The sequence below is a fragment of the Siniperca chuatsi genome, linkage group LG8 (genome assembly GCF_020085105.1).
Source record: "Siniperca chuatsi isolate FFG_IHB_CAS linkage group LG8, ASM2008510v1, whole genome shotgun sequence".
In the NCBI taxonomy this organism is placed as follows: domain Eukaryota; kingdom Metazoa; phylum Chordata; class Actinopteri; order Centrarchiformes; family Sinipercidae; genus Siniperca; species Siniperca chuatsi.
The window spans coordinates 22,698,060-22,962,359 of NC_058049.1; the positions used below are offsets into that span (position 1 = coordinate 22,698,060).

General features: G+C 41.1%; 14 protein-coding genes, 1 long non-coding RNA gene and 2 other non-coding genes across 25 annotated transcripts; 8 read left to right on the top strand and 9 right to left on the bottom strand.

Annotated features, from left to right (window-relative positions):
* The first annotated feature begins 21,207 nt into the window (after window positions 1-21,207).
* her5 (hairy-related 5) lies at window positions 21,208-27,482 on the top strand. 4 transcript variants are annotated; one of them, XM_044204257.1, is made up of 6 exons: window positions 21,270-21,463; window positions 22,533-22,613; window positions 22,744-22,770; window positions 26,082-26,164; window positions 26,274-26,369; window positions 26,522-27,482. In XM_044204257.1, the coding sequence occupies exons 2-6, from the start codon at window positions 22,595-22,597 to the stop codon at window positions 27,002-27,004; spliced, it is 708 nt and encodes a 235-aa protein (XP_044060192.1). In that variant the 5' UTR covers window positions 21,270-21,463; window positions 22,533-22,594; the 3' UTR covers window positions 27,005-27,482. The 4 variants fall into 4 exon arrangements, with proteins under 4 accessions (XP_044060194.1, XP_044060192.1, XP_044060195.1 ...); XM_044204259.1 differs by lacking the exons at window positions 21,270-21,463; window positions 22,533-22,613 and adding an exon at window positions 21,208-21,263; XM_044204260.1 differs by lacking the exon at window positions 22,533-22,613.
* her11 (hairy-related 11) lies at window positions 21,504-26,064 on the bottom strand. Its single transcript, XM_044204255.1, has 4 exons — window positions 23,476-26,064; window positions 22,651-22,746; window positions 22,458-22,545; window positions 21,504-22,322 (listed from the first exon to the last, which is right to left on the bottom strand). Exons 1-4 carry the CDS (start codon window positions 23,527-23,529, stop codon window positions 21,679-21,681), a joined length of 882 nt encoding a protein of 293 aa, XP_044060190.1. The 5' UTR covers window positions 23,530-26,064; the 3' UTR covers window positions 21,504-21,678.
* A 2,761-nt stretch (window positions 27,483-30,243) lies between the features above and the next one.
* On the bottom strand, window positions 30,244-32,934 carry pfdn6 (prefoldin subunit 6). Its single transcript, XM_044204267.1, has 4 exons — window positions 32,745-32,934; window positions 32,450-32,520; window positions 32,198-32,322; window positions 30,244-30,566 (listed from the first exon to the last, which is right to left on the bottom strand). The coding sequence occupies exons 1-4, from the start codon at window positions 32,806-32,808 to the stop codon at window positions 30,446-30,448; spliced, it is 381 nt and encodes a 126-aa protein (XP_044060202.1). The 5' UTR covers window positions 32,809-32,934; the 3' UTR covers window positions 30,244-30,445.
* Window positions 32,935-33,109: 175 nt separating this feature from the next.
* On the top strand, window positions 33,110-35,862 carry mmgt1 (membrane magnesium transporter 1). The gene is given in 5 exon segments (XM_044204266.1): window positions 33,110-33,269; window positions 33,639-33,691; window positions 33,777-33,880; window positions 35,009-35,039; window positions 35,041-35,862. Coding segments are annotated over 5 exon segments (393 nt in total). The 5' UTR covers window positions 33,110-33,190; the 3' UTR covers window positions 35,167-35,862.
* On the bottom strand, window positions 35,095-51,916 carry ints6l (integrator complex subunit 6 like). The gene is made up of 18 exons (XM_044204252.1): window positions 51,620-51,916; window positions 51,422-51,499; window positions 47,968-48,117; window positions 46,054-46,143; window positions 45,694-45,877; window positions 45,413-45,541; window positions 44,588-44,751; window positions 44,092-44,244; window positions 43,684-43,816; window positions 42,953-43,047; window positions 42,732-42,842; window positions 40,752-40,967; window positions 40,491-40,617; window positions 39,948-40,090; window positions 39,603-39,834; window positions 39,084-39,464; window positions 38,880-38,973; window positions 35,095-38,743 (listed from the first exon to the last, which is right to left on the bottom strand). Exons 1-18 carry the CDS (start codon window positions 51,728-51,730, stop codon window positions 38,641-38,643), a joined length of 2,694 nt encoding a protein of 897 aa, XP_044060187.1. The 5' UTR covers window positions 51,731-51,916; the 3' UTR covers window positions 35,095-38,640.
* Window positions 51,917-53,417: 1,501 nt separating this feature from the next.
* mospd1 (motile sperm domain containing 1) lies at window positions 53,418-57,476 on the top strand. Its single transcript, XM_044204265.1, has 6 exons — window positions 53,418-53,568; window positions 54,758-55,057; window positions 55,171-55,246; window positions 55,608-55,840; window positions 56,450-56,611; window positions 56,751-57,476. Exons 2-6 carry the CDS (start codon window positions 54,904-54,906, stop codon window positions 56,780-56,782), a joined length of 657 nt encoding a protein of 218 aa, XP_044060200.1. The 5' UTR covers window positions 53,418-53,568; window positions 54,758-54,903; the 3' UTR covers window positions 56,783-57,476.
* Window positions 57,477-57,821: 345 nt separating this feature from the next.
* pabir2 (PABIR family member 2) lies at window positions 57,822-64,405 on the bottom strand. The gene is made up of 10 exons (XM_044204256.1): window positions 63,271-64,405; window positions 63,038-63,116; window positions 62,889-62,942; window positions 62,387-62,430; window positions 62,217-62,271; window positions 61,799-61,897; window positions 61,146-61,231; window positions 60,686-60,750; window positions 60,070-60,166; window positions 57,822-59,706 (listed from the first exon to the last, which is right to left on the bottom strand). The coding sequence occupies exons 1-10, from the start codon at window positions 63,393-63,395 to the stop codon at window positions 59,568-59,570; spliced, it is 843 nt and encodes a 280-aa protein (XP_044060191.1). The 5' UTR covers window positions 63,396-64,405; the 3' UTR covers window positions 57,822-59,567.
* Window positions 61,975-62,122, bottom strand: LOC122880898. Its single transcript, XR_006379053.1, has one exon. It is a non-coding gene; the product is annotated as a small nucleolar RNA U109 (small nucleolar RNA).
* On the bottom strand, window positions 62,692-62,833 carry LOC122880899. The gene has a single exon (XR_006379054.1). It is a non-coding gene; the product is annotated as a small nucleolar RNA U109 (small nucleolar RNA).
* A 457-nt stretch (window positions 64,406-64,862) lies between the features above and the next one.
* Window positions 64,863-74,098, bottom strand: hprt1 (hypoxanthine phosphoribosyltransferase 1). 2 transcript variants are annotated; one of them, XM_044204263.1, is made up of 9 exons: window positions 73,868-74,098; window positions 71,960-72,066; window positions 69,437-69,620; window positions 68,000-68,065; window positions 67,337-67,354; window positions 67,165-67,247; window positions 66,919-66,965; window positions 66,669-66,745; window positions 64,863-66,506 (listed from the first exon to the last, which is right to left on the bottom strand). In XM_044204263.1, the coding sequence occupies exons 1-9, from the start codon at window positions 73,892-73,894 to the stop codon at window positions 66,459-66,461; spliced, it is 657 nt and encodes a 218-aa protein (XP_044060198.1). In that variant the 5' UTR covers window positions 73,895-74,098; the 3' UTR covers window positions 64,863-66,458. The 2 variants fall into 2 exon arrangements, with proteins under 2 accessions (XP_044060198.1, XP_044060197.1); XM_044204262.1 differs by lacking the exon at window positions 73,868-74,098 and adding an exon at window positions 73,735-73,815.
* A 2,004-nt stretch (window positions 74,099-76,102) lies between these two features.
* On the bottom strand, window positions 76,103-83,754 carry phf6 (PHD finger protein 6). Of its 2 annotated transcripts, none has more exons than XM_044204254.1 (11): window positions 83,597-83,754; window positions 81,256-81,417; window positions 80,583-80,684; window positions 79,143-79,276; window positions 78,985-79,031; window positions 78,439-78,599; window positions 78,191-78,334; window positions 77,969-78,073; window positions 77,749-77,882; window positions 77,107-77,236; window positions 76,103-76,935 (listed from the first exon to the last, which is right to left on the bottom strand). In XM_044204254.1, exons 2-10 carry the CDS (start codon window positions 81,385-81,387, stop codon window positions 77,107-77,109), a joined length of 1,089 nt encoding a protein of 362 aa, XP_044060189.1. In that variant the 5' UTR covers window positions 81,388-81,417; window positions 83,597-83,754; the 3' UTR covers window positions 76,103-76,935. The 2 variants fall into 2 exon arrangements, with proteins under 2 accessions (XP_044060189.1, XP_044060188.1); XM_044204253.1 differs by having other exon boundaries at window positions 78,985-79,052.
* Window positions 83,755-85,958: 2,204 nt separating this feature from the next.
* On the top strand, window positions 85,959-92,856 carry cab39l1 (calcium binding protein 39, like 1). The gene is made up of 9 exons (XM_044204270.1): window positions 85,959-86,338; window positions 86,915-87,062; window positions 87,172-87,336; window positions 87,529-87,647; window positions 88,500-88,668; window positions 88,757-88,816; window positions 88,899-88,964; window positions 89,095-89,238; window positions 89,441-92,856. Exons 2-9 carry the CDS (start codon window positions 86,946-86,948, stop codon window positions 89,630-89,632), a joined length of 1,032 nt encoding a protein of 343 aa, XP_044060205.1. The 5' UTR covers window positions 85,959-86,338; window positions 86,915-86,945; the 3' UTR covers window positions 89,633-92,856.
* Window positions 92,857-94,573: 1,717 nt separating this feature from the next.
* On the top strand, window positions 94,574-99,287 carry LOC122879815. The gene is made up of 2 exons (XR_006378794.1): window positions 94,574-94,979; window positions 97,705-99,287. It is a non-coding gene; the product is annotated as an uncharacterized LOC122879815 (long non-coding RNA).
* A 452-nt stretch (window positions 99,288-99,739) lies between these two features.
* Window positions 99,740-198,751, top strand: gpc3 (glypican 3). Of its 2 annotated transcripts, none has more exons than XM_044204268.1 (8): window positions 99,740-100,239; window positions 109,426-109,587; window positions 153,924-154,609; window positions 164,062-164,204; window positions 164,970-165,095; window positions 169,760-169,871; window positions 184,011-184,197; window positions 186,942-187,336. In XM_044204268.1, the coding sequence occupies exons 1-8, from the start codon at window positions 100,083-100,085 to the stop codon at window positions 187,145-187,147; spliced, it is 1,779 nt and encodes a 592-aa protein (XP_044060203.1). In that variant the 5' UTR covers window positions 99,740-100,082; the 3' UTR covers window positions 187,148-187,336. The 2 variants fall into 2 exon arrangements, with proteins under 2 accessions (XP_044060203.1, XP_044060204.1); XM_044204269.1 differs by lacking the exon at window positions 186,942-187,336 and adding an exon at window positions 196,738-198,751 and having other exon boundaries at window positions 99,749-100,239.
* A 5,308-nt stretch (window positions 198,752-204,059) lies between these two features.
* On the top strand, window positions 204,060-236,211 carry gpc4 (glypican 4). The gene is made up of 9 exons (XM_044204272.1): window positions 204,060-204,924; window positions 224,000-224,158; window positions 229,554-229,951; window positions 230,321-230,486; window positions 232,162-232,292; window positions 232,379-232,525; window positions 232,619-232,743; window positions 232,853-233,025; window positions 233,112-236,211. The coding sequence occupies exons 1-9, from the start codon at window positions 204,768-204,770 to the stop codon at window positions 233,318-233,320; spliced, it is 1,665 nt and encodes a 554-aa protein (XP_044060207.1). The 5' UTR covers window positions 204,060-204,767; the 3' UTR covers window positions 233,321-236,211.
* Window positions 236,212-239,173: 2,962 nt separating this feature from the next.
* brd8b (bromodomain containing 8b) lies at window positions 239,174-259,850 on the top strand. Of its 3 annotated transcripts, XM_044204274.1 has the most exons (19): window positions 239,174-239,290; window positions 240,461-240,557; window positions 241,681-241,750; window positions 241,876-241,925; window positions 242,019-242,141; window positions 243,023-243,103; window positions 244,121-244,185; window positions 244,872-245,038; window positions 245,454-245,645; window positions 245,892-245,985; window positions 246,480-246,622; window positions 247,300-247,738; window positions 247,827-247,864; window positions 247,946-248,145; window positions 248,589-248,681; window positions 249,087-249,155; window positions 249,424-249,709; window positions 253,833-253,877; window positions 258,225-259,850. In XM_044204274.1, the coding sequence occupies exons 1-19, from the start codon at window positions 239,221-239,223 to the stop codon at window positions 258,282-258,284; spliced, it is 2,382 nt and encodes a 793-aa protein (XP_044060209.1). In that variant the 5' UTR covers window positions 239,174-239,220; the 3' UTR covers window positions 258,285-259,850. The 3 variants fall into 3 exon arrangements, with proteins under 3 accessions (XP_044060209.1, XP_044060208.1, XP_044060210.1); XM_044204273.1 differs by lacking the exons at window positions 253,833-253,877; window positions 258,225-259,850 and adding an exon at window positions 249,862-250,680; XM_044204275.1 differs by lacking the exon at window positions 253,833-253,877 and having other exon boundaries at window positions 239,175-239,290.
* A 209-nt stretch (window positions 259,851-260,059) lies between these two features.
* Window positions 260,060-261,742, bottom strand: si:ch211-39i2.2 (DNA damage-inducible transcript 4-like protein-like). The gene is made up of 2 exons (XM_044204283.1): window positions 261,470-261,742; window positions 260,060-260,889 (listed from the first exon to the last, which is right to left on the bottom strand). The coding sequence occupies exons 1-2, from the start codon at window positions 261,645-261,647 to the stop codon at window positions 260,444-260,446; spliced, it is 624 nt and encodes a 207-aa protein (XP_044060218.1). The 5' UTR covers window positions 261,648-261,742; the 3' UTR covers window positions 260,060-260,443.
* Between the last annotated feature and the right edge of the window lie 2,558 nt (window positions 261,743-264,300).

Here is a 264,300-nt window from a genome sequence, read left to right on the forward strand (position 1 = left end):
AAGGGCTCTTGAGGAAACCCAATCAAGTGTGTGCGTGTGTGTATGTATGGCATGGGTCCACGGGGGCAGGTGTGGAAGTCAGTGATCTTCTGTGTCTATCTTCGCAGTCCAGTCAGACAGCGCAGGTGTTCCCTCAGCACTCAAGCTCTCACACTCTGATCTCAGGCCTGCTGTTTGTCAGCTGGGGATGTGACTTAGCAGCAGCAGGAGGAGGAGGGTGGAAATACAGCCGGCTTTGTTGTCTGCCCCCAATTATCAGAGAGCATAATTTCTATATTTAGTAGGCTGCGTTGGGGAAGACAGGGGAGGTGCCGAGAAGCTCACCTGTTGCTCTAAAGCCGTGGCCACTTCTAAGAGTGTGTTTGCGCAGGGATGGTGTCTGCAGCTTTGTGTCATTTGAATCCTGCAACTATTGATTTCAGGCTCTTTGTTGTTTGTTTATTCCTTAGTAAATTGCCGTGCGCACAAATTATGAGCTGCATGTATGTTTATAGGGATTACAGCAGAAGTGTAAGTATAGCGTTATCTACTTGATACTTTTGGGCTTTCATCTGAGTCCACAGAGGAGGGGGGGAGGACATTCTGGAAAAATCTGCAGCCAGTGGTCCCAAATATCATCCATCCTTCCATTCATCCATCACACTTGCTGCATTGTACTCCATTTGAGTTCAATCATTTTTAGTGTCATAACTAAGAGGATTTTGTGGTCTGCCTTCCACAAGCGGCAATTAGACCAGCATACCTGATTTACTGACACTCCACATCGCAAGCTGTCAGCTCCAGTGGAAAATATGCTCCTCTGTTTGCATCGCCATGGAGACATTAGTAGAAAACAACAATGTTTAGGTGTTGTGGGAACCAAAAAAAAGAAGATCATTTCTGCAGAGTTTGGGCACACATAGTGAACAACACCGTGGTGCGTTTGCAGGCCCTGCCAGTGACTGACAGTGTTTTGTTTAACTAAAGGGACACAGTTGCCATCTGTAGCATCTTAAACAGCATGCAGATACAGAGACAGGTCAACAAGAGGTAAATGGGATATGGTTGTAGTTATATAAGTCATGTGACATACACTTATCCAGATAACAGGGTGACTGTGTTTTTTTTATTTAATATATTTTTTATCCTCTAGCAGTGAAGTTTACAAAACCTTTACATTCTGTATTCAATGATATTATACTTTGAATGATGAAACAATATCAGAAACTTATGAAGTTCACTCATGAGAGGTTGAAAATAACTAAGTAGATTTACTCAAGTACTCAAGTACTTAAGTACAAATTTGAAGTATTTGTACTTAGGATTTTCCTTTTTGTGGAGAAATATTGTACTTTTTACTCCAATACAATGATTTGAGAGGTATAGTTCAGAGTTGGTTGTCTGTCTGTCGTTTGGTGCTGGGCAAATAGCATACAGTTGATGTTTTTAGAGATTGTTTGATAAAAACAGCTGCCTGCTGCTGCAGGTAATGAGGCTGATGAGAGCGGTGAGAGTAAACCAAAACAGTAAAGTAAAACCAAAACAGCGAGCTGAAAGATGCTAAAACGTTCCTCAGAGCTGAGGGGAACTACAGAGTCGAGTGACAATTCTTTGCAGGTTTGTCACTACGGGTAACCCCTTTCACATTACACGTAGTCATTTGGTCCATTGTTAATTTAAGAATATTGATTAGTGCAGCTGTAATGCATCTGTAATAATATTCCAGTTATATAATATGTAATAATATAACAATCTGAAAGGAGCCATTCTACATGATTTTAGTTCAGTACATTTTTCTGGCAATAAAAATACATTTTTATATTTTAAAATCATTTATTTTCCAAACAAATGAACCCAACACATTAATAGCAAGTTGTCTTTAATAATCTGGACATTCAGTTTAGGTTTTTGAAAAATACCAAGTTCTCTTCTCCATCCCTTCCAGCCTCTTGCTGTAACCCCCCCCCAGCCCCTCACATCTGCTGACCAAACCAGTGTGTGAGTCCCTCCGGAGCAGCCGTGTCACCCCTTCCTCTGGCCCATATGTCCACATTACAGAGCCACAAATTAGGTCTTGACATTTGGGCGCGATAATTGCCCCCTGAAAAGCATGAGGCATCAATTAGGCTCTCAGCACCATGACAGGTTATCCCTACAGGACATAATCTCCCTGCTGGACTGCTCGGCTGGACTGCCCCGCCAGGGCACACACACACACACACACACACACACACACACACACACACAAACTCACAGAGTTTATAGTTCACTGGTGAATTTTTGGAAGCAATCAAACCAAGACAGGGCATGACATTTGGCAACATGTTTTATAAATAGTTTGAAATCCTCATTATTAAATCATCATTTTGAAAGTATAGCTGACAATAATGTGTGTGCGCAGGCCATGCTGGAGGAGTGGCAGTAGGTCTCAGGGTGCCACCGCACTAATAACAGCATAGATCCCTTTGATTTCCCAACTCTGGTGCCGCCTGACAGTTTCTGCTCCCACAGGGCGTGGAGATCTTTAGGGTCAGAAAAAAAGGTCAATTGGTTCATTTCCATAGCTTCTACTTTAAACATTCTTGTAGGCTTTGGAAGCAATTCAATCAGCAGTGAAAACACTGGTTAGCAGCGTGGAATTACCAGCCGTCGTTAACGATTCAGCGTAGCTACTCATAAACAAGACGGATGTATCCCACAGAGAAATACAACATAAACTGTGTGCAGCTCTGCAAGATTTTGAGATATGAGTTTGTTGTGAGATGTTTTTCAGTGCTGAAAGATATTAGAGTTAATGGATGTAATATTCACTTAAAACAATGTCCATAAATGAAAAAAAGCTTAGAACAATATGAACATAATGTATGAGTGATGAGGAATTGCAATTATCTTTTTGATGTTTGTTTGGGGAGATGACAGACTTACTTACATATTAGTGTTTCATATACTGGCTTTATAAAAGACAAATAGCCACAATAATGTATGTGCAAACAACTGCAAAATGGTGACCAGAAACAAATGGAATTTTGAAAATGCATGATGAAAATCATGCCCATTAACCATTTAATTTAATTTCACGTTTCACGATCCACATTATCCTCTTCAATGCAGAAGATATTCTTCCTGGGGTCCACTCAACACATATACACAGACACATACTCATATACAGTATACACATGGCATGACCATGTCATAATTTTGATTAGAATTGATAATTGTATTAATAAGAAACCAGTTTGGTCGCCCCTGCCCAGTGAGAAAATAACAAAAGAGACAAAAATCTGTCACAGCAGACAACATATGAAAGACATATTATCACTATCATAGTAACACTAACACACATGGTATATTTCAAGAGAACATTAGTGTAGCTAAGCAGCACGCTTAGCCACAAAATTACAAACATATATACAATTGATTAATTAATAAAAGACCAACCATACGCAATGTACTTACAAACTGAGACCAGCAAAATATGAAAACAAAACAAGCAAATATCACATGTCATTTATAAATTTCACAGCTGTGGGCACAAGAGCAACACACTTTTTAAACTAGGAAAATCACCAAACAGCGGGTGACTATGAAACTGAAATATGGTCGGAACTCTGAACAAAACATCTTCAGTAGATCGGGTAATATATGTCAGTGTCTCATATGGCTGCCATAAATGCACACAGATGAACCATTATAACAAAAGCTCAACAATCTAAATGACATAGATTCATGACAATTAATGATGCAAAAAAAAAGCTATATAATATTTTACATTAAATATCAAAAATTCTCTAAATTTAGGAGTAGTCCTAAGAATTTGATGCAAGAAAAACAAGCCTTCCTCTCTTCATCAACAGATTACCTCACTGTGTGAAGTCAGGCTTTCACTTAACACTATGTTTGTCTTGATAGATCATACCGAGTGTAATTGTCTATTTTGACCATAAAAGCTGCAGACGCCAAAGTAAAGAGTGCAGCTATGTGTAATGCTCACTGCCTGGTTAGAGAGCATGATAGAGGAAGACTGTACTCTCACTGCCTGCCGGTGAAAGTGGAAATGTGCTTTGTTGCCCCTCAGTCAGGCGGAAAATTGCAAACCCATTTGTCATTGTGTGCCAAGATGCAGAGGTCAGTCAATGGATTCCTTCATGACAAGCTTACGGAATCGAATGTTTTTCCACGGCCTCACCCTTTCACACCTGCACCTCCAGGTAAAATAACAAAACAGGGAGAGAAAGAGAGAAAAGAGGGCTTAGAGCGAGCGACTTAAAGACAGGGGAGAGAAAAACGATACGCGACAAGAATTTACCATGAAACCTTGCACGTCTATTGCCCATTTCAGCTTATTTGAACCCAATATACATTTAGCTCACAGTGGCAGATGAAATGCCAGGTTTTGGCCAACGTCCAAACCTGGAGAATACCACTAATTATTCCTGCCTGTGACCACAGAACATTCTTACAGGCTCAAAAGGATGTCGTTTGTTATCCTCTCGGTCAAAACAGCAACTGCTTGATTTAAGGTAATAACAGAAACACTTAACAAAACTTTTCCACAGCTTGATTGACTGCTTAATCCTGCAGAGAGGCACCGAGGCTGCAGCGGTGTTCCCCTCAGATATGATGCAAGTGGAACATCAAAGACTGATACCAAAACTGATTCATCTCATTAGTTTGAGTTTGCACCAAACAAATTATGAAGCAGTGTCTGCAGAAGATCAGTAGAGATCAATGTAATTGTTTTTCTGCTTGAGAGCAGCGTAGTGTGAGACAAGACCAAAGTCATACAAATAACTTTTTATGCTTAAGTAGTTTTGTGTCAAATGCCGTTTGGTTGTGATGTGATTTTGAGATTACTGCAATTTCATTAAAATGGTAAAGATAAAAGTATGATTATTCTGGGTTTAAAGCAAGACTGTTTTGCAGAACCGCAGCCTCAAGCGGTTATTACAGGATAAGGACACATTGAATTTCCCTTAATTTCCAGTAGCTTTAAAGACACCATCATTCGGCAACTTGACAGAGAGCGAGACGAATGGGACCACAACATAGATGTATTGATAGTGCTGCCAATTGACACTGGCCAGGTACTGCAACAACTAAAAAATTCCAGTGGCCTAAAAAGTATTTTCCCCCATAGAGAGCTGAAGTGAAACTGGAACTTCCACAAGTGAGAAAAACGTCATTAAAAATTCCACTGACGTTTGTTGTAACGCATATAACTAAAAATCCAGCCTTGGAACATAACCATACTCAACAGTGCGTTGTGTGTTTCATGACATGTGTTTAGATAAGGACAGTCATTTTTTTCAAAGAATCTAATCAAACAAAAACAAGTTTATTGTCACACAATAAAGAAATCCTACACACTACAACGCATAGTGAAATCCGTTCTCTGCATGTAACTGTGCAGCACCTGGGGACTAACTCCAGTTCTTAGCCAGTGCCTTAATTAACCTGTAACATGGTGGGGGAACCAAAGCACCCAGAGGAAACCCACGCAAACACGGAGAGAACATGCAAACTCCACACGAACACCATTTCCCATAAGCCCTAGACCTTTAGAGAGATTGCAGCTAAAAAGTCTGAGAAAATGACAAAGAAAATAGTGTTGATCAATTTTATGGATACAGACGAAAGCTGTAGTTTTTTGTATACTCACAAAGTAATCCTTGTGTAACTTTGTTAAAATCACTAAAGTTTCAATTTCTAATAGCAGGTGCTGTAGCGAATGCCGATTTGTCTCATATGACGAATATGAAAAGTAAACCCCAGGAACATGCTTCATTTTTTCAGAAAGCCCGATGAAAGAAAAGCTGAATGAGAGATTGCATTGAGTTGCAGAAGCTAGTGGGACAGAGGGTAGCCGCACATGAAGACAGGACTTATAAAAGATGCATCTGCAAAACATTTGACAGGACAACTTGAACTGCAAACAAGGTGAGTTACTAGAGAGAGACACAGTAACAGGCTATACAACAAACCAGCAAACCAGGAAGAGAAAAAACTTTTTTGGGGGGGGTATGTGCTGAGTGAGCACCTTTCCCTGGACTTTTATCATGAATGGGGCGCCATCTTGGAGTCCCATATCCAGTTCTTACAACACATTCATGAACCTCAAGCAGCAAAACAATAAAACGTCTCATGGTGATGTACAGTGTGTTTACTTCTTATTTTACGTTTGGAATAAAACCATTGAAATGTTCATCTGTGGCATGTTAAAACGTAGTGTAACAGTAAAATGAGGAGAAAAGAGACAGTTACACAGCAATGTCTATCTTAGGTTTGCTAATATTAGCCATCTTTATACCAGACCAAATGAAGCTGTAGCTTCACAGTTAAATAAGGGTTTGTTTATTGATAATGAATTCAACTTTTCATTTGTAATAAGACTGTTATATTACATTCGCTCTAAGGTGTGAAATTTCTTTTGCACAGCTCTTAGATCAATTCTTGTCAAGTAAACCTTAAATTAAACAGACAAAAATCATTCTCCTTTCCGTTCCAGATAAGAGCGTGTTTAGTAATTGTGAACAGGATAGCTCCTTTGACAGGACTGCTGCACAGATAGAGTTAAAACGGGGCTTTGCCATACAGTACATTCATCTGTAGCTCTTACATAGTTACACTGTATAAATCACAGGGCTAAACATGAACAAGCCCCGGCGAGTTACGAGGCACAAGTGATCCAAGAGTGCCGCTAGAGTCCCGGTTGTTTTGGAGAACAGACAGGAGTCTGAGCCAACACAGACAACCACTTCAGAGGAATCAATGTGAATAAATAGACCTGAAATCTGTTACGCTCCATTCAATCCATAATTACATCATTAATACATAAAGTATGTGTGTGTAATGTAAAAGGTGGATGAAAGTGGATTCACACAACTGTCACAATGATTGTAACCTCAGATCAAATTTTAAATGGACTTTTATAAAAAGAAAAGAGAAGATATGATTGACTTTGCAGTGTGTGAGCTCACTGGCGTGGCTGCTCTCGCTGTGATCTCTGAGAGTGTTAGCAGTGCAAAACGTTGTGGGGAACTTCAAACAGGCGTTGCAGCAGAGCTCAGATCCTCCTACACAGTAATAACCTTGAGTGCTTTTGGAAGAAGGAAATCCCCTGGCCAGGAAAGACACATCACTCCACTCCAGAGGCAACGAGCCAGGCGGTTTAACACAGCCAAGACACAGACTCAACCTTGAAATAAGAACACATAAGACTACTGGATGGTGCAAACAAGTGTTAGACACAAACATCCACATATTTAGACACTACTGACTGTATTTAGCTTCAGTGAGCTAATCCTGAGGTGGTGGCATTTTTATTTCAAGTTTTCAGTTAAACATTTTTATGGGACAAATGAAACTTATAGTATTATGTCAATGCCAGTGAAGTGTATCATTTTGTTGTAACAAATCTTGTCTCTTATGGTGTTAACAGAATAAGATAGCCCCTCATCCAGGTCTATAAGTCAAGTAAGTAAGCTCATTCATACAGCCTAAAATCACAAGTCTGTCTCAGAGTTTTACAATCTATATCTGTAGCATACAACAATATCTGTGTTCATCCTTAGACCCTCAGTTCAGATAAGGAAAAACTCAACGAAAAAAAGGGAAAGAAATGGTGAAGGAAAGAAATAATGGGAGAACCATCAGGAGGAGCAACAGAATAGAGATATATAGACACACTATTGCCACAACTCATATAAATAAGGAAACTAGACTTTTGAAAAATATCTTAAAAACTCAAGAACCAAATAATGATATGATTATTGACAAATGTAAAATGTGAAAACTCTAAACTCAGTAACAGAATCTGTAGAGGACTTCTTACAGGCCCATATCAATCAAAATCAATCCTGATTTCTCCCAGCTTATCACAGATTCAGAGGTTAATCAGTCGCGCCTCGAACAGGCCTTTATTTTGCCAAAGCCTGCATTTCCCTAAGTATCAAAGGCAACATGAAAAACCAGAGCAAGAGGCTGCAGCAGGTGATAAGCTGCGAGAGTTAAACAAGACTGGAAGAAGATTCACCCTTCAAAGGAAACTTTTGGACACTCATATTTCTGTCTAGAGGAATGTTATTTCATAGAGTGATATTAGCATGCGATGCACTTCTTATAGTGCATGGTTCTGTAGTTAATGCAGTTATAAGGCAGTTATTATGGATTTTATGCGAATTTAAGAATTGAAATCTTGTCCCAGTGTTTGAGCAAATGCAGTTTAGAACAGCTTTAGTCACAAATAAGAAAGAAAGTTAATAAGTAAACAAGACTAAGAGTCTACAGCCACGCCAGCGGCTCTGTGAGACTGCGCTTAGACACAGCACTCCTTTGAGCTAAATGCTAACGTCATCATGCTAATATATAGTCACAATGACAGTGCTAACATGCTGATGTTTAGCAGGTAATGTTAACCATGTTCACTGTCTTAGTTAGGCTTAGTTATCATGCTAACATTTGCCAATTAGCACTAAACGCAAAGTACAGTTGACGCTGATGGGAATTTCATTAGTTTTGCAAGTATTTGGTCATAAAGTAAGGGGCAAATTAATAAATTCATTTTAACGTGATGGTGGCACTAGATGAAAAGTGAGATGATCACCAAAGTGATTACAATTCATCTTTAGGGGGCCATGAATGTCTGTACTAACTTTCATGGCAATCCATCCAATAGTTGTTGAGACATTTCACTCAAAACCACAAATGTCACCCTCATGGTGGCACCACAGGAGAAATCATGGGATTACAAAAGTCTGTATAAAAGTCTGTAGGGTTCATCCTCTGTGGAAAATGAATGTCTCAACAAAGTGTCATGGCAATCCAGCATTGGAGGAAACCTTCACACTCCAGTACCTGGTATAACAAGACTACATAGATTAGCTGTTGGACACAGGGGGGGCAGATTGATGACGCTTTGGCCTTCTACTCCTCTTCCTCCTGCTCATAAGGCATGCATACCTCTCCACGTCCCAGTAACTAATCATCACACAGATCTGGCCAAGAATAGAGTAGCTGAACACACAGGAAATATCATATTCAAGCTTTCTAGAGTTTCACCTGTGCTTCCCAAGTTCATTTCCCATGCTTCCACCAAGAGGATGTCAGTATTGTCTGCTTCAGTAGGCAGAAATTAGACTTCAAAGCCTCCAGACCCAGCAGAATAGTTTGGGGAGTCGTTCAAATGTTCCAGTGTTTGAGTGGAGGACCATTTAAATTCCCACAATAATGTTTACTGCTCACATTATTCTGGTCGGCTCTCGCCCTCACTAACCCAGATGTGTTTTTATTGGATTCAGAGTTATCAGTGAGGTGATCAGGAACCTGTTGGCAACTAGGCAGGTCAACCTCTCTGTGTTATGAAACCCGAAACATTTGTTGAGAAAAAGATAGACATTGCATGGCTTAACTGTAAAAGAAGAGAGAAGTAAACATTGCTTCAACTTCAGTCCTGGCTTATGTGGCCCGAAAAGACCTGAACTTGCATGGTTGAAAAATTAATTGAAGTTACCTTTAAGAGAAATGAGCCAGGACAAGCTGTAGCCCCTTCTCTCAGATAGGTGACACCCTCCTGCTCAGCAGGATCAAAGCGCTTCTCTGTGCACATTAGGAAAATACAGGGGACTCATTTCAAGCGCTCAAAGTGCCACATAGATGCTTAGCCACACATTCCCCCTGTCAGAGGCAAACAAAGACAGTTTTCTGGGAGTAGAAAGGCATGCTGTTTCCTCAACATGCCTCACCTGTGGTGACCAATCACAATAGCAGTTACAATCCCAAGCCCTGAAGGAAGATAGGTGAGGGTTTATGTTGTCATTGGTTTTACAATCGGGTGTCATACATCTCGCAGTTAATGTTTATTTTCAGAGGGACCACCTCATTCCTTTGGTCTGACCCAGAAGGATGCAGCGTATAATCATAACAGCATTGATAGGAGCATGTTTAAATGTCTGCAGAGCGGCAGACGTTACACACTCATTCAGCTTCTGCCGTGTCAACGAGCAAGCTGTCATTCTGTGAACTGGAAATGTTATCTTAATTTTATGAAACAGATGTACACGCAAATATTAAAGTAAAACACAAGCAGCGCTAGATACTAGAGTTCCTACTTAGTCGTTATTTGAAAAAAAAAATTCTCTTCATAGTGAGAAGAACTGTGTGAAATAGAGGTTGCTGTTAGTGATAGCAAAGGTGCAGCCAAAGGGGAACATTTGTGCCAGGCTCCTGAGGACAGTGAGTGGTGGCTGCACTGAGAAGGCCGTATTGTGTTCCTTTATCCGTCATGGTTGGTACACCTGAACAGAACAATGTTAAAGTGTCAGTACACCCAAATTATGAAAAAAAAGAAAATCTTTTCAAAATCTCACAATCTCCAGTGGTATCTAGCCATGCAGATGTTTTTGGTTTCATTTGCCAAGGTCAGTGGCAGAAGAAGTATTCAGATGCTTCACTTAAAGGAGCTTTATGCGATATTCACTGCCACTAAATGTCGCATCTCAGACCAAAACAAATGGGCGTCACAGTCCACCAGACTCCATTAAGAAAAACTGTAATTTTACCTCACAGATCATAGTAAAACACACTGCATTCAAACTGGACAGAAACAAAATAAAACTCACCAAAACCATCTTTGTTAGTCTTTCCACTGTCAGCAACTCTGGTTCTGTCAAAATAAACCCTAAATTCACAGAGTTAGATTTGAAAAGGCGGCCACCAAAACGGCTGCAATGGCTGCAATGTAACCCTTCGGGACAAATGCGCTTGTCCAGTACATCCACTAAAAGTGCTTGTTTTGCCTTTTGCCTGTCTGACAATATTATGGAAAGTATCCCGACAGAGATAGACCTTTTTGTCAAACAGTAAGATCCTTTTTGTTTAACCAGAAACAGCTGTTATATCGCGCTTGCTCGCTATCAGACTCCATTGGAAAAATTAATAATTTTACCTCGCTGATCATCTTAAAACACGCTTCATTCAGTCTGGACAGAATCAAAATAAAGACAAGACAAACGATTGATTTATTGAAAGGAACCGTTGAGGGATAGTACTGTTGCAATAGCAGCACTCATGTTAAAAAATAACATGAAACGAGCCCCTCAGTCTGACAGTGAGGCCATCATTGTTTTCAACAGATAAAGTAAGACTAGCCAACTTTAAGGAAGATGGAAAATGTAAATCTGCTGGCTGCTGTCCTGGCACTGCAGCTCAGGACCTCATTGCAACTCACAAATCACAGCCTGGGAGGCCCTGAACTCCAGTGCCAGGCTGGAACTCAGGGCCTCCTGGAATCAGCCATATTCTGACTGAGCTTCAGATCAATAATAAAACATTACCGATAGCCTCAAGCTTTGAGCTGTCCCGAGACCATGTAATGGAGAATAGGCACACATACATGGTTACGATGGATACAACAACAGAGGAGCCAATGAGGTAGATAATTATGGGAGCAGACATCTGCACAGCCTTTTTTAAATCTCTTTCTTGCTCATTTAGAGCCAACATCTTTCTATTTTACCTCTGAAAAGCAGTAGCATACAAAAGTATTGTCTGTTCTCTGCATCATGAAGGCTTCTCCCTGCTGTGATGTTGTAGGGCAGAAAAGAGGAGAAGAAAAAAGCTGATGACAGGGTACTTTCATGTTACTTATCGTGACACCCTATCAGATTGATCTAGATGGGCCAGACAAAGTACCACCAGGTCCCCTAGCTTTGAGCAGAATTTCATCTGTTTCATCATATCTCCCTGCCTTTAGTCCTCGGGGGAGATGGGAGGTTGGTGGTCCACGCATTTAGACCACAGTCAAAAAAGACCGGGAGTCTGAATGACTGATAAGTCTAGTCTTATTCAAGAGGAGGCATCTGTGTTTTGTGAAGAACCTACAAATATGGAGCTGGATAAAAAGAGAGAGAGAAAAGCTCTGATAAACTACACACACATCGTCTCACGCAACACTTCTCAGGAGGAGATTGTGCGCTCATCTCTTAAATGTCCCTAAGGCTATAACAGGGTGCATATGAGGATGGATACAACAGGATTGAAGAGGAAACATCCATAGACTGTTGCATAGATTGTCTGGTGTGCATTTCTGCATATTAAAAAAAACCCACAAACACATCACTACTGAAAAAACCCTTTTTTTTATATTATGAGTGTCACACTTATACTTCAGTGGTAGACTTATCAGTGTCAGTGTATATATCTGACTGTGACGTGGAACAAACTGAGATAAAACTCTCTCTCTCGTCAGCATGTGTTTCCAGACGTCACTAGATGTGTATCACACACAGTCAGGGAGACATTAACATGAGTGAGTGCGCAGGCCCTCCTTGAGTTAAGAGTAGTTAAGAGTGTGGTGTAACATACAAGGAGCCAGTATGAGTGATTTAAAAAAAAAAAAACTGCAAATCCCAGTCTGTCGAAAATAAATCTGAAATCCTCATCTGCTGTGAAAAATTTAAGAAAATTAAAGCACTTAAAGAAAACAAGAGTGAGTCTACAGCCATGCTAGCAGCTCTGTGAGACTGTACTTGCACTGCACAGTGGTGTTTTGAGCTAAATGCTAATATCAGTATGCTAACACACCTACAAAGACAATGCTATCATGTTGATATTAAGCAGTTATGATGTTCTCCAGCTTGGTTTAGTGTGTTAGTCTGTTTCCCATGCCAGTAAAGCCCCATTGAATTGAATTGAATAGTATGCTAACATTTGCTAATTAGCACAAAATACAAAGTACAGCTAAGGTTGAGGGGAATGTCAGTTTTGCAAGTATTTGGCCATAATAGATCAACTGAAATTTTGACCTGACGGTGGCGCAAGAGGAAAGGTCAGGATATCACCAAAGTTATTAGGATTCATCCTCTCGGGACCATGAATGCCTCCATAAAATGTCATGGCGATCCACTGAATAGTTGCTGCTAGCATGGCTAACAAGCGTCAGTACTATCTGGTCAGTCACTGATCAGCGCAACACCACTAAACCCTTCACAGTGCTGCTATTAATGACTTCCAGCACAGTGTAGGGGGCAGGTATTTGGCAGTGAAGGTATGTAATTTCCTCTTTTACCATAGCTTTTGTTCAGTGCTTGTTCCTGCATGGAGCTGCAGCGGGAAACCCCAACTCCCGGAGACAGAGCTCATCTGCAACAGTGCTGCCAGGTGTCGACTTGTGACACCGTAATAAAAAAGCATTTTTTCCATGCTGGTAATGCATGAGTGGGAAGTCCATAAATAACTTGAATGCTGACTTGATTTGTTTGTTCATTCTTAGTTTAGACTCTATTCTAAAAGAACACGAGATTCTGATTATAGATTTGTCCTAGGGTGGTAAATTTGGAACAATTTGTCATCTTTTATCACACCTTTTAATCTCCACTTCACGGTTAAATATAATGCAGCTACTGTAAATTAAATCACAATACAAAATCAAACAAAACTGCAAATGAGGCTCATTTTAGACCTTTCTTAAGTGTGCTCCACATTGTTCAAAATCTTGGCTTCAGACGGAGCAGTCCCCAGCAGCAGTGGTGGAATTCTTACATGGTAGAGATAAGGACAGACTGCTCTATTTGTCAGTGCAAGGGGCCCCTTAAGGGCCCAGAGAATCTGATGTCCACACACTCTCTCTCCTGCACTCTGACATTTTCTCAGCAGTATGAGGTTACATACGAGGAAAAAGACATCTACATCTCAAGCTTCCTTTTCTGCGAACAAAACGGCCTCTCATTCCTGTTTCTGGTGACATCAGGACAAAATGTCAAAAGCTTCCAAAAGGTTGCCAGCAAAACAAAGTATTCTCTAAATGAGAATGGACAGGAGCTAGTATTTTTAGATGACCTATGTATCAGTTGCTATTTTTATCGGCAGCTTCTGTTTGGTACGATGACCTGTGACCTGTGAGGTTCTCACTGAATTTTAGAAAGGGGCAAAGAGCATAAAGTGTACTGAAGTACATCCCCGGGATTACAAGTGTTTCAGGGTGAGAGTTTGTAATCTGCGGTAGCTGCAGGCTAGCAGGGTCACAGCCCACCCAAGGGGGAGGGAAGACAGGGTCACAAAGGCGGAGGAGGATGCATGTTTCCAGACACAAAGTAGACAGCTCCAGAGCCCAAACACAAAACACAGGAAAGCACTGGCAGACAGGCAGGAAAGGCTTGATTCTTGATACTTTTCTATAAAACCCCAAGTTAAAAGAATTGGCTTCATTAGGTCCTACGATAAATGCGATCAATGTTGCAATTTGATGAAGCCAATAGAGACCCAATTTCAGGTTAGATCATGCTGACAATTAATTGCACTTAATCTAAAGATATCTCTAAGCAGTGCAGGAAAGATTACAATTTGGACAGCGCAAGCAAAGCGAATGACAATACACTCTTGCATACTTGATTGCAGCGGGGTCCCTCAGGAAGAAAAGGTTATAGGATCTCTGAAAAGGCGGCCATTGTTCATCATCTCCAGCAAAATGACTTTGTAATATTGAGAGGAAGAAAGGAAAACCACTGGACCAATGTGATAGCAGCCCATGAAAGTGGAGACCACTGATGCATGAGTGAAAAGCACCTTATGTCAAATATAATTGTCCTGCCCTGAAAAACAAGCTTGCGATGTCTGATTTGATTCCCTCCTGTTTGGCTCAAGTTACTTCCTGTCTGCTTTAAGCATGTTTGCCGAGACAATCAAGCTCCTGGAGAGATTTTAGGATGTTCCGATGTCTTTGTCCACCAACGAGCTGAATTTAATGACCTCTCATTAACCTTTAAAGTCCCGGAAACTTGGTTTCAAATGTTAAAGCTTAGTTACTATACTTATAAATAGTTATATATTAAAAAAAAGTTTATTGACTTTCTTGCTGAGAGTTACATGAGAAGATCAATACCTCTCATATCTGTACAGAAATTATTAAGCTACCACCGAAGTGTAAAATCCACATGCTATGATTTTACGGGGGGTTATGCGCGGGGCTATTAGCTGTGAGCAGCGATTTTCTGAAAACTTGGTTGTTTTATGGATTAAACAAATGAGATATAACATGTTACTGTAATTAGTGAAGTTCAGCAGTGCTGGTAGGTGGATTTTGTTGTTGTCTCTCCCTGCTTCCAGTCTTTGTGCTAAGCTAACCGGCTGCTAGTGGTAGCTTACCGTACTGACATGAAACTGGTATCAGTCTTCTTATTGGAATAAGTGCATTTCCCAAAATGTCAAACTATTGCTTTAAGTTTTGACATTAAATATTTATGACCAAATAAGCAACAACCAATGCAAGAGTCTACAGCCATGCTAGCATACGGTGACCAGACGTCCCGACAAATATCTGTAAAACACTAAAATGTCCAAGATTTCAACATTCACCACCAAATTGTCCCAGTTTTCACCACAATTAAAAGGTTATAGGCAAGTGTCGCTGGAGGCTCTTTCTGACAGAACCTGTCGGTATGCTAACGGTTAGCTGTCATGCCGAAGAGAAAGTCGGTCTTTTCTAAAGAGCTTCAGGAGGCTTACTCCTCCCTTCATAACGTACCCGGCAACAAAAATGCTGCGTTCATGGCGTCCATGGTGTTGAAAGGTGCGCTCAGTAAGTGTGCTGAGTGCTGAAATAATTGTCCCCCAGGGTCCCGGTTTGGGGGTTTGAAAATATGGTCACCCTATGCTAGCAGCTCACTGAGCCTGTACTTATAGGCACATTGGTGCTTTGAGCTAAATGCTAACATCAGCATGTTAACATGCTCGCAATGACAATGCGAACATGCTTACCATGTTCACCATCTTAGCATATCAGCATATCATTAGCTAATTAGCACTAAATACCAAGTACAGCTGAGGCTGCTGGAAATGTCATTAGTTTTGCAGATATTTGTTCATAAATCAAAGTATTTTGACCTGATGGTGGCGCTAGATGAAAGGTCAGGGGGTTACCAAAGTTATTACAATTCATCCTGAGGGGGAAATGAATTTCATGGCAAGCCACCCAATAGTTGTTGAGACATTTCACTCAAAACCACAACGGTCAACTCCATGGCAGTGCCAGAAAAATCGTCAGGGGATCACCACATTGAGTAGGACTCATCCTCTGGGGACCATGAATGTGTGTACAAAATTTAATGGCAATTCATCCAATAGTTTTTGAGATATTTCAGTCTGGACCAAAGTGGTGCACTGACCGATCGACATTGCCATCCATAGAGCAGTGGTGCTAGCATGACCAATAAAGAAATTAACTAGTGTTATATAACTGAACTATTTGTTCTCGTGACCTGCAATTAATTATCATAAAGCTGTGAAACCTAGTGCCCAAAATAAGACCAAAGCAAATCTTTTTTTATTTATTTCTTTAATTCCATTCTCCATGACTGGAAATGCAAGCTGTTAAATCAAGATGGAGGAGGTGGATGTCTCCCTTGAACACTTGTCATGCCCCGTCCTTTGGTCTGCTGTCCTGAGTGGTTGGCTCCATGGTGAGATGTCTGCAGTGGCCTTTCTCCTGGATTTTCTTCTGCCCGTTGCTGCTGGCCTGGAAGCATGTCCAGCTGTCCCATCATTCTGTCAGCGCCGCTGTCTCCCTCAGCCCCAGATTAAAAACGCCAAAGGGGCCGCCAGGAAAAGTGGCTCGCCCCGTCTCTCAGGACTTATGTCAAAAATGTTTCAGTCCTCAGGTAATTTGCTACAGTCTGGGATCCTTTCACTATTACTTCAAAGAGCCTCGCAAAGAGAGGGAAAGAGAGAGAAATGAAAGGGAGGAAAAATGATATTTAGTTGTGGGTAGTGACAGATCTACATTCTTGAGTATTGACATGCGATCTGAGTGAGCAGTCCTCCTCCTCTAGCGATGCTGACTGAGTCTGCAGCAGTCCTTAAATCTGACTGATAAAAAGCGCTGTGTCCATGGACTGTCTTCCAAAAGAGAGCTTAGTCAAACAAACTGACTCAACTCCAAAAGAATTCACAGTCACTCCTATACAAATAGACAGCATGCAAGGCAGTTAAATGTTATTGTTTCAAGGTTTAGAAAATAACTCTGTTGAACAGTTTATTATCTGGTTATTCACATTTGACACACTATAAGTTGTTAAAGACAATGTGCACTATGTTAAGATTTTTACTTATACTACTGTACATAAATCAAAATAATTTCCTTCTGTTGCCCAAATAAGGGATAAGTCTGAGTGGGAAAACATTTCTTTGAATCGTAATCTAGCCGGAGGCAGCTAATCTTAATCTGGAAATAGGTTAAAGTGTCTCAACCAGTCTTAAATAGTCTTGGATTGGTGCACTTACGTAAATGTTGGCAAGAGAAGTAAGTTCTGCCCTCTGTGTAAGATAATCCTCTGCTATTGGACTTAAATACAAACTGGTTAAGACCTCTGGAATGAGGAAGAGAAAGCAGAAATGTAAAATGTAACTTGGAAAACCTCACAGGAAATTTTGATTTATTTATGTAGATTGTCAGAGTTGACATAAAAAGAACTACTGGATCAGGGTAAATCATTATGTGTTTAGTTTAAGTGACATGACAAATTTGTCAAATCCAGATCTGAAGAGCTTAGCAGTATATTTACTGTTTTCACAGTCTGGATCTTTCAGGGACAGTCATGGTAAGTATCTGTCCTGTGGAGCTCCTGAGCTACATGCCCGCACAGTACAGTACAGTACAGTGCGCACTCTCGCTGTTTGTGTGTAGACTTTCGAGGTGTTAAAGTGTGCACACGTGTGATGAAAGTGTTTGACACCAGTCCCGTCTCAGCGTTTGAATTTTTTGAAATGCACCAACACGAAGGTATTCAGAGATCCTCAGCAGGCCATGACAAACCCGTGACATCTTCACAGCACAACGTCTCGAGTTTTCTCCAAATCAGGAATGCATGGGCGCATTCGTGGCAAACAAAAACAGTGATTAAAGAGGGTAACAGGATCAGCTCTAATCAGCGTGTCCTGAGAAAATGCCAAGGAGTTTTCAACCATTGTCAGGTCACTCCGAGAGGTGATCTCTTTCCCTATTAATTATGTGCCGCGCCGCAGCAATCGTCCTCTCCAGCATGAGCGACCTTCTCTGCTTTCATATGTCTGTGCAGAATGATCAAAACATTGCAGAGAGACAGTGTGGAGAAACCAGCTCCCAGTGATGTGCCTGCCCTCTCATTTCTCTGACAGAGAACAATGGCCACCTCAGAAATGATGGCACTCGCACAGAGAGAGCAAAGGGGGGGAAAAATAACCATTATCCAAAGACATGTTCTATCGTGTGATAAATTCTGTTTTCTCAAGCCAAATCCTTCGGTGCCTCCCTGCTGAAACTATTCAGAGCTTGTAATAGTGATTTGATCATCAGATAAAGAGTGGGTTGAGCATTGAGAGCCAGAAGATGAGAGAAGAGAGGAATGATGATCATGCATTTTGAGCTTATCGCTGATGGAATAGCTCAGTGACATCCTCTATTAAGCCCAAATAACAGCCCCCTTTTATTATCCTCATTGTGAGAGGTCAGGGAGGGATGGCGATCTCCTTCTTTGCTACACAACTACGCTGTGTCAATGCTGCCCTCTGTTGGCCAGAAGTTAAATATCTGTTTCCACTCTCAGTACTTGCCACCTTGGATGCTTCTTTTTTTTATCCTCTGCAAACTAAATGTGTCCAATTAAAGTTCATCACTGACTTTGCCAGCGACTTCCGTAATCAAGCAGCTGAATATTTTACTACAATTTACACACACGGACTCAGATCTTAGTAGCAGTCATGCATTCAAAAAAAGTACAAATGTATTGGCATCAAAATAAACTGTACCAAAAGTAAAAGTACTCAGAATGCGCCATTACTGGGTTTTAATTAGTGATGCATTAATGTGTACATCACTTTACTGTTGAAGCTTGTAAAGGTGGGGCTAATTTTAATTACTTTATATTCTGCAGAGTTTATTTGTTGATTATATTTTGTATTATTAATTAGAATCTGCAAAGTAACTAGTGACTTATGAAACATATTTAGTGGAGTAAAAAGTACAATATTTGCCTCTGAAATGTAGTGTAGTATAAAGTAGCACTAAATGGAAATACTCAAGTACCTCAAACTAAGTACAGCACTTGAGTAAAAGAATGTCCACCACTGCTGATTATGAGACCTTTGTAGCCTCACTATAGCATATATGACATAATGCATAATTAATAATTTAATAGTACGCACTGTGCAGCTGTGTTATGTTGAAAAAATATACAATGAACACATGAAACTGTAATTTGTAAGAGCAAAATAAAATGTTGTAGAGCACATTCTCCACCGTCGGGATGCTAACCGCTCGCTAAAGAGTATTTGTTTTCTCAGCCAGCCGTCTTCAGCAGCTCCATGGAAACCAGAGAGTGACAGGTGTTCCTAGTTACACAGCTGCTCAGAGGAAAACAATTGTTTGTCATATTGTTTGTAAGGGGCTTAATGATGAACAGGAAGTTCTTTTGATTCCTGGTTGGCTGCCTTAATGTAATGATGGGTGCACTGGTGACACTCTTCTTTCATTTACCTCTTATTTACCACAGGCCCCACTAACCTACCAGTAGGGGTTAGGGTGGTGGTGAAAGTTGACTAACTATAACTTCAGTCATACCACCAAGTTCAAACTAGCCAGCTATATCTATGTATAGTTACTTAGTTAGTTATTCAGGAAGGTTACTGTTTGGAAGCGAGTAACTTTGGCCATATAGCAGCATGATGTTCACAGGAATATATTGCATATCTCAAGCAGGTTTAATAATAACATCCTAAAATAACCTGAAAGCATTACTAATACACTGCTAGTGAATCTTCTGCACAGAGTAGTGCACAAACAACTCAATAAAGATCTGATATGGGACTGAATGATTACTCTCACTACTGTTCTCTGGTCAGTCGGGTTCTCATGTTTTACTCAGCACTCTAATATCGTGCAACATGCGGTGAGAACAGATTTTGCCATGAGAAATACTTGTTGTAGACCTCAATCTCAATTTTCACATGTTCATTGTGCCAGGAACCCAGTAGGCTACAGCTCGATCAGAAACACTGTGTTGATGTATTAAAAGGGCACTCCAACGATTTAGCATTGTGCTCTTGTAATATTGTCAAACTCACTGTGAACAGTTAAAAAAAAAGCATCAAACTGTTGCAGAACCAGAGATATCGTCCTTTTTATTCCATGAATTCTTCTTCCTTGTTAAAATCTACATTACCCACAATGCAACATGACTGCCGACAGTTCGGTTGGCGGTTTGAGTGTGTTATGCTAGTAGCGGCTAATGTAGCCTCGAGCCGCGCGCCTCAAGCAGAGATGAGGAGCATCTGGTTAGCTCACATCTGTCTAACTCCACACCGCCAGACTTTCTTCATTTTCACACTTGCAGTCTACAACCAGCACCAACCAGCGCCAACTCAAGTGACATCACTTGAGGACTTCACATAGCTCCCTCTGGAGCCACAAAAGGCTTTACACAACTTTGTTCACATGTGCAGCAGTATTCCACAAGACCTGTAAGCAGACTTTGATGTGAAAAATCAGTGGAGTTCCCCTTTAATGCCTAAACCCCAGTTATGACTTTTATAATAGACAAAAGGGCTCACCAGCCTGGCTTTCTTTTCCATACAAGACACAACGATGAGATGCGTATTTCCAAATTACTGAGTGATTGAGAGTAAAACTAACTAGAGAACTAATCAATTTAGTCTCCATAATCCAGAAAGTAAAGAAAGGTTGTCTCTATAACTGTCAAAGTTACATTTATACTGTTAACCTCAGTCACATGCATACAATTTAAACCTGCACAAACACCTGCAAATGATAATAAATAAAAAGATTGTATATGAACGTTACAAAAAACATACACAATGCATAGAGCAAAAGATACAATAAAGTAATAGAATAATCACTAAAAATAAATAATAGATAGAAAGAATAAATTAAAAAAATAATAACATAAAATAATACGTTACAAAATCACAGCAGTCTCAGGTTTTCATACTTATTCACTGACTTTTGAGTGGAGTAACTCATTTCCCCATCCACTGGGAATGGTATAACTCTTGTCTTCCTGTAAGACCTGGGAAATAAAGTCTTGATAGGCCTTTTTTTTTTACAGCAGTCAGACATGTCATAGCAGGAAAATTACAGGTGTATTTAATAACATGAATTAATCATGGCTGCATTGCAATTAGCAGTGCCAACTCAGGGTCATTACTGGGACACTTCCATAGAACTGAGTCATCATCAGTGTTATTAGCTCCACCTGTGCGTTTTCTGCTTCGACAAATCAAAATGTCTGCTGCGAAAAAAGGTCCGTTCTGTCTCCAACTTTTGTGTGTTTCAGACAGCCTCTGTTTAGAATCATCCCAGATGTCAAAATAGACATGCTGATGATGTTTTGATTAGCATGCTGCTTAAAATGCAGTAGGTAGTTTTTTTATTTTTACTAAAGTGTTAATATCAGTGAACTCAAGGTCTGTGAGTGAACATAAATCCTGCAATTTGTTCATGGTGAGTGTAAAATTTCATAGATACAGTAGACTTATTAGGTTCACGTACAAGTTTTATTTATAAGAAGAAATACAAAATATAAGCAATTTTAATCATATGTACACTATACATTCCCAGCGTGGAGAGTTTTTCATCCTCTCTACAGTCAATAGTTGCAGCTAGTTCCCACTAGGCGGCTCTGCTGTTCTCCTTTTGTCAGTCTCTGGTCCACTTCATCAAAACCAAGGTCTCCACATGGGTGAAGAAGAGTTTGGTGGCGACCCCTCCCTCGGTGCAGGGTGCGGAGGGGATCTCAGTGTGGTGAGAGGGGGGTAGTGGAGGGCAGGAGGGCCAGAGTGAGGGACTATGGGGGAGAAACTAAAGAAGGAGGTGTTGGAAGACAGAGGTGACAGGCTGGGGGGGAAGGAGAAGTGAGAGGCAAATGACGGGAAAGGAGGAGAGGTGGCGTATGTGGAGAAAGAAGGAGAAAGCCAGGGAGAGGGAGGAGGGGACAGATAGTCGTGGCATGGTGTGGAGCAAGAGTGAGGCTGAAATGGGGAGTGAGATGGAAACAAAAACCTAGGAGACTCTTCTTTCCTCTCAGATGTTGCATCTGGCCGTTTAGCCGTCTCAGTCTCCGTCATTCTCTGGCTGGAGTCTGGTTTGGTATTGTTTGGCTGCTGGCTCCCTGCGTGATGTTTCAGCCCCTCAATCAGGCTCGTTCTCTGTGCCGGTGTTATTCTGTGCATGTAGCTGGTCAGCTGGGCCACACACTGCTGAAAACCTGCACTCTCAATGGTAAAGAGAGTAGGAGCATTGGACTCTGAGTGATGAAGGCTTACCGCAGCAGCATGAGTCTCCAAGTGACTGTTAGTAGAGTCTGTGGAAAGACACCAGGGCGAGGGATAAAACAGGAGTGTAAGATTAAAACACTGATTTGTTGCAGCAGAAAAAGGATCTTTACAAAAACGTTCCTCCATTTTAACAAGTTAATGAGCTATTTTGTTTGACTAACCAAAGCTCTTCCCATCTGTCCACTTTTGAAGATATTCCACAGCCAAGTCGAGAATCTCTGCTTTCTCTATTTTAGGGTTCTGCAGCCGCTGTGGGTGATAAACGGGGGGGAGAAATACATGTCATCATTGTAAAGTTATGATTCCCTTAAATACAGGTAGAGGCTGGATGTGATTTTTCTTGACATGACTCACTGGGTCAGATGTATGATTCAACAGCAAACTTCTCAGTTCAGCAAGACTTTGATTTATTCGATCTCTTCTCTTCTTTTCCACAACTGGTTTCAGAACCTAGAAAGAGATGCACAGCATTATGTGAGTATGGTGGTCACTTATCAAGGTGTCTCAGCTGTTTGACCAATATGTTTATATATGGCACCATTTACATCTATGTATATGTATGTAGCCCTCTCTTTGATACAGTTCCTATTGTTTGTAAGGGGCTTAATGATGAACAGGAAGTTCTTTTGATTCCTGGCTGGCTGCCTTAATGTTATGATGGGTGCACTGGTGACACTCTTCTTTCATTTACCTCCTATTTACCACAGGCCCCACTAACCTACCAGTGGGGGTTAGGGTGGTGGTGAAAGTTGACTAACTATAACTTCAGTCATACCATCAAATTCAAACTAGCCACGTATATCTACGTATAGTTACTTAGTTGTTTCTTTTTTATAGATAGATTGTATGTGTATATGTATGAAAAAAAAGGTACCACTTCCAACTTAGGCACGCTTTATAAAAGTTACAAGTGATGTAAATAATTTACTAATGCTGTATAAATCATTTATAAGCCATTCATCAGAAAAACTTTCCCAGGTTGTGAAAAATCTTGTTGGTTATCATGTCTGCAGTTAAAAATGTTAGTAATTCATTAATGAACCTGGCAACGCAAACATTTTTTCTAGAAATGATCTAAACAGGATTATTAAAACATGTATTAACATTAATAAAGCATTAGTTACAACGTATAAAACCTTTTAACATATGCACCTATATAAATAAATGAAAAGTTCTTACCCTTTTTCTACTCTTGCCATCTTCCAGCATTGGATTTTGTAGTTTCCTGGTCATGTTTGCTCCAAAGGTCCTGAGTGGAAGCTGCAGCAGTCGAAACAGCCTCCTGTTGCCTGGGGGCGATTATAAGTAGGCCTCGTGCTGCCTCTGATTGGCTGACAGGTGTGAGTGACGACACTTAACACCGACAATGGTCTCAACTAACTTCATTATGGGCCATGGATAAAATCGAAACTAAATTTCAAACAGTGATCGGGTAGTGAGGTGTCTCTAAAATAACTTATACAACAGTTAATATTAAAGGCAGCAATATTAGCAATAACCTATAGCTTAGCTTTACAAATGATGACATCATCAACACATGCAGCCTGCTGGTGTAGTTTTATAGTTTATCAATACATCACTCATGAAAGGTTAAATTCCGGTTGCCATATTTTGTAGTAAAACATTTCATAGGAACATAAGAGAAAATATTGAAACTTCGTGTAATGAGTCTTTTCATACAGCACTTATTAATTGCATTAGGCTCAATGTAGAGCATCCTGCTGGCTTTTAACGCTTCCCAGAGGATGAGCCCGTGAGGTGAGACTATGGGAAACTTTATTTTTTCTCGTGGGAACAGAATTGAAGTGAGAAAGTGAGCAGCTAGGAGGACTTTTTATGACGTGTGAGGCATCGGCACTTGGCATCAAGTGATGAAAAAGACCAAATGAGAGCTGCGGATGGTGCAACATGAAGAAGCTTAACTGCAAATGCAAGACCCTGTGATCTGTGCATTTGCAGTTATGAAGCACATCAAATAAAAAAAATAATAATTAAAAAAAACAACAATTCACCTCATAAATAAACCATATGTAGGTACCACCGTGACAAAAGGGAGCAAGTCACGTTTGTCTGTTGATGTGATGAAGTGTGACGATGGTTATTGCACCTGAGTGTTAAGTGTGCGCTGCCGCAGGTCAGCTCGATACCCGATGTTTGGACTTCACACGAGATCCCTTTCAAAATCAAAGCAGTTGTTGACTTCACTACATGTCCAAAAACCCTGCCAGGTCCACTTGATTGGATTTCTTTTTGTCAGTGTGGCCGATACACCCGACGAGTCACGATATTAGCTGTAAACGGTCCATTTCTCTGCCACCAAAGGGCGCATTTTCACTAATTAGTTTCCATCACAGGCTCAGGCGAGCACGTTACAGGACTTATTTATGGGGCGGGTCCACGTGGCTTAAGTCCTAGAGAGAGACTTTTAACATCCAAACAGCATCAGTCAAATCAGTTATATTTAACAAATTATAGTGTTATATATTCCCATTGCATCATCTTACTCCTTGAAAAAGGGGGGGGCTATAATGGAAATTGGAAGCTATGCTGAAATCTTTTCCCTTGTTCCTCGCTGCCATGGTTACCAAGAGTGATCTCTGAGCCTTTACTAATCGCCCTCTCTTTGATTTCAAACGGAAGTATCATTGCCTCTGAAAAGCCACTTAATCTTCGGGATCCCCGTGATCCGATCATCCCAGTGTTATCTGCACACTTTAGCCCATTATGGGGATCAGGGTGACCATAAATGCAGTGCGGAAAAAAGCTACCCCCAAACTCAAAGAACAGTCGAGTCCAACTGCGGTCTGAAACGACAGGCTACATCTTAGATGTAGAAAGTGTCGAACATTAAACATCTAGCTGTCCCTGCGCAAATCTTGTCCAGAGTCCTCCTGGTGGGCTTTACCGACCACACCCCGCTGACACGACTCCTTCACACAACACATTTACCCCGCGTTTAGGTGTGAACCGGGCAATTTGGCTCTGCAACACAAGGCCGGGTCCTGTTTCAAGATATGGGGGTGTGGGTGGTGGGATGGTTTCAAATCAATAAGCAGAAATGGCTTCAGTTACAGCTATCTATATTTCATTCTATCATTTAGTAGGGAAATGGTTGGGTTGGAAAACAATGTATGCTAGTGAAATGTGACTTTTAATTGCAGTAGTGGCAGCAGTGATAAAACCATCCTTGTAACTTTTAGCAGTCTTTTATATTTTCCGCACCAGAACTTCCCTAAAATGTAGCTGAAATAAACGCAATCAAGTAAATAAAACACAGTCAGTATAAGCAACAGAGCTCATATGCAGTTTCACTCTTATTCAATGTGAAGCAGTTCCATAAGACTGCTGTCTGAGCTCTTCTCCATTGCAGCAGCCCGAAGCGACTGTGTCTTAATGACTCGATAGAACCGCTAACTTTAAGATAGAAAAGCTTTTTTATGATTTGGGTGAATTTCCCCTTTAATGGATTAAGAAACCGAAACTAACCCTTGAAAGGCTCACTTTATTTTAGGCTGCTCTTTCAGTTTTGCTAAATGAAACCTTTATTTTACACTACACACCTTATACACTGAAAATTGATGGGGGTGTTACTGTGTGCAATATATGAAGTCATGTAGTGGGATATGTTTGCTGCGAAGAAGAGGTTGGGATTTAGATTTAGCATCAAGGCCGCGTGCTGCTAAATGAACGAGGGGCGTGTCCCGCGGGGGGCGTGGCTACCTGCAGGGAACATCAACAAATTATAAAGAGGACACAAATGTGCCATTTTCATTTTGGATTCACAGTAAGGACAGACAGGCAAGAGTCCGCTTTTAACATGAAGGCTTTATCTCCACCAGAGTCTCCACGACAAAGAACTACGAGAAGGGTAAGACGAAGAATGATGAATGAAGACATGGGTCTAAAATGTTGTTCAGGGTTTGTTTGTTTTTGTTGTTTTTTTTTTGTCATTTAATATTTAACCTTTCAATCCGAAGGTCTCTAAACCTCTGATGGAGAAACGCAGACGGGAGCGGATCAACCACAGTCTGGAGACATTACGACTTCTGATGCTGGAGAACACTCGCAATGAGGTAAGCGCGTCTGTGCGTCATGCTTTTATTTTAGTTCCCGACAAAAGGTTCATGTAGGCCTATTCATCAGACGAGTACTATACTATATTACTATAGGTCTACTACGATACCTACTTTTACTAAGTGATTTCTACTCTCATTTCTCCATAAAGAAACTGAAGAATCCAAAGGTGGAGAAGGCAGAGATTCTGGAGAGTGTGGTCCATTTCCTGAAGACAGACAGGGAGGTGGAGAAGGGTCACCGGGCCAGGGAGCAGAGACCGACCTGTCCCCGCCAACACAACTACCACGACGGCATGAGGTCCTGTCTGCTGAGGGTCAGCCACTTCATAGCCAGCAAGAGCCAGGAGTCAGAGGAGACCGGTGGGGATACAGTTCAGGCCTCTCTTGCGCTCCCCGAACCCCAGACACACCCTTCCTCTCCCGGGCACATCCACAGGGCACTGATGCCCGCTCCTGCTGGTGGCTCTGCTGCTCTGTCTCCGCAGCATGTGCCCCTTCATCACCACCAGCACGGGATCTCTCATCCATACCTCACCCAGACTGGCATCCACTGTGACACCAGGGAGCTGCTCTCCTCCACGGCAGCCTGCACTCACGTCACCGACCCTGTGTGGAGGCCCTGGCCTCAGTGACAGACACTTTGACACAGATTCTATTTTAGATATGTACTGTAGTTGCCGGCAGACTGTGTAAATATGTATTTTATTGTACAGCCTGGATTTTTTTTTTGTACAGTGAAGATATTTTCCTTGACAACTCTCACATTTAAGATGAAATTCTCCACTTTCATGTTGCGTTTTTGCTTTACGATTTGCGCGTCATTTTTTTAATTTTTGATGTTAGTTGTGAATATGTGACATTTTCAGGCGGCAGTGTCCGCAGGTTGCTGTTCTGTTTTTACAAACACGAATACTTAAGTGTATTTGGTGTTGCTGAGACGCGTGCGTAAAATCGCTTTGCCTTATTTGACTTTGACAGCTTGATCAGGGGGTGCTGTTCTATTTTTGCTATCTGTGCTCTGAGATGTATATATTTTTTAGACATGATACTGGGATTTGCTGAATTCTCTGTTCCTATTTACAATAAAAGTACAGTTTCCTGATCACCCCAGATCACTCGAGTGGCCTATTTGCTGTGTGAACAGCTTTTACAGCAGGGAAAGTGGGACATCCACAGCACAGTTAGCACCAGGCTGGATCACAGTTATGACACATGTGTCTATTGAAATGTTGATGGTGGGGAGCCGGTTGCTTCTCTGATCTTAAGTACAGTTTTTCAAAGCAAAAGAGTGGCCATTCACACACTGTCCAGCATCCAGACTGCTTCGGGTGTGGTAGCATGCAATCTACAAAAGCCACAAATTCCTGACCCAACTCGGTGTTATATAGTAGACCCAGTTCAATCTTTCAATTTGCTACATTTAGTTTATCTAATATATTAAGCAGCCTATAAATCAATAAAATATGCCATCGAAACCACTTGGCACACATTGTTTGGTCAGTTGTAAAGGATTTCCACTGTGTTACATACAGTACTATACTTTAAAAACGAGCAGTTGTATCTGTTAAAGGCTCAGTTCCTTTGGGCTGACCAGCAACAAGTGTTCAGCTGTTTTTTTTTACCACCTACTGAAATTGTCCAGGTGCAGACTTCCACTGTTCGTGTCGGAAGAGCCACTAACACGACAGCAGCTGTCTCTGATGCTGAACCAATCCGCGATGCTTTCAGTGTCTACATTTCGATGTCATTCCAGCTTTTTAAGTCAGAGTTAAAAATCAAACATGGTGGCGTTAGTGAGAGTGGATATGTTGTGATTTAGTCAGATTCATATGGGGGGGGTCCAGTATCCATAGATACAGACCCAATTTTGGACTTTCAGTGGGGAGTGTTTACAGGTTACTTTACACTGGGTCGGATCGGGGTTGCTTTCAGAATCTGCTGAGGCTTGAAAGTGGTTTGCAGATCGGGGTGCACAGTGTGTTAATGGCCACTGTCGTGTGCTTTTCTACATTTGAAAAACTGCACTAAAAGGCTCCAGCCTATCAACATATCAATGCACACGTGAAGGTCTCATAACTGTTCTCCATCCTGGGTTAGGTATCCCGCAGAGCTTCCCTACTACTGGGAATAAAAGGGAATGCAGGTAGGCAGCTCATCTAAATCACCACAAATCTTGACTTAGGACGGCCTGATTGTAATATTTTAAAGTTGCTGAGGAAAGATGCTTGGAATTGGGGTTTACAGTTTGTTGAGAAGGCTTATAGATAACGCGCTGGAACCCAGACAACTTCCATGATTCAAGGAGCATATAAAATGCATAGGTCTATATTTTTCTGAGGAGGTAAAACTATACAATTTATCATCTCGCGACCCTTCGGTTGGTCCCTTTAGTGCATACACGCATTCCTTCAGAGCTTGCTTGAAAACATCCTTTATCAAAGCAGGTGTTAGTCCCGCTGGGCTGATCTCTGGACAGGATGCTCTTTTGTGCGCTTTTAAGCTCAAACCTCCTGGAGAAAAGCCCGTAGGACTAAGTAAATCAATTAAAACTGGAATCAGATTAGGGTTTCATCTGAGGGGCATGGGTCTAAATGAAGATTAAACGGGTCCAGTGACAGAATGTATTGTCAGTGTAAAACAGATAAGGATTAGTTCCAATGCGGATGTATCTACTTCTGGGTTCTGGTTTGTTTGCTTCAGACAAAAAGCACGCGGAAGTAAATTTATTGCAGATTGACCTTAAACTTAAATTGCAAGAAACGTGTGGTTTCAACAAATCGTGGCCTCAGAAAGCCACCACACATTTCAATCAGCAGCTGGTTCTCTAACTGTTGGTTTTTACCACGTCAGCGCGAACACAATAAACGCAAAGTGATAAATCACCTTTTGGCCTCGTCATCAAACCATTTGATGACTGCAGTTCACATAACGAGCCCTCAGTTCGCTGTGATATTTTTACAGCAGACTAATCCCGAAACTTTATGGACTTATTGAACGTTTGTCTTGAGCTGATCCGTTTTTAGTTGATGCATTTCTTGGGCTAGAACGACCAACGCTGCAGTCTATGTTCGATGCAACGTGAATACGTCACCTATGAACCAAATGATACAGAGTTTGACTTTTAATGGAGCTTCACAGGTTATGTCAGCCTGTTATGTGTAGGCCGGTGGCCACGTGTCGGCCAGCTTTACAGCCGAAGTCTGGATATTATAAAAGCACCACACCTCGGGGTGTTAATGGGTTTGCTGCCGCCCACGCGCCAGAGGTGCCAGGCTCGTGCACGAAAGCAGCTTGTATTTGTGGCGCAGTGTTATATTGCGCATCTGTGAGTGGTGTGATTTAACACTGAAAACAAACACTAGCCTAAAAAATATAGACCCCTGTTGTACAAAAAAAACAACAACTTTCAATTCAGAAGATCCATATTCTGTTTTGCATTTTATCATTTAACTAGATTCCAGTATGTTTAATGCATTCAAAACGAAGGCTATATATATTCAAAGGCTGTACCAGCTGTTTGCCCCCAGTCGGCATTTGCTGTAAAAAAGGTTTTGGTTCTTAAGACAGTAGAAGACTTTGTTTTAGATTAGTAGCCTAAATCCTCCGCTGGTGGTAGACCGTGGGGGAAAGCACATTCATTAACGTGAACAATGCTGCGCCGCTGAGCTTTTTTTCCCCACTGCGAGGTGTGGGGCGGGTCAGCGGCTGGACAGCATCTGCTCCTGGCCACCAGCCTGCCCCAGCAATTAATGCAAACACACACGCGCACACACACACACACACACACACAAAGGTGATGCACAAACCTGTTTTGTGTAATCAGTTAAAACAGAAACTCTGCTCACACAATTAAAACTAAAAGGGAAAGGTATGACCTTTCATGAAAAACATGTTTATTACAAGAGAAAAGTCACAGGAATAACGCTGCAATTTAATGACAACATACAAGCAGAATTTACTCAGCCTTATGTTGTAGGTTTACATTATATTGTGACTAACCCCTTCTACTTTTATCTGCGTGTGTGTGTGTGTGTGTGTGTGTGTGTGTGAGCATGCAGCTGGATGGCACTTGGTCAGACTTTGCCAACAGCCAGGCCCTGAGCTCTCTGGTACTCCTGCTGTAAACTGGACAAGACTTCTCGATGCTGTTCAGATTTCTTTTCCATGTCTTTCAGGAGCGTCTCATACCTTTGACTGTAACAGGACAAAAAATGAGAAAGAAAATTCTAAATTATTTTCATATTACAAAGTTAAAAAAATAAACAAAACACCAGAATGAAACATACTACTGATAATTCTATTTTGTGTAATGATATTTTGACTATATCTATCCCACACAAAAACTAGGCAATGGGAATATTACAAAAACACTTAAAATATGACACAATTCAACGGCACCAAAAACTCCAGCCTATAGTGATCATAAAGGTGATTCAACCACTCTGAGGTTCTTCTCTGATTTCCCCCATTGTCTCCTGTTGTAGCACAATACACAAAAAACATGGACTCTCAGTGCTCCTGTAATCACAGGGACAGAGTGAAGACTGCAGCAAGGATGTTGTAAATAATTGTCTGTCCACCAAACTCCTTACTGCCCTCTATATGTGAGTGAGCATGATAACAGAGCTAAGCTATGCACTGATATCCACACAGCTATTTGTAAGTAGTCAGGTGCCTACTTGTGTTATGAATTTCCAGTAAGTGCTAATGTTGCTCAGGTGTCTATTAAGACTGCAAGTGTGTGGAGAATGACAGGATGTAATATAATTTAAAAAGAAAACATCATTGTGTTATCTAACAGGAGGAGCTATTTTTTCTAAATTAAAATTGGAGATTAAGATATAACATTTGAAGTTTTTGTGTGATATTTTAGGGAAGGGGTGTCTTTCTTAAAATCATTGATATTATACAATAAATGCAGTGATATTTACCCTTGATAATAATCACGCTAACAATTATGTTGACATTTGTAAAGTCACAGCCAATATACCATGGTAGTCGAGTTTAGTGCTGAACTAGTTTTTGCTTTAATACATGATGGACGAATGGCAAAAAAATCTATCAGGTAAATATGGTATATCAATGTAAATTCAATTTCCCTTAAATGCCCTGTTACAGGGAAAGGGAACATCTCCAGGCTGGTAACAATACTCCAGTTGTGTCCTCAACATTTAGCCAAAAGAAAGCTGCATTTCTCAGCCACATTTGGAGGAGCCTTCAAAATGGGACAGGCCTTATTGGCCTGTAATGATGCTTTCAAGTACAGTCCATTTACCATTTTTCAGAACTGGGACACACTTTATTTACCTGGTGGCACGGGACGAACCTAATAATGACTCATAGCTGCAGTCTATTTGCACAATAGGGGCCTGCCAAAGTATCTTCTCAGGGCATGCAAAAATAATCCCATTTAATGTTCCAGTTGTTATGGGTCAGTTATGATCACTGCTACAGTACTTTCAACCAGACATTTAAATCTAATTTCACATTCAAGGTTTGACAAATTGCAGCTCAATACGATTTCTAATTCAATTGGTGACTATCAGCTGCAATGTATTTCAGGGAAAATCTTTCCTCTTCTCTTCCAACATTACCACAGCATGTACACTTTGTTAACACGCAGACTGAGTAATGGTCATAATTGGCCCCTATCAACTGAAACCACACTGGACTTACGGATATATGGAATATGGACTTATTTATATACCACTGCTGGTCAAACTGGATCCCAGTACACTGTCGAGTTCTCTTAGCATAGCACCTATGCAGGACGTAAAACTACTGGCATGACCACTATGGAATGGACCACAGCTTTAGTGACTTACATCTCTCCGGTGATGTACTCCAGTCTTTTTGTGACTGTGGCTTTGGCCTCATCCAGGTCTTGCTTCACTAATACTGGGCCAATAAGCTTATAAACTGTGTTTGTGCTGTCCAGCAGATCAAGCTCCTTGAATGACAGAGAGAGAGGTAAAATCTTTAATACTGAACACTCAAATATACAACGTCAACGGGCTAACAACACTGACAGTCCAGAAAAATAAGCTTTTTAAAAAGGAAAATGAGCTGTTAGGTACCTCTTTGACAATGTTGTTCTCTGTCAGCTGCGTCTCCAGCTTCTGTCTGGCTGACATGCTCTTGCTAACATCTAAATAACAGACAGGTATTAAGTTAGTGAGTAGAAGTATTAATATATTTTAATTATAATTTGATTGAAGTATTGTTGCAACCATAAATAATAGTTTAAATGTACAGGAAAGATCTAACGAGTTAATTTCACGTAATTCTAGCTGTCCTAATATGGTTAGTTAACGTTAGCTCGCCACAACATGGCACGATATGAGAAACCATCCGATGCTAGCTAGCACCTACCTTTTTGCATCTGTGTATATTTTTCTACTTCCGCTTTCAATTTCTTTTGAATGGCCTCTGCCATATTTGCGTTTGATCGAAAGAGTACTATAGACTGAGTAAATGTATCAAAGAGATAGGTAGCTAAATGTGGTATGACATGAAAGCTCTGTGTTAGCTAACAGGAAAGGGTAGCGGCTAGAGCGGATGTTAGCTGATCCCTTCAAAGTAAGAGCCGTCGCGATTTCGGGGTTTGATTCCTCATTACAAATAAATTAGCGCAAATAAATAACGAACATTGAAACCACTGCACAATGTGTATATTTACATACAATTTAATTAAAATGTGTTTCGTCGATTTCATCTAGCTATTTGGTGTGTTGTTTTTGTCCCTGTCATGGTTCCGGCTGTTTACGACATTGTTTTACGACACTACTACATACACATCCTTGTCGCCCTGGTTCAAGATGGCCTCGTCGTTTTGGAAAGGTGTTGTTGGCGTCGGACTTTTTGCCTTAGCTCATGCAGCTTTCTCAGCGGCACAGCGTAAGTTTCAGTGCAGGGAGTGAAAACACGGGTCTCGGTGTCTCTGTTTATTTCAGGAGGGCTCCTTTGTCACCGGCTAGTGTGATAAAACAGCAGGTTGGGCCTTTCGGTCCAACAGCTAGCTAACTAGATGCTAGCGCGGCTTAACCCCGTTCAGGCTCATTCGCAGGGGTGAAAGACTGAAATCCTCATCTGCCGTTAAAGTTAAAATATCACTGCCAGTGAAATACAACGTTTAGCGTGACTGGAGTAGTGTTAGATTTAAAAGACGGTCTCCTGCAGATCAACCCGTCTTAACTGATTAGCTTCCTCTGCCACAGTGTAATGTGTTCATTTAAATTGCTGGCTAAAATACATTTCTCCCATCAGATCGGTCATACATGCGACTCACAGAGAAGGAAAACGAGACACTACCAATTGATGTGAGTCACTAATCTGCCTTTCACAACAAACCCCAAAGAGTTGTCTATGCTATTTTCATCATTATCTTTTTATTTCTTTTTGCAGATTGTACTACAGACCTTATTATCGTTTGTGATGACCTGTTATGGTATTGTCCACATTGCTGGAGAGTTCAAAGACATGGACGCTTCCTCAGAGCTGAAAAACAAGTAAGCTGAGTTACCCTGCAGCGCTTTTCTCCCTTGATAATGGGGTTGTTTGTGTCCTCTGCCACAGGGGAGGCATGTTCACCACCTCAACTGCATTTATAGTAGCATTGCTTTGAATCAGTTCCCACAGATACGCACTAATCCTCCCCTGAGTTGCTGTTATTTTGTGGCCAAATATGTTGTGAAGGCCAGATGCAACTTTACATCATACACCATAAGAGTGTTTTTTGTGCACCATCAACTGGTGTGTTAAGCATAAACTAAAGAGCGGACACTTCAGACAGTATAGGTCGATGATATGAGCGCAGTGAAGAAAAGTTCTAACAAATGACAGGAAAACAACAATAAGGCATCTATAATGAAAGATTGCATGTGCATTATCTTTTCATTTCAGAGTTCTTCATCTTATTTCTCCCAAAATCATATACTTTTAACAGTTCTTTTAAATTGGTCGCATGCCTGGAAGTTGTGAATGTTGCGTCAGTGTTTTATATTTACTCCCAAAGACTCGGGCACTTCTGTGTGCCCTGCGTGACACATAGCAGGGCACACAGCAAGTCAGTTTTATTTATATTGCCCCAAATCACATCGATGATATCAATCAAATTTGCCTCAGAGGACATGTCCAATTGGTAGATATTTGATTAAAGCATTTATAAAGTTTCTGACCACCAGTGGTTTATTTATGCCCAAACTTTGATTATTTTTTGTTATGCCACAGACCTCCTTGCTTCTTAGCTTTTTATGTCATAATTCCCCATCAAGAGCACATGCGGTAGTAGTGCCTCATGTACACTTTTCCGCACAAGTAATTACAAGATGATTATGGCGGTAGGTTTTTGAGTTGGTGTGTGTCAGGTTTTAAATCCAAAATGTTTCATTCTTTTGCTCACTGCTCTGAATTAGACTTTTAAGAGAGGAGATGAAATGAATTACAGTGTGCAGAGACATGTGATCTGCCTTCGTAAGAGGAGTTAGTCCTGTATGACATAAGCATTACAGTGCACCTGCTGCAGGTGTCCAACATGTTCATAACTGCTATTTTGTCTCTTTGAAAGTAGAACTATGTTGTGCAGTGCCAGGCTTTTCAAAACTTTATCCTTTCTTTACTTCTTTCTTTATTTTCAGAACATTTGATACACTGAGGAACCACCCATCCTTTTTACCTTTTCAATCACCGGGGTCGGGTGCTATTCCGCTCGCCGGAGGAGGAGCCCTCCTCTGTACGCAACCAGCAAGCTCTTCCCAACCCCATACGGCTACGCAAGCTGGAGCATTTGCACTGAGACTGGCCTTTCCTGCCTGTAACATCATCAACGTTAGATAAGATTTGTTTTTGTTAGACAGGGGGGGGAAAAGTGAGAATTAATCTTCCTCTACTTTAATTTGTATTTGTACATACACTAATATGCTGTCTAAACATGCATCTCTGTCCATAAAAGTGGTCACCACCATATTCAACACTGACTGTGCCAACCCTTCAATTTTTCAAGCAGATTTGTTTGTATATACAGTATGTAATCGCTTTGGAGTCTTAAGATACAGAGACATCTACCCTTTTTGTCCGTTCTGAATTGAATTTGGATATTGCTGTCCTTTGTATATCCTTTGTATGAGGGGCATAAAAACGTCTGTTTCATTACTGTTTCATTTCATCCACACTTCGGTCTTCAGCAGCTGTCTTGGCAACATTTTGTCAACTGAAATGAGTTTTGTTGTATGAACTTGATGATTTCCTGGAGGCATAAAGGCTCATCTGTACATCCTGTATGCTTTTATAGAGGTTTGATTTATGTCACAGGAAATCAGCTCAAGGTGAGATGTGAGAACAGAAAACATTAGACAGCCTCTCTAATGATACTGTGAACACGAACTAGAAAGTAATCGTACATTCATTTGGGTGAAGTTCATTTTTCCTTCGTTTTACATTTTGTTAAGATTCAACAGATGTTTTTAATTTAATAAAAGGCATACTGATTTTACAAGATGTCAGAATCATTTTTTTCCCTTTATCTCTCATTCAGAGGCTGGAATATTGCTTTTACCAGACAAAAGGGATCAAATCTCTGCTGCAAGCTATAGGGGCTGTTAAAAGACAAAACAGGAAGGCATAGGTATTCTACTATCCTGCTTAATCAATGTGGAGAAATTGGTAACAAATGCTAATGGTATTAGTGATTAAAGTCTTTGTCTATGGGAGGGAAAGTTCTTAAAGTAATAATGACGATGCAGAGATGTACCTGTGACCTTGTTGCTGGATTGCTGCATCACAAAAATTTCCACCTGATCAGTTGCTCATGTCGGCCTCTAGGTGGCAGTCTGAGTTATCAAGGAAGCTGCACCAAATCAAGAAGTTCAAACTTACATTTCTGCAGCACAGTGTTTTATGTCCTTTAATTAATTATTACTGGATACATTTATCTCTTCAAGCCTCTGAAATCATTCAAGTAAAACGAGGACAAGTCAGTCTTTGGTTGAACCGGTCGCAGCCAGTGGACATATCCAACCAGTGATGAGGGGCCACAAGTAGACATTGTTTTAAGGGGTGAGAAGCCAAACAGTCTGGGGACTTCTGCAGTTAGTGTTGATGTCATACTTGAACCACTGAGCTGTACCAGAGAGCAACTTCATTCCTTTGTCTGAAACAGACACTTGTTCATAATAAGGGATTTAGTAAATCAGACACACAAAATATAATTTAATTTCTCACTGTGTCAAATAGCAATCTCTGTTCTTCTCCAACACACTGTTTGAGAAATATTGGTCAGTCTCAGATTACACATCTGTGGCTAAAAACATGTTTATGTCAATTGAAGATTAATTGATCTTGAAAGGCTGTATGTTTGGATGCAAAATGTGCAATTGTTTTTCCACTGTAGGCTATTAAACGTCACTTCTAGGTAGAAAAACACACACTGACACACAAAACAGGATATAGCATTCTACCTGTGGTTTATTTTTTGTTTTGTTAAAAAAAAGCAGGTTCATAAAACTTTTTGTTTTATATATGTATATAACAGTTTACAAAATTGGCTTTAAACATTTTCATTCAAAATATGTCTTATACTCTGAAATAAACAAATTCACAAAAATAATCTATATTCTTTATGAACATTAAAAAGTAGTGTACATCTGTCATAAAAACAAAGAAAACAAAGGAGGAGTGCTGACCTGGGTTTATGTAAAAAGCAGCAGAGGGCAGATTACCAGCTGTTAAAGTTCAACAACAGGTGACTGTCAACTGAGCCTGGACAGATGCAGAAATTCCTCCGAATAAAGTTGTAATTCTGGGAATCAATGGAGTGTTTGTGGTGCTGTGGAGGAAGATTTACATGACTCTCTGTGTGTGTGTGTGTGTGTGTGTGTGTGTGTGTGTGTGTGTGTGTGTGTGTTGGAGGGTTAGAGGAGTAAACTCTAAATGGATACCAACAGCTGCATTCACTGTTCTATTGCTGTAATGGCAGCGTGATGGCAGATAATGATGCTCAATCAATAAACCAGTAAACACAACGGTCTTGTGGTAGGTATCATGGACATGATAAGTCCATTTCCAGTCCAACACAGTAATGTGCAAGTGTCCCAAAATACTGATATATCTATATACTATTGGTGTCCATCAGTTTTAGCTTTAAACAGCACTATTGTGTGAAGTTTGTTTCCAGGAGAACTGTCAAAGTAGTAACAAAATGGACCCAATTTGGACATTTAAAAGCCAATTAATTAGGTTAAGACAGACACGTGTGAAGGTTAACCTTTTTTGGACTTACAGACTGAAAATATGCAAATTAGGGTTGGGCGATATGACATATATACACTGAGACGAGAGATATTAGTCTACCATTTGAGATTTTGACATACCATTTATACTGAGGCACCTATCCCTTTAATATGGCCAATATTGCAGATACAGGATGTTTGCATCAATGGGATGTAGTACCTTGATTTGGCAGGTATTTTATTGACTGGATTCGCCAAAAATAGACATTTCCATCTGGATATTTTATCTTTCAATGGTTTCTCAATTGATTTTCCAGAAATTTGACGATATATCACTATTGCTACTGCAACATATAATTACATATAGACTCAGATTTTATCCATATCGCCCATCCCTAATGCATATACTGCATATCAGTATTAGCTGATATGGCTAGGAAAATATTAGATAACAGTATAATTTTGTGGACCAGATTTCTACTGTTAGCCATAAATCTACATGAATGCACACCATTTTATTAAAATGGTTGCAGTCTTACAAACACTTTTCAGACCAGCTGAAGAAAGGTCTGTTTTTAAAGAATAACAATAACAGGGACGACCCTGTCCATCCCTTGCTCTGCCATTTGAGGATCTGACGGCTTATTGTGTATCTGTCTAACGGAGTGTGCGTGTGTGTGTGTCTACTGAACAATGTGCCAATACAGACAAAAGCCATATGGATGTTTAAGGCATCTGTCAATATAAGGAGGATTATATTCAAAGTCTCTTTACTAATCCTCAGTGGATCTGTCCTGAAGGCCCCTCCTCCAGTTAAACCCCTTACTCTCGCCTCTAACAGGATGTGATGTAACAGCACAGAGACATTTGGAGTGTCTGCTATCAGTGCATTTGTCCTTCCCCCCCCCTCCAGTTCCCCAATTTGTATTTTTGAGGCTAGTCAACAAGGACGTCTCTTTTATGGTCAACAGTCAACAAAATATACTTCAGAGTAGAGGAGCTTCATTCCCTTTTCTAGTAACAAAGCAAACATGGCTTCCTCACTAACTGCCATGATCGTTGGGAAGCTGTGGGGATGTTGCTTGCTTCTTCTCCACCTCGGCGAGGGCAATCTCCAGCTGCTGGATCAGAACCCGCTTCTTGAACCTGAGAGAGGCAAAAGAAATTAGAAAGAAAAGGGAGCAAGCTTCCAAAATCAAACCACGGGAGATTCATGTAGGGGAAGCTGCTTTAAAAGGCTATGAAAATGATTGCAGTGTGGTTATGAGTCTTTGTTTCTTACCTGACAGCCTCTTTGATAGCATGTTGGATGAAGTACCTTTGAACATTAACTGGTCCTTTCACCTGCTGCAGTAGTCTGAGTATTGCCTCATAGTCTGAGAAAGACACAGACAGAGATGATGAGACCGCCAAATGTTCCCAATATGACTCTTACTTTAGCAGATTAGAATACAAAATGAATGTAAGCGCACTAGCTCATACTCACTTCGCCCAGGTTTGCGGACCTCCTTTATGACCCGACTCCTCAGCTCTGCTTGGCTGCCATCTAGTGGGGCTATGAATATGGGCTCAAGCACTGCAGGGTCAGCTTCAGTGCACTCTAGCTGGCTCTGTGGACTTAGTCGCTCACAGTTGTGTTTCTCCTCCAGCGGCTGCTCATCTAGACCATCTTCCACTAGTCCCTCCTCCATCATGTTGATGCCCTCCCCCTGATCTGCTGCACCCAGCCCGGCCTTGTCCTCTAGGCTCAGTGAAGGTGGGTTCCCTGCTACAGTGTCCATCTCAGCGGGCCAGGTCTCCCCCGACTCAGGCCCAAGAACCCCGTCACCGTTACTCTCAGTGACCGCCATGTTGTTGCCATCCACTCCTGTGGGGGTAACAAATTACAATTTGAAACTACTATTCAGTGCCATTTGTGCAACATTTTCAACATCAATTCCTCATAGTCTGTGCGTCTGTGTTCCTATGATCAACACATACAGCATAACTCTCATGTTCTAGGTACCTTTGTGCTGTGGGATGGGTTTGAGGAGGTTCTGCTGCCCTTGAACCCCTACCGGACTCTTTCCCACCACCACATGGTTGGTGCTCACTGGTGGTGTCTGCGGCCGCCGCAGTAACGGGGACATACTCCGCCTTCTCTTCACAGTGGCACCCGAGTTGGAATCGCTGGAATTTCCTCTTTTCTTATTTTGAGGGCCCGCTACAAACTCATCTGCCTCATCGATCATCATCCCCTGAGATAAACATACGAGAAGAGAAAACATTAGAAAATGAAAGGACTAAATATTGAATGAAGACATCTCTTAAAAACCATATTGTGCAGTATTTTGTGTTGATATATCTTTACCTTCTTATCCTGCTTGAAAGGATTCCCAAATGTGTGCAGGCGTTTAGGTTGGTCAGGGTCAATCTCTCTCAAAGGAGACGGCATCATTTTAAGGTACTCCTGATAGTTTCCCATCTGAGCCACTGGGATGCTGTGCAGATAGTCTAACAACCACAGGACATTTTATTAGTATTAACAAAACACTGTAGTAACTACACAGGATTTCCTATAGATTTTTTGAGTTGCTTTTTTGGAGTTTTAGGCGATTTGATGTTCATTAAATGGGTGCCTCCAACCATGCACGTCTCAGTGCAGCCTTTGGACAAATCACTTAAAATGAATCTTAACTGGATCTGCTTGATACAATTTAAAGTAAGAGTTGACTGTTTTGCATACAGTATATGTGTTAAATGTTCTCATAACTTCATTGCAAAGTCACCTCGACTATTTAAAGATTGCAATTAATTGTAAAACAGTTTTTCCTCCGTCGACTGGACGTTTGAGCGCTGCTTTCATCAAGATACAGGGCATGACAAAAATATTCAACTAAGTAGGATTTTATACCTTCATCCTGCCCTCGGATCAGTTTTTGTGATGTCCGCAGCAAATTGGAGCGCATTCGGGTGAGTTGATCCAGAAGGTTCCGTCTTGGGATGTCGTAGGCATTTCGATAAGCTTGAGGTTTTAAATCCTGTGAACACATCAGCATATCTAGTCAGAGAAACCCGCCAAACACTGCACTTGTCCTGTTTTTCCTGTAACTTTCCCACCCACACAAAGTATGTCATACTTTTCAGAGATTTCTGTCTTTCTTTCTAAACCTACCTTGTTGAGCAGGGCGATCTGGAAGCCAGCAAACTCTTTGAAGTTCATGTCCACCAGGCGAAGGGGCCCCTCCCCAGTGATTCCCTGCAGCAACTGCTTAAAGTCCCGACGGTGGGCCAGGGAGAGAGAGCTGGAGTGGTTCTTCACCTTTATGCCGGTTTCTTGGGGAGCCTTCTTCCCCACAGACACGATTAGACGCTCTGATTCCATCTTTGCCTTTATACCGACACAACAAGGAAAGAAAACACTACATTTTACAACTGTCTGGTGAGATGCTTCAGTTCAGCCTGAAATTAGATTTTTTGTAAAGAATATTGTTTAGAGCACAGACACATCAACGCATTTTGGGGTACATTATTCCTTTTGATTCTTTTATATAAATAATTTCATACTTAAACATTCATATTTATACTGTCAATCTTTAACAGCCGTCTGGCTGCTGAGCTCAAACAATGCTGCATTATGTTTACATCAATATAAAAAGTATGAGCATTCTACAACTCCTCTACCACATAATAGAACAAAGTGGAAGATTTTGTTTTCCTCTTGTTTGGGTGACAATGTCTAAGTGCATCACATAAATTACATTGGATACTTTTATTATTTGAACATTCATTACAGTGTGAGTGGTGATTATCTTTAAAGCAAATACATAGTAGACATGATTCTTGTTTCAGTCCAAATGTACAGCTCAATGTGTCATTTTTTGACCATTTTAACTATTAAGGGTCCTCCGAACAGGATTTTTGGGGTCGATCACTGTAAGCAGCTTCGGCCGATACCGATCACAGGGTCTATTTCAAGCCTGCTATTTATTGTGTAGCATTATTTATTTATTTAAACTATTCTTAACAACATTGTTTATTAAGTATTAAAATTAAGAGATGAGAAAGTATCATGAATGAAACTGTTTATTTATTGGCAGGCAATGTGCAACATATTCCACTGTCTCTCTTAGAGATAGCAGCCTGCGCATGGTTATTGTGAGCAGCTTAGAGCTTAACAAATATACAGTGTTTCCCACAGGATGACAGTGTAACAGTGGTGGGGAGGGGAGGGGAAGGGTATATTTCTATTTCTAGTAGGTTATTTCTTATTTCACCATTTTAATTCTACTTTTCTAATTATCCATCTTATTTTAGTGTTTACTCACAAACTACTTTAATCTGCTGACCTTGCTTTTCCCTTCAGTCCTCTTCCCCCCACACACACCTACACCTCTGGTCTGCACACACACTGGCTTGCCCCGCATCTTTCTCTCTCACCTAGGAGGGAAAAATCCTGTGATATCCGTGTACCCCGTGGCTGCTCTGTTGACTTTCTTCGTCAGCAGTATGTTTTATAAAGTCGCCCAAAACACAACACAACTCCCCTTTTGGATTTTTTCACCTGCGATTCCATTTTCACAACAGCAGGTGAGCCACGTGGAGGCTTGTTGTTAATGACGTCGCCTATCGAAATGATCGAAACCAATGTTGTTTCCGAATGACATTGGCACCAACAGGTGTGTTCACTGTTGCTTTACCTGGTCCATGCTTGTCTTGGCCTTTAGACCACTGATCAAACTTTTTAGAACGAATATCGGTCCTTATTAACTATCGGCATATTAATATATATATATATATATATATATATACTATATATTCACACACAGAGTTTGAAATGTTGAGTTTGAGATGAGATATTAAAACAAGCATTTTTAGTTGCTCAGCTGTTCATAACGAATATGAAAATATTACAAATGTATTCAAAATGATTAATGGCAATCAAACCTTAGACAGCATTAGAAATCTTTAATAACTTTTGTTTCGTTATTGCCTCATATAAGTTAAGTTATACCCGCCTTGTGTGTTTAGGTGTTGCCTTGACCTGCCAGTTTCCATCCCATGTTTTGATTTTTGGAAGAAGAAACACATCTATGTGTTTGATCTGAAACAAATAGGTGTTCTGTCTCATGCTCAAGGACACTTGAGTCTTTACCTGCTGGCTGAGCTTCTTCAGGTAAGAGATAACACTGTAACTCAGGCCACAGTCCATGGTGTCTGCGATAAGATTAGGTGCACCCATCATCCTCAACGCCTTTTTTAAGGGCTGTCAGAAGATAGCAAGAGGAAATTGTGGATGTTAGTTTTATGCAGAAACAATATAAATCCATATAAACATTTACTGAAGGCAGCATAAGTGACATAGTATTAGTTTACCAAGAGGAAGTATGGAGGCATTGTCTTCAGGTACATCTCAAAAGCCTGTCGCCACTTGAGGTTTGGTTTTAGTTTGTGCACTTTAAACAAATCATCTGGAATGAGACAAAGAAAGGAGGACTGTCTAAGAATAAAGTTTTAGCATTCTGGATCAGTGACCAGTCAGCCATCTACCTGGACCTCCTCCTGCTGCTGCAGGGCTGACCACTATACACACATCAGTATTCAGGTGGCGAGTCTAAAACAAGCATCAAAACACACACACTACCATTTATTCTTCTAAATACCCCATAAACCCAAAATATCTATCTGTTGCATAGCATTATTAAAGATGAACTGTTTATTAAGTTGCTCTGTTATAAGTCTGTTACTTGTGTCGTAGAAAAGGTTTCAGTCGTAGTCATCTGGACACTGTTTTCAGAATCAAGACGTTTCGGCTGCCATCCGGAAGTCATTCTCTATTGAGAATGACTTCCGGATGGGAGCCGAAACATCTTGTGTTCTATCGTAGAAAAGGACCGAAACCTTTTCTACGATAGAACACTCCTGGACGAATGGGGGACTACACCACCCTGTTACTTGTGATTATGTTTATAGCTAAAGATGATTGGGGGGGGATTGCAAATGATGAAGTGACCCAGAAACGGAAAGCTTTTTAATTTTAATATCAGCTCAGACCTACTGACCCAAAAGTTTTGAGGCCACTTTAAAGAAATGGTTTACTGTCTTACCGAGGAGTGGGAGAAGGACTGGGTAGTTGTAAGGCATGACAAACAGGTTGACACAGGTGAGAGTGGTGCTGGCTTTAAGGTAGCCAAATGGCTGTCCCAGGTCATTTTGCTTCGCACTGCTGGTAACAAACACCTGAGGACAACAAGGAAAATTACAGAGTCAAATATAATTTTGGTTATTGAGCTTAAAAATTTAACTTTAGAAAACCTTTGTAGATCCGTGCTTAGTGTCCAAGCTTCATAAGTGAGGCTCATTACTAAACCACAGCTACCAAAAGGTGAAAGGATCTTTTGAGTAAAGCTAACAGCCTCATTATTTCTGGTTTTCAGAAAAGCCCCAGAGGCAACACCAGTGACAGTAGAAACAAGCCAATACAGCTGATGGTGGTGTGTGAATATCTACCATACCTGCCAGCACATGTGTGGAGACTTCCTTTCCAAAATGAACTGGGTGAGTGGAGATGGCTCCAGTTCATACTTGTCAAAGGGAAGCTTGTCGATCACCATGGGCTCACAGTCCACACAAGAGAAACGCACCACAGGATGTGCAGAGCGAGGTGGCTGGGAGCAGGGGATGGAGATAATTGAAAACACTGGCAGACATATTTAATGCAACAGACAGATCATAGAATGAGTTTGCAGAGTTGGACACTTGATTATATATTGGCTGCAAGTCACAGTTATTGACTGATGTTAGACAGAGAAAAAGCGGACTGAGAAAAATGAGAGACAAGGTAACGCAGACACTATAAATAGTAGGGCAAACAGTATAATCTCAAAGACAGCCCAGAGTGTCAATTTGTATTAAGAAAACATACGTATAAATCCAGTTCTTTAAGAGGTAACCTGCAGAACGACAGACTAAAAGTGCTGCTGAGATATTTTAAAGCCTCTCTCTGCTCACCAGGGTAGGAGAGTTCTGGTCCGGCCAGAAGGACTCTGGTATGGGCCAATGCCCAACTGGAACCCCTGTCTTTGGGTTCGGTCGCACATAGATGAGTTTGTGGCAACTGTGCCACGGCTGTTGGCTGAAGGATGACACAGGACGACTTGACTCCACTGAGTTGTCTGTAAAACAAAAAAGGTGCGATATAAGGGAGAACACATTCCTCAACCAAATGCTGACAAACACAAACAATTAGTGGGAATTTGAGAGCAACCACTGACAGACAAAACCCTTGTCACTGATATGAATGAGCTAAGAATCATTTTCTAAAATAGTTTTAGCTCTCCCAAGTACCAAAAATGTTCTGTTAAAAAACCTAAAAACCAAATACATATAACTTGGACTCTCTCCATTTACCAGTAAAATAATGTGTGAGTCAAATTATCTCAGCAGCTTTCTGTTTGGCTGATCTAGAAAATGCACTCAGTTCTCCTTTTAGTGTAAATCTGCACAGTGGTGATCCAAGATAAGAAGATTCTCTTCTGCTTTCCACAGTATTTTTGCTCTAACTTACTGTATGAAATGTGATGAGATGATGCGCTCAGAAACTCAATAAAATATACTTCTTTCAGAGTGCATAAGACATTTGATTCATGTTTTATGAACATGACTGGGCTCTTTGAGTAGTGAAACATTTTGTGTATACCAAAATGTAATGAATACAATTTTACTGCTGTTCACACATGTTCGTAAATGTGTCCATAACTATTTTGAAAACAGGATTTGCACAGAGGTAAAGTTGTTGCCTTGTGTCCATTCAGGGTGCATCATCCAAAAACTCACCTTCCCCAACGAGAGGCGGATCTGGCCCTGTCTTCTCAAAATTAATTACAACACCACTTTGAACCTTTTGGACCAGAGACTCCAGACACTGGTTCAACATCCTCTGTGTCCGGACACAGTACGATCGCCCTGAGAGAAAAACAGGAGGCCCAACTATCATATACAACAGAATGAATTATATGCGCTGCCAAAAGGACTACAGACAGATGATGATTATGAAAATAAATGGTGGTGTGAATACAGGACCCACGCTGGGGCACCAAAGTAAGAAAATGCCAAACCTCCAGTGACTTCACACATCTGGGTGATGGCAGACTCATCTGTGGGGACGCTGCCAAGCTGCTCGTTGTCTGGTGCGGCTGCTCCTGGCAGCCTCAGCACCAACGCAAACAGACGCTGGTCCCAGCGAAAGGGCTCTTTGGTCAGCTCACTGCCTGCCAACGGAGAGTTCAGAGGCAGGTGCAGCTAGACAACAGACAGGGTAAAGAAGGACAAGGATGATGGGAGAGGAGTTTTATATGTGAAAACTGCCATGGGTCACCATTTGCACAGTTTACGATTCATGTCATTACAAAGTCCAAACAGATCACATAACTACAAACAGTACATAGTAGCAGTACTGCATTTGTTTGTGCTCTCACCTCATCTGGCACCCCAGAGCTGTGTGTAAGCTTGTTCCCATCAGTGATAGTGATGATTACAGATGGGTCGAGGAAGAAGGGGTTACGGCCCTGAGAGGGAAACAGTAACATTCAGCAATTAAATCCAAGTTCAGGAAAACAGTGACCCCATTTATTCTCACTAGTCTGCTTTCTTTTCTTTATGTTCAGGAGCAAAAACATTGTTCTGGGCTCTGTGTCTCAAAAAGATTCCCATCTCCTAAACACAAGATGTAACTAGTCTCTCCTGCTTACAGTAATGTCCAAATAAAAGGCATACTGTTTAAACAGACGTCTACTGAATCTGAATCAGCTTTATTGGCCAAGTATGTGTTCACATACAAGGAGTTTGACACTTTTTTTTCATTGCTCTCAATGTACTTACACACAGTTCCACGAACAATTTACAGAAAGATAGATAGAAATAGACATACAGCTAAAAACAAGGACAACAAAACTGAACAAAGATAGGTAAACACAGTAATTAGTATGGTATTAACATCACACCTCTGATAACCTCCTGGGTACTAATATCAATTGCGTGTTGCATCTTGTAATCTTTGCTTTGTGTCCGAATGCATCTGTAAGAGTGTCCTTGTGTTATTCGTTAAGGACAGAGGCCTCTACCTCTGTGCTGCAGGGGGTCGGCCTTGACTAATTCAAACACCCAGAAAATGCCTAAATAGATTTACACACACTCGATGCGCAGGTCTTGTGTCAGTACTTGAGTGTAGTAATCTATCTCGGCCTTCAAGCAGGGGTTTGGAGGAAAGATGTGTGTGAGGAGCTGATGACAGTTCTAACTGAGGCAAGACGGAGTGTATTAAGCTACAATCAAAAGTCAATATTCCGCTCTTTGTCTCCAGGTGAAGGAATTAAGAAATGCCGGCTGAAAGCTTTCTTACAATCATTATCAGAACCTTCACTTATCCAGGGAAAGTCCACATATATTGTATGTGTTGGCTATATCAGGAAAGGGGAACTTTCTTGGACTAAAATCAGGATCTCTCGGTTTCTAAACCCCTTTCTCTGTTCTCTAGTTCTACTGCCACGTTATTCTGATGATTTTAAATGTTACATTTACTTCTGGACATCGCCTCACCCGCTTATTCCTTAGAGAAAAAAGTCTGTAACAGGACAACAGGAGTCTGCAGTTCACCTGACTCTCAACTTATGTCTGTTGGCCTGTCTTGACCCATGCCTTTAATCCCCAGTTTGAAAAATCCCACAAGGCAAAACAACAATTAAAAAAATTAAAAAAATGCCCATACATATAAAAATAGAAATTCGATCACGGTAACCTAATTATTAATAGTTTTTATTAACACAACCAATCCACCATTAAATGAAAGCAAAAACATAGCATGTCACAGTCACTTTGTTTTTAAAGATTATTTAAAGATTATTAAATTAGAGCTGTAACCAACAATGTTTTTCATTATTGATAAATCTGCAGAGTATTTTCTCATTTAGTGTATTAAACGCTTTTCTAGAAAATGTCAGGAAATAGTGAAAAATGTCAATTTCCTAAAGTACAAGTAAGTGATGCCATCAAATTGCTTTGATTGTTTGTCCAACATTTAAAACCCAAAGGAATCCAGTTCATCATCACATTAAGACAAGGAGCAAATCCTCACAATTGAGAAGCTGAAATAAGAGAATGTTTGGTATCTTTACTTGAAAAACAACTTAAACGATTAATTAATTATCAAAATAGTTGACGATTATTTTTCTGACGATCGACTAATCAATTAATTGACTAATCGTTTCAGCTCTAATTAAAATGACTGTTAAACCTCTTTAAAGAAACAGTGGAGAGTAATTCTACTTCTCTCTTATAGCAACAGATGAGACTGCTGCTAAAGAAATACATAATGGGATGTTGCCGTCGAATACCTGTCCATAGTTGTCGATGCCTGAGACGAGGCGGTTGAGGTTAAGCAGGTCAAAGGATGTGCGGAGAGCGTGACCTAATGTAGTCAGCCCAGATGCCTGCAGGTTCTTCAGCTCGCACATGAAGGTGGCATGGTTCTCCTTCCAGCCTGCCTGAAATACACACATGGACAGTGTGCTGAATGCACCGTACAGCAAACAGCTATACAACACAGAAGCAGAGGAGGCCTGAAGTCCCAGTGCACGGTGAGCAGCCACAAACGAAAATAGATCCACACCCACACATACCCATACTATGTAATTACAACGAAAAACAGAACGAGTTTTGTCCACTGACAACCACAAACTGATTTATGTCAAGCATATGACTGCCACCTTTGGTAAAAGGAGTTTAAATCTTAGCAACCCATTGATTCTGTGCAACATGATATAATAGTAACCATAAAATGAGATCAAGTTATGTCACACTCTGGAAATAGAAGATAATATAGCCCACATTTGAGCTGGATGGTGCTGTCTAAGAAAGAGACTAATTTCATACATGACAAGCATCCAAAAATACACTTCCCACTGGTGCCTGTCCTCTGTGACGGAGATATACTCCCACAGGAGAGGATGTGGGTGTGTAACTGCTCTTGGACTTTTCTCCAGTGGGGTCAAGTACCTTACTGCGGCAGCTTCATGCTTAATCTAAGGATGACCTGCAAGCTTATCAATTCCGCTTTTAGGAGAGGGAGGGAGAGAGGCTAGAGACACAGAGAGAGAGATGAAGAGTAAGAGAGAGGAAACTTGAAGCTCCAGTGTCAACATGTTTGCTATGAATCAGGCCAGTGAGTAGATGTTTGGATTATCATGGGATCTCATTCCAAAGCCATGATTTGGGTGGAATTTCTAGGAAAGCGCAGTGTTACATGAATGACGTTAGATAAATATTTTACAGTCACACAAGCAACATCACTGCAGCAAAGCTGTAGGTGGAAACACATTCACAGAGGTAGTAGCAAAGTAATAACCCAGACCCTTGTGTAAACCAGTAGAAATGTAAGGCTTAGCTTGCCCTCAATAATTCAGACTACAGAATATTTCTATTTTCTTCTCGCAAAACCTCCTCTCTCTCCATCTACATCAACAATTTATTGCCTCTGTAACTGTGTAATCAGAGTAGCCCCATTCAATACAACTTTGTCCTTTCATCATAATCCTCACTGCACATAGCAGGCAGAAACAACAAAGGAGAAGGCAACGAAGGCAAAGAGAGGAAGAGGAGTTGAGGACAGACTTTACAACGAGGGAAAAGCACTTCAGACAGCAGCACCTGGATGATTTTATGTGAGGGAGGAGAAGCAAATGTTGGATTATTTGGCTAAGATGTTACACACAAGACTATGTGAGTGGGACGCAGGAAGCAATGATCTGGACTTGTGGTGAATACTGCAAGGTCAATGACTAAAAGAAGTAGGAAGCATCACATGAATGACAGCATCCACTCATAACATTTTATCACGGCCCCAGATCTACACATGCGCCTACAGTAACAGAAGAAAAATTGCGCAATAATGTTTTAAGTGCTGGGCCAGTGAGCTCAAAATGGTCCTTCTGGAAGTCAACAAAGAGCCTGACAGTTATTTTGCTCTTGCACAGCTTCATATATTAACACTAAGCAAGACTATACATTAGTTAATTGGAAAAAACTCACTATTCAAATTCATCTGTGTTGTAGTTATATCTAAACAAAATGGGATGGTTTATAGAACTGAGTGAGTACACTAAATATATTTTAATAAAAAGGACTCTGATAAATGTTGTTTAAAGTTCTATTTAAAAAAGGGTAGTAACTCTTAAAAATAGCTATACTAATCTATCAAAAGTTAGGGTTATATTAGTAGCATTAAGCAAAAAAAGCATTTCATTTTATATTAATTTACCTAATATAGGTTAAATAAAATATAGTCAAAGTAAAAATGTAAGAAGCCCTTGAACGTTAATAACAGACTAGTCAAACGTATAATTTAATACCTAAGTCATTGTGAGCTAAATATTTTTAATTGATTAAAAACCTCTAATTAACTGACAAAAAACCCCCAATTTATTTTACTTCCTGAAATGTATATGTAAATACTCTATTTTTCAACTCACTTCTCCTATACTCTCACTCCCAGCACATGTTTAATTATTCAAGCATTTCCCATTTTCTTTGTTGCTTGTATCATAATTAGAGGTGCATACCTAATGCCTGGGTATATAAACAAAGAGTGTAAAAAAGTATATGATATTATTATATAGTTTGTATTCATTTATCATGACAGACTGTAATATTGTCTCTTTTGGTCTGGTGCTCTTTAAAAAGCTGCAGCTGTTGGAATGGTGCAGCAAAGTACACTGAAATTGAACTTGAAGAGTATTATAAAAACAAGAAATATGGAATTAACTAGTCATTACAAGTACCTTTTGACTTGCACTATACTTATACATATGCCTCAGTATTTATCTTCTAAACCTCACACCAGCAACTAATATTAAAGATTAAGTAATTAATTACTTTCCAGCTCTGGCATTGTGTAATTTAGTCATGCAAGCAAAAAAAACATAAGACTTTACAAGGAAAGCAAACTATTGTGAGTGTCTTCAAGAATTAAGGGCATGTGATAAAGTAAATACTCAGCATATTGTGTTGAGAGTAGTAGAGTGTTGTTTGTAGACAGAGTTAGGAGTGCCAAGAGATTTCTAATACAGACCAGCCACTGAAGCAGATCAGGGACTTCAGGGGTTCATGTGGGTACTAAGGATTGTATTTTATTGGGCATGAAAAGCTCAGAGAGATGTGTGCCAGGTCATAAAACAAGCCAATAGATTAGTGGTGAGGATAGCTTTGCTGACATGAAACCACTAAAATGATTGCAGTGATTCACAGGTTGTATGTTTTTGCCTGGGTGTGTGTGGATGAAAACTAGAGAGTGTTTGTATGCTGGGCCATAATGCTCATAGTATCGGTGTGACAAATAATTATCATATGAATTATGATAATTTTCTTATAGCGAACTCGCATAAAAATACAAAAAAAAATCTCATGATGAAGAGGGTTTATCAACTTTCAGCCCAGATTGGCCAATGGTAATGCGTGGATGATGCAAGGGGAGGAGTATAAGATGATTGGCGGGCTCCTTGACCAATCTAGACATTGTACGTTCAAAAAAAGAGCGACGTCATAGGCGATAATAAATCTCTCCGCCTCCATCTCAACGCCCGAGACTTTTCTCAACACAAAAGCAAAATGTCCGCTGGATGGTCGGAGGCAGTGCAGCTCCGGGTCTGCGGATATTTGGAGCAAACAATTGCCGTTTTTCGCCACCGGGACGCCGCCCAACACTGACTACAAACCAGAAGGACAATAAAGTCTCACTGACAGAAAAATACGTTCGACTTGTCAAATGTAAAAATTGTATCAGTTGCTTATTACCTTCACTCCGTATGGTGGATCATCGAATGTAACTAGCATGTACCTGTCGCCTCTACTAGCCGGGTCTCGGGCACGCAGCTGTCAAAAAAAGAAAACCAAAACAACATATATTAATTTCGACCAGTCTTGCCCAAGGAACCCTAAGCTCTCCAAAGGTGCATACTTGCTGAAAAAAGTCGGGGTAAAATCATTCTTTACCTTCATAAAGACCTCAACCGCGCCTTTAGCAACGTCCAGATACGTCGTACCCAAATAAGTGCGCTGATTCATAGAGGCGGACGTGTCTAACAGAAAAAGTAAAATAGGCATTTTAAATGTAAAGCCGCGGTTGTATGCTTTTCTAAAATAACTGTTATCCACATATGACCTATCGTGCGGCCAAACAGTTCACACATGTGTGTATATATTTGTTATAATAAGCCCCCCCTCCAGAAGAGGGCCGTTGCCTCTGCTCCCTCTCTATCTGCCTTTCTAGAGCTCTGTCTCAGCTCGCGCTGTTCAACTTCTGCTCCTAACCGAATGGAACGCCCCGCTCCCTCCACTGCAACGCCATTGGTTGAGCCCGATTCCATTGACCACGCCCCCTTCCATATATAAATATATGACGAGGTCTCAATGTCTCGTCTATACATCAGTTTTAATTGTATGTATGCTAAACGGGCGGATATTCAAAAGTATGGTCTTTGGCTCCGGTGTGTATATGTCTATATGCATATAAGTGATCCTTACCATAAAGTAGTCTATCTGCCTGTCTTGAAACCAGACAACTGATAGTTGTAGCTTTATAGATCACATCCATAGACGTGAAATGTCTTGCCCTCGCATCCCGCCCCCCTCTCTCTCACACACACACACACACACACACACACACATAAACTCTCTCTTTCTCTCTCTCTCTTGCTTCGTTCAAGGCGCCGCAAAAGGTCCGTCCTCCCGACTCTTAAAAACACAACATAACAAGAACACGTGCAGTTACATAGCCTAATCAAGTAAACAAAAATATTTAAGTTGGACATTGTTTAAGTCTATGAATCGAGTGTCATACTTACGGTATGTGCATTTTGTGCTGCAATGGCAGAATCAAGAGAAAATACGCATTTAGTTTAGAAACAGAAACTGAGTACAGATTGAACATAGACAAATATAAATATTCAAACAGACCACCAAAAACATATTATATTGAAAGTATAACAGTGGAAAAGTCACTTTCACTATAAAACCATAAAAAGTACCGATTCTTCTACATGTCTATGGTTCTGCATGTGCTCTCATAGTAGTAATAATTCCGACAGCACTTGAGAGCAGCATCGCTGTTACATTAAAGAGGATTCTTGATGTGTCCTTTTAACACTTAATCAAACATCTTACCATTAAATCACACATAACTGCAAACTTATATTTATTATAAGCTTTATATCAAAATAGATCACAAATAAATACCTCATAGATTTAAAGGTCAGTGGAAAGTCATAGTATTAGATGAAGGTTTTTCTGATTATTGCACTTTATGTACTGTAAAACAAAACAGTTTACCATTGCACTTGTTTTTTTTCATTTGCTGCCACTGAAAAACGGGTTGCATGGATGATACATATCTTTTTTCGGAATGATAACATACAGAGGCAATTCAGCATCAATCTGACTGGTTGTATAGTTAAGGCTTTTACTTTTTACGTCTGCGCAAAGTGAAAAAGCCTGGTAAACAATGATATCCTTTCGTGATAATCGTGATGAAACACTTAAACGCACTTCATATAAAGAAGCTATAGTTGAGCACAATTTTGAGCTACTTCATATGATTATCAGGATTCAGCGATTTAGTACAGTTAAATACCTCAAAGTGTTTAGCAAATATAACTGAATTTGCGTGGTTTAGGGCGTTTATACACTCCTATTAACATAGTTTGGACAAGGAAGGTTATGAAGTTATTATAAACACACTTCTTGCTTCGAACATCTTTACGTCCGCTTTGTTGACGTCTTGCACGTTCTCTTTCGCCCTCCGCCATCCCAGCATGCACTGCGAGGTCTGCAGTATATTATTGACAAAGAAAAAAGGCTGGAGAGAAACAACAACAGGGTGGGTTCAGAAGCACAGACCCTGGTGATAGCACTAACGTTATACGAACCCGTGTGCTGACAACAAGGTAAAGTCTCACTCTCAGTTTGTCCTTGAAATAAAACAACGCCTTGTTTTATTTTCTGTAATGACACTGCGTGTAGACAACGTTAAGTGACTATCAGCTAACATCTGGGCTTTGCCTAGTCGGCTAACGCTAGCCAACGTTAACACTACTGAACAGCGTTAGCATTACATTATAACGATATGTTATTATAGTTTCAGAGCAAGAATATTCCGTCAAACTGCAGGGTTGCGTTAGATATTAACCTCAGGTATGGTGGAATCGTTGGAAATCACCCTGTTGCTAATTTTATAACCAACACATTTGCATAAAGACCTTGTGCCTTGTGTCTGTTAACGTTGTCACCTACGATAAAACTGCAGTTTAAAGGCATCTTACATTTTATGCTTACACATAATCTGAATACGAATATAACGTTGGCTAGATAGCTTAATCATGTAAGAATGTGCCTCAGATAGTAAAAAAAAAACAGACACTTTACTAAATCTTTGTGGCTGCAAATATAACGAATTAATCGTGATTTTCATGTGTACATGAAGAACAAAACATGTTGCGACACTACGAGTCTGGTCCCTCGAGTTCTACCGTAACCATGTAAATACACAGAGGCACGTGACCAGCCACATGGAGTTCACCTAATACTGCTTGCCTTGTTGAACTTACGTTATTTAAACTTTAATAAGTTTAATTAATTAAATTGCCTTGGCCTTCTCTTATAGCCCTGCTCTGCCTTCAGCTCTCATTGAATTTATCTTCTTTGGCTGAAAAACAGCATCCTAATACTTTACCTGAAAAGCTATAAGACGAGGGTCTAATATGCTGTACATATTGTAAACCCCCATTCAAACCCTGTTAAACTATTTTGTCATCATTAGCTAACATACTGTTTTTAGATTTTTTTAAACTCTCAGATATCGATATTGGCCTCAAAAATCCAGTATCAGTTGGGCTGTAGCTGAAACTTTGGAAGTGCATCATATAAGCTCCATTGTATTTGTCACATAAAAAATATTAAGGTGCAAAGTAACTAAAACAACAGCTGTTGGATACATAAATGGAATAACAAATGCAATTTTTCCTCCTGTAATGTAGTGGTACAAAAAATTGAAAGTGTCACAAAATGTAAATTAGTGTCATGCCATGCCTCTTGAGTTAATGTATTTTACTATTCATCACCTGTGTCGCTTCACAGTACCATGTCCTGGCCCTGAGGCGATGAGAGCGGGAAGTGCTATTTCCACCTAAAGGGAGTTTGCGCAGCTTGATAGTTTGTGGAGAGAGGGGTGGGGGGCCCAGGCAGACCGCGGACGGGGAAGGGGAAGAGCTCAGCTGGAGCCAATGCAGCAGCAGCATCGACAGCCTGAGCTGGTGGAAGGAAGCCTTCCTGTGTTCGTGTTCCCCACTGAGCTCATCTTCTACGCAGATGAGCAGACGTCTCACAAGCAGGTGCTCACCCTCTACAACCCCTATGAGTTCGCCCTCAAGTTTAAAGGTCAGTTAGCAGAGTAAAACATAATCTGTTTGGGTTTCCATGTATGCTGTATCATTTTCAATATATACTCCAGATTACGTAGATAATCTGTGTATTTCTTTTCTTTTTATCAGTGCTGTGCACAGCGCCAAACAAGTACACTGTGGTGGATGCCACCGGAGCTGTCAAGCCACAGTGTTGTGTTGACATGTGAGTTTGTTTTTGTGTATAAGACTCCTAATTTTTTCATGCAGTGGTATAGCACCAAAGGGACTAAATTTCTTATCAATGAGCTTGTTCTCTATGGCTTCCTGTCCATGTCTTTGTTTATTGCTTACTTTGCTTGATATTAACTTGTAGGTTTGTTGGGCAGTTTTGACTGAATGTTTTGAGTCAGATGGCTGTGTTACTGACTGTCTTGGCCAGGTCCCCCATTGATAATGAGATTCTTAATCTCACTGAGACTTTCCTAGTTAAATAACAGTTAAACAAATAAATAATGGTTGTTTATACACCTGACTTTCCTATCTGGTCAAGTAAGGAATCTATCAAACTTTCTATGTCCACACAGAGTAATCAGACACAGAGATGTGCGTGCATGCCATTATGGGGTGTACGACAAGTTCCGACTGCAGGTGTCGGAGCAGAGTCAGCGGAAAGCTCTGGGTCGCAAAGAGGTGACGGCTACGCTCCGTCCCTCAGCCTCACAGGAGCCGCCCAGCCCCCGGCCACAAGATGAGGAACGCAGAATCAAAGAGCAGTTTGCTGACAGCGAGTTTTTTGAACAGACTGCATTTCAGACAGGTAGGACGAAGGAGTGTTGTTTGGTGTTACCACTAGATGGAGCCAAATGCTCACAAAGTCAAATATGGGAATTTTTAACCATGTACAGGACATGGTATTTACATTGCTTTTTTTTGCTGTCTTATCTAGTATGCAAAAGATATTTGTCTCATAAACATAGTATGACAATAGTAACATAATAATGTACAAGTCATCATTTCCTGATTCACATTCGATCTTGTAGCAAGATAGATACGTGTATACTATGCATGTCTTTTTTCGCTGATACCGTGTTTACCTGCTTCCTGTTCAGATTATCGCATATATAGTTGCATCTTTTTGTATAAAACAAAACATAATTTGTATGCACTCAAAGCAGTAGGAAAACAATCATGTATGCTGTAACTGCATTTACCAACACACCAATACTGAAATGGTGGAGTATTCAATATTCACTTGTATCAACACCTACAAACATTTTTGTTACCTACAACTGACTTCCCCCAGTTGGTCGTGGTCTTTTCATGGGATTTGTTTACATCCTTCAAATCACTTGTTAACCATTCTGAGTGATGCATCTGATCACGGTGTATGCATGTGTGTGTGTGTGTGTGTGTGTGTGCCCGACAGAGAGCCGTCCTGTTGCTGGAGGCCCCAGTCTGCTGACGGTGCTGCTTGGGCTGGTGTGTATGGCCGCCCTGATGCTCCCGACCCTGGGGGAGCAAGAATCTACTGTGCCTGTCTACCTCCACTTAAGTGTTAACAAGAAACTTGTAGCTGCTTATGTTCTCGGTAGGTAGAAAAAGGACAAACTTATGCAATTGTCCAGGACAGAATGAGGTTTGTATTGTCTACACAGCTATTGTTTATTAAATCAACATTGTTGAAAGATTAAGTGCTGGAATATACAATATCCTGTTGCTTGTTTTAGGTCTTCTTACAATGGTCATCCTACGCACATGAAGTGCTGTGAGCTGAGAAGAGGAGGGGACGTGATGTAAAAGACGAGGAGAACATTCTCACACCGGAGGCACTGCTACGCTTCGATGAGTACAGCTGACCGGGGTGCGGGGTACTTATTCAAATCACCCCGTCCCCTGATAAATACATTTTAGTGTACTTATTTTCAAATCCACATATTTGTGTTAATACATAATTTGACACAATACTGAACTGATGCAAACAGTGGAGACTTCCAGTTTGCAGGTCAAAGGAGGTGGTGTGAGAGGAGCTGTCCCTGCGCAGGGCCTGTGAAGAAACATGAGGCCATTTAAAAAGTGTTGTTTGGCCTCATTCCCTGCATCTGTATTTCTATTGCCATTATGTAACAATATGGTTAACTTGAGTGTGAAGGAATCAACATGCAAACATGATACATGTATATAAAGCCATTAACATTTTGTTATGGTATTCACCTGTAACCATCATTATATTGATGTTTTAAAGCGTTTTTAGAGTAGACTGAGGACTAAATGCAGTTATTTGCATGTTGCCTATCTGAATGAGTTTTTGGTTGTTTTTTTGTTTTTCTTCCCCGCAATAGGATACTTTTATATGTCACCAAAGGAAAGATCGTTTGAAGACAATGCTTTGTTCGCCATACTATAATCAATGCTCCATCAAACGTTTAATAAAGTCTCAATACAGCTGTCTGGTATGATGTTAGATCAAATCGGGTTATTTTTGACACTGTACAAGTCGGGTCAGGAGGGTGTAGAGCACATAACATGACAATAAGGCCTCCGTTAGCTGTGTAATGATGGTTACTGAAATTAATCTGACAGTTTCCCTTGGGACTGTATGTGATCAGGTTTAACAACTGAAAACATTTCCCACTGCTTGCATACCATTTGGTTCCACAGCAGTACATAAGGTTTAGGGATGACACTATCCTACTGTAGCCCTGGATGCAGTGTTAACATTTTAAAATTAGCATGTGTGTGTTTCAGTGCTCTGGACAAGAAACGTTCCTCTTAGAACATTCAAAACAGCTACACACACATGATAAAGAAATAATTTATTTAGTCCTGATGTCCGCTACGATTGCAATCACAAAAGACACAAGCATTGTCAAGGTGTTAGCCAGCTTGGCAGTTTACAGCCTTTCCATTACAGAAACAGTATAGAATAAGATTATTTGCTAAATTCATGCCCTCAAAGCTTCATAAAATGACTTGAGGTGGGAAAGAAAATATCTTGTTGACAGCAGGGCAAGCTGACATCTTATCCATTTTCAAAAATGTGTATAAAAAGGAAAGACATTCAGTAAAGGAACTGCAACCACACTTTTCTTTAAATTAAAAGGGCACACTTCCATAAAATGATTTACAATCAATTCCTTTGTACATACACATTAAAGGCTACAGAGCCATGAAGGGCTTCAGCCGTGTAAGTTACACAGGAGATACGGACAATGGGGCCGTGAAAGTTGAAAACAAATTTAGGTGCAAAAATCACAGTACAGGCTTAACCTCTACATGCTGTATTTCTTGGACCCCCCCCCAAGAAAGTCAAGTTTTACTTCGTCCCTGCTTACACACAGGTTGAAATATTACAGGATTGAGTGTCCTGTGCAAAAAGCTTCTAATAAATGTAACCACAGCAGAGACAGCAATCTCTTTACTCACAATGTGATGGTGCCATTTTGTTTTTGCTGCACGTTCCAGCACTCCGTTAATTTGGTGTAAAGGACAACACAAATGGGCCACTTTTACAGGGTAACACACCTATCACCATCCATTTTTTTATAGTAAACATTTTCTTCCATAAATAAGAACATTTCCCCAGAAGAAAGAAAGTCATTTCTATGCTTTCCGCTTATCTGCATAAACAGCCCGACAAGAACACAGAGCAACCTTTAGTGTTGAAAGCCCAACAGTGATGATCATCATATTTCATCCACAATTAACTTCTAGGTGCATTAATTGCTCATAGTAGTCAATTAAAGCTGCAGCAAGACATGGGGACATAAAAGCCAAACTGAAAACATTCAACACAGTTCGCAGCCTCTATCATAAAAATATTAAGATCTGCTGAAAACATAACTTCTCTTGCACTGTAACAGTAAGGAAATCTCCATAGTTGTACCCCAGAAGTAGTTTGTTCCTTTACAAAGAAAACTTTTGCTGTTGAAGACCTGTGCCCACATTCACCTCACAGCCAATCACAAACTTAAAAACTAGGTACGACATCTGACATGGTTAATATGTACATAATTACAAAACAAAGCAGGAAAACAATAAGTTAAATCTTTTCTTACAAAATCTGCAGACTGCGTACATACAAAAAGGCCTGTGGACAGACGTTTTCCAGCACAAAAACGGGGAAAAGCACACATCCAAAAAGTCATTTTTTTTCTCCAGTGCTCAATGTCTCTCTCCAGTGAGGGGAACTGGTAGGACAGATTTGAAGCATAGCCACTTATGAATGCAATATCACTATGATGCCAAGCACCATCCAAGATCCTCTACTAGCAGCTGGTGCTCACAGTGTCTTCCGTCATTCCTAGTTTCACTAGGCTTACCTCTTACACACAAACTAATCCATGGCTTTCATTTCCTTAATTCAAAACATACCTAGTCTGTCCAAAATGTAGCCATGAAAACAGCCGCTCAGAAATAAACATGGAAAATTCCACATAAACCAAATCTAGGCGGTGGTGAGGTGGAGGGTCTGAGAAGGAAATCTGTTCCCTGGAGAGAGGCCTTAGGCCTCAGTCCTTTATAGTGTGTCTCTAGCCATCTCATGCTCACTTTGGGGACAAATCCTGGAGGGAAGCGAAGGGTGAGTTGCTGGACGAGGAGGGCGACACTCCGTCCATTTTGCCTGGAGAGTCTGTGGAGGAGCCGACGCTGCTGAGGCTGCCATCTAACAAATCTGGAGAGTGACTGAAAGAAAAGGGCAGGCTGTGGCAAACGTCTGCTGTATTACAGTCTATACCTTCACTCTGGGAGGAGAAAGCTTATGAAAATCTCACATTTGATTCCATTCAATGTAGCATTTTCTCCCTTTTATATACTATACTAAAGTAATATAAATATTACTTTGAAGCAATGCTGACTAATATACTTTAAGAGTCCAGTGTAAGTATTATATTTAAATTTACAACTTACAAAACTAAAGCAATCTTATATAACACCTTGTATCACAATGTGGTTGTCTGGTTACTGGAGTGACATTATCTTTAAAAAAAAATAATAAAAAGTGATTTTGACCAGTTGTTCTGGCATTTTTTGTTGATCCAGTCTTACCAGGAGCTGAGATCTGACAGGTTGGAGACATCAGAGGACAGCATGGTGGTGGTTCCCTGGAAGAGCCTCTTAGGCTGACTCTCTGTCTCCATCTCACCTGCAGAGTAAAGGGACCCTGACATTTACAAATCTCTCTCAATACACACAGTCTGTGGCTGAAAAAAAAAAAAAAAAAAAAAAAAAAAAAAAAGGGGCAGCTGGATTAAATAAGAGTGTTTTATTGCAATCATAACCTGAGATAGTTTAAAGTACAGATCATTGCTAGAGAGCAAATGCAGTCTAATAGTTACACTTATGAATTACACATTAAATGTGACCAAATCCAAAAGAGACATGTAAAGAGGTTTACATAGGTCTGAGGTTCATGGGCTACATGAATACCACAAACTTAGATTTAAAGTGTCTTTTGAACTGGCTTTAACACTATAGTTACTCTCTGCATAGAGAAACTCCCATCTACATTATATAATCAATATTCCCTTACTGCCTTTAAGAACCTTTAGTCTGAACATAATGCCTTGAATTTATAACTGATCACCTCTATCCATAAGTGGCTCTTGTGGTAAAATTTAAACATATGAGAATAATTATTCTCAAGGCATGTTAGGTACCTCACCTTTGCGTTTCATTGGCCCAAGTATGCTGGCTCTGATGCAGTTGATTGGGCTTTGACTCCGTCGGCTAAAGAGCACAGAAAACGCACTTTGTCAAACCAGTACATTTTGGAATGCAGCCGCAATCAGCTACAGTTACACCTGTACAAAAATCTGTCATCTTAAGATTTGTCATACAGATAAAATGATTAGTTTAATCACACACGTCTAAAAAGTTAAGGAAATAAGTAGTTGTAAAGTGCATAGAAATTGTCTTCTTCTCTACTAAGACTGGCAAAAGGAAACCCTTTTTATGCCACTGTGGAGAAATTACAGTCGAATTGGAGCCAGCTGGTGCTACTGTAGTCTCACAGCCAACAGAGACTTTAATTAAATAAATGTCTATTTAGAAGAAGAGTTAAGCCACACTGGTAGATTTTAAGGTTATTTACTGCAGTTATTACTCAAAGACTTGGTGCTCACCTGAAGCGGCGCGTTGGGCTGGGTATTGGGCTGGGTGTGAGGCCATTGCTGCTCACAAGGATTTGTAGGGAAGGAGAGAAACACTGCTGCTTGCAAGAAAGTTAAAATGAAGACATACAATACGGTAATGAGGTCAAATGTGAATAAATGCATATTTAATAATTTGATTGGCACTAGATAAAAGGCAATACTCTCAAGTGTTCCTGTTGTGTTACTATATTTAAGAAGTGATATTTGTTGTCTTTGCCAAATACCCTGTCTAAGGTCTGTTGACCTTAATTTTACAATGTTTTGAATTACTGTGGCATGTATAAAACCTTTTTTCAGCAAAAAAGGGAATGAATCATAAGTATTTCTATACCAAAACATTGATGTGGCTTGCAATAAAGAAAAGTAAACTTTTTGAAGCTGCAGCAAACTGAAAGAAACAAATTTACCCAAAAAGCTCAATAGGAACAAAGTTTCTGTAGTTTTCTGTTCCTAATAAATTGCTTCCGAGAGGCTGCCACACAGACTTCTATTCATTAATCTGATTGTAAGTTTTTAGAAACATCAGGTTACCGCAAACCATGAATGCTTTAAACTATTACCTTCATCTGGTTATTCAGTCTAAGCAGGTTATGTGCATGTAAACATACTGAGGTCAGATGTACCTTTTTTCCTATCCCTCTGGTTGGGGACGGGGCGGGCGACACAGGCACAAAGTCGATGCGCTTTGGAGACGAAGATGCCGACTTCTCATCGTTGTCACTCTAAGAACACACAATTACCAAACACATTGGTGGCCATTTCATCTTACATCATAACTCTACAGTACCACGTAGTGAGGTAGTGTTGGAGTATTATACTACCAACTCAGTCTGACCTTCAGAGACTGGTGGCCCTGTTAACTCCCACAGTGTTAATCTAGCATGTTTGTATTTGTCCACTCTACAGAAAGAGAGAGGCCAACCACAGCCCACGGCCAAAACATGCGGTGGGAAGGTACAAGAGCTGACTTTCAAGGATGCAGAGCAACATAAACAACACTGATTGGGGTTAGACAAACTGTAATGAAGAGTCGTTCTTTACCAGACTAAGGCTTTCTTCCCAGGACTGGCTCATTTGCATGGCGGCTTGAACTTCCCTGGGTGTACAAAAATAGAAAACAAGGAATAAGTTGATGCCTTTAGCATTTTACCTACAACAAAAGTAGCAATTCCTCTTCATCCACCAACTGCATTCATGAATACGTAGCTTACCGCTCATGAGCGGTTTCTCTGTTCATCACGTCTACACCCTCTTCCTGCAGGAGCACACAAGAGGGTTAATGGTTACAAAGTTGTAGTTTACCAAGTCATCTTAGCTTTTCTGACTTGCATACACTAACAGATTTCAAATGTACTAACTAGACATTCAATCTCATGCCATTGCTATCTCAAATGTAATACTGACTAAAAAAGGTACAACCTTAATCTCATCTCAAAAAGCAAAAACTGAACAGTTTCATTTCACTTGGAAATGGAAATTTAATTCAGCCAGTAGATGACACCAGAGTAACCATTTCCTCTGTTGGAGTCTGATACTACCAATTGATCAACTCTACAAGATCTATGGCCCTGTGAACTCCAAAAGTGTTACTCTAGCATGTTTTTTTAGACACCATCACTCCCTACGGCTTGAGAGGGAAGCAGTGGTCTGACATGCTCCTTTTCAACATGAAACATCTCCAAACATGTCGAAAACAACTGCGCCTTTTCTTACTTGTTTTATCTGATGAAGTCTGGTGCTGGGGACTCGAATAGGCGACGAAGGGACCTGTAAAGAAGGATGTGTGCCGAGAGGAGAACATTCAATACTAAATAATTCAGACAAAATACTTGAGTCGACATGTGTTTAATAAAGTATTGTACCATGTTGGGCCTGTTGACAACTGTAGTGCTATTTCTCCGGCTACGCAGGACCTCTCTCTGGAACACTTGGGTGTTATCACTGCAATGACACAGTCAGAGACCAATCATATGTCATGTGTCTTCTACCCATGAGGTCAGTGAAATGTAGTTACTTCGATGTGTATGAAAAAGGGCAAACACATTCTCTGAAAGATTATGCAGTAAATTACTGTAACTCTGTAATATTGTAGAACCTTAAGCCATTTATCATGGGTGCGCTGTTGGATCTTCTCAAGTGTCCATCGGTCTGAACTAACGAAGATGGGATTTCCAGATCCAGCTCCATCTTTTCTTGTGGAAAGACTCCTGAATTGTTCATTTTGCTAGCTGACGCTGCCTGACATCAATTCACTAACTTAAAATGGCTAACCAGCTCAGTGATGTTACATTGTTGCTCCCCAAACTTTGCTAACTTTACGTGTTTTGAAGAAACGCCATCAATCAGGCAACTGAGCTGCAGGGAGACAAACTGAGTTAGCTAACGCAATGTAGTTAACACACAGCAACCAGCAAGGCCCTGTCGTCTGTACAACTTAACTCCGGTGTTGAAGCAACTTAACGCTGGCTATTAATCATAACAACGTTATCTCTACAATTATTCATATCACAGCTATATGTTCAGCCAGAACTGGCCTGCGCTAACGTTGTCTGTAACGTTAAGACCAGTCACCAACTTTCCTGATGGAGGGTTAGCATACCATGGATACATACCGCACAATGCCCGGCAACTGTTAGCTACCGACAAGTTAGTCTGCTGGTGCAAGGCAGCAGAGGTTGACGACTGAAACGCTGCTAAACTACCACTGTATGTTAGCGCGTTAAATTAGCTATCGTTAGCCAAAGTGAGCAGCTACTTACTTTGAGTGCAAAATGAATGTTCGCCTCAAGTCAAAATGTTACGTTTATCTAACGACGCTGCTGTTAAGTGATTCTCATAACGCGAGTCTACCTTCTAGCTAACACATCGTCGCTAGCTAATGTAAGCTAATGTGTTGTTATACTTATTGCTAGCTAGTCGATTCAGCCTCAGCCAACAGCCCAGCTACCTAGCCCGATAGGCTAACTAGCTAAGTTAGCAGTAGCGCCAATAGCCACAATGCCATGTCCAGAGAGAGAGGCCTGGTCATCATTTCACTAAATGTTCCTGCCTGTCTGCCTGGTAGCTACAACGGCTCACAGAAGCAAAGTAAACAGTTTCTGTTGTAAATAATATACGCTCTACAAATTACGCTTTTCGTTTCTGCAGGGCGCCGCCAAAAAAAATGAACCACATCCCAAATGATCACACAGGAGCAATGTTAGCTGCTAGCAGCAAACTTCACGCCCCTTTTAACGTTAGCAGACCTGTCCAATGAAATTGCTTCATTTGCCGGCGTGCTGAGGCAGAATGTGGCGAACTGCAGCCTTCGGTTTCTGGATAAACTCTTATATGCACACCACCTGTGATGTCAGTGGCAAAAGGTCTCATCAGACTTGACTAGAGTGACAAATTGTGCTACATCAAAAATGGCAGGTTTTGTTTTTACCTGGTCCACTGACATCGTTAACTCCGGGTCCGGGAGGATAGAGATATGGGACTGTTCTGTTTTCACGAGTTATTTACAGCAGCCAAGCACTACACTGATCCTGTCGTCACACTGGCTGCAAGTAACTTATCGTGCCAGTTTTGGTAGTCTCCAATGTGTAATTCTTTCCAGTAAATCTACTTAAACTTATAGTGTCTGAACTGACAGTGCTTAGTGTAATCTGCACCCAAACCCAAAGTATTGATTAAATATGAGTCAGATTAAAACAAGCAAATGTAAGCATTTATTAAGCTTTGATCAGCAAATGTTTGGTGTTACAGAGGCTTAGAAAATCATTTAATTGTAATTAAAAATCATATTCACTTAATCAGGTTTCCTTGACTTGCAAATCATCCAGGTTATATCAGTATAAAATAATAAAGAAATACAGGGAACAATTTCAAATAAGCTCACATAATAATTGGACACAGTTGGCTGAGAAAAATATGCTTTGCAATCACCATTTGTTCAAGAAGAAAAAGGCCTTCAGCAGGTATTTAATTCAGTCAACTGTGTAACCTTTTCATGACTCTCAGTTAATGGTGATACAGCAGACACCATGTTCTTTCTTTGGCCGTAATCACTGACCTACTATACAGATAGGCAGCTTGGAGTTCAAGAGCAAACTAGTCTAGACTCATCTTATTTAATTCCTAGAAAACCGGGAGTTCTGTTATCTCCTAGACATGACACATCAGATACGACTGAACAATTTTTTGAGGAAGTAATTTATCTTCTACTGCTGCATTTCCAAGTATTATCACTATCGATTGGCCAGAAATGATTTCAATGTTCCAAGTATTTGGTGTTATATTGTATAAAAAGCATAATATAAGCAGTATAATCCTCTAGTCGCAGGAGAGGTGTGAACATTTTATGGCTGGTATTGCAAAATTCAGTTGACACTGGTTTACAGTGATGGTACCATTGAATGAGAGCATTTCATACAGTAGAAATATTAAAAATACAATTCAAAGTTCAAATTATGTCTGATTCAATGGCAGATTAAGTATTTCAAACATATGATTGAATAACGTAACTTCAGTCTGAGTATCAATTGGACATTTACACGTCCGTAAACTATACATATTTTCCAGCATAAAAAGGATCTGTCTTTTATGTTACACAAATAAATTGGATGCAGGGATGTTTTGTTCAGACAACGATTTCATTAACACTCGTAAATAAGAGGATATTTCATCTTCAGCATACCCATGTGTTTAATTAGGGACAGCAGCCAACATTCGTGTTACTTTTTGCATCATAAGAAAATCTTATCACACAACACAGTACCATAGAAAAGTGTTTTGTCCCAAAATATACATAAAGATAAATAAAAAAAAAAAAAAAAAAAGTGACATCCTCTTTAAGAGTGCCCATAAAACAGCGACTGATAGTTCCAGGTAAAAGTAGAATTAATATTAAAGCAGTATTTTATTAAAGAGGAGGTTGTCACATGTTGAATAGCACTGCTCTGAATAAATTACTCCATTGTTTAAAAAAATAATTAATCAGTGTGGGGGCAGAGAAGCATTATACTAATTTCAGGTGAAGCTGGGCTCCATGCTGTTTAACCCAGATGTGTTTATATCTAAGGCAATCCATTTTTTCAAAAGTTGAATCTAGTGTGTGTGGTGGCTAAAACAGGCAATGCAACTGTCAAGTGTTCTCCTCTCCAGGTTACCCTGTACTCCATAAGCCTATCCTCAGGGACCCTGAGCAGGCCGAGTACTTTTATGACACAAATGTAGTAATAAAGTATAAAATGAACCTCAAAAGGAAAAGATATAATCCTCCATTAAACACTGAAGTGCTCTTCATGCCTTGTACTTCTCCTTCCCTGTTTCACTTATGACGCAGATATGCTGAAATGGAAAAGGATAAATGAGTATTTCAGCATATTATTGATTAACATATTTGTTTAGAGTGTCTTGACCTGGTTAGAATGGTTAACATTAACACACTGGTACAAACTGTGCATAAGCTATTTAACTAATTAGGTTTCTTTATCCAACTCAAATACTTACATTTAGATCTCTAAAGTATTCGTTGTAGTCTAGTGCGTATCCCACCACAAATTTGTCAGGGACCTCGAATCCAACAACTGAAGGAAACAGGAACAAATCAGTTACTTGTCGTTGTAGAGGTAAACTAACAACACTGAAATGAGGGTAGCCTCATTCAAAAGCACACTTTGTGGCAACTATATTGTGTAACATACAGTATATTATACTAACTATACATTTCCGCTAAAAACATTTATTGTCTTGAACTCACAGTCGGGTCGGTAGCCAACGCTTCTTGGTGTTCTCTTCACCAACAAACTGAGGACAGAAACCAAGTTGATCATCAATCATAATACTTTATAGCTGCATGAAAAACTGATGAAACAGTCTGAGACGGCCTTTCAGTGCAAACCACTACAATCTGTTGTTTTAAAACATTCAGAGAAACATGATCACATGATTCCACAAGACAGAGTAGTTTGTACTGGAAAGGCAGTTTTGAAGGGATAACAATTACCTTGCTACTTTGACCATTTTGGGATTGTACTGTTTGAGGAGTTGCAATAATGTCTTCATTGTCTTCCCTGTGTCGATAATATCCTTAAAATACAGCATGAGAGAAGCTCATATTAGTGGTCTTGAAATAGAAAGCTGTCTATTTTACTATAGAAGAAAACATCAGTACATACCTCCACAATCAAGACATTCTGTGTAAAAAGAAAATAATCATTAATTTCAGTGAAAAGCAGTGGACACATTTCATCTTAGTTTGCAATTGAACACAAAGAGGAACATGACATAACTGTAACGCTCAGCTATCCGCATCTCCATGGCTGTGGCCTTTTCATTACACAGGAAACAATCACAGCATCAGTGAAAAGGTCTTATAAGAAACTGTGGGAGCCATAATGAGAGCGGTAGGGAGTAGAACATGGAAGGGAGTTCTACCAAAAAGCCAATACCATGTAATTGGCAGCTGACAGAGAAACAGATTTGTGTTTCCTAGTCCTACAGTCAATCACGTGACCACACCTGTCTGACAAACAGTCCAGAAAATGTGCCTAAATCATTATATGAAAGCACTGGGTTTGCTCAAGTGTAGCACAATCATCATCATTATTATTAATCACCATCATCAAACTTATTTCCAAAATTATTCATCAGTGAATGCTTAGGAGTTCATTTAAAATGTCTGTTCATAGTGTCAATGTAAGATACAATATGATGGACAACAAGAGCAGTTTTTCTCTTTTCAAGTTCATTTAATTTTAAGTTAATATTATGTATAATATTGATCAGTGTCAACAAAAGATAGTTTCAGTCATAATCATGCTGCCCTCCATTCTTCTTACCTTGCCTGTCAGCGTACACAGGTCATCTCCACCGATTACTTTGATTTCACCTGTCGACTGGTCGTTCTGTGAGGACAAGAATGAAGTGGACATTATATGTTGTACAGGTGCAGAAAGTGTATTAAGGACCAAAACTAACATGGTGGTTGATTTTTTAAAAACAGCTTAATTTGTTGCATATTATTTTATGTTAGTTGTATATACAATCAAAAAGGTACAAATCCAGTAAACCAAATTATGTTAACGTTTGGTGTTTCTCACCAAAACACATTTTGAGTATCACTAGGTGCCTTTCCATCCACCTGTTTTTATATGCATATTCAATTTGTGTATAAGTACAATGAAAATAGACTTAAAGAATAAATCATGATGTACATGAAGCATGTAAGCTTGTTCCAATCCACTGAAGTCACAAAAAATAGAATAGCGACACTGCAGCGATGCATCAGAGCTGTGTGGACCAATGGGAAGACCGCAAACTTCCTAAAATTAAGCACGTTTTCTACATGGTTTCCAACCGTTTGGCTACAAAATATAAGAATATAAGGTTTGACTCTTAATTACATCATCTCATTGCGCTCTCTTTTTCTGCAATGGTTTAATGCCACCTGACTGGACAATCAGCCCCACCAGCTGTTTATCTCCAGCTGTAAGGGCTCCTCCTAACCACATGTCGAAGTGTCCTTGAGCAAGACAATGAACCCTAAAATGCTCCTCATGGTCAGGCCAGCACCTGGCATAGTAGCTCACTGCCATCAGTGTGTGTGTGTGTGTGTGTGTGTGTGTGTGTGTGTGTGTGTGTGTTAATGGGTTAATGAAAGGCAAATTGTAAAGCGCTTTGGTTAAAAGCACTATGTAAAATGCATTTTACATAGTAAATAGACATTAATCTCGATTCACTTAACACCTAATATTCACATTACGGCAGTGGATGGAAACGCGTATTTTTGCATTTTATTTTGACGATTGTCTGGAGATGTGGTTCAAATTTGGCTACATTTGGATGGAAACCTGGTTATTGAAACCTAGCACATGTGCATTTCCTTACTTATGAAACATTTTTGACTATTTTAAATCCTGCATTGTTTACATTCATGGTTGCTAGCTTGAAGTCTTCTGCTTTCCTGCCTTTGCTGGCACATTGCTACGCTTCTTAGCGCCACCAACTTTTGATCAGAGGAAAAGCCTGAAACTGTCGGCAAAAATGTGTACTGCATCGCCCGCATGCTCACGCACATGCGTGTGCATTCTCATGCGCATACGCAAGATACAAACAAAATGGGGAAACGCTTGTAAAAAGATTGCTCCACAGTGCTACTAGTGGTCAAAAACTCCACAGGGTACCTTTAAGCATTCAAACCTGTACATCTTTTAAATAAAACAAAATGTGATAAAACGTGATACAAAAAAATACAAAGAGAAAAACTGATAGTTTACACAGTAGCTCTTGAGGCGAATGAAGTCCACTGTCATTGGGATGGAGCGGTCACTGTTCCTGTTCAGGGCCTTGATGTAGTCCAGCAGGTCTGCAAAGAACTTGTAACCCCCTTTGAGCACACAGAGGGCCACGATGTGGTGCCCCCCCATTTCCTTCATGATCTCTCGGGCCAGTCTCTCTGTCCTGGGGTCACGTGGGAGGGAGGGAGGGGACAGAGAGAGAGAGAGAGAGAGAGAGAGACAGACACAGAGAGAGAGAGAGAGTCACCTCAGTTTTCTGCTACAGTCAGCAGTAGTTCCATTTCCTTTCTGTTTGTGTCAGCAGGCATTGCTGTTATTTCTAAAGCACTTCCAAGTATAATAACCCCAGAGATCCAGTTAACAAAAAGTATTAAAAAACCCAAACGTTATCTGCATTAATCATTGAATCCCAAATCTGCAAATGGAAACAGAAAGGCAGCAATGAAATACTCCAACTGAAGTACAAGTTCACAGACATTTTATCAGGCATGTGATGGCAAAGGACAAAAAAGCAGGAAAATATACAGAGCACGGTGTGGCACCCCCAGCCACATATACACACACACACACACACACACAGCTGATGCTTTTGTGCATTTGTATTTATCACCACAGGTATGGAGATGTTTCCCTGTGTTTAAATGTTTCTTTAGAAAGTGTTAGTTCTGAATCTATTTACAGTGCAATGAAAGGTTGTAGCCTCATAGCCTTATAGTTCATTCATAACTGTTTAGCTATATAAGTTGAGTCTAGCTGCTGTGGTTGCTAACACTACAGCATTGCCTGTTAATGTAATTTTAGTGCATCTAAACTTGAAATGTTAATGTGAATTAATAATGTGATTTTCTATTTGTATATTGGTTAATGTACCCCTCACTCAAAAATGTGTTTTTGTTATGTTTAAGTCCCCTAAAATGTCGGACCTTGACTTAACTGACTCGTATCTGTGCAAAGTTTGTCACTAGAGAGATGTTTTCACATTCCTCTACTGAAGGGGGAGATGTCTGTACGCTTTCCTAAAATCTGACCTTCAAACGGACTCCGGGTAAACTAGAGTTGGGACGTCACAAATTCAAAAGCCAATAGCACTGCCACCAGCAAAGAATCCTGAGACCTCCAGCGCAGAGCGGACTTGTCAGTGCAGAGAGCGAGAGTTTGCACTAAGTTAGTGAAAGTTTTGACAGCAAACATGGCAGTGTGCAGTTTTTGGATGTAAACCAGACCCTGGAATTTCCTTCCACTATCTACTAACGTTACGTAATAACAACGTGAACACACTGTAACATCGTGGCAGATATTATTGTATGTTTCACAACCACTAATCATAGAGACTGTATAAAATATGGACATAGTGTCCTTGAGGTCACCCATAGGTTTCTTAAGAGCTGTTGTGAAGCCCACCTGACACTCAAAGCGGCCACATCCTTAATTATGCATAACTTTAAGCCGTAATATAATTTAAACGGGTGAGTTATAAAAATATTCACCCCCCTCACACTTGGCATGAATGGGGAAATTAGTTATAGAGACCAAAGCCATTTTTTGTATCAGACTGTAAACGTGTTTATTTCTGCTGTAAAGTTGGGCATTTTAACATGGGGCTCTATGGTGGACTGACTTACTTTTGGAGTCAGCCTCAAGTGGCCATCCGCCAGTTTTTGGCACTTTGGCTAGTGGCCGATTTTGGTGCACAATAGACTCCTCATCTGGGTCTGACTGAGGCTCAAACGTGTACGGCTGAATCTCTCCGATGTTTCCATCTTGACGCACACTGCTCTCTCACCATGGATGTATGTCTCTCACCGGCACCGGTCAACCTAACACGCAGAGGTGGTGGGCGGGGCATTCATAGATCCAGAATTTCTCAATGAGGGAGAAAGAGTAGATGTGCTTCCTTCGAGCCCCTTTTCAGAGTTTTCTTCTTTTTTCTTTTTTTTTTTTTTACTTTTTATGTGGGATAACCATGTTAAACAAAATATTAATCATAGCACAGTTAGCGATCTCAGATTTTGACAGGATTTACACAAAATGAATTGGATTTTATATAGAACAAGATACAACAATTAAATCACAGTCAAATCACAAACTACAACTTTTATAAAACATTTAACAGGTGGAGTTTGACTCCATGCAACCTACCTTGTGACAGTTGGAAAAGGATTTGACCCGCATGTGCACACATACCTACATAACCACGCTGAACGTGTTCACACACACAAACCCCAAAACACACACAGGCAGGAGATTCAGACTCAAAAGGAGAGAAATAATGAAAGGGAATGTTTTTGGTGAAATTCACAAGCTATGTTTATATTGACCTCGTACATTCACCCCTCCTGAATTGTGTCTGACTTTGTTTATTGTTAAGATTTTGTACACAAAACATATTGACAGCACTTTGACCCATCAGTTAGTGAACGTCTTTGAATCCCATAGGGACCCTGGCAATTCATCACATTTTCATAATCCTACTACAAGCTGCTAAAAACGTGGCAAACCCACCTGTCCAAGATGAGTCCATGTGGGATGTAGACCCTCTCCAGGTCTGAGGCATAGTGCTTTGGTATGCAGAAGAGGTCCAGGTCATACCCCTGCTCCTCATCACTGATCTGAAGAAAACAAAAACACGACACAAAGGGGTTAAAAAAAAATCTCTGGGGTATTGCCTAACATGGGACACGGGGAATTCATCTGATACAGGGCAGTACGAGGGGAAGGGGATGAGGTCAATGGTGGTCTACTTTCCCACCGACTCCCTCCATACATATTACTGCCTCTACATTTTTTTCTGCCACAAAACACAAACTCGGAGGACAATGCCTGATTCTGTACAGTTTAGCAAGCGACAGACAGTTGTCAGTGATGGTAAAGAAAGATTCTAGATTCCATATTATGCCTGATTCTATACATGGTTGTCAGTATTTCTTATATTTTGTAAAATCTAATTTCCTGCTCTAGGTCAAACTGAATGCCACATGAACTATCATGTGACAGCTGGGAAGCTGGTGCAGAGCTCGATGTGCTGTGGGAATGATGAGTGGCCATAAGCACACTCTCAGTAATTATAACGGAGCAGAATTTGGATCCTCCCACGTCAACAAAAATCTCACTGCTTTACTAAACACTGGATTGCGAAGTGCCCATCCTCACATCATATGTGGTTGAACTAGAATAAAGCATTTCCCCTTATGGGAAAACATGTCCATCTGTTTGGGCTACACCCTTTCAAATCCAAACCATTATGACTAATACTGAGCAGACGTCCTCATGGTAACATGATCTGAAGGAGTATTTTCCACTGTTACTCACAGGCTTGTTGCCTGTTATTTAAAGGAACAAGTTGCACAGTAAAACACGAAAAAACAACCCAGTGTCAACCAACTAGTCTGAGGTCAGTGGCTTTGATTTGTTTGTGCAAGCTAAGTCCATGTTTAGCAACTCTGCACTCTGCAGCTAATTTCATTTGAAATATGGCACAGGAGACTGTCTTTTAATGCCAAAATGTGCATTTAGCTTCAGTGTAGTGTCAGCAAATGGGTCTGCTGCCAGTCTGCTGGGCAGACTTCATCACAATAAAAACACTGGCTTCCAAATGCTGGGAATGTCCTGGAAAATAAGCACATCAGTTATTTATTTACTCATTCCAGTATAGAGGTCATTGTAGGCTTGTCAACTTATCTATAATACTTGTTACAAAATTGACACTGACAGCTACACAACAATTTGATTTTCTTTCCAGACACAGAACAACCACTGTACACAACCAAGCTGCTCTTTTCCACATAAGCACTCTAGATTACACGCCTATTCTTGCTCTTGATGAAGCTTAAAGAGACCAAACTGTGTGTTTTGCCTGTAATGGATTAAAATTAATGTTTGGGCGAATCAGCTATATGTTATGCCAATTATACACATAATGCCTCGCGCTATCTGTAACACGTACTATACGCGCGCGCGCCCAAACGCACTCTTGTTGGCAGCTCGTGCGTTTCTTCGTGTCTAAATTTTTTATTTTAAAAATTGTGTATAATCGTGTAATTATACTAAAAAAAACCCTGCTGCCTGCTGTCAGACACGGAAACTCGCACTGCTTTTCCAAAAACGTCTCTCGTGTCACGTACGCCAAACGTGCAGAGCGCGTGTCTGTGTCTGTCTCCATAGCTGCAGGCCACGTTACATTGGAAATACACTGCATTAATATTTATATAAAAACGTGTTACAAAGGTGAGCATACAGAGCATGCAGACAGTTAAGTTAATTAACAACTAACGACCTACTGTGGCTTCAAGATGTTTAGCAAACGCAGCAACACCCCGTGTGCAGCGTGTTATTCCAGTGGGCATGTAGAGGTAACTAACCTACGTCCACCTTCCGTGTCCTATGTCATTCTGGTTGTTGGGGGGGACTTACCACAACACAAGAGCTGGATGTCGCCATGTCCTTGCCGTTCAGTTTTGTATAGTCTACTGTGGTCTTCAGATAGAGAAGCTAAAATGTATCCTCAGGTTGTGTTGACGCTCCCCTCCTGTGACAGCACACACACACACGGACGCGGTTAGCTCTGTTGCTATAACAGGCGTCTGTCTCGTCCTTCCGGGATGCGGCGCTGCCGTAGCTCCGCCGCCGCTGCTGCTGTGTATGATGACGCAGTGCAGGAACGCGTTAGCCCCGCCCCGTGGTGGGGGACAAGCGTGCTGCCAACTTCTAACCGCTGTGCAATGCTAACGCTGAAACAGCTAGTAAAACTCAGCAATACAGATTTTAAGAAAATATACCTCATTATTGTCATTATCCTCTGTCTTGGCACAGATGACGTCATTGTTTGGTTGCACCCATAGGCCTGACTCGTAAAGTGAAGTCTACACGTCAAGATTTGGACTGCTGAACAAAACGATTACCTTTTTAGGGCAAGATGAGCGCTCCTCCGGATAGCATGTTGATCATGCTATCCGGCATGATCAACAGTTCGTAATGCTATATTGGGAAAAGATACACATTTTTGATTACCTATGGACAGGGCTGGCGCTACCAGGTAACGTCCTGGGGGCTTTTCTGGGGATTTGGGGAGTTTACATCCTACAGTTCATTAAGAAACAAACACATGGTTCGTGCTTAAATTGCAGATTCCGGTATAGATTCAGTTGATTTAAATTTGACAACTTTTAAGACATCCCTGGCATTATAGAGAATGCTTTAAAACACCATCTACACCTTCATGTTAGGACGTATTTACAGAATCTGTAATCGAGCAATTGATTAAATAAAATAATACAAAATTGAAAGTTTCTTTTGGGTGTCTGATCAGAATGGTCTGAGGGCAGTGCGGTTGGTGTGCACTGGGGGGAATCACTATCTCCTTATTTATAAAGTCCTGGCTGTGGCTCTGCCTATGGCTCATGGTGAATTACTAACATCATATAATGATGTTATTCCCTGACAACTATCTTTGCCCTTAGGGGCAATCACACACTTAAAAGAGTTAACTGTGCTATTTCGCTGATTTTGAAAATGAAAGTCATGACAAATGCCTCTTTAAACTGGTGATAAAGAAATACACATTTTAGACAGCACATACTTGCTAATCATATGACATCTGGTGCTCAAGTGAAGTCTGAGAGCAACTTCCAGCCTGGTTTGGCCCCTTGATCATAGTCATATCTTGATCTTGTCATATGCCAACTGTATGTCCTCCCTGCCTCCTGCCCCCCTTTGATACTGTAAACTGTTTGCCCCCTGTAGGTCTGAATGCAAATGCCCCTCCCCCCCTTCCTGCCTTTTTTCCCCATTTGTAATTGCATTCTGTCTGATCACTGCCTTTCCGTTGCACTTTGATCACTATTATTTACATACCGCCTAAACACTGCTTTGGTTTTCTGTATAAAAGTGCATTATATTTGCTCGGAGTCAGCTCACCGGCTCAGATCCACTCTGTGCCGGTAAGTTCACCAGTGTGCTGGCATGCTTCAATAAACTCACACATCTACTTCTAAACTTGACTTGGATGATTTTCTTCAACACTGGAGATGATGATGCCATTAGTGAGACTTTTTTGGAGTTTGTCCACTAACACACATATATATAATATGCCAAGGGCATGCCATTATTGTCTAGATATGGACAATGTTTTAAGGAAGAATAATATAACACTGTTAAATCTGCAGGTTTACCAAAGAAAGCGATGTCCCCTATTTGTAATACCCTTAAAGTGTTACTTGTTCAGCTAAGGTTTTACTATAAATGTTATAGCTCACATAGTCGTGATTTGACTTCTGGCATAAACTACAACATCATCAAGGCTTTACTATAAAATACTATAGTGTGGACCTAATGATGACTTGTTTAAGTGCATAGGAATACATACGTTTGTAAATGTAAATAAATTAAATGCACAAATGTATCTATACAAAGTACTTTAATGTCAGAAGGAATGCTCCAGGTGGGAGCATGTTAGGCCTGACTGCGGATGGAGAGCGAACGGCTACGGTGGTCTGACTTCATGACATTGCAGCTAGTGTGACATTCCTCACTCTTCAAACCTCACCAGAAAATCTTCACCTTTAACACCCTGTAACCAGCCATGAGTGCTGCTTTGTGTTTTGAGTACCCTATGGACACGCTTTCAAATGAAAGAATTCACTCAGTAAATGTGTAAAATAAAATATTTTCTATTTCCAATCATTCATGGATACATTTGTAGAGATACAAGTAAAAGTACATCAAACAAAGTCAAGCCATCTCTTCTAAAGAGCTCTACTTTGCCCTTTAGCAGCTAAATAAAAAAATGCCACCTTTAACAGTGGGAAAATCCAAGTGCATGCTGGCAAAACTTGTAATTGTGACTGTTTGAAATCCAGATATTCAAAATTACTCATGATGATAATACAGTAGCAAAATATTACATATCAAGAAAGAAAGGCTAATATGAAATGAAAAGAGTATTCTTAAGACGTGATTACAGAAACAAGGTAATCAAACTGCACAACTTGATAGAGAGACTAGTAACAAACAGACCCCTCTTAAAAGTGAGTCCTTTAGAAGCTAAGGAAGAGCAAGAATGTATCGATTTCAGCAAGTGTGGGTCATGTCATCTGTGGGGACATGGGCAGTGAGTGACAATCAAAAGATCAGTCCGTCGGCTCTTATTCACGGTAATAATACATGTATTTGAAACTGAGCCCACAACTGACTCTCGGGAAAGACTAGCCACGGCTTTTCCTGATCCTGCAGCAGTCCAGTGCTCTGCAGAGTACCACCAGTCTGTGAAAAGCTCATCTAGTCAACTCAAAAAAGGGTCTCATGACGAAGAAGATGTCTGGTGCACATTGGGACAGCATGTCCATTTACTGGAAGAAACCGTATGAAGGACTCGAGGGAGCTCGTAGACCTTGTGAGTAGGCTTAGATTTAGTATAAAAAAATATGTCTCCCTCGTCTTTGAGTTCTTCTGTTTTCACCCCACGTCACATCCATCAGGCCAACCTGTAAGAACAGCATCAATGAAATGACAGGAAATGTTTAAACTCCATTTATTTCAATTCCACTGCAGCTATAGGAAAACACTGAAACCTCATGTTTGACATCAAATGTGGACATTTTTAACATTTTAACAATAGTTTCTGTGTGCAACAACCATAACCACTAACAACGTACCTAGTTCCCATTCACTTGCGTTGACAGTGTACCTCCGTGGTCGATTGCTGCCCTCTCTCTACTGCGATTCTCTCGTTCCTCATCTTCCTCATCCCTCTCCTCGTTGCCACTGTGGTTCTTACAGTATAGTCTAAAAAACACACACAAACACAGGAGGGCTTGTAAGTAACAAAATACAGTAATATAAGGCAAGCCATTTGTAGTTTTTCTGCACAGCTCTAATGCAAACCAGTGATCACTTTAAAAGTCTGATGTGGTTCAGTCAAGGTGTAAAGACTTAGAGCTAACGGTACCCTAAGGACTTTTTACACAATGTTTTTACGAGTGGGTCTCCGTTTTCTTTGTATTATGCACGTGCAGGAGGATGCTCATGCACACACGCGAGCCACGCAATACACATTCCAGCTGCTAGTTTCACGCTATTCCACTGATCAACAGCTGGCGGAGGTAACACTCAAAGCAACGTAACAAAAAAGTGCAAATGATTTTGTGGCAACAATTACTGTAAATATAAAAGAGAAAATCTCCAATTAAAAAAATACGTAATACAATATTAGTCTAAAGTTGTCTAAATGTGGTTGTGAAGCGAAAGCATTTTTTTTTTTTACTGAAAATGTGTTTATCTGTAGAAGATAAGCTCACTTGTAGATGCCACGCGCCATGTTTTCAATGTACTTGGCTTTGTCCTGCATGCCGCAATGATAGTGGTAGGTCTTCACACAGGCCTTGATTTCACACCCAATGGTAGCGCCCAACTGAGTGCAGAGCGTGCATTTCTGGAAAAACAACAAAAACAATTTGTTTTTGTCAAAAATGATAGTAATTTTTAAACAGTTTTTAAAAGTTAGACAAATCTTCTCACCATTCTTTTCCCCCTCTTGATTTCCTGGATGACTGTTTTCACATCAAAGTTTCCAAATTCAGCCCGTGATGTAGTGGTCAGCTGCACCGTCCCCGATGAGAAAAGCTGGAAGGGATCATGGATTACAGAAAGATGCAAGTGAAGTGGTAGTACTGTAAATGCAGCACAAAGTGTTCTGCAACATGTTGCACAAACAGGCATTGCCACACAATACAATCTTACCATGCACTTGTAGTGAGCAGCCACTTTTTTGGAGTTATCGGTATGAAGCATGCCCCTCGTTTCATTCTCTTCCTCACCAGCGTGACAAAAGCCACAGCGCTGGCCGCCATCTCCTGGGCTGGCCCGAAGAGGTGACCTGTCCCGCTAGAACACACAGAGCAACACTCAAAAACAGAGGGCGCATACGGCCAAGAGACCATTCAAGGACGTTTCACAGACTGCTTTCGTGACCAGACGCGTTGCCTTACATGGGAGGAACTCTCCTCGTCTGCGGCCTGCGAGGAGGTGGAGCGGGTGTCTTCCGATTGGCCGCGAGATCCGACCTTGGCTCTCCCCTTTTCAAACCTTCCTCTGCCCCTACTTTGTGGAGGCGATGAGTCTGAATCATTGGCCACACCTCCCTCTTCATCTAATGACAAAACAACAGTCATGATTAGGACCAGTTTTTCTGTTTAGAATAAATGAATGAAACGAATGAATTTGAGACTAAAATCAGATCAAGAAGTTAAAAATCAGACTAAATGTCGAGCACAAAGCAGATAATTGGGGCGACTGCTGTAAGAGCATGTTTTGGAGTAGTAATAGAATTTATCATTACAACACATTTCACAATGATATATAAATCGACAATCATCACCTTGAAAATATTATGGTTATGTACATTACAAACAACTGAAATTCATGGGGTCTAAGTGTTGTTTGTATTTGTGTTGTAACTGAAAGGGAAAACAGGTATCCAGCTGTAAATCCAATCATCCACGTAGTGATATAACACATGTTAGAGCAGACTTTACCTTGAATGCCGTCCTGAGAAGCATCCCGGTGTTTGCGACAGTAAACGCTGCGTTTGGGAGCAAAAGAACTATATTTTAATTGAATTTAACCTGAATGAAGAATTTCTCTATTTATTGTAGATGAATGTGCAGAAGAGTCCAAAGGCAAAGTGACTTACAGGTAAATCCCTTGTGAGGGATTCTCTTTGATCTGGGCTTTGTCCTTCACAGCGCAATAATAGTGATACGTCCTCCGGCACGTCTTAACGTCACAGCCGATAGTTGCACCCGGTCGGTGACATGAAGAACACATCTGACGGGGGAAAGAAACTGATCAACATCTTTCAAGAAAATGGCCAAGCACATGCAGTTCCACAGCCTTTGATATTCTTTCAAAATAGCTGACAACTAGTAATATGAATTGTCAATTAGTAATGTGAAATGTGATTTTATGATGTGGGTCTGAATAATAATTTCTCTCCAAAGATCATGGGGCCCTGACAGACATAACTGTCTGAAAGGCCATATGCAAATGTCACAAAACGATCATCCCTGTGGGGAAAATCTGACTGGTGCAGGGAAAATCTAATTAAATTCAGCAGGGAAGACGGCATTGAAGCAGACAACAAGATTATAAAAAAGCAGAAAACAGCAGAGAGAGCTAAATATTAATAGCACGCAAAAAAATTTTTAAACATTTTTAAATTCATGCGAAGATAAATTACCCATATTTATGATTATTTTTCATTTGTTAGCACCAAAAAACACTCTTCAATATAGATTTCACAAAATAAAAGTATTGGTATATAAATTAAACATACTACTTAGAGATATGTGTATAATTAAACACTGTACCTGTAAATATATGGATAATCTTTTACAGAATAGTATAAAAGTTTCATATATCATGGTGTGCCAGAACCTCTATGAAAACGTAACTACAAATATAATGTGTGTGAAACTGTTATTAATGTACAGCCAATATTCATGCTGTGCAAATTAAATTAGAGATGCTGCTAATTAGATTCACTTGCATTTCAGCATCAGACAAACATGAAGAAAAAATAAAAATAAAAACACATTCAAGTGCAGCGCAGTCTTACAGACAGCTGCACTGCATCCTGTTAACACTCAGTGTCTGACATACACATACATATTGCCGGCATTAGAACAGTTAGAACGTCTCATGGAAAACCCATCTTCTTATTTAATAGTTTGTCGGATTGAGGAATGAGCCACGACCTGTTCATTCTAACATTAGATGGAAAACGCTGTTATTCCTCACTTAAACGTGCGATGAAACATGAGAGGGATCGGATGTCAGCTAATATCCGTGTCATTCTGTATACATGCACACTCAATAAAACAGCAGTGTATAAAAAAAAAAGATCATCATTACTTATTGTTAGTCACATAAAGCAGCTACTGCATATTCTCATGTATGTACAGTGTTTGGATGTGTGGTACTGTTAACAACTGTTAACCTCAACAAGTAATATACACTTAAATTTAAATACATTTCTGGGAACACAGTCCCAAAGCTCAACCTGGTGGCCTTAGAACACTCCTTCTCCACTCCTGTCATTACTGGTACACTGAGAGGGACAGTGGGTACTTACCAATTTATTTCCCCTCTTGATCTCCTTTTTCACATCCTCAATGGAAAATCCTCCGATGTTTTCACTGTCTGAGTGAGACGTGACCAGGGCAGAGGAGAAAAGCTGCATAGGACATTTATTTAAAAAATATATATATATAAAAATTGGTTTGTGCAGTCTTTTCAAATGATGATGAAGATGATGATATGTGCATTTTCATGTCCCTCGACTACTGCTTAGACACCATTTTCCACACTCAAGTGAGGGTTAACATAGATTTCACGTGTTTTACTAGCATCAGTCATAAAATCTTGCATTTGCCATTTTTTATTTGGCCACATTTTTGAGTGTTATGTCAGAGGCTGGCGAGCAGCTTTTTCTCAACCTGGAGGTCAGGATCACCCAGGGGACAACAGACAAATTGGAGCCTTTCAAAAATATTTATGGGAGATAAACAAATTTATGATGTCTGTTTTTTCAGTTTCTCTTTTTTTTTTTGCTTTATGAAATGCAGAATGATTTTTTTGTAGGCTTCCCCTTATAAACAAATGAAATAACATTAAAAAAAACATAAAATCCAATTGTTTTTTGGCTGAACTGTTTCTGTATGTGTGAGAAGGGTTGCAAGTGAGCATGACTTTCTCTCAGAAAGAATCACAGGCAGAAAAGGCTGAGAACAATGTGCTCTCCTCACCATGCACTTATGGTGGGCTGCCACCTTCTGGCTATCAGACACTAGCAGCTGCCCGCACTCCTTGTCCCGGTTGGTTCTGCAGAAGGCACATTTAAGCAGCCGCGCTGCAGCTCCTTTCCTCTGTCCTGACATGACCAAAGGCTTTTTTGTTTGCCCAAGATTCTAATGAAAAGAAATACAACAACAACAAAAAAAACACCACAAATATGTTAAGGTGAGAACGACAAGATAACTTTGCATAACACGAGCTGGTAGATCCTTTTAAATAGATATTATCAAAGCAGTTATAAAAACAATTGTCCACTCAACCATCCAGTAACACTGCCATGCCCTCTATAATATCATTATAACAGCTTTCATACACATTGATGCATTCGTCATACATCTAGCTCATAATCACAGCTCTGATTCAGACTTTTAAATGCATACAGTGTGTAGGTGATGCCCAGAGTCCTTGGCAATGTAGATAAATAATGAGTGATGAAAATTATGGCCCGACATATTAGCAGTAAGGTAATATGACAACAGAATTTTCAGTTATTAATGTGTCCATATAACTATAGATAACCATGTGTAAATCTGCTTAACTTTCCATAGTAAGGGTTGCCAAACGTCCCTTACAGATTTAGTTATTGAAGAGTAAACTGTGTTCTGGAAATCAAGTCCTTTCACCAACTACATGTGAGGATTGGGAAATAATGAATAAAACACTTTGGAAAGGGGCCATTCAAAACTTGTTCCCAGAAACAGCTGGAAACAAAACTTTGACTCGACTACTACTGCAAGTAACTCCAAAACAGAGCAACGAAAGTCACAAAAGAAGGGGCCTGTGTCCTAAAAACACCAGCCTCTGATGGATCACACATGGGGCCCAGACATTTGTTGCAGGACTACAATTTGATACTTTGTCAACTTCTGATCCTAGTTAACTTTGGTTGACTGTGCTATGGAAAGTTTCTGATGGCCTGAAGTAGGAATACCAAAATCCACTGAGCTGTAATTGCTGACCAATGCCAGATGCCAATGCATTTTGTGAGATCCTGCTTATGTTAGAGGAGGGTAATCAATAATGTTGTTTATGTTTCATCGTTAAATGTGGCAGTTGCAGACAATATGGGCACAACACAGGCTGGCAATTAACGACATTCACCAGTCATCCCAGATCTAAAATCAGATGAAGCCCCCCCATGAGTAGTTTTTCTGCAAATGATGCAACATGTTTCCCATTTTGTATTCACAGTCAGCTCCAATATTCTACCACATATCGTCTGCCCCAACTTGCAGCCATTCCATTCTCTAAAAAAAATATTATTCAGTGGAAATTTGCTATTTTAGACTGTATTGCCTGCTGTGATAAGCAGTGAAGACATACACATTACCAGGAGCTGGGATGACTTACATATTAGTATTGTTACTATATCATTTTCAGATGCATTTTAATTAAACATTTTAGATGTGTATTAATCAATATTTCCTTGAAAACCATGCAAGATTGGTTGCAACCCCATCAGTGAGTAGAGGAGTAGATCAAACCCGCAAACGTGTGCAGTCATTTCCAGAGATAGTCTGTTTGATGTTGTCCATAATGCGCTCCAGGCGCCACAGATGCATTAAATATGAGGATTAAAAAGACCTATTCAATCTTTAATAGTCCAACAACGAAAGTGGGTGTTTTTAAAATCACAATAGCTGTGTGCTGCGACGCCTTGATAGAGCCATTACAGCCATGATAGCAGGGCCAGGATTTCACTGCGGCGGCTACAGCGGTGGAGCCAGCGTGTAAACACACAATACTGTCCATGTAAATACCACTAAATATCCTTTATTTCACCCTCTGCTCTTCACTGCTATGCTCACACATCACAATCCTGTACTACATGGCGATGTTGTGGTCGATTTGTGACAAGAACAAGTGAAACATAAAAAGTACCTAAAATTTCTCTTACAAAGTTTTGAATTAAAGGGGGTGTGTGTCTCTTTCTCTACCAAACTAGCTATAACTGAAAACAATTTCCACTATGAACATCTCAACGCCCCGAAATCTCTCCCAGGGCCTTTTCATGCAGGAAAATAAAGGTCGGTGGTAGGAAAATATGACACTTCGACATTATGTTTCTGCTGGAACCCGAATAACTGCGAATATTTCCCTTTAAATGTGGGAAATTATCATGACAGGCGCGGGTCTTCGCAAACCGTTTCGAAGTAAAGAGCGCCATACGTGATGTATCCCTGTGAAAAGAGAGCAACTCAGCTTGTACGCCAGCAATACGGCCTGAAACGACAATAGGCCATAAAACACAACGGCTATCACCCAGCCGCTGATACACAGCTCACATCTTACCTGCTAATAAAATCTTATCACGCTGAGACGGTAGAAAAGATGGAAAAGTGTTCCGAGCAGTGACTGTGTTTCTTTCCGTCCTTCAGAACTGATCGTGAGCTTTTCACACTAGCATCAAGCTAGCTACAACGTCCGCTACAGCAGGACTTCCGGGTGTTGCTTTCAAAATAAAGGTCTTGCTAACGAACGTATGTTGCAATGTTTCAAACGTGAAAAGATGCAGGTCAGAGTACATAGGAAACCAAAGTGCTTTACAAAAATATCTAATGAAAGTGACAAATTTTGAAGTGTCAATATCCCTAAAGCAGATATTACCTATGGGCGGGCACGGCTGGCAATGTTTCATGCAGATTTAAAAGAGATTTGACAAACACCAGTGTTATGTCACATTTTAATTAAAATAAGAGTTGTTGCAGCTAATTTCAGATCAATTTGTTGATTTGACATAAAATCCTTAAAAAATAGACAAAAGACAAAGACTTGACCAAAGCTGGTTTATTAGGGGGCCCGATTAGCTGCAGGTTCAGAGTGTGGCAAGTAGTTTTGGGTAATTTAGTTGATTGCAGATTTGTTATAAATGTTACAAATTTGTTACAAATGTTACAAATTTGCACCACTTTAGTATCAGCTAATGCAGGTCCACACAGGTCTCAAGATTAAGTAATATCTCATCTTGAGGCCCTGTCCTGGAGGGGCCCTTATTATTTTAGTTTTGATTGTGCTCAGAGGGTGCATCTTTATGTTTAAAAAAAGTTGATTTAATGGGGTTCCATTAAGTAAGCTTCCATGTATAGACTTCTGTGTGATATGTACTTAACTTGGAAGATACATGCACGATGCACAGTGGGTGTTGTGGTCAATAGGGGCCCAACAGCAAAGTTTTGGCACTTAACAGGTTAAATCTGGCCACAGACTTAACAGGTGAGCACAAGAATGGACATTGCAGTACCAAGTTGGAAAACAGATATTATTTTATTATGGTATTTATCATTTAGAGTAATTGACAGCAGACCCAAGATTGATCCTTGTGGAACACCAACAATTTAGGACTTGAGTTGAAGCCATTGGCAGCAATAGTTTGAACTCTACTACAAAGATGTGACTTGAACCAGCTGTAAGAAGATTCATCAAAACCAGTGGACACCCAACCCCCAGCTCATTTAACAAAGTGTTGTAATAAATGGTATCAAAAGCCTCAGAAAGATGTACACAGAGTGCTTTTAATCAAGCAAGTCAACAATAACATCCAGAATGTCAGTGACAGCAGTTATTGTTTTATGACCAGGTCTAAAGCTTGACTGCTGTAGGTGAAGGACATTATTATCCTCCAGAAAGGCTGGTAGTTGTGAGTTGACCAGTGAGTCTAGGATTTTAGACAGACAGGACAGTCAGGGCAGGACAGCCATCACCTTTGTGTAATGGAACTGCCTGGGCCATAGTTGCTAAACTCCACAAACCACCACATAAATTTGTAAAATGAGCTCCAAAAAAACAGAAAGCATTATTAACAGGGTTGCCATTCAGAGATCGTTTGTATAAATAACAACACAGAGAGAAGCATAATGTGATGTAATGAGCACAAACCTTCTGATGCTTTTCAAATTCTTTTCAACATCTGGATTGGTTTATTGTATGTTCGGAGAATGCCGAGGGGTGATTTCAACCCACAATGCCTGTTGGTGGGAGCATGATGGTGAATCGATAATGATGTAGTCATATGGGAGCCATAAGGACCAAAAATGTTCAACAAGGTTATACTATTTAGCATGTTATGCAAGTTTGGATCAGAACAGCAATTACATTGGCCAGCAAAAACGTGTGTGATACCACTGTGGTGGGTGGTTTCCTGACCAAATTGAGTTGCCTTGCTGAGACAATGTGAAATGTTTTTAAAGGGACTGTTCATCCCAAATCAAAAATGCATATTTTTCCTCTTACCTGTAGTGCTATTTATCCATCCATATGTTGCACTGATGTTGAAGACTTGATAAAGAACATGACTAATAACTCTAATGCTAATAAGTATAGATATTCTCCTGTTCTTTACAAATGATACTTTTTCACTCTACGATTGTTTATAAAAGTTAAACTCCATACACATAAGATGAAAAGGGCTGTCTCTAAGCCTACATAACCTACTGGATTTCTGAACTACATTTTTTTGTCTTATCTTTTCTCGAGAATTTAGATGCACTTGATTATAGTTACAGGGCAGTCCGGCAGAGGGGGCTTCCCGTGTAGTCTACAATCTGTCCACCCACACGACATTTACGAGCCCTGAAACATGCGCACCTACAGCACAGAGGGAGTTTCCACAGCTTCGCTTTGGTCAAAGTGATTGGCTAAAATTAGTGGCAGTCATTTTGTAAAGCAAAACATACCCGCCCAGCGTCCCCAGGATGAGGAGAGGACGAGAGTTTCAACAGAAGAGAAGGGAAATGAAGTTGTCAGCCAGACCAGCCCAGCAACTCTCTCTTTACATCTAGACAGCTAGCAAGTTGACAGGCGGTCACGAGTAGCGAAATTTACATGAAATATCACAGCTATGAAGGTCGTCCGTTGGAGCAACTTGTAGCTACAATTAGTACACGTTATATAGCTACAGCCACAGATCTCAGATAACGTTACAGACATTTCAAACTAGCGTTACAGTGGAAAAAGAAAGTGGTGAAAACTTGCTAGCCTGCCAGCTAACCTTTTAGCCACCGAGCCTCCTTCAGCATCAAAACTAGAGTTCACTCGGTGAGTCTTGACAGCCTGAACTGAATATTTCAGATGTGTTGTGTGTATTTTCCACGCTACTCGCTGTCTACGCACTGACGCTAGTTTGCTTGTTTCTTGCTAACTTACAGCTAACAGTTAACTAGGTCACACGCTAGCTCAACTTTGCTGATGAATATTGCTGTAACGTTGACATTTTTGCTCCGTTATATCCTCGTTTCGGTTGCAAAGTCAGCGTTTTATTCTGCTGGGCTAATGTGAACTTGGAGAAACTAATGATCCAGGCCAAACACACCGTATAAGTGTTACTTTAGCGCTAACGTTAATGTACCCACATTATCTTTGAAAACTTCAACTAATGTAACGTTAGCAACGTTAGCTAGCTGTTCGTGTTATGGCCTTTTAAACCTGTAACGTTAACTCAGTAGTTTACTTTTGAGTGTCGATTTTAAGTCAGACAGTGCAACTAACTTAGCTGTATCCTTGCTTTCTTCAGGTGAGAACTTTTCAGACATTTCCTGATGCAAAGAGGTACAGGAAGTTGAATTGCTTTACTTGAAAATCATAGTTATTTGAAACAGTGCTTTCTTTCATCAGAGATTTGGGCTTGGATTACCAGTCTTCAGTCATGCCTTTTCCTTTTGGGAAGTCTCAGAAGAATCCAGCTGAAATAGTGAGGAGTTTAAAGGAGAATGTGGCATACATGGAAAAGCTGGATGCTGGAGACAGCAAAAAGTGTGAAAAGGTCAGCAATGTTTTTTTTATTTTATTCTGAATGTCTCATATTTGAAATTTGGGTCTTATTCTTAACACCAACTGCTGGTCATAGTTATGAACTGTTTTCCATAAATAAGATTGCAGAGGAGGTGTCCAAAAATCTGGCTTCACTGAAGGAGGTACTTAGTGGAACAGGTGACAAGGAGCCTCAGACCGAAGCAGTGGCTCAGCTTGCACAAGAGCTGTACAACACCAACCTCCTCATTGCTCTCATTGCAAACCTGCAGAGGATTGATTTTGAGGTGGGGAAAATGTACTTATTTCTGCAATGACTTTGTGTGTAAAAAATATTGATCACTTTGTGCAGACACCAAACAGTCAGTGGATGTGTGTATGCCTGATTAGAACATCTATGCCCAAAGCAAAAATGTCTTTGCATATCATTAGCACCCAGTCAGTCATTTGCCCAAGTGCTTTTTTTTTTTTTATAACAGGGGAAGAAGGATGTGGTTCATTTGTTCAGCAATATTGTAAGGCGTCAGATTGGCACCCGTACACCCACGGTAGAATACATCTCTACACACCCACAGATTCTCTTCATGCTTCTGAATGGGTAAGTTCATTTTTTCAGGCTACAGAAACTCTGTAATTCATACATGTTTGATGTGAGTGCTGTATATGCACACTTACATATATTAAAGGCAAGTACATCCTTAGATACTCTTTAAACTGTAACCAAATTATGTTGTTATTTTTTTGGTAAATGTACTAATTTTACCAAAACTCTTACCCTCAACATGCCTCGTCTTTTTCTACATTACCCAGTATGTGTTTCAACAAAGCCCAAAGGAACGAGCATGAACTTGTTGCATTCACCTGTGGGTTACACATGTACATGGAGAGAGTGATACCAGAGTGCTGGTTTTACAGCTCTAAACACTGAGTCATCCTGCCTACTCAAAGAGCAACATGTCTTGCTGCTGCACTGCATTATGGTCAATTGAGGCTGCTGTTTGTGGATCAAATGCTATCTTTGCCAATTGCCACTTCTGTAATGAATTTTCTCCTCCTGTGTTTTTGAACTTTGTTTCAAAATGTCATGTTTATAAAGACAACCAGTTCAGTTTGATTTGTAAGAGATGGACATCAGAACCTGACATTTAACGTCAATGTGTTAGATGATTCTCCTGCTAATAAATTCCCTTGTAGGTGCATGGCGAATTGTCTGCATGGTGCCAGCTATCTTCAGGCACAGCAAAAATGCCTCACCATAGAAAATGAGGCCTAGAGATGTAAAGTTCATCAGTTCAAATACAAATTTAATGCCAGATTAACAGTGTTAAAAGTGATTAGGGTGGATTTTCCTTTAAGTGACTTTGATTATTTGTTGTTTTTCTTGCTACATCTACAGTGTTTGTTTTATAACTGGCCTATGTTGAATTCTGATTATGCAAATGACGTGCAGATATGAGAGTGCAGAAGTGGCTCTGAACTGTGGAATGATGCTGAGAGAGTGCCTGCGTCACGAGCCTTTGGCACGGACGGTGCTCTTCTCTGAAGACTTCTACAGCTTCTTCCGTTACGTTGAGCTCTCAACCTTTGACATCGCCTCAGACGCTTTTGCCTCATTCAAGGTACACTTCCATATTTTTTTTTCTGTTTCCAGCATCTTCATACTAACAGTTTTTATCTAATATTTTGATCTCTTCTATTCCCTCTCAGGATCTCCTCACAAGACACAAGATCATGTGTGCAGATTTTCTGGAGAACAATTATGACAGGGTGAGCTTTCTAGTGTGGATTTTGATCTTTAATTGAAAGAATGATCATGCTGTGCCTAACAAACTTTTAAAATGTCTATCAGGTGTTTACAGAATACGAGAAGCTCCTGCATTCTGACAACTACGTCACCAAACGACAGTCTTTGAAGGTAAAAGCTCCACTGCTCTGTCAAATCAAAATCATTGTTAAACCTTTATTTGAGCTACAGATAGTGTAACTGACATGCTCACTCACCCGAATTTAACAAGGTCTTAATTAAATTATATGCTATTTTTCAGCTTCTTGGGGAACTTCTCCTGGATAGACACAACTTCACTGTCATGACAAAATACATCAGTCGGGCAGAGAACTTGAAGCTGATGATGAACATGCTAAGAGACAACAGCCGAAACATCCAGTTTGAAGCGTTCCATGTCTTCAAGGTGCTCACATAAAACGTGTATCATCAGTGCAACAATTTGCTACATATCTTTGTGGAAGAAATTTGCTAAATGCTGCTGACATTAGTTGGTAAAATATTGAAAGTGGTGATTTTAAGAGAAGTTTGGACTGATGTAGCCATCTGATTTTAGGATTAAACTTTTCAAATAGTCAGTTCACATAATGTTCTCTCTTCTTTAAAAGGTATTTGTTGCAAACCCCAACAAGACTCAGCCCGTGCTGGACATATTGCTGAAGAACCAGGCCAAACTCGTGGACTTCCTGAGCCACTTCCAGACCGACAGATCGGAGGATGAGCAGTTCTGTGATGAGAAGAACTATCTGATTAAGCAGATCCGGGACCTGAAGAGGCCCGCGGCACCGGAGGAAGCTTAAGGCGGCAGGGGCGACTGGTCCATCAGGTGGTAGATGTATAGGTGGTGGCTGGAGCTGCAGAGGGCTAAGTGAGAGTCTAAAAGACGTGGTTCTTTAAGATTTAATGATAACTACAAAATATAGGAAAAAAAGTAAAGATTACTTCATTCACTTTCTGTTTTTAGTGTGGATGTGGAGGTGATTTCCATCCAGCAATCTGAGTGGGCCAAGAACTGTTATTTAAACCATAGTGCTTCTTCTTTAGTGATAATGAAATGCATTTAGTCTGTTCTTGTAATGTCGGACCTTAAACTGTTACCTTTCCACATACATTGTTGCTGGCAGAGACCTTAGAATGACGTCACCCCATTCACAGCCAACATGAGCTCTGAGGTGTTCTTGAAAGTCTTTCTCAGAAACTTGTCTATAGTTTAGAGACTGAAAAGCTGAGGAGAAGTAAATCTATTATTTTTCTAATGTATTGTCATGGTAAACAGTTTAAAACCTACAGTAACTCTTCTCTCTGAACATTGTTTAGTCTAACTAGTTGCATAGGTTTGGTGTATTGCCTTATTGTAAGCAGTTGTATTGTACTGGGACTTCAGTGATCTTTAGAAATACGGCTTTGGCAGAGTGGCATGTGGATCATATTGGCCAGGTCAGCACATAGTAATTTTTGGTGATTAATGTGTAGTTAGGCCTTTGGTTGCATGTGTGAGGTTACAGAGGTCAGAAATGATCCTGCAGTGCTGTACTTGCCAATGCATTAGCTGGCACAGGAAGAGAAAATCAAAACCATAGAGGAATCAATTAATTGTGCTGTGATTTTGAGGCTGCGCTCAGCGAGGCTTACATGACTGAAATAGAAACAAGGCATCAGATAATGCTGCAGGGTACCAGCCATCCATTCACCGCTAACATGGACAGCCAGGATATACCAATTGATCTCACTGGGAACACTCCGTTTCATCCTCACACACTGAGCACAGATAGAAATGTTTTATTTAAAACAATGATTTAACTAACAATTACTTCATGGTGTTTTAAACTACTTGATGTACGCCATCTTAGGTATTTCTCCTTTACAGCATAAGCACTGCATAATACAAGAAATAATATTGCAGTTTACACAGAGGTGTTGCCCACATGGATGCATCATAAGTATGTTACACTGTAAATCTATTGTATTCATATGAGAACATGTGTTTTTTTTATAAATAGTTGACATGTTTTTTTTTCTTGAATCATTTTCCTCCATTTCGTTTTCATTTGACACATATTGAACATCTGCTACACTGGATTTGAGAATTGGGCAGACTAGGTAATGGAAATTTTTTATTTGACTGGAATATTTTGCTAAAACTAACTAGATCACCTTAATCTCATGTAAACAAAAGCTCCCACCCATACAGTTAGTTACTTTAACACCAAAGAATAGCCCAAAAAAGTCACTTTTTTGTATTTGGTTCTTTTCTGACATGATTATAATACATTTTAATGAAATGCACTGTAACATGCCTGTGATGCATCAGAACGCACATCCTATCAGATGTCTCCACATTGTCAGAATAACCACATGCACTGTTAAAACAAGAATGAGTTTGTTTTGGATGATGAGCACTGAATTTATTGAGTTCCTCACATGCATCACTGATTAGTTCTATTACTTTAAAAGACTTGTGTTGAAATAATTGCCTTACTTCTGCCATTGTCACTAAAATGGCATATTATGGATTTCAAGAAATACGTTGTCTGTGCGCACAGTCTTCTACTATATACCTCATGGGATCTGAGTTTGCAAATGCTGTGTTCTTTCCTTTCCATCCTAGACAAGATATTTTATTTGACAGTTTAAAATACACAACAGTGGTTCATATGCATGCCTAAACTTGAGATATATCAAACTTTAACAGGGACTGCGATCTGGTTTTCACAATGGAAAACTAGGTTTTTAAACTGAAATATTTCATTGGGTGGTGCCACACAAACGTTAATTCATAATGAATTGCAGTGTGGTACCTTGTAATGAACGTTGCCTTATTTAAAGACATTTAATGGATTGTGCTGATTATGTAAAATTCCAGACCTCTGAATTTGTTTTTAAACCAAAGTCAATATGAAAAGGTAAAATGTACATTTCAAGTCCCAAATGCATTACTAGTTCATTTCTCAGATCCACGTCTAGTGTAGCATAGGTTTATCACCAACTGCATTATGCTCCAATGTGATCCTGTGAGTGTAAATATATATTTTAATAGAGATCATTAGGCTACACTCAGTTTTTCAGTTGTGGTTAATTGGCTTTATTTTTTTTTATTTTTTTAAATCACTGTTTGGTACACTGCACCAGATAGCCACAGGGTCAGCATCAGGCCTTTACGGATCCATAGAATAATTTGGGAACTCTGCTGTGAATGTGGTCCATTATGCATAAGTAGACTGAAGTCCTACACACAGTGCACTGTCATGTACTCAGTTTATGAAAGAAAGTTTGTCTGAAAGTGTGTTTGAGTTTCTGAAAATATCCTGATGGTGATCAACTTTTCAACTCCTTTGTAATTATTTATTGTGAAACACAATTTTCCAAACCCGTATTAATGAGTTTGACTAAACCCACATACACAGTAGTCCTTATGAATATATCATATATATCATTATGACCACAAACAAACACACAGCTTACTGACAAACTGAAATTACATAACAGGCTGTCCTCTGTAATAATATCCAAGATTACTGGACTGTTGTGTAACAAAATAAAATCAATTTTTAAAAGAACAAATCCAAGATAATTTATAACTGGGTGTCTAAATGTGCATACAAACTTTCTTGAAATTTGAGTCCAGTCATGACGTGCACTTTGGGAAGGACATGCTGTACACAGTCCTCCCATCAGAGGGAGCTGAGGGAGCAACAATTGGCACCTTGTATTAGTTGTGCAAACAAAGCATTTCATGTTTCTGTAACCCTACCTCTAATTATGAATATATAAATCACTGGCAATATTATGTAAACATCAACAAAAAGATTCCTTAAGATCAAAACTATATATTTCATAATTTAGAGTTTTCTGTTTAAATATTTGTTGTGCTTTACGTTTTTACTCTGTTGCCTTCTCTTTTTCCCTTCTCTTTCCACACTCTGGATATTGTCTTTATTTACCATGGGAGCAAATTATGTGTACATAACTTTATAAAAGATAAAAGTGTGAAAGCGTTCATGAAAATAAATTTTATGGCAATTTATTTTTGTGTGGCCTCAACAGTTAAATTGACTGACACTCCTGTTAGTTTTGTTTGATCTGTTAGGACAAAACAACTTAATCATTATGACTGGCACATGTAGTTTGACTTCACATAATTACCAGCATAGCTCCACCCAACATCCACCTAAACCGAGGTCTAATCAGCCAGAATAAGTGACAACACCTGTCTAGGTGTGCAAAGCCTGTAAGAAGTAAGGGGATACCATTCAGTAGCCTGGGGATTCAATTCTAAAGTTTATCTAGACAAATAATGTGTGTGTTTAATTGATCTTAGAGATCACCACTTTGGTTTAGTGTTTGGTGTGAAATGAGATTAAAATGGCAGCTGAGTTTGTGAGAAAACAATTTCCCTTTGCTCAGTTATTAAGAGAGAGTTCCATGTAGAAAGTTACTCCACTGATCTCTGTCCAGTTTCACTCCAGACACAGTGAAAGCAATCTCTAATACTGACTGAAGTCTCCTGCATATCATCTGTGCAAGCTATGCAAACTCCTTTGGTATAACTATGGCCTAGTGTTCAAGTGATTAGTTGATCAACAGGATCATTTTTATGATAAATGTATCGTTAAAGTAATTTATTAAGCAAAACCAACAAACATGATGGTCATACAGAGGATTTGCTGTTTTTCTCTGTTGTATATGCTTGTAATTCAAATATTGTTGAGCATGGAAGGTCATTCCTGACCTTTTGGGAACAGTACATGTAACAATCTTAAACTTAAAAAGGGACTTAATGAATACTTGTGGGTTAGTTTGACAAAACAAACAATTTAAACACATCACGCTGGGCTCTGGGAAATTCCGGTGGGTATTTTTTTTGAAAATGTTCTGACATTTTGTAGACTTAAATGATGAATCAAATAATAATCGAACGATAAATTCATCATGAAATACATTGTTAGTTGATGAGTGGAAGGATATCTGCTTAACTTGTATACACTGAAATGCAGCTTTATCTCCATCTTGTCAAACTCGTTTATCCAATGGTGCCAATGAATATTGCTAAAAATAACTCCTCCTCCCAGTTGTAAGAGTGTGGAGCAGTAATATCAGCCCAGTTCAAAGCACTGGGACACATTCCATCCTCCCAGGAGGTATCCAACATGAGGCCTGTTCAATAGGCTGGCTGCCTATTGTCAGTGTGGAGGCCAATCATAATCCCTGCAAACTTACTTAAACCAAAAAAAAAAAAAACATCATTATGACTCCCCTTATTGCAAATAAGCCCAAAATGTTACTGACCATAATTGACCCTCTTCCTCTGTAGCTGGCAGGCTTCACGAGATCAAACACACTGGGTGAAAAAAAATGATGTGGAAATGGTGCAGCTGCAGTTTTCTTTCCCTTAAGCTCCATCACTCACAGCCCATAGAAGCAGAGAAAAGCAGTATGGGGAAGTAGGTTAAAGTTCAATCAGTGAAGAAGGCACGCAAGGCAGCGCTGCAGCCCGTTCCCACAGTGGAGGAAGTGCCACCATGCTCTGGAAAGGCTCTGCGTTGTTGTTGGTGAGAATCTCAGTAAACTTCCCTGTTGCAAAAACAATGTTAGTGAGCGATATCTGTCTGCATGTGTGGAGGGACGTGCTCCTGCAGGCAGAGCAGAGGGCTCTGTGGGGGCAGGGTTTACAGGGGTTAAAGGTCACAAGCATCCTGGGTTTCTTTGACCAGCAAAGCGCAGAATGGATGAGCGAGGTGGGTTCATGAAACTATCCGCTGTCCGGTTTGGGTTTGCAAATTCTGAGTTTGCAGGAGATTTTTTTTTTTTCTGGGGGAGTGCGCACCAGAAGAAAAGTCTTTATATTTGATGCCAAACAAACAAACAAACAAACAAACAAACAAACACGAGGAATCCCATGTTTGTGAGAGGGTTGAAGGACGACATCCGCAAAGATCGCGTCGCCTGCGCTCCTCTCCCCACCCATACAAAGAGAAAAACAACAGAAAAGATGCTCTCACGATTTCATGCACGACAGAACTTTTTGTTTGTGCAAAGAGGGCTGCACAGGGCACAACATCTGCGGGCTGAGGTACGGAGCGATATTGGACTTTTCTGCGTGATGGGTAGCAATCCGTTCAATTGAACAAACCTCAACGCAAACCAAAGGTAGGCTGTCTGCAGCTTTTCCTCTTTATTCCACTACACATTAACGCACGTGGCCAATATATCTCTTAAGAAGTGTTTGTTTTCGTTTCTAAAAGTTTTAATATTCTGAAACGTGTTTTTAGTTTTGGTCATTTCGCTTTATCGGACTGTTGGTTCGTTAAAGGGAAATAGGGAGCGTCTTGTGCACTAATCTTAATGCATATTATGTCTTTTTTTTTATATAGATAATTTGAATAGTCAAACTTAATGTATTTTGTTCTTCAGGAGTCACAATAGCTTGCTTTGTTTAATAATAAAAATAATAATAGGCCTACGTGTTATTTGTATAGCGCTTTAAAAGGTACTCACAGACACTTTATATGGTAGAAAAGACACTAACAAAACCAGCAAAAGCAATATCAAGTTTCTTATAGTTGGTTTGCTAGGCTTGGTTAGGTGTATCCCTACAAACAAAATGTGGTTGTGGCAACGTACAATTAACGTCCTCTATTGGTATCGTAACGTCTGCTCTACGTATCAAATTACGTTGTATTAACGTAAAAACGTAAGACCAGGGCCCCGTCGCTGCGACGTCACAAAACAACGTTGTGGATACGTTACAACTACGTTCTAAAAACGTTACATTTGACGTGGTAATATAATAACCTTACCCCAACGTTGTGATTACGTCGGTAGACGGTCATGACACAACGAATCCGTCCGTCATCACGTTATAGATTTACGTTGCTGAGACGTCGTTTACACTTCCTTAATACGTTATTTACCTTTCTACAACATTGCTGATTGGTCACTTACTTACTAAACCCTGACCATACACTTAGATTTTGTGTATTAAAAAAGGTACATCATGGTGTTTTGTAATTTAATCTCTATACTATCCTCCCAATGAAATGCCATTGCTCCTGTAATTCATGATACTCAGTGCAAAAGTAAAGAAAATACACATATCAAGCCCAAATGCCATTGAGATCAGGTGCAAGTTTCATTTCTAGGTAGGCGATATGTGCTGCAGCCAGCATAATTATTGTACAGAGGAAGAGACACATACATACAAAACTAGATACAGAAACAACATAAAAAAGGCGACTTGCACCAGTGCAACGTCCAAAGCAGGTCCCCCAAAGCATAAGTGCTAGTATAATATACAGTACCTCTCATCACCATAATCATCACCTCTACCATCATAAGCATCAAAGGCAGCATATTGACATGTCTACCTCCTCCCTAGTATATTTCTTATAAAATGATGTCATCGGCATTATTGCAATTTCTTGACATGTCAGCAGATTAAAGTGCACAAGAACTAAAGGACTACACCCAAAACTGCTTGTCAGTCAATGAGTTCAACATTGTCAGTGTTGAGTCTTTTTGTCTTTTTCAAGCGGCAAGCTACATTTCAGTAAGAAACCCCACATATTAAAACAGGACATTGGCAGGCATTAGCAAGTTAAATTTAAGGCTTTTGCCACACAAGTAAGCACATGCAAGTTGTAGTCTTAGCTACTTGACATTTCTACAATTATCTAAACGACCACATTGACATTTGTCCAAATGTTTATTTTGGTCCAAGAAAAGGACACATTGCAGACTTTTATCACCATGATATATTCTGTCATGATGTATTAGACAGCTGTATGAACAAAAATACATTTGAGACAATTTAGACTTGCAAGGACTTGCAAATATTCTTTAAGCGCTATGATTTGCAGATTAGACCCAAACTCTATACAGTTCCAAATCATACCTCCCAAATTCACAGGCCTCCAGTGCATTGGTCTACCTGGAATACAGTCACTCTTGTCTCAGGCAGGTCTTGAGTGAGGAGGGCTGGACCTCGGACGCTTCACTGGGGGAACGGTCATAAGGCTAGGTGTGGGAGCTGAAAGGATATAAAACTGGACCAAGTACGAAACCTAACTCCAAAGCGGACGGGAAAGACTCAGTCAACAGCACCAAGACAGATGGTGCAGCCTGAGAAGTGTGCTTCATGCCCATTCTACTCCCAAAGTGTATAAAATTCTACTCTGGTCACTGCGACCACATGCATAAACTCATTAACTCAGTTCTATAGACTAGATATTATATAGCTTATAGAAAAAGCCCTGATATTGTAAGATGGAGCCTGGAAGTTTAAACTCCCTCTTCGTGCGTGCTTTGCATGGACAGCCGGTGAAACCTGTTTCAGCCTACAAACATGACGCATGAAGTGAAAAGTATGGCCTGTATTTAGCATCGATAGACTGTTGCACATTGGAAGAACACAGTGGCACAAAATTGAAAATACAAGTATTGATAAATCAAAATTTCAGTTATGTCCATAATCAGCAGTCAATAAGAAAAACACAAAAGTCATTATCAAGTCATCCAGTTTCAAGGGAATTCTATTTTCCCACAATGTTTCAAGATCTTATTAAACTGTGATGTAACCTTTGAATGGTGGAAAGTAACTATTTACTTAAATACTTTTAGTAGCCTGCAAGTATGTTACTTTTTATACTTCTTCTACATTTGCACTCTAGATTTCAGAGGGAATTCAATACGTTTTTACTCCGCTACATTTATCTGACAGCAGATTATTTTGCAGAGTAAGACCATTAAACAAATGAAACTACTAAATGAAACTACCCAGATATATACAGTAGCCTATATGCAGCATGTAGTCATTCTCCAATAATGAGTTGTAGGATCAGTTTACGTTTGTCACTCTTAGTTGATTTTTGTTTAGTTTCAGATGGTCCGGACTGGAAGTGTCATGCCTGGAGGAGGAGTTGGAAGTAATCCTGTACATCGCCTGCCTCTCTTATGGTCCTCCAGCTAAGGTGCATCTAGTGTAGTTAGTGGAGTAGTACAGTATCTACTGCCCTAGTTGCTCCTTCTGGCTGGAGGGCTTGTTCTTTTTCAGGATCTGAAAAAACTGCCGAAAACTGCTTCATCTCTGTGATGAAATGCCTCATGCCTTCCTTTTTAGAACATGAATAGTTCTGTAAGTTAGACGTCTTCGTATTAGCTAGAGCCAACGTGTTGTAGCCTTTTTTTTCTTTTTCTTTTTATTCACAGAAACCTTCACTGATAATGGACAGACGGAAGTAGTGCAGAGCAGATTAATCTTAAAAACGGTAATAAAAATAAGAAAACAAACAATAACTTGCTTAAAGGACAGCAGCAAAAGACACCAGGTCAGTGCCCCAAGAGTGCATGTATACACAATGTAAAATACATGTGTACAACATAATTTGTCTTTTTCATCATCATTTCACCGTGCAGATACATTGTTTACATTTAGCTTTTGGACAGGAGGGTGATTGCTGTCGGTGTGTATCGTATTTATCAGTGTGCTCGTGCACAGGTCTTTCCCCTCAGACATCTTTAGTGACTCGAGACTTTCTGACTCTTAAGCTGAACATGTTGACTTGGCAGTTCCAAAGTGCTCACAGTGCAGGTAGTACACACGGATCTACTGCAGTTTGTGCACTTCAGGTACTGCTGCTCACCTCCCCTCATACATCAGGCTGCTTAAACTTGAAGGTGGAGCTGTGGTGGGTTTACAGCGAGTTTTGTTGGTTTGCTCTCAGCTTGTTCCAGCCTGTGCTGTGCAAATCCATGCAAAGCTCTCTGTTTCTCAGACACGCAGCCAAAGGAAGAGATATGGGTTTTGTTTGCTGTTGTACTGAGCTTCAATGAACACTTGAAAGGCTTAAAAATTGTATTCACCGCAGGCACAAGAGAGCCACTCTGTGTGTCGTCGCCCCCGCAGTCATGTTAAGGCATATTAAAGTTAAGTTTCTTTGGCGTTGCTGTTTGTCTCACTGTTTTCAGGTGGGTGACTTCACTATTTCATTACTTGACAAAATGAAAGAAATTGCACAATATCCATCTGCAGTCCGCCAGACTACACAGCTACACATTTATTATCTTTTATTATACTAATTTGTGTACAGAGAAACGGTTAAGATAGATGTGCTTTTCTCTGGCTTAATGAACTGAGTTGCAAATGTTGGCCTCTCTGGTGTCTGACATGCAGGCTGGACACTTGGTGGCAGCATTTCAACTTTATTGGCTCTTTGGAGCTGAGTGGAAGTAAAATAACTGTCCACTCAAGATGAGAGAAGAAGATGAAGAAATAATCAATGTAAAATAAAATGCTATTATTATGTTATTAAATTAGATTCATGTATATATTGGAGCTAAGAGGAGACTGTTAATGTTCACCTTTGCTTGGTTTTTACAGATTTCAGAGTGTTCCACGTGCTCTGTGTACACTTTCTCCATGTGGCTAAATAATAAATAAAAGCTCATTTTCAGATCATATCCCACGCTTATGTGTCATTTCCACTGTAATATATATATATATATATATATATATATATATATATATATATATATATATATATATATATATATATATATATATATATATATATATATATATATATATATATATATATATATATATATATATATATATATATATATATATATATATATATATATATATATATATATATATATATATATATATATACACACACACACACACACACACACACACACACACACACACATACCTCCTGGTCACATTATGCGCCTCTGTTGTGTGAAGAGTAAACTATACAGGTGCTGTACCCTAATTGCATCCTAAAACATGCAGTGCCATTCATCTAACACGACTCGTGCACCGCATGAATCCTTTCCTTATATCTCTACTGTTACACGAGAGGGGAGATCTCTGTATACGCGCAGGTTTATGCCGTGGCGCGCGCGCGCTTTTGGGGGAGCGCGCGCATATATCCGGGGCTCATTCATCTGTGCAGCGAGCTGAGAGTCAGTGTCGCAAGTGAAGAGGGACTCGTAAGTTATCAGCATCGAAGTAGCTTCACCAAAAGACGCAACCGAGCAGCTTTCCAGGCGGACGGACCGTTGAAGGGGGAACAACAACAAAAAAACAAAAAGCGGAAGGATGCTGATCCGAGCTCAGCCGGGAGCTGCAGCGTCACCTCGTCAGCGCCGAACACGGATCCTCCTGTAACTTTTAATGTGCTGAAGTTGATCTCAGCTGTTAGTCGCTCTGTTCTGTGCGGTTCGGCTAAGTGCTGCTCGCCTGCCATGCTTGGTCCATCAGTCCACAGTGCGCTCTTTCTGTGCGCCTTCCTCCAGCTGTTCTCCCTGCTCGGCGGACAGGTGCCAAACTGCCAGGAGGTGCGCACAGTGTTTCACTCTCTGCATCCGGGCTCCAAGTGGGTCCCCGAAAACCCAGTGTCAGGTAACTGTCATCATGTCATTTACAGCTTGTACATACATGTATTGCTCCACGTTTTACGCACTTGTCTGGTTACTGCATCCTTAGATCGTCTGCACTTCTGTAGGCTAGAATGGATTTCTACAATTTCAGCTCTGACTGTAAACACTCAAATTCAGTTCCACAGTTCAGTTTCAGAGGACGTTATCGTTACAACAGTTCTCTAATACCATCGAGACTATTTTTTTTTCTCCCTATGTCAAGGCTGCTGAGTTCTCCAGTATCAGCAGTGAGAGCCAACCCACACACACTCTCCATCCCTCTGGCTGAACATTTACCAACCTGCTCTGAAAAAAATCTATTGGCCAAGTTAAGTATCTTGTTCAAAAGGCAGGTTGAATTATATAAACCACCAGTTAACTGTTAAAAAAAACAAGCTTACAGAATCGATCAGCTCCAGTATTGATCCAAACATGGAGCCAAGTAACCTTTCCTAAAACCTAACTGATTTGGTCAGTACTTTTGGAAATTGGAAGCCAATATGAGCATCTTTTTGCAGGTGTTTTTTTCTTTTTTTTTCTGTGGGTTTGAATCTTCTGCTAAGTTTGAGGGGTTTTGTTCTATAGCTGATAATGGACTGCACACAAAGAAAAAGATCAGCACTCTTCCTTTATGAGAGTTGATTAATAGTCATGTTCAGACTCGTCCCTTGGCAGCTTTTCATCAGCCACCTTCTCACGGAATATACATTAGTGGTGTGATAGGAATTGCGACCACCCTGGAAACAAATTTGTAATTATCCCAACTGGATAATTATTATTCCCCGGAGCTCAAATGTCACTGACTCTGCCTCGGATGAGGAAGGAACGTGTCTTGAGAAAAGTGACTTGACTTTTGAGACGTGAGGGGGAAAAAAAACACTGAGCTAATGGTGAAATAATTCTGTTTTGCAGAACACAGCATGTTGGTGTACTGCTGGAGCCTGTTGCATGCATTCTGATTCAGTATGTAAATGCAGATCCCTCTCATGTGGCTGAATCACAGCCAGCTGCAAATGTTAACTGGGTGTTTTAGTGTCATGTCAGCAAGGGGAAGTGCTCCAGGTTAACTGTTTTCTCTCCATTCTCAGCATGCAATTTTCACACACCTCACTCCCACCTGATTCAAAGAGGATCACTAAGTAATGCTAAATGTTCAGGTGAACATGAAAGAGTGTAACGAATGACAAAATGCTTCAAATCAAACAGCAGGAAAAGATGTGCAACGCACTTTGAAGCATATTTTGTCATGCTCCCTCTACCCCAGATTAATCTCCCATCTGTGGGTGCATGCAGCTCCAACCGCTGAGCTCTACATTTCCCCATACATCCATCTTTAATCACACACCCTCCACGTAGGCCATCGAGCATTTTATCTGCCAGCCAAAGGGGGGAATCATCGTAGCAGGCCAAGAGAAATATTTAGCCTCCCCAGATCTGAGGCAGAGCAGCCCAGCTGTCTGTGCGCCTTCACTGAGGAATCAGTCGGAGCTGGGCACCCTGCGCACCAGGCAGCTCAAAACCATTACTGACACTGGAAATCAATTCACCAGTCAGCCAAAGGACAATTCATCCCGGCCAGTTAAGAGGTAGTTTGGTTTATGCGTTCCCATGATGCCCATGGCTACTGTGTTGCAGATTAATTGCTGGTTTTATTAAGTGAGTTGGTTGTACAGTAAGTGACTGATGATGAATGCAGAGTCAGTACTAGATTTCCAAATGAATGTCGAACAGGGATTCAAAAAAACTTTTTGGCCTACTTTTTTCCTATTCCCTGTGTTCGGTGTTGATAGTACTTCTAACACAGCACTACCCTCTGCAATCCCAAATAAGTCATTTTGGATTTCTGTTTTTGGGGGTTATAACAGCTTGTCCATAAGAAGTCTGACAAGGGATTTACACTTCTCTGGGGTCTACTTGACCGTACGAACATGACATGACATGACAAACGTGAAATATTTCCTTGTGTAATAACAATGCTTTATGATAATTCCCGTATAGCTTCCTCAAATGAGTTTGTGACAAAGGGAAGGGTTACCACTTACAATACATTTCTACATGCTGGTTTTTGATGACATCAAAAGAAAAGGAAAACATGTTCATTTTGCAACTATTGTTAGTATTATTACACATACAGCAGTGCAGCAATGAGGAAGTGAAGCCAATGTCAACAAAATACATGGGTTAATTAGACTGACATTATGTTTTTAAAAAAAAGCTTCCCATTGAGCCACATGTGAAAAAGAGTTCTGTAGTCAGATGTGACTGATACAGAATGCTGTAACTGAACCAGTAAAGTAACATAGAGACTTAAACCTCAGAGGGAAAAACGCCTTTCTCTTACATTCCCAACATGTGTTAACTGTTAGCACTTGGAATGACAAACTGCAGAAATGAAACAATTCCTGATTTTCTGCAGACTTCCTAAACCCTCGCAGTCCCAGACGGATCTCAACAACCCACTTTGGGAACAACTGTAGTAAAATATAATGGGATGTGATTTCAGGAGTCACAGCCAAAAACAATGTACTGCAAGTGAGTGAGAAATGGGTTCCAAAAGATTTAATTGTAAACTAATTGTATAGTGTTTAGATTTTTTAGAGAGAAAGACTTTTCTTTTAATCATATCCCCAAATCACTTCAGCTAATTTAGTGAGGACCCCTCATGGCCTTGGCTGTGCCACAGGAAGTCTTTCATGCAATAAATTAGGGAAGTCTCTTCAAATTGGCACCAACATTTTTGTAACGATAACTCACAAGAAAATAAGCAAAGATTAGAGGAAAGTCTGACAAAATACACATAATTTGATGTAGCTAGCACATGTACTTCCTGCTTTCCTAGATTTCTCCTGCGACTGTGTGAGAGGGTCCTGAACCACTGGAATAATCTAATATGAATTTATTGTTTTTCAGTGTGTGTGCAGAAATACCGTAGTTGCATCACCAAACATTACATCATCAACAGTGATCACATTCAGTGCCTTCACTCATTTTTACACACAACAATATATTCAGTTTTTGAGAAGGATTTCACTGTGTAGATCCACATTTCCACATACTGTTTGTTTTATGTTTTATTTATTTATTTATTTGTCAGGGGCGATGCACATTGATCAACATCGCTGTAAATGTGCCAGTGTTAGCCAAAAGACACATTTTCAACTGTTAACCTTTAAATTAGCCTTGAAAACAACAATAAAACACACAACGTGTGAAAAGTAGCAACTGCAAAATGTTTCATTATTCTCAACAACTTGTCAAGTCACATTGTATTCCTAAATAAATGATATTCTAGTTTTTCTTTAAAAAAAACAGTGATGCATGTTGAACTTTCCAGACATGTTTCCAGTATTTCATACTGTCCTTTACATCCAGTGATGACAGTGAAATGTCTATCATCATTCTAGACAATATTTAAGCAATACATAAAAAATTCAAAAGTAATATCCTGAATGAGACACAGTTATGGCCCAAGGCTCGTACTTTAGATAGGCTCTTCCACTTTTGTCTTAATGAGCTGACTTTTTAAAAAGATATATTTTCCAAAAGCATGAAATATGCAGTCACTTCTCATATATTTAGTACATTTTGTGGTCCTATTTTTTTTTTGGTCATGCCTCATTCATAATATATCCTTGTCATTAATTTATACAGAATAAGTTGGAGGTTTTCAGTCATAGTATGTCTTCTGCAATTGTTCTGAACTTTGTGCTTGCTCAGAATTTGGCGAGTGAATGCGGAACAGAGCAGCCTAACGTAACACGAGTTCTTCTTCATTGAGGCGCACAGCAAATGAAAGATTGATGAAATTAAATGTTGAGGATGGCTTGCTGTGATTTGACTGAGGGAAGTATCACTTTCTGTGTGTGTGTGTGTGTGTGTGTGTGATGGAGAGAAGTGAAGTGTAGCCTGTATTGATATAGTGTATTGTGTGGGGGAGGTGGCTGATTCAGAGAGATGTCCGCAGGAAGGCAGAGCAGAATTCTAATAATGCTGCATGTGGTGCCAGGGGGCCAAAACACCAAAAAACAAAAGTTATTCTTTCCACCAACATGATTCAAAAGAAGTGAGTGCAAAGGAACAACATTACAGTGGAGACATGAAAAAAAACAAAACCTGACTGCGCTGTAGGAGTACCACTCATGTCTTTGCTGTGGCTGGTGCTGTGGGTGGTTGTAGTGTCTCAAGGTGAAATGGAGGCTGGGTGTCAGTTCACTCCATCGTGTCGTCATATATGTGCGGGAGGCGCACGAGCAGCGCCGAGCACTTACCCCAGGACATGAGCAGTGAAAGCAGCTCCATCAGTGTCAGTGGCGGTTTGAGCGGAGGATGTGGTGGATCTCTGACAGCAGCAGCTGACCTGATTCATGAGAGGGGCATCAGATTCTCACTAAATGGAAGAGTAATACCAGTTTGCTGGAGGCTAAGCTGACAGCTACCACTTATTTCAACAGAAAATCCTGCTGCAGTGGTCCTGCAAAGGAGGAGTTTTTGTAAAAACTTTTTTTTCCCTCAGTGCTGAAACAATTATAGTTTCATGTTGTTTTGATATTGCTTAGCAGGATGCCAAAAAAAAAGGTCCAGGAGATGTGGACTTCTCACTAATTAGCTGCAGGGCCAGGTCATCCGGGCTTGTTGTTTATCATGAAAAACTGAACAACACAGAACAAACGCTCCTGCTGTTTAAATGACACCGGACACGACTAATAGGGTGATCAATTTGACCTGAAGCGAAAGGGTTTTGTGTCTAATTAAGCACTGATTTGTGTTTTGTTTATTCAGTTTGTATCCCTCTTTAATGAAGGGCACTTGTGTTTGCTGCCTCATTGTTTTGTGTACACTTAAAAAAAAAAAACTGAAATCAGGCTCGTTCACATTCATGCTTCCAGCTTTCAAATTATTGCTTCATCAAACGGCTTAAAGTAGAACAGTGAGCAAAGCACTAAAAATACTTAGAACAATTGTAATCCCCAGTAGCTAATGATATTATTATTCCTTAGGTTGGTTGTAAATTGCGTTATCTTCTTTTCATTTATTGTCTCTACAAAGTGACACTGGCTTATTTTGCCCTGGAGACGAAGCCAAGGAGTCCCACATGCTTCCACTCAACACTGGTAGTCGATGTATAATTTATGCCCATAATGAACAGCTTTTAACATATTCTATATTGTAATACAACTTGTTTTTCCCCCATGGTCTCCATCATTAAACTTGCATAGTGATAGCTTTGTAATTGGTGCTGGGGAACTAGGAGGCACATACTGTATTTGTGGCTGTCCCCGTTCCCTTGGCTTGGAGTCCCCGAGCTTGTTAAAGATGTGAGGGGAGGGACTTCTCTCGTCTGTGTGTACTCAGGACAGTTTGAGCCCCTGCTGGAGTTTTCATGTGAGGCATTTCAACAGAAACTTTCTGTCATGAGAGAAGCAGCTATGGATGGTCAGATAAGGCTGTGACAAACTGAAGGGCGATCAATGCGTTTTTAAAAAGGCATTCAAAGACCTTGACACTCATGAAAACAGCAGCTGTTCTGCATGTTGAATTGTCTGGCTCACGTTTCAGAGTATTGATTTAAAGTATGCAATAAATTAAAGGCGCCACCTTGGACTGAGATTGTATGTTGGGGAAATTTACATCTAAATTGCTCCTAGCCCTGCACCTTGTCTTTCTTCATTTTGTGTGAGAGAATTGGCCATCAGGACACAAAAATCGACTAATTAACCAATAACAGACTGATAGAAAGGTGCTCTCAGTGCCCGGTAGCTATTAAGCTAGAGGTAGGTGAAGTGAAACGACCTCAGAACAAAACTGTGCAGGGATGACAAGGAATAAAAAAAAAAGAGGGAAGAGGAGAAAGAGAGCTGAGCCTAAAGCAGGAAGCTTATTCCCAAGTGATCTGTCAGTCAGAAAGAAGGCTTTATTTAGACGGTGTGATTTTATTATTTGTGAAACTCTACGGGGAATCATTTTCCTGCCGAATCCTTCACTTACTCCTCACCGCTGTGGAACTTCTGTAATGAAACACATTTATCATCTGCAAAACGACAAACGTGCAGATGAAAGTGTCTGTTTTGCCGGAGATAATTGCTAAATCCCCGTCTCTTTGCTGCAGTGTCTTGCGCTCACCACACCTATGGTGCTATTGACAGCTTAATAATTTTGCCCCTGCAGTCTGAAATTAACTTGATCTTATCTGTCAGGAGTCCTTTGTCGGTATTGATTTAAGATATTAAGCCTGTCAGTATGCATACAAAAGGTGCTGCGTGACAGTTTTATTGCCTGTTTCACTCATTAGACTCCACACCTTAAACCCTGATGGGAGTGAGCGTGGCGTTAGCTGAAGCTGCTCTCTGTTTGACTCCTCAGTACTTGTAAATTATCAAGACTGTCACTCTGTTGCATCTCCTGCTAGTTTAACTTCCCTCCATGCCTGCTGTTTTCATTGTTACAGTCTGAGCTCTGTTTCTGAAAATCTATTGTTTGAAGATCTCAAAGAGACAAAGCCTCAAACCAATAGAGACTTTTCATATTAAGATAAAGCCTCCGTCTCGACAAAAGCCTTTTCCTTTTATTTTCCAAAAGTCTTTTGACATGCTTGTTATCAACACTATATATATATATATATATATATATATATATATATATATATATATATATATATATATATATATATATATATACGACTAAGGAGACTACTAAGGAGACGACTAAGGAGAAGGAACTCTTTATATTTAAACATCAGATGGTTGTGCCCTATTTATTACTGCGTGATGTCTTGTGTGTGTTCATTGTTTTAGAGGAGTGATTTGGGATAAGCTTGCTTATTGAAAGTGCATATTCCCAGGGCCGCTGCTGGCCATTTGGGTGCCCTAAGCCTAATTGCTTTGTGGTGCGTTGTTGTCTTCTATTAGTGTATATATTATGAACACCATAACTGTACAATAACAGTATACAGTATATTACACTATAGAACTAACTATAGAACAGGCAAAAGTGCAATCTTCAATAAAATAAACCAAATAATTACAGTATTTCCATTATCAATGTTACAATTATTGTTAAAATAAATAATAAGAAAAACAGAGCTGGACAATTAGTCACACATTGCCTAACAGAAGAAAAGTCACAAAACTGTACAAACTTTGCAAAGACAGTATACTGTATTTTACACCATAGAACTAGGTTGTGTGTGGTTCAGCTTGTGTAACTGAACTGCTGGTAGATGGTTGATGGTCAGTATCTTCCTCTTAGTCCTGGGTTCCTCCAAACACAAATTTCAGCATTAATTTAGAAATACAAGGGAAATGGATCAGTATATACATGCAGAGTTAAATATGTTTTTAGGATACTCAAACTTCAGGAATTAACTGGGCATTAAGAAAGATGGTTTAAAAACAAAATGGAACAAATCTTAGTATAAAAAGGCTAAATGAATCAAACAATTATGGTTATTATTCAAACCTGATATTATTAGCAAAACTTCATTCATTCAATAAAAACACAATAAATAGGCTATAACTTAACCATGATTTAAATTCCTTGGTCTAAATAAAACATAATCCATGATAGATTATAGATTTAAAATGCATACAAACCTATATAAAAAATTGTTATGAAAAGACAACATTTCAATTGTCTTCTACTACTAGCCTACTATAAAAAAAAATCAGAACAACAGAAACCAAATGTGCAATTTCCTTCAGCAACAACTATGTACACAGATAAATAGCTCTAACAGAGTAGACGCTTCTGTAGTAATGCACTCTTCTGTGCAGTTTATTATACATCTCCATCAATAATGTTATTCTACAGTACCGCATCAGATGGTTCATAATTGCCAGGGTGCACTGAAGCCCAACAGGTCTGGGGGCGATAACAATATCAAAATAGAGTAGTATTTTAAAAATTAACATTTTTAAACAAACCTGCAAGCGATGCATGCTATATGTAGGCTATACCTTGTATTGCCTAATGGTCTAATGGTGCCTATTGTAGTTGTGCTTCATCTTAAATTTAAATAATGAATAATTATGATGATCGTTAGGCTGTTTTGGTGCCCCCTCCGGCACTTGGTGCCCTACACACCTCGTGTTATGCGCGTGTACGTAGCAGCGACGCTACAAATAGAGGTGTTTTGACGCAGAATCGTGATAACTGCAACATAAATTTGTGTAGTTCCTTCTTTCGTGAAGGCATCATTGAAAAACACTTTAGTTTGAACTACAGTAGAATCTCTTTTTCAAACTTCTAGAGTAGAATTTAAAGTTACACTGTGATAGTAGAGGCATGTTCACCTAATAAAACAAGAAAGAATGGCTCTGTAAAAGATGTCCTTCAATGCATCATCACACAAAACTGCAGTTCGTTCACCATCAGCAGCTGAGGCACCTTCGCTATCCTTGATCAGACTGAATTCTAATGGCGCAGTCTTTATCTCCCTCCTCACTGTGATTTTTTCAAACTGAATTAATTTCTTCAGGGCGTTTGTTCTTTGATCCGGTTGTGTACGGCTACATCGCCCCAGTGAAATGTCCTTGTCACCTTAGTTTTGCTTTCTCTGGCTTACATCTGCACCTTCCAAAAAGAGCTCTGGGAATCCAGTTATTTTTCATCTGTGTAAACAACCTGTAGTGTCAGTGGCCAGGTGCAGTAATGTTGTTTCGTCATCTTCAATCTTACTTGTGGCTGTTTTTGTTAAATGTCATACATAGTGAAAGCATGCTGAAACCTGGGTTTGTTTGTCTGCACGCTGAACTGCTCCTGGCTCTCATCTCTGCGCCTAAAAAACACTTTTTTTTTTTGATCCTCTGTGTGAAAAGTGTGTAGCCTGGAGTGGTGGGAAAGTTTCTGTTGACCAAACTGATCTCTGAGGAAAACAACATAGTCTTGGTGTATTGCTTGAATGTGCATCAAAATGACTCATTTTTAGCAGCAATTTATTTTTGACTCCAGCCCTGCTAAATAACACAGCCTCTACATAATGATCACACGCTCATTAAGGCTGCAGAATCTGCTGTTGATAGTGTTTCCTGTATTTAGCATGCGGATGATATAGCTGAATGTTTGTGTGTGAAGGAAGAGGCTTCTGTTGTGTGAAAATTAAACAAAAGTGGCTTTTCAGATCATTCCCTCTGCTCATCAGACTCCTGTCCTGTCTCTGCTGATTTCCTGCCAGGTGCGGATCTGCAGGTTTGCCAAACCAAAGGCCCGACCTGCTGTTCCAAGAAGATGGAGGAGCGGTATCAGGTAGCCGCACGCAGCAACATGGAGTCTGGTCTGCAGGTTGTCAGTGCTCAGCTCAAGCGTCTTATCATCCAGAACGCTGCCATATTCCAAGGTAAGCAGTGTGCGCTGTTTGTCCGAACCTGTCTCAAACAGACGAGATTTCTTTTAGCTAGCACAGAGAGAAAAAAACCATCATAATTGCAGTTTAAACTCTCAAATCAAGACAGTATCCGCTTTCTTGGCTACATAACCCTGTTCACGTCAGCAGCTCACTCCTCCAGACAGTGAGTCACATATAAATAAAGCAGAAACAAAATGCACGCCGACAGGGATGAGACGTTCAGCTGCTGCTAAACTAAATGTTAGAATGGCACAGACGTTGTGGTTAAAGTGACTTTAGATGTAGTGTGGTGCCAGACATGTTGTTCCAGGAAGTGACAGCCTCCTGAGATTTTGGCGCACTGCAGTCAGTGACGGCTGTTATTCACAGAGTGGTCCTGGAAAGCACTCACAGTTATTAGAGGTCAGAGGATACTGACTGGTATGACTGGTTCAAGCTAAGAGATGTATTCAGAATAACAGCTCAGTGCCACGGTGATGTGAAAAATGTACAGATACTGAAACCCGGAGACACTGAGGTTCAACTGCCGCCAGCTGAGAAGAAAGGGACGAAGGTACAGGAGGCAGGTGACTGCTGACAGTGAATGACTGAACAGTGAAATGACATCTGGTCTAACAATGGTGGAATCATATTTTATTTTAAGTCAGCAGAAACTATGTGACACTGTCAAATCAGCATTTCCTTGCTGAATTGTTGCTTTAATGAACTGAGGCTGCTCTGGAGGCAAAATATAAAGTTGCAAATCAACATCTAGCAAAGTTTTGCTAGATATTGCGGATGAAAAAGACTTTTTCTGCTCTTCTTTACTTGTGCTGCTGTTACTTGTTTTAGCATTCACCATCATGTTGTAATTTGTACAGCAAAAGTTACATACGCTCCCTTTAAACAAAACCTTCAACATAAACTTGAAGTGACGGTTGTAAACTTTAAGAACTGGTTTGGATGGACAACAAAGTGGCACACAACTTTTCTTTCACAGTGCAGCCATATTAGCAACAGCTGTTTTTGAAATATTCCTTTCACATTTAATGTTGAGCTTTTATTATCACACTACACAGGCCTTTTCAATCCAGCGTGGCAGCTCTGTTTACTGTCTCGGGGTTTCCACTTGAAGTGGGATGTGCAGACTCACTGGGCCAACTCATTGGTTGTGAAACGCAGCACCATCTTAACGTGCCAATTAAAACTTGGGGTTTAATGGGGACCGTGGGGTTTGCTTGACTTGGTTGTTATACACTAACTATGTTAGAGACTGCTGCGGTTTGGCTGCACTTTCCTAGAAGGGGTTCAATACTAATTGCTTTAGCATAGGGCTTGAGAGAACTCCCCAAACAGCCCCTGGACTGAAATCCTTTTAACATCCTGGTCTTATCTGTTTCCCTCTACTTCATTTTCATCCTCTCTCTCTTCTCCTCTTTTCTTCTCTATGTCTCTCCCTCTCTGATCTTGTCATCCTCTCTCTCCATCTCTGTCTCGCTCAATCTACTACTTGACTTTTCTTTCTGTCTTTCTCCCTCCGTCTGTCTCTTCCTCTCGCGCTCATGCTACTATTGGGAATTGAGTGCATGCCTTGTTTGCAATCTTCTTTGCTGCTCTCTGTCTCCTTTCTTCTGCGCTCACTTCTGCCAGAGATCAAAGGGCTTCCCCTCTCCACTCCTCCATCTCCCATCTCTGAGTGCTCTCTCTATTCCTGCATCCCCTTCTCCTTCCAGCTCCACCTGCCCTGCTCCGCTTTCCCAAGCCTCAGACTACGCCAGAGGTTTTCACCCTTTTGAAGTCAACTTCTCCAAACAATAGAAAAAGTAATGGCTCTGTCTATCTTTGTCTTTTAAGCAGTAAGATGACAGGCTGCTTTAACATTAGGCTTCTTCGAGATCAATACCAGGAAATAGGTAAGGCATTAGGAATTTCTAATGATGCGTGGCTCTTGCGCAGAATGTCTCATGTGCCATTTGACAATCTAATGAGCCTTAGCTGATCTCTTTATAGTATATAAGGAAAATACTACGTAATGGATAAAATGCAGCATCCACTCTGATATGTGAAAGACTCTCGGATTTCATTTTGATTCGCATTAGCGAGATCATAACACCATCTTCCCCTGCATGCTTTGATTGCCTCGCACTCAATGGCCTGATGTTGTCAATTTAGTTCAAAACGAGAATCTGTAAACCTGTGCAGGATGCTCATCTATAAATCTAATCTTTTAAAATGAGAAGCTGATCTTGTGCATGCTGAGAATTTAATTTAGAAAATAAATTATGGAGTCCAATTTTACTGAAGAGTGTATTAGTATGTGATGCTGCACGTCATTGAGCAGCCTGGAGATAACTCGATCCATCAGCGCTGAGGAGAGAGGACAGTGGTAAGGGTGACATAAGAGTATTAAAAGGGACAGTTCACCCCAAAATCAAAAATACATATTTTTCCTCTTACCTGTAGTGCTGTAGTTTATCCATCTAGATTGTTTTAGTGTGAGTTGCCGAGTTTTGGAGATATCGGTCGTAGAGATGTCTGCATTTTTTGAATATAATGGGACTATATGGCACTCGGCTTGTGGTGCTCAAAGCGCCAAACAAATACATTTGAAAACTCAACAGCAATGTCTCTTTCCAGAAATCATGACGAAATAGAAAACGAAACATTGTGGTTTAATTAGCGGCCCGCCTACACTTTGGAGGTGTTAACTGACCATCAATAACTAGGTGGCCTCGGTGAAGGCACACATCAGGGCTTGGAGACTACAACTTTTTAACAGAAAGCCTTTGTTACAACCTGAGCAGTGAAGTGTGAAAGACACAGGTGGTCTCCAGGCGTGGAGGGTCTAACAGTGATGCTATTGAATGGCATTATGGGAAGTGTAGGATCTAGTTTTGGGGGGTTTTACCCATACTAGAGACAAAAAATCAGCACATCATGGCTTCTGCTTCTTTTATTATCCCTTTGAGTGCAACTAATAATTATTGCCATCATCGAATACTCACACAATTATTTTTCCAGTTAGTCAACTAGTCATTTAATCTAGACAATGTTGAAAAATAGTGAAAAATGCCTGTCCCAAAGGTCCGAATTTACTGTAAGCTTGCAACCTCAAATTGCATACCTGTCTCCTTTTGAAATTATGTTTACATACTACTAATGTGTTTGGGCAATTACATTTTAGAAGCAAATGTAATTGCTGCCTGACTTAGGTTCACTTGCAACGTTTACTACCGCCTGTTATTTATGGGTAGGTGGCTGAAGTGGAGGGTGGGTGTTCAAAGCACAGAGGCCGGAGTGGGACCATCTTTCCCTAACCTTAACCAAGTGCTGCACGTGCCTAAACATAAACATAAAAGTTTAATAATGCTGTAGATGCTATGAGGGGATATTGTATTGCAAGGTCAGATATTGCAGGAAAACAAATTAAATGCATTGTCTGTAAAACTTTCAGTGTCAAGATTTTACAACTTAGTTGATACTTTCATTAAAATGTTTCCTCATAAAGTTGATAAAAAATGTAATCTTTAATCTTTCAAAACGTATTTGCTGTTGCAAATTGGACGTATATAAGCGGCATTTCTAGGTGACGAGGTTGTAAATCAACTGTTTTGTCCAACTATCAGTCTAAAATCCAGAAGGTATTCAATTTACAATATGAAACAGAAAAAATGTTTTTTGAAAAAAATAAATTTTTCTTAATAAATGACTTAATTTTCTACAGTTCTACTCAATTAATTAATTTATTGTTTGAGCACTAGACTATTTAAACAGTGTTTTCAGTGAGTTTCTACCTAGTACTGTCTAATTAGAAAGATGCCAAAAAGTGAGATGGGAAGTCAGTGTGTGAACATGTGGAGGGCTGAGGTACAATCACCCAGCTCTACTTCGAGGCTGCAACAGTTCCAAAACAATGTCTTTACACTGTGGCTCAGCTGACTTAAGCGCAGATTTATGTTTGTGATGTGATTATACTGCACATCTCATGTCATCCCCCTCTCCCTCACCCATCCTCTCTGTCTGTATCCCCTGTATAACTGCTAGACGAAGCAGAAACTCATCCAAAATCATCTTCTGGCATTTTGGGTGATTGGCAGCTCTAATTGTTGTCATTTCCCCAGCGATGTGTCCTTCAGAGCGGCGCTGCTGCTGTTGTTCAGCATGCAGCTGATGCTCAGCCTGAGCCCTAGCCCGCAGATTAGAAATTAGATTATCCTCCTTTGTTAATGAGGCAAGCTTTTATTTAACTTTTCAAACATGATTTGTTGAGGTTATTATTGTGTAAGAACTGAAAGCCACTGCGGCTGAGTGGCAGTGCAGGCAGGATCTGGGTACTTTTTGTTGTGCAGTGCTTGTGTAAAATCACACATCAGAAAATGAACCTCCCCTGACTGCAGTGCTGGTGGAGAGAACAAGACCACACCGCTGTCTGCTCAGTTTCATCGCAGCTCGATGCTCCTCTGCAGCCTGAGGGACGTCTTCACCCAGAGGGGAGTTGCACTCAAGTCCAAAGAGCAAACCCAATTAATAAACATGAGAGGGCAGGATTGGCCCGATTGCTTATAAAGTCAAATATGTGGGGAGGAAAGTTGAGCAGCATGAGTGTGTGTGCCGATATCAGAGAGTCTGTGTGATATCTGCAGAAAAAAGTGGGACAGCCAGCCTGGTGCTCCTGAAATGACTCAATGAGTCCATAGAAGGCTGGCACAGTGGGGTGTTCGAAAACAGGTCTGACTTGGACTACTTTCAGGCAGCGTGAGGGCAATCTGTATGTGGCTTCACTCGTTGCTGCGAGGCAGGGGAGCTTTTTCCATTTTACTCTGAACTCGCAGGGGCGACGCTCTGTAAATGATCGGGAGTTTGGAAGGAGCTTGAAAGGATGCTCATATCTTTTTATCAAACATAAAGACACCTGCGGTGTGCACTGCTCAATAAACTTGCCGAATATCTGTGAGGACGTACACACACACACACACACCATAATTGAAAAAGTTCACTCAACAGAAGTGTGAATAAATCTTCTTTTGTGTCCTTGAGTTCCTCATACCTCATTCCTAGCGGGCCAACAAATTAGCATCTCATTAGCAGTCTCAAAAAATTCTATCGACTTCCCCCGCTTCTTCTGGATGGCTTTTAATTACTCTAAGTGTATAAGGAATTAGAATGGCAGACCCCCTGTGGCCCTGGTGGAGGTGGTTGTTGACCTTGAGAGGAGTTTGCCCTCATTTGTCTCCGATAGTGCTGAATGGACATTTGCTGTGGCAGTAACCCAAACGAGATGTGGCAGGAGGCGGATGATGCAGAACCTGGCAGGCCCGAGCTGTCTCTCCATCCAGCAGCCAATAATCAAAATCAGATCTCGCTGCCCTCTGCATCCATTCCCTGTCTCCTGCTCGTTAGCCATCCGCTCAATCCAAAGTGCTCCAAGAGTCTGGCCTGAGCAGGCCTTTCCTCTGCTCTTCCCATCATCTGCTTTCATCCCCTGCCTCATGCTCTCCATGGACATTTTGTCTTCTGGAGAAATTTCCCGGAGTAATCCAATAACAGTGAGGACTGGTGGGATATATGCCTGCTGCGAGATGTCTGAAGTTGTTTACTCGTTGCCCTGGGCTAATCTAATAACTTAATGATGGGGAGAGGCAGTTTTGCTATGTCCAATGGGCTCCTTCGAGCATCGTTTACCAGACACGATGGGGTATACCAGCCATTACCACATCTTCTTCTATCAACTCGTAATTTGATTTTAACTTAATTGCTGTGTTTTATCATTATGCGTCACTTCTTAGTTTGCTTGTAATGAGATTTTCTGGACTTTTTGAGCACTCTGCTGGGCTGGCAAACTGTTGTGCAGATTGATATTTAATAAAGCAGCGTAATACTGAGAAGCGTGCTGTATGTTTGAGTTCTGAGGTTTCTCTTGGTGCTATGGAGCCACAAAGGAAAAAGTCAGAGTGGCTCTTTGCAGCAAACAGCCTGAGAGAACATTTTAGTGTTTATGAGCCTGAGGAAGAATATAGACACATAAGCACCAAAACATCCAGGTACAGCAAATGCACCAGTGATGCCGTCCTTCTTTGTATTTCCTCTCATTATACAGTCTGCTGTTTGTAGAGACAGTCTAATATGAAACAGTGAATCACCAGAGGCAAATAGTAAAATAGATGTTTGGGTGCAGTTTGCCACTGAATTAAGATGACATGGTCTGCATGTGAATCTAATGTGTGCTTCTGTATCACATTTAGAAATAGTGGAAGTAGATAATGTGTTAAAAAAGAGTTTTATTGTAAAACACATACTTAGGCAAAAAAATCATCAATAAAGCTAATAAATTCAGTGTTACTAAGATGTGTTTTATCTTTATTTGAAGTCTTGTCTGAATTGATGATTCTGATTGATTCTTAGTATTCTCTTCAAGTGCTAATTAGGCAGTTAATATCAATCTTTTTTAAAAACTCTTTGTAAGGAACATTTTTATTGCAAAAATAAGGAAAAACTTGTATGGAATTCACACAACATTGACTCAGTGAGGTGGTGAATTTATGGCCTGGTGATCATCGTTTTTGGGTGCCCTGCCCTCGTCCCCTTCCTCTGCCACGCCCTAGTCCTTGTTGAGCCACTGCTTCCCTTTTTTTGGACTGAATCTCTGTTTAATGTCATCCAGGCAGGTGTCTAGTGGAAGGCTGTCAGGCAGGACAAAGTAGCGAATATTGTAGCCACGGATACAGTGACTTTATCTGTCACTGACAACCATCTTCTCGCATGGTTTGGTCCCACAATTATGATGACTCGCTAGTTTTCTCCATTTTGCATTAGCAAAGAGGACAACAATCTCCTAGTTATGGAAAGTGCAACAGGGCATGCAATGGGTCATATTTCAAGAATGCCACGCGCTGGCAGTATAAGGTATGGCCCGGTGCGCTAGAATTTAGAATTCACACAGGTTATTACAGATCAAATATTACATTTGTGCCCATTGTTCGAATAGTGTGTATTTCGAACAAAAAGTGACAGCCGTAATGGTAATAGTCCCATGGTTGAGCTTTATCAAAAACCTGACTGGTTTCATGTTAGTGACTGTTGACACTAATCCTCCACCAAAGACAGAAAAATGACAGCGTTTGAGTGAAGCCACAGGTAGCTGTTTATGTATTATATATTAGTCAATGATAAGTGATTACAAATTCAAATATAAAAAATGATATACAGTAAATATTTTAAACCTATTTTCAGTAGAAATGCATCAAATGTATTTCAATATGTCAGTCTTAGAGATCTTCCTAGACCCATTTAAATGTAAAGGGATACCATGCTGTATGTTTAGGCTTAGAAAATCTGGCCTAAAATATCAGTACAGACCTAACAGGGTCATTCCTATGTTCCCAGGGTCCTTCCTCAGATTTATGTCACATAAAGTGAACATGATAAAGGGTCCTATGCTCCCAGGGTACTATGTTCTCCAGTTCTAGGGTTAGGGTTTGGGTTAGGGTTAGATCGTTAGGGGGTTAGGGAACATAGGACCCTGGGAACATATACGCTTCCAAGCTAACTCACCTGGGGAAACCAAAGTAGAAGAAGTGAGTAATATTCGCTGTGGTTGTCTTTCTTTAGCCCAAAGACCACTTGGAGAGGCTGTTGAAAGAAGTGAACATAAAATCACCTCTTCCTGGGAATCATTTCACTTTTTCTTCATCCAGATAAACCTTTGTTTTCGTTTTTACATGCTTTCATTTGTCATTGTTTGGCTTTCCAAAATGTCTGTCTTATCTCTCCGGGCTTTATGTAGGTTGCCAGGCGCTCCTGTCTCCACGGGATGCCTCAGCATCCTATTCCCAACAGAGCTGGCATCCTGTTTAATGTGCTCCTGTTGTCTTGTGTGCTTCACAGTACACCTTTTAATCGTGCCTCCGTCTTTTGATTTGACCGCACTCAAACCCAAAAATGCGACGGCTGTCTCTCTGCTGATAATATGTCAGCCACTCTGCACCCCATGGGGTGGATATTTGCATATTATTTCAGCCGTGGCTCTGGAAAACTTCAATAGCAGAATTATCACCCCAGAAAGAAAATAGCCATCTCTTTCAGACTTACACTTTGGGCTGTTCATCTTACGCATTTCCACCGTTATTCCTAAACAAAGGCTGATTTCTCCACTGAGATTAAGAGTCGGTCTATTATATTTCTATTCATTCTGGAAAGACCTGTGAAGAGGAGGATTAGTTAGCTTTGTTTTTAAGCTTGTTTTAGAAATGAAGGGAAAAAAGATACCAAAACACCTTAAACATTTTTTTTGTCAGTTCTTTCTTCTTTGTGTCCTTGAATGTTTTCTTATGAACAACCATGTCTTAGTCAATAAAGAAAACCTTTCATGGATCTGAATTTAAGTTTTTACTAGTAGTTGCATCTCCAAATATACTCACCCCCTTATTTACTTTAGCTTTAAGGCGGGAATTTGTGCTTTACTCCTCCCAGACCTCAGACAACACTTAGCTCTGACAGATTTGCCTCATTAGATTCATTTGCTCTCGTTCAGTCTTTACAGAAAGACCCAGAGGTTTGATTCCGCTTTGGTGTCACCTCCGCGGAGTGTTATCTGCAGGGAGAACACATCATTTCTGTTCGGCCCTACAATTCCTCCGCCACCTTCCCTGTCGTGTTCTTTACGCTGATGTGTCAAAAAATTGTCATGAGTGGTTTCTAGGGATGCGCGTGGCTCTTCGTGTTTGAGCCACATTTTAATGATGTGCCCTGTTGCACGCCTCTCACGCTGAATTTCATCATAGAGGAAAAACAAACAGTGTGGAGTGAGGATCAAAGTGTCATTTGAAATGCTATCATCAAACAGAGCTGAAGGGACTGACAGCTCCTCCCAGCTCCAGCTGAGAGAAGGAGCCTTTGTTTCTTTCAGTGTCTGATGACTGGTGCATCATCCAGGATAGAGAGGAGAGGAGAGGAGGGGAGGGGAAAGACGAGGGGAGGAGTGGAGAGAAAAGGAAAGGAGAGGAATGGAGAGGAGATAAAACGAAGGAAGAGAAAAGGTGCAAAGTGAAAGGAGCATATTGACATGAACACATCTCCTACTGAGCTAATGAGCTCCTTTAAATGAATCACCCAGCATCTCCATACATCATGTGAGACTTTTTTCCACTTAATGGATGATACAAATCTGCTTTTCAGAAATGCCAACAGTTCTATTTAATCAAAGCTGTTTCTGTGAGCTAAATCAATGCAAATGTTAGATCACATTTGAACAGCCACATCTATTAACAAGATGTGTTTGAGAAAGTACACATTTGTCTTCATATTAACCCAAATGGAGGCTATTCTGAGATGTCACTTTGTTTATATTTATCCTCACTGCAGGGCAGGCATATTCAGTATAACTCTAAAGCCTTTACAGCTGATGTGTTGTGGCTGCAAAAGTTCCCTCTCCTTTTTACTCAAAGCTATCCCTCCCTCAATCTGAAGTTATTTGAGTTCAGCTCTGTGGGGGCAACCCTAGCAAGACCTGAAGGTGTTTGCTTGTCAATCTTTTTCTTTGTGCACAACATTTGGCAGGTTGTGGCATGGGACACCGGCTCCGGAATTAATCTTCAAGGTCTCGTTGTTTATGAAAAGCATCCTACGCTTTGGCAAAATGCACTCTGCAGTCGGTTCACTCACAGGTCTAAGTTGTTTGAACCTAATTCAGTTTGCAGTCTTATAATATCAGCACCGTTTCCCTGAACAGGAAGATTATAAGACTGTTACAGAACTGAGAAGCGACCCATTTATTTCTGCTTATCCTCATAGTTCTTCCCTCACCTCGCGACCCCACCATATTGCCCTCTTCCTCCTTCTCCAACCATGCACTTATAGTTCAAAGAGACGCATTTTTAAATTTTGGCCTATGAAATATTGAAGTGCTTACGCAACATGTGCTCAGCCATGCAAACATAACAATCTTGTCAGGGCAGGGTGGAGCAGGGCAGAGGGGCTGATCTCACATCTTTGGGATCTCATGGCTTATTTACAGCAATATAAATATGTAACAACAATTAACCAAATTTAACTTCTTCTGAAAGAGGGTCACTGTCCTCACCTGAAAAACATCCATATCTATTTATTTGTTCAAACACCTAAAATGACCTGTGTTCACCCTTTCCTGACAGGTGACCTCTTGCTGTCATGAGAGTTATTACTGTCTTCTCTAAGTAGCAACGTTGGAAGTATTGTGATGTTGTTGTAACGTCGCAAAGTGTGCGGCGGAAGACCGTGGTTCTCATACCAACAGTCAACACTGAGCAGTCTTGGCTGCCTGAAATGACCTTAAACATAAAGCTGGAGTGAAACTAGAATCTCTAAGAGTCGACAGCCATGCTAGCTCAGTGAGGCTGTGCTTTGAGCTAAATGATAATGTCAGCATGCTAACATGCTTACAATGACAGTGCTAACATGCTGATGTCCAGCAGGTATGTTACCAAGTTTACCATGTTAGTTTAGCGTGTTATCACGCTGATAATTACTAATTAGCTCTAAGCACAAAATACAGCTGAGGCTGATGAGAATGTTTTTAGTTTTGAGGGTATTTTTCATAAATCAAAGTACTGGGAAAAATACATGTAAATTTGTTGTTCATTTAATAGTTTTTAGCAATAGTTTTTCATACTACTTTATATCCATTGTCACATACTTTGATGTCACAGGTTTTCTCCAGATTGAAAACAGCACTGTAGTCGTCAGATTTTCACACCCTCTTTTTATAACAATACAGCTGCTGCCGTTCAGGCTGCAGCGGAAGGTGTAGTCTTTATTGAAGCGATTGAACCTAGGAATTATTGATGAAGCAGGACACCATGTTTGCCCAGCAGGAGTGTGTGAGGAGGGCACTGTAGCCCAAGGGTGAGCCAGGACTGAACAGCTTAATGAAGGAAAGACAGAGAGGTGGTGGAGGGAGCTGCTGCACGCTTCTCTGCCTGCGTGGCATGACTGATGTGAGGGGAAATGTTTGGGTGGTGAGGAGTCTGCTCCGTGTCCCCGCGGAGCTTCATCAGTGGTGCACCTCTCCACACCCCCTCCCCATACATCCCTACATCTCCAACCACCCGGGCTGGACGAGAGGCTAAGTGGTGTGAAGCAGGGAGCTCTCCGACAAGCTCCATTACTCCTCCTCAGCAAATTCCCCCGGTCCGCCTGTCAGTGGAGAGGTGATGAGGTGGGTGTTGGGGAGTGGTGGGTCGATCAAAGGAGGTAGAATAGAGTAGTCATTCATTTACCAGCTCCCTCATCAACTATATATACGCTTTTTTAGTAACTTCATAACAATGGCTGTAAAAGTAGTTAATCCTGCCTTGTTAGCTTGACTTTTTAGCATTCAGCGAGAGGTCGGCGTGTTGTTTTTCTTCCTCCTGAGAGGCAAACTCAGGCAGTGAGAGTGGCGGGAAGATGGGAGGTACAGAGAGAGAGGAAGAACTGTCATAGATAACTCGGACCTTGTTAGTATCGATCCTCGCAGATTGAGCACCCTTTCATTTATAATTCATCTCTGTCTGATGGGCACAGATGGAGGTTGCAGAGAGGGTGGGGATGTGTTTTGTATGTTTTCATTAGCAGTCTGAAATGTTTTCTTGTGATGACACAGACGACAATGAGCTACAAGGGGGTTGTGTGACAGCCTATGGGGGCTCTTTGTGGCTGGGTGTCCCTTGGCTAATCCCTGCTCTGTCAGGTCTGATGGGTGCTGCAGGCGGCCCTGGTGGCCTCCACTGCGTTACAGGAGGCCAGTATGTCTGCTCCCTTCTGCAGAGCTGCGGTCCACTTCAGGGAATGTCAGTTTGAACAAGGCGAGTGAAGGGGATCGCTCCCTATTAATATTTGAGGAGCTCTCGTCGCTGCAGCTGTTTACTTAACAGAACACGCTCCGGGGCTCCCCTGAAGAGCGTACCACAGAGGAGCTGACAGCACCACCCTGTCACTCACTCCTCTTGCCCTCCACCCACCCCTCCCCCCTGTCTCTCAAGGGTGCTGTACTGCTACCTGTCTCTTTTCCCCCGAGCTCCGTCTCCTCCCTCATCCATCACAATCCCATCGTGTTGCTTCCTAACTGTCAACCTCTGTGGTGAATGTCATTATTTTTCATTTTGCAGCCGTGTTATACGAGGTAAGTGCACACGCTCGCACAGTGAATGATTTTGTTGTTTTGCTGCCTGCGTCTCCCGTTCAATTTGTAAACATATCTGTATCTCTGATCTGCTCCGTCAAGATCTCGCCGGTGTGTCACAGTACTGGTTGTTTGTCACCTCAGAGCAGTCCAAGTGGATTAATGGCTGTTATGACCATTCTCTGTCCTACTCCTCCACCACTCATAAAGATGATGACACGCATTCACCCATGCAGGCCGTACCACTCCCAGCCTCATTCCCCTGCTCTGAAGTCAGACAGAGTTCAGAAGTTCATGCAGATTTAATAACTGAGCACTTTTCCCCCTAATTTCTCTCGTGTCTGTATGGTAAATATGAAGCTACAGCCATCTGCTTATTAACTTAGCATAAAGACTGGAGAACAGCTACCTGGCTCTGCCCAGCGGTAACAAAATCCCTCTACCAGCACCTCTTAAGCTCACTAAAGCTGGGGACAAACCTGAAGATTAGCTAAATCCTAAAAAGGCTGGACAAACCACACATAAAGATGGTTTCCAACAACTTGCACAGATGTTTTTTTGTCTTTGGTAGTAAAGGAGCATAAACCTTACGACTGAGTAAATACACTAGACGACACACTGAACCACTGGTCAGAAACCACTGGAGTTGTTGTTGCATGTTCTTGTACTAAAACAAACGTGGACGACAACCAGCAGCTTGCACTGTTTATATGCAGTGCAATGCATATAAACGTTCGGCCAGCTGTTTCCCCTGTTTCCAGTCTTTGTGCTAAGTTAAGTTAACCAGCTGCTATATAGCTTCATATTCAGCATAAGAGTGGTATCAATCCTCTCATCTAACTTAAGAAAGTTTGATGAGAATCATATCAGGCTGAGAGGTAAGGTCTGTTTGTTTGTGTGTGTGTGTGTGTGTGTGTGTGTGTGTGTGTGTGAAATGCCCCATTAATTGAAAGAACAAGAACAGCAGTTTCCCTGAGCCGGTGCAGATTTCCTCTCATGTTGAGCTTTGTCTTGTGCTGCTTAATTTGCACACCTTATACCACGCTGTTAACTCCTATGTTGTGTTTTTGTTTGATGCCAGGCTGTGTTTTCTCTAAGTGGGCTTATTTGTCGAGCAAAACTGCAAAGTCAAATGCACCAGGGGAAGTTTAGAGGCTGGTCACGTGTGCAGATACTGTAGGTCGCATGCTGGTTTGTTTGGTTTTCAGATGTTTCTCTACCTTTCTCTTCTTCTCATTCACCTATGGGCACATGCATGTATACGTGCCACATTTTCGCACATAAAGCATTTGTTTACAGTGTTGTATGTGAAGGTTTGGTGTTGGTTTTGTATGGCAGCTGAAAGTGTTTTGTTAGGTAGCACAGGCTGAGAAATGTGGGCTTTTAAAATGTTTCACATTTTAAATTACTTGTAAAAGCGCAGTTCCAATATTCAGGTGAAATGAAGGACATCATAATTTCTTTAAATACTTGGGATCATTATCCATTATGTTAAAGGTGGACGAAGGACATTTCATCTTTCTGCTGAATGAAGTGTTAATTTGATGTTGTCTGTTTTTTCTTCTGCTTATTGTTTGTTTTCTCTGTTGATTTGTAAAAAGGTTTTATAAAACAGACCACTTTGAACATGACAAAATATCATCTGCAACCTTGCTCTAACTACAAAATGGCAGCGCTCTTATTCATGGCGAGAGTTTTTTGACAGCGGTTAGTAAAGATGACACACACACACACACACACACACACACACACACACACTAGGAACCGTCCGAACCCTGATAAAACCCCAGGAGAGGTGTTGGGTTTAACCACGACATTTCAGAGCAAACTGTAGACAAGACCCAAGGGTGTGGCGGTGACTGGATCTCCTTACAACACTGCAGAACGAGCACAGATGCCCTCATGAGGTTAAGAGGGTAAAAATTAGAGCAGTGTCTGTGCTCGCTACCGACTCAGGGAAAAATGTGCTCGGTAGCAGCTGCAGTGAGGAAAGACAAGCGAGGCTGGTGATGAGATAGCTGGTGGAAAATGTAGGAGATAATGAACATATGTTTTCTGTCTTACAGTCTAAACTTTAAAGCTGCGCTAATCGATATTTCTGTAATGTATGTATGTAATATGAAAGGTGTCACTCGAATTACCATCCAACTCTGCAGTTCCCCTCAGCTGTATGGAGCTTTTTAGACTATATTTTGTTTATCGTTTTGGTTTAAAACACACAAATTTCACTCATCCACCCTGTTTTCAGTTGCAGCAGGCAGTTGTTTTCAATGAAAAGGCAATGATGAACCCACTGTACACTATATGCCAATCACCTAATGCCAGACAAAGTTTGCCATTGGAGATTGTTGTTGAGACTGCAGTGAAGACATAATTTAGGAAGAAAGACTCATCTCCACTGCAAACCTTCTGCACTCTATCACAGTGAATGAATGTAAACATGGCGACTGCACGGCAGCAGCCTCCTGTTCCGTAATGAGACGAGGCAAAATAGAAGTCACCAGAATGTGACGGCGTCGCGCATTATCACAAAGTAAATGAAAAGCGTGTAAACACGGTTACTGTGGGGAGCATCATTTAAAGCATGGTACGGCCTCGATCGTGTCTTGTTTTGCGGTGGTGCTATCAGCGGGTGAAATCCACCGCTGAACTGTAAATCAAAACCTACACCATAGATATCATAGCATGGTGGGACTGCCGATAACCCCTTGCGTGGACTTTAAAGGCAGAAATAGGAAATATTTCCTAAAAAACAATGTATAGACTCGTACAAAATAATCCCTCTCACTCATCACTTACGACCCACTAGAAGTGTGTGGCGGTGTCTGTGTCTGCAGAGACGCTGCCCTCTGTTTCTTCTTAGTTTGCTGTGTTCGGGACGTTTCTGGGCGTCACTCGTTTAATCGCTGTCTCCGTCTCTCTCCTCTGCTCTCTGTCTGTGTCATAGATGTATAAAGCGAGCAAGTGTGGAGATAGGTCTTGCTATGCAGACTATAGATGTATAAAGAGCTGCAGGTCTGTTTGCAGAGAGCAGCTGACAGGATGAAGCTGGCTCCTTCCCGCAGGGTTGTTGCGGAGGTGTCGGCGTGTTTATTTGTGCTTTAGAGCGTAACCGCCATGAAACAATCAGAAAATAACGTTTTATTTCTCTGATTCACTGCTTTGTTTTCGCATATGCCGCTCCCTCTTCATTCATTCTCTCTCTCTCTCTCTCTCTCTCTCTCTCTCTCTCTCTCTCTCGCTCTGAGCTGGGGAGGAGGGGCCAACTTTGAATCGTGTGTTTACAAACAGCAACCGACAAATCCTACTTATTCTGCCTTTAAACTTTAAAACTTGAGTAAGGAATTAAAATAATTCTCTATGGTGCATACGGTAATTTATTAAGACAAGATATTAGTTAGCCAGTTTCAGTCTAGGCCATTAAAGAGTTGTTGTGCATAAATGGCTATTCAGTGATTAATTAATAGGAAAAAGATTGATTTGAATTCATTTTTCTTTCAGTCTAAAAAGTTTTGAAAGTTTTGTCAAAATAAGACCTCAGCAATAACCAAAGGGTATGGTCTGTTGGGTCAAGGAACACATTTTAATTGGAGAATATAATCAGATTTCTTATAGACAGATTCTACTTTAATAACATAAATACATACATACATATCCATAGGCAGTACAAAGTCATTTAATGACTAATGAGGCCTATAACTTTGTGATATTTAACATATTTAACCATCTTAAGGCATTCTGTAATTCAACTTTATGGATGCTGTCTCCATGTAACATTTCTTCTTTTATTTATTCAACCTTTATTTATACGTGGTAGGTTGGCAGGGCAAACACACTCTCCTACAAACAGTCACAATAACAGGAACAAACAGTCACAAATAAACAGAACAGAATAACTAACAAGGTGCAGGCTCAAGAAAGAGTTGACAAGAGTCTTGAAGTTACAGAGAGGTGTTTTGTACATCGCTATTTATTTAGATCAAAAGTGTCAATGGAGTCTACGATTAACCATAGTTGAATTTCAACAAAAATGTTCATAGCCAAAGAACCTTTTGTTCTTGGCTCGCTGAAAAAAATGGATTTTTGTGTGGCTGATTGTAGATATTGGCTGTGGCCGGCTATTCTTTATATTTCTTTGGTTCATCCTGGCGGAAAGCTCCACTGTTCTTTGAAAAATAATAGGCAGCCTTGGGAATGTACTGAAATGAAAGGACAAGACAAGGCACGTCAGGAAATTACTTTCTCTCTAAATTATTTTCTAAAAAGAATTCACTCTGAAGCAATGTCTGCTATTGACCGCTTCCCTTTGGGTCTTTTTTTTTTAATTCTCTTTGTGTCCGACATGAAATAAAGGAAAACACAAACTGAATGAAATTTGAATGAAATAAGTTTCCTTGTAAAGGAGGCACAATCAATAGCTGTTGCTGTCATTTGCGCGGCAGGAGAGACTTTGACTGCCAATGTCATTTGAAAGACTGCGCAGTTTGAATGACAGTGGGGACGCAGCTGCTTTGAGGCTCTCAGTGAGACACTGAAGGGAAGAACACAGAGAAATTAAATCTACGGCGCAGACAGAGAGCTGCAGTCTGACTGACGATGGCTGTCACTTCGCCAGCATGACACTGAACTTACGCTGCTGAGCCACCCACAGAAAGTTTGGATTACTTATGAATATGAAAAAAAAAAAACTTTTTCATTTTCAAATGTAGGCTTTATAGGAGTATTATGGAAAGTGAATGCTTGTTAACATGCATGTATGTGTGTGTGAGGCGGCGCTGGTGTACAACCCGGTGTGTGTCCTGCTCTTGTGGTTGTGGGTCTAATTATCAGGCCTCAGACGGAGCCAGAGGCCAACAGGTGTCTAGAAGAGGCTGCTCTGGATCAAAGCCAGTGAAAATAATTACACAACCCAACTCTCCCCTCTCCTAGATAAGACTAACTGCCTGCCGCCTCGCACTCGGACACGCTCTAACCGCAGACCACATATCCGCAGCCCTTTTACTTGGAGGCAAAATAGCACAATCAGTTACATTTATGCTCTGCGGTGCGAGGATGGCAGACAGACGGACGGCCGGACACCCTCGTGCTTTGTGTTTGCGTGTGTGCACATATGTCTGGGCACACAGAGCGCTGAGGGGTGAGCGCAGGCAGACAGATGCAGAGTAATGCCATGCAGTTGAATATTTTATCTGTTCATCATTAACACACAGCCAGGAAGCCAAGAGCAAACTTTAAAGGACAGACGCACGCGCCACCAGTGCTCTGGCATTTTCATGGCCTCATTTCAAAGAACCTCTTTGAAGTCTCTTAACTAACTACATTCGAGCCACATTTATCTAAAACTACTGAACGACGATAAAAACGATCAGTTCATCAAAAAAGGAGCTTGATTTGATTCGATTCAACTCCACTGGACTCGCCCCACCGTGACGTGACTAACCTTGACTCAGTCTGATTAGACTTTTTTAGTCAAAATGAGATATGCATGTTAAAAGATTTCCAACTGTGACCAGAAAATAGCGAGTGAAAGTTTTGGTAAACACAATTAATAAAATACCAGGATATAATGTGAAAGTATTTTAAGCTGAAGTTGTTATACTGAGAGCATCTGGAGGATAAAACTTAAATTCCAGGAGCTGAAAATAAATGCTCCTACATCCATCAAAAATTGGATGTGACAGAAAAGAAGGTTAATAAATCTGAGCGAAATCATCTGTTTATTCTAAGTAAAACCACTTTTTCTGCAGCTAGACATGCAGGCTGCTGTCACTCTTTATGCATCATAGCCTATTACTGGCGTGGAAAAGACTTAACTGACACTGACAAAAAACAGCATTCATAAGTTGAATTGTGACACAGTTTTATCAATTAGCTATTAATCACAAATTTATTCATATGCAAATGTTGCAGGTTATCGCTACAGCTCGGCACAATAGTGAGTGATATTTTATATGCGTGCCCCACAGTTACACACGGACCTCTGGCACACTGGATCTGACGATTATGTAAATGAATACATTTCTGCCTTTACATTATGATGCTGGGATTCTGACTTTGACTGTCCTTGCAGAACAAAAATCCCCAAACTATGTCTGACTCTCTCCTCAACGTCTCAATGAATACACTTTTACTCCTGGCTCACAAAAACTAAATATAAAGAGTATTTGAGCTAGTATTTTATCCAAATGTCATCACTGCCATTACACATGAACTGTGATGGGTTGAATAAAAATATATGAAAAGAGAGAAAAATGAAAATGTCCTTGAACATTTAGTTTGTACATAAAGTAGATGTAGAAGGTGTGTGTTCTTCATTTCAGTGTCTGAGTGGATTGAGAATAAAGTGCTTTTATAACAAAAATTAAATTACTATTTTGTAAATTATTTCAGGATTTTTGCAGCTTGGCTAATGCAGTTTTTGTGCAGCGCCATCCTAACTAAAATGTATCCAATGGCACATGATATATGAAAGGAATAGATACAGTATGTAATGCTCCGCTTATGCACCGAAAGCTTTCTGGATCCCTTCGTCTTTGGGACCAACATGGATCCCCAAGCCTTGCGGTAGTTCACGGCCTGTTGTGTTGGTGTCTAGGCAGCCCCTTTAATCCTGTAAAGCCCGTTAGAGGGCAAAACCTGTGTGAAATAGGACAAAAGTTAGGCTTTGTAACCCTAGTTCTATGAGTACAGGTGGAGCCCTCTTTTTGTCTCAGACTTGGTGAATGCCTGGCCATTTATAAGTCCTGCTACTGGGTAGGATCGATCGTGTCCTGATTGGTCGAACAAGTGCCTGCGGGATTGAGTGGGTAGGTCTACAGAGCTTAAATATAAATTAAACTAGAATGAGGTTGAGTCAGAGATCAACATTGGTTTGTGTTTAATTAATAAAGCACTTCTTCTCGCATTGTAAGTGGCTTATTGACTGCACTGCTGGATGTTGTTGTTCCAGCTTCCCTGAGTTAGCACTTACTTGAGAAAGACTTTTTTTGCTCCACATACCTGGAACAAATTGGAGCATATGCTGAAGCCTGATGCTGTGAGTGCAGTGGAACAATCCAGAAATTGGATAAAAACCTGACTAACTTTGAACGTGAAGGTTTTAATTCATTTGTAATGGATCAACACTAGGATATTTTGTTTCTTTCTTTTTAGGATTTAAACTTGTAAAAAATAAATAAGTGCACGTTTCTAAGTATGAGGTAAGAATGAAATGCAATACAAATGTGAAAGCGTTTAAGTGTGTGTGTGTGTGTGTGTGTGTGTGTGTGTGTGCAGCCATCACCTCACAGCTCTGATTTCACAGAGTGGTGGGGCCGTGTCATGGTGAGATCAGGCATCACTGGAGGCTCGGGCACGGCTGCCTGATCCGCCTGCGAGCCAGAATTCCTCCCTGGGGTCTGACTGCCAGGCTCAGCGCAGACTATGTGACAGACAAACTGCCGTCTGTGGCAGCCCACAGTGGACCAGAGCAATAGGAAGAACAAGGCCCAGTAGGGGGGAGTGTGTGTGTGTGTGTGTGTGTGTGTATCTGTCTGTATGCATATAGTCCAGGCTCTGCCTCAGCTACTTAATACAGGCAGAAATGTGACGGGACCCCCCAGTGAGACCTGAACTTTCGGCCCTCATGGCTCAGGCCCAGAGGCTGTCAGGGGCTACTGTTAAGTCTCTCGGCTCTGTGATCATATGCTCACAGCTGGAAGGAGTTCTATAATATAACTTCTCAGGTGGAAATATGCTGTTACTTTAATAAACTTTTACTCAAGTGGGTATAGAAATACTGGCTGAAACTACATTATTTTAAAGCGCTTCACATGTTTAGACAAAGCAAAGATGGCATCTAGTGTAGTGTTAGTGAAGTTCAGTAACAGGATCAGAGTCAAGCCATTTACTGCAACTCCAAGTTATGGTTCTTATGGAAAGCAGTAACATGTGAGCTACATGGGATTTCAACCAGTACAGTACTTAGCGTAATAAAATACCGTCTTGAGTAAAAGTAAAATCAATTTCACTTAAAAATGACAAGAATACAAGAAGAATGGCAAGGCTTGGAGGGGCAATGTCCCTTTGATGGAACTGCTAATAGCTAGACATCTGAAACATGCCAAGATCAAATGAAATAAGATCAAATAAGTAACTCCAAAAAGGTTTGGAACCACTGGTTCAATGTGTTGTGTTTTATAAGTTTATCACGTTTTTTTTTTAATAAAAAATCTTAATGTGAAAAATACCTAGTAATCATAGCTGTCAAATAACAGTAGTTAAAAAAAGTTAAATATTTCCCTCTGAAATGTAGTGGAGTAGAAGTATAAAGTAACATGAAATGGAAATACTCAAGTAAAAGTACAAGTACCTCAAGATTGTGATTAAGTTCTTTAGTAAATTTACTTATTTATGTTCCACCACTGACATATGACATATTTAATCCTTACATGGCAGCTCTCAAAGCTGATTTACAAGATGTTTTACATCAAGAAGAGAAACATGGTTCAGATATGTTAGGCAGTATGAAGGAGAGCAAGAAAATGTGTTTGTTTAATCTATTTGAGCTAGGCTATTTCACATTACTAAAGCTCCTTTAGACATCAGTCTAGACTTTAGTTTGACTCAAAGAGACTGGCCTGCAGGTTTCACACTGTGATCTGGCTCATAGGGGATTAAATACTCTGTGATCTAGTGCAGCCATAGACCAAGTCCGGCTTTATCTTAAAACGTGCTTTTAGAATATAACCAATTCTTAAATCATTATATTTAAAAATGAAATACTTTAAAACTTTGTTTTAAATCTTAAATCATTTCACATGACAGGAAACGTAATATTAAATGAAAAAGCCTCTTCTGGTGACTGTGAGAAGGATGTCTCAGTAGATTAGAGCTTCAGACAAATTCTCCACTAGACACAACAATGTGATGGTCACAGCTCAGCAGTATACAAACATATTTTGCAGGCAATAGGGATGTTAATTCATGCACTCCAATTCTGTTTTAATTAGACAAAAACACAATAATTTTCAGTGAACATCACATAATAATTTTATGCCAAAATGACTTCTTTTCATGGATGTTTGGATTTTGCTGTTACTCTAAATTCCCACAGCTGACACTTCTTATTCTAAAGTAATAAAAACACGACAATTCTTATTTTCAAGTGATTATACACTAATTAATACATACTTATAAATATTCTATTCCATTTTGGCCAATAGCTCCTCCGAAATGTTACACACTGGACCTTTAACTTTTGACCTATAGTGTAACTAACAAAACAGACATGAGATGCTTCAAAATAAATGATCGTAGATAACAGGATCACCCAATGTTAACAACGGAAACTGTTATGTAACATCAGAAAGCGATAGACGGAGATTATACTACGATACTAGACTTTCATATTAATCTCATCGCTAAGGCTGCGTGAACGAATGAAACAGCTCAACCAGCCTGCCCATGTGTAAATGATGGATGTACTGAGCGTGTGTTAAGCTCAGCACATTTCTTGGCTCTCTCCGCACTCCCTGTTGGTGCCATTTCCTTTGATGATTCCTTAAAAAGTCAATCGACTGGTGTGTGAGACGAAGCTGTGTATCTGAGTGAGGAGCAGTAAAAGTGCACACAGAGCTTTCCACTGTACGTTTAGTTGACTGAATCTGCTGTGACTGTTTCTTTAATGCATAGTTAATGTTAATGGTTATTGCCTATTTGTGCGTTGGCTCTTTTACACTCTGATAGTGATACTGAGAGTGGCTTGGTCACTTTGCTCAGTTGTGTGAAGTCATCAAATTGCTAAAAATCTAAGTGCAAAGTTAACAACATTTCTTTTGACTGTTTGTTGTTCAGCAATTTAAATCCACTTTTTGAAAAAAATATGTCAAAACCATTATCCCAACCTTAGCAAAATAGGTTTAGCTATTTAAACTTAACCTAACTTAAACTTAGCTAACTTTAGCCTTAGCTTTAACTTGATTGCACCTGAAGAGAAATTTGTCATGCAGCCAAGCAAAACAAAGAATGAACACAGATTTTAACATATGACATAAAATATAATAAATAACATAAAGCATATGACAGAAATATGTAAAACCTTTGTTGCTCTCCAGTGAAAACCATGTATTTTTCCAAATTTGGTGGTTTTGAATTTTTCAAGTAAACTGAAGAATTAAATTCCCAAGTGAGATAATTCACCTTCTTCTTAAGCTAAATAAACCATTGGATTAGTTTTTCTTAAGTCGAGGTAACATTATGGAGATCCACGGTTTTAACAGGACAGCGACGCCATGCCAAAATCTACCACATATTCTCACCTAGAATACAATGTGCATAAAGCAACAGCCTAACATAAAACCTGGACTCACCTACAGTATATGTGTCCTCATCAGTAGTTAAAACATCATCACCATCACCATGCTGTGACTGTGACCAAGTTTTATTTGGAAGACTCAGCTGACACATGAGAGTTTAACGGTTTGAGTTTAACTAGGTTAAATAGCCTAAAGCTTAATAAGATAAAGAACTGGAAACAGGGGGAAACAGCTAGTCTGTCCAAAGGCAACAGAGTGCACTTACCAGCACCTTGAAAGCTAGTTAATATATATTATTAATATCTTGTTTATTTAATCCATGCAAAATGTGTAAAAATGATAAGCTGTGTGAAGCTGTTCTAGCTGTTCCCCCTTGTCTCCAACCTTTATGCTAATCTAAGTTAAGTGGCTGCTGGCTTCAGCTTCATATTTAGCGTACAGACGTGAGAAGAGGCATAGATCTTCTTATCTAACTCCTGGCAAGAAAGTGAATAAGCATATTTCCCAAAAATCTTGAACTATTCTTTTAACCTTTGGGAACATTATATGTAACAATCTAATCTCAGAGGTCCACTGAGATTACCAGAGCAGTTAAGTGGTAATAAGGTTTGAGGTTTGATTTATTTTTCATTTCTTACAGTAGAGGCATATCAAAATGGTTTGGTCTCTTGTTTTCTTTCCATTTAAAGCAATCATCACCGTTTTAAACAAACATTTCCATCATTCTGCTGCCTTCAGCCTGCCAGTCACGACTGGTGACACCTACTACAATACCTGTCATAAGTGACACATTGATGTTGATTGTTTTCCAGCGTGTACCTGTACATTTATATCTTTAGCAGTGAACAACATGTACTGTAGAAGTGAAATGTTTGTAGTTATATTGTTTATAGCTTGCAGAGGTGGAAGAAATTGCCATAATCACAGTTCATTATAATGGGATCAAGAGAGCATTCTTACTGCTGTGCTTGTAAACTTATTTTATTTTTTGTAACGGACACTGTTTGCATGTACACTTACAGTAAGCACAGCATCTAATCACTAGGACGTTCATCGTGTATTCTTTCTTCCCTGGTGTTGTGGTGAGATTTCTTTATGTGGAACATCTTAATGATCAGTGCTGCGTCTGTAAATGTACAATATGTCATTCAATCATGAAACCAAAAGACAAATCTCAGTTGACTAATTCCCGTTTGGCTGTTCGTGTTCAGCCGGCTAATCTATTTGTTTGGATGATTGAATGCGACCATGATGTTTCTTTTGCACCGTCACATTTCATTTTCATGAATTCCTCTGCTTCTCTGTCTGCTTCACTTTCATTTTCCCAATTCATTTTGTTTGTCTCGGTCTGTCACTCGTTATCTTCTCTTCTCACGTCACTTCAGACACATATTTCAGAGAAAGCACTAAAACAGAATGCACAAATACTTCTCTCAAATCTCAGACTCTTACAATCACTCTTAGTGAACTAGAACAGCTCATTTTCAGAACTATAAAGTAGAGAAACAGAGATCTAATGCTGCTGATTTTGTAGATACAAAAACATACAACAACCCCTCCTCTCTTGATGATCAGCCAGGGTTTCTGTAACTGAAACCTGACTACTATGGGTGAATATCAGATTCAATAGTTCCATGTTAGGACTTGTGTCCTTTTGAAGAGTATTCTTTCTTATTTATCTCAGTGAGAAGAGAAAGCTGAAGAACATATACGTAAATGCACTGTCTGAATATAATGTATTCATTCTCACTGTAGATAGCAAGCAAGTCAGCCTCTGATGCATCCTCATTCAGCAAGTATACTTCTTGGATCTCTCTTCTTCCTCTGTCCTTTTATTTTTTAGCCATCATCATATGACATCAAATGTGGTGTGGATGAGACAAAAAGACACATTGACCGAGCAATGTATTCCGCAGCTAGAGTTTTTTACTTCTACAGTCTTACTATGTCATTTCTTACTTACAGTATTTGTAATATTTTTGTATCTATAGGTGTGTAACAGTACAATGTATCACATTGTATCAGGCAAAAAAGGGTCCTAATTCCTCAAGTTTCTACATCACACTTGTATAAGTTTCAAACTGGACCAGGATTGACTCTTCAGCCTATTTCTTCAAGCCAAATCATGCTCGTAGGCCCACCCCTTAAAATCAGATTTTCAATGAGCACAGAGAAACTTTCTGCTTTCAGCAGCCTTCTAGTGTCAAACTCTGCACATACACCATTCTGCACAGTGAAGCTCAAACATCCAACTATAGGAACAAGAAGAAAAACATATTTTTGAGTGGAGGGGGACTTTAACACCAGGCTGAAAAGCAATGTTCGCTGTCCTCTCTGGCTGAAAGTTTCAAGCCTGTTTCACCTCTGACCACACCCAAGAGGCTGAGTAGCAAAATTGAGTGTTTATTTGATAACGTAATAATTCTACATTATTTCAGAGTTTAGTAAATGCCCCTAAAAATAAAAAATAGGCTACCTTCTGAAAAAAAAGGCACAAGGAAGCCCTCCTCGCCCTCCAACAGTGATGTCACAGTGTCCTGGAGTCCACCTGTATATCACTGCAGCAAGGTGAGAAGTTAAACCACTGGAGGAGTGTTACGTTACTCTTTAAAGTCAGGTATAGACACAGAAACTCAAATAATGTGCTGACACTGGTATTAAAACATTTCAAACAATACCTAGCCTTAGTCTAGAGCTCAGCCACCTGTGTAGATTTGTTCGTCTTCAGAAATTAAGCCTGTACTATCCAAGATCCTACAAACTGTATGACATATAAATCATGTTTTAGGCTGGATTTTTCCTTTAATTGTGTCTGGTCATCTTTTTTCCTCTAATCAATTCTTTGTCAGAGCTGCTTCTCATCTTCAGACACTGTGTTATTCACCCCTTTTAACTCCTGCACTCACCTTATTTCCTTTCACACCATTGCCTCAGATTTCTTGTCCCATGGCTCCTCGAGCCCTGCCACTCCTCCACCTTTCACCACCATCCACTCCGAGATATACATCCTCCTCCTCTCTCTTCCTCTCTCTTCTCTTTTCATCTCTCTCTCCCTCCTTTCAGCCTTTTAATGTCAAAGACATTAAAGAGCTTTCCTGGAATGATAAATGTTTTATTAGGCCTCACTCTCTCTTTTTTTGAAGGGTAAATACAAAGAGGAAGTGAAGGAAAAGTTCGTATCTTGGTCTCCCTCTTGACTTAATTTCCATATCTGTCTGCTCTCCCCTCTTCTGTGACCTCTCATTCCACTCATCCCTCCTCGCCTCTCCTCTTTCATCCAGTCTCTCCTCCCGTCGCACTGGAAACCAGCAGCTAGGCGCTTGCTTCATAAAAGTCTGGTAATCTCCAGTTAAAAAGAGCCTCATGATGGAGAAAACCGTGGAGAAAACCCGATATCTGTCTTTTCACAGTTATAATACTGTTCAGTGCGTAAAACAATTGTCATCACTAGGTAGAAAAGTATCTTTGATCAAATCTTCAAGCAGCTTTAACACATTTACGAGCCAGTGGGGGTTGCTGGTTGGACTTAAAAAAGTCCTCTTCTGCACTGTTGCTGAATCTTACATTTAGCCTCTAGGCTTATAGATGATTGTATTTCCTGTGCTGTAATAGCTGTCTGTCCTCTGGGACTGCGTGTGTGCTCCCTGTCTCTGGTACCCCTCGGCTGTGCTGCTGATTGCTCCTCCTTTCTGAAAAAATGGGTCACGTAATGTGGGCTGCGGCATGACACCTACTTCTACCTGTATTCAGGACAGCCGACTCGTTTTGCTTGATGAAACCCGCCGAGGAGGAGGACGCTCCATGAAAACACAGAGAAGGTTTTTTGCCATGCTAGCTGTGTGGCTCTGTCGGCCTGTTGATGGGTCCACCACTTTGGGTGCACCTACACAACTAATGACATTCCCATCAGCCTCAGCTGCACTTGTTTTGGCTCTAATTAGCAAATGTAAGCATACTAACGCACTAAAATGGTGAACATGGTAAATATTACGCTTGCTAAACAGCCTGTAAGCATTTTCATTGTGAGCACAGTAGCTCACACACACACAGTTTAGCTTCAAAGCTAACTTTAAATAAAAGTGTGGCACCTTTCATCCGCTGATCTGCTGGCTGCTGTGTACCAGAAACAGATGAGAGCTTGACACAAAGCATCCGAGCACAATTTCCAGACTCCACAAGGCATGTGCTGTCAGTGACTCCTCCCCCTCTACATGCACTCACACATCGTCCACGTGTTTTTCATGTTTGCTGCAAAATCCAATATTTCTCAGCTATGTTCCATTTAATCCTGGAAGGTTGACATATTTCCTTTCTAGCTTCATTTGTGCCATAATTGCTCCAGCCTTGTCCATTAATACACACACACAAAAACCCGGGAGGCCGCACTCAGAGCAGCTCTACAGCATCGAAACCATTTCCTCCATTTCCCCTCGGTTATCCTATTAGGCTATAGGGACATGAGATTGGTATGCTGGCTAGGCCAGGACTAATGATCCATGGAGCTGTAGCCTCTGGTTAGACGTCATGGACCAGAGGAAACCAGCCAGGCACTTGTGTACGGCGCTCCACGCTGCACTAATCGGTCATCCCCCAAAACATTAAGCCCGTCAAAGTGGGTAATGGATTGGCCCAATTAACATGGAGCTTTGATGGAGAACACACCTGTTTATACATCCAACTCCTACACATCTTTCATTTACCTCATAGTTGTCTGGGAGACTCTCTTATCAAGGTGAATTTAATTTGGAAGCAGAGTCCTCCCTGCCGTCCACAGACAATTAGAGTTTACTGATTATTCTGAGTAACGGCACCGACAATGGATTTACTCAAACAAAGGAGCTGAAATAATGGCTCACACCCCCTTCACAATTTTAAAAAGCCTTGTTCTCCATCCTCGCTGATGTTGGAATTCATTGTGTGTGTGTGTGTGTGTGTGTGTGTGTGTGTGTGTGGCTGTTTTAGTGTGTTTGACCCCTGAGTTCAAGGACAGTCTTGTATGTGCTGCCTCTGGCTGCTCCTGTCTGTACCCAAGTGGTGTTTATTTAAGGAGCTCATCTACCCACTCACACACACACACACATTCTTAGGTGCACACACACCAGCCTAACCTTGTGCTCTGAAACACATCACCCCCAGTTCTACTCAGATAAAAAAAAAAACTCTGTCTGTCTGGAGTTTCCATCCTCTGTTTCCAATAATGTACTCCAACACGCACGCACACACGCACGCACGCACGCACGCACGCACGCACGCACACACACACACACACACACACAGTGTCCTGAAGCTCACAGTATGTCCTGCAACCCTGCCTCCCATCCTACTGGATTAATTACTCTCCTCCCTGCCTGTGATCCCTGAAAGCATCTGAGCCGCGTTAGCCAGCCTCTGCCTCTCGCTGGTGGGCACGGAGATGGCAGCGCTCACCCATTCATCACCGTGACTTTGGGAAGGGAGACACGAGGGATGGGGTGCGTGGGCGAGTTAGAGTAAGAGAGAGATGGTAGAAGTGAAGGTGAGAGAAAGGTGGTGGGAGAAGGGGAGTGGAAAAAGCCAGGTCCCCTCTGACTGAGGCCCTGATTAAAAATTAAAAGTGTTGTCGTTTCGCTGGGTCCAGAGGTCCAGATTGTAATGTATGGATTTCCGAGGTGATTCTCAAGGGGGGGGAGTGAGGTGGCTGGAGAGGTATACTGGGGATGTGGGAGTATAGGATTAGAGAGGGGGGAGGAAAAGTAGGGAATGAGACACATCTTTACCTGGAGATAAATAACCTAACGTAGCGCAGCGCTGGGACTCTCCCCATTGTTTCCCCCCAAAAAATGTCGTCACATTCATTTTTTATTCTGCCGTAGATGGCTTTTTCACAGAAGATGGATGAAGGCCGGGGTGGGACGGGCCGAGAGAGGGAGGAAGGGGAGGGCGCCACCGAAGGTTAGAGCAACTCTAATTAATGAAGACAAAAAGGAAAGTAAAGACAGATAGAGGAGAGAAAGACAAACTGCAGCGTGGATGTTTGTGCGTGTCGGCCTTCAAACCAGGAACTTGTCAGGCTGTTTGTCAGTTTTTGTGAGCCCTATTTGTGCCTCTGTCTGTCACATTTGTGTTCTGGTGACTGAGGCACACACCGTGCAAAACTGGCATCAACCTTAACAAGTGTGTGTGTGTGTGTGTGTGTGTGTGTGTGTGTGTGTGTGTGTGTGTGTGGTGTGGGGTGGGGGTGGGGGGTGGGGTGGGGTGGGGGGTGGGGGGCAAACAAGGGAGTCCTGTTCAGCTCGTGGGATGAGAGAGATGCAAGAAAGGAGGCAGTGAAGAAGAAAAAGAGGATGGGGAGAGGAGGAGGAGGTGAGGAGAGAGGGTGAGGTGTGTCTCAGCCATTCAGGCAGCGTAGGCGTTTGTCTTTCATCTCCTCTCTCACACAAACAACAAAGGCTCTGAGGGTTTTTTTTCTCCTCCATCATGTACAATACCCTTTCTTAACTCCCACCTATTTATAGTAGTGCAGGTTGAGAAGTGCCATACCCTTTGCAGCATCATTTAATTAGGCACTTGTTTACCAGTAAACTTAGTGAAGCAAACAGCTCAGAAACTCAACTGTATGAGCAAACTAGAGACTCAACTGTATTGTAGTGATCTGACAGGAGAAGAAGCAGAAGAAGTGGCGTATTTGCAGGCCAGAAAGTTTGTTTTTCCAGCTGTGGAAAAGAAGGAGAAGATCATTATTGCAGTTTCTGGGATTCCTGCTTTGTACGACCCTCGCATATACAAAGAAAAGAAAAACAAAGACAGGCGAACAAGGAAAAATCAAGTGCTGCTTGTTGGAAGGAAGTGGTGGATGCTTATTTACATAATGCTTGCTAACAATCGTGTCAACAGTGCATACTGCAGCAAGAGTAGCAGAGCAGCAGTGATGATGTAACCCCTGATCAAGACTCTCTGCCTCCTGAAGGCAAAGGTTCTGATGTGGCAAACAGCACAATTTAATTTAATTTAATTATCTGGGCACTGAAATGAAATACGCTTACTCACTTTCTTACTAAGAGTTAGATGAAACGATTGATACCACTCTCATATCTGTGTGTTAAGTATGGAGAGAGCTGGGATGTGATTAGCCTAGCTTAGCATAAAGACTGGAGGCAGTTAGCTTGACTCTGTCAAAGTTCAAAAATATGCCTGCCAGCACCTCTAAAGTTCATTAAGACGTTGTATCTCATTTATTTAATTCATACATGAGCTGTAATGTAAAAACGTCAATTCGTCAACAGTTTATTCATCTGCACAGTATATTTCTGTCCAGCATCTGCGCTGGTTGCCTGGCAATGTAATAGTGATGACGAGACTCAGGAAAGTCACTGCGCTCGGCTGAGTTGTGTGCTGCTGAGCGGCTGTGCTCAGCAGCACACAACTCCCCATAAAACCACAAATTGTAGTTTTTACATTTCTATTTGTGTACAGAATAAACAAACGAGATGCAACATGTTATTCAGACAGCGTAAAGGCTCGGTCATACAAGCATTTAAAACGGCAACATTTCACAGCAAAATCAATTCAATTCACAGTGGATTTGACATGCAAATCCCAATATCAAGCCAGTTCTAACATTTTATTTGAATGAACAGAGAGCCCAAAACCCAAATTGTCCTGTTAGCCACCAAACTAACAAACTTGTTAACTGACAGTTAGCTTGCCAGTTAGCAAGCTAGCCAATAATAATAATAAACTTTATTTATATAGCACTTTTCAAAACAAAGTTACAAAGTTTTTTACAAGACAAAATAACAAGCGCGAAATTCGATTGCAACCATGCATTTACACACACAAGTGTCTATGACAACCGGTTCATTTTATGAAGAGTTATGAAGGGGATGTGGCAAAATGTTGTGTCTGTGTGTGTCTGTGTGTGTGTGTGTGTGTGTGTGTGTGTGTGTGTGTGTGTGTGTGTCTTTCTACAACGTTTGGTCATGTTACATGAATCCGTTTAGAAGTTATGTGCCTTTTTGTTACAGACCACTCCCACTGCCACACCCCCTTTTTGCCAGTTGGCATGAACAGTTAATCAGCTGTTCTTTGGCTCATGACCAACCTTTCCACAAAATCTTGTGCAAGTCTGTCAATCCATTGGGAAGTTATGCACCTTTTTGTCATAGGCCACTCCCTTTGCCGTGCCCTTTTAGCCAACGGGCATGAACACAAACACACAGCTTCTCTCTCTCTCACACACACACACACACACACACACACACTTGACCTCCATGCCAAAATTCAGCCTCCTTGGGCGAAAACTGTGGCCGCCAAAGGGTGGACCGTCCGACAGAGCGAGCTATAGAGCTGCTGGTCACAGCTAAAAATTATGAATGACAAACAATGATAAGATGGTGTAGTCCCTCATTCGTCCAGGAGTGTTCTATTGTAGAAAAGGTTTCAGTCGTAGTCATCTGGACACTGTTTTCAGAATCAAGACGTTTCGGCTCCCATCCGGAAGTCATTCTCAATTGTGAAAAAATTGTTCCCAGTTCCCGTCCAATTTTTTCACAATTGAGAATGACTTCGGATGGGAGCCGAAACGTCTTGATTCTGAAAACAGTGTCCAGATGACTACGACTGAAACCTTTTCTACGACAAACAATGATAAAAAACTATTTTAAAAAAGTATAACAGTTATACAGCATTGAGCTGAGGGAGCTACATATAAGAAAGAGTATAATAAGTAAAATAAAACAATATAAAATAATTAAGATAATCAGTAAAATAAGAGTTGAGAGCAGTGGCGGCTGGTGGAAAATGGCAGGGCTGTGCCACATCCAATCAATTTCAGCAAACATGATTTAATGCAAAAAAGTGAAGGTATCAAAAAGGAATTCCTACTTTGCAGTTAAATATTTAACAATTACTTTATTCCAACATAGAATAAAGCAGCAAGTATAACGCCTTGACAAACACATCGATGCATCTTATTTTGGTCACCCACACAGGCGATTTCAGTATAATATAAAACATGTAATAGAAAATGTTTATTTCTTGAGATGCCCCTATGGACCTTGTTTTGTTGGAGAAACCATCAGGGAGGTAAAAATTAGGATAAATAAACATGAAGTGCAGTTAGTGTTGTTAAGTTGCTGTTCAGACAGTTGAATGGACATAAGCATGGGAGTCAAGCGCTCCGAGGTGTAGAGATAGTACACTCCAGCAAACTTCTGCTTCAAAACTCTCACCAAGTGAATTAAATTTAATTATACTCAAAAATAAATTGTGGGGTCCCTGATAACCAAAACAACACAGTAAACAGAAGGAAATACCCAATCTTGTGAATATCAACTGACCTCTAACACATGGAATAATTTGAGATTTGTTTTAAAATGTCAACTATGCACATCACACAAAAACACACACTGGGGCTGAACATGAACAAATATTCACTGCAGTCAGAGTTTGACTACATCTGCTTGATACCTGGTTATTCATTGTCCATTTGAAGTGCTGTAGCGATGGTGTAGGCGGTTGGTAATGAACTCGAAAAACCGCTGTTGGATTTTACTGTTTACTGCATTGATGTAGCTTAGCACAAGCACCAGCTGGCAGTGGGTGGAAATGTCAGTCGTCTCGTCTGCTTGAATGGCAATAAAATCAGCGCTCTTTACTTCCTCCGGAATGTAATCCTTTAGCACTGACAGCATGCAGTCCACCAGCTCGTTTCGTACCGTCTTTGACGTGCCTTTAAAAACGATAAGTTAGCAGGTGCTCCTCCAGCACACTGTCTAGGGAGGCAACGAAATCCACCAATCCCCTGAAAATTCCAGGGGTTGTCAGAGTAGTCAGTCTCGTCATGCCTCCACAAGGCCTACTCAAAAGCCCCACAAAACTTCACACAATATTTCTGATTCTGATTCTGACAATCGATTATTTTGGATATGGAATGTGCCTGTTTTTATCCACCTCCTCACTGTGTTTCCTCACCAGGATCCTGTGGCCCTCATCCAGCTGTGTAGCGATGTTCACTCTACCCATAATGGCTAACGTTAGCTTGACAGAATTATCCATGTGTGCCCTGGTGTTCTCATGTTTCCTTACTTTCTTAGACAGGCGATTCATATCCCTAACTCCCATAACTGTCCATGCTGGATCTGTCACTGTTGTTTTAAAAAGCAAGCACAGAATGCAATGACTGCATCCAGCTAGCCAGGCCTTTCTGGTGTACCAGCTATGAGAGAAGCCTCGCATACACTGTTTCCCTTTCTCGCTAACCTGCTGTCAGGTTGATCTGGGCCCAGCTCTTTCACCTGTAATTTCTCCGCCAGAGTTCTCCTTTCAAACGGATCTTGGAGGAGAGATTTTACCGAGTTAGGGTTGGGTCTTGGAGTAGTAAGTTAGTGATCACGCTTGCCATTGTTATGTAGTTAATATGGCGCCTGTAGAGTTCCTGACCATAGACTGTATGAAAGAAGGTCCTGACCTACTAGCAGTGGCTCGCTTGGGGCGATAAAATAATTGCCCTTTTTGGATTCGATTTGAGGACGCTGATTGGCTACATTTTATGTCATGCCTCTTGTGGGCGATTTCTCCATCGCTGCTGAGACATGCAGACAGGCGGAGGGGACGTGTAGGAAACGCATATATGTTGCGCAGATGATTTTCTATCATATTTTACACTCATTACTGGGTGCACTCCATATTTCAAATAACACAAATATTGACAATTTGTTTAATTTAATATTATTATTAGTAGTTGTAAAGGAGTTTTTTTGTGGCTCAAGGGCTCAAGGAGGGCGGCGCCCTGACGCCCGCTATTGACCAGCCGCCACTGGTTAAGAGAATACCTTTGTAGGTTTTAAGAAGTGACTTAACAGATAAAAGTGAATTCAGACCACAAACCCTGTGAAATCGCACTTATAAAAATATGTTTTTAAAAGGGGATTTGGAGCTTGCCGATAATTTAATGAAACAACGTACAAGCTTACAAACTAAATGCCAAGGATTAGTAAATGGCACAGTAAACAGAAAATACAACGAAGCTCAGAGAGCAGTTGTGACTATTAGCATGTTCCCAGCTTCCTAGTGTATTAGCCAATAGCTCACCTAATAGCTTATACTGTAGGCCTACAGTAACTATTCTTTTCAAGAAAAGGTTTATTAATATTATTAGTAGTAGTGTTTCAGACTGCAGTTCCAGGATACTCACCATTGCTGCTCTTGATATATGTTGTGTATATGAGGTTTGCTTTTGTTTTCTAATCCTTATCCTCTCTGCTGCCTTTAGTTGTATAATACAATTTTTCCCCTGATGTCTTTCCAAATGAATTCCTTCATCACCTTGCTGAATTTAAAAGGGAGATTATGCCACGCACCATAATGACAATTTTCAGGAGATGCAATGTTGCGGTAAATTACAGCAGTGAAACACATTTGAATGTCCTGTAAAAAGGCTTTAACCAGATTTTGATGTTTGTTGCTCGAAAGAATGTTTGTGCTGCACAGTGGTACTAAGCCAAATGCATTTTTCAGATGTCAAAATACAACATGGGGTTCTTTGCTCTGTTGTTTTGCTGATTGAATTTGGTGCCAATCATGCTTGTGTGTTTTAAACACCCAGAGATGCTTTAACTTCCTTCATCAATGTAAATTTACTGGTTCATTATAATTTGCCAACCGCTGTGCCATAAGAAAATATTTGCTTCCAAATTAAAGGGGCTTATGGGCAGGAAGTGATTTTTTTTTCTAAGTAGTCTTTCTGTTTGAGATCAGAATTCCTCATCCTCCTCTGTCGTTGAGTGATTAATTGTTTCTCTCCTTTGTTTCATAAACTGACATAATCCCAAAATCTCAGGACATCTGGTGTGCTTGTAGGAGTAGACTCCAGGGGCGTTGTTAAACTAATTTAATGGGGCCAGTGCCATATCAATATTTTACTGTGGTGTGGAGAAACAGTCTTGGAAAATAAATACTTTGGTGCATCATGTCCAACAACATGCCACTAGCAACTGAAGCCAATTTTGTGGTGATAACGGGAAAGAGTATCCACTTTGGTGTTTGGAGCTCTGCTGCTGGTCAGTGATTTTAGCTTCAGATGACTCTTCAGATTAATTATTCCCACTGGTCGCAGTTGTGACCACAATTTCATATCAAGTTTTTAAAGCTCTAAAACAGTTGTGTATGCTTTTATGACTCTCTCAGGCCTATATTATAAACAATACTACTGTGGTTGAATTAAATATAAACTTGTTTACTTGATTGAAGAGCATGATTCCTCACCTGCTTCCCACCACATTGACGACTGAACTGGAAATTGAACGATGGGTCTTTTTGGTGGCATGCCCTTTGTTTAACTGCACTGAAGCTGCATGAAGTGATTTTTGACCACTAGAGATCAGAAAGAATGTGAAAACAACATCAACACTGTAGCCCTGATGTACCAACGTCTTAGCAAACAGCAGCAGACACAGAGCTGCATGATAATTCCAGTGGAGTCGTGTATCTGGCCACCTACATCAAAATTTTAGACCACAGTGTCATTTCACATAATTAGTGTCAGTCTCTTTGAAGAAAAATATATACAGTATCTATAGTGTATTGTGGCCTATCCTTGACTGAAAATCAGTTAAAGCAATGTGTCCATGGTTACCTCGGTAGATGAGAAATTCTTCACATCTGCTCAATACTGAAACTCACAGGCATACACAATAAACAGAATACAACAAAAGGCTTTGTAAGGTATAAGTTATGGCACTTGTAACAAATCTGTTGGCAGATTGTTTCCATCTCTCCATCTCATCTGCTTTTACAGTTTGCTGCAGCAACTAAACAAAAGCCTGACTTCTTGCGTCTGAGTTGCCTGTGTGGGATGTTTGAACAAGGCTGAAGAACACTTGTTGGATGTTATGTTCAGATTTTGGTCCTCATCATAGAACCTATGCTATTTTCACTTTCTGTTGTCACTGACAGATTTCCAGCAGACAAAGCAGAACAGTATCTTGCAACAGCATTGTGTGTCTGATAGTTTTCTTCAAGAGTAATTATCACCTGGGATAATTACATTATCACTTCAGAACTTCACATAAACCTATATCCATGTGAGTGCTGGTGGTCTCTTTATCACCGAAGCTGTGAGCACAGCAATACCCCTGAGAAACACCATTTAGTCAAGTCTTGTTATATTTTGTTGTTTAACACATTCACCTGCAGTTCTGGCTTTTCACGTGATAGCACATCTGAATTAATTAATCTGCTATGTTCTCTAAATGTCATTTTTTAGAACAGTTTGACACGGTAGCTTCTTTCGTATTTCTACATTTCACACTAAACTTTATTGTTGCATCACCCTTTTCTAAACGTAGAAAAACCCTTGATATAAAGGGTTAAAAGATTCAAGATATCAAGCAGGTAAAAAGAAAAAGTACAAAGAATATGAGACTGTATGTGATCGTACAAGAAGGCAGAAGCTGGGCTGTCAGCTACAACAGAAGAGGTTTATATGTGCAGATATACTGCCAAAAAATGTGTTGCAAAGAGGATGAATATTAACTCTATCTAGATTGTATGTTCACTTAATTCGTCTCCATGAAGAGGAGTATGTGATGTGATGATGATTTTATAAATTTTAAATGAGCCTTGCAAAATGCTGTCTTAGCTCATTCTCCGTCTTTGTTTCTTCCCGCCATCCTTTGTGGTCGTCAGTGCGATCAGGGATTCTCCCAGTTTACACTTAAAACAGCAGTACACTGATTCATTCTCTGTCATCTTCCGAAGCCTGGCTTTGTGAGCTGTCTTCTGTTTTGCACTCGCTGTTCAACCTGTTGCCGTTTCCCAACATTTCTTTTGTTTGACAGCTGCCTCCCTTGCCTTCACACACTCCAAAGCTCTCTGCTCTGTATCTTTACTCTGATAACATTCCCAGTTTTACTGAGTGTTTCTCGGTCGATCTGTCAAACACTGTTGTTAAATCAGCATAAATCAATTCCCGCTCCCTCTTTTAAGCAGCCTCTGGCTATTTCAGTTATTTCCTGCCAATCTTTTTCCTCCTCTGCCGACTGACCTCTGTGCCCTCCTGAACGCACATTTCAGTCCTGATACCTCCCTCCTCAGTGACAGCTATGCTAATAACCTGCGAGCTGCAGTTTGCAGGCTGTTGCTGAACTGCAGGGTCCAACAGTTTTTTTAAATTATTTTAAAGCCTTTCTGCCAGCCACAAAAAGCTCAGCCAGAGCTTTTTGTCCTCCACCACTTCTTTTTAACTGCTGCTGGTAAAAAGCTCCACATTTTCATGTTCCACATCAAAGTCTGTTGGCATGTTATTTCTCTCTGAGGCCATCGTTCCTTCCTTTCACAAGTTGAAAAAAAAAGTTGAAATATCCCTGTTGAGATATGTTCATTTGGACACCTTTTTTACTTACTAAGTTACTAAACTCTGGTCCATCAAACATGACACACACTGATTCAGTGCTTTGAGTTGTATTTGAGCCCACACTGTGACAAGAAAGCAACAGTCAACACTGTAGCCCTTACACTGCACTCTGCAGCTGTGTAAGGAAACTGTCATTGGTGTCCTTTAACCCTCAGGGGTTCAGGCAGCCAATTAAAAACACAATCACACACTAACACACACACACACACAGTCCCGTTTGATCTCATGACAAGGATAAGTCATTTTCAAGTAATCTTGCAGTACAAGTATTTAACAGTATATGACAATACATCTCACATACTGTGTATCGTTATAAAGGAAAAAGAGCCAAGATAACTCACAATTAATTATTAAAACAGCAAGGTACTGGCCTTTCTAATCTTTTATTACATTCAGCTTGTATTAATTAAGAAGGAAGGCAGGATTTGTTCTGATCTCAGCCATGCACATTCACACTCACATTCATCAAGGGGGTAGAGTGTAACTTAATGAGCGTAATGTAACTTATAATATTAACCTCTAATATCCTGAGGTCACAAGTGAATGAAACAACACTGTGAAGCACCAGAGCCTCTAGCTGCAGGTCCGACACCAGGGACAAAAATCTGACATGATCGTTTTAACATCATTTTTTAATCCGCTGAAAGTTCTTTGTCTTGTAACGACTCTGCAGCTCCACATTCACAATTAAGGCAGCAGCCGTCCAGCCATCCCTCCTGCACCCTCGCTGTTTCACTCCATCTCGTTTTCTCCATCTCTCACACTCCTTGTTTCTCTCTATCTCACACTGTGCACCCATCTGTTTCAAGAACTTCAAAAACAATCCGTATCCCCTCGCTGCTTTGCTTTATAAGTTCACTTCAGTTCAGTCCATTGCTCTTTTATGTCTTAAAAGCCCGACTTCAAAAAGGAAAGAATCTCATCTTTCGTTACTATTTAAGCACTTTAAGAAATGGCAATGCAAATATTTCTTCCATAACATTTGTTTCTGTCTGAAAGTGAGCTGTGCAGAATTAAGCCGGTGTATGGGCGTGATGCGTTGCATGCATGAAAGATAGACTGAGGGTGAATGAGTGGGAGTGTATTCATCTTAAACCACAGGATCTACTTAGCGATGCATATTGGATTAATAGAGCTTGGATGCTTGATTTGGAGTGGAGTACTCAAGCTGTGTTTGTCGTGACCTCTCTCATCTCTGCTCAGAATGTCTCGCCTCTGGATGGGCTGCAGGCTTTTTATCCACGTCCTCAAATCACAACCCTGGAGAGCAACAAGAGCTGTGAGTGTGTGTGTGTGTGTGTGTGTGTGTGTGTGTGTGTGTGTGTGGTCTGTGTTTGTGTGTCCTGTCTCTCTGTCTCGGCCTGTGTGCTGGAAATGAATCCATTATTGGAACAGCCTTTCACTTCTGAGTGGTAGCATTCCTCTGAGTCCCTACGATGTATCTACTCTATGTGTATTTTGTCTGCGAGGCGAGCATTTGATTGGGGTGTCAGGTCTCTCTCACCCCCGTGGCTGAGTTTTGGCCAGAGGTGCGCGATGTGTCTCACAGCTCTGGCACTGCTTGACTCCAGCTGCCTTTGAATGCAGCTTCAAAGCCTGCCTCGCTGAATGTTTCTCTCCACACGTTCTGGCACTATTCACTAACCCTCTCCTCTTCCTCCCCTCCAGCTCTCTGCTGTGTTTTTCCAGTTCACTTTTGCCCTTGCGTCCTTCCCACCTCACTGTGTCCTCTGTTCAGCTGTACACAGTGTCCTCTGACAGCGCCTGTTTGCCGGTTTGAGATAGAGCACGACTCAACTTTGACCTCGGCAAGGACCGCAGCGCCAGAGATCAATGGAGTCAATGGTGAACGGCAAAGAAATATGGAGGCAGAGGAAGCAGCCTGGCATAATCTGAATCAGGAAGGACCAGAAGTATTGGTCTGTGTGCATGTCCAGTGCTTCCTGTATTTTATTAAGATGTAAGAGGATGGGAGTAATTTTGGATGTGGCGCACTATACCTGGGCTTATTTTGCAATCACTTAAAATGAGGTGATGTGTTTTACTATATATGGATTATGAGGATTCTTCTCTAAAACCCACTTGTAATCAAGCACATAGCATTCATAATGAAAGTAACACGTAAACCATCCCATTTTTCCAAATTTCACTATCAGCAGTAAAATGAATATCACTCTACTGCTCTTTTATTATTATTATTATTATTATTATTATTATTATTATTATTATTATTAACTTCTACGATTAATAGAGGGCAAATATGGAACAATCACAGTTCAGTCAAAGACACTTATGTAAAGGAACTGACCATTTATAGTAAATTGTTATACAGTTACATTCAGAGCAGCAACGAGGATACAGCTCGAACGAGCCCCCTTAGTAAACACATACATGTACCTTTAATCTTACTTAATTTAGCAATAGCAAAAACTTATCACTTAAGGAGGAGATTGGGTTGGTGGAAGGAGCTGCAGTAGCCAACATGAGGGATTAATAGTAACGTTACTGGTGCACTCACTTTCGGTTTTACCTCCAAATGAAGTGGTTTAAATATTCTGGCTAAACTGTTGGCTTGTTTACAATTTGTCTGTCTTGTCTGACCTCTCGTGTGTTTGTAGCAATGTTGTCACGTTCCCAGATCATATCAATGACATTGGTGAATATAATGTTAAGAAAACTGATACAAATAATGGCCAAAACTAGGGGGAAAAAGACTCACGGTATAATAAACTGAAATTATCCTTTGTGCATTATTTTTAAATTAAAAAACCATCAATTCAAAATAAACAAAAGTGTTCAAAATGTGTCAGAGTGATGACTCACTGTGTGAGATTTAAAAAAACCCTCTTCAGTTCCTTTGTTTATGGGGAGCAAACTACAGGTCATAAGACCAGAGGATGGATTTTCATTTTTTCTTATTTTGCCTAGCTGTGGGGAAACATTTTCCAGAAGCTGATGGGGAGGCAGGTAAATGAGTGAAACGGAAAATCTGCTATTGTGTGTATGTGTGTGTGTAGCTCCAGTCCTTACACCTGACTCACACCTTGCCCTCCCACTATGGTTTGCCAAATGTTCGCCCACACTGTCACCACCTGGCTACTGCTGCGCGCTGTGTGATTGCATTGTGTACGTGTGTGTGCACATGTGTGTTTGTGTGTGAGACGAGGTGCTCTCTAACAGATGGAGTAACCTAATACATGTCTCATTTCTGCCCCGCTGTCCATTGGCCCTCATGGTCTGCTGGTGATGCTATCTGGGCCTTACCAGCATCCTGTCTGCTTTGTTCCTGGAATCAGCCCACCCCGCCCTGCCTCGCTGCTGCCGCCGCCGTCCCATGAGCCCAGGGCACCCAGCCTCAGACACAGAGAGCAGCTCCACCTGACGGGCTGCTCTCTGTGTCTGAGTCGGACACAGGTTAGGTCAGGTTACTTGGGACAGGTCGCTCTGTGGGAGCTGAGTGAAATGTGTCTGAAAAAACAACATGAAAAAACAACAGATGCTGCTTTTGTTGTAGAGAGGCTCATAAAATCATAACTGAATGCAAAGCCTGCTGGGAGGTTTGTGCGTGTGTCAGCCTGTGCACAAGTCTGTATGCTCAATACAGTCCTGGAAAAAACTAAGAACTCCAGTTTTGGTGATTTGCAGGTTTTAAAAACAGCTTGATACAAGGTTTCCACCTGACACTCAGTGTGCTGGCATGTGTCTTCGTGAATGGCTCTCTGCATCCTCCTGCCAGTCCTCCCTCTGCATCCTGGGCAGGTACTGTTTTGTCGCCGGGACCAGGTGGCAGCGGCTTCGCCATCCGTCTCCATGGCGGCTAGAGGTGACACCCCATCAGCCAAATGGATTAGTCTCATTGGCCGGGTAATTTATTGATGTTTTCCTCTCCTGGGGATAATGGGTGGGCCACTGATTGATGAGGCCGCACGGCGCATGTCTGCCTTGGCAGCGTGTCAACCACAGTCAGCGGTCAGTCAGTCAGTCTGGTGTATTATGAGCCGCAGAGTTGACTTATGTAACACCCAGACTGATGGCCTCATGGACATCAAATATGTTCATTTGACAGGCCATTCATAGATTATGTGAAAAGCCTGTTTGATGTCCCTTAGAGCTTTTAGGTGTCAGAAATATGTGACCTCACTGTGACACAGATTTATTAGATTTCTTTTACACTTTAGACTACCTGAAATCTGTAGCTTGATCACAGTTTAATTGGGGGCTTTGATTAATGACATGATATGCAGAGGAAGTAGATATTATGATAAAGCATTCACAATGTAACACTGCGGATTTACGGTATCCTCAATGACAATGTGAAAGAGTGGCTGCTGAATATTGGACTTAATTTAGTGGATATCCATATTTTAATGCCCGAGGAAGCTGAGACGCCCCAAATCCTTGGAGTAAACATTATCTGGCTGGTGAAATAGGTGGACAGAGGTAAAAGAGGAGAGGCAGAGACATTTCCCTCTGCTTTGTGCTGCTGATCTGTCTGTAAAAAGCGTTCAGTCTCAAAGGAGAAACAGTTTTCCAGCAGCTAGCCTCCATCTGTGACACTGACAAAATAAATGCTACTGCTAATTTTAGGCGTGACCTAATATGTTTGGGGCTCCTGCTCTGGTAATGTGTGCTCTTGACCTCCCACAGTTGTATCCAGAGTGTCACAGGTCCCTGACATACAGCCCCTCTCCCTTCCATTAGAGGATACCTGATCCTGCACAGGCTTTCAGTGATGAAAGAGCGCGAGCAGCATGCGCAGGAAATGGGCTCGCAATGGTGCTTACGTTGACCCTGGCTACTTAGAGCCATTGAATTGCATTTATGAAGAGCCCTCTTGTCTTAGTCTTTACCATTACAAAGTGGCTCTCCGCTTTGTGGTGTAAGAGATACTACAGGTAGCAGCTGAATTACAGGGTTTGATGTAAGAGGCTTTCATAGAAACCAAGAAAATGAGAAGCAAATAGCTTTGAGGTGGATGTGCATTTTCTCACTGCCTTCAATTTTCGATCAGTAACCAAATATAAGACGCTCCCACTTTTGTATTACCAGGAATAGAAGGCCTCGTATTTCTATGTACGTCTGCGCGTGTTTTTCTGTGTGTGTGAGTGCGTGTGTGTGTGTGTGTGGGCGTGTCTCACCTCCTCCCAGTCTGTCTCCTTGTCTCGGCTGGCAATCTGCACATCTGTCTGCTCATTGATCACAGGGGGAAGTGCTCCGCAGACGCAGCGGGACAGCCGTAGCCTGAAAATCTAAACAGATGTGTGCTGGTCCCGAGCATCCTCTCACACTCATCCAAACATCCTCAAATGTTTTTCTCAACCTTTGTTCACCCAGCAACTGTATCGCTGAGCACGCATGCTGTTTCCCACCCTGTTTCATATTCACACACACATTCAAATTTACAGCCACAGCCTGCTACTGTTCAGCACTGAGACAGTTTGGGGATAAATGGCTTGCTTAAAGCGAGACTATGTAACTTCTGCTGAACAGCAGCCACTGTGGCAATTACAGTATAATAGTGTATTGAATTTCCCTTAATTTCCCAAGATTCTCTTGAGTCACTTGATTTAAAGACACCATCATTTAATAGCAACTTACAGTAACACAGTGTTTTAGCTTGAAACTGCATTCAAACCCAGACACACAGCCTCGACACATAGCATCTTTTTTTACATGACATTGTCTTGTAGTTTGGAGGCGTGGAGTCGTCATAGAATATTCACATCATATTCATATCACGTCATATTACAGGGCAGAGTTACTTGATTTCCTCTGGAAAAGGATAAATAACTACTATTGCAATGAACACTATACACTGGGACCAGAATCAATTGATACTATATTAAGGTGACTGTACATTGGTAACTCAAAAAAGTGCATATGTCGTGTTTGTGTGGCAGCTAGGGCTTTGATTGATCACAAAGATGAAGTTATTTTCCTCTCCTTTTCTAATTATTTTCCTAAGTTAATTGGGTCATAAAATAAGCAACATTTTCACTGAAACATTTCCAACTCATATGGATGTGTATTTGCCTCAATACACACCACCCAGAATGAATTGAATCTGTTCATGTCCACTTGCATCTATGCATTGACTTTATTTGCCGTTGCCATACCCCTAAAATATGCTGCGTGTGTTGAGTCTGAATACAGCTTTAGACAACCTTGCTGAGTTGCTAGTTGTACTGAACTTACTAAAGGTTTGTTTCTTATGAATTCAACTTTTTTTTTAGGGAACTTTTTTTTAGGAATAAAAGGAAGATTGTGGTAATTCTTCTTTCAAAAGTGACATCATTGAAATGCACACCAGCAGCAGCCAGTCAGACAGAGGAAGTGATCATTTCCTTTGCTCAGATATTGTTATATTCTCATATGGACCTCCTTATATGCCTGAAATTGCACACAGAAAAACACATTATACAAAAGAGACAAAGCTGTCACATCGTTTCTCAGAGCAGTCCAAGGACACAGAGCCCTGCATAGGCTGACGAGCTTCATTTGACCTCAGAGAACCATGAAGAGAAACAAATTAAACTATCCAAGCAAGAAAAATCAAATAACAAAGATGAAATGGATAGCTTTTGTAGCACAAAAACCAATAACTTCCTCTAATGTCCCCTAAACCAGTGCTTCCCCCTGCGCCCCCGCCCTCACAAAGCAGTTGTGGCTATCACTCTCAACAAAGTGATGTAGTGGACTAGCTGCAGTATAAATGAGATTTCGGCATACCCAGCTATTCTCCTGTCCAAAGCTTCATTCACTGACTCTCAGCTCCCCTGCTAAGTTCAGTAATGGAGCTTTAAATCCCCTCTGTTGTTGGGTCCTCACTCATTTTGCTACCGGGTCGATGATAAAGCTCTCGCTTTTTGTGCCACCTTGTTGATAAGACTTCACTTTGTGCCTTGAAACGCCACTGATTATTTTCCCTCCTCACATTGGCCACGCGCCCCTCCCTCCTGCATGCTCTGAATGCTTTTCTCCCTGCAGACATCCTCATGGCCATGCCTCTCCCGGTTGACTAATATATTGAGATTAACACTCTCTTTTAAAGGGACTTTTTCTTAAGATTCTGTGAGCTCTTTTCTAGTCCGCTCTTTAGTTGTATTGAAAGGTCATACCTCAAATTTTGCTTTTCATCTGTTGCAGAAGCTTTGCTCTCTTTATATTCCACGTATATTATTGCAGTATTTTGTGTATGTGTGTGTGTTTGTCCTGTGCATGTGTGAGCAGTCCCATTAGAGAAAACAACAGATTGAGTAAAACTGGGAAAAGTGAAACAGAGGCTGTGCGTGGGAAGTTTTCTCTGACTGTGATTGTTAACGATCGGATGGATGTTTAGGGGGAATTGCATCTCTTTGAGTGTTTCATGTTTTTGAGCTGAATTGCTGCCTATTTTTTGACAGCTTGGCGTAGTTGTGATTACTGAAGCATATCATCACCTGCTGAATGCAACAGCTTCCAGAAAGATGGCCTGACTTTCACCTCATCTGACTCTTTCCTGTGTTATTCTCATGTTTTCTTGCAGAGGCCTTCGACCTGGTGCTGCGTCACGGCCGTAACTCCACCCTGGCCATGCTGAAATCAGAGTTCCCAGGTCTCGGAGGTGGAGCCCAGAGCTCCGTGGGGCAACTCTTCTTGGACATGTCGCTCTACATCCTGGGCTCAGACTCCACAGTGGACCACATGGTGGCGGTTCTCTATGGTCGCCTCTTCCCCCTGACATACCGCCGCCTGCTGGGGGGCAGTGTATCCTCTGTGTCTGAGGACTGTGTAAGAGGAGCCTGGAAGGACTCAGGAGCATTTGGCCCATATCCCAAACTCATGATGACCCGTCTGTCTCGCTCCCTCCTGTCCACAAGGGTCTTCCTGCAGGCGCTGAACCTGGGCATCGAGGTTGTCAACACCACAGACCACCTGCGGCCCAGCCGGGACTGTAGCCGGGCCCTGCTGAGGCTGTGGTACTGCCCACACTGCCAGGGCATGCTGGGGCCGCCAGCCTGCAGAGGCTTCTGTCAAACGGTGATGCAGGGCTGCCTGGGGGGAGCGGCCGAGGTGCAGCCTCACTGGAGGAGCTACGTAGATGGACTGGGGAAGCTGGCCGGTGCCATGAGGGGAGAGCAGGACATGGAGGCGGTTGTTATAAGACTGCCATCAATGATCAAACTGGCTCTCAAGCACGCTGTGAACGCCCGCACCCGCCTCAGTGCCCTGGTGAGTTCAGTACACAAACACACCTATACACTTAGTAAGTGGGTGTCAGACTGCAAATAGCACTGCATTAAAAAATATAAGGGGCTGCATTGGTGTGAATGTGTTCCTAGAGATGAGACAATTAAATTATCTCCTGCAGGAAGTCTAGTTTGGGTGAGTTTGAAGAGTTACCAGACACCAAAAGCCTGCACGGTTTACAGTTTATAACACTATGATATGGAGATAGAGTTATAACAATCATCTTATCCTCCGTCTCAGCAATTGTAAGATAAACAGTAGAATTAAGGTGAAGTCACACTAGCACCAGTCTCTGTGAATATTTGCTCTGTCTCTCATTCACTTCAATTGAGGTCATGCAACTGATGAATTCAACGGTGCATCTCCTGTTTTGGGGCAAACTCATTTATGAGTGAAGTTAACTGGATCCCATGTTTCAAGAAGGTGTCTCTTTCATTCCAATGAAGGTTCTTCAGGCTTACGTGTTTTTGGGCCTTCCGAGTATGAGCATTACAGTCCCTCCTCTGGCTGAGCCGACTGACTTCCTGCTGACATCCCGCACACAAGAATGGCATGAAAATTATTTACTGATATCACTCTTTGGCTTTTTAATTTTTTTGGCCCTAATGGTTCAAATTTTGATAATACAAAGAGTATTTTTAACGAGTTGCACTATCTTGGAATGACAAGAATATGTTTGGTTGTGCGCAAGTGGAATGACAATAAAGTTGAATTGAATTGAGCTGGGCTGAATTGAGTAATTGCGATGCTTACACAGGGATCACTGTGCATCATGTGACCTGCAATTCCAAGTGTGGCCAGTACACCACAATCACAGCACAGCTCAGCTGGCTCCTTTGTTTAAATAGAAACAGTGATACATTATGGAAATGGAAAGGTCATTATTCTAACGGTGTGTCGTCACCCTGTTTGGTACAATATTACACTACTAAACTTTAAACGGCCAGACTTTTTGCAGTTAATTTTTGCGCTGCTCAATATTTATTTTTCATCCTCGCTCAACTTTTTTTCCAGATGACCCTGCGTTTCTTTGGGTTTTTTTTTTTTGCCAGAGCCCTGTGTCAGCACCATCATTGTGCCAATACAGTGGTCTCATTGAAATTAATGAGGAAGCTGAATTTTATGATGTTGTAGTGCTAACATCATGGTCGAACCCTGTCCCTCAGAAAAACACACAGGACATGAGGAAATGAAAGAAATGTCACATTCTTACAAAGTTAATTTCAGGTCGGAAACCTGATTGAGTGAGGGAGGATAAGTGATCCAAGCTACATTTCTTCACTCCAACAAAGAAGACAGACATCACCTTGTAATAAGAAATCACAAACACTCAACTAGACACAGCTACGACTGACCTACAACATATTGTTTCCCCACATTCAAAGCAAGAATGCACCTTTGACTGAAGTGACTCAAGAGGAAGAAATAATAGCAAGAATGGGAGGAGAACAAGCATGTATTTTTTAGGGCAGCCAGACAGATGCTCCCACCACGTCTCAAAACTCGTCTCTTACTCCTCAGCAGTGACCCGATATGTGTGGTTTGAACTGCGATAAAACCGTCAAGTTTGTTCGTAGCCCACATGTGAAGTCAGGGAGAAGTGCTCATGAAATATGAAGGCCTTTTTCTGCCAGAGTTACAAAACTGGATGTGCTTTTGCTCCTGTATATCTGCTGAACTTTTCACTCTCACACCCCGAATCCCCGCTGTGACCAGGTTTCCACTCAGAATCCATCATTTATTAACACACAGGTTGACCTCACTTACTCTCCAGCGCGAGGGCGTGGCTGCATCCATGAATCGCTGACTTAGGGGAAATAGCTGTGTGTGTGTGTGTGTGTGTGTGTGTGTGTGTGTGTTTGTGAGATCCTTATCCAAAATTAAATAAGTCCTCTGTGGGACTGCAGTTTCAGTCACCACAGATGACTTTACACTGTGTTTATGGCTCTGACTCTGGTTCCAGTATATGGGATTAAAGCTGCTATGGCAGTGTATTGTTCAGCACTATGACAAGGTCGTGTGTGTGTGTCTGTGTGTGTGGGTGTTTGAATGTAATCTTGCAGAGACACTCCTTGCTCAGTGGTGTCATTGAAGGGACAGAGGTCTTGTTTCCCTAAAGCCAAATTTTGTCTCACTGAGGAGTCCAAAATTAGACCACACCTGAATACTTCACCTCAAATAATCAATTTAGGATTTGTGTGAATGAATTTAGGGATTAAAGAACCACTGCAGTGGTTTCTCATGTTTTAGCCAATTAACTATACATAATCCATACACTGTATCAAACGCAACTTACATTTAATTTAGTTAATTTTTTTCACTTAAATTATTGTTACATGGTAATGCAGTATCGAGCAGGAACAATATGTAAACCTTTCTTGCTGGTGGGTTCGTCAATGCCTTAACATGCCAGTCACGTTCACAGGTCATGTTTAAGACACATCCTTTTTAGTTTTTGATGATTTTTATCGGTGGAAAGCAAAAAGATATTTAAAAAAGAGCAGATTGTTTGAGAACTGATTTTCCTGGATTTTTTACCCATGCATTGATGAGTCGGTGTGTTTTCTGCTTCAAGAGCACCGCAGGAAGAAAATATGATGTCTATTCGCAGCGAACGCAACTGAGTATACGTCATGTAGTAGAAGAAGTAAAAAGTTGCTCATCGTGCACCAGAATCACTCAAAGTAATAAAAAATCTATTTCAACAGGAGTTTTGTATTATTTTTTGGTGTTTTAATTTTCACCAGCATTTTAGATAAAACATAAAATAAAAAAGGCAATAGTAGTGTAGCATTTCCATGTGATTATAGCATCTTTTAAATTATTGAGATGGAATAAAGTTTTGTTTTCAGAAAAACGAGACAGTCCCACTGAAAATTGTTACAGTCCATGTGTAGCCTAGTCATCTTATACCCCATTAATGGGTTATTGTGGTCTATCTGAATGGGTCAATGTGCATTAGCCGACCGTCTTTCATGACCCTCCTCCTGACATGGGTTGAATGTTAGGTCAATGCTCGACTTTGGTGACCAGGCATCTAGGTACAGAAATTTTTAATGACAGATAAATGTCATATAATTGGCTCCTCGACAAGAAAGAGATTAATAAAGAGTGAGAGAGAGAGGGAGGAGGAAATAGAAAGCATGCACATGTGGATGAGTGAGAGAAAGCAAATGTGTACATACAGTATATGCACAGAGGGAGAGAGGAAAAACATTATTTGGTAATTACTCAGTTACAAAATAGTGTAATTCTGTGTAATTCTACGGTTTATCTAGTGACTTGTATGTAACTTCACTGCAGACTGGAGTCTCTACCAACAGTGACAACCAGATATTAAGCTGTGACAGATGTCTCATATGAACAGGTCCAATGTAGACTCACATCATACGTGGATCTCCAGTATGAAAAGTGGGAATCAATGTCCACGGGTCAGATCCATGCTGTTGGTGGTTTGGCATCCCAGTTACAGTGTCTTTTATGATACCACCACTGGGGGCGCCAAGGGTATAAATGTTCAAAACCTACAAAGAGTAGCTTTAAAATATGTTTTTTTTAAATTAGATTAATAATAAAAGTAAAATAAAGTTTTTTTTACAAATAAAAACCTAAGGTAATAATCTTAAGTGAGAACTTGGTTGCATTTTGTTGCATCCTTGAGGGCCCTAACACCAATTTTCAAAAAAGTCCCTGCCCACAATTCTGTTGTCTGAACACAAGTGACAAAAATATTAAGTGACCTGTATCTACTATATCTAGTTTGAAGCCGCTGCTGATTTTCTATACTCTAAATTGATGTTATATTGGTAATGGCACTACTACACACTCAAAAGCAACATTATGGATCTATAGAGTACTCTGTCTTGTTTCTTTGGGCTTTTTTTGCCTTTATTCTTAGTGCTGCTGAAGATAGACAGGAAAAAGGGGGGGGGTGACATGCAGCAGAGGGCCGCGGGCTGGATTCGAGTCCTGCTGTGGTATGGACTCAGCCTTAGTACATGGGGCACGTGCTCTACCAGGTGAGCTACCAGGGCGACCCTCTGTCTTGTTTTGTGGTTTAATGTGATCTTAAGAGCTGCAGCTGTGGTCGGCATCTCTCACTTTACCTGCCCTCCGGTGAGAGTGCAGACCCCTGTTACTGAGGGTGACAAACGGATCGACTCTATCTGAATAAAAGAGTCCTCGAGGTGTGAGAGAGACATCTCTTCTCTTCTCTGTGGATTTGAAACATGTTACTCTGCTGGCGAGATGACCACTCATCGTCCTCCAGCCCGCTACCTGGCATGTTAACATTCATTTCTTCCATCCGGTGCAACTCCAGCGTGAATCAACCAATGTTCAGAGAGACGGAGAGGGCAGCCAAGAGCCCTGCAGCTCCAATCTATTCCCCTGTCAACTTCCCACACCTCTCCTGGAGTTTGATGTCATCCACCTCTGTCTCTACAGCTCATCCTCAACATCCTTCTCTCTCTTTCATCCCCCCCATTTATTTCTTTTTCTCTCGTTCTTACGCGCTGCTGTGAGAGAAGATGCATGATTTATGAAGCTCTATTTTTACCAGTTACTGAGGAGAAAGAGTGGGAGAGAAACAGCGACAAAGAGAGGGAGAGGGGGAAAAAAGCGAGAAGAATGGAGGGGAGAGTGTGGAGAGCGAGCCCAAGGGGAAGGAGGACAGGAGAGTGTGGAGTAGACATCCATCACCCTGTGACCCCTCGGCTGAAAATGAAGACGGGAAGTAGGTTGAGACAGAAATATGATAGATCTGACCAAGATTAGAGGAGATATACTGCAGAGTACATGAGTTGTGTGTTGTTACACACTCTACACAGTTGGGTGATTAGTTATAAGTCTAAAAGCATGTGTCTCTTAGTGTGCCTGTAACTTTTTTCATCAATAACACACTTTTCATCAGCTCTCTTTTTTGTTGTCTTCCCCTTTGTGCACAAAAATAGCTCAAGCAGATCAAATCACATCCGAACTGTTGCTTCACTGAGGATACAAGAGCACTAATTAAATCTCTGCTGCATTTTTATTACTTATTAATCCATTCAAACATGTAGGCTACTGTAGACACAAGAATCAGACTCCGTTTTTAAGTTGTAAAAGCCATTTGAGCTTTCAAACATGAATGCAATAAATCATGTTTATAGATGCTGTAACATATCAAAGTTAAAAGTTCAATTAAAAACACACAGACTGAAATGTTTAAAAAAAAATACTGAATAGTAACTCAAAATTACTAGCATGCGTCTTCATGCTTCTTAATGTAAAATTACCACACACTGTATCCTCACATATGTTCAAGGTTGTTAAAGGAATAGCTGGATAAATAATATGTTTATTCACTTTCTTGCCAGTAGTTAGATGAGAAGTTTGATACCTCTCTTGTATCTGTATGGTAAACATGTAGCTGGAGCACTTAGCCAGTTAGCTTAGCATAAAGACTGAAAACAGGGGGAAACAGCTAGCCTGGCTCTGTCCAAAGGTAACAAAATCCGCCTACCAGCACCTCTAAAGCTCACTACTTTTACACGTTCAATCTGGTTTGTTTAATACGTACAAAAAGTGTACGACAATTTTCCGTTTTACACAGGATTATGTGCCGGAGTATTTCTTGGCCAGCTAAACTAGCCGGCCGCTGGCTCTATCTTTATATATACAATACAAATGTAAGAGAGTTATTGATCTTCTCAAATAACTTTAGACAAGAAAGCAAATAAGCACATTTCCCAAAATGTCGAACTATTCCTTTAAGTCTTTTTACTTACCGATCATCATTTGTATGCTATATACAGTTGACATTTCATCCTTTGAACTAAAGAGCCATTTATCAAATCTTTATTGTTCTCCTGCTGCAGAGAATTTGCCCCTCATTGCACCTTCTTAAGGAATCTATCTCATTCTTCAGACCGGTTTTCCATCCTGCTTTGAAGAAAACATCATGTACCTACTTCAGACCCACAGACTGTCTCATCTGTATCAGAACAGAGTCTATAAAATCAAAAAGACATCAAGCTTTAATAGCTTTTCACAGCTCTGAATGCTTCAGGAATTGCACAACTCTGAGTGAGCAGTGTGAAATACATTTTTCTTACAAGCATCCCTTTGACTTTGATGCTCAAACAACTAATGTCTCATTCTGAATTAGATTCTGATCTGCACAGTTTACTCATCTTTTTTAGTGAGATTACTATCTTGAATTAAGTTCAGCATTTAGCATTTAGCATCTATATGTTTTAGGACTGACAGTGATAGGTTTTACCATGCAGGAGAACCTTTGAAATCCAACTTTGTGCAAAAATATTAACAAATTATTATTTGGGGATTTGTTGATCTCATTAACGAGATTCCTGAACCGGTGGATTTACTAAATAGGCGTACGGAGCTGAACTGATTAGTGAGATTTAAAGATTAGGCTGAAAGAATCTGAGCTTTACCTGAAACTCTGTGTGAGTACATGTTTTTAATGTTTTAACTAGCTTTGATCAGTGTATTTCAATGTTTAATATCCACACAGTATATGGACAGGAAGCAAAATGTTCAGATGTCTCAATAACTTAGCTTAAAGAGGACAATCTAAAATTAAGGGCTACAAAAAAATGGACAAATGGGCCTGTATTCATTTAGCCATGACAAAAATATATATTTGGGATTCCAAGCTAAACAACTGAATAATATAGAGACATTAGTAGGGCCGGGTATTGTTTAAAAATTATGATACCAGTACTAAAACCAGTACCCCTTAAAGTGATACCGATAGAGTGTTGAGTAATGGGAAACATTCATTCTGAAGGACTCTGAGTTAACAGTTTGAGTCAAGCATAGAGGCTGCATTAGGCTATGTGCAGCTCTGGTTGTGTCTGTTTTTACAAATCAACCGCAAAAAACCCAAACACAAAGCCTGCGGTGCTGCTGATAAAGCAGATTGTGAGCTGTTTTCCCGGTAAACACACCGATCTCTTCAGCTGTCGCAGTCCCCCCTGCCCGGCCTGCCTGCTGCTCCTCTCACTTCTCCTCTGGAGCAAGCTTCGCTGCCGGAGTGTCTCTGGGCTCGGCAGAGCGGACAGGCCAGGTGTCCTCAGGGCAGGACTTATTCAAAACTCAGTTTTGATTCGAATCTCAAAGTAGTCTGGCTTAATAAAACAACAATTCAAGACATTTTAAAACAATTTGAAACAACAAACTGAAAGATATTGTTGCACCATATTCCTCATTTCCAACCCAGACAGTATCCGTTTGAAGATATAACCATGATAGCTGTCTGGTATTACTTTACTTTTGACACATAGTGAGACTTTCCCCTCATTTTCACTTCACTGGGAGAATTTGAAAGGGCTTCAGCTGAAATAGGATGCCTATAATGTGTGCATTTCACCAGAAGTCAGTTCCTATACAGGTGACAACAACGCAGGCAGGAGGAGGAGGTGGAGGAGAGCTGAGTGCTGACTCAGTCTCTCCCCTGAGCCTGGACTCCCCTGGAACACAAACATTACTCACCAAATATTCTCCAATATGCTGTTACAGCTGTGCATGGCACCCTGCCACCTTTACAACACTGATAGTATAATCTTTCCTCCTGAAACTTTTTATCTTATTAATAACTCCTTGTGATCAAGATTAATGTATAAGCTTGATTATATATTATATTAGTGTCAGGATCCACGTGCATTGCCATTGATTGGTTTGGAGTTTATCTTTACACCATGTATGCACAAGCACAGTGCCACATGGAACCTGAGATGCAGGTGTGCAAGTGCATGAACATGTGGACTGTGAGATCTATATATATGTGTGTGTTGTATTACTGGCCATCAGCACCTCTCTCTCTCAGTGAGGCAGGCTGCTCAGTGCAGATAAAAGTGTGCAGATATTTCCCAGCTCTCACGCTGAGGCAGGCTTTATCTGCAGACTCTCCTGTTGGTTGTGTTAGTCCAGCCCTGGGTGATATTAATACCCCACTAATGAGCCCCTTCCTTGAAGAATCCAGAAACAATCGGCGGGTGGGGGGAGGCGATGGCGGGGCCCACGTGCTGAATCAGTGTTTCCCTTGTGCCACAACTCCCCTACGGCTTCCCGGGAACGCACAAACAAAAAGAGGAACGCAGCTCCAATCACATTAATCATGGCCTGTGGGAGCACCGGCACTCGCTCCAGGCGCAGGAGAACGGGAGAATTACACGAGAGGAAGATGTGGAGGGAGAGAATGGGGTGTCAGAGACAATGGGCTGAAGTGTGTGTGTGTGTGTGTGTGTGTGTGTGCGTGTGTGTGTGTGTGTGTGAAGTACACGGTAGGGGAGTATTAGTGGAGATGGCTGGTCAGGGATGCTGGGTATTAGTGAGTATCTGGTGCAGGAGAACTCAACCATCTGTGACTATCAGGATGTGTGTGTGTGTGTGTGTGTGTGTGTGTGTGTGTGTGTGTGTGTGTGTGTGTGTGTGTGTGTGTGTGTGTGTGTGTGTGTGTGTGGAGATTAAGGTGTCTGTGCTGTGGCTATCACTGTATCCTTGGATGACAGGGCTGTATCGATTAACCCTGATGATTCTATCTTACAGTTGATTAGCATTTCTGTTTGTGTCAGCATGCATGCAATAAGTGTGTGTGTGTTTATGTAACATATGCGTGTGCCATGATTATATTATGTAGGAGTGCATTATTCATTTTTGTTTATGCTGGGAAATCTGTGTGTGTGCATTTGTGCGTGTGTGTGTGTGTACATGTGGCCTCGGTTGCCACTAGATAAAGATGTCCATTGCTGCTCTATCTGGTCACATCAGTATTCAGCAGCAGTGGTGCCAGCCTATTCACTTAAAGGGGAGCTGGGCACAATTAACTGTTAACATTACATGGCAGAATTAAGCCTTGGCCAGTATCCCCGGGGGAAATTAAACCACCGGCAAATCATTAAACCACAAGCTAAACATTAACATCCATTTGCATTTTTATTGCACCTGAAAAGAATGTGCCAGGTCCATTATCTCTGAGAGACAGAGAGGGACTTCTTATTTATTATTGTTATGTTGTCCCGCGTGGAAACACAATGGCATTTATATGGGGAAAGAAGAAGCAAACGAGGGGCCTTATTTTCACGCTTGCGTTTTTGGAGTGTTATGATTACAAATTCGAACAAGTCGCAAACGGCTAGCAGTGGATACAATGACTTGTTTGTTATGCAAATCCCCCTGATTTCATCCCTCCCAAAAATAAACAAACCCAAACAGATGACAATTTGCAGAGGGGCTCAGCCGAGTAAGGCCGGCAGTTTGGCTGTTGACAGGTTCTTACTGTCTGCAGTGTCATTACTATTAAGAGTTTGAATAAACAGGCTAAGAGCCCAGAACTGGAAGCAATGAAACATAAGTGGAGTGACGAGGTTTTGGGAACTGAATTCACTCACTCAATCCCGGTATCTCATTTTCTCCTCTCTCCTCTGCAGGTGAGCGGGATGTGTGGACACACTCCTCAGCGGGCATCTCGCTCAGTCGGATCCCCTCCTCCAGAGCCTCCCGCTGTCGCTGCAGCCCGCAACACGCAGCCATCATCCTCTGACTCTGATGAGACTTTGGCTGGCCTCCGCAGGTGAGGAAATCAGGAACCGTAATCCAGACTGAGACCCTTCCAGCTGATGAAGCAGCACTCGCTCTCCAGACCACTGCAGGAGCAATATATGTCTGACAGATTAATATTGTCCCTGACACTGTGGACAGGTTTCCTCCTGTGACACTCAGTCTTTCTCCTCTCAAGTGTTTTTAACACCCCTGATGCAATAACAAGCTTAAATGAACAGTGTAATAATGCCCAGCGGGGCTGCTGGCCTCGGTAGCACAATGGCCAGATTAATGTCAATTAGGAATAGAGACACTGCTTATTCTCGCCTCTTTTTTTCTCGAGGGGGATCTTATCGATTTGCTTTCACTGTTATCAAGCTGAATTCCCTCTCTTATGCTGTCTCTGCCGCTTCTTTGTGTTTCTTTCTTTGTTTCTCTCCGTCTCTCTCTGTAGGACAATTCAATTTATCTTTCTGCTGTGTTGAACTTTTCGACTGTGGTTTAGTGGTAGAGCTGGTCGTCTAACAATCGGACGGGCGGCGGTTCGATCCCGGCTTCCCCGAGCCCATATGTCAAAGTGTCCTTGGGCAAGAGACTGAATTGCTCCCGAGGGCTGTGCCTTCGGTGTGTGTGTGAATGAGTTACTTCCTTTGAACTGATGAGCACTTAGCAACTGCCATCAGTGTGTGTAAGTGAATGTGATTTGTAGTTGAAGCGCTTTGAGTAGTCGAAAAAGACTAGAAAGGCGCTATATAAGTACAGTCCATTTACCATTCCCTTTCTTTGCCTACTACAGGGAGTTCATATCCAACCTGAGGGGCTTCAGCTCCTTCTACAGTGGTCTTGGGGAAGCACTGTGCAACCGTGAGCCTGCTCCAGCGAACCACTCCCTCTGCTGGAATGGGCAGGAGATGACAGACAGGTAAATCTGCGTCTCGCTTGCATCAACAGCTCTAAAACACACTGCAAGCCCTATATGCACCTACAGACAAATCCACACTCTAGCACACCCTACAGACTGCAGGATGGTCCTGCTCTAGTTTATTGGCTTTCTAAATGATCGCTTATGCTTATACAAATAGTCTGCTCTGATTCTTGAATTCCCAATACTTGAGCAGCACATCTAGGAGAGTGTAGGTGAGTTGAAGGGTAAGTTTGCCCAGAGCTGATGAGCTTCACACAAGAGTCCCCCTCTCCCACTCAGTGTGAATGTAAATCTTGACTTTGGCTCTATGGGATGTTATTAATGTCAGGTGTGCTGTCACCTTCTTCTCGCTTAGTTAATTGCTGTTTCGATCGTTCTCTCCTTCTTCATCTCCTGTGCACCCTGCAGAACCTCATTTGGTTTTTGCAATATTTCACTTCACCCCTGTCTTTTGGCTCTACACATCATAACTTCCTCCTCTCTGCCCGTGCTGTCAGACGGCCCCAATTTCAATTTGGCTTAGATAGTTATAGATAGCCTCCTTTTTGCTTTTTTGCTTTGTAAATTATGTGTGGAATTTAATCAATGCAGAGGCACACATTTCAGATGAGAAGCGCTGCAGGTTAATGTTTTACCTCTTGTTCTGGAGGAGGACTGAGAATAAATTCTGAGCTTTCTGTTGAAAGCGAGAAAGAGAGTCTGTCACAAAGATAGAAAAGAGTCTCAATCTGAGGAGGAGACATCAGGTTGGCATGGGGGCAAAGCTGTCCTGAGGGGATGATTACAAGCTGGACCAAACACTGCGATAGGAAGGTGCAGGGAGGCAGGAAGGAGACGAAATGATGGAGAGATTACAATGTCTCACGGCAAGCAATTCTCCGTGTCATCCACGAGGGCATATGCCTGCAAATTCACTCCGGGTACATTTTCACTCTGAGATTTGTTCTGGATCATCTTCCATTATCATCCCTGATAGGACCTTCTCCAGAGCCAAAGGTGGCATTCTTTCTCATATTGTCTCATGCAGATAAATTTAGATTGGGGGTGGGGGTGGGGGGTCGGGTACTGAATGTCTCTGATACTTGAGGAGTGATCGTTGGATCTAAATTTGGAGCTTTTTATCAGGCGTGTTTACCATGCCACCTGGAGCCAAGATCAGAGGAGCAACACTTTTCATCACATCAAAGAGTGTTACACTGATAACTGATAACAGATGTGACGCCATGTCAACTCAAAACATTAAATTTCCATTCCTCTTTTGAATCTAATGACAGTGTAAACTCATGCGTGTGTGATAACTGATAAAAGATTAAATGCTGCGTCAACTGTGAACACTGAATTTAGGGACTGTATGAAAATTAATGTGTGGGAGAGGAGGTCAGAAAAGGGGGAGGGTATTGTTTTTCTTTTTGCTCAAGGTAGAGCTTCAGGACTTTTTTTGGGAGAGCAGGGGACTTTTTTTTGGTCCTAAATTGGTATTATATTTCAGCCTTCCTTCGCTAAATGGCTAATAATTACATAAAAAGTTATAAGAAAATGTTTACTTGTACCATGGTTTGTAAAGGTGCAATTTGCAATATGCAAAGGACAACTGTTCTGTCTCTGTGTCAGGGTTTTATTATGTGTATTTTTCAGGATACAATGCACATTGATCAACATCACTGTAAATGTGCCATGTTAGCCAAAAGGCTATTATTGCTGCTATTTTCAGGCTGAGGCTGATGGGAATGGCATTACTTTTGCAGGTATTTGGTCAAAGTATATATTGTCAAGTATTGGACAAATTATAATTTTGACCTTATGGTGTTGTTAGCGGAAAAGTTAAGGGCTCACCAAAGTGATTACAATTCATCCTGAGGGGAACATGAATGTCTTTAGTAAATGTCATGGCAATCCATCCAATAGTTGTTGAGACAAACCACTAAAAACTACAAATGTCAACCTCACTGTGGCACTAGAGGAAAAGTCAGGCGATCACCGAAGTCAGTAGAATACATCATCTGGGCACCATGGATATCTGTACCAAATTTCTTGGCAATCCATCCTATACTTGTTGCGATATTTCAGACCTTACCAAAGTGGTGGACAGACCAACAGATGGACCGACATTAACATCCCCAGAGCCCCGTCACTAGCATGGCTAGAAAAAGACAACTTTCACTTGTCTACATTGGTGGCACACATTAGAAATTCCATTAAGATATTTAGATTTAATTTGAGTTACATGATTAAAACAAGTTGTACCAATTTAACACAGTTATGTTATTTTCACATGTTGTGGGGAGGGTGTTGTAGTTTTTTTTTTATGTCAAGACAAGCGTGAAAAGAAAACATTAATATGCCTGGAGAGGGATTTGCTTTTTTTTACAAAGTGAAACATAAGCTTCGCCCCACCCCACCCTCCACCGCAATAATTTGTATTCAATCCCTTACAGCTTTTTTATGATGTAATCAAAATTTGATTCTCTTTTTGCTCAATATGACATTCAGCCAGAAGAATTAACAGTGTATTAACAGTAACAACCACACTGTTTACACACCATGGGACTGGAGGTGTGGTCCGGTGGTGTGAAAAGCGTCAGACTCCATTATGTATTCCTTCAACACCTGGACCCCTGTATCTTGTTTATTCTGATGGAAGAAGCATCTCATTCAGACTGGACCTAATAGCATGGTAATTGGTGTTAGATTAGATTAGGTTATCACTGGAGTTAACTGATCTGATCAGCTCTGCTAGCAGCAAACAATAACACAGAAACGATCAGATAACAAACTGAGAGCTGACAGCTAAGACTATCAGTGGTGAAAAACAGTTTAACGGTGAAACACGCTAAATTATGTCTCGGTAAAATTAGACTGGCATCTATGATGTGAAACACTAACCTGCCTCGGGTCCTTATCTTCACTCAAAATCTCCCTCCACTAATCCTCCTTCCTCGACCCATATTCCCTCTTTTCTTCTCCTTAATGGATCACACATCTCTCTCCATTATTAATGTGATAATTAGCAGCAGAGAGGGGGTGAGATCATGGCTAATAAGAAGAATAAATAACTGGGGAAATGTAATTTGAGTTTAATGAAAAGTCTGACTTCGGGGAGAGCGAAAGACTGACGAATGGAGATGGCAGGTGAAAGGTGTGTGTGTGCTATGGGCTGTGTCACAGAGATGAGAACAGAGTATGACCTCATGCTTTACATACACACTCACACACACACACACACACAATCTCACAGACATCACTAAATAGATTTGAAGATAAAGTTTATATTATATCATTTGGTGTTATGGTGATGGTGGTGGAGAGTATTGTCTTACACGTTGGTCCAAAACCTCCATATGTATGAAACTGGGTTCTGAGATCTGGTGGCTGTAAAGGCCGTAGTATTTTATTCACGTCATTTTCATACTCACCAAACCATTCAGTGAGCCCTGGTGCACGGAAGCATCTGCATTTGATATGTTTCTCCACTCCGTTATTCAGGTATTTCCTTTCATTTGTCTCCCGTCTTTATATTTTTTTTCAAGGCCCTTTTATCTCTTACTAACCTTTTCTCTGAAAATCATTTTTTACTACTTCGACCCATTTGACATTCGTCTTTTCAGTGTTTGCAGCAATATAGCAGATGACATTTACACAGAGATATGACCCTTGCCCTCACCACCACTCATATCACTGTGGTACCTGTGGTGGAAAGATACGTTGTCAATCCTGACTCTAGCTCTTCTAAACACGCTTGTCTCATGTGTGCAGGAGTAGTTAGAAGTCTACTCCTCAGAGTTGTGATGGTGTGGTGGGAAGGGGTTAATTCCTGGCACAGCCAAGAGCGAAGAAACACCTGCAGGAAAGACTCAGACTCACCAGCTCCTCCTCTTGATAACAAACACAGGTGTCAACAGAGCCGTGTTTCCTCAGTTACACAGAGAGACATGTAAGCACCTGCCTGTAGGCTGCTTGTGCCTAAATATACCCTCGCCGCTAAAGCAGGACAAAAGTACGTCTAATGTCCTCTAATTAACGCCAGATATGATTAAAAGCCACTAATGGACCAGTTTAATGTGCATGAAATTAATTATCAGCCAGAGTTTGTATAATGGTTAAACTCCTTTGAGGATGTTTTTACCTCATGGTTTCTACAAGTAAAACTGTGTATATATATATATATATATATATATATATATATATATATATATATATATATATATATATATATATATATATATATATATATATATACTGTATATAATGCCTCAGTCTGAGAACATATCCCGATAAAGGCTGATGCTGAAACATTTGAACATAAATACTTTCTTTCTAAGAAGTATGCAGTCTCCACAGCTTTGTAAAATGTTATTCCCTGTTTAACTTTATAGACATAATGTCTTCAGTGAGGGAAAAGTTAGTCCTTTGCTTAGGGGTCAGTTACAAATTAACTTTCCAGCTCTACAGATAGGCCCCTAAACTAAAAACCAGAAGAGCTGTCATTCGTGTTATCAACACTAGATGGTGATAAATGCCTTGTTTGGAGTGATGGAGCAATGGTCAGTTCATTATGTCTTCCACTCATGAAGCTTACATTGAGGCTTCTAAATTCAGTGAAACTCCTCTAAACAATCAGAAAAATAAGAACTGAGTCATTTTTTTTCTTCGTGTCCTGTCAGGTTTCCTGGGCCTGGCCTGAAGCGATTGCACCCTGGCTCCGAGTCCCGAAGCAACAAGCCCCCTGAGCCAATCATCAGTCAGATCATAGACAAACTCAAACACATCAACCAGGTGAGCTGTGTGCATGTGTTGTCCAGTGTTTTTGTACATGTGCCACTTGTCATTTTGTTCCTGTGAGTTCTTGTGTTTTAACGGTGTCTTTTACGGTAAGTTTAAACGCTTCAAATAAGTCGTTTCTCTGTGCACACAAGTTGCCCTCTCCTCTGTGCAGTTGTAAGGGTTTACCGAACCATTAGTTCTACCTCTTGGTTCACAATTGGACATTGATTTTCAAACTGCTGCAGGTCTCACTCTGCAGCTCCTGTGGAGGTCAGCACAGGACGAACGAAGATGTGAAATGAAGATGCTTTGTGCTGTAATTCACCTTTCTCGCTCATGTTTGAGAGAAACTTCGATGACAATCTGTGTTCAAGGTGATGTCAAAACCTTGCTCTTTTTAAACACAATAAAATGCTATTGACAGGAAATGAGGGTGATGGGGGTTGTTGTGACGGACAGGAATTATGTCCTCCATCCACAGTAAGCCCCAGCTGTCGTCAAGGCCAAAGTCCCCTTATTTCACCGCTGCCGTCGCCATGGAAACCACCTTTTGAGTGTGGGTTGGTCGAGTGCAGAGATGCTTGCATGTAGCCTCTGTAGGTAGATGTATCAGCCCACAGATCTGTCTGTATTTCCTGGTTCCTGGTGGTTGCACTTGTAGCTGTCAGCACATAGGATTGCCGTCGACTACCTAGCTTCCAGATGAAAAGTGTGTTTGCGTGTGTGCGTTTTTGTCTGCATGTATGTGTTTGAGCCTCTGAGTGCTACAGGCCTGTCAAAGTGGATTACAATCCTTCTCTTCTGTGTAAACAACCTGGGAGATGCAAGGAGCAACTGTGGACCTTCCTCCACTCCCCCTCTGACAACCAGAGACCCTCAAGAAAAATACAGAGGGTTGTGGCTGGAGACGCTGTAATTTTCTCAATTGCTTTTGCTGTATTACCTCATGCATGCTTAGTCCGGCTGTAAGGGAGATGATCGACACTTGAACAGGAGTGTTAGATGTTTCCTTACCCCCTACCCTCTTCAAAATCCCCCACATGATTCAACCTAGGTGTGACTCTAAATGTTTTATGCAGGTTTAAAAGATAATTCCAGTTTATAAAAATGTGGGTCCTCTTTTCTACTCTCCATTCTTTTCTTCTCCAATTCAGCATTGTACTCATTGCTGAATTCTGGGAACAGAGCAACATTGCTAAAATAAAGTCTGATAGGGCAAGAAACACAAGCGGTCAGATGATCAGACAGGATGTAAACAAGCAACTGTTATGCCAGATTATCCAAATCCCTGAATTTGGTGGTAAAACCAAAAGTGAGTGTAAAAAGTCAGTAATAATCCCTCATTGCACAGGAAAACTGCATGCAAACACAACTTTGGTAAGTGCATTAGATCAAAGGTGACCCAGGATGCTGGTCTGTAAACTATGATGTATGTTTACAGTTTGGGTAATAATTTTACTGCTCACCTTTATTTTCTCTTCCAAATAAATGTGGCTAACCTGGAACTTTGCTTAAAATCTGTATGATTGTCTGACTGTGCATGTTTCTTGCCCCTTCTGTTGAGTACGATGTTATTAATACCAATAGGAATGATGGCCAAAACTACAAAAATAAAACCCAAGTCGTAATAAACTGGAATCATCCTTTAATCTTCAGAACACAGGACATGTACACACACGCACTCTAATGTAATAAGCCTTTCAAAACTCCCTGCTCTGACAGGGACAAACATTTGTACCCATATGATTACAAGCAGAGCTGCTGCAGTGTTTACCATGTGGATCAGGTTCCTGATAGGCTTTTGATGAGATTTTTCAAGAAAATGCAGTTTGTGTTACAGACATTCAGACAATTCCTTCGAAACATGGACACATTCAAACTCTCTCTCTTGCTCTGTGTGTGTGCTCATGTGTTTGATCAGATGCTCGTAGTGGCCTAATACTCATTTCTCAGTGGCTCCCATGTTGTGCTGATGACGTGAGATGTGGACATCGATGGGGTTTTTCATTCTGTTTACATAAACGCCTGATATTTATGCAGATTGACTATTCACATGGGAGATAATCCCATATCTGATGACCATACAACAGAGCCAAGCACATTTATGCTTCAGCTTCCCTTTAGATCTCAACATCAATGGACTGGATTAACATCTGACAAAAGACGGACTGCACTTGATTGCATATTTCATGTGCAGTAAAACTGTTTATGTCTCAGCCATTTGTGCAGAAATCAGATTACACAAATATTTTTACTACAAATCATCACTATACTGGGACAAAATAACAGGAACGCCTCACAATATGATGCAATATAATACAATAGTCCTGCAATAAAAACTCCCTTTGTGAAGTTTAAAATATTAAATTGAGAGCTCACTCAACTTTATGGTAACGTTTGAGGTTTCAATTTATGGTGTTTATGTATCAATTTTCATTATATTGTAAGCTGTTCCTGTTATTTTGTCTAACCACTTGTCTATGCATTTGCAAACATGTTAGAAACAAATGAACTGTTTCCTGTTGCTAATGTAAGAACGAATTTACAGCCATGCTAGCAGCTCTGTGAGGCTATACTTAGGCAAGGCGGTGCTTTGAGCTAAATGTTAACATCAACATGCTAACATGCTCACAATAACAATATTAAAATGGTGATGTATGGCAGTTATAGTGTTTACCATATGTTCACCATCTTAGTTTAACATGTCAGCATGCTAACATTTGCCAATTAGCACTAAAAGACAAAGTAAAGCTGAGGCTGATGGACATAAAAGTATTGGACAAACTGAAATTTTGACCTGATTGTGGCGCTAGATCAAACGTTAATGGCTCACCAAGTTATTACAGTTCATTTTGTGGAAATCGATCCAATAGTTGTTAAGATATTTAAGTCATTTAAGTCAATCTCATGGTGGTACTAGAAGAAAAGTCAGAGGATCACCAAATATGGTAGGGTTCATCATTTGGGGACCATGAATGACTGCACAATATTTCATGGCAACCCATCCAATACGTGTCAAGACATTTTACTCAAGTTAAGAGATCACTAAAGTTATTAGGATACATCATCTGGAAACCATGCATTTCTATACAACATTTTGTGTCATTCCATCTAGTAGATGTAAGATTATATTATTAAAGATGTTAGACTAAGTGTCTAGAGTCAGGGGATCAGCAAGTCATTAGGATTTATCCTCAGGGCCCATGAATGTCTGTACAAAATATCATATGACATTCCATCCCAGAGTTGTTGAGGTGTCAAAGTGGTGGACTGACCGACCAACCATCCATAAAGCAATGATGCTACTGTGATAAAAACATATCTGCCAGTACAGAAGAACAATATGTTTGTTTTGTTTTTTACATTTCACCAAAGAGGCAAAACCTCAAACTTGCTTTATAATACTGCTAAATGTTTATTGACTATACGCAGTATTTCATGGTCGTAGCTGCTCTGAGCTGGCATGTTGTAAACAACCTCTGAAGGCACTGGAGAAAGTGATGTTGTTTAGTTAAAAGCAGTTTTACAAGGTCTCCACCTCCCCGCCAGTTAAAAGACCACCAGCTCTGGATGTTGCAGGGCTAAAAGCAAATGGACTAATTAACCATCTGATATGAGAGAGTAGGCCACAACTCAGAGATAATTACTTTCCTCTGCCCTGTTTATATGCAGAGTGTATGAGGACAGGCCAACAATGAGATAGTATGTGTAATGTTCCTGGAAGTCAACCAGGAGAGTGCCATGCTGATTAAAAACTGCAGTATTTCAGTCTCATGATGTCGTCTGTGTGTTTGAGCGTCGTGTACAGTATGTTCAGAGCTGCAGGCTGAAGAATGTGTACATTATTGTCCTTTATATATATTCAGCTCCACATTCAGGACATGGGTCACTCACATACGGGTCTTTACAAGTCCTAGGAGGCTCTTTTATCCTGCACACGTTTTCCATTTGAATGAACATTATTCTCCTTTTGGCTCAAACAGTGAACACAATCAATGGTTCTTCCAGCTTGTACTGACCCACTTTCTAACCACGAATCAGTCCCAGCCCACAGTATGCGAGACTGTGTCATAAAATATAGGGGCTACACTCTCCAACAGTGAGGGGAACATGGGACCCCTCCAAAGAATCAACTTCCTTCCAGCTTTAATCCCCCTGATGTATCATTCCTCCACTCCTAAGTGCTCCGTGACGATGGCCCTGTGAAATGCAACTATGCAGCGGAAATGTGTCATTTCTCACGTTGTCAGTGTTGATCAGAGTATCAGCAGATACAGAGACAGTCTGGCAGGGAGACCCTTGCCTTTGTGCCTCTGTGAGGCTAAACTAAACACCAAAAGAAAAAAAAAATCTCAGAGCCGGTCGCCTCAGCTTCTAAAACAACGTTTTCTCACGCCTAAAGCAGCTGATGTCATGACTTAACCGTAGCCAAGTTTAAAGTGAACTGTGCACTATAAATGGATGAAGAACGGCTTTCTCCTTCGATTATTGCTTCTCGACTTGGAATCTTTAAACATTGCACGACTGTGAGGAGCCATGGACATTTTTGTGCATGCTTACACTGTGTAACAAATCACTGAGGTCCTGTCTGAGTGTTGTGCCCTGTATATGCATATGTGTGTTAAAGCTGACAAGCGTACATCGACATGCTTTCCTCGGCTGTGACATTGAGTTGACGATATTCTGCCGATGCCAGTCTGACAAGGCTTGCTTTTTTCTTAATGGGAACTTCACTGTAACTGTGACACTGCATTAATACTTTCATTTTGTAAAAACTGGGCAAGTGAGCTCCCTTGTGGAGAGACATATTCTGGAGTCAGCGCTCCTAAATTAGAACATATTATTTTGATGATGTGTTCTTGTTCTGAGGAGATGAGTTTGTTTTTCTGAACATCTGTTTAACTTCCCAGAGTATCGGGTTTCTCCTCTGAACAGCTAATCTCACAGGAGATGGTTGAGCTAGTGGCAAAATAGAGCAATTATGTGATTGGTCTTTGATTACAGAGCGTTTCCCACTCATTTGTCAGATGAGTTTGCCATTTGGAGGGTCAGACCTCCTGGGATTATTCTCACAGCCTCTTCTTGGCTATATGACACTCTTTGGAGAGATACATTTGGAATCCCATGGATATGAAAGACATCTTTGTTGAAGATTTTTATGAATCCCTATCGGCAAAACACAATTATTTCATCTTACACTGTTAAAATTGCTCTGTCTTTTGACGACTGACAAACATCTTCATATCGCGTGCCAAAGCTTTTATTTTTTAGCACCTTATAAAAAAGGTTTTAGCTTTACTTCCATCGTTCGTATCTCTCCCTGTTTGTTGCCTTTCTTTCCATCTCCCCAGCTGTGTTGAGTTGTGTATGACAGACTCCAGCTCTGTCGCCCTTCCCTCTTCCAGCCCCCTCCTTTTCCCCCTCTCCTAAACCCCTAGATCCCCCTCCTCTCCTCTCAGCTTCCCAGTCTAATTGAAGCCAGAACCTGGGAAAATCCTGCAGGTAGGACAGGAATCCAGGGTGGAAAATAAACCAGATCCCGAGCGCCACAAATTCCATCACGCAGTCTCACTTCCTCCGAGCCACCAGAGCCTGGGCAGCATGTGCTCAACACCTCGTGCATGCTCGTACAGAATACACTCTTCAATATATAACTCACGCACACACTTAAGCTAGGACAGTTTTTACTGTGCACACTTGCTTAATCTTGTACATACATAGTTAGGAACAGCAGATACATTTCCAGCTCATATACAACAGTGACATATAGGCATACCAGTGGCTATAAACAAGCAACACTTCAAATACTCTTTGAATGCATGAATAAATACAGTGCTATGTGTATTAAAATTACAGTAGAGATAAAAATGGAAGCTGCTTCATGACAAGGCCAGCATGCGGTGGCCTTTTCCTACAGGGTGTGCTTACAATCTTACTAATAGACACCATGGGTGTCAGACTGGGCCTGCTGTTTTGTAAACTTACACTTGCTAACCTGGCCATTATTCTCACTCCAGTCAAAGAGGCTGACTTCTGTTTGATGTTATTTACTGAGGGTTTTTGAAGCGTTATTTAATATACCCCCTCAGGGCCTTCGTCCTCTCTCCTTCCTAGTTTTTATGTGTGTGAAGTACGACTGCTCTGGAAACGGAGGAGGAAGGAGGGCTGTTGTGCCGCTATATATGTGAGCGGGGATAAGCCATGAGGGTTCTTTAAATGAAGTGTGACACCTGGTGTAAACCTCTGTGGAGCTGCAGGGCGTTTGTGGAGACAGAGTTGGTATCCCTGTTTGAGCACCAGACACGCATGTTATCCTTTCGCTTTCCGGAGACTTCTGACTTCATGGTTAGTTTAGGATTTGAGGAGTTATGGTTCCTTAACTTTAGGAATCCAACTATCAGATATTACCCCCCCAGTTTTCTCCCCTGCTGGCTGGGAGGTCAGACAGAGCATGTGAGGGTCTTTTTCCTCCCAATTAGTCTGCCTGCTAATGAGGCCCAACCATCCCTTCTACCACTGCCACCCATTCCTCCTTACCTCCATACCTCCACCTCCCTCCCCCCCATCAGCCCTGAGGCCCAAGCCGGGGTCGCCTCTCACTACCCACTCCGCCCCTTTGCTCCCACACCACTACCACCCCACTGGGTGTAATTATCACGCAGCCAGCTGTCTCGGTAACCAGGAGCCACAGCACACACTGTCTTTACCTGTGGGCTTTTTTTTTTATTCTCTCAATGTAATATTTCTTTGCTGATTCTTAGCTTTTTGTTCAACTGTCAGGGAGCAGAGACATGAACAGCTGAGTCTTCCTGCTGCAGTCTCTGATCTGATCCACACATCCTGGGCTTGTTGTCACTGGGCACAGTCACGTGTTGCTGTGTAACAGGATCCCCCCCAAAGAGGTCAGGGGTCACACTTCCTGTTTCCTGTCTCTGCCAGGTCATCAGAGGGTCTCCCTGTGAGGGTCAGAGACCTCCTCTGTTCCTCCTCTGCCTTTTGTTTGGGGTGGCGGTGTTCTGGGGGGCACATCAGAGTTGAGGCTCCTCTCTGGACCTGTCAAAGTGTTAGCACCCCCTAACTTTATCATTCCCTCACGTGCACCTTGCCTTTTCATCTTGCCATAGTTCTTTTTCTCTCTTTTTTCTTGTACATCTCCCTTTTCGCCCCCATTTTGCTATTTTCTCTGTGTTTCTGTTAGCTACAAGCTGAGATAGCCGGCAGCAGAGCAGCTGCTTGAAGCCCCACAGCCCACTGAAGCTTGTGCAAACACAGGCCACTCCACCCTCTATTATCCGCTTATCCAACTGAGCGTCCGCCGGCTACCGCTAGGTGTGATCATGGGACACACAGTGACAGTCTGCTGATGTCGAAATGGAGGGTTTCTTAGCAACACATGACTCTGGGAACCAAGACGATAACGTGTAAAGCAGACGAGCAGCAGACAAAAAGAGATTGTCTGAGGGGCATAATCTGATTTAGCAACCAGCGGCCTGCGCCGGAATGGGACTTTTTAAACTAATAAACCCCATGCAAACAATCAGGCATATTCACAGACATAAGTCAAGATTTTCATTTGGTTAGCCTCAAAAAAGATTGAAAATTGTTGTCATACCATATGTATTTAATACTAGGGGGGCTTAACCCTGTGTATTCATGCCCTGCCTTGATAAGATAAGACACAGTGGTTTATTCTTCCAGATGATGAACTGGCAACAATTTATTTAATCTGCTATCTTCAATGTACATAGACTTTTCATTAGCTTTCAAAGATTATCCACCGGACGAATAAAGTCCCTGCAAACAAAGTCTAAACATTCATTAAAGTTTCAGTCCAAACTAGAGAAATCTGGAATTAGCCTGAATAGTCAGAAAGGTGGAGTGGACACACACCCAGTTTAACACAGGACTGGAGAGCTCCCTTTTTGTGTGTTATGTTCCAACTGGAATTAACATCAGGAAATTAATCTTGTCTGCATTAACTGTCTGAAGCTGGGCTCCCGTTGCGTGACATACTTGACCGCAGACAGAGAGAGGAAGACAAGAGGGGAGGGGGAAAAAACAGAGAAGAATGAGAGATAATCGGTCCCCCTCCTCTTTACATTTCAGATTCAATAAAAGTTGAGAAATGAGCTGCGGAGAGTGGGTGTGACTGCAGGGCAGGCTGTGTTGTCCGAAACGCCACTCTGCCTCTCAGCGTGCTGAGGAGCGTTCCATGACTCCCTCGGGGGAAAGTGCCTCCTGTCATTCCTCTATCATTCCCACCCTCCTGCTTTTCTCCTGGCTCTCTCCTCCATGTCTACATATAGCACGTCTGAAAACTTGATAAAAGCGCAGCGGCTCAGTGTACATGAGGAGATTAGGTGTAAGGAAAGTCAATTTCTTTCATTTATCATGAAAAAGAATCTGTGCTGAAAAGTCATGTGATTGATTTGTCTAACACAGTGACCCGGGCATCGGCTCCTACACTGATTTAAAAATATACAATCTGCTGTACAGTATGTTTTTGGTTTTACTGGAGCTCTGGGATAAATAGGAGACAATTAGAGCCACTGTGTAAAATGTAACAGTTTATTATTTTTAACCAGAGCTCTGGATGCCTTAAGTATGCCTGTTACATGATAATATAAAAAGACTGATTACTTCACTCACTTGAGAACCAGTTTCTTTGGCACTATAAAAATTAAAGGGTAACTTCAGTTTGGTACAATTTGGGTCTCATTTTCTTAGTTTTGGCCACATTTTCTATTGGGGTTAATAAGATTATATTCACCAAGTAAATCAATGAGATTTGGGAATGGCAACGATGCTAAAAATAATTCTAACGGGGCAAGAAACACAAGCAGTCAGACAATTAGACAGGTTGTAAACAAAACCCCGGGTTAGCCAAACTTATTTGGAAGAGAAACAAAGGCGAACAGTAAAGTTTTTATCCAAACTGTTTGTTTGGGTAAATCCATCAGTTTACAGATAGACTTCCTGGTGAGCCTTCTGTACTTGCTGTAGTTGTGCTTGTACAGTTTTTCTGTGCAATGAGGGATTATTACCAACATCTGAGGTTTGCTCAGTTTTGGTTTACTTCCAAAGTAAGTGGTTTAGATAATTCAGCTAAACTGTTAGCTTGAATACAACCTATCTGATTGTCTAAACACGCATTTCTTGCCCTACTTTGTTATAACAATATTTCCCTGTTTTCAGATCTCAGCAATTGCCAAATGATGATGACAAAACTAACTGTAATGGCTAACATGTTAGCAAACAGTCTCCTGTTTACACATCCAGCAGATACGGAGCAACATTAGCGTTCATTTTAGAGTTGTGTTTCTGGCCACCTGATGAATTTACGTCCAATATTCATTATCCTTTTATGTCCACTTTGTCTCCACCAACTCCTGAGGGAAATACCTGGCTCTTAGCCGCTAAATGCTCCACTGTGTTCACTAGCTAGCTGCTAACTTTTTCTGTATGGCATTGGTGCTGGGCAGGTAGTGCACAATGAGTATTTAGGGCTTTTTTGCTGAAAACAACTGCCTTCTGTGGCAGCTGAGGATGATAAAAACCAAAACAATGAGCTAAAAGATGCTAAAAAGCTCTGTAGAGCTGAGGGGAACTGCGTGGTGATCATTTTTTGTCACTAAATATGACCCATTTCACATTACACATCCGACCAAATATAAAATATTGATTAAAGCAGTATACTGTATGACTATAAACCCAAAAATCAGGTCAGCAGTAGTTTTCATCACTGTTATACTAAAAATAGCATGTGTTGATTCTGCACCTTCAACTCAGAGCAATTACAGAAACCATCAACATGAGATGGTGAAACCATGGCTTTTGTTATGAGCGTATGGTAAGTAGTGGTCTGGGAACCGAAGCCTGAAGTTCTGTAGATTAGATTTGTAGACAAGATGTGTTGAGGCATTGATAGAACCATTCATAGCAGCAGATTCCGTCTGGGCCGAGTCATGAGCAGCTTGTCCAGACAAGTCCTGTGCGTGGAGAGGAAGACATAACGGGGCCTGATCCCAATCACACACTGACAAGAAGCCCAGTTTTTCTATACGCTTTCTGTCTTCATTACTCATCTCGTTCCTGTTTCATTCCCAACACCACTCATTCACTTCAACAGTTCCTACATTTATACTAAGATATTTGTGTCCTCATCTTCAGATTTTGCCCTTTTTTCTGTGATTTATGGTCATATGTAAAGCAGGCTCTTACTGCCAGCTCATGACCACAGCTGATGATCAGCGAGTGCAGGTTGATTTCTATCAGTGCAGGTCAACCAGTGGCTGGGTTCTGGGGCTCAGTTGCATCTGCCTTGTCGAACAGTGACCCTCTGTGGAGTTCATGTCATGTGTGGGAGGCAGTGACAGACTTGCGGTTTCTGTGTCTCTGTCTGGGCTGGCCTGTATTGAGCAATAGGCCACATGTTTGGGCTTTGTGTTCAGCCTTTGAGCCGGTGTTTCCTTGGTGTGACTTGTGCTTTTGTGTTAAGGGGAGGTGAACCCTGTGGCCTGTGGGATGCCTATAGCCGCCCTGATTACATGTTCTGTGTGTCCAGCTGTCTGCTCAAGCCAGTTCTCGATGCATCTCTCGAAACACAGAGGAGAGGGAACGGAAGAGTGAGAGTGTCAGCCCTCCTTTCTTAATGGAAAACATACAGAGCATTTCTCCCAAAAAAAATGTCTCTTTTATTTGTTTCCTCCCTGCTTCCTTTTGCTTTGGGTTTTTTTTTAATCACAGAAGATTCCAGCCCAGAGCGACTTGAGGTTTCTCCCTCTTGTGGTAAATCTGGAGGCTCTTGCCGGATCACGCTGTGGCTAAGCCATGCCAAAAGCGCAGCGTCACTTTCGACACAAACATACACCCCACCCCTCCCCGCCACCGCACCGTGGCAGAGGCAGTCAGCCAGTGGGCAGAAGCCACAGCGCCCTGCCACCGAGGCTCAGAGAGAGGTACTGCCCTGCCACCCCCCTGTGGAGAAGGCTCGCTGCTATGGCTCATTTAGGTCACTGCTATGATTATGCAGCCAATTATTTTTTTCTAATTCCCAAAAAACTATTTCTTATTATTTTTTCATCTGCCGTTCATCTGCTGCTATGTATAGTATGTATCTTCTTGATCCTACTTCCCTCACGTGTGTCTGAAACTGGATTTTAATTCCAAAATGCAAAACTCTCAGATGCTGTTGTGTTTTTAGCCATGCTAGCAGCTCTAGCGATGGCAGTGTTGGTCAGTCACCACTTTGGTTCGGACTGAAATATCTCAATAATTATCACAGGGATTGCCATGAAATTTTGTACAGATTTTCATGGTCCCCAGAGAATGAATCCTAATTACTCCTAGCATCAGCATGAGGATGACATTTTTGAGTTCCACTGAAATGCCTTGACAACGATCAGATGGATTGCCGTGAAAGGCAAATTTTTCACTTATCCAGTGAAATATTTCAACATCTACTTGATGAATTCAGAGGCTGACACTTGGTACAGACATTCGTGTTCCCCTTAGAATTCAATTGTAATGATTTTGGTGATCTCCTGACTTAATCATCTAGCGCCATCATCAGGTCAAAATATTAGTTTGTCCAATAATTTGGATTATGACCAAATATTTGCAAAACGAATGACATTCCCATCATCCTCAGCTGTACTTTGTATTTACAGCTAATTAGCAAATGTTAGCATGCTAAAATGCTAAACTAAGATGGTGAACATTGTAAACATTATACCTGCTAAACATCGCATGTTAGCATTGTCATTGTGAGCATGTTAGCATACTGACATTAGCATTTAGCTCAAAGCGCTAAGTACAGCCTCACAGAGCCACTAGCATGGCTGTATACTCTTATAGTCTTGTTTTTTCTAAGTATACTGTGAATCAGCATTTATGTGTTGAGGGGAGTTGATGTGTATGCTGGCAGGTGGTGAATAACACATGGCAATGTTCACACAGACTGAGCTCTAAAGAGGGGCACAACAGTTGCTGTCAATGTTTTTCCCCTCGCTCCTCATACCTTTTTTTAGGTTTTGTTCTAAAATACCCCGAACCACATCTTTCTCTCCCTGCTTTACAAGTGTTTGTTTGCCTTTTAATTGGTTAGCGAGGTGCACCTCCCCTCCCAAAGTCCAACTGTGTTGCCAGGATACAGACCATGAGAAGGAATTTCAGGACCTCAGTAAATCTACGAAGGACTCTGGCAAATTCAGGCAAACATGGTTCTGTCTTTAACAGAACTGTTCAGTACATTAAACACCAATTCATCATGTGGAGAGTTTGTTTCCGGGACATGTTTTAGTGTGACACCTGAGGGCTCTGCTCTGGTGGCGCTTTGCTAGACAACCTCAAACAGAAGTCAAAATGTTCCTATGGATCAGCTGTCCAATCTGTGCCTTACTGTTTGTCCATCCTTCAGTCCAAGTGACCAGGCTTTTAGAAATGTTGTGGTCATCGTGCGTGTATGGTCTCAATGTTGGGAAATGAATGAGGGTTTGTTGGGCAGCCATGCTGGGAACAAGGTGATGTGTGTTCCCTCTCTAAACTTTAGAGTTTATGTCACTTGTAAAACCCAGATTGACTGGTTTATATATGCAGGCGAAGGGAACAGGGTTGTTTATCTTCAGACTGACGTAATTCTGTGATTAGCTCTGGGCTTTTATACCTCCGCTCTCTGTCTCACACACACACACACACAAACACACAGTCTGATCCCAGGCAGACGCCGCAGCTGACCTGAGACAAGGCACATATGAACTCAATTTTCTCCCATAGACAGCCAAAACAACCAAAAACAACAACAAAAAATGCATGCTGACGTACGCAGATCGGAAGGAAATCAATAAAAAACAAACAAGGAGGCAGGGCGGTGAGATGAAATGAGGCTCGGAGGGCAGGCAGCTGGAATTTAGCACATCTGTTACCTTGGCAAGGCTCTCAATCATGTGTGATGTTGTGGAGGCCGAAAGATGGTCAGAGAGCGGCCATGTAGGTTGTCTTCAAGATCGCTCACATGTTTTCCACCCGCGGATACAAGACAGGAGAGATTTGTTTTTATTTCGGTGTTGTTCTTAAACTACACAACAAAAAAGTACTGTCAAAGTTGTCTTTAAGTTGACATTTTCCTCCCAATTTTAGTAATAGAATGTATAAAGTTTGCTATTTTCCCTCCTTTTACACTTAGTCAAGAGAAATTAAAAGATTTTTAATGAAATTGCTTTACAGCTCTTGGACATTTCTGTATTATTTACGAGTTGATTATTTTACCACAGTCCTCAATAAACACTTCTGGTATGTGCACAACACATGAGCTTCTGTAAATCACATGAGAAAATATTGGAGTTGAACAACAATTGCTTTTACAGCCCTGAGGCCAAAATGGATTAAGATTCTGTTACATACTGCATGTTTTTTTTAGCCTTCTTCATACGATTATCTGTTTTTTTAGCATTGTTTTATCTGTTGCCTGATTTGTATTATTTTGTCTGCAACTTTTTATGCTGCCATGTTGACCAGGTCTCCCTTGCAAAAGAGGTTTCCAATCTAAAACGGGGCTTAACTGGTTCAATAAAATAAAAAGTGGAATAAGTCTGAATATTACAGACATTAACATAAATTTTTCTTTATCTTTCTTCATACTTTCTCATTTTAGATCTTGAGGCCTTGATATCCACTTGGACAGAGTTTGTTATGTGGTGTTATTGTATCCCTGTTGCCCTGAGACAACCACTCAAGACAATGATGTTTGCCAGTAACAACACAATCGCACCAGTCTGCTTGCCCCACTGTTTCTTTTTCTACCAGTAAATTACATGGAGCGACAGCCACAACCCTTTGAATGAATCACGTTTGGACAAAAATAACAAAACTGGCACCGATAACAAAACTGTTTTCCTGCCTGGTGATTATAATTAGAGTTTGGTAAATACCAGCACTTTTAGATCTCACCGAGTTTTTGTCTGGAATTCCCCTCATACTGTTATAATCATACAGTACACGCTCAGATCAAGAGACACCCCTTATTTATTTTCACAGCTTTGTTAAACCATTAATGCACAGGCACATTGCGGCCACAGAATGATTCATGAAGAGGGCGTGGGTGGAGTGCGTTTTAACCTCATTACCTTTAACCTCTTCCTGTTTGTTCCACAGTTGCTGAGGCTGGTGACGGTATCGGAGAAGCGCTGGAGAGCTCGGTCACGTGGAGGTGGAGTGGACGGGTGGAGCGATGAGGGGGAAGAGGGATTCGAGAGCGGTGACTGTGATGATGAAGATGAGTGCGCCGGAGTGTCAGGGCTGGGGCCGCCACCGAGACGCAAACGGTTACGCATCTTTGCAGGTTAGACACATATATTCAAACTGGATCTCAAAATTAACTTTAACTGCAACTTGTGTGGTTTCAAATGAGGTGCTGCGTCCACATTGATAACTTAAAATGACTTTAAATTGCATTAATGAAACGGGCTGTGAAAAAATGTTGGGCACAAGCTATTAAGTTGTTTACGTTTAAGCCTGCTAACTAAATTGGAGCAATTTACTTTAAAACTGGTAAGTGAATGAATAGGTTCAGCTTCTTCTGCAGTGAGTCAGAGTAATCACAATCCAAAGACAGGCAGTGTGCACAGCAGAGAGGTGTTTACATGACTACTGTACATGTTGACACCACCGTGACACTATGCAGCAAGAGACATGAGACTTCCTCAGGTAGCCGCCACACCTCGACCTCTTGACCTCCCCGCTGTCAGTCCCTTGGTAACGTCAGACGTGCTCTCCGAAAGCCAAACAAAGAACAAATGAAGCTACAAACTGTTGGAAGAAAAGAAACCAAACAGTAAAAGAGGGAGAAAACAGCCAGGGAGCAGGAACAAGGGGGTTCGATACACCGACACAAAGCCAGCGCAGCTGAGCAAATACGGCAATGGGAGTAGTCTTCCAGTCGGGGATGTTGTGGCAGAGATTTGGGTTCGCCGAGCAGGGAGCGAGAGCAGGAACCCAGGGTTAACACAGGAATCCTGCAGGGCCATCACTTCCAGCAGGCTGGGCCGTGAGAGTCGGATACCCTCTCCTGCATGCTCCTGTTAGCCTGACTGTACAGTTCTGCTTCGATACACAGTCATTATACTGTCTTCTCTGGCTTACAAGCTGCTGAAGGTTGACACAGTTGGAAATTATAGCACCCTTTATAGTCTTACCCCCATCTCAATCTCAGTATCCCCTGTGTTTTCCCTTATCTGTCCTATGGATTAGCAGATCAGATGCACATTTAGGGTGTGTGCTCCTCGTGAGTGTGTGTGAGTGAGTCTGCAGGCACATATACGCCTGTTTGCGCCTGTTTGTACATTAGCCAGTCATGTTTGCAGACCTTGGAGAGCCCCTGCTCATTGGCAGATACACAGATAGCTGCTGATAGCCTGTGATGACCCAGCAAAACGCTGACCTAGCACGGCCGCTCAGCCAATTTTGGTCAAACAGGGGACTGGGGTTCAAAGGTCAACCTACAGAGCACGAGGTCTAATGGGCTGCCTGTCTGTGCGCTGCTGCTCTGAGATGGACGAGGCAGATCTGGTTTCACAAAGCCTGAAGTGGCGCAACGGTGTAGCACACACACACACACACACACACACACACACACACACACACACACACACACACACAAGAGACAGGGAAAGGTGACAGAAGCCACAACAACAAGGTGCAGACAGGACAGAGGCAGGGCTGAGACCCCCACACAGCCCGGCTGTCAACCTGCTGACCACACAGAGGATGTTCCCAAACGTACTCAATAATAGATCTGTCCTCGCTCATTCTCTACACAGATTCCATAACCTTCTGATCACTAATGCTATTCACACACAACACACACAGACACACACACTTCCCCTCCTGACCAATCAAACCCCACGCTGCACATTCCCCAGAGCATTCCAGGCCAGGGGAGCTATTCCAGGACAGGGACCCCCGACCCCCCCCCACCCACACACACACACACACACACACACACACACACACACACACACACCACCCCCACCACCCCGAACAGCCAGACACTGGACTGGTTTCAGCTCACACACCAGACGGATCACTCACTGACCTCTCTGGTGATGTGTCAGTCAATTATGTTATTTCTGAAGTTGGAACTGCAAAATTTGTCCAAAAACTGAACATATGAATATGAACAGCTTTAATTTCCAAATAATTTGAGGCTGCAACTGTTTTATTTGAGTGGGGGGAGATCTGTAGTATTCTGGTGTTTGGCTTTATACAATTTGTCTTGTAGAACACCATCACACCAGCTATAATCAATTACACATGTGATAAAAAACCACATGGTAAAGCACTGATGATGGTCTGATGATTAAATGATTTGTCTTCAGTCACTTATAGTACTATATGCACATTGTTTAAAGCAAGCCTATTTAACTATTTTTCTGAACAGTGGCTGCTGTGGCCACAAGTGTCAATTCTGGGATAATGTTATATAGTTAAACGTAGGGTGACAGAAACTCAAGTAGGGAAGAGTCATAAAGTCAGCTAACTGTTATTTATGTGGAAATATCTACCTGAAGTTAGCTAACATTAGCCACCAAAAGCTACTGGTAGCAGCAAAACCTGTGAGTGTATTGAAGTGAACAAGGGTTTGTTTTATGCTTCTAAGACTAAGAATGTTATTTGTGTTAATTCTTCTTTCCAAAGTTACATAGTGTCACTTTAAGGATTTTTTTCACTTTGCCTCTGGATGTGTTATAGCACACATTTTCAGCAGTAAGAATGAAGGTCTTTATTACACAATCAAAACTATAGAACATATTACAGAGACAGAAAATACCAGTTGCATTCAGACAAAAAAATCAAAAGCATGAAAAATGATTTTGTTTGCCAGTATAATCCCAAAATGTGTATGTGAGTACACATACAGTAATGTGTGTGTTTGGCAATATGTTTGTCTGTGTATATAGTTTTTTTTAAATCCTGTAATCTGTGATACCATATGACTGTCTTTCGCTCATGATGAGGGCTCACCTGTGTTTCTATGCTTTCATGCACACCTGGTCTCTGACTGTACGGCCTCTGTGGGAAACAAAGAACCTGCCACCATCGCCATGAAATCTGCTCAAAGATTCTCTTCATTCCCTCATCCTCACCTTTTTTTTTTCTCCCACTGTCATATCGAATTTGTACTGGAATGTTTTCAGAATACAGCTTCACAAAAGTACCGACAAATACTGAGTGATTTACTGTATAAAGTCTTAAAATGTCGCTATCAGTGTGAAAGTGAAAACCTGCCATGAGGTTAATCATTTGTTTCCAGCTGAGTTTCGGCTCTTGAAGTTTTGTAAAATAAGTGGCAACACAGTAAAATATAGCAAATCATTCAAACTAATCTCAAGGAAATGTTTCTTGACTCAAGTTAGTTCTTGAAACAAAATGATTCACATTGAGAAAATGTGGAAATAATCCACAGAAATGTCTCTTTTTATAACAGGAGTTGACCACTCAATTCTAACCCTCTTATAAATATGGCTATTTAAGAGTCTAATGCTAACTGCTAGACTAAATAACTTGTTAAAATGGGTTTTTGATGCAGTTTGGAAACATGCAGTAGTGTGAAAGCCAACAGTTGGTGGGCTATGCCACGGCCCAGCAGCCCAGAGCTCTGCCTTGTGTGTTTTCTTGCTGAGCTGGACGGGCCTTTGCTGTGTGCTGTACCTCGCCATGCTCACAGGAGCAACGTGAATAGGCCTCTTGTTATGTTCCTGCACTCAGACATTCGGTCACTGTAAGCACCCCGAAGGAAAGCTGTTCTTTTGGAAGCTCTTGAGCATTTTATCAGCGCCATGGGGTTAGCAAAATACAAAGTGGAAATATTCCTGTAATGTGAAACATGCAGCATAATGATGAGAGGCTGTACTCACCTTTCAGGTCTGCTACAAATTTTGTGGCTGGAACAAAGGAGCGAGTAAAAGAAAGAAGACGGTGATGAAAGAATGCGGGGAAAGAACAGACAGAGACAAAAACACCTTTGATAACTCTAAAGGTTGATACACTGGGAAACCTAAACATTCTTTACTCTCTACGTGGGTCGAATTGTCAGCCGTACATGCTGCCAATACGAGAACCTGGTATGTTAATTAACTGCAGCTGCGACCCCTGACCCTCTGCACCTGATAGGTGCGTCACACGGTACCGGTCCTCCACAGTAGTGTTTGCCACATGTCTTCATCAAAAAAGCCCTAATCCAGACACTGTTGGCATTAGCTCTGGCAGCTCTGGATGCATCCACCATGTATACTGTTTCCTCCTCCGTTAAGCTCCATATAGTTTCAGAATGCTGATTTTCTGAGCTACTGCGCTCATGAATGTGCTTCCAGTTAAAGAGTCGTCCATATGTGGCTGCCACAGGTTAGCGTGAGACAGAAGGAAACGGGCTCAGACGATGCAGATGTGCGAGGCGGAGTGCAGGTGTTTGGGTGGAGGAGGAATCTGGGTGCCCACATGGCCTGAGTCCTCTATGGTTTTTCAACAGCAAGCTGAGCCGGATGATAGCGAGCCACAAAAACATGCAGACTTAAAAACAAAGTGTCACTGTTTGAGGCCTACCTACATCAGGACTAAATCATCTACCAAAGTATATAGAAGAAAAGGGAACGGGTGAGTCTGTTCATCTAAAATGCTGACAGATCTACTGTGTTGCTATCAGAGATGTAGAGTTGAGTCACATGACTTGGACTCAAGTCTAACAGCAGTTACAAATTTGTTAAGTTGGGACTTGAACTGAAATAACCAGCCAGAAACATTAATTATCAATCAAAACTCTTTGAAATACCTCCAACACTGAAAAGTTTTGGTTTTGATAACATATATTGATTTGACCAAATAGGTTTCTGCAACCACTGATCTGACCGCATCATTATGATATTTTTTGTTTCCACAGGAAAAAAGAGATACAGATGAAAGAACAGATGTTGTTGCTCAGTTTAAGGTGATCTGCAGCCTCACTGCAAATCAAAATCTTCTACCTTCTAAAGGCCTACTGCTCTGATCCTTGGCTGACAAAATGATCATTCTTTAGCCGACTGAAATCTGTTTATCATTTAGATTAATAATGATGAACTTAAAGTAATGACTGTTATCCAAAATGGATATAAAACATTTCTGGAGAGATCTTTAAATTGATGAAAACGTAAAAACCGTGGGGTAGAGGAGGTGCTGAAAAGTTTAAGGGTGGTGTTGGTGGAGAGCCTGATAATGTGTAACACACAGGAACTGTTTTGATCCAATGTTCTCTACCTCCATCCCTCCTTGAGCTTATAAACAACCTCGGTAAATTCAGCCAATCCTCCTCCTTCCCCACCTCCTCCACGCCCCTCACAAAAATAATGAAGCTTGCCACCATCTGTGTAAACAGGCTTGGCTAGTAAGAGCTGCAGTCTCTCGCTCTCGTCCTTACTGGAGCCAGCCGCATGGCCCTGTGTGTCCCCAGTTATGTGGCTGAGTGTAGTAGCAGTGGAGGGGAAGATGGGAGAGGAGAGGGAAAAAAGGGAAGAGAGGAACACAGGGATAAAGTAAGTTACCCTCTCATTGGGCCCTTGTTGGTCTTCCGCCATGGAGCTTTCTCAAATCAATCTGGGGATAAAACCCTTAAGATTAGCCAGAAGGCCGGAAGAAGAGCCCTGGTTTTAATTTCTGTGGATACAAGCGCACAGAGCCGTCTGGGTTCCCATCATCTACACGAGGGGGGCCCACCAGCTTTTGATTCATTTTGTAGGCACATGCATTTTTCTGTGTTTGTGTGTGCCTCTCGGAAAAGCGTTTGTTTGCTCAAGAGCTTTATTTACATTCACAGGCACTTTTTGGACGCACTAAATTGATTCCAGGCCCATTCCTGGGTCATGTCCATCAGCTCAGCCACAGTCCACAAACACTCTGCACACAGCGGGACTATTCTCGAGGCCCGCTGCTCGTCGCCGCACTGACACACAGCAGCCATTTTGTGTGAATGTCTTAAAAGCCTGGTTGAGGGATTGGGTGGTTTGCATTTTACATGTTAACCCTCTACTTTCACCTGCTTCTCCTAAATTCTCCCTCTAGCCATTTTTTTCTCCCTGTGGCCTGCTCTCACTCTGTTTTTCCAGTCCATTCTTGAAAGTAACTCAACAATACAGCAGGATTCCTGCTGTCAATAGACTGTGAGCTGCTGGAGGAAACCACAGACTAACCACTAAAAAGGGCTCGGATAGATAGTGAAACTGCTCAACGGGAGTTCTCTGTGTGTACAGTCAGACCGGCCAAATTGTCACTCATGGCTGTATTTCTAGTCTACTTTCCATGACAGGAATGTAGGGAGAATTATGCATGTTTGTTGGCAGGGATAGTTGCACAACAAACACACATCTCAATCTGCCAGCTACATTTCCTTCACCGGACTGACTGCTGGACGCAGGAGGAGAATGTAAACAGATCTGTGTGGGATGTCAGTGTGTCCCTCATTATTAAAAGATAAAGATAGTATCCGAAGAATGTGTTCATACCATGAAGCCCCCCCCCAGGCCAAACTTGAATGCTGACCCACCGGTCATCAGCTCGGCTCCGTGCACGACCACTCCTGCCTCTCTCTCTCTCTTAATGTCAGTCTCTATCTCTCTCTCTCGCTGATAAGAACCACCATTGTTCCATCTCTCCAGAAAAACCCCTAACTCCCTGCCAACCTCTGACCCTCCGTCAGCACCGACTTCAGAGCTGCCGGGGGTTACAGGCCTTCTCTGTACACAGCAGAGCTCTCCACCATGAACCAGCTCCTTGCCCTCAGCACAGAATCAACTCTTTGTATGTTTGATTTGTTATGGTTTTTACTCTCTCTCACTCCCTCACACACTTTCCACCTTCACTGCGAGGAATTCTGAGTTCAAATTTATGCCTCTGTTTCAAGCTTTTATTTCTCTTCAAGCTCCTTCTTTCTCCATTCTACAACCATATTAGCTATTACTGGAAGTGGAGACTATAAATACATCGGAGTAAATCTAATTTGGACGGCGCAGAGAGAGGCCAATGGGTGCAACATGCTGGTCATCCCCTCACTGACACCAGCTCCCTTCACTGACCATTTTAATTAATTGGTGTCGACTTACGTTTGTCCCATCAAGCCACAATTTAGAAAGTGTCTGGGAGGGTTGGTTTCCTCCTTTTGACAGCCGGGTGTATTCCTTTCTTATCAGAGCAAACCCACACATTCAGTACTCAGTTTGGAGTTTTGCTAAACTTCCTTTAGTCTCCTAACCTCATTTAATCACTTCGGATTTCACCTTTCCTTTTAAACTTTTTAGAACTCCATTACGTCCTCAGTCCTCTTTGGCATCACGTCTCCCTGTCTTACTCTCTTGCCCCATGTGTGGGAGGATCCCTCAGCCTAGAATAACAGTGAGTGTTGTGGAGGTTGGGAGGCCAGAGCAGCTCAGAGAGCGGTGCTGTTGCAAAGGTCTGGGGTAGGGCCTCCTCTGGGCGTCCCGTTTGTCTTGGCTCGACATTCCCAGCCTCTCCGAGCGACCCTGTGGTCGGCCTGTGGGTGTGGAGGCAGACGGTCACATTCCCGCCAGCCCATGGACAAAAGCATCCTGCACCGCTCCCTCAGTTCCTTCCCAGCTCTCAATCAGCAATATCCTGGGACAAACAGCCATGACCAAGTCACAGAAGTTACAGAATGTGACCAACAAGCCAATAATCACAGTTCAACCCCGTATCTGTTACCCTCTTCAAGATAAGACTCAATCAATCCAGCAGCTCCTGTCATGTTTTTACAGAACCACTGACTTCTTTGCAGCTGTAAGGGCGGCTCCTGACAAACGGTTGGACAGACACACGTGCACACCAGTCCCTCAATTTCTAAATTTACTGAGTGCAATATTTAATTGAATAGTTTGCTCTGTGGAGATGAGACAAGTGATAAAATATTTGCTTTACCTCAGAAGCCATAATATCTTTTAAGCTGTTGAGTCTTAAAAACCTATATCAAATTTGACCAGCTTAGGTGTGTTATGTGCACATCGTCTGCCAATGTAGCAGCAATCTAAACCATCTCTCTCGTTTCATAAGAAGCACCTGTGTTTGGAGACTTAACATTCCACATACTTATCTGACCAAAAAAAGGCCTTTGTGTATAGCACACATGTACTGAATAAACTGTACTGGACCATGGAGGTACACACTCACCAGAGGGGTTATAATAATGTGTCAACTGGCTACTGATGTGTACCTACTACTACAAGTAATTCAACTGCATTTAAGAAACATGTTTACTAAAATGCGAGACAGCTCAAATGAACCGTTTCCTGTGATTTTCTGTATCATGTAATCATCACCCGTAGTTGTGGTGTGCTGGAAAATGTGGCTTTCCACTCACTGTTGCAATTTTTCTACATAGTTTGCTTGTTGTGACAACTGCAAACTGTAAACGACAAGCCTCAGGCACGGAGCACTGCTGAAAACAAAACTCCAGACTCTCTCCCCCCTCCCTCTCTTCCCTGTTCTCCTCTACACAGACAGACGGAAACACAGCACACACATATATACATTTATGCACAAACTCCAGCCACTGTTTGACCTGTTAGGGGGACCCAAACAAACATCCGCTCCCCCTGAAAACCACAGTCTGGATTTATTTTTCTGTTCTCCTGAGGAATGGTCACTAAAGAAAACATAAAGTTAAAGCTTGAATGCATCCCCGGCTGTTGATGTGCATGTGACTGAACCTACCAGCTCATTCTCAGTCCGGTGGCTTAGTGTAACTAATCAATGGGTGGACTGTTGACCTCTCCCCTGAGTCGTAACTCGAGCTCATGAGGCCACGATAAAGCTAGCAGGGGTACGCTAGCAAGGTGGCGTCCTTTGAAGAGTGATAGTCTCAAAATGGAAGGTTTGAATGTACGAGCAGGAGGAGGGCTCAGCTTTGCTGAAAGCCACAAGGGGCCACATTGGTCACATTAATCACAGTCGGGATTGTGGCCCTATTTTTAGCTGGGAGTTATCCATCTATTTACCTAATTGCCCCTGCCTGTCCACTTTCCTGGCTTCTCCCTAGAAGGCCCTGAAAGGAAAAGAGAAAAGGAAGCTAAATCTGGATTATTTCTGTCCATGTTTTCCTCTCATTCACTCTCACTCTGTCTATACTTTTCTACACACACACAGGCACAGGTGTTCATCGCTAATGATACCAGGATATTATTAGTCCCAGGCCTACATAGGAGTGTTGGGGATCTAAGTTTGCATAGTATTCAGTCCCTGTTGGGTTGTTTTTAAAGCCTGCAGAACAAGGCCCCTCTGTGGTGCTGCTCATGTCGAAGTGTTTAAACTAGCAAGAAAGACCTTTTATTCCCCCGGTTTGAGGGATTTTTTTCACAGCCTGAGACTTTTTTTCACTCACATTATTGCCACTGTAAAGCACACCAACACAATGCTCTCCCACTTAGTCTCCCACTTTTTCACAAACACACTCAGGGACGGGCACACACACCCCACTCAATCATCCGCACACAAACACACAAATGCAGACGCGCATGCCCCCCGCCCTCCCTCTTATCCACAGTGTATATAAAAGCTGTATTGAATTGCACCTTGAGCTTAATTGGCTCGGCAGTACAGTGCGCCGCTGTCGACAGTGACAAATCGCTCTTTCAGAGCCCCGAAAGAATGTCTGCCCACTGCTATGTCAGAGGACATAGGAGGAGAAAAAAGTGAATTGTCCCCTGGCTGACGTTCAAATGATGTCGTAACTGCAAAGAAATTCATAGGAGATGCCGTTTGGAGCTTTGGAGGTTTATTTATTTGCCTTCTTCCTCTGTTTAAAATGGTGCCTGGCAGCACAAGGGGCCTGTTGGCACCAGGGACTCAGGAGGAAGGGTCCCGTTTTCTGTGTTTGTGCTCAAGAGAGCAGGCCAAAGTTTTAGTCGGACTCCTGACTGCTCCCTCTGATCACACAGTGGTTCAGATCCGCCACTTCCTCCCACTGGATCACTCCAACTAGGGAGAACAGTACACAGACAGCTAATTGAATTTGGAGCTATCTGTTTTAGGAGCTCAGACGCGACACTGTGTATGTGTGTGTGAGAGAAAGTGAGCGTATGTGTGCACAGCCACCAAAACTGTGTGAGGGAGAGGTATGTCAGAAATGCACTAGTGTTTGTGTGTGTCTGGAGAGGTGCTCTGCATTCGGCTTGACAGGGGACAGCTCAGTTCATAGTTGGCGTTCCTAACCATAGAGCTGCTTTATTACTGATATCCTCCTGCCCTCTCTCATAACTCAGCCTTCTTATTTCAGTCTCCCTCACAGCTTTCTGCCAGACAAAGCAGCACAGAATGTGTCACACACACACACAGGCACATACAGGGAGGAAGAGCTCTGCTCAGTGTCAGTAGGAGAACAGCTGTGGATGCAGAGCAGTAAGACAGCAGTAAGTAAAAGCAGAGCAGCAGGTGACCATGAAGTCACTGCAGTGTACAGAACAGATGAAGAAGAAAGGAGGAAAACAGTCAAATATGGGAGTGGTTGCAGAGTAATGATTCACGTGGAAAACTAAAGAGTTGATCACTTTTTTTTTTACTTTTATTTATCTAACCAAGGCTTTCTATGCCCTTATTCACCAAACCCTCTGCCGTATATCTACATAGTGGAAAACACTGACACCTGGGAATTTCCAAGTCAAAACCACAGTCTACGGTTAACTGAACAGCCTCCTTGGAGCAAATGAGTTAAGTGCCTTGCTTGAGGGCATCTTTACAGTAGTTGTGGAGGGAGAGGTGAAAGTTAAGGATGATAGTATCACAGGTGGTACAAAGAGCAGGAGCCCACACCAGTGTAATTTTCTCCAAACCGTCCCTGAAGTCTTTCAACTATTTTCTCAAAGTACCAGAGAACCTCACCGCAGACATGCAACACCATGTATGATTAACAACACAGTGGAAACAAAAGTGTAATCCAACAAAATAAATAATAGCTGTATGTGGGAGGCATTGAATTCAATCTCTCCAAACAGCATTGCTGACTCTGGAGTCAGTGTTAAGTCAACATCTCTGCATACAGCACATTTTTGTTCTATGTATAAGGGAATTTCAGAAACGTATTTATATTCTACAAAGTATAGACTCTGAAGTTGAACCATTTTATCAGATCTAAGGGACATATTTTGTACTCAGAAAGGCAGAGCTTTATTTTAGTATTTTCTACATGCAAGAATACAACCCGACTGTCCTCTGTGTTTCTACTGATTCTGCTTGGGCATTCACTTTGCTTTTTGGGTATAAAGTACAAATACTCAAAAAAATGCAGAGGGCAAGTGCTCAATCAGTTTTACATGCAGTAAATCCAAGAAACTTTCTGGTTCTCTTGAAGATAAAAAAAAGATTGCCTTTGGAAGAATAAAGGAAGAAGGGTATATTACTGCAAAAACCTTTATTTAGAAAGGCATATTAATGCTTCAAAGAAATAGTTCAGTATTTTGAGAAAATATGCTTATTCGCTGTCTTGCAAAGAGTTGAGAAGATTGATACCACTCTAATGTCTGTAAGCTAACTATAGAGCTAGAGCCAGAAGCCAATTAGCTTAGCTTAGCATAAAGACTGGAAGTAGAGGGAAACAGCTAGCCTGGCTCTGTTTAAAAATGGAAAAGTCTAAAAATCCACCTACCAGCACCTCTTAAGATCACTAATTAACAAGTTATATCTTGTTTATTTAATCCATAAACAAACTAAAATATAAAAACGTCAAAATGTGGTTTGATGGGAAAGTTTTATGCTGTTCGCCAAGAAGTTACAGCACCTAACTTCATGTAAAACCACAACTTGATGTTTTTACATGTTTTTGTACAGATAAACAAACGAGATATAGTGTGTTAATTGGAGTGGCAGTGGGCAGAAACTGTTTCCCCATGCTTCCAGTCATTACGCTAGGCTAAGCTAAGCTAATCGGCTCCCGACTCTAGCTCCATAGTTAATGAGTGGTAATTATCTTGTCATATAACTCTCTGCAAGAAAGTGAATAAGCCTATTTCCGAAAATGTCAAACTATTCCTTCAAAATGCAGTAGACACAGGGTTTTCATCAGGGGGAAAACATTCTAAAAACAAAAGACATAAGCTAGCTTGTCACATTTGGAATCACAGTGCTTGTGGCTATTTAGTGGTTACAGGATCTTGGTCATATTTGTCCCTGGAGTATCTCACAGGACTATAAATCCCTCCTACAACATACAGTACTAGCTACAGTGATCCATCAAATCAAAAGTAAACATTAGGCTTTATCATTCCTTTCCCCCACTTTGAATTTCAAACTGGCAACCTCCTGTCACAAACTGTAAATATCTCTTACATGTACAAACCTAAGCACTGTAGGTTATGTGGACTTCCATCTATTTCGGGACTAATTTAATAAAACAACTACGTGTTTTTTTAAACAATTAAGTTATATTCCATCAAAGAGAAGACAAAATGGTTGTGTGTTTCAGATTTTGAGACATGACCTCATATAGCCTCTGCGGTTTTTATTTTTGTTTTTTGTTTTCAACATCTCACCACTTAAATCCACATTTCAGCACTCACTCTCAGTAAAATATGTGTCTGTGTGATTCAGCGTGTGTCTACAACAATAACATGTGACATCTGGTTATATGTGGAGCTTGTGTTTCTCGTTCTCCCAATGTAACATTGTTTTTACAGCTGTGTAAGACATCGTGCAAAAAAGAGGACAGACATACCACACATGTTTTTCAGCTTTTGTGACAGTGTTTGTTCTAATTGTCTCCATCCTTTTTCCTGCCTCGCTCATATTTTTCATTCTTTTCCTCCTTTCGCTATCTCCCATCCATCTCCTCCGTCTCCGCCTGTCTCCCTCTCAGACCTTGCTGATAACCTGGCAATGGACGACTTCACCTTCCAGGAGCAGCTGCTGACCCCTCGCTTGGCCACAGCCGGGGTCGGAGGCGTCTCCTCACCTGCTGCTCCGCTGTGGAGGAGCTACCTGGTCCCGACACTCCCGGTGACGCTTGCTCTGCTCCTGCTTTGTCTCCACTGACCAGTGCACTCACACACTCCCAATACAAACTCTGTGGAACAGGACTTACTGTTTTTAAAGCTCTGGTTCCCAAAGCAAAGTTCAGTGGCTCATCAAAGGAAGCACGAACAACAACAAAAAAAATGCTACATTTCTCGTTATCTGTCTCAGAAATTGTTTTATTCAAAATCACTGGATGTTCTCAATAAACCTATTAAAGCACAGCAGATAAACCCACGGCATCGTGTAAATAAGAAACTCGCCCTCTGGTCCACTCCTACTATGGTTATTACAACATTTGTGCCCTCTTGCCTCACCTCCTCTCTGCTCTTATACAGACTTCTGTATAATAACAAAGAGACGGGGGGCCCTCATCATGAGACAGCTTTGTCATGGACCTGCAAGTGAGGAGCTACTTGGAGAACAGACTCACACCAGAGCTTTTTCAGATGGCCCTACTCCCAGTCTGCAGCAAGTTATTTCGCTGCAGAAGCAAACTGGAAGAAGAAAACGTTTGCTACTCTCCTCCATGGCAGTGAATAATCTCCTGCCAGGACTGGACTTCAGCTGGGGAGTTGTTGTGAACTCCTTATCCCCAGAGGCTGAGGTTAAACCCTTATTTAAAGATGCACTGTACCTTAAAATGCTCTGTTACTACTTAAATCTCTCTCGTTCTCTCTCATTGTTTGTGTCCTAGTGATAGCTACATTTTTCCAACTGAGTTGCACTCCAACTGTCAGTGTTTGCTTTATTTCGTAACGCTGATGATTTTTTAACAGTAACAGCCCAAAAAAAGATTCAAGGGCTATCATAAGAGCGTAAGTCTCCAAATCAGCCTGATAACTGTACAGATGTGTGTTTCTATGTGTTGGTGCCATGTTTACAAAAATATGTTTATTTGAACTATTGGCATATTTCACAAGAAAATGTGGTTTGTGGATTGAATTATTGGCTGGACTGTGAAGCATTGCTGCAAATTTCTAGCTTATTCTTTAGCACTGTGGGTAAAGCGAGGAGAGTTATGAGATATAAATATGTATAAAAATATGTGTAAATTAATTTTGTAATGTTGGTCTGCATTGGGCTCACACATTCTTAAAGTCTGGACTTTGTATTTAATGATTTGTTCTTCTAAGTTTTGTTTAAATCAGAAGTCAGATTTTTTTAATTGTTTGTTTAATTTTGTTTGGTTTTCAAAATGAAATGTGGTGAAAACTGGATTCCAGCTCCCTTGTTTAGACTGGAGGACGTGTGATGGATGTTTGGAAAGACACTAATTAAAATTAAAATCTGCTGCTCCCACACAGCTGATTTCACCCAGCTGTGAGTGTAGACTGTATGCACACCAGACTATCTATCCATCCGTTCATCATTAGCTATCCCGCTTATCCTTGAGGGTCGTGGGAGCCAATCCCAGCTGACATTGGGTGAGACGCCCTGGACAGGTCGCCAGTCAAACACAGGGTTGACAGATAGAGACAGACAACGCTCACGGTCACACCTATAGGCAATTCACAGTCACCAATTGGACAGAAACCCACACAAGAACAGGGAGAACATGCAAACTCCACCCAGAAATGCCCCAGCATTTGGACTATTTGGAAAAGCACAGGTGTAACTAATAACAACAACGATGGCTGTGTTCCATGTAGGTGTGCCAGTAAGTTATGTCAGTGAGCCAGCATGCAGAGCACCAGGCGTCTGACACTGCAACACCTAAACAGAATGCAGTCCTAAATAATGTTATTAGTTGTCAGACCTGGGATTAGCGGTTGATAAAATTAATGCCCTGTAATATGTTGATTTTTTTGTTGATGAGGAAAGTACAATGTATAATAAAATAAACATGTTTTACTGTTTTGCGTTTTTTGTTGGTGTGTCTACCATTGTGAATATTAACACATGAAAGACAATATGTGATTTCTTATCTAATGTTTCCTAACAGTCATGATGGGAGACATGGTGTCTTGGTTTATAAGCCAAGAATGCATTTGCCAGATATATTTTTATATTTTCTTGCCATGTAATCATACAGTGTTTAAGAAAATGTATACCGTTCTGCAGATTTGCTTTTGTCATAAATGCAGTCATAAGAATTATGATTGCAAACTTATTTCAGATATTTAAATGTATATTGATTGCAGTTTAAAGGACATTTCCAACCTGTAATCTCTCCCATGAGCCTGACACATCAATTTTAAAGAGCAACTCCAGATGAAAACCCCTGAAAACTGAGTTTCAAATCCCAATATTTTAAGATTAATTGTAATAGTAAATATTAAGATTATTGAATAATAGTATTCATGACTAAATAAGCGACAATCAAAGGTGAAGCTTGAAAAAAAAAGTGTGGTTTAATCAGATTTCACTGACAGTAGCATGAGAAAACAACCCTACAACTGTCATCATACCTGATGACAGTTGTCAGGTGTGATCTGTTGTACTTCTGACCACACCCAACTGTGATGTAGCATTGCACAGCCCTGTACTGCATCCGCTAAACGGCAGCACAGGCAGGATTATCAGCCTGAGCCTGAAAAATTAACTGGCAATGCATTCTGGAGTCGTTCAGTAGTTTATTTTTCTCTTGTATAACAGGTCAAACATGGATGGTGTGAGGTCATGTCAAGGTATTTCCATTGCAGCAACACAAAGATCAATATCAGAAACAAATTCAGTCCTCTAGCACATCACCACTAAATATCAGGTTTTGGTGTCCTCAGAATCAAAGACCAGAGAATTCTTCCTAGACTTTGCACAGCTTTCAACAATCAGGAAGTGATCCATTGTACAAACAACAGATTCCAATGTGTACACCAACAGCAGCCACAGCATACCAGATTGAAATGCAGCATGTTTTGGGCAAGGGGAATGGCTTCTGCTTTTTCCCAAATGGAAAAAGTCTTGTTTTATTATGCTATGTCTACTGCTCTCTCCTCGTACATACAGTATAATCCACTGTTACAGTAATTGGGAAAGGTCAGGTCCTGCCCCACTTCCTAGCAAGTTTCTGTTCCACTAGTTTTCACTTCTCAGTGTGGTTTTTCAAAGTTTTCTCGGTTTCTCTTGTTGCTTTTTTCTCTGGAATTTTCTGTCCAAATTCTATGATAACAAGACAGTGAAATTTGAACACCCCATAATTTTAACCACGATAAAACAACAAGTATTGCAATGTTTTATGTGATTATAAAATCTTTAAAATGATTTCTGGTGTAATAAGCTTTAGTTTGTAGACTAAAGAGACAAACAATGTGAAAATTGATGCTGCCTACGTGTTGCTTTCAGCCCATTCACTGTGTGACCAAAGTCAGAAATGTTCAAATCTCACACGTAGGGGCTTTATATTAGCATTACCTCTGAATCGCCACCCACATCTCTGGATTGGTTTACCAATTCATATAGGTCTGATGTTCTGCCCATTGACTGCTGTTTTCCCTCGGTTAAAGAAACAATTGACCAATCAGAGTTTAAAAGGTAGGATTAAGAATGGGGGACATCATCTTCCTACATAGTTAGCTAGCTACTTAGCTGCATTCATGAAAAATAGTTACAAATGATGCAGCTTTAGAAGTTGTTGTACATTGACATAAAGAAATAGCAACTTAAACTGACATATTCAATGCTACAAGCTACCATGTTGACTGAAAATGATGTTGGCGGGACGGATACATTGCTCGCTGATTGGTTGGGGCAAAACACAACAGAATAGCCCCCGTCCCAACAAGAAACGAGTAACATAAACACAGTGTCAGGCTGAAAGAATTCGGTGAAATGAAATTGCAATTTACTTTGACTGTCAGGCTAGTTTTACATTAAAATATGGACTGAAAACACTAGCAGTATGTTTTCGCTTTCCAGCCAGAACCATCTTTGAGAAAATACATTGTTATACTGATGCCTTTGGAATAGAAGCTAGCTTTGGCTCTAATATGCAACAAGTTCTCTGGGGTTGTCAAAAGTCATTCTGGGAAATGTAGGAAGTCATTAACTGAGGTGACATCTGGTGGAAATCTGGGTTGTTAAAAAAATGGGTAAACCAAAAACATAAAATGACAGATCACAAAATAACTTCTGAAACACCTTGAACGTCACATATTCATATATTATTCATGGTGGAATTTTCCTTTAAGTGCAAGGAAAGAAAATGGATGGCATGCCGCAGAGGTTATGAATAGGACACACAATGTTGCAAGTATATATGTTACTTCATGTGCTTTTCACCCTCTGATCCACTTCCAAGCCCTTCATGAATCATATAATTTATGTTACTCTGGACTGTGCAGGTAGTTCTCTGAATCCTCAAAGCAGCATGTGAATCATGTGTGTTTTTCTTTGGATCTGAATTTCTCACGTCCAGCTGACGATGAACCACTCTGGACGAAAGATCTCCTCTCAGCCCCTCTCTGTGGGGTTTCTCTACATTGAACCCCATTAGTTTTACCCCTGGAGCCACCTTAACCAGGTAACAGACGCTCATCCACAGCTCAACAATGTAACAAAGTTCATTAGTCCTAATTATTTGCATTTTATCTCCATTTTTAAAGCCTGTCTACTTTCTTAACAAGGCCAATCACTCACAGCTCCACACATAACATGCTTGTCACAGCAAACACACTTCAAAATCCTGTTTCTGTGTCCCGGAGCTCTGCTGTAACTTTTCACACCCACGCACCCTCTGCTCCCCAGATCCAGATAAAAACGCCATTGTTATCCAGCTGTGCTTTTCTCTCCTGAACTGGATTGCAGCTTTTAAGATGGAAAAGAGAGGCTGATTATTAGGAGATGAGCAAACGCTGGCTGCAGAGAGAGCAGCAACTCACCCAGGATGGGGGGGGGGTTATACTCTGAATGCTAATGCAAAGCTGGAGAAAGGGCAAACGAGCCTATTGAAATGCAGAGTTCACCTGTTTTCTTAGGGTAATATTGGGGCAATGTTGAAACAGCACGCATTATGAGAATGAAAGGTCAATTTGATGTTAGTCAGCAGGAACAGCGACAATAGCTGACTATCAGGAATTGTTGCATTTTCTGCCTGAGTGATTGACTCCCTATGAATATGTATTTCAGCACTATTTCATGCTCACACAAAGATGTTTGGACTTGGCTACCTTTACGAGCCTGAGAGGTCATCAAACTGTGCATTTGAATTAAAATGACAATATAATTCTGGTGCTTGAGTGTGCATGGGCTCCCCAGTCCAGTCCAATTTTTACCAAGCTGGGTGTTGAAATTCCTCTGCCAGAGAGAAAAGTTGGGGATATGTCACGTCGTTCAAAGCTCATTCATGTCTAATTACCATGGCCCTGGACCATTTTCTTACCTTTTGTTGGCCTATTGAGAGGAGCGCCAGGCCCACGCTCTCCCATGCACACAGCTCCAGCATCCTCCTCCTGGTCCTCAGCAACCCCTGGCTTCCCCTGCAGCAGCCGCAGTCACACAGAATGAATGGAGCCGCCTGAGGAATGTGGACACAAAAGGAGGAATGCCATTTTGCCGAGTGCCCCCCCGCCCCCACCAAACCAATGGACGTGTGCACACACACACACACACACACACACACACAAAACACACCCACACACAGAAGCACCCCACAAGTCCAGGCATGTTTAAACACAGGGGGTAAAAAGTCCTATTATGACTTCTTTTTTAATTAAAGGATTTGCGTACAAGACTGAGAGCACTTGATCGAAGTCGGTTATGATGTAATTTAAAAGGCTGACAGTTAACTTTTTACATTCCATTGATTTAACTGATTGTCTTAGCACTGAAAAACAAACTTAAATAGATTTTTTTCCCCTCCGATGTTACATGAAGAAACAAGTTGCAAGGAGGGAAAAGGTCAGAGGCAGAAAGCAGCACGACAGCAGAGGTAACAAACTGCTCCTGAGAATAGGAAAAAGAAAACACTGGTGCAAAAATATAAAGAAATATGAGTGAACGGGACAAGAGATATTCTTAGCAAGTAGAGGACGGATGAGGATGTGGATTTTAAGTATCTGCTGAACAGATGACATTTTGAAAAGTTGAAATAAAGCATTTCCAAATGGAGGAACAAAATACACTCCCATTTCAGGACACATGCAGATACACAAATGACAATTTCAGACACTTTCAAAATGAAATTATTCAGCCTGAAAGTTAACTCGATGTGTTCAACAGAAAATTTGAGCGATTTTTGGATTTTTTCAAATGCACACCACAACAGCGAGATGCTCACATGGTTTATGTGTCGAAAAACAAATGCATTTTCCCTAATTTCCCGGTGAGCGTCCTGTTCAGTGGGTTATTTTCAAGCCTACAGTAATCTAAAACTGATTTTGACAGTTTCACAAATCTCCCAATCATTTTTGTCATCTCCGTCCACTTGTACAGCTCCACCATGCTTCCAGCAGACTGTTTACTGTAGTTTACAACACTGGCCGCACTATATGACAGGCAGCTGCATATTAGAAACACAACTGCCCCGTTGCTAACAGCACACAACCTGACCTGTGTTTGTGTAAGGAACAGGCCTGTAATTTTGACTCCATGGTTACTGCGACACTGAGCAGGCTTTAACCCAAGGGTTTTATACAAACTAAGATGTATTGGATTATAAAGGCTGAAGAGAAATAACAATTTTGGAGAAAATATGTCATCAATCTCATGTGCTTTCTTGTTATGTAAATCGCTGTCATACAATATAAAAGCATTTGGAAAACAGTTTGTCAAATATATAATGCCGTAACATACTAACTATATTTCTCATCATGGACAACCTTCAATTATAAAATTAAGTGGTTTTCAACATAGGGGTTTGGTGCCCCTAATGGTCCATGCGGTGTTTCCAAGGGGTCCACAGCAAAACAAGAGAAAACGCTTTATCTTCACTAATTATTTCACTTATTTTAAGTTAGGGCAGTGAGAGAAACATGAGGGAAGTCTGTTTAGTTCAAAGGATTTTTTATCTCTGCTGTTATCTCCACACTGACAGTAAAAACAGATAAGAAAGCCCCCTCAAACCCGGGTCAAATGGGGGTCTGCAATGAAAGACATTTGTGATTTTGAGGACTTTTGGTTATCTAGTGTTTCCTTTCCTGATGTCATGTGCACCAATAATAAGTGTTCATGTTATGCCACAGTGTAGCTCCACCCTCAGCTCCAGTCCTGATTGTCAAGACTGGTTACCACTAGTCTAGACATTTTAGAAAGAGGAAGATCCAAGGTTTGAAGTCCCTGCTCCATGCTCCACCCCTGGTGTTCCTATTTTCCAGGTCTTTGTCCCCGGAACTTGCGCTCATTCCTGGGTGTCCACTAGGGTTTTCTGCTCGCATCTGGATCCCGGTACGAATAGCATACAGTCCAGTGTCCTGTCCTACAGAAACCACGGCCTCCTCAAGTTTGGAAAGAAAGCAAGAAAAGAAAGGAAGAAAGAAAGAAGAAAAACACCTTTTCGGCAACTTTGTACCGTCTACTCTCCTCCCGTGGTTTATACTTTCGTCGAAGCTGTGAAGCAGCAGTGCGATTCAGAGATTCTTGCCTGCAGTTGAAAAAAAGTTTTTACATGTTTTAAAACAGTTTTTGTCGCTTCTTCGTGTTGGAACTCGACGTTTAGCACACATATCCGAGCTTTTAAACGGACGACGTTTGTGCAGTGTTCAAGGCTACTTTCGGTGTTTTTTTTCTCCCTCAAAGTTGTTTCAGAGGTTGCCTCAGAGCTGCTGTGAATGAAGTATCTGTTGAGCTGAAGAAATCAGCGCGTCTCCATGAGGAAACTCAGCGTGGGAGTCGCTGAAACTTTGTCCTAGCCTACACACACCTGAGCGATTATATATATTTTTTTCTTTGCTCTTTGTGCTGGTAACTTCGTAGTTTCTTGTTTTTAACTGACACAAAATGAAGACGCTGTTGGTGCTGTGTGTAGTTTGCACGCTGGTTGTGTTGTCTGTGTCGGGGACTGCGGAGCAAAAGTCGAAAAACTGCAACGAAGTTCGCGCTGCTTACAGCTCCAAAGGCTTCAACGTCAACGATGTTCCCAACAAAGGAGTCAACGGTGAGTTTTTATATTTTGTCTTCTAGGCCTGTTTTAACCTCAAATATCGTAGTCCAGAGCAGTGGTTCCCAAAGGGGGGGGCCGGGGACCCCCCATGGGTCGTGGAGAGGTCTCCCTGTGGTCCTGAGGCTAATGAGAACTTTTTAAGCTAGCAAAGTTAGCATAATGTGGGACTGGGTAAAGGTCAGTAGAATGTGCTCTCAGGTTTTTGCTGTCCCATTGTTAGCTTCTCCAACACAGCGGAGACAGTCAGCTAGTCTAAGTCATAACTCACTTTAAAACGTTTTCCAGATGTTTTTCTTAAATATAAAATCTTCTCAAATGTGGTAAAGTTTAGGAGTTACTGACATGAAAAAGTATGGGAGGCCCTACAACAAACAGTTAAACTGTCACTCTTGTAAATGGACATTTTGTGCCTCCTGTCAAAATCTATATGGAAACATGGTTAATCATACAGACATGGTGCTTTTTCATGTATTAAAAGTTACAGTACTTTGTCATTGTTTGGAGAAAGTAGCCGTGAAACATTTGGGGATGAATTCTTCTGGCAAATATGCGGCTGCCAACACTTCACTACTCCAGTGGGTAAATATAGTCCTCATTTAGGAAATACTTGTAGGTAATTCATAACAATAAAGAGGTATAATCAACACACAAGCTCTGCTCCCCACTGAAAGAAGCCAGGCCTGTGTTTATTTCCAGGCTTCCTTAGTAGAGGCTCCTATGGCTGTGAAGTGCAGGCAGCCTGCAGTGATTTAGTAAACACTCCTGTGCAATGCGAACAAGGCTTATGGATTTTTTTTTTCCTCTCTCACCGGGTTAGTCTGACTTTGTGGTTTTAACATTTTCTGTGTGGGCACATGTTGTACTTCTACATCTGCCTCAAGGGTGCAGGGTGTTGTGCACCAAAGAAGACTGCTTGGTAATAAATAGGAACTGCTATGTTAATAGTCAGGCAGAGGTGAGAAGGCAAATCAATTTAGCTAATCATGAGTTAAACCCAAGTAATGGAAACTTACGTAGGGGGGCTTTTACAGTGTAGGCTTGAGGGGAGCAGGGGAAGGGGGTTGGGGTTTGAAATTCCACTGTGCCCTGCATACTTTAAATCCCTCCCTTCTCTCATTTCCTTTTTAATTTGTATGGTGGTTAAAATTAATATACACACATATATTCAAATCCCTAAATTCAGTCTGGTTTGGTTGCCAGCTTTGCAGTGGCTCCAGCAATGATGTTCTTGTTTAAAATGATAGTAGGTCATCCACGCATGGCCGCTGTCATTGTTCCTCCTTTTTTTAAAAGTCATTTCCTAATGCGTTTATCTCACTTAATAATTAGCTTTTCTCTTTTCTCCACATTTTCACACCTTAAAGTTTTCAGGGCCCAACTGTTCAATTCTGGCGACATGTTCACAGCATTATTTAATCTGACAAGGGTGACCAATTTGTATGTGTCCTCTTTATTGTACTCCTTTAAGTCCTTTGAGTTTACTTTGCATAGTAAGAGGATGTTCAGACTCTTTTTCTGTTGAGGCCACAACGGCTCATTAAAATGTGAGTTGAACGTAACTGTCAAGTAGGCCAAGAACTTATTTTTTTCCTGCATTTCACACAAGTCTATAGGCCCTTTTTGTTTTCTGCCTGTATGTCTTTGTGATGCAAAATGTAATTGAGAGTACCCCAACATGTCTGCATTGGTCGGATTTAATTGTCTTGCATCTCTGGGTTTTGAAAGAAGGATCTGAATGAAGGCAGTTTTATTGTGCAAGTTTGCGTGCTATGCACACGTGCCTTTTCCTTTACAATAGATTCCTGTTGTATATCTGGGCCTTAGGCAGGGCCGACCTCAATGGGCAGCTCTTTGTCATTGAAAGAGACTGAGATAATTGATCCATAGAAAGCAACAAGGTCTACTGTCATTAAAGAGAGTTGGGGGTCTCCAGAAAGCAAAAAGCAGATACAGAAGCCCGGTGCTCTTGAAATGTTTCCTGTTGCTGGGGAGAAAAGGCTCCAGATGTGCAGTCTGGTTGAACTTTAGTCATGTTTGTCAGAGCTTCACGTCTACACTTTGTAATGGGTCAAACTCCAAACATTAATTCTCTCCTTACCATAACACAATCTGTGTTTAAATTGAAATGGATGTGAGGTTACAGAAGGGTTAGACCATTAATTACCTGCATATGTAGATCACAATTTTAGTTTCAACAGTTAATAATCAAAGAAGCAGTTCATCGGAAAAGGTTGCTTCACTTATAACATCTGTAAAAGTTGAAACAGTCATATGATGCAAAAGTTGCAGTAAAATAATTTTGTTCCCAGTGGTTGTGATCTGAATATTTCTACCAAAATAATGGGATTTTTTTTACTTTAACCATAATTTTGCAGCCATATGTTGTAGAGAAGACATACTTTGAAAATTATACAGTATCTTTGCCAGTTGTCACAGAAGTAGTTTTTGAAATGTTTACCTCCTTTGATACATGCATCATAAATCAGATTGGTGGAAAATGAGTCTTATTGGAGACACAGGATTCAAAACTTGCCTATTACAACCACAAACATCTTGTGTTCTTGTTGTTGGCGGCGTGGAGATAAGAATGTTTGTTTGTTACCATTCAAATTACAGACAGGCTCAGCTGAAGCCAGACTTGAGATTCAATAAAGATGTTTTAATGTAAAACTAAAATGGAAACCCTGATTACTTTGGCATAGACAGAATTATGTGATACAGAGGAACATCAGGCTCATTTGGTAAATTCCTTGTTGATCCCATGGTATCAATCTTTTACCACTCACGTGGAAGCAGTTCATGACCTCATATCCAAGTTTCTTGTCTGCTGGATGATGATTTGTTTAGGGCCTGTGGTTGAAATACCTCACTTAAATGGGGAAATAAATGATGCTCACAGTACTAATGATGACAGATAAATAATGTCAGTAATCATACAGAATGTAATGGTGGTTTTACTGTCTGAACCTATCTGCTAACAGTAGATAGTGTTTATTTTTCTTAACAGTTCTATTTGATACTGTGAAACATGTTAAAAGGTATGTGCTAAGTGCTGTTGCACAGTTGCAACATGGACCAGCTCTTCAAGCTCAGCCAGAAAGCAGAGCAGTTAACACTGACCAGATTGGCATTTGCCATGTTAAAGGCTACTCATTGCAGGACTTGACGCTTCCCCTTTTGCAGCTCTTCAAGCGAAATCTGTTTTGGTTTACTCTGGCAGTCAGGCCTGATGTCATACTTCAGGTATGGGACAATGGCAGAGATCAAAGAGAAGAGGGTTGTTTTCCCTCCCTTTAGCACAAGGAATATCTTCTGCTCATAATCAGTTCAGTGCATTATGACTGAAACTCAAAGCGTGCATGACCTTAGTGCGCTGGCCTCTCGGTAAGCTCAAGACATTCTGCAGTCTCACATTGTGAGAGCTCCTTCCCCCTTTGCCGGTGGCTGCATGCCCTGCATCATTACGGTTTGGGAAATAACAGGTTGTGTTATTGCAATGACATTCAGCAGATAAGATAAGAGCAGGAAACTGGGGGGCACACAGTCTGCGGGAGCTTTTATAGCTCAAAGACCAATATTTGAGTGGCTCTACTCTATAGAACGGTGGCGTGGTATTTTAACACCTGTAATAATTAACTAATAAACTACCAGCCAAGTGTCTTACTTGCCTCTCAAGGTCAGACCCATAAAACTTAAACGGCCCCTTTTGGCTTATGTGAAACACTTTGCAAGTTTTATCATTAAGAATCACTTCAGTGCTGCACTTAGTGATGAAGTTTAATTTCCAGTCATTTCAAAAATTGGTTGTCGAAAATCACAGAATAACCGTCTCTGCAATAGTTATTGCATCGCCAAATAGAAAATTCTCATAAAAAGATCCAAAGCAGCTTGCAGAAACACAATTGTAAGGCTTTATCATTAGTGCGTATACTTCTGTGATTATTTACCCTAATGTACGTTTTACACACCCTGCTCCCTCCTGTTCTTGCACTCTGAGAGGTCAGGAGTCCAAAACCTGCCCTTTTTATTATTGGAAAGTTGTACATCAAAGCAACTACTAATGTGCAGATAGCAAGTACTTTGTTGTAGCTGATACTGATTCACATATTAACAATCAATTTTAAAGTGATGGATTCCTAGAAAACAGTAATGGCTTTTAAGCCTTTTCTTAAGATATTGCTCATAGATATCAGAGGGTCCTTGTGTAGTCACATGTCGAGATGTTGAGATCTATCTTTGTAAACAGGCCATATTACGTAAGAGAATCTTTCTTGAAGGCATATTATGTATGGGACAAAGGATCAAAGAAATACTAGATAGTGTTGAATATTTTAAGTTATTTAAGAAGTGGACTTTTTTTATTGAAAAGGCAGCGTATTTGGCTAGCAGTTGTACTTTGTTTCTTACTGTGTACTTACAACATACTGTAGATCCCCAATTGATTTGAAAGGTGGGCTGGTTAATAGGAGTTTTTTTTTCAATGGGAGATTCAATAAAACCGTGTAGAAACACACATGTATTTGACTTCCAAGACCCAAAATTGTAACTGTGGGCTATATCTCTCAAAAGACACAACACTGTTAAATGCTCCTCTTGTTCTTAATTAGTACATGAAAAAAGAACAACGATTTGAGCCCAAACTGGTTTTTCGCCAGGTAAAGAGGGATCAAACAGATTCAGGTGTGTCATTCAAGAAATTGTCTTAGTCCCACCCATAGGTGTGGTTACAACCAACGGTAAATTCACACATGCAAGCCTGATTCATGATAGTAATAAGGAATTACTGATAGTGCATCAAAACTACACTTAAAGTTAGATTTAGGTGAGACTTTGAATGCATGAAAAAACATTTAAAACCACTACAGTAGTAGCAAATTAATCAGTGGTAAGAGGAAGAGCTAGCCTAGTATTACCTAGCGGTTTAACCAGCCTAAAATACTATTGCAGCTTCATACTGAATAATAAATATTTGAACACAATCTTACTTTAAAACTAAGTCAAATGAAAAGAGTCATAATAATTGCTGTGTGGTTGCTTTGAGTCTAACTAAAAAGTTATTCTTAGCACGTCATCATTTTGTCCTAAGAGGAATAAGATGCACAAACATTAATATCAGTGATTGATTTGAAGAGAAAATGAAGAAAATGTGTGTGGGTTGAGATCAAATAAACACCCTGCATTAAAGCCAAAGCATGCACAGTAATCTCTGATAACATTCCTGAGCGATGGGATAGACTTTTGCAGCTTCTTGGTTTGAAACCGTTTAAGCACTTCTTTGCACTTGGCTTTATATGCCTCTTTTTTTTTTTTTTTTTTTTTTTTTTTTTTTGAAAAAGGGTGTTAAAATTAAAGCGTGTTTTTTCTGCGTTTTGACATGCCAATATTATTAGTACAATCTAAAATAGCAAAACACAATCATCTCAGCCTTCATTGCTTACCTCAGCTTTTGTTTGCCTGTATCAGGTTACATGAGGATGTAAGGGCAGGGCTCCTGGACAATGATGCACTCAATATTTTAAATTTTAAAGGCAGTATATATGTATTGTGATTTATTTGGCAAGTTATAGTCTTCCAGGAAGGCTGATCAGTAAATACATTGGCTGGGGTTTTTCCTCCTTGGTGGTATCCTTGGAGACCAGTTAAACGCAGTGATAATGTGATGGTTCCTGTTGCTCTCTGCCCTGTATATGTGACATCCCCTCCCTAACTGTTTGGCGAGCCTTCAGTTTAATTGAGTTTAGGTATCATGAGGTTGAGGTCTTGTGAACCCGGAGGGAGCCTGGCTGCGACTTGCAGTGTTCAGATGGAGGAGGGGAGGGTGGCTACACGTGCCTGCCAGCTCTGTGGTATCTCGCCACTCTTATCAGCTTCCTGCGATCACAGTGCGGCAGCTCTGAGATCAGGGGCTCTCGTGGTGTGCCATTCTGCTCTGCCAGCAACAGCTGCTTTACCATTGCTCCAAAACAAATCAACTTATCAAAGTTATCAAATGGAAGAAGTTCAAGAATGGTATTAAACTACCTGGGTTTGTTGTTGCATGTCATTCTAGACCTGGTTTGGTGTTTGGGTAGCCGTCCTCTTAAACATGTAGGACTGTGGAATCTTAAGTTTCCCTCTTACACTCATTTAGTATGCTCTAAGTGTAGCATAAATTCAATTGCAGTGTGTCGACTGAGCGTCCGTAATTCCATCTCTGTGCATCCTGCTTTGCGCCCCCCCCAATGGCCAAGTGAGCGACAGATCAGTGGGGGGTGGATGCTGTGTGTGGGAACAATTGAGCACCCCCATTTAGGCTGGCCTGCCTCCCCCTCCTCACCACATTCCACACTGGACCACCAAGACCCGCACAGCCCCGGAGCTGGGAACACACGGCAACAAAGAGAGTGCTGGAGGGACTGACTGAGGCATACAGAGAAAGAGAGGGGGGTTTGACTGACAGGAAAGAGTTTTGTACCAGGGCGAGTCGAACTGAATATCCAGGGGAAATGGTGGGCCAGGCAGGAGCCAGGGAACGAGTGTGTGTGTGTGTGTGTGTGTGTGACACAGGCTTAGGGAATCTGGGGAGGTAACTAGAGGCATACATGCACTGTGACTCATCATCGCTCAGTCATAATACAAGCATATAAATGCAGCCTGCTTCTCTTAGGAAACCCTGTGAGCACACGTGTCTGTCTAACACAATACAAGGTTTTAACACAGGTTTTAACCAAAGGGCCTCACAGTACTTTTGGCATGAGTGGCCACAGTTCAACATGACTATATCATTTGGTGGATCTGTGTGGGTCCTTGTCTGATGCAAACAGTGAGAAATCCAGATCTGGCTTTGTGGTTTTCCATACTTTGAGTTGAGGAGAGCGACCCCCTGAAACTCCTTGTTAACACGTCCTGTTTGCATGCTGTTAAACTCAGCCGTCTCTTTCCTCCCCCCTCTGTCCCAACTGACATATCAGTTCATTTTCTTCTCCCCCTGCTTGCTCTTTAGCAGCTCCTCTGGGAGGTTTTGTTTCATTCCTAATCTTTCCTTTCTTCCTCATCCCTGAGTGATTTCCTCTCTTTTTCACCATCAATAGTGGTTTACTGGTATTTTGCTGCCCTGCTTCATTCTGCCCATCTACCTCTCTTGTCTAGTGTCTGCTTTTTACCTTTGTCATTTTCTTTTAGATGATGCACATGCCAAAACTAGACTGTCTCTTATTAACAGACATCTCCTCATGGCTTTATCAGTTCTAAAGGAGGTACTGTTAAGGAGGCACCAATTACACCTTTTCACCTCCGATACCAAGTACAGTAGAATATTTGAGTACACTATAACTTTGTATAAGATGAAAATATTTCAAATTTGTTTGACTCACCTACACAATTAGTTGTTGTCTGTGTCTAGTTAAGCATTTTAGACCAGTATGGGCCCAATATCAGATCAGTGCATCCCTGTTCAGTATATCAGTGAGTTGTTTTATCACAGCTACTTGTACGCTTCCTATGACGAGACTAAACATCACCAAAATATTCCCCATCTCCCATCCACCCCCGCTCCATCGTAAAGCTCCTCTGGCTGCTGAAGTCCTTTTGTGCAGTTGATGCTTGGTGGTTTTAATTTTTTGTTCCTCTGATATTTGAGCAACTGTGCGTCTCTTTTGTGTGGATCACCTCGTCACTGGTGTCACTCAGCTAGCTGTGAGGAGTGTGGCGAAGGGCCACGGGCTCTGATCCCAAACTACAGGGGTGGAGTGTGAACCCCTTCGTCTGACACAACGAGGCTCCACTCACTCACTGAAGTCATCTGACCGCGTAGCTGTCGGTGGGGGAGTGTGGTTATGATGTAGGTGTAACTCAACCAAGGTTAATTGATTTCCTACGAAGCCGCAGTGGACTTGATGTCCGTGTTGATAATCATGATCATCATTAAGATTTGTGTGACTCGCCAGAGGTCCGTGTGGTTAGGGAGAGCGGTTAGGGAGCAAAGCCAGGGACTTGCCTGGGTGTTTGGGCTGAAACCCCAGTGCTGGGTGCAGGCCAGAAGAGCTGTAATCCCTGCTAATTACTCCCAAGGCCTACATCAAGACTCCCACTGACGAGGCAGTCACTCACACTTAGCTCACTTTTCCAAACTGCAGTTAGCTTAATAGGTTTCCTAATATTTACCTAATCCCTCTGTGTGCTGCTCGCTCTTGGATTTATTTTCATATAAATTACATTGTTTGAGATCAAAACCCCTGGTTTTTCTTCTTTGCTTTTCAAAAGTCCTTTCTTCTGTCAAACAAAAAAGCAATAGGCAGGTCTTTGGCTGCTTCACATAGCTCTGTGAATTTGACTGACGAGTTGATGCCATGTGTTAAAAGCGGGTCATCAAAACACAAATTTAAAACATGAAGAAAACAATGGCAGACGTCCTGCTGGCAAAGGGCCGATAAGCGAGGGAGGGAAAAAACACACATGAAAGGATCAAATACTTTGTTAAACGATGGCTCCAAAGCTGCAAATCATTTGGTTAGTGTGTGTTTTGAGGGTGGTTTTTGCTGGCAGAAAAATTAGTCGTTATGTGGGAATGCGAGTCAACTCGCCAGGGGTTGAAATATTGTACATCATCGGAATGTCAAGTAGCGTTGATTTATTGACACATTCATTACATATCATCAGGAACGGACTGAGCCATCCATGACTGAGGCCCATTTAACCGTTGTACCGTTAGGCTTAGACTTTCTAGTCCCTTTGACAGTTGGCGATGAGTGGTTCTCTTCCCACAGCCTCTGCTGGTGTCCAGTTTCGTAAGGCCCAACAGGTATATCAGAATCTCTGTTGCCCTTTTGTAGCTGTGAGCTTCCAGAAACCTGATCTTATACCTGACAGTCCTGACCTCATTCTGCCTGGGGGGCTTCGCCGGCCCCGTCCTGCCTCAACATCTGGTGGACTTCAGCTGCTTTTGGATGTCTGTTATAAACAGTGTCAAAGAGCTCCCTGTCCTTAGGAGGGGTTTGCTGGCTTTTACTGGCAATGATGAAATGTATCATTTGTGCCTCAAGTCTTTTAAAAGCTCTCATATGTTTCAACAAAGTTGGATTTTTTGAATTCTTTTTATGTGGAGTTGGAGGGAAGGGTGCTGTGACTTGTTATGTGAAATTTGCACATGCAAATGCATATGACCAAGCCACAAAGACTGCTTTTAAGTGTAAAGCCTCCTTAGATAGTCTAGTGCGTGGGTCTCGAGCAGTGTGTGAAGCACATCTTAAAGAAGACCTATTTGTAAACTCAACAGTAGTCCATTTCTCTGACAGCACAACAGTGTTTGCACAGCGTCCCATGGTAAAGCACTTGGCCTTAAAGTAAAGTGTTTTTCATCTTCTCCTTTAAAGTCTGTTTTCATTTGTGTGCCATGAGTCAGTGGAAAGACGGAGGGCTGGTGTAGAGGGACAAGCCAGGAAGGTCTTTTGTGCCTCTTTTTTTCTCCTCCTTTCTCTTCCCTTGTGATAATCACGCTGTGCTGTAACTTGTCCATTTGTCTGCAAAACCTCTGCCTGTCTCTGCAAATCTTAAACATAGCACAGTCTCGCTCTCTCTTTCACTCACTCACATTTCCTTGCTTGCTCACACACACACACGCACACAGACCAGGCTAAAGCGTCAAGGTGGAATCTGTAGTAAAAGCACTAGATCAAACACTGCAACTCTGCGGCTCATCAAAAGACACATAACCTGAAAGAAAGATGTGGAAGGGGTGAAAGATTAGACCGGTTGTTAACGTGAATCATTGTCTCCAGCTCCTTCTGATAGAGAGTGCAGTTGTTTAAAAAAGGATTCCCAGTAGAATGATGGTAGGAAGGAAAGTTACTTGATTTTATATGTTGTATAAGTATTTTTAGTGTTGTTTTTTTTACATAGGCACTCGTTTTTAAAACCACCAGGCTAAATGGTGAGGCTTGCTCAGGTCTGAATGTCTGAATGGCAGTCAAGCCAATCACCAGTGGTTGTTGTATTTACCAGAAGGAAGTCAAACAAGTTGCAGAAAGTTTGTGTGGTGCACGCTATGAAAGTGGCCCAAATTCAATCTCATCCCGAAACAAACCATTTCTGTTTGAAGTATGAATTCCCCAGAACTGTGTTAACATGAATCGTGGCCTCCAGCTTCCTCATAGTTAGAGGCAGAACTTGCACAAGTGTTGAGAGTTTGACCTTTAATTTTTATGATCTAATTTCTTAGCTGCTACGTTTGTATTTCTTGACCTCTTGCAGACCTCATTGCTCATTTTGGGCCAAATATTTACAGTCAAGTAAGAAAACCATGTTTGACTGTGCTAAGATTGTCCACTGTAGTTTAAGGCATTTTTGACTAGTTAACACAGAAAGCAGATTAACTTGTCAGGATAAATGACCTCCAAGTTCTTGTAACGTTTGCACTCCCCCCCCCCCTTTTGGTCTCTTTCTCTGATCTAATGTCCTGTTTTCTCTTTTGAACTGTCACTCTTTAACTCTGATATATCTTGAAAAATATTCTCTACAGAATATGTAGTGTGTTTGCCTTCATATTCTAGGTGGTGAGATGTAGTTCTTTGTTGTTGTTTTTTTGGCTAACACCTGAACCTTGCCCAGCGCAGTTAAATCACCAATTTCCACCCTGCTATCAAAAGACTATGGAATTCATTTCATGCCACATACACAATCTGTAATCAGAAGCTATATTTACCTCACACTGTTGCAGAGGTCAGAGTCAAACGCAGTCCTCCAGATTTTTTTTGACCACAAGATATTTCATATAAATTGTGCAGCAGGTGAACTTTTGAGAACAGCCCCAGTGGTTGAAATTTGGTTTCTGACTTGTTAAATGTTCTTGCGGAAGTGCAGGAGTGAGTTGAAACCCTGACAAAGCAGTGACCTGGGAAGTGGTGTAGGCAGGGAGCTTTTGTGTAGGGAGACAAAGCCGGAGATGCAGGGCTGGGACGGGAGAGGGAAACGGACCGAGCGAGAGGCCAGGGCAATGTTGTGGAATCTCCCCAGGGGCTTCTGGGTAAATGTTCATGGATGACAGCGTTTTGGAATGTTCACAAATGGAGAGTTTTAATTGGCCAGAGGCCCCGACTGGTTTAGTAATCAGAACTGGACTCTGGTGGCAGAGGGCTCAGATTTATGGATCCCAAAGTGTGCTTTGTTTGTGAGATCCTGTGCCTTTTTAGAAAATAATTCACATGTTGGACAAAATGTGGAAGATTTAGCATGGATAAACATTTTAATGTGACAATTTCTCACTCTGAATGAGAAATGTTTTTAGTCTAGAGTTTTTTTTTTCTATGGCAGTGAAAAAAGCAGTTGATGAGACATGGAGATTGTAATGAGTTCTGCTGTGCCTCGTGCTGACATGCCTTTCTTTCTCATCATAGTCATGCCATGTGACAAGCAAATTTTGGCAGTTTGGTGTTTTGACAGCTGTGTTGTGGAAGAGATTTTAATTCCTGATTTATTTAAGGAAACATCATTTTACACAGACATTATCCAAAGCTCTGTGGCTGGCTGCATAGCTGAAAATTTTCACTCCAGAGAGTACTCCGCTAAACCAAAACTTCCTGCCTCATAAATGGATGGTGAGCATTGTTCTAAGTGGAGTAAATCTCTGATGTCACAAGCGGTGCGAGCGTTTCCTGAGCTCACCACTACTGAGAGGCTTCCTCCCAGTAGTAGATCCTGTTATTTATCGATGTTACTGATGGTCTATATGATTGTTCTTTTGCATTAACCTCTAACACTTCTGACGCTGAATCATGGTCCGAATCAACATTTGTTCCGTGACTCATGTGAGGGATGGCTGCTTTCTGGTCAGCTGACTGCATGCCGAGTGACAAACTACTGCATCAAAGCTACATGATAAATACTACATGCTATAGTTTGAGGTAAAGTCATATGCCGTTTAAGTCACCTCTTTTTTAGTTTAGATTTAAGATAGATTCAACTTTGCACACAGTACGTACCTGTACAACAAAATGCAATTTAGCATCTAACACAAACATTGTACAGTAGTGCATATAGATATATACAAAGATGAATGAATGTACACAATGAACAATAAAGCAACATTGCCGTGCTAATAAGACAGGAATTTAACTGATAAGTACAAAATGAAGAATAAATATGCACAAGAATAAAAATGATAGCATTCATATGTCAGTTATGTACAGTATGAACAGAACCAATAAATAATATATACACTACAATCTGGGTATTTTATAAACAGTATATATTAAATCATACCCCATTTGACTGATCTGCTGTTTGCCTTTATTTTATGGTACTCAGTTTCTCTCTATCACTATACTATTATGCATAATGTCCATAATCCATTAAACTACAATGCTTACATGTACTCTTCTTGTTTTTATATGTAAATCTGCATTATATGAATATGGCGATCCTCATGGGGGAAACTATGCTGTTGCAGCAGCAATAGAATACAGCAAAGAAAAAAATATATGGGCTCCAAATCACAACCAACAATTTCAGAACTAGAAAATATACAAATACAGCATGAATGATGACTCCAAATGGCAGCACTAGAGCAAACTGAGGCAGACTCTTATGTTTTATTGAGGCAAACTTGCAGATGTTCAGGTTGCAATTTCAAACGATTCCTGTAAAAGATTTTACTACGTAACTTTAAATGTTTAAAGCCATTGCCCACTTCAGTTACATCCTTTACAGACTATAGGCTAGTTATGAGAGTAGCATAATGTCTGAGTCATGGGTCAGCTGGAGCTTCTCGCTACAAACTGTGTGCCACTCCCAGTGAGGGACCGCATCTACAGTACGTGTTGTAGAAGATACTGCAGACGTCCAGGTGAATGTAGCACCTAGCATCTCTGATATAGAGAGCAATTTATCTGACCAAACGCCGAGATCTCCTGAAGCTTAACCAACATGAATACCTTGAAGATACTGAAAAGTGATGTTCATTACCTTGGGTTTCCTCTGTAGGTCTTCAAGATCTAAATATCCTTCATGACACGTGTTAATAAAGCCCCTTTAAACATTCATTATAACAACTTCAACTATACTATCTGTCCTGCAGCTTATAAGTTCAGTTATGCTTGGAGACACCAAGCAGCAGTCAAGTGAAACACATTAAAGCAAAGAAATGGACAAGGTTTGGCATTGCTACCCACCATTTTGTTAAAGCACTTCAGTCAGATTCAGAAGTCCCCTGCCAACAGATTTCAGGCCCTTTTTAACTTTCTTAATGAACTGAGAGCTGAAAAGCATTATTGGTTTGGCCGAAACTGCTTTAAACTTGTCATTACTCTATTTTTGTTAGAGGGTGAAGTGTAGAAACAGAGTAGGTGGAAGTATCACCCTGCCCTGATTATCTCCATATGAACAGCCGAGTCTCTAATAATGGTTTCCGCTTACAGCCTAATGTTGTTGAACATTTTCTCCTTTTGCAGTGATTCTGCCATAGCTCAGAGTACACCCATGTACGCAGGATATTAGTGTTTTAGATATAAATGTTAATACGTAGACGTGTTACATTTATCTTGGCAATTTAAATAGTTCTTTCTGTTTTTGAATGTAACAGAGGTTTTGCTTTCCTTAACATGGTTTGGTTATCTGAGAGCTTAATAGGGACACAGAGATCTTCAGCTCACTTTTCATTGTGAAATTCCGCACAATGTAGTATAACTTTTAATGGTCTTTTTTGACCTTGCAGAACATTTTGTGTTGTTTAATTTCTACTTGAGAAATCTGAAAAGTTGACCCTTAGTATCTCTGTTCCTATGCACTGATGATAGTAAAGTAATGGTCAGGATGTCTAGGACATCACTGGTTTGACTCCTGAAAAAAGAGCTAGGAAAATCTGAATAGGGAACGTGAACAAGATGCACTTTCCCCCCTCCAACTACTACTGGCATGATGCCCTTGAGCAAGAGTCTGCGGTTGTACTAAGCAGCAGCCTGATATGACCGTGTGGATGTTAGTAACTTTCCCTCCCCCTGCAGCTACTCCTCCAGGTTGTAAATATGACTGAGCTCTTGGTCAGCTGGTCTAGTTAAAGGATTTCTTGTAATATGGGGGGAAATATCATATTGTATCAGAGTACTTTTCCTAACAGTACTGTGAAAACTTTGTGGTATAAAATTGGACACTGGTGGCTCAGGTACTGCATGTTCCTCGCCTCATAGTTTGACTTTTTCACGTTTAGTTTTTATAGCACTAGACTGATCTCATGTGGGAGATCCCCCTGCTAAACCCTGCACAATTATGGAGCCTTGAAAACATTCATTCCATCGTTTTGAATAGATGCGTGGGTTTAATTTCAAAATGACACATCCAACTTTTGAACAAAATGGTGCCTTTCCAAAGTTATTACTGAAAGCTGATAAAAGCAAAGCATTTTGAGACTTTTGCTGATTCGTTATATCTTTATTGAGGACCAAATTATCAGAAATGTTTGAAACATTGAATTACTGACTGAGAAACTAATTGGAAAAGCTTTTCCAAAATGGATAAATGGCATTTTGGAATGAATGAGAAATATTTGAAGGAATTCGTTTTTTTTAAATGCAGATACAGACCACAACTGTAGAGTCCTTACAGATGAAAGAGAGAGAGACATAAAGAAAGGGGTGATTTGACAGCATGCTGTAACTGGAAAGAATTTAAGAAGGGAACGACTTAGAAAGCAATTGCTATCATTTTGGAAATGAAATATGCAGCTGTTTTGGAGCCTTTTAATCACTCCTTTTAATTGTGGCTTCACCTCATGCCCCTTTACTTTGCCTGTTTTGAAACAGTTAACAAATGATTACGCCTAAAATATTACTCATAAGATGTCATTCTTAAGAAGTAACATCATGGACCCCTCAAAAGACCACAGCTCCAGCTCCTGTGATAATAGCATTGGGTGCATAACAGAAAGTTAGCCAACAAATGGCACCAATCCTTTAACCCCCCAGGATAATTACACCTTAGACAGAGGTGAGGAGCAGGAGGAGAATGTTATGGCTGCAGGGCGTGCAAATTTACAACAGTCTGTGTGAGTAACGCTCAGTAGACTGGCAGCACTCTCCTTTACATGTTACAGCAGGGATCATAATATGCCAATTAATAGTCAGCCTTTGTATTCATAAGTGTTGTTTTGCATACTTCACACTACTGAGTATGTTAGGGGCAGAATTTTATATGCTGGACTTTTGAAGATCAATCAGGTCAACTTGGAATATGTTCACACATTTTTCATGTTTTGAAATTTAATTGCCCCAGTATTCAACGTCTCAAATTACCTGCATTCCACTGGGATTGAATTAGAATGTGCATAGACTATGAGCAGCATACAGTTTATCATTTAATTATTTACAAATGTTGATGTCTGTGTGAAAGTTCGGAGGTTTGGTTCAGTCGCAGACCACCAGGCTCCAATTAGTGACAGACGTCGGCGAAAGGTTCGTGACATGTGTTACGGTAGCCGTTTTAGTGATGTCCTGAGTTCAGAAGGGTACAGAAATAATCCTTGAGGGACTTTCATGACTTCAGATTGGAGTGTAGGAGTGTTACGGTTTTCTATTTATATATTTTGCACGTGTCTGTGACTTTTATGGCCCTTAATTGCTTGTATGTCCCTTTGGTGGTATTATTATTGGAGTGATTGGGGTTTGGGGGGTGAGTTACTGTGTGTGGTGGATGTGCTGGTTGGTGGGGGGGGTCAGAGGACAGGACCTCTCTCAGAGGAGTGGCTGTTAACCCCTGACCTCGCTGGTTAAGCCTGCAGGGTGGTGGCGGTCGAGGCGGAGGTGGGGGGCACCCTGAGGTCCGTCTGGTTCAGGGGCACATGATGGCAGGCAGAGGGGGCGGTGAGGTGTCTAATCTGGTTTTTGTCTAGGAGGCGTTTTCACCTCCCCCACCATCCTTCCTCTGAGAACAGAGTTTGAGAGGCAGGACAATGTCAAAGGGAAGTAACTTGTTTTAAGAGCCATTTAAAGGGGATGGTGGTCTCCCCACAAAGGAAAGGCAGGGAAGCAGTGGAGAGCTGATGAATACCATGACACACAGTCAAATGTTTGTTTACAAGATGCTGCTCTCTTGTTTTTACCACCATAAATGGCAGTTTTGCTCTTCTGAGCAATAGTTGAACAATGTTCTGTCTCAGTCTATTATTACATCTTAAAGTACTCGGGAAGCTGGAGGAGTGAGAGGCCCCTAAAAGGAACTCCATAATGCTACTGAGAGCCAGTTCACCCATCACACCAAGATTGTTTATGCCAGTGATGGTAGAGAAATGACGGATGCATTGACTGACCAAGCTTATTGTAAAATAGTGAGGCTGAAACATGTCACGCAAAGTCCAGCATTATGTTGATTTTTATAGGATCTGACTGTTCTTGTTAACTGTTCACTCTCTTGTGTTCCTGCAGTGCCGTTTTTCTCCCAGTGGTTTGAGAAATTGGCTGCCAAAATGTTTTCACAAAGTATGCATTAGCTAAGAATCTTCAGTTTTCAGAGACTTAATCCTTTGCGCTAACAATGTGACATTTGTACAGACATTCCTGTGAAATATTGACCATCTCACTTTTATTTGTGTACTTTGGTAACTATGGCTATTTTCCACGTGGATATAGCCCTCTTGATTGTACGCCTGTGCTGTGGGCAAGCAGGGGGCCCTGCTGGAGGAGAGACTGGGTGGCTGTTTCACCTAAAAGTTAGTTCTGTGTGTGTGTGTGTGCTGCTCCCTGTATGTCCAATCATGCTGGTACAAAGAGCCATGTGTTGAGCAGTGATGTGATGTGTGAATATGTTTAGGTAGGGTCTGCCAACTATGCCTGAGTATGTGTGTGTATGTGCATATGTGTATAGGAGGGGGTCTGGTGGAATGGGTGAGGGTTGGAGCAAGAGAGATGAGTTTGGGGAGAGGACTGTGAGAGAAGGAGCAACTTGAGGCTCATTTGGACTTGATCCCAGACAGAGGGGTCCAGTTTATGGCGCCAGGGTGCATCCCTCCCTCTGGTGCCCTGTTTAGATGATTGTATTGCTATGAGTCACTTCTGACCCTGCAGTTAAATTTTTTTATTTATTTTTTTACATTTTAGTTACTATTTCAGACATGCAGGGAACTTCTAAACATGTTGTGCTTTTCAGTTGGATGTCCAGTGTGCTGAGGCAAAAACGAAGATGGTCTGTGTTGTTTGCAGCGTGATTAGCTAAATAGTTCTACCAGCACACCTCAGTCGGGAAGCTATATGAAACTTAATCTAGAAACTTAGTTTTTTCCCCCCATATCTAGGGAATATAAAAGTATACATGTGTAAAATAACAAAAGTCACCAAAGTGAAGTCCAGTTTTTCTAATAGAAGTTGATGGACGTTTCTATTTGATGCACAAAAAGAATGAAAACAACCTCAAGATGTCACAGAAAAACATATCCACATGGCTCGGGTTGTCATGGCGAGATATCCATTCACCAATAAATAGCATAACAAGCCTTGTAGCTTAGATGCAACGTGTTTTTAGACATACTTTTTCCTGCCTTTTGTTGTCACTTGGAAGAAGTAGCTTGGATTTTTTTATGGAGAAAAATTTTATGTCTTAACAAAACAACTGTTCAGAAGAAAATGGTAAAAGTAGGGATGGTAAAAGTAAAGAAACAGCAGGGAAGAAATTAACTGAGTCACTGCACATACCATGTGAAAACTAGAGTTGGCATTATCTCTTTTAGGCTAAATGAGTCTGGGATGTTTAATGAGTCTTTCAGTAAATGCTGGAAAACATTACAGGTAATATTAAAGCTCCAGTACATGTACGACATGGAGGCCCTGCAAGTAGCAGTCACCTGTGCGTGCACACAGACCTCGAGTCAGTGAGCACGAGCTGGTGGGGAAAACTAAACAGGTCGTTGGTGCCTGGATGCAGTGAAAGGATCTCTGTGTTCTCTCGAATTCCAACAGCCACGTTTAAAACAAAACATTATTGCAGCTGCAACTTTACATTTGTCCTCCCCTGACCCTCCCTTTTTAATTGGATGTTAAGCTCACTTTTGACAAAGTTGGCAGTTGCTGTTTATCAAAGACAGTATTTAGGTTTTGATTAGTGTTGAGGTTCTTGGCTCGGTCCAAGGCCGTTTCCACACTAATGCAGATCTGTATGAAAATATTGTAACACTTATAAGTCTGTCTGTCTACACAAGCATTTTCAGTACATTTCTCCAACTACACTGAAGTTCCAAAATAGAAAAACACTTCACATCTCTCTTGTTTGGCATTTGAGGGCCACTTAAGCCAGCAGCATTACACTGTTTCCAGCAAGTGGATTTCTGCCATTTATAGTTTGAAGTTTAAGTGTCTGTTTACAGAGAAAGCATTCAAAAAGAGAGCATCTGCATTATTTTTTTTTTCGGTTAGTCGAAATGCTGCCCTATGTGGATGCAAAGCCAAAATGAGGGAAAAAAGCCTTTTTTAGATTAATCTGCATCAATGCGCGCATGGCTGAAGTCAGCCTTCTTACCCACAAAGTGGGTGAAGAGCTAATCCTCTCCTCTTAAAAGTCTGTGTTTTAGAAGGACACAGCACTCAGAGAAAGCTACAGTACTGAACTATCAATCAGGACAGGGAAGTGCCAGGATAAGAGCAAGGCTCTATAAAGTGGCTGGCTAAAGACTGCTATGAGCTGAGCCTTGCAATTAATCCACTTAAGTGCAGTTAAGGGGGTTTTCACAGCCAAGGTGCATTTGATTTGGTGAGGGGTGAAGTTGTTACTCAATATTTGAAAGGTTTCATCCCAGACAAAAGCAAGAAATTGTTAATGATCAATATACATGTGTCTTTCAAACAAGTAAAATAGCCACTAAAGTCGGCCAATTGGCTCAATTAATTAATATCCCCAGACACGTTAACAAAGCCACTCTGTAGGTGTACAGATTATAAATGGGTCTTAAAGTATATTATTTAAATGTAATCATTTTTAGAGGCCTACTGTTGTGTTCTGAGCTGGTTGTGGGTTTTTTTCTAACATAACTGATTGGAAGTATTTTGTGTTGATGTTAGTCGTAATGACAGTTTACTGTATCACATGGTGTTTATCAGTATGTTCTCCTCGTCTCTTCCAGGAGCTCCCTTGAAAGTGTGTCCGCAGGGTTTCTCCTGCTGCACAGTGGAGATGGAGGAGAAGCTGAGCCAACAGAGCCACACGGAGATCAAAGCTCCCGTCTCCAGGCTTAGCACCAACCTACAATCCACCTTCAAACAGAGGCACGACCACTTTGACAGTAAGCAAACGCACTTACGCAAACAAACACACACATTCACACCAGCCTCTTTTCAGGCTTACATTGTGTTGCTGGCTAGTGTCCCCATAGCAGCACTTGTGTTGCATGATTTTTTGACGGACGCTCCCACCTGCCAGTGCACTGCCCAGAGCGGAGACAGTCAGTCTGTGTCCGTCGGCCCGTCCACCTGTCTCCCAACGTCTCAGCTCCCTGCCTCATCGTCCCCCCTTGCAGCTTGGTCCCCCGCTTCCCTTCCCTCCAGAGAGACATGCACGCTTCCAGACAGACCACACACATCTTCAGATTTAGTCTTCCCTGTACTTCCTGTTCCTCTGTGTGTGAGCACATGTGTGTATGCCTGTAAATATTGGGATCAGGTTTCCCTGGGAGCGTATGGGAACATACAACAGTGCTGAGTCACTGAGGAAGCGGGGCGGCTTTGACTACCCTCGGCCACCCAACCGTGCTGCAACCGCTGCTCTGCTGGAAAGAAGCTTGAAAGAAAGAGTTGGATTTTTAAGTTTCTAAAACATTAGAATTTTGCTTATGTGCGTGGTTTGATGCGTTTGTGTGTACACATGCGTGCCTGTGCATATGCGGCGGGTCAGAGACCTTCAGATCTTATGTGTCTGTGAAAGGGAGTGAGGGATAGTCAGTAATGGGGAGCGTGTGTATTGCAGCCAGATGTGAACAGGAATGTGACGTGTCGGAATGCAGTGGCTGCTCGAGCCGTCCTGCCCCTCTTTTTCTCCTCTCTTACTGCCCTTTGTCCCCATCTCATGCCTCACTCTCCCAAAAAACCCTCTCTTTGCCCCTCAGACCCTTCTTTCTCTGTCCATCTCTCCTCTACTATGTCTCGCTGTTTCTAAATTTCTTTAATGTATGTTCTTGTCTTTTGTGTGGTTTTGTCCTCTTAGCTTTTTTCTTATGCAATTCAACTGGTGCTATCTGTGACACTGTTTATTGGCTACAACAAACAGTTATTCTCATTATCGAGTAATCTACTATTTTTCACATTTAATCGTTTGGTCTATAAAATCACAGCAAATTGTTAAAAATGCTTGGTTTTTTGATTATGAAATGTTTTGCCGGTTGTCTGTCGATGGATGGATTGAATAATCATCGCAGCTCTACATTGTTTAAAATTGTCAGGTACATTAATGTCAAATTAGCTATATACCATAGGAAAGGCAAGTTTATTTGTATAGCACATTTCAACAGCAATTCAAAGTGCTTTACATAAAACATAAAAGCAACATAGGACAATATAAAATTACATTTAAATACACTTAAAAAGAGTTAAATAAAAAATAAAATAAAATAAAAACAAGATAAAACAGGAGAGTAAGAAATCAATTATCATTATTTGATTTAATAAAAGGCAGCAGCAAACAGAAAAGCCTTGATTTAAAAGAACTGAGAGTTGCAGCAGACCTGCAGTTTTCTGGGAGTTTGTTCCAGATATATGGTGCATGACAACTAAACGCTGCTTCTCCATGTTTTGTTTTGACCAACTCTAGAGACAGAAAGCATACCATAGTATCCCAAAATCTATGATGATGATTTTTAGACAATCTGTTTAATGGAAATAAGAAAGTTTGCAATATTTCTTATTGAAATGGTTCTTGTACTTTTGCATATAATCTGACAAAACCACTTCCTCACTCAGCCTTCTACATCTACTTTAGGTAGTGCTTTTATGCTTTTGTTCATAGCAATACTTGATGCAATAAAACACAAGTGAATGTTATTTTGTAGCTGCTTTGCATTTGGTCTATTGGAGCTACAGGTGGTGAAGTATTTATCATCTGCAGATTTAATAATAGATGTGTTCCTGTCCCATTGTTACACATCTGGGAAAAATTACAAGACTAAAAAGAAGATCTCAGTCTTTGATTCTGAGGAACTGATACCAGAACTAAAGCCATTTCCTTCAATGATTTACATAACTATAAAAAAAATCTGCTGTCAAACTTAATTGATGTACCCATTTATATCGCACCACCAAGCAACAACATGGCCCCAGTAGAAGTCATATTTCTACTGTTGCTTAAATATTGTTACATGTTTTTCATCTTCAAGATCTAACTTAAAATGTTTATAGAACACAACCATTACAACAGACTAATCATGCAAAAGTCATACAAAAATTGACAAAGCCTGAACAACTGTAGGGTCATCTATTTGACCAAGAGGGGGCAGCCCTCAAGCTGACAGTGAAACGCTTCCCTGCGCTTAATTTACCTTCCTCCCCTTTTTTCCCCCCTCCTCATCACTGTAGGCAAGTCGCTGCTGTCTCTGAACTGTTAGATGTGGGATCTCTTTACAAAGGCCTGCTGTGCTCTCTTCCACCTGGGTCATTAGACCGTCTCTCTCACTGGATACGGTGACAGGCTCAGGTTACTGTCCTATTATTTCCTGTTGTCACATCGAAACACCCAGAAGGAGGTACTTCCCCTCTGTGAAACTGGCACAGGAAGTGCTTATCATTGTATTTACTGTTACTAAAGAAGACAGTCACAATGATGACGTCAGCTAGCTGCTCACTAGAAGTGGGGTGCAAATGTGCATAAACACAGCTGCAACTGTACATGAAAACAGACGCAACAACATACAGTCGCACACTAACAAACTCAGGAAGTGGTGTATGTGATTAGGCAGGCTCTCATCATGTGCCTGGAGCTAGGAGTCATGGTCAATTAAGACCAGGGCCAGAAATAGTTCTCCCCTCTCTGTGTCTCCTCACTGTGTTTTTGTCCTGGCCTCAGCCTGTCTGTCCTGTTGCACTGACCCCGTCCAGCAGAGCAAGCTTATGTCTAGGATTTAAGCACTTGGATTAAGGCCCCTTGTATCCAATCGCACACACACACACATACACACAACAAGAGACATCCATCCGAAGCACTGAAGTCCAACAGCAGGAGGGATAGAATCCCATCCCATAAGAAAAGGGAGAAGCGCAGGGACTAATTGGCACAAATAGGATGCAATTACTGCCTGGGCTGGGATTGGGAGGAGCAGAGTTTATAGGGACATGGGTGCGGGGGAGAGGGGGAAGCTCCTTGGAGGAGGAAGTAGGGGGGGAGGAGTGGGAGGAGATCGGTCAGCTCCTCTGTTCCCGTGATGGATTGGGCCTAAGATCATCGCTCATAATTTAGGGCCTTCTCTGCAACATGTGGAAATGATGACAGGGGGAGGGAGGAAGGAAAAGACAGATACTCACAGAGGCAGGAGTTGTCCTCTTCCTTACATTTTGCTACAGTTTACACTCTGTCCCGTGTAACCTTTCACCCAGATTCTCTCAGACCTCAGACCATTGGCTGAGCGACAGGCGCGTTTTTTAATGGAAAAATCCTGAGGGAGTGCTCAGCTCCTTGGCCTGTTGGCAGACGGCTGCATGTCATAAACTGTTTTTAATGACAAAGCAAGATGCCTGTGCAATGCTGCTCATACTTAAGACCCTCAGCTTGGGCCAAAGAGCCCTCCCACCACCCACCACTGCTCTCACACACCCTGCACAGGCCTCTCTCTTTTTAACCAGTGGGTTTGTCCAAACTCATTACAGGGCTTATCTGTTTAGCATGTAGGCATTACCGCTCTAATAAACTGCAGAAAGGAAATAGAGAAGTTTAGGGTTGTCCTCCTGCTTCATGCCTCTTCCTCCTCCTCTTCACCTCCTCCGTCTCCTTTCACTGACTTTAAACTTGTGGCTACTATGACATTCCAAGGGTGGGGGTGGACCTTTTGTTTTAATCTCTGTCAATGGAGCGTGGAACTTGGTGCCCTCTCCCCTGGCTTTGTGTGTGTGTTGGGGGGGATGATGGCGGGGAGGTAAATGGAGGGGCTGCAGTGTTTCCGGTATCCTTGGTGACACAGTGTGGATTTGGAGTTAAAAAAGCCCTCAACTTAACCCGCCCTCACCCCTCCCCTACCTCATTTTTTCTTTTTAGTGTGTCAGTCTGAAGTGGAAGTGACAGCACTACTTCGGGGGTGTGTGTGTGTGTGTGTGTGTGTGTGTGTGTGTGTGTGTGTGTACTGGTGGCAGGGAGCGTTTAGTGACTCCCTCTGTGAGAGCATGGGAACTTTACATTTCAAAGCCAAGCAGAGGGCACCCAGAGAAACTGCAGCAGGACAGAAGTTCTATGCGCACAAGGCAGCAAGGGGGGAGACGGAGAGTGGATTAAAAAAAAAAAAAGAGATGAGTGAGAGGGGGTGAGTGTATGCTTGCATGCACGCAAGACTGAAGGTGAAGCATTTTTCAGAGACTCTGAGGAATTCCCATTTTGTTCAGATTAAGAAAGTTGGGGGTCGAGGAGGTGGTGTCTGTGGGAGAGGGGGCCTGGATTATTGGGGGTGGGGGAAAGCGGCGAGGGGGGTGATGGACATTCCTTAGGATGAAGTAGGTCATTGTTCCCTGTCTCTAGCGAAGAGAGCTCTCTGAAGGAACTGATGAAGTGAAAGTAGCAGAGGGAGGGAGATGCAGGGCTGGTTGGGGGGTACAGGTCCATATACGGGAGGGGAGGGGGGTCGCATTATTCAGTAATCCTATTGAAAATGCCTCCTGAAGGACAGTCCAAGAGAAGCTGGGAGAAAGGAAAGCGAATGGAATGTGACAACAGAAAAATGCCATTGATGGTCAGTTTGAAGCGGCTTGATGTGGAGAGACGTGCGCCGCTCATTCAGCCTGACAGAGATGCTCCGGCTCCACCTTTTACCCCTCCTGCTTCACTCCTCTCATCTCCTCTTTTCTAACCGTTCCCCTTCCCATAACGCATTCCTTTGCCTTTCATCCAAGATTTAATGCTTAAGCTGCTTCTGTTGAGATACTCAAATTGTCAGGACATGGGCACAGGTGAAGTGGAATAACTATCAATCTGACGATTTCAAATGGTGGCAGCAGCACAGGAGTCAGGAGGCAAAGGTGTGGGTGGATGGCTCTACATATCTAGATCTTTAGATGTACTGTGGCAGTAATATTGTACTTTTGAAATGTTCATTTTGAAGGACAACAGCAATATTTTAGTTATTTACATACACTGTGGTCATGCTGGAATCTGTATGTTTTTTTGATGAAAACCTCACATTGTGCTTGTGTGTTGCCTTATGTTTTGTAATGTGATATCCACAAAGTGTGAATTTGCTGTTCCCAAACAAATCAAATCATAAGGAGAAGCTATTGAGTTAAAGATTGATAAAATCAGCTCTCAGTCTCTGTAGATGTCCCAAGCAATATGTTATCCATCATACAAATTCAATTTCCTTTGTAACATCTTTAAAATGAATCCCTCCCTGTAGACGGACATGAAATGTTAACATTGTAAGCTTGTTTGTTCTGGTTCTTTGGCAACCTCAGCATTTAGTCATCGCACTAATCCTCCTCCTCTTTTCTCCACAGAGTTTTTCCGTGAGCTTTTGAAAAATGCAGAGGTGTCGCTGCACAGCATGTTTGTGCGAACATATGGGGTGATGTACGTGCAGAACGCAGAACTGTTCAAGAACTTCTTCGAGGCCCTGACTCGGTACTACGTGTCTGGCAGCGCTGCTGTCAACCTGGACTCCATGCTGTCGGACTTCTGGGCCGACCTCCTGGAGAGGATGTTCCGGCTGGTCAACGTGCAGTACGAATTCAGTGACGCCTACATGGAGTGCGTCAGCCAGCACACGGATCAGCTGCAGCCCTTCGGCGATGTGCCTCGCAAACTCCGCATCCAACTGACACGGGCCTTTGTTGCTGCACGCACCTTTGTGCGTGGCCTGACACTAATGCCTGAGGTGGTCAATAAAGTTTCTACGGTAAGTGAGAGATGCTTGTGAAGCTTTTGTCTTTGCTAAAAAAGGTTATAGCAGTCGCTCTATCAGACACTGAAAAGTTTTTCCATCCCTCCCTTCTGTGTCTCTGACTTCATATCTTTCTTGGAAGAACTGGCTGCAGTTCCATTACAGTGTCTCTGATAACATAAACCACTTTGACTGTTATGGTATGGCATGTTTTTCCACTGTAGTGAGCGATTCAGTGATGATTAGATTAAACTTCTTTGTGGACATGACTTATAAAATTAATGGTCATGCTTTTTCACAGTATATGTCAATGGTGGTGTTGGATGAGTGTTTTTGCTGTGGTGCAATGATAACAGTCTGCTAACTGCCCCCTGCCTCCTCCAGGTCAGTGCGTCTCCCAGCTGTGTGCGAGCGGCCATGAAGATGTTGTACTGTCCCTACTGCTCGGGCCAAGTGGCCCTGAAACCCTGCCAGAATTACTGTCTGAATGTGATGCGTGGGTGTCTGGCCAACCAGGCCGACTTGGACACAGAATGGAACAACTTCCTCGGTAAGCAACCGTCATGTGAACAAGGACACCTTCTGCAGCCATTATTAAACTAGCCTGACCGTGAGCGCACCATGCTGTAACCATGATGGCTTGAAGTGTTTGATTTGGCAACAGGGTATATTTATACAACTCCCTGCTTCTGTGTTCTTTTACAAGTTGCCACTGCAGTGCTCATATTTTGCCAAAGAATCATTAAAGTTTCATCTAATCTACTCCAGCGTTATCTAAACATGCACCCTTCTTTACTCGTGTGGGCATGAAACCAGTGTGATACGGTGGCACGATGCAACTGGGGTAATTAGATGAGAGATTATTTTCCAGTGAATTCAGTAGGTTTATTGCACTTCGGTTTAGCAAGAACATGTCTAACAAAGGAACACAGTGTTTATTGTAAAAAAACAAAAAAACAACTCATGTACAAACACATCCCTCATTCTTTAGTATCTTGTATAAGTAAAGGGAGAGAGGGGAGGGGTTGTACATATTGTGACCCACGGGTTGAACATAGCTCCTGTGATCTGGGTCCCGTGTAAACACAGACCCAGATCAGTTTATTTAGATTTAGGGCAGTGCATATATCCACTGTTCTCCTCTGTATGTATTATATTTATTCTACATGACAGACTCATGTGACAAAAGATGTTTCCTGGTTTTATATCACCATTACATGTGTCGATCCCCTGGCTGCTGACACTGTTACTGTCTGTGGAGGCATCTGGTTTCTGCTGCCTCTTCGCTGTGCAGCAGCTTTCTTTACTCTGCCATAATCTGAGGTCTCAGTTTCACTGGTTAATGATCTCCTGCCCTTGGGCATGTGCTTCCCCCTTGTGGCATCTTTTTGCAACATCATGCTTGACTGAAGAAAACCTTATTTTGCAATGAATCAGTTTCTTGTGCTGTTTTTAATTTTTAAGTTCTTCACTTCAATTCAATTTTATTTATATAGTGCCAATTCATAACAGAAGTTATCTCATTGCGCTTTTCCTATAGAGCAGGCCTAGACCGTACTCTTTATAATATTAATTACAGAGACCCAACAAATCCCACCATGAGCAAGCATTTGGCGACAGTGGCAAGGAAAAATTTCCTTTTAACAGGCAGAAACCTTGGACAGAACCAGACTCAATGGTGGGCGGCCATCCACTGTTGCCGTGTTAGGTTTTGAGGGGGGGAGGCACAATGCAAAGACTATGTAAGATGTAGAAATGTTTTTATTTATTTTTTTAATTGTAGTGTTAATATTAATAAATTAGTAATAATAGAAATGACACCTATAGGAAGAATAATGTCAGCATCAGTAACAGAGCCAATAACAACAGCTGTAGTAGCAGTTGTCGAGCAGGAACACAGGGGCAGCAGGCGGCCCACAACCACAGATCCAGACTCTGCAGCTCCGGAGGCAGAAATACCTGCTGAAAGCGACAGAAGGAGAGAGGAGAGAAATGAGAAAGCACAGAACTACAGGAGAGAGAAGATGTTGAGTTAGTAACATGCAGTAATGGGATAAAAATGCATACAGATGGAGAGGGAGAGGAGGAGAGAGGAAAGAGGCGCATCATGTGAAGTCTCCCGGCAGTCCAGGCCTACAGGAGCATAACTAAGGGATGGTTCAGGACTCACCCAAGCCAGCCCTAACTATAAGCTTTATCAAATGTTCTTATGTTCTGGTTTTCAGATGCCATGCTCAGTCTAGCTGAGAGGCTCGAAGGTCCCTTTAATTTTGAGTCCGTCATGGATCCCATTGACGTGAAGATTTCAGAGGCCATCATGAACATGCAGGAGAACAGCATGCAAGTGTCACAGAAAGTCAGTATCAATTCACAGTATTTGTAAATAAAAGATAAGAAATAAAAATATTCATTTCCACTAACTCTACTTTATATTTCTGACAGGTTTTCCAAGGATGTGGGCAGCCTAAACCAAGCGCGGCCTTCCGTTCCAGGCGTTCTGTCAAAGACCCAGGCTTTACCGGCCGCTTCCGCCCTTACAGTCCTGATGCTAGGCCCACTACCGCTGCCGGGACCAGTTTAGATCGATTGGTAAGGACTAAGAAAACCCTAAGCACAACCAGACTACTGTTGCTTTGCTTTAAGTAGTTGTGTCTAACTTGTTTTTTCTGTGTTTTCATGCAGACTAATGATGTGAAGAAGAAGCTGAAACATGCAAAGAAGTTCTGGTCCACATTACCAGAGACGGTGTGTGCAGGTGAGAGGATTGCACCTGGGGATGAGTGCTGGAATGGAACAGCGAAAAGCAGGTAATATACAGACACACACACACGCATACACATACAAAATCCAAATTTTACTGTATGTAATGTATCTTAAGATAACCCCACATCTTGACTAATCTCTCACTCTACATAGGTACGAGTCAGTTGTCATTGGCAATGGACTGGCCAATCAGGTGTCAAACCCTGACGTGGATGTGGACATAACAAAGCCAGACATTGTGATTCGCAGTCAGATTGCAGTTTTGAAGGAAATGACGAGCTGGCTCAAAGCTGCGCACAGTGGAAATGACATCTCTATTGAAAACGGTGAGGATGGTTAACCTTCTTTATGATTTTCTTTATGACATTATGTCCTAGTTGCACACACCTGACCCTTGTGTCTTTTCTCCCAGATGAGGATGGCAGTGGAGGAGAGGAGAGCGGCAGCGGTTGCGACTCTCCATCCTGTGACACAGACCGGGACATCTACTTCTCCACTCCACCGAATCCCCAGGTTAAGCAAGTGGGCAGTAGTCCATCAGCTGGGGTTGCCTCACAGGGAAGCATGGCGCTGGCGCTCTGCGGGCTAGCCCTGGCTCTGCTTGCTCCCCACTTGAGATAAAACTGGCTGGACAGGGAGAGGAAGAGAGCGACCAGGAATGACGGAGCGAAGGGGGAAACTGTCAGAGAGACTTTTAAAAGACTGCCTTCAGGACCTTGGACTGTCCGCCATTGGGGGGTGGGAGAGGGGGGGTGGGGGGGGGAAACTCTTCTTAATATTACAATAACTTCACTTTTAATTATTTGTTTGTATGTTTTTAAGGACATCAGTGTACAGCAATATGATTTTCTTACAAGACATCCACCGTTTTTCCCCCAGATAAACCTTACTCCTTATGACTCTTTTGGAGCTACACTATGGTTCTGCTTGCAGCATTACAAACATTGTAATTGTCTCATTTTGGCAATCTCATAATTCATTTTTGTGCCTTCTTCAATGATTGCCATCTGATAACTAAATAGTAAGCAAACATTGAGTGCCTGTGGTGCGAGATAACTTCATATTTCTGAGGATGTTCTTTCCATTATTCAGAGATCAACAAATCATGTAATGTTGTTATGAATGTTAACAATTTATAACAATAATTTTTGCACATTACAAATGTGCATACTGTGAATGTTTGTGTCTGTGCGTTTATACATTTACATATATCGGCCAGTCAGAAATTATGAAGCTAGCAGTTGATCTCATCTAAGGAATAGTTTGAGCTTTTGTTCACTTTGCTTTGGAGTGACGGTAAAAATCTTCACAGCTCATCTCTCAGAAATGCAGTGAGAGAAAATACAGCACAGGTATTTATGTTTGACCTGGAGATGGAATTATTCTTTAGAGGAGCTTTTGGGGCCATCTGCGAGCCCAAACATGCATATTGTATATGTCTGCTATGAGCATTATCACAACCTAACTTTTAATTTCCTCATTCATTTTTAATTTAATTTCCTCAGCTTAAACAGTTCAATAGTAAGGTCATACCTCATGCATGCTCTCATTGTCAATGCAATCTAGTGATGTTGAGTTGAAAGTGTCTGATAAGAGTTGAGATGTGGCTGGCATCCTGGTGAAAGGTGACTGGCGTGGAAGAGGAAGGACTCCCCTGGCATTACCCCTAAAGAAGGCAAAGCTGACAAGTCCTGAATGCCCTTTTTTTGGTACTGTAAGCTCAGTTCAGCGCAGAGGATCTGACTTTATACAGTCTTACTTTGTTTGAAAAGAAAAGGTGGCAACATGTATGTTCAGAGTGTTTCACATTAAACTAGAGAACAGGAACAAAAGACAGTGCTTTGATCAAAAGAAATCAAGAAAAGATTATTTTAATACAGGGTTTTATGTTGAAGAGGTGTTGTAATTTTTAGCTATTTTTGGTATGAAGATATATATTAGGTACTACAGTGGATTTTACTGCTAGGTTTAGGTGGTGGAAGAGGACAATGTGCACAGATATTGGGGGCACTTTTGGTAAGTGTGCACAGTTTTTGTGTGCTCGTTTTGCCCTCATCCCCCGTCCCACAATACACACTTGTACCTCTTAAATGGCCTGTGTCAGTATAAATGGACTCATCCTGAACCATTTGATCTACCTATCCTCATCCTCACGTTCTCATCATGTCAACTTGAGGTGGAATGTTGAAGTATTGTCACAAGTGCTACCAAAATTAATGCAACGTATGGTGCCTGATCTTTTTCTTTTAGCCTTGGTACATTTTTAGCTACTTCTAAAGGTTAAAAAAAAAAAGAATGTAGATGTTGATGATTTGTATCTATTATCTGCTCAGTTTCCCTGAAGGGTGTTTGAGTATATTGTTACCAGCTGACAAGCACAACATAAGACTTTCTATATCTTCTAATTTGATGATCGGGTCTGTAAGTTGCTGTAAGTGGCCATTTCATCTCTAAAATGATGCTGCCTCATGTAGCTTTTGTACAGTAACTTACGCATGTATTTTAATGTCGTTGCAAACATGCTTTTAGAATTGACAGATTATCCAAAATACAGTATTCAGAATGTTTTGATATGCAAAGCTTGTTGAAAATAATGAATTTCTCAAAGTAATTGATCAGATTTGGCAGGTTTAAATATGCATTTTGTAAAAACTGAAAATGGATTTGTATGTTTCACATTTGTCTTCAGGACTGAAACAGTTGGCTGCAGTTTAGACAGATGGTAAACAACCTTTTTGCCTCTTGTTTGGCTTTGAAATTACAGGTTGAAAAAAAGTGACGTTCCCAATGAAGAGACATGGAACCGTCAACGAGGACATCAATGTTAAGAATCTGACTTTGAAGGATTTTATGAAACATCTAAGCAACCCATATAAAATACTGAAGCCGTAATTTTAAATAATGAAGCTGTGCTTCAGCAGCTTGATTTGGCATTACTTCTGCATGAAACCGGTTCAATTCTCCTGATTTTTGTGTTCCACAAACATTTCAACAAGGGCTTGTGCATGTGTTCGTGTCATGTGGAAGAGTTGTGTCGAGTGTGAAGAAACCCAACTTTCTGAGAGTCCGAGGAAATGTTTTGGGTGATGATGGTAAATGTCTGTGCTTGCGGGCCAGGGCTGCAACATTTTACGGCTGGCAGGAGTTGGTCCAGCTGCTGGATTTTGTTCATTCGATCCACAGAGCAACTTCAGTCTAGTGAATTAAAAGTTGAGTTGGACAGGTGCTGAAATCCTTCCATCAGCCTTTGGCCCACAAGAACAGAAAGGACTCATTTTCTAAGGAGAGACTGAGTGACTGACTGAAAAAAAAAAAATCAAATTTGTAAATAAAGAGCAGCCGTTTTAGAAGTCTCTAAAAGAGGCCGTAACAGTACACCAGATTTTTACTTGTCAGAGTATCTCCTAAATGTTATGGAAAAACAAGATGAGATAGATGTTAAATTGTAAGAGAAAATGTATATTAAACAACATTTCTTAGTCTTGTTGAAATAAAGACTGCCAATATTTAAATGGTTGTGAATGGTCTCCTTTTATCAGCGCTCTTGATTGACTGGTCTCACTTTATGTCTACTACTTTTTTTCATTTTTATCACTTAAAAGTCCACTGTACTTGCAGAGCTTTGTATCAGGACTGGCATTTTTTAAGATTTGTTTTATGAGGCTCTGGCTTTGTAACAGTAATTAACTGACTTGGAACTGCAATATCGGCCAAGTAGACTGCAACTACTCCTACTGTACATAATCTGAATCCTTTCACATAGGGTCAAACACTCAGAGGGCCTTGGCCATGGACCGTCAGCCAATTATATGCCAGGTACAAAAGAAACTGCTTTCTCGTTTACAATTAAGGACCGCACGCAGCTCACGGGCAGAAAATGCACTGCCTTAATGTCACCTGTTTCAATGGACATTTTCAGTATTTAAAGATAAAGCAACTTGCGGGGAACCAGCATAATTACTTCTAAAGGTAAACTTGTATGTCCCACTTGTCCTGGCATTTCCTATAGTTTTGAACGACACATCACATGTTAGCAGACATCTGTCTACTCTAGATGGTGAACGTGACACATAGTATTCCAGTGACAAGCCCATTAGGCAATTACATGTCATCCTCAAATGGTGTATGATTAAAATTTAAAGCAGCAAATTCAGGACAAGAAAACGGTCACGCTATTATCTAGGTGACATCACACATGTCATAAATGGGGAGCCTTAAAACTCTACAGAGCAGTGTGAGAAGACGTATTTCAGCCAACACATCAAAGCACATCTCTCACCAACTTAAGTTCAGTGCATCCTTATGCGGTGACATGACCAAGGCTAATGGGGTGTCGCTGGCACACTTCCAATGCCCACACTTACAGACTCACAAACTTTTATACACGCTCCTGGTAGGTCCACCAGGGCTCAGGGCTGTCCCACTAGGAAAGCTGCAATTACTTGAGGGCTCTCTGGTTGGCTTTTGCAGCCCTCTGTTCAGTAGTCAGCAAACAACTTACTACACCACACTCTTCCCCTCAAACCTAAAAAAAAAAAACCTTCTTTGCTGACCTCCAGTGGTTTAACTTCTCACTTTGCTGCAGTGATATAGAAGTGTACTCTAGGGTGTGTCAGTACACCTTGTTACCTGTTTTATACAGCCTGTGGTGGTTTACAGGTGCAACAGAGCACACCTCTGACCACACCCATTGCTGGCTGTGGTCAGAGGTGAAAGAGATTTGAAACTTTCAGCCAGAGAGGGCAGTGAAACACTGATTTCCAGTCTGGTGTGGTAAATTACTCTTTGAATGACTCTTGACCAGGCCATTGGGAAATTTGGGAATTTTTCCGGTGGGCCGGTCTTGTGAGGGCCTGTCCTTTTTTCCCCCAACCCGGGCATTATATAGCTTATATGCAGATATTCAATAGGTCATCTTAGCTGCAGCGACAGGGCTGGTGCAGTCCGTAATAGCAGGAAGCAGATGCCATCACACCTGAAACTGAAAGTATCTAGCACTTGTTAAAAGTATGTAGCACGTGTTGCTGAAACATGGATAGAAAGAGAAAACCTGTGGCCGGCGGTGCAGAGAAGGTGCGCCAAATGAAGAAAAAGGTCTGCTAAGATAACAGATTTATTTAAGCAATCTGTAGGTGATGATGAGGACTGGTGAAGAGGCAGGAAGGAGAAAGGAGCAGGAACCAGCACAGATCCAATTAGAGGTGCACTATTGAATGTTAATGTGTGACTGTGAAGTAAATTAGAGCACAATACATCATTCTTATGATCAGGTTGGACTACTTCATTCAAGTTATTTGTATTCAAGAATTCAAAAAAAAATAGAATTAATGACCAGTGTGTTGCATAATACACCACATATTCATTTGCCTATGTCAAGGTTGGACTATTCATCATGAATTTAATGAATACAACAATATTTGATGCTCATGTCAGACAGTCCAAATGATGTCTGTTTTATGCATTTTTAACAAACAGATGAAGTTTTGAGGAAGTCTTTGCAGGCCCCTCTATGGAGACAGGTATGTGTGACGATTATGTAGTGTGAAGTGTGCTCCTGTGGATTGGGTCTGCTGGTTCTAATTTAGTTCTGTGCTTCAACACTGTTGACCGGGTTTGCAATATTTAAATAATTCTAATAATAAAAGCAGGGTATGAAGTCAAATTAGGTGTCAGGTGATAACTTTGAATTTTTGCATTCTATACACACACAAACATAGTAGCCTAACACAAACAATTCAAATAAACAGATTGTGTGTTTTTTTTTTTAAATTAAGGATTTGTTGATCGACAAACATGTTGTGTCAGTTCGTTCTTGGTGTATCAAATTGGGGCCGCTTGACATCAAATTCCTGGGCTGCTTTTTGTGGCCAGTCCGCCCCTGCTCTTTACATTTAGTTTACAGTTAGTTAGAGTGCCTCTGCTTGCCATTTTGGCTTTCCCCTCACTTTTAATGACTTAAGGAGACGTTTATATTCTACAAATAGGTAGCCTATTTGTAGAATATAAATAGAACATGGTGTTTTTTAAAAGTTTGTTTTGCATCATATCAAAAATGTCTTAATGGGGCGGGATTGACTCATGAGTCATGATCTCAGTATTTCTAAAATCTTGATTACAGTCCTGCTCATAACACCAACTCACAATTTTCACTTTGGTCATTGATGTCTGTCAAGACACAAAAAGCATTTGCTTGTGACACTTTTGGTTTGGATGTGGTTGGTGTTTTTACTCCCATTTAACAGAGGGAAGACACTGCAGCTAGTTAGGTACCATCACAACATAGTTAAATACGGTATTAGAAGGACCAAACCTCCTATTAACTATTAGCTTTAATGCCTGATTGGACTTAAACATGGAAAAATGCCAGATTTTTGTCGAAACTATACCCGTGATCAAACAGGACATTTTAGATATTCACTTTACTCTACTGACTGCAGCAGCAGTCTGTTAAACGTATGTTTTTATGAACTTATTTTTTTCCCTCGCTTAGTTCCAGTTCACCGTAACGTCTGTGTGTACCAATGAAAGCTGTCCGCCGGAAGTTGTGCTCACATAGCCTTGTCACAAAAGAAATGGCGAGCGGTATCGGCAGTGAGTAATATTTCCCAAATCTTTCTCGATTTTCTTCATGACTTCATAGCAAAAAGTAGCAGTAAACAAACGCCAAACATTGCGAAACATTTAGTTTGGTTGGACCCAGTATCGTCGTTGCTTGATCAAACCTTACACCGTGTCGCTGTGTGTGTCTCATGAATGTGTCCCCCCGTAATCAACATTGCTAAGCTAACGTATTATTTAAATGTTAGCTAACTTAACGCTAATTGTATATTATGATTTATGTGTTTTTCTATTTGTATTCAAGCCCCAATACTTGTAAGGAAAACAAGAATTGCTATTATAAATCGTGAAGCATCCTCTAGTATCAAGTTAGTATCAACAATGTAACTGTTAGCTGACAGTAGCTAGCTAGGTAGCTAACTTTGATAACGTAAATAATAAAAAACCTTCAATTCAGTAAACCACCGCGGCTGCGGTTGGCTTTTATATGTTTCTATGTTTACATTATTAATACATCACAGACCTTATGGTTTATATTTGGGTTGTATGGGGACAGGACCGTCATATATTTCATGCACTATTACCTTATACCGTATTATTATCATCAACCGGTAAACCCACTTGGTACTTCACACTTATTTTATTCTTATACCCACTTGGTACATCATTTATTTTCTGACCTGTATTATAGTGTATTATATTTTTTGCTAGTACATCTATTCCTGTGTGCACTGAGGTAAAGGCGAATAGGCGAAAGGCGTATTTCTGATTCTGATACAGCATGTGTTACCGTAAACAAATTGCTCCAGAGAAAAACAAAACAGATAAGTTACTCAACCTGGGATGACAGTAAGTTAACGTTGAATCTGAAATGAAATAAATAGTGATTTATCAGCTCTGAATGAGGACATTGTAACTTATTACCTTGTGTTGCTTATCCGTGTTTTGACAAGTATGTTATGTGTGTATTGTTTTATGACCGAATGAAACTGAACTGAGAAGTTGAAGGGCTCTACTGAAAATGCAGTGACTTCTCAGTGTTTTAGCGAAATGAGCCACATTTATTTGTTCTGGGATTGAGGTTTTCCGTTATCGTGTATATACTTTAATTACTAATTGTTTGTGCCTAGTAAGTAGCCAGGGGCTGCCAAGAATACCTGAACATGTTATCATTTCTCTGTGTATTTGTACTTTTTTTCACAGAACACAAGATACTGAATGTGGGGCCAACAGAGCCCTGGTCAGTCAGGGAGAAACTGTGCCTGGCCTCCTCTGTTATGAGGAGTGGCGACCAAAACTGGTAAAAAGAAAACCTATCACTACTCAACAATTCACTGTTTTTGTCATTCACGAAAGGGGCAGAAACATCAGAAAAAAATAGATTTCTGTCTGTTGTATTAGAACATCCATATGTTGGGCAGCTAGAGCCAAAGTACAGTAAGGAGAAAACATGCATACAAGAATTTTGGTTTTGGCTGTATATACATGTAATGGGGATAGAAAATCTACTGCCAGCCTAGCATCTAACAGATTGTCTCCTTTATATGTGTTTCTGTTATTCTTTGATCATGAGCGGTAGTGCAGCACAGTGGCTTACACCATATTATGTTTCCTTTAAGGCTTCAGTGTCAGCCACTAGTTTTCTCCAATCTTTTGAATACCTCTTATTGGCTAAACTACTACTGTCCAGAAAATTTTAAACTCACTAGAAGTATAAAATGAACGTCCAAGCATCTTTTACCTTTTTAACACCTGAAGGTTTTTTTAATTTATCTACATCTCTAACAAAAAAGAGCATCGACTCGTCAATAAAACACTTGGATTGACGTAATGTAAGCAGACTGAACGGTTTTCTCTAAAAAAGAGCATATTAGCTCACATACATCATCTGGTTATGTCCATTCTTTAGGACATGGTGAAAAATACTAGTGTGCTCTTAAATCTGTTGATCTCAATTCTCACCACTAGAGGTCAGACTTGGGCAAGTTATAGTTTCAGAATGGAGACAGGTAGGATCTCACTCAGTGGTGGTAGATGGCTTTGACAATTATTAAGCAGTTTGTAAGAGAAGACCAATATCAACCTGAGTATGTTATTTAAATCAGTGTATCAGCTGAAAACATTAATCAAAAATTCAAAAATTAATTGAAATAAGAATGTACGAACAGACAGAAATGGATCATTGTTGCGTCGTTTTGACAGCCATTGTGGCATAATAATACTTCCCAGCATTTAGCATTTTCAGTGAACTGTGCCAGAGCTCATATGATCATGATTTTTATTCACAACACTCTGGGCTTCTTTCATGTGTCTTCATTTATTCCTAATTTGAATGCATTTCTTCAGTTACCACATGCATTTTTTTTTCAGATTGTTTTCGCAACATGTGTGTTTATTCGGAGGAATTTCTCTCTGTCTTCCAGGGTGTCTGTAAGTAGAGCCATCAAACCTTTCTCAGAGCCTGGCCGTCCACCTGACTGGTTCTCACAGAAGGTGAGAAAGCTGCAAACTTACACAACATTTTCTCCATTTGTCTTATGAGCAGATAACTATGCTGAGCTCATCTCAGGCTGTGACTAACATTTGCCCCACCATAACAAATTTTCTTTGTTTCTCAGCACTGTGCCTCACAATACTCTGAGCTGCTGGAGGCCACAGAAGCACCTAAGTCAGTATTATAATAATGTGTTGTTGCTTTTGTTTTGGTTTTTATCACGGGTAAAATCTTTTGTAAAAGTGTTTGTGCCCTCCTTTGCTCCAGGCGTAAGCGTGGTGAGAAGGGTGAGGTGGTCGAAACCATTGAAGATGTCATCGTTCGTAGGCTAACTGCTGAGAGGATAGAGGAACTGAAAAAACTACTGCGAGACACACAAGAGCAGTACAGGTACATACCAGGGATGTGATTTTTCCGGATTAATCCAGAATTCCAGATTTTCCGATCTGAAAATGTGATCCATGTGAATCATGCAGATCCATTAAATAAATATGAGCAGGGGGTTATGAGCTGCCCAAGTGAAATGGAGAGGATTTGAGGACACAATTCAGGAGGGGTGAATGTACAAGGTCAATATAAACATAGCTTGTGAGTTTCACCAAAAACATTCCCTTTCATTATTTCTCTCCTTTTGGGTCTGAATCTCCTGCCTGTGTGTGTTTTGGGGTTTGTGTGTGTGAACACGTTCAGCGTGGTTATGTAGGTATGTGTGCACACGCGGGTCAAAGCCTTTTCCAACTGTCACAAGGTAGGTTGCGTGGAGTCAAACTCCGCCTGTTAAATGTTTATAAAAGTTGTAGTTTGTGATTTGAACGTGATTTAATTGTTGTATCTTTTTCTATATAAAATCCAATTCATTCTGTCTAAATCCTGTCGAGATCTGAGATCGCTAACCCAAGTTCTTAATGAGTTTTGTCTTGGGCTAATGTTATAATGCTGAGTTTGCCACCTAACTAGCATAACAAAAAAATAACAAATTAAATTAAACAATTAGACAATGAGCTATTAAATTCAATTAGGTAACTAGAAAACCCATATTTCATTACTTTAACCAATATAAAAATAGAAAATCACAGTATCAATTCACATTAACATTTCAAGTTTAGATGCACTAAAATTACATTCACGTGCTCTGCGGTCTCTATATTTTCTTGCTTTTTTGTCCTTTGCCAATCACATGCCTGACATGCACTTAACGGACGACTGCTTCGAAGATGTTTGAGGACTGTGAGACATGACCTTTAACCCACCCGTGCTTTCTGTCCTGACAGGAAGTTGAAGAAGGAGGTGGATCTGATACAGACGGGCCACATGGACTCCCAGCTGAAGGAGCTGTGGGCAGAGATCACACTGTAAGACTCTTATCTGTTGTTCTGTTTGATACTAATTGTTTGGTATTCTTTCTTACTATACAATTAATATGTGAGTTTTCATATTCAAAACACTAGTGTATAAGTAGATCTTTAACTGGCCACACTCGCAGCATAGGTCTACGAATAGTAATGTCGGTTGGTCTGTCAGTTCAACACTTGGGTCAAGAAGGTGAAATATCTCAACAACGGTTGGATGGATTACCATGAATTTGGTACAGACATTCATGGTCCTCAGAAGATGAATCTTCTGTCCAACAAAAAGTCCGACTGAAATCACATTTAGTCGTCCATTTTTTAGTCTTAAATAATGTGTTTTTTAAAATGTATTGTTAATCGTTTTGTATTATTAAAAGGAAGAAAAATGCTCTTTGGGAAATATCAGAAATGCTCCTCAGCCGGCTGCACGGTCTGTGTTTGTGTTTGATTGACAGCAGCTAGCAGGCTGCCAGACTGCCGGTTTTACACCGTAGAGATTACGAGTCAAAGGAAACAAACTTGCGCTGTAGCTACAAGTCATGGGCAGACAGCTAATTAGCTATCTAGTTACAAACTGACGTTAGCAATGCGGTGAATGTTTATTTAGTCGCTTGTTCAACAAGCTGTGGTGCAGGACATGTAATGTGTGTTGTGTAGCAGGCTGCTGTCTGGCTGTTAGTCAGTGTGACCGTCTACCCTGTCTGTGATAGAACGCTGAGGTTACTGCTTTATGCAGGATTAGTTTGGCTTTATCAAAGTTCAGTTTTTTTCTCTAAGGAGAAGTGATTTACAAAGCAGATATGTATGCTGACAAAAAATGCAATTTAATTTCAGTTTGAACTTTGCTGATCCCCTGACTTTTCATTCAACACCACCATCTAGTCAAAATGTAAACTTGTCCAAAATTTTAGTTTGTGACAAAAAAATCTCCAAATACCTCTTTCCTTTATGCTATTATACCATCTTATGTTCCATCTTCCCAAATTGTTAATTTATTAAGCTGTGACTTTCCAACCTCAGAAAGAAGAAGCAGGATGAGGAGGAAGCAGAACAGAAGAGGAAAGCCACAGAAACAGCGTACCAGGGTAGGTTCAGTCTGCACACTGTTAAGGCCTTTTGCTGAAAAATATGATTTTTCTTCAGGAAATCTGAATATCTTGGATCATGTGGGTATTTATTGTGAACTTCATACTTACAGTATCTGATATGTGTTGCCATTGTGTCATACAACATATCCTTTTGCCAAATACATCCGTTTTTTAAGGTGTGAGAGCATTGCAAACATAATATCTGCTATTTTGCCAAGATAAGTGGCTCATTAAAACTCATTGTAATTGCAGCGTTGTATGGTTTTATGACATTAAGAACAAAGAAACACTGATGTAAAATTTCACACACATTGCGCACAATCTTAATGATTAATGGCATTCTATACCATTTGTGAAATAGTACATTAAAAAGTGGTCCATGTAGACATAACCAACAAAGAAGATGTATAAGGACAAGATTTTTACCCATTTATATTCCAATGAGGGCTTTCCCAGTCTAAATGCAACAAATCTGCAACTGGTAGAATGCTTTACCCTGGCCGCTTCCTGGAGAATTCCTTTTGACTTGTTAAGGCAAGGGATTGTTTTTCTGACGTGCTTGGGTTGAATTGACAATGCTGTCACACGATGCCCTGCTCATGATTTCTGTGTTGCAGTTTTTTCTGATTCCTTGAAGAAAGTTTACATAAACTTAAACCTCTGACCTTCTCTCTTCATCACAGCTCGTCAGGCGGTGAAAAACACACCTAAGCGTCTGCCCAGTGTAACTGTACGTTCTCCTCTGGGTGCCAGCCCCCCCACCATGGACTCTCAGGCTGACTCTTCAATCCCCACGCCGCCCATGGATACAGGAGGTGTTGCCTCTGAGGACACCACCACCCACTCAGTTGTAAGAAAATACTCATAGAACAGTGTGTGTCTTATATACTCAGCAGTGAGTCTTACATTATGAAATTAATTTCACAGAACATAGTGGTACTCACAGTTACTGTACTTCACAAGTATAATGAAAGCTTCATTGTAATGGATTTGGAGGCTGTCACATATACTGTAATTCAACATCAAGATCACCGGTCAAATTAAAGTCCTTGGCGTATCTGTTTACTGACTTCACTGTGGACTCCTCACAGTGGATTTCTGTACTTCCAACACGTTTTTTTGTCTCATTAGGAGTCAGTGGAAAAAGATTATCTCACATGATGGTGTTTTTGGCAATCCCAGCTCCTCCTGGAAGGAAATAGATTCAGATTCAGATATTGCAGTTCACTGTGCAAACCGCCCTCTCTCTTTGCTGCCTCTGCCAGGCCCAGGGGGTCGGAGTGTTTCTACCAGTGACGGATGCTCCAGGCCCAGGGCCCAAAGATGGAGGCCTGGCTGCTCTAGTAGATGATTCACCACAAAAGAGGCTCCTAACCCAGAAGGCCACACCGCCGCCCTCACCACTCCTGTCAGAACTGCTGAAAAAAGGCAACCTAATCTCGGCCAGCCCCCGCCTGGTGAGAGCCAGTTTATCTTGGATCATGACTACAAGAATACCAGGAATAAAAAAATATATAAATGCTTTTGAAGCAACAAGCAGGACTCAGGTCTCAATTCACAGGCAGCAGATCTTACTGCAATATTGTAATTAATATATATATATATATATATATATATATATATATATTATTTCCACAGTGGGTCTCAAACTGCAATGGATTAAAACCTCACTTTTGTGTTATTCACATATTTATTGATGGCAGGTTGGGGAGGGAGACTCTACTGGAAGCCTCACCAATGGAGTACAGACAGTCACCACAGCCACTGCCCTACCACCTGGTCATGAGGTCATCACAGGTAAATATACTTTTCATAATTGTTTGTTTATGCACATGAAAACTCCCACTTGCTGTTACTTACTATGTGTGCCTTCCGTGACTCACAGGAAGGGGCCGGCCTTTTGTAGCTCAGTGCACAAGTGGCTTTCATTGCCACATGCATTCGTGGTTCTGTTAAAAAATGTTGTTGTTTTTTTAATGTCTGTATGTGACTGTGAACTTTGTAGCCAAATGGTGTATGTTCTCAGAAGTCATGCATGATACAGTAAAAAGGTAGATGTGAAAATCATATGTTATGTTATGGGTGGAGAATAATTTTGAGAGACCAAATACCTTCATCTATGTAACCAGCTGATGTTAGGTCTAGTTGTAGGCATTGTTAGATCTTGGCCTGCACTGTTCACAGTGTACAGAAGACAATGATACTGGGTTCAGACCTAATAATTACTTACAACAGTGTGCCACTGCAGGTTTTTATTGTGTGTTTATTTACTCTTCTGTGTGTGTTTGCAGAGGGTGAAGCAGAAGCTGTAGTAAAGGCAGAGCTCAGTGAGGAGACGGGATTAGTAGAAGAGGACCTTGTAGCTGAGCCTTACATTGGAGACGAATTGGACCTGGAGACAGTAGGAGACATCATTGCCATCATAGAGGAGAAGGTACATACTGTGTTTATTTGTAAAGGGCCCCACATCAGTTTGTCTCATTCACCATCAAAGAGGCAAGCGTGACCAGGATCAGAGTTGGTTGATTTACTGAAATAATAATAATGTGTGTGTGTGTGTGTGTGTATATATATATATATATATATATATATATATATATATATATATATATATATATATAGAGAGAGAGAGAGAGAGATACTAAAATATATTACTGCACCAGTATATGGAGGAATAATGTATTAATTAAAAAAAAAATGCAAGAGTAAAACACATTTAAGCACCAGAATTTGTATTCTTATCCTGGATACCAAAGAGAGAAATCTGCTGTTATTTATTACAGCAACATTCATTTGTTTAATGATCACTCCCTATTTGGTGTTTTTATTTCCCTTGTTTACACTTGTAGATAAATATGAAATTCACAGAATCAATCTTTCAGGTGCCTTGTCATATACTTTGTTAGTGCACAAAAAATCTAATGTTTGACCTGTTGTGACCAATTCCCAGTGCAGAAAAAGACCTGTAGGTACAGCATTATGTAATATAAACAACATTTCCTGAATCACTGTCATAATCATAATAACTATAATAAAATCATAATAATAGTTTTTTTTTCCCTCCCCATCTTTTCTGCCTTCTTGTCTCTGTCCTTCCCTCTTTCTTCCCAGGTCGATGACTCTGTGGAGGCCTTGGATGCAGCAGCAGTGGAAGCAGCTCTCTCTCTGTGTGAAGAGGCCGTCGCAGAAGGACACACCCTCCCTGGACCCTGGGAGACCCAGGAGCTGAAGGCTGCAGACCCAGCATCCACAGTCCAAGACTCCGATCCCACACAGGAGCCTCAGGATGTGGCCGCAATGTCAGCCCTGATCCCTGCAGGCATAGAGACCCAGAATCAACCAGAAACTAAAAGAGAAGAACAGCTCAAGGGAAACTGTGAGGGACCTGAAGTGACAGGAAGTGATGTCACCTCCTCTGTCACCTCTGACGACGGTGCAACAGGAAGTGAGGTTGCAGAGGAGGGGGCGGCAGGGAAGGAGGCCACTGAAGCAACGGTCAAGAGTGAAGGAGAGGAATGGAGCCAGCCGGAGCCCAACCCGCCTTGCCTAGGTGGGTGGTGTACTTATGTAGACACACACAGAAATCATGCTTATATATTTCTGTTTTTCAAATCCCCTTCTCATTTTTTGTCCCACAGACTCGGAGGACAGCTCTGTGTCCGGGAAAGAGTCCAAGGTAAATTGTGCACACTTACACACATACACAACCTTTGTAAAACACAGTTATTTTACTCTCTGTGTGTGTTCTTGAATCCAGGAGGTGAAGGAGGAGGAGGCGGGGAGTGAGGGCGACCCAGAAGAAGGGATGGAGCTGAAGGAGGAGTGTGGGGAGGGGGAGGGTCCCTATCTGTCGGAGGTGGAGCGGGCAGCCAGTGAGAGTGAAGACGGTTATGGCCCACCCTCCCAACGCTACACAGCTGATTCACTGGCCAGCAGCCCGGCCTCTTCATCCCAGCTGTAGGTGTCCACATGTGTTCATGGTTGCAGAAAGGATAATGATGTCATAATGATGTGGTAATTGTGTCATAATAACCATTTTTATCTATTGGGTACTATGTAGTGGTGAAGTGGCTTGTGTGAATCCAGGGCCCTGTCCTAGGATAACCCCTGCCCTTACTGCAACAAAACATTTTAGGAGAAATGCTGCTTTAAAACTAGATAAAGCTTAGCTGGCATTTGTCATAAATATTCATGTCATGGCCTCTGAATCAGATTAGGACTCCATTTCTGTGAGCTAAACATTCTTGGCTGCTGACATAAAAATGTGCTTTTGTCTCTACTTGTGATTTCTCTTCTGCTTCCCGTTTTCCATTCACTGTGAACCTCACAATCCTCTCTTCTTTCCCACTCTGTCTTCACTTCCTCTCTCCTCCTCCTGTTCTGATCTCTCTCTGCATCAGATCTACATGTGGTGAGGACCAGGAGGCGGTCCAGGCCCAGAAGATCTGGAAGAAAGCCATTATGCTGGTGTGGAGAGCCGCAGCCAACCACAGGTGGAGCTTCTTGGAATGCCTCAACCTCAACAACGAGTCAAAGTCTTTGTTGGCCAAAATCCTTTAGAAAGTTTTTAGCGCCTCAATTTTTAAGGTTATCACACAGTCATCCTGATTGTCATTAGCTGTGGGATGTCATCAAATAGCAGGAGACTTCTTGTCTAACATATATCATACTGATATATGATCAGTATAAATGGATATTGATGAGTTTGAAAGAGTCTTGCCCACTGACCAAGCAATAAAAACATTGTATTTTATTCCTTTTGAGAAATAAAATGCATGTAGACTTAGTTATGGAAAACATGGTGTGGCCTGGAACAAAAGCACTGCAGAAAAAGCATCTCCACCAACAGTTAAAGGGAAATGGGTGTTTTGCAGTTACTGAATTCATGTTTCTCTCAGGTATGCCAGTGTCTTCCTGCAGCCTGTGTCAGATGACATCGCTCCTGGTTACCACAGCATCGTACACAGGTAAGAACACACACGTACACTCACTTTTGCCAAATTACATCACCCTCTCACACATATATTATATGAACAATATATTCTGACACATACTGCAGAGAATCTAAAGTGCATTTACTGCATTCATGCCACACCAAAATTCTCCATTGCAGCAAATAGCAATGAAGTTTTGTTAAACTGTGGTAAATAATGTTGATTGTTCGTGGTGAACACAAAGTTTTAATAAATACATCTCCCTCTCCCCCTGCTGCTCCCACCATCCTTCCTGCTCCAGACCCATGGACCTGTCGGCCATTAAGAAGAACATTGAGTCTGGTGTGATCCGTACAACAGCTGAGTTCCAGCGCGACATCATGTTGATGTTTCAGAATGCCGTCATGTACAACTCGTCAGACCACGATGTGTACCACATGGCTCTAGAGATGCAGCGTGACGTCCTGGAGCACGTCCAGCAGTTCCTGGCCACCCAGCTCATCATGCAGACCTCGGAGAGTGCCATCTCTGCCAAGAGCCTCCGCGGCAGGGAGGGAAACCGTAAGCCAGGAGAGCCCGCTGAGAAGGTGGGTTTGGGCGACTTGGTGGGGGTGAAATTTGAATTTCCTTAAAAGTCTGTCAAAGTGTCAAACAAGTAAATAAAGCACTCTATAAACCTCTGAATAAAACTGAAAATCACTGTTAATGTTTGAAACTCAACTGTGAAATGTGTCAACAGGAAGACATTGAGATATGGGGGAGCTACTGTTACAAAATCATGAAGCCTCACTTTGAAGCCCTTCTGCACCCATGGTCCATTTCACTCAGGTGCTTTCACTTTTTGAGAATAAACCTCTTCTCGGCAGTGTTTATTAAACACTTTAATATACACTAATAGTGTTCTACAATTCTTTTAAGTATGTGGATTTTGTGATCTTCTTTTGTGAACTCCCTGCATACAGTAGCACCACCCAACTTTAACCTGAGAAGAGGTCTAATCAGAATAATTGAAAACACCTGTGTGGGTGTGCAGGGCTTTAATTCATTTGATTATTTTCAGATGGTGAAAGGTCTCAGAGACCGACAGTTATTTGTAAAACAGATCAATCTTGTTTACTTAAGACTTCCCATTTATATAGTTATGATGGTTTTATTTATGAAATAGTAAAGTTGTGTCAAGCTTTTGAACATTTATTATTGTTCAGCTCTAGAATTGAATGGCTGTCTATTGTCCTACTACTGCTGGTAGATGTCATATGAAATCTGTATGAAATCTGTACAGTTTGAAAAGGAAAACCCCACCCAGTAACAATGCCTGTTACTAGCAGAATGTTACTTACTTACAAGTTCTTGGACAGGTTAGTTATGGTTTGTGAACAGGAACAAATTCATGAATGGACATGTTACCCAGTCACTGTCAATAGAGAAACATGTTGCCATAGCTATGAACTCAAGTCACAGATTTGTTGAATTGACCCTATGGTCAGTATGATTCTCATATTTTTACTAAAATATGTCTCAATAAATACACCTCCTTCCATCTCCATGATGGCTGACATTTAGACTTCTACCTTTGAACTTTTTATCAGGGTCTTTGGATTGACTTGGCTATGTTTAAACACTATTTCTTGTTGTATCACTTACCAATTACAGTGGTATGAAAAAGTGTTTGCCCCCTTCCTGATTTTTTTATTTGTTTGCATGTTTGTCACACTTAAATGTTTCATCAAACAAATTTAAATATTAGTCAAAGATAACACAAGTAAACACAAAATGCAGTTTTTAAATGAAGGTTGTTATTATTAAGGGAAAACAAAATCCAAACCTACATGGCCCTGTGTGAAAAAGTGATTGCCCCCTAAACCTAATAACTGGTTGGGCCACCCTTAGCAGCAACAACTACAATCAAGCGTTTGCGATAACTTGCAGTGAGTCTTTTACAGCGCTGTGGAGGAATTTTGGCCCACTCATCTTTGCAGAATTGTTGTAATTCAGCCACATTGGAGGGTTTTCTAGCATGAACTGCCTTTTTAAGGTCATGCCACAGCATCTCAATAGGATTCAGGTCAGGACTTTGACTAGGCCACTCCAAAGTCTTCATTTTGTTCTTCTTCAGCCATTCAGAGATTTGCTGGTGTGTTTTGGATCATTGTCCTGCTGCAGAACTCAAGTTCGCTTCAGCTTGAGGTCACGAACAGATGGTTCTCCTTTTTTGGTAGGAGTTTTTGGTAGACAGCAGAGTTCATGGTTCCATTTATCACAGCAAGTCTTCCAGGTCTTGAAGCAGCAAAACAGCCCCAGACCATCACAATACCACCACCATATTTTACTGTTGGTATGATGTTCTTTTTCTGAAATGCGGTGTTACTTTTACGCCAGATGTAATGGGACACACACCTTCCAAAAAGTTCCAACTTTTGTCTCGTCAGTCCACAGAGTATTTACCCAAAAGTCTTGGAGATCATCAAGATGTTTTCTGGCAAAAATGAGACGAGCCTTAATGTTCTTTTTGCTCAGCAGTGGTTTTCGTCTTGGTGCTCTGCCATGCAGGCTATTTTTGCCCAGTCTCTTTCTTATGGTGGAGTCATGAACACTGACCTTAACTGAGGCAAGTGAGGCCTGCAGTACTTTTGATGTTGTTGTGGGGTCTTTTGTGACCTCTTGGATGCGTTATAGCTGCGCTCTTGTGGTAATTTTGGTCGGCCGGCCACTCCTGGGAAGGTTCACCACTGTTCCATGTTTTCGCCATTTGTGGATAATGGCTCTCACTGTGGTTTGCTGGAGTCCCAAAGCTTTAGAAATGACTTTATAATCTTTTCCAGACTGATAGATCTCAATTACTTTCTTTCTCATTTGTTCCTGAATTTCTTTGGATCTCGGCATGATGTCTAGCTTTTGAAGATCTTTTGGAGAGAGAAATTGAACTCCGGTGTGATAAACCATAGTTAAGTTATGTTTTAACAGGTGGGGCAATCACTTTTTCACACAGGGCCATGTAGGTTTGGATTATGTTGTCCCTTAATAATAACATCCTTCATTTAAAAACTGCATTTTGTGTTTACTTGTGTTATCTTTGACTAATGTTTAAATTTGTTTGATGATCTGAAACAATTAAGTGCAAAAAAATAAGAACTCAGGAAGGGGGCAAACACTTTCACACCACTGTATATACTTGACCCTAAGACAGTATTGATCACCACTGATGAAGTATGTGTGTTGTTTCCTTCCATCAATATGGGACAATTTGCTAATGTGAATAAATCTAAGTCGAACTGCCTCAGCTTATAGGAGTAACAATTTCACCTTCTATTCTACAAAGACATTTTACTTGACATGACCTTACACTGAACAACAAACCTTAGTACATACATCTGTTGAATCCATTCTACTTTTATAATTATGAATTTAAAGAGCCTCAATCCAACTTTTTAGAACAAAACTTAGTCTTTTAATTTAGGCTAATTGTATGATCTTACTGTAACTGAATCATTCTACACTAATTTATTAATATGTAGCCTACTGTCGCTCAGCGTAATGTATTCTAAAGTGTGAAGTATCAGAGCCAGTGATGCATTGAGGACACAACAAATAATTTTGGTGTGTATGAGCTCTCAAGTGTGCCACTCTCTCAAAAGCTTGACACTTGGCACTGATTGTATGTAATATATTTGCATTCACATCAGCATCATACAAGTCAGACAAGCACACATTGTTGAGTACATGGGATACTTGGAGACATCTGGTCAACGGAGTGCAGTTGTCTGTCACCAGGTCCACCTTCCTCTCCGCTCGCTACAGTGCGCTTCAGTGGAATAATTCTGTTCTTGACTTCCCGGCCGATTCTCGTCCTGCATGTTGGCTGCATCTCTTCTCACTAACTTCTGTCTGTCTGCATCTGCCTGTCAATGACTCAGCCGTTTGTCTGCCGTCCACCTGCTATTGTCTGCAATGAATTTTCCCATTTGCTGTTGTGTGTGTATTACTTTGTCTTAACAGTATGAATGTGGGAGTCTTGAGTGTGTGTCTAACAGGGTTCCAATCAGTCATGGCATTTTTGAAGTATCATGGAATTTAGTTTCAGACAGGGAATACTTCTTGGGAAGTCCAGAAGTATGGGTGAATTTTGCAAATAGTTTTACTTTAAAGAATATATTTGACAAAATGCTCCACAAATGTGTTAAATGTTTTAATCTTTGTTCAGCTGTTTCTCTACAGCAAGCTCAACTGGAGTTGAAATGAGATTGCCACATTGCCTTTTTAGAACCTAACTTAGCTGAATAATATTTAAAAAATAACATTTGTAGTTCATGGAAGTGCTACGACTGAATGAAAGTCATGATATGTTTCATAGGAGCCATGATGGGAACTGTGGTATGGTGTGTGTGTGAACTGTCATAAAGAAATGTTTGTGTGTATGGAAGTGTGCTTGCCTGCTTGTTTGTGCTTGATTGTGTCTGGTGTTCTTATCTATGTCTGTGTATCTCTCTGTATATATCAGTCTCACTATTACTATCTGCATATGGGAGTCTGTGTGTGTGTGTGTGGATATGTGTCTTTGTGACGTGTGTGTGTGCTGTGCTGCGGTAGAATGGACACTCATTCCTTGGCGTGCTTCCGTGTTTGACGCAGACTTGTATGACACTTGCTTTCTCACGCACATGTGTGTGTGTTTTCTCTCTCTTTCTCACTCCAATGTTTGTCCTCCTACAGGACAGTGTCCCAATGGCCTCTCCTGCTTTCCTTCTCTCTCTCTTTGTAAGTATTCAGGTTCTCCCTCAGATTTCACCAGAACCAGGCCACGCTCCGCACATGCTTGTCTCAACGCAGACACACACACATACACAATGTAACCCACTCTATACACATCTCTCTATACCTCTCATCTCTTTTCTGTTCTTCCTCTCATTTCTGTTATTTTTTTAGTGGCATTAAAGGAAGCAAAACAGTTCTAAAAGTAGTAAGGATTTAAGTCGTCATAAGAGCCATTAAAAATGGACCACTATTATTGGTGTTAATCAGTAATAATGGAACTGCAAATATTCAACAGTTCTTTCAGGTAGTTTTACTCCCTGTCAGGGCAAGGTATCATTTGAAGATTGTTGGTAATGCCAACATAAAAGCCACTATTTTCAAAACCTATAATTAATTTAAGATTGTAGCCTAAATATTAACAAAAGCCAGCTTTCAAGCTTTAAAGTCTAAAATCTTTGTATTTTAACAAATGCTTATGAGTAGAGGTAGACAGATAAATCCGCCAGGCTGAAATATCGGAAGATATTAGCTTATTGCAGACATATCGTAACACTGTATATGTCAGCTGATAAGTAACAATATAATACAAACTAGGTTTCATTTAGAAACAGTGTCACAATTACATAGTTTGTCTACCAGAAAGCACTGACAAGTTTATTTTTCAGCTGTACAATGTCCCGCTCAATATGTATTTTGGTCACCATAAAAATAATCTAAAGGATCCGGATCAAGATTGTTTTAGTAATGTTATGTGTTTGTTTTTTAAAATTCCCAAATATCGATATCAGTATTGTTCTCAAAAATCCAGTATCAGTCAGACTACAGATATGAGCAAAATGCAATTTCACCACATAACGTAGAACTTTAAGAAACTATTAAATTATAACTACTAAAATTAGTAAAACTGTAAATATTTAAAGCTAGAGTGCAGGACTTTTACATATAAATGAACGTCCATTACATTCAAGTCCATGCAAAACGAGTTCACACAATGCTGATTAAGCCTGTCACCGCCAGGTAAATCTCAGAAGCGGGGAGCAACCCAGAGCCATGTAGAGAGCTCCGCAATCCGCCATTGCTTTAAAAAAAACAAAACAATACTCCATTGGAGTTTATTAGTGAGAATTGTTTATTTTGTTTATTATGATGGTATAGTTTGTGTTAATATGCTTTGGCAGCGTTGTATTGTAAGCAGTCATGCCAATAAAGCCACTTGAATTGAAATTGAACGGAGTTGATGCAACTCTCTCTCTACATGGCTCTGGAGCGCCTGTAGCGACACTGCACGTGGCCTCCCCCCTGAATGTCACACAGATCAGGGGTCTCCTGCACGCAGATGACTTCGTGTTGCCCGCTAAAGGTTTCCTGCAGCACCTTAATCTCCTGCAGAAGTTCTGTCAGACCTGGGCCCTGACAGCAAACACGACAAAAACAAAGATAATGGTCTTTCAGAAGCAATTCAGAAATCAGGTTAACACACACAATTTCTATTTGGATACCACGAAATTACAACATACAAAAAACTACGCATAGCTTGGCCTCAGCATAAGCTCCACAGGAAGCTATAACATGGCTGTGAAAGATCTGAGAGACATAGCAAGAAGACCTTTCTATGCAATTGTGTTATAAGAAATATTTAATTTGACATTCCAATTAAAATCTGGCTAACAATGTTCCAATTTGTATTAGAACCAATAATTCTCTATGGCAGTGAAATTTGGCGACCAAAATTAAATCATGAATTTGACAAATGGGACAAAACAAAAACAGAATCGTTCCACACAGAGTTCTGTAAAAGCATCCTGCAGGTCCAAAAAAGAGCAATTACATTTTACAATCACCTAAAAACTAGAGACTTCCAGACATATCATCAACCTGCCAAGAGCTAAAGCCAGAGAAGAGTCCCGTCAGCCAGCTGGTCCTGAGACTCGGCCCAGACAACCTAACCTGTCCCAGGCAGCCTCAGGACCACAACACCAACCCAATCAGACCAAACCAAGTTATCAACCAACAAAAGGAAAACTATCACAAACAACAAAAACACAGAGTAAATTAAAATGTTATCTGACCCTAAAAAGAGACTTCACATTAGCAAATTATCTCACCACAGTAAAAAATCCTAAATGAAGAAAAGTCCTGACTATGTACAGACTCAGCGAACACAGCCTAGCTATAGAGAAGGGTCGGCATAGACGGAGCTGGCTGCCAGAGGAGGAGAGAGACGAGTGCTAGAGTCAGAACTACCTGACTTCCTCACATCATGCCCCAAAAACCAGGCTCTGAGAAAAGAACATGTTCCCAATATAATAAAAATGCACCCTGAATTTGAAAACATAACCGACAAAGAGAAACTCCCATATTTACTTGGAGAAATTCCCAAATGTGAGATGATTGCAGCAAAATGTATCACGTCATGACCTGAGGACAGCCAGTGGAACCTGAGAAACACAACTCTGACTTAAAAAAAATAAAAAAATTGTTTATTATTATTATTTTTGTATATATCAGTCAACCCAGTTGGTAGGCCCATAATTTATCTGGATTATTAAAACCTGACTAATATTATTTGATTTGTAAATAATTTAATGATTCCATTTTTCTATTATAACCAGGTAATATAGATGTTGCTGTATATAATTTAGTTCATTATAATTCTGTAAATCCTTTTATTATTTGATAATTTTGAATAATTCCTTGCTCTTATACTGATACTGACACTCACTGTGTGATGGAGGGTCTAATGTAGGAGTTAAATACACAACCACCCAAACCCTCCACTGTCCGGGTACTGACACACACACACACACACACACACACACGCACACAAACACACAATCACTAACAACATCAATACACACTTCCACAGTCTGTTACAAACACACAGAGCAAATGTAAATTTTTTTGTTTTTTTCTGCTATTTTCCTGATTTTATGAATTGTAAAACATGTTTAAACTCCTTATTACGCTTTGGCAATACTGTCTTTGTTACACTCATGCTGATAAAGCATATTGAGTTGAGAAGAGCTCAGAAAAAATACACACAAATACAGAAATCTTTCATGTGAAATCACTAAACATGTTCTAACTTTGTAGAACCCCATCAGTCATAGCGAGTAGCTGAGAAAATACGTTTTCATGGCCTTTAAAGTGTTTTTTTTCCTCTTCTTTGACTTGAGATATGTCAGACTTTGAACTGTTTCTCTAATGTTTCTTTGTTTTTCCTGTTGGTTGAAAGTGGTTATCTAGGCATTCAGGTTTTACAACAATTGTATGGCAAGATAAAAGCCTTTAAAGAGCAACTTGCAGGCTGGAAACCCCAGTGAATCATTGTGTAGGAAAATGATGTAGAAACTTGATTTTCAAAACTATATATATATATATATATGTATACACACTACAGTAACTTCTGGAATCATTTTTGTACGAGAGTTTTACTTCTGCATTAAAAAAAGACGAATTGGATGTGACGTAACAAAAGGGAGAGCGGCCAGGTTAGCGCTCACTACCACCTACTACTGCACGTTGAGCTGAGGCACAGTCAGGGACAGCAACTCCCTTTTGTTGCGTAATATGATGCGATGGCTACTTTTTCCTCTGAATTTTTGCCCTTATGTCTTTGAAAACATACAATTCTGCATTAACTTTTCAAATGGTCATTTTCAGGAAAGGTTAAATATAAATTTTGCAAAAAATTCAACCTGAAAGTTGCACTTTAAGGTACCAAACTTTAGAATCAAATACTCAGTAGCACTGAAGAAAGAAAGAGAACAAACAAACAAAAAACTAGACCATCAGTACCCAGCCATCAGTACTCTATATACTACAATTAAAGGGCCTCTTTGTCTCTCACTCCTCCTCTCTCTGACACTTTCTCACACACACACACACATCTCTGAACACACTGTCCGTGTCACCCCCATAAACTTTCAGTTTTGTTTGGACACAGTATTCTCAGCACACACAAACTGGCTCCAGTAAACTTTCATCACCCAAGTTTCCGTCGACCTTCGGTTAATGACCCCATGCCGGTTTCTTGTGTTTTTCTGTTTACGTGCGATTGTCCGTGTCTCTGCATGTTCTAATTTCTTTTCTCTTTCTTTTCTTTTGAAATCTTCCTTTTTTGATCATCATTGTTTTTTTGTTTTTTTCTGTTCTTCATTTGGGGAGGAAGCCTTCCAAAGTGGACTGTGCTGTGTTTTTTGTGCAGAGCGCAGTTGCGTGAGGAGGCCCGCCACAGGGCCTCCCGTCACGTTGTCCAGCTGACCTTTGACCTTTACACCCTTCTGTTAATTTTTTCTCCTGCTCTCTCTCTCTTTTCCCGTTTCCCTTTCACCTGTCTCTGTGCTACAGGACGGAGGCACCAGGGGTCGCCGCAGTGCCATGGAGGCCGACCTCAAAATGAAGAAATAGACTGAGATTTCAGAGAATGAGACATTTTGAGAGACAAAGAGCCACTCTTGGAATTGGAGAAGGTGGAGCTGATTACTTACTGGTCACCTTGATTGTTTTCTGAAGAGGATTGTGCAGTCTCTGTGTGCGTGTGTTATTTGTGAATACACACTTATTCATCCGTGCTTTGGCGTAGACGAGGGTATATGTGGACGGGTATGTCTGTCGGTGTGTGTGTGTGTGTGTGTGTGAGAGAGAGCTGCATCAAGCTTCCTCTTCTCCAGTTCATATGATTGGTTAATGTGCAGCGCACCACTTTCCCCAAGTATCATTTCACCAGCGAAGGTAGTAGTCCATCATTTCCCTCTGCTGCGGAGGAACAGCGAGAAGAGAAAGAAAACATCGTCACCAGCAAAAGTTTGTTTGGGATCAAATGATAGAGGGCAGGATGAGTTCTGCTTGTCAGATTTGTTGAATCACGGATGCATTAATACTGGTACTCCATGTTTGGCTAACAACAAATGCAACCATGATATTGAATCTATGTCAGTTTGATCACTGCGAAAATAGGATTGTGCGATCCACATAAAAGCTATTAGAAATCTGAACTATTGGATTTTCTGCCTTTTTTTGATAAATGTAAGAAAGGATGGCTGCCTTCATTAAGAAAAGCAGATGACGTCACCAAACTGGTGGGTTTTTGTCCGTTTTGCTTAGTAATGGGTGAGAAAGCCCCTCTGTGTTGTTGTCCATGATTTAGCCCATTAACTGCAAATTGCATTTACATTTCTGCTGACCGTTTTCCAAGGCACAAGTTTTTAGATAAACTACCTTCAGGCAGCCCTGAGCTTCCATTAAATTCAGGGTACTATAATATTCAACCTTATAACTAGCAGAGATGTGAAAGTTGCTGCAGAGAAATAATCCATCACTGTAAACAATTTCTTGCCTTTTCTTAAAGTTACATCAACAGTGTGCTACCGCCGTTGTGAGCAGGAACCCTTTTCTAATTTGCCTTTACAAGGTTGCTGTTCAGGAGCAGACTTTTACATCTCAGATGTCGGAGTATCCTTGAAAGCACTGACAAAGTTTTCAAACTGGTTCCTGTTATTAGGTGTACCACCATGTAATGATAATATAACTGACAAATCAGCAAGTCAAATTGTTAACTTGATGAATTCCCTTAACCTCAAATAAATGTCAGCTCTTTTTCATGTTGTAGTGGAATGAATGGAAACCATTATAGCTGCCTTTGAGGTAGAGGAGCAGAAAATCAATCTAAAAACTGAACATATCCTTTGTAAAGTAGTTGGCAGTAATGTAAAATACAGGTGTTAGTACGTGGAGTTTGTTTCTGCTGAAATAGTATTGATGCATCCCTACTCGTCACTTAGGATGTAGCCAGTGTGCTATGTAAATAGCATAAGAAACATGTTTGTGTAATGTGTGTTAGATGGGAGTACAAAAAACAGTTTTGTACCTGTGAGATGGATCATGTAGAGTTTTGTGTTTGCGTAGCTGATGCGTGTATCATGTGTTCTGTTGTACATTTGTTAAATAAAAAGATTATTTGATCTAAACCTAAAATCATGCCAGAGGGATTCGCTGTGGAAATTAGTTCGAGGTCTCGATCGCTACATGGCCAGTCACCTCATTATTTAATGACTCAAACTCAGGAAGTTGCGTAAGCAAGTCATGACGTCTCGGTCCCCATGAGTGTTAGCAGCTGATGTTTTACATTATACACAAGTATCTACTGTATACTCTATATACACACACATGACAAAAAAAAGGAGTTGTGTAAAAAAGTGTTTTATTTTATACTTGAATAAATAATTGAAGTTCAGCACACTTTAGGAATGAGACCTGCCCAGTCCTGGAAGAAGTTTTAGTGTACATTCAACCATTATGTGCAAAATACTCTAGTCATGTTGACCACTGAGTGTAGGAAAACAAGCAGTTTGACCTGCTGCTCCAAATTAGACATCCATACATGAAATAAAGAACAATCCACTTCCTTAGAGCTAAAATAAAAAAATAATTTAAAAAAAACAGGGAAACTCCAGCATTTTCCAGTGCAGGCCAGGCCAAACCTCGTGGATGTAGCCTGACATTTAAGATAAAGTTAGGAATTTTACACACACACACACGTAAACGGGTTTACATTCTCAGTTTGGCCTCTAGTTGAAATCATGGATGACAGGGCTGGCGGAGGAGTAGAGCTTCCTCTTCACTAGCCGGTACTCTGGTCTCAGCTTCACCACTTTGTTGGGATCAAAGATGTGCATGAGTGACGGCCAGCCGTCATCCTTGTCTGCCTTGAAGATCACAGACAGTTCAAACGTCGAGGTGACACTTGGGTCTGGGAAGATGCTCCCCACAGACTTCAGGCCATCTTTGCCCTCCACATAGACTTTGATGGAGGCGCCCCGGAGCCCGCAGGGCTCATCAGCAGAGGAGCGCACCACGTCCTGGCCCACCCTGGCGGTCATCTGGCGAGGCAGCAGCAGCACTTGGCAGTGGAGGATGGAAGCTTTGGCCTCTGTCAGACAGTGCTCTATCTGCCGGGTCACATCCTGCTGAAGGAGCCGCTCCCCCTGCTCCAAAACAGTGTCCAAGTTGGCAACTGTAGAAAGACCAAGAGTGCTGTTAGAATAAGTGCCATTATTTCACAGTAAGTACATTTTTAATAAAGATTTAAATGTATGAGGATGTTTACTTTGCATTTTGACAGCCACTGACACTCAAATGCAATTCCAGTGTATCATAAATAAGGCAAGTTTGACCCTATTCTGTCATTTTACCTGTGTCACTTCTTGCATCATGTGACAAATGTCTTGCAGTGCTGCACTAAAATACAAGCAATCAGAATAAGGGCTTTGTGTCTGTGGCTGAGAGGAGAAGCTTGTGTGAACAGCTCAGCCTGTCATCAGCTGATCCAAGACCTGGATCGGTTACATCCCCATCAAGGCGATTAGCTAATTAATTTGTTCTTCCGCCAAATGATACAGTTCTAGTTCCTATAGCGATTATGGTTACTTTATCTTCAGCGCGCATTAATATTAAAACATGGCTCGGCTCTATGCTTAGAGCTGAGTACTTACATCGACTGTTTAAATTAACAAGTTGTTGCCGTTTTTTATTGTCTATCAAAAAAAAAAAAAAAAAAAAAAAAACTAAATTCAACTTTTTAAAAAACAACTTACAAGGCGAGCGGTTATCTCTCTCGTCGCAGCTGTCGACGCTCCCCCGCCGGGCTGAACTCGTCTTTATGCCCGCGGCTGTGAGCTGGCAGAAGTACTTTCCGATCATCTCTACGAGACTTTCTTCTTCTGGCAAGACGGGCACTCCGTGTCCAAAGAGCAGAGCCGTGGTATAGACCATCCTGGTTCCTGTGCGTGAAGCTCCGGTATCTCCTCCAAACGTTTGCTCTGTATCTTCTCCATGTAGTGCGTTAGTTGAGCTGAGCGACTCCGAGCGAGGAGCGCGCGGCTTTTATACCGGAGGAGCCGTTGGTTGCATCAGCTGAGCCTCACCGGTGGGCGGGACTTACCGGTTCAATCGAGAAAGTTCCTGATTTGTGTCTCACGCAACATGTCCGGGCATTGCGCAGAGGTAGGAAGACTGAAGCTGACACCTGTCACGTAGGGATAACAGACAACTACTTAACGTAAAAGAAGAGTAGTGGGATATAATACGACTCTAACAACTTTTATGCTTGTACTTTTACCGCTATTCATTGACTTTTTCTTCTAATTTGACAGACATTAGCCACCTAGCTGGACTGACTACTAGCAAACCATCGCCAATAGCATCAAAACTCATTCTTGTTCCTCTACAACTAACTAGTACTCGCAATAACAGATATTGTTAATAAGTGGTGGAATGGTTCTTTCACTTGTGTATGATTTTTATTGCAGTAAAGGATCTGAGCACTTCTTCCACCACTGTTGTTCAGTTCAGTTAAAAACTACTAATAAATTGAATGGGCATATAGGCTGCAATGTAAATTTACTAGCCTATGGCTAATATATAGGTCTAAACGAAAATGAATTCTATGCAGTGGGAATATAAGAGAAGTTGATAGCAGCCTTTCACAGGGGAAATGTCTTTATACACAGACTATTGCTATGGCTAATAAATTAATAATAAGTACCAGTAATGCATATTGATACCTCCGCCAAGGAGGTTATGTTTTCGGTGCCGTTAGTTTGTGTGTCTGTCAGCAGGATTACAGAAGAACTAGGCTACTGGCCCGATTTTCATGGAACTTGGTGAAAGGGTGTAGCATGGGCCAAGGAAGAACCCATTAATATTTGGAGCGGATCCGAATCACGGGGCGGATACACAAATTATTTTTCACTTTCATTAACATCTCGAGATCTAGTTTATGTGCTTTTATGTGCATTTAAGGGGAGACACAAATAACAACAACACAAATAAATCTTCATTTATTCTGTTATTAACTTATGTCAGTGCAACAGCAAGTAATATGATCTAGCAAGGGGGGAAGTATGAGCCCACAAATAGAATAAAAAGTTAAAATAGTAGAAATGATTAAAAGTCTAAAATATAAAAAAATTCAATGTGTTGAGTAAAGCATGAGCAAATCAACATACAGCTACTTACAGATGTTTATTACAGTTAGTATTGAATTCCCTCCAGGTGATTTTTAATGTGGTTGTTTTGAGTTCCTCTTAGAGGGTGTTGTCCAGTCTGGGGGAATACATTGAAAAAGTGCAATCTTTATAAAGCTCAAGTCCAGACAGCGGTACAGTCAGAAGTGCCCCACCTGGTTTCTTTTGTTTGACAAAAGCCTGATTGCAACAAGGGCGAGAGGTCCTCTTACAGTCCTCCAAAACACAAAACCAAACCCCCCTGACAACCATGCAGGGATGTAGGAATTATGTTTCTACTATTGCTGAATATCTCTTGGTTTTGCTGAACAATAAAAATGCTTATTTCATGTGTAAATTCATCAGGTTCTTAGTTCGTGGACAGGTATAATACGTCTAAAATAGGCCCGCTGCCTCATCAAAAGCATTTCTGGCGTGAAGGAAAAATTCAGAATGGAGAAATACTGAAGCTTCTTCACAAGATGGGAAGAACAGTCTAACCCCTAATCTGCCATAAATGTTGCGTAATTGAAAGATATTATACAGAAAATGACTTGTGCATGAAATAAACAAAAATGAATACACTTTTATATACAATAATTATGTTGACATTTAATAAAATAGTGCAGACTTTGATCAGTTAATATACCCTTGACATGTATTATTATAGATAGATATTATTGCTTGTAATTTTACAGTATTCATAGTGAAACAATTAGAGTAAAAACCTATAATACATAAATCAGACTTTCCCAAAGATTTTATTGAGAAATTTTTTTTACTTCCATCAAATGATCTTCCTGGTTGGATTTTAAAAAGCCACATTAGTTAGTCTTTATGTCATATCCCAGTAAATCTAACTTTCATATCTGCTTTCAGGGCATGAACACAGCATTTCTGTGAGTGTGTGTGTGTCTGTGTTTGTGTGTGTGAGCACATCAGGTCTAGACATGGTGGCATGAGCCCTGCCTTACTCACAGGTGAGTAACACGGTTTGACACACGCCGTTCAGACACACACACACACACCTGGTGGAGCATCGGAAGTGTATCCACTAAACACAGGACGGTATTTTCCCCCTTTCCATCTATTGCTTAAGATTTACGCAACTCCCACCACCACGTAAAATATTCACTCAAATTAGATCCACAATTGGTTAACAAACACGAATATGAAATACTGTTCTTCATCGTATTACTAAGTATCAAAATGGAGTTATGTGTATAGATCAAGGAAATATTGACTATCACACTGGTTTTCGCTGCCTTTCACTGACTCCCAATCAATTTTAATTGATATTAAGATTATTGTTAACTTTAAGGAGTTTTGTAGTCCTGACCTTGGTTACATCACTGAACTTCTGGCCATTTATTCATCTTTTTCAGATTTCTGTTTCGTTTTATTTTATAGTAAGTCGATTT

Bases quoted from the DNA above. Each gene is read 5' to 3' on its own strand.
- her5 (XM_044204259.1), top strand. The intron at 26,165-26,273 runs GTAAGACGAAGA...TTCAATCCGAAG, and splicing joins GACAAAGAACTACGAGAAGG to GTCTCTAAACCTCTGATGGA. The intron at 26,370-26,521 runs GTAAGCGCGTCT...TTCTCCATAAAG, and splicing joins TGGAGAACACTCGCAATGAG to AAACTGAAGAATCCAAAGGT.
- her11 (XM_044204255.1), bottom strand. From the start codon at position 23,529: ATGACCAGGAAACTACAAAATCCAATGCTGGAAGATGGCAAGAGTAGA. The intron at 22,747-23,475 runs GTAAGAACTTTT...ATCTCTTTCTAG, and splicing joins ATGGCAAGAGTAGAAAAAGG to GTTCTGAAACCAGTTGTGGA. The intron at 22,546-22,650 runs GTGAGTCATGTC...TATCACCCACAG, and splicing joins TGAATCATACATCTGACCCA to CGGCTGCAGAACCCTAAAAT.
- pfdn6 (XM_044204267.1), bottom strand. From the start codon at position 32,808: ATGGCAGAGGCCATTCAAAAGAAATTGAAAGCGGAAGTAGAAAAATAT. The intron at 32,521-32,744 runs GTAGGTGCTAGC...TCTGTTATTTAG, and splicing joins ATATACACAGATGCAAAAAG to ATGTTAGCAAGAGCATGTCA. The intron at 30,567-32,197 runs GTAAGTCACTAA...GTCCTGTTACAG, and splicing joins GAGTACATCACCGGAGAGAT to TCAAAGGTATGAGACGCTCC.
- ints6l (XM_044204252.1), bottom strand. From the start codon at position 51,730: ATGCCTATTTTACTTTTTCTGTTAGACACGTCCGCCTCTATGAATCAG. The intron at 44,752-45,412 runs GTGAGTTTTTGG...TTTGTTTTACAG, and splicing joins TCCGCCTCTCGTTGGGGAAG to ACAACTCAGTGGAGTCAAGT. The intron at 40,618-40,751 runs GTAGGTTTAGAA...ATGTGTTCACAG, and splicing joins AGATCGCCCTGCTCAACAAG to GATTTAAAACCTCAAGCTTA.
- mospd1 (XM_044204265.1), top strand. From the start codon at position 54,904: ATGCAGCAGCAGCATCGACAGCCTGAGCTGGTGGAAGGAAGCCTTCCT. The intron at 55,247-55,607 runs GTGAGTTTGTTT...ATGTCCACACAG, and splicing joins CCACAGTGTTGTGTTGACAT to AGTAATCAGACACAGAGATG. The intron at 55,841-56,449 runs GTAGGACGAAGG...TGTGCCCGACAG, and splicing joins ACAGACTGCATTTCAGACAG to AGAGCCGTCCTGTTGCTGGA.
- pabir2 (XM_044204256.1), bottom strand. From the start codon at position 63,395: ATGAACAATTCAGGAGTCTTTCCACAAGAAAAGATGGAGCTGGATCTG. The intron at 62,943-63,037 runs GTACAATACTTT...CCTTCTTTACAG, and splicing joins TTGTCAACAGGCCCAACATG to GTCCCTTCGTCGCCTATTCG. The intron at 59,707-60,069 runs GTAAGACTGGAT...CTTTTCTTTCAG, and splicing joins CTGTCAGATCTCAGCTCCTG to TCACTCTCCAGATTTGTTAG.
- hprt1 (XM_044204262.1), bottom strand. From the start codon at position 73,800: ATGCCCACTGGAATAACACGCTGCACACGGGGTGTTGCTGCGTTTGCT. The intron at 66,966-67,164 runs GTAATTGTTATC...TTCTGTCCTCAG, and splicing joins AAAATGGTCAAAGTAGCAAG to TTTGTTGGTGAAGAGAACAC. The intron at 66,507-66,668 runs GTAAGTATTTGA...TTTCCATTTCAG, and splicing joins AATACTTTAGAGATCTAAAT to CATATCTGCGTCATAAGTGA.
- phf6 (XM_044204253.1), bottom strand. From the start codon at position 81,387: ATGTCAGGACAGAGGAAAGGAGCTGCAGCGCGGCTGCTTAAATGTGCC. The intron at 77,883-77,968 runs GTGAGAAGATTT...TTGTTTTTCCAG, and splicing joins TCAAGAGGGGGAAAAGAATG to AAATGCACGCTCTGCACTCA. The intron at 77,237-77,748 runs GTGAGCTTATCT...TGTGTTTTTTAG, and splicing joins ATGGCGCGTGGCATCTACAA to ACTATACTGTAAGAACCACA.
- cab39l1 (XM_044204270.1), top strand. From the start codon at position 86,946: ATGCCTTTTCCTTTTGGGAAGTCTCAGAAGAATCCAGCTGAAATAGTG. The intron at 88,669-88,756 runs GTACACTTCCAT...ATTCCCTCTCAG, and splicing joins ACGCTTTTGCCTCATTCAAG to GATCTCCTCACAAGACACAA. The intron at 88,817-88,898 runs GTGAGCTTTCTA...AATGTCTATCAG, and splicing joins TGGAGAACAATTATGACAGG to GTGTTTACAGAATACGAGAA.
- gpc3 (XM_044204268.1), top strand. From the start codon at position 100,083: ATGCTTGGTCCATCAGTCCACAGTGCGCTCTTTCTGTGCGCCTTCCTC. The intron at 154,610-164,061 runs GTGAGTTCAGTA...TCTCCTCTGCAG, and splicing joins GCACCCGCCTCAGTGCCCTG to GTGAGCGGGATGTGTGGACA. The intron at 169,872-184,010 runs GTGAGCTGTGTG...TTTGTTCCACAG, and splicing joins AACTCAAACACATCAACCAG to TTGCTGAGGCTGGTGACGGT.
- gpc4 (XM_044204272.1), top strand. From the start codon at position 204,768: ATGAAGACGCTGTTGGTGCTGTGTGTAGTTTGCACGCTGGTTGTGTTG. The intron at 229,952-230,320 runs GTAAGTGAGAGA...TGCCTCCTCCAG, and splicing joins TGGTCAATAAAGTTTCTACG to GTCAGTGCGTCTCCCAGCTG. The intron at 232,744-232,852 runs GTAATATACAGA...CACTCTACATAG, and splicing joins AATGGAACAGCGAAAAGCAG to GTACGAGTCAGTTGTCATTG.
- brd8b (XM_044204273.1), top strand. From the start codon at position 239,221: ATGAAAGCTGTCCGCCGGAAGTTGTGCTCACATAGCCTTGTCACAAAA. The intron at 244,186-244,871 runs GTAGGTTCAGTC...TCTTCATCACAG, and splicing joins CACAGAAACAGCGTACCAGG to CTCGTCAGGCGGTGAAAAAC. The intron at 246,623-247,299 runs GTACATACTGTG...CTTTCTTCCCAG, and splicing joins TTGCCATCATAGAGGAGAAG to GTCGATGACTCTGTGGAGGC.
- si:ch211-39i2.2 (XM_044204283.1), bottom strand. From the start codon at position 261,647: ATGGTCTATACCACGGCTCTGCTCTTTGGACACGGAGTGCCCGTCTTG. The intron at 260,890-261,469 runs GTAAGTTGTTTT...GTCTTTCTACAG, and splicing joins GAGAGATAACCGCTCGCCTT to TTGCCAACTTGGACACTGTT.